A 267,044-nucleotide genomic window follows, 5' to 3' on the forward strand; every position below is an offset into this window, starting at 1 on the left:
TGAAGTAAAGAACATGTTACATGACATTGACATTTTCGAAAATAAAAAACAGTTTTGACAATCATTAAATATTTAGTAGGCTCAGGTCTGAGTGCCAAAGGGGTGCCAAAGTCACCCCCTCTCCCTCTTCATGGGATTTCATCCGCCATTCATTTTTCCATAAACCTTGCTTAAAATGCTTATAGAAATTGTTTTACTTGCTCAAACCAATCGATCCGACTATACTTAGAATCAGGGGAGACAATGCAACATTTCACTCACATTTTTTTTTTTTTTTCGAATTTCGAATTTCGACTTTCAATAATAAAAGTCGACCTTGATAATAACAACGATTGTTCGAAAATTCGAAATTCGATGCCCATCCCTAGTGTGTAGTCATGAGAGCCTCTAATGAGCGAAGTCCTCGCCGCTTAGCGCCGGCGTGATGAAACGTCCCTCACCTGCTCTGTGGTCAGGAGCCAGCAGCATACTGTACATACTGTACTGTATGCCCAAAACAAAAGAGCTCTTTGACAATTCAGTCTAGTTTTCACTACTGTTGCAAAATTAGTAGTACAAAGAAATAATAATATATATAATATATTATTATATGATCAAATCAAGACCAGCCACTATGCCCCTCCCCCGCACGCGCTTTACTCATATCAACCCTGCAGCTTTCGGAGCTGACTGAAAAAAGTTTAACAGATTATTATTACTTGCCTGCTCCCGCTTTTTTTTTTGCCTTGCGATTTTGGCATCCTGACTTTTGTTTTGCTCCTGGCATTTTGCCATCGCCGGTCTTGTTTTGTTTGCTATCGCCTGTCTGTGTTGTGTGTTACACCATAAATGGTCCCTCTAGCTGCTGCTGCCCCAAGCAAAATGGTCCGCCCCAAGCCTGCCTTGTTCTTCTTCTTCTTCTTTAGGCTGTCCGGCAGACTAGATGCCTTGCGGCACATTGCTGCCTCTCACTGCACTGGTCGGATGGGGGATTACATCAGAATGGCACTATTTTCCACAGGAGCACTCCTGCCCGAGCATGCCTTGTTACTGCTGCTGTGTTTTGTGTATTTGTTCGACTCCTTGCAAAAAAAATAATTAGTTGCCGCATTTTCAGGATGGGAGATATATTTTAGTGTAGGCTTTCCCTCCTGTAACACGACAGACAGACTGACAGTCTACTTTGGCTCCAGGCGTTCCCTCCTGTAACACGACAGACAGACTGACAGTCTACTTTGGCTCCAGGCTTTCCCTCCTGTAACAACACAAACAGACAGACTGACAGTCTACTTTGGCTCCAGGCTTTCCCTCCTGTAACAACACAAACAGACAGACTGACAGTCTACTTTGGCTCCAGGCTTTCCCTCCTGTAACAACACAAACAGACACTGACACAGTCTACTTTGGCTCCAGGCTTTCCCTCCTGTAACAACACAAACAGACAGACAGACAATCTACTTAGGCTCCAGGCTTTCCCTCCTGTAACAACACAAACAGACAGACTGACAGTCTACTTTGGCTCCAGGCTTTCCCTCCTGTAACAACACAAACAGACAGACAGACAATCTACTTTGGCTCCAGGCTTTCCCTCCTGTAACAACACAAACAGACAGACTGACAGTCTACTTTGGCTCCAGGCTTTCCCTCCTGTAACAACACAAACAGGCAGACTGACACAGTCTACTTTGGCTCCAGGCTTCCCCCCTGTAACAACACAAACAGACAGACTGACACAGTCTACTTTGGCTCCAGGCTTCCCCCCTGTAACAACACAAACAGACAGACTGACACAGTCCACTTTGGCTCCAGGCTTTCCCTCCTGTAACAACACAAACAGACAGACAGACAATCTACTTTGGCTCCAGGCTTTCCCTCCTGTAACAACACAAACAGACAGACTGACAGTCTACTTTGGCTCCAGGCTTTCCCTCCTGTAACAACACAAACAGGCAGACTGACACAGTCTACTTTGGCTCCAGGCTTCCCCCCTGTAACAACACAAACAGACAGACTGACACAGTCTACTTTGGCTCCAGGCTTCCCCCCTGTAACAACACAAACAGGCAGACTGACACAGTCTACTTTGGCTCCAGGCTTCCCCCCTGTAACAACACAAACAGACAGACTGACAGTCTACTTTGGCTCCAGGCTTCCCCCCTGTAACAACACAAACAGACAGACTGACACAGTCCACTTTGGCTCCAGGCTTTCCCTCCTGTAACAACACAAACAGACAGACAGACAATCTACTTTGGCTCCAGGCTTTCCCTCCTGTAACAACACAAACAGGCAGACTGACACAGTCTACTTTGGCTCCAGGCTTTCCCTCCTGTAACAACACAAACAGACAGACAGACAATCTACTTTGGCTCCAGGCTTTCCCTCCTGTAACAACACAAACAGGCAGACTGACACAGTCCACTTTGGCTCCAGGCTTTCCCTCCTGTAACAACACAAACAGACAGACAGACAATCTACTTTGGCTCCAGGCTTTCCCTCCTGTAACAACACAAACAGGCAGACTGACACAGTCTACTTTGGCTCCAGGCTTTCCCTCCTGTAACAACACAAACAGACAGACTGACACAGTCTGCTTTGGCTCCAGGCTTCCCCCCTGTAACAACACAAACAGGCAGACTGACACAGTCTACTTTGGCTCCAGGCTTCCCCCCTGTAACAACACAAACAGACAGACTGACAGTCTACTTTGGCTCCAGGCTTCCCCCCTGTAACAACACAAACAGACAGACTGACACAGTCCACTTTGGCTCCAGGCTTTCCCTCCTGTAACAACACAAACAGACAGACAGACAGACAGACAGACTGACACAGTCTACTTTGGCTCCAGGCTTTCCCTCCTGTAACAACACAAACAGACAGACTGACACAGTCTACTTTGGCTCCAGGCTTTCCCTCCTGCAGCAGAAGTTAGAGTTCAGGTGCATATTGCTAATTTTGTAAGAGTTATTAGTGTCCACAAGTCCTAGACTTCAGGGATAACATGTTGGGAATTCCTAAACTGTGGTATTTTATTTCAAAGATAATCCCAAAATCAGCATTTCTGCAGTGACAACTGACATTTTCTTGCCATTTCACTCAAATGACACCTTTCTACTGTTATTGATTTAGAAAAGCAGGTGGCATCTGATCTATGAGCTTATTGATCTCTATGGCAACCAGAAGGAATTCACACACTGATGGAACATTCTTCTCTACACAATAAGATATAACGGATTTCCCTTTTTGCTTTGGTCCATATAGAAAGTAAAGCTTTGACCTTTGACCTGTGTGTCCTCTGTCAGGTTCTGGTGTTATTAAAGCTTTGACCTGTGTGTCCTCTCTGTCAGGTTCTGGTGTTATTAAAGCTTTGACCTGTGTGTCCTCTGTCAGGTTCTGGTGTTATTAAAGCTTTGACCTGTGTGTCCTCTCTGTCAGGTTCTGGTGTTATTAAAGCTTTGACCTGTGTGTCCTCTCTGTCAGGTTCTGGTGTTATTAAAGCTTTGACCTGTGTGTCCTCTCTGTCAGGTTCTGGTGTTATTAAAGCTTTGACCTGTGTGTCCTCTCTGTCAGGTTCTGGTGTTATTAAAGCTTTGACCTGTGTGTCCTCTCTGTCAGGTTCTGGTGTTATTAAAGCTTTGACCTGTGTGTCCTCTCTGTCAGGTTCTGGTGTTATTAAAGCTTTGACCTGTGTGTCCTCTCTGTCAGGTTCTGGTGTTATTAAAGCTTTGACCTGTGTGTCCTCTCTGTCAGGTTCTGGTGTTATTAAAGCTTTGACCTGTGTGTCCTCTCTGTCAGGTTCTGGTGTTATTAAAGCTTTGACCTGTGTGTCCTCTCTGTCAGGTTCTGGTGTTATTAAAGCTTTGACCTGTGTGTCCTCTCTGTCAGGTTCTGGTGGTTGGAAACCCAGCCAACACCAACTGTCTCATCGCCTCCAAGTCTGCTCCCTCCATCCCCAAGGAGAACTTCTCCTGCCTGACCCGTCTGGACCACAACAGAGCCTCCTCCCAGGTTCACTCTCTCTCACACACACACACACACACACACACACTCACACTCACACTCACACTCTCACACTCACACACACCTGTCTCTTCTTTTTTAGACTGATATAAATCTTTACAACTTGAATGAATAGCAGATGGCATAATAATAAAACGTCCAAATACGGACAGTTTTGAGGTTACAACTGACACTAAAACACTACATCAGAGCACAAACCAACAAACCAAATTCACCCTCCGTCCTGCAGGTGGCGATGCGCTGCGGCGTGCCGGCCAATGACGTGAAGAACGTGATCATCTGGGGAAACCACTCGTCCACCCAGTACCCCGACGTGCACCACGCCAAGGTCACCCTGCACGGAGCCGAGACCCCCGCCTACGACGCCATCAAGGACGACGCCTGGCTCAAAGGAGACTTCATCTCTGTGAGCTTCACGCTTCTATTCCACTCTGTTACACATGACGCCTGGCTCAAAGGAGACTTTATCTCTGTGAGCTTCACGCTTCTATTCCACTCTGTTACACATGACATCTGGCTCAAAGGAGACTTCATCTCTGTGAGCTTCATGCTTCTATTCCACTCTGTTACACATGACGTCTGGCTCAAAGGAGACTTCATCTCTGTGAGCTTCACGCTTCTATTCCACTCTGTTACACATGACGTCTGGCTCAAAGGAGACTTCATCTCTGTGAGCTTCACGCTTCTATTCCACTCTGTTACACATGACATCTGGCTCAAAGGAGACTTCATCTCTGTGAGCTTCATGCTTCTATTCCACTCTGTTACACATGACGTCTGGCTCAAAGGAGACTTCATCTCTGTGAGCTTCACGCTTCTATTCCACTCTGTTACACATGACGTCTGGCTCAAAGGAGACTTTATCTCTGTGAGCTTCACGCTTCTATTCCACCCTGTTACACATGACATCTGGCTCAAAGGAGACTTTATCTCTGTGAGCTTCACGCTTCTATTCCACTCTGTTACACATGACGTCTGGCTCAAAGGAGACTTCATCTCTGTGAGCTTCACGCTTCTATTCCACTCTGTTACACATGACATCTGGCTCAAAGGAGACTTTATCTCTGTGAGCTTCACGCTTCTATTCCACCCTGTTACACATGACATCTGGCTCAAAGGAGACTTTATCTCTGTGAGCTTCACGCTTCTATTCCACTCTGTTACACATGACATCTGGCTCAAAGGAGACTTTATCTCTGTGAGCTTCACGCTTCTATTCCACTCTGTTACACATGACATCTGGCTCAAAGGAGACTTTATCTCTGTGAGCTTCACGCTTCTATTCCACCCTGTTACACATGACGTCTGGCTCAAAGGAGACTTTATCTCTGTGAGCACACGCTTCTATTCCACTCTGTTACACATGACGTCTGGCTCAAAGGAGACTTCATCTCTGTGAGCTTCACGCTTCTATTCCACTCTGTTACACATGACGTCTGGCTCAAAGGAGACTTCATCTCTGTGAGCACGCGCTTCTATTCCACCCTGTTACACATGACATCTGGCTCAAAGGAGACTTCATCTCTGTGAGCTTCACGCTTCTATTCCACTCTGTTACACATGACGCCTGGCTCAAAGGAGACTTTATCTCTGTGAGCTTCACGCTTCTATTCCACTCTGTTACACATGACATCTGGCTCAAAGGAGACTTCATCTCTGTGAGCTTCATGCTTCTATTCCACTCTGTTACACATGACGTCTGGCTCAAAGGAGACTTCATCTCTGTGAGCTTCACGCTTCTATTCCACTCTGTTACACATGACGTCTGGCTCAAAGGAGACTTCATCTCTGTGAGCTTCACGCTTCTATTCCACTCTGTTACACATGACATCTGGCTCAAAGGAGACTTCATCTCTGTGAGCTTCATGCTTCTATTCCACTCTGTTACACATGACGTCTGGCTCAAAGGAGACTTCATCTCTGTGAGCTTCACGCTTCTATTCCACTCTGTTACACATGACGTCTGGCTCAAAGGAGACTTTATCTCTGTGAGCTTCACGCTTCTATTCCACCCTGTTACACATGACATCTGGCTCAAAGGAGACTTTATCTCTGTGAGCTTCACGCTTCTATTCCACTCTGTTACACATGACGTCTGGCTCAAAGGAGACTTCATCTCTGTGAGCTTCACGCTTCTATTCCACTCTGTTACACATGACATCTGGCTCAAAGGAGACTTTATCTCTGTGAGCTTCACGCTTCTATTCCACCCTGTTACACATGACATCTGGCTCAAAGGAGACTTTATCTCTGTGAGCTTCACGCTTCTATTCCACTCTGTTACACATGACATCTGGCTCAAAGGAGACTTTATCTCTGTGAGCTTCACGCTTCTATTCCACTCTGTTACACATGACATCTGGCTCAAAGGAGACTTTATCTCTGTGAGCTTCACGCTTCTATTCCACCCTGTTACACATGACGTCTGGCTCAAAGGAGACTTTATCTCTGTGAGCACACGCTTCTATTCCACTCTGTTACACATGACGTCTGGCTCAAAGGAGACTTCATCTCTGTGAGCTTCACGCTTCTATTCCACTCTGTTACACATGACGTCTGGCTCAAAGGAGACTTCATCTCTGTGAGCACGCGCTTGCACTTCCACTTGCACCGGCCTCAACTGGTCACGAGCCTGTCAGAGTTTCAGGGCCGAGCCCGGTCTGTTGGCAATTCTTATTCTTAAATCAAATTGTTCCTTCTTAAATTAGTAGTTTATTTGATTGGTATGCCTATGATATGATGCTATTATGTCCCAAGCTAAAAACAAATGATGTGAAAATCGCCCCGAAGCCCGGCCCGACCCAGAATGCAGGGCTCTACCTACAATACAGCGGGTCATGGAGTTCTGGACAAAATCATATCATACAGTATATTGTCCGATTTGGGTCCGAGAGACAAAATCACATCAAATTGGAGTCTGTGGACGTGAAAAATATTGTTGATATGATGAAAAAAGTTGTGAATCCGTATTAGGGTTGTGCGATGTCACCAAAATATCCATCGTGAATGTTTTACAGTGAAACATCGTTTTGAACGATGGCATCGTCATTTATGCCATCCGCCGCTGCAATGCACGTTAACAGCAGGACAGCTGAGCTCTTCATGACACCGACAGGCAGGCTACTAGCTACTGCACAGAGCCAGGCCACTCAAGCAGTAGCAGCTACTGCTGTAACAGCTAGCAGTAGCTGCTGTGCTCTCTCAACTCTCTCCAGTCTCCTCAACTCTCTCTTATTACGTTCAAAAGTCCACGCGAATCTAACGTTATATCCGCCAGTAATTCTGTCAGTTTTCTGCCAGCTAGTTAAATTCAACACACATGTTTGTTGGTCAGGATCTGTAGCCTATTTGTTTTGCGCCGTTCAATATTGCTAGTGCTGTATCAACTTCAACTTTCACTTTGGAAACAGGCGAGTTAAATTCACAGTTGAAGACTTGTACTCACTTTGGGTTGTAAACAGGAAAGAACGTGAAGTTTCTTCGTCTTAAAAGTTATCACAACAAAAGATCTGACTTCTCGTGCGCGGGGGACGCCCCGGCGACATTAAACAAGCGCACCCAGTGCAGAGAAGCTCTAGAGCGGAGGAGGGGGAGGGGAGGCTTCTCTGAGTCTGAACTGGGTGCGCTCGTTTAATGCCGCCGGCGCGTCCCCCACGCGTCACGGTAAGTGGACTTGGTATTTTTTCTTATTAAAACGGCACACATTTATTTCGAACAGATAATTAATCACGATGATCCGATGTAGAAGGCTCAGAGGTTGATGGGGGGTCGGCCAATCACGATGGTCGATGATGCCATCGTCCATCGTGCCAACCCTAATCCGTATAGGGCAGTGATTCTCAACCTTTCATATCATAGGGTGTGACCTCATATAAACGTCCTCCATGACATCATCTACATCTAGTGAGTTGTTCAGTAGTGTTTAGGGTGTGACCTCATATAAGCGTCCTCCATGACATCATCGAGTGAGTTGTTCAGTAGTGTTTAGGGTGTGACCTCATATAAACGTCCTCCATGACATCATCGAGTGAGTTGTTCAGTAGTGTTTAGGGTGTGACCTCATATAAGCGTCCTCCATGACATCATCGAGTGAGTTGTTCAGTAGTGTTTAGGGTGTGACCTCATATAAACGTCCTCCATGACATCATCGAGTGAGTTGTTCAGTAGTGTTTAGGGTGTGACCTCATATAAACGTCCTCCATGACATCATCGAGTGAGTTGTTCAGTAGTGTTTAGGGTGTGACCTCATATAAACGTCCTCCATGACATCATCTAGTGAGTTGTTCAGTAGTGTTTAGGGTGTGACCTCATATAAACGTCCTCCATGACATCATCGAGTGAGTTGTTCAGTAGTGTTTAGGGGGTGACCTCATATAAGCGTCCTCCATGACATCATCGAGTGAGTTGTTCAGTAGTGCTTAGGGTGTGACCTCATATAAGCGTCCTCCATGACATCATCGAGTGAGTTGTTCAGTAGTGCTTAGGGTGTGACCTCATATAAGCGTCCTCCATGACATAATCTAGTGAGTTGCTCAGTTCAGTAGTGTTTAGGGTGTGACCTCATATAAACGTCCTCCGTGACATCATCTAGTGAGTTGTTCAGTAGTGTTTAGGGTGTGACCTCATATAAGCGTCCTCCATGACATCATCTAGTGAGTTGTTCAGTAGTGTTTAGGGTGTGACCTCATATAAACATCCTCCATGACATCATCTAGTGAGTTGTTCAGTAGTGTTTAGGGTGTGACCTCATATAAACATCCTCCATGACATCATCTAGTGAGTTGTTCAGTAGTGTTTAGGGTGTGACCTCATATAAACGTCCTCCATGACATCATCTAGTGAGTTGCTCAGTTCAGTAGTGCTTAGGGTGTGACCTCATATAAGCGTCCTCCATGACATCATCTAGTGAATTGCTCAGTTCAGTAGTGCTTAGGGTGTGACCTCATATAAACGTCCTCCATGACGTTCAGTAGTGTTTAGGGTGTGACCTCATATAAACGTCCTCCATGACATCATCGAGTGAGTTGTTCAGTAGTGTTTAGGGTGTGACCTCATATAAACGTCCTCCATGACATCATCGAGTGAGTTGTTCAGTAGTGTTTAGGGTGTGACCTCAGTGTCCCCGTGCCTCTCGTCCCTGCAGACGGTGCAGCTACGCGGAGCCGCCGTCATCAAGGCCAGGAAGCTCTCCAGCGCCATGTCTGCCGCCAAGGCCATCTGTGACCACATGAGGGACATCTGGTTCGGCACCAAAGAGGTCAGAACACGCGTGGCTACCAATGTTTCACTATGATCATGATGCATCCCACACGTCACGTCACGTAAACAAGACTACTGTAAAACCTAGCATATAGCAGACCCCGCAGTGTTGCTAACTCTTTTCCAAGGAAAGTAGTCACACACACACACACACACACACACACCCCGACTCGCTATCCTGGGCTAGCTAAAAAAAAGAAAGAAAAGTCATGGCATTTGAAAACTGTGATGTATCCAGAAAGGTTTGTTAGTTCTTCAGCTGGTCAAAAGTTGATTGTGAACTCTGTCCGAACCTGTAACGCTGACAAGGACTACTGAGAAAATGCAGGAACACGCTAATTAAGATTTTGAGTCGGTCAATATAGATTTCCAGTAGTTTTTTTTTTTTTTTTTTTTTTACCCATTTTCATGCCAAAGATTTCAAAGCCACGTTCAAGACAACTCAGAACTCTGAAAAACGAACTCTTGACTTGTTAAAAATGGATTAAACGGTTGTCCAACTCGGAATTACAGGTCAGGTATTTCAGAACTCTGAATTCCCGACCTGTCATTCCGAGTTGAAGTCATTTTCGGAGTTCCGAGTAGTATTCAGTGTTTCCAATATCAATTTCTTCTTGTCGGGAGTGGAAAAAACCTGTGGAAAAAAAAAAAAGCCTGCGCAAAAACAATATCTGTATCTGTGGTCAGAAGGAGCCACCATCCTATCCGAGGTGGAGACAACGACTGACATCTGAAATGTGCTCCTTCAGTTTGAGTGCAGGCAGGCTCCACGCTAACCGACTGTTCTTTTGTCCCCTCCTGCAGGGCGAGTTCATCTCCATGGGAGTGTACGCTGGAGGAAACTCGTACGGCATCCCAGAGGACCTCATCTACTCCTTCCCCGTCCAGATCAAGGTGCGTCTGTGATCCGCCGTCTGCACGCCGTGTCACCCGCTCACACTAGGCTACGAGAGTGGCTCGTACTCCGGAGTCCATATTATATTTAAGCAATATAGCATGAGAGCCAGTGTGTTGTGAAGAATATATCCCCCTGATCAGCTGTTATCGGCCGAGTGGGATAACTGCTGAGCAGGGGGATATATTCCACAACACACGCAGCTCGAGTGCTATATTGCTTTTATAAAACGGTTTCCAAGTATGATAATATAATAATAATAATAATACTATAAGTCCGACTCCGACTGGCATGTCATTCTGATAGAGTCAGTTGAAACACTACTGTAAGGCGGGACCGCAAGAACATGCGGGTGATTTGATTGGATCGTTCTGGAGACTGAAGTTGACATTGGCCAATCCTGGCGCTTGCTGAGAAGCTGAGAGCTTTCTGGAAAGCCCGACACGCAGCTCGAGCGCAGCGCTGCATTCTCAGCGCTTGCTGAGAAGCTGAATGCTTTCTGCAAACCCCGACACCAACTAACGTTACGGGGTTAAATGCGGGGTTAAATGCGGGGTTAACAGCCTTTCTTTTGCAAAGAAGACATTAGCCCGCATCTATTCTTGTACAAAACATCATTTTCTGCGAAGTATTAGTAAAGTTATAAGCGAAGATCGATTCACAAGGATCTGACAGCTGTCTCCGCCATTTGTTTTTTCTACACTGTCATTTGAGGTAACCAAAGCCTTTTAGTAAGAGAGTTGCCATGGCAACTCAATAACCCATGGCCATGGGTTATTGGAGTGGGTTACTGGATTTATACAATGGCTGTGAACCAATCAGATTGCTTGATTTGAGAGAGCCGTTTTATAAATATATTTATACAACAGTTAGTTCCGGCCGAGCAATTTGATTGGACAAGAGGGATCCTACCAGTGCTGATATTTCACGATAACGCACTGGCGCTTCACTGTGTGTAGATCACTCCGCTTCACAGCTGCTCTAATCAACAAAACAAACACCAGCCACGTTACATTGAACGTCATTCACAAAGCGTAACAGAGTTAGCATACGTAATGTATAGGATACGAGAGCGTAAAGATGGATTTGTTTCCTAACATAACTTTCGACTTAAACTATGAATGCTCGTCAGAAGAGGACGAGGGGGAGCAACATTCTTCTGCGCAAACCTCCAGGTTTGCTCATATTTCACCTGCAGAAGTTGACGATTTGGGAGAAAAACAAAAACGGAGCAAACACTGTGAGGCAAACAACGGAAAGGTGCAAATCAATGTGTATGACAAAGAGTAGACAGCCTGCAGTTAATTAGGCTGATTAGGCTACATTTCCGGAAAAGCTGAGGGGACTATTTTTGTTGGCGGAGGAATAAATAGAGAAATCATATATTTTCTCAGCTTTTTGTCATTTTATTAATCAGCTTTGTTTAATAGAACTGTTGTATAAAAGCCATATCACACTCGAGGTCGTGCTGTTGTCGTCTAATATCGTCACGGCTGTGATTATCTACGACCGAATCACAGCAGTGACGATATTAGCCAACAACAGCACTCCCTCTTGTGTGATATTGCTTAAATATATATATAGATATATATATAGATATAGATATATATAGATATATATATTATATACAAAGCAAACAAAATGAATAAAAAAGCGAGTACTCGAGCAGCTGAACCGTTGCTTGAAACGAACACTACAAATAATCATTGCAATGTCACACACAGTATTTGCTGTTTGGTGGACGACGTCTATCTAAAACATGTTACGGGTGGTTCCACTTTGAGCTCACTCTGACCTCCTCCTCTGTCCTCTCCCCTTCAGAACAAGAGCTGGAAAGTGGTCGACGGACTCTCCATCAACGACTTCTCCCGGGCCAAGATGGACGCCACGGCAGCCGAGCTGGCGGAGGAGCGGGACACGGCGATGGAATTCCTGTCCCAGTGACTGTCGCCCCCTGCAGGCCCGCGGCGGCAGCAGCAGCAGCACTTGGACCACCCCGACGCTCCCGGCTCGCGGCTGTGACGACGAAACTCTCCATTCTTATAATCGTCCCACCGGCGTCTCTGTGTGTGTTACCTCTCTCTCTCTTTCTGTGTGTGTGTGTGTGTGTGTGTGAGTGTGTGAGAGTGTGTGAGTCACTCGGCCACTTCCTCAGGTTTTCAGAAAACCTGTTTAATGACCACAACCTGGCTGGAGCGGATGTCTGTGTTGGTAGATGATGATAACGCACACTAGCTGTCAGAAACTGTAATGGAAAACAAGTTATCCACCAATAAAACCACAAGAAACTGACTAACCTACCCGACTGATACTGGCTGCTTATTGGCTCTGTAAGCCCTTACATCCAGAGTGTCCCTTTAACTTCCCCCTTAAAGCAGGACTAAACAGAACGGTATTCTACTTGATTTGAAAACTCTGCGGGCAAGATGGCCCCCTATACTCCCTTCTTTAGCTGGCAGAATTCCTCCCCCATAAACTAACATATCTTGGCCAATAAGTATGTAACAGACAAAATAAAACAACCCGTAATGTCTTCATTTGATGTAGAATGCAGAGGACATGCAGCTGTTTAGTTAAACTTGCATTCCAGGAATATTGCTCTAAAGATAACGTTAGTGGCTCGACACTGTTTCGTCCTGAAACCCACTCGCTTTGCACCAGAACACAATTCGGGGGTGGTTTTGTCATAAACTATGTGGGATTCGAAATAACGCATCCGAGATAGATATCATAGAAAACGTTATGAATATAGCCACGTTATAAACAACAAACTAACGCTGGTGATCCGTAGGCTATGGAAACAGTGTTACTCGAAATGGTTAAAAGTTCTATCAATTTGGTCATTCAGTGGCGTTTTACTGCCATGTAACATAACTAACTAGCGGCTAATATTAGCCACAGTAGGCGATTTCCCATGGATGGATTGCTCTTAACTCATTGAGTGCCAGCCACTTTTGGAGAACGGACGCTCCCAGTGCCAGAGTTTCAGAGCGTTTTCAGTGATTTCTCGAGGCCCACAGAATATTGTGTGATATTACTATGTAAACACCGAACACGCACAAAGAACAAGGAGACTCTATTGTATCATCAGCAAAAAAAAGTTTATTGATACCATTTTCCGTTCTTTAGTTATGAGCCGGAGAAGATAGGTTGTTTTCAGTGTTTTCAGGCGTTTCAAATTATAAGCTGAGATATTCAGCCTTTTGTGAAATGAAGCATTTCAAGCACATTCACTGACTCTAGCTAATATTTTCTGATGTAGTGACGTGGTGTAGTTGTGTGGTGCCCTGCGTGCCCCACCCCCCTCTCCCCCCCCTCAGCTACAAACTCCTCCCCACACTAAAACACAGCCTCACGCACGGAAAAGCCACACCGGACTGCTGAGAGTGGTTTGGCTTTTCAGTGTCGGGTGCTGCTTTTCTGGCGGCTAATCGTGTGGAGAAACTATGCAGACAGACAGACAGAGGCAGAGGGGCTCAGTTGTGGGAGCGGATTGACTGCTGTTCGCAGCCAACGTCAGCTGCAGCCAGAGCAATCTATATGGCTCTGGCTGCAGCATGAGCGGTTTCTCTTTCATCACGGCTTTTTCCTGCTGTTTTCCTGACCTTTCTCTAATCTGGAGAGCACTGTCGCCACCTAATGAGTCCGTAAAATAGGTTATACACCTTCAACAGTGGTGTAGTCTACCTTTTTTCAGAGGGTGTACTCCCTCTGACTCCAACGCCCCCCCCCCCCGGGCGCTTAACCGGAAGTGGGCGTGGTTTCGGCCGGACGTGGGCGGATATTCGACCCGTTTTGTGTTGTTGCTGTCTCTCCCCAAATTTACAGAATAGCTTCAGAACTGAGCTTTGGATCAGTGTTTTTGATCACAAGAGTAAACTATTTGCAGAGCAGAAATTAATTAATTAAATTCAGTCAATCAATGAACACATCACATGCAGTATTTTTTGAAGCAAAATGCATCAACTCTGCCCAACTCCCCCCCCACACACAGTCAAAACAAACCACAATGTTAATTATCTGGTGTGTGTGTGTGTGCAGAACAGCTTCAGAACATTACCCTATTTTTAATAAAGACCATGAGAAAAAAGGTTGAATTTAAACACTTTATTTTGAACAAGCTTATCAAAGCACAGAGGTAGTAATTTTACTGTTAACACAACTATTAAAAACAGTGGAGAAACGCACATCCCAAAAAGAAATCAAAGGCAGGTGCCGGACCCAATGAAGACCGCAATAGAAAAAAAACACTGTAGCTCCCGTTTAAAGTCGAGCTGACATCAAAAATTACTTTCTTATTTTAGATCACATCCCTGGGTATTCAGTGTACCCATATAATAATGTATGCAAAAAAAAAATCACAAAAGTCTAGACTATGTGATCATGGTCTCGCCTTCTTTAACACAGAACAGCAAAAAATATGCTGTGGAGATATGCTGCCCTAAACTCAAGTAGCCTACTTTCAATGACCCATGTGTATTTTCACAAAATTTTAAGGCCTTGATTTTTTTTCAAATTAACAAACTTTCAAGGATTTCAAGGACCAATGGGAACCCTGTTAGTTGTTCACAATTTTTGACATCAAAAGTCTATTTTTCAGGATCCCATTCATAACAATCATTATTGTATGCTGACTATAGCATAGCATAGCAATTGTTAAACTCGCATTCCAGAAAGAACGGTTAAAGCCATTTCCACACGCCTGGGATTTTCTCAGGCTCCCGATGTGTGATTTTTCTCCTTGCTTGTGTGGCAGAGCGATGGCTTCTCAACCATGTTGTGACATACTTCCTTGCCTGAAAAACATCTATAGGGGGCCCATTTATGCTGATCATCATCAAATTGCTTACATTGGACAACAACAGTGTAGATCTCATGTCTGTGCATATAATGTTCATCAGACTAAAACCCCTTTCACACTCAGCAGTGCTACAAGGGATGGTCTGCATGCATCGTATGAGTGGTTTTAGGCTTTCAGGCTCACTGTCCGGGTCCTCAAGGAATTCTCTCATTAACTGCTTGCTGTTCACAAAGCTGGAACCGCCTGCACAGTCGTTTCACTTGTGCCTCACCATGCCGTATGCCAGGTGATGATGGCCAGTTGGTGGTGTCCAGAACGCTGAGATCAAGAAGCATGTCACCTTCAAATGAGAGGCGCTTCTCCATGTTGTTGATCAGACTCTGAAGGAACTGCCTACTATTGATTGGTGTGAGTTTTGCATTTGACTCCAGGTGAACTGATCCAAAACATCCCAAAGCCTGTGCTTGCAAAGCCTCCACTGATTTCTCTCCTGGAGAGTCTTTAAATGATGCCAGGACTCTGATGGTGCGCTTCAGCAACTGGTCTGCTTTCAAAAGTGTGATCGAATGGGCCTGGAGTTGCTCAGATAGGTTTGAGAGTTCAGACAGTGCATCGTACATCAGTCCGAGGTCACAAAGAAATTCCTTGCTTTGCATGCGACGTGCCAGGCCTCTGTAAGTTTGCCTCTCTTTGCTGTTTCTTGTTTGGTCTCCCGCAGCATTTTCAAAGTGTCTGTTGAGTGCTTCATATGACCTCCACACAGCCTGGACAGAACGGAAGCTGCTGGCCACCCATCGCGTACTCAAAACTCTGCCAATTTTCAGGACTTGTGAGCCCACTTCTCGTGCTGCCTCCTTAAGTTCTCGGGAGTTCTTAGTGGATTGACTGTAGAGATTGTGGATCTTCTCCATGAACGCCTTGAAGTGGTTGACTGCCTGAACCTCATCCACAGCATCAGATACAGCCAATTCCAAACGGTGGTTCATGCAGTGCCAGGTGAACAGGTTAGGGTACCTTGCAGTCAGCCTGGTTGCCACACCAGAATGCTTGCCTAGCATGACACTGGCACCATCAGAAACAAATGAGACCCAGTTCTTTTGAAGATACTCTTCACTGAAGCCTGCAGTGTCCAAACAGTTCAACAGAGCTTCCTCTATACCCTCTGCCCTTTGGCTTTCCAGCTCAACTAGCTCCAGAAATAAAAATTCAGGAGTAGCTCCATCTATAGAGGCTTTCACATTGACGATCATGGCAGATTTGTGGCTGAGAGATGTAGCCTCGTCAATGAGGACAGACAATTTGCATGATGAAGAGACAATGTTGTGAGCAATTGTTCCCTGCATCTCTTTTGCTATGTGTTCCACAATTTTTGTGGAACTGTACCTTGACTGCAGACTAGTGCCCATGTCGAGACCATTTGTTGTCTGAAGCTTTATGAGATCGTCATGGTCAGTGAAAGGTCGGTTCATCTTAGCAAGATAGTATGCTGTTCTGAATACATAATCAGTCTCAGCTAACACAGTATCTGACACAGCTCTCACTATATGTCCAAGTGAATCCTGTGCACCCTTTTCAGTGAGCTCCTTAGCTATTTCGTGTGCCCTGGATGCCTCATGGCGGTGAATCTTGTTCCTCAAGGATGCCAGAGCTGCTGATCTGTTTGCACCTGAGGACTGGATCTTAAAGGACATCCACTCCTCAGACATGGACACTCTTTCTTCTGTGAGGACACCAGTTGATTTTGTAGCACTGCAGATAGCACAACCTGGAAGTAAACAAAGACACAAATAAATTAACATTTGGACCTTTATTAGTAATAAGACCTGCTCAACAAGGCCAAAATCTATTAATGAACTGTTTACAATCTTCACACCATGGCTAACAAAATGCATGAAAAGCAGATGAAATGAGACAAAATGTTCAAATACTGAACACTAAGACAAATTCCTCATATGTAATCTTGCATATTGTGGCAAATAAAGTCAATTCAATTCTTTCAATAGCTCTAATTCTTTTTTTGTTTCTTTGTTTGTAAAGTACCCCCTGCCACCACTGCTACAAAACAACATGGAGGAAACTTGATGCATTTCAATAGAGAGCCAAAGTGAACGTCACTCCCTGCTTCAGCATGCGGACAAAGGGATTCCACCGGCCATTTTATTTTCCATAGACATTTCGTAAAATGCTTATAAAAATAGTCGTACCTGGTCAAAACGAGCGATTCAGCTATATTTAGAATCAGGAGAGACAATAGCCAATTTTACTCAGACCAAAACGTTGAAAAAATCGCGGATTTAAAGAAAACATTTTTTTTACATTGTTGCTGTTGTTTTTTTGGTCCCAGTGAAATGTTATATGGCCTCTCCTGATTGTAATATAGCTGAATTGCTCGGTTCGACCAAGTAAAACTATTTTTATAAACATTTTAGGAATGTCTATGGAAAATAAAATGGCGGATGGAATCCCTTGGTACGCATGCGGAAGCTACGTCCTCCACTCTATTGTTTAAACCAGCTGAGCATGTTGGCAGATATTTACCTAGCTTTCCGCTTCTCCACTCCAACCAAGGATGCCTGTTTTTAAATTCCGTCGCTTGACTCTCATTCCACACGACTGGCCAGGTCGAGTTCTTATCTAAAAGAAACAAGGAGATATACACTGCATCAAAACATTGCATTCTGTTGTTTAAATTCACTCACTCACTCACACACACACACACACACACAGCAGCAGTACACCCCCCCCCCCCATGTATCAACCTAGCTAGTTATTGTGCTTGTTCTAGATATAATTCAATGTACCAAACAATCCCCTGCTGCTGTTACAGTAACGTTCATATTATAACGTACATGCGACTTACCAGGTATGACGATATCATCAGGTAACGTTGCGATAGCAGCTGCCTCATCACCGTCCTCAGGATTCCTTTCTGTAACGTTATTGCCATCTACAGCTACAGCTGCAGTAGCAGGGCAAGCAGGCCTACGAAAACACTGAAAGAGTGTTGTTTGAGTCGTTTGCTTTCGCTTCATTGTGCACCTATCGAATACGGCATCTCCTCACCTGAGCAACTGTTTTGTTTGGTACATAGACTGTAGTAAGCTACGTCACGGCTACGTCACGCTCGAGTCGGCTCGACGGAAGCCCCTAGGGTCCAAAAGTCTGCGCTTTGTAACACAGAGCGCACAGGGTGAATTTTATGAATGGTAAGTGAAAACGATACGTATCATAGCGCATTTCGCAGTGCGCCAACGCAAATCTGAGTAATTTCGCAGTGTGTAGATTGCGTCTACCTGCGTTGCACGTAGACTACACCCCTGACCTTCAATAGCTACAATATTTGTACAGGAGATGCAGGAGGCTTTGATCCACGTCCCATTTTTCACATTAGTGGGGCGCGTGCTAAACCCACCGTGACGTCACGATGTACCAAATCTCCCATTCATTTGAGGGCACAAAAAAAGCAGGTTTGAATCCATAGAGGTAACTTATGCTGCTGAAAATGATACAAATGGTACAATGGTAGGTAACAGTTTGGTCTCAAATGTGGACATTTTGAGCAGAATTCTTCACACAACACCCCCAAAGTCATATTGGTTAAAAGCTGAAAAAACGTGTTTTGGGGTTTAGTCTGCTTTAAGTAGCTTTGAAGTTAGAACGTACATTTTCATACCATATGATACAGATACATATTCTGTATGTGCTCCTTCCCAATGCGTCACTGAAGATACAGCTGCTTAAATACTCTGACATATCCACTGAAGCTATAGCAGCTTAAATACTCCTGACATGTTTTCTATGTGTTTTTGGAAACCTTGGGATCTGGAGCAGATATACAAATTCTGTGGGTTTGAGCAAAGCTCTGCCGCACAACAGGCACAGGGTGGACACAAAGTTTCAATGGGATAATACAAAAAAGGTTTCTTCATATGTGATTTTAAAGAAGATAATTAAAAGTGTGTTGGGGGTGGGGGGAGTCGGAGAGAAGCTGCGCCTTTCTGGTGAACCATGTCGTTTTGCTCTACCTGCAGCTGACTTCCAGGTTGCAGTGTTTAATTTTCACCACTTGAGGGCAGCGGTGGCCGTCAGGCTGCAGGCAAGCCTTAGGTTGTTTTCTGAGCTGGTTTGTGTCTGATACCAAATGATTCTGACCTGCAGAAGAGCTGCTATATACATTTTCCAATTGGTACTTGAGGCTAAGTAATTGCACACTTTTGGGAGATAAAAGGGACATTACATCCTCCAAAATATTCTTCATTATTACAGGGAATAACTTGAATACAGTTGTATTCAAAAATGATTTTTTCTTTCATGTCAGCAGTAACTCGAACAAGAGTGTCACTGGGAAGAGTCATTCATGTTTAACATGGAGAAATCAAAATTTTTAGACCAAAAACAAACAAACAAAAAACAATCGAATGTGACCAACCTGAATGTTTTATTTATTTTATTTTATTTTATTCTGATATTTGAATTTGGGGATCTGAATTTGTGAACACACACACACACACACACACACACACACACACACACACACACACACACACACACACACACACACACACACACACACATTTTAATTTCAAAGAGGTGAATTCATTAGATTATTCAGTGGCTGCTTATAAAAAAAAAAAAAAAAGTATGGCCCTTATTTGCCAAGCTCCAATTAAAACTTTTAGGAAAGTGTGAGAGGAAAGAGGGAAAAATGAATAAATAAATGAATGAAACTGGAGTAAAAACTGAAAAATGATCCTGAGTGGGCGGGACAGCGCCCCCCTCCTCTGATTGACTGATATCACCGACCAATCACCGCTCTTCCCACACCTGTCAGAGCCTGGATGACGTCACGTCCGCTCCCTAGTCGAGCCCCCTGGGAGTCTCCGGGCTGTGCAGAGCGACCTGCCAGCGCAGCAGTCTGACCCGCCGGGACATTACATGCATGAGGAGCCGGTGTTTGGGCCAGACTCTGACCCGGCTGAGCTCGTGTTGACACTCTTTCATAGCGCTGTGTTCTCCAGAGCCGAGCCGAGCCGAACCGAGCCCAGCGGGCGGGGTGTTGTCCGCGGATGAACTTCTGTCTGTCGGTGTGTTAAGCTTAAGGTGGGTGCTGTGCTGTGCTGTGCTGTGCTGTGCTGTGCTGTGCTGAGCAGAGCCTGTCTGTCTGTCTGTGTGTAGGCAACAACAACAACAACAAACAACAGCAAAGTGTTACAATGTGTCGCTTGGATTATAATGTGAATGAAATTATGAAACGCTGTCCGAGCTGCGAGCATGAGCTGCCTGTCTGTGTGCACAGGCTGGGAGGGGCGCACGTGTGGTGAGGTGGGTGGGTCCATCATTTTTTGACTATAAAATAATAAATAATTTATAATCTATTAAAATAATAAATAATTTATAATCTATTAAAATAAGAAATAATTTATAATCTATTATAATTATGTAGCCTACTATTGTATACTCTCTCTCGCTCTCTCTCTCTATATATATACACCGTAAATATATATAGGCTATATATATATATATATATATATATATATATATATATATATATATATGAACTGCTAATGAAATTAAGGTTGTAATGTTATGTACATTGTATATTATGTTGAAAAGTGAAGTGTATGATTGTAGTGCAATGTTTCATGTGTCATGAGTCCTGTTTAGTGTCTAAGCTTAGCAATGATAGCATGCTATAGTTGTAAGGAGATCCAACAACTTTAAGCTGGTAGATTAGGCCAATCTATCAGAAGTATATTATGTAAATAACTTGGATTAGTTAAGGAGTTACATCATTACACTATATGTATATATATATGGCAATTTAGACATTTGCACATGCAGATTTAATGTTATTTATCCTTTATTTAACCAAGAAGGTCCCATTCAGATACAATATCTCGTTTGCCAGGGGTGTAGTGGTAAATACAGAGGTGGGTAAACTATCCAAGCTGAGTAGTTTACCCACCTCGTTTCCACTGATTTACAGTTGATGTGAAAATAGGTGAGTAAACTCTGCCTCATTTCAAAGAGGTGGGTCAATTGTGTTTACCCAGCAAAATGAGATCATTTAAAACAAAGTTTTTATAAAAATACAAACGGGGTCTGACCATAAAATCATACCAAAACTCTCGTGCCACACACAATACGGGCCCCTATTTTTATTTAAATTTTTATAATCAGATTTAGTCCCAAGTATGACTGTATGATTGATATATATTCTCCTATTGGGATCATTTCTATTGAATATTATACTGACACGAAAGTCTTCCTTGCTGGTGACCCCTGAGGTTCCTGGACCACAGTTTGAGCAACACTGATGTAGATGACCTTCAGTGGCCCAAAATACACACTGGGTATATATCCTTTCAGATCAACAGTGTGTCCAGGAAGAAAATGTCATCTGTATGGACAAATACAGTTTGGGGCCAGTTTTTGTATATTTTAAAACAGATCTCTCCGAACTGATTCGGAAGTATGTGACAGAATTTCATTTGATTTATTTCTTAATTTTTTTCAGTATAGTAATTTACCCCACCCCCGAGAGCTGCTGCCAAACACACGCAAAAACCATCTCAACAACACTACAGAGAGAACAAGACATTTTATTTCCAGTGCCAAATTATCTTTTTTTTTTTTTTTTTTTTCTTCTTTTTTTTTTACAATTTTTATTGGTGAGGTACATGCATATGCACAGAGGTTCGAAATCTGTACAGGTCACCCTTTTTGTTCTCTTTTTCTTTTAAACATTTTTTAACAACAAGCAGAATAAGCATAACAGAAACTGACAAATGAAAAAGTAAAAAGAAAGAAATACATCTATTAGATACATAACTAATAATACAAAACAGAAAACACACACAGTCACACACACTCAAAAAACAATATTCTGGTTCGGGTTCAGCAACAACAACAACAATATAAATGGTTAGTCAGTCAGCAGGAAGAACAGAGAGACTGTTAAAGTAAGAAATGAAGGGCTGCCACTTTCTTTTTAATGTCTCATTGACCCGTCTGAGTGCAAACTTCATCTTTTCTAGTCTAAGGAAGGAGATCATGTCTTTTAGCCAGGTGGAGAAAGGGGGTGCTCCAGGTAGTTTCCAAGCTAATAGTATTCTCCGTCTGGCTAAAAGTGTGGCGAAAGTGACCATGTCAGTCTCGTTCGAATTAAGAGGGAGAAGCTCAGCTGACACTCCAAAAATAGCCAACAAAGGGCAGGGCCGCACAGTAGTATTCAAGACTGTTGACAATGTGTCAAATATTAAACACCAAAGGCCTTGGGCAGCAGGACCAAAACACGTGAGAAAGATGGGCTTGTGGATTGCCACAGCGGTCACAACTAGAGTCAGAGTCAGGGTACATTTCAGCAAGTCTTGCTTTGCTGAAGTGCACTCTATGAACCACCTTTAGTTGTATTAGACGCGCAGGAGGAAGAGGAATTGACTCTGCTTAGTGCTCCATCCCACCAAACCTCTGACAGCTCCAGCCCCAATTCTCTCTCCCATTTGGATCTCGTCTTAGCGACATTGTCTTTAGTCAGGCGGCAGGCCCATTGTCATTTGATAGATGTCAGAGATCGACCCCTTTTGGTTTGGGGACAGATCAAAGAGCTTCTCCCATGATAATTCTTTGGGGGGTCGAGGAAATGAGTCAAACTGTGAGCGTACAAAAGGGTGGATCTGATAATAATGAAACTGATTTGAGCGTGGTAGATCAAATTTAAGGCATAAAGAGTTAAAAACTGGAAAAAGTGTCATCATATAGATCTTTGAAACAATTTACGCCCAGTCCGTTCCAACGTCTAAAAGTTGAGTCCAAAGTGGAAGGAATGAATAAATGGTTGTTACTAATAGGCCCTAAGACAGATGCTGAGCAGAGTTTGAAATGCCGGCGAAACTGTATCCAGATCTTTAAAGTAGACAGAACAACAGGATTTGAAGAGTACCGAGAGGGAGAGAGAGAGGGGGAGAGAAGAGTATACCAAAGCTGCCAAAGAAGAAGAGCGACATGATTGTGCTTCTAAATCACACCAGTTAGTTTCAGGGGTTTTGAGCCAAAAAACAAGTTTTTGGATATTTGCAGACCAATAATAATGCATAAAATTCGGGAGTGCAACACCACCAGTCGTCCTAGGTCTTTGTAAGATGATTTAGCTAATTCTAGGACTTTTTCCTCCCCATATGAGAGTGGAAATTGCCTGGTCGACTGTGCGAAAAAATGACTTAGGTAAAAAAAAAGAGGGAGACATTGAAAAACATAAAAAAAAAATTGGGCAGAATGTTCATCTTGACACATTGTACTTTTCCTGAGAGCGAGAGGGGCAAGCTGCTCCAACGCTGAAAGTCTGCTTTCATGTTAGTGATCAGAGGGGAAAAGTTAGCTTTGACAAGAGAAGTTAGAGTGCGGGTAATCTTTATGCCTAAATACTTGAAACCAGTGCCAAATGATCTATATAATATCTATATAATAAGATCGATATAATACGTAATGTTACCTACATCAGTGTTTCTCAAACTGCTTCATATCAAGACTCCTAATTCAGTCCACGTTAGGGTCACGGACCCCCCGATTTGATGATTTTGTCTCTCGGCCTACAACACAGATTTTTTTTCTCTCACAGAAAAAACAAACTATGATCACAATTCTTCTACCTTCTCCAACTTTGTGAACTTCTTTGCACGTTGAACAGTTCATGAGTGAGACCCCCTCTGGAACGAGCCCCTCATGAGTGAGACCCCCTCTGGAACGAGCCCCTCATGAGTGAGACCCCCCCCCCTGCAACGACCCCCTCAACGACGGGGTGGTCCACGGACCCCACGTTGAGAACCACTGACCTACATGATCAAACACATTTTTCGGATGGTTTTTGTTTATTTTAAAACATATTTCTAAACAGATACAGAAGTGTGTGTGTGTGTGTGTGTGTGTGTGTGTGTGTGTGTGTGTGTGTGTGTGTGTGTGTGTGTGTGTGTGTGTAGTCCATTTGAAATAGATTTTCTTTCTTGTATATGGCTCAGGGGGTAAAAACTAGGGATGCACAATGCATCAGCAATCATATCGGTGTATCGGCCAATGTTAGACATTTTTGATATATTTTTGATATATCGGCCTCGGTCTCCGATGTTGCAATGTTAATATCGGTTATCTAACCTGGCAAGCCAGCTGGAATCTCGCGAGATCTTGTTCAGATCACGCGAGGAATCCATCTTGTCATCAGGCCAGCCGAGTGGCCGAAAACCCCCCGAAACTGGTCCGGTCGAACCAATCAGCGGCAGCTACGGGCGGGCTTTGGCCTTTAGGTGTGTGACGCCATCGACAAACAAACGCCCGCCTGTTCATTCCATTCAGCCGTAATGGCGGCGGAAATGCTGATAGTTTGAGCTCTACAATGTTAACATGGCACTTTATGAACTTTTAACAATAAAGAAAAAACATCACATGGATGCATAACTGGGACGTATCCTCAGTGATGTACCCTGGGGTCATAGGATGTTTCGGGTCTCGCAACATCATACACCCTCGCCCAGGTGACCCAGCCGGGGCTGGCCAAGCCCCAACTTACGTCCCAGTAGCTACCCACGGTCAGCCCTCTAGGAAGGGTCGAAGGTGGTCACGTGGTCAGGGCCACTCAATCCGCTGCTCCGGAACTACTCTGCCGGGACCGGGGGAGGGGGAGGGCTCTGGTACGTAGAGGGACCGGGCTCTGTGGGTTGCCACCCGGCCGGGCTCCTCCCTCGTCTCACCAGGTCTAGGACCTGTGCGCTGCACCAGACTCCCCCGCTCCAAACATCTCATTCCGAGGTGATGGTATCTTGGTGGATACCATGCAGTACCAGTACAACATTTGTAAGTAGACAAACGTAACAATGTAGATTGCCGTTTAGGTCAGTTTATCTAAATAACGAGTCAACGCTAATTTGGGTTTTCGATTTTAGAGGAGCAGCCGGGACCGGGGGGCTAGCTGACCACTCAGCTAGCATGCCAAGCCACCTCGGCTGGACAACATAGAGCACTGCCTCTCTTTGGCTCCATTATATAACGTGACGTTACAAGATTCAAGATTTTTATTGTCACTCCGTAGTACAAGTATCACGTGTGAAATTCTTGTGCTGTAGACTCCGTTACAACATAGTGCAAAAATAAAATGAAAAAATAATTAAAAACAAGGGGCAACAAGCAATAAAGCAGTAAGACACGCCACAGACAGTGGCACATATGTGCAAATGGCATGAACATACTTTAAACATAATTAAACATAATTAAACATAACATTCTGTTAGGTGCAAATAGCATATGCCTAATTAACATACTATTGAACATTAGTCATACGTGATGGTAGAAGCTGCAGTGCGGTACAGTACGGCTACTACACGATTTGTATATGTTAAGGAGTCTCGTGGCCTGCGAGAAGAAACTGTCCCTCAAGCGATTTGTGCGTGCTCTTGGGACCCTGTATCTCCTCCCTGAGGGTAGCAGGGAGAACAGACTGTTGTGGGGGTGGTTTGTGTCTTTGATGATCTTCAGGGACCTCCTGAGGCACCGCTGGTTGTACAGATCTTGCAGTTCTGGCAGCTCACATCCTGTTATGTGCTGGCCTGCGGTCCATGGTGGTGCAGTTCCCGTACCAGGTGGTGAAGCAGCCAGTCAGCAGGCTTTCAATGGTGCCTCTGTAGAAGTCCCTGAGGATTTTTGGCCTTAGCCCAAATTTCTTCAGGCGCCTGAGTCCGTGTAGTCGCTGTTGGGCCTTTTTGACAACAGTGGCGGCGTGGTTGGCCCATGTCAGGTCCTGGTGGATATTGACTCCCAGGTACTTGAAGCTGTCCACCCTTTCCACCACTGTGCCGTTGATGGTGATTGGGGGGTGTGCCCCCCCCCCCCCTTCTGTAGTCCACAATGATCTCCTTTGTCTTGGAGACGTTCAGAGAGAGGTGGTTGTCCTGATCACCACGTTTCAATAAATGTTTTGGGAGATTTGAAGATGCTTGGACGTTTGTTTTGCTCTTCTGTCTTATTGAACACACCGCTGTATTGAACACCGATACGGCCCTGTCTTGCATGAGGAGGTGAATGTGCCAAACTCCACCCATCTGGCAGCGTCAGGTTCTCGGTTATCGGCATCAGCCAAAATGTTCACATTGAGAGGAAACAATGCGGTAAATCTATGATTTATGGGCTTTTCCAAATGTTTTGGAAATAAAGAAATACATTACTTTTTTCAAATTCAGTGTTTACATGTGTTTTTCAGTGTGTACATTTGATTCTCATATAAACTTGTCTTTACATAGATCATGTCGACGTCGCTAAATATCGGTTATCAGCCATAACCGCAATGTTAATATCGGTTATCGGAAATTGGCCATTGGCCAAAATGTTCATATCGGCGCATTCCTAGTAAAAACTTTGAAGTGTCCCTGTCGTGTGTGTGTGTGTGTGTGTGTGTGTGTGTGTGTGTGTGTGTGTGTGTGTGTGTGTGTGTGTGTGTGTGTGTGTGTGTGTGTGTGTGTGTGTGTGTGTGTGTGCGAGTGACCCTGAATGGGGGGTGGGCAGTCACAGTAACACCCCCTCTCCCCGCTGTGGGTCATTGGCCTGTATCAGTCAGCCGTGTGTCCTCTGGCTGGAGATGTCTTCTCCTCTCTGACTCTCTCTGACTCCACTTTTGGGACCAAAACTTCATTTTTCCTTCCTGGACCGACTCGGACCCGCGGCTGATCGCCCACTGGACCACCTACGAGAGAAACCATCATTCCCAAGTGTTTTTGTGTTTTTACAACGTTCTTTAAACATGTCTCTGACTGTAGCTGGTGAGTTTGCTCCCGTGTTGAACTTGTTGGAGCTGGCAGATTCCTCTACAATGGGACTTGTTTGTGATTTGAAGCTGTGAATGTTTTTACAGCATGTTGGAGTTATTTACCCTCTCCCGAGTGTTCTTTAAACCCTCTCTGCTCTGTGCCTCTCTCTTCTGTCGTCGTGTTGTCGCGTCGATGTGGCCGTTTCAGCACATCTGCGTCTTTAGCTTAGGACAAAATCCAAAGTTTTCTTACTTTTCAACACAACATACTAAGTAACATACGTTTGCGTCATTACTGTCCCATGTTGTTATTATGAATGTGTGTTGTGTTGAAAAGTAACACGAGTTTTAAAAGAAAAACTGACTGACACTAAGGTTTGCCTGATACGGGTTGTTTAAGACCAAAGGTGATTTCTGTAGACTTTAGACAGCGAAATTCTGCCGTTTTTTTTTTTTTTTTTCCAAATTTCGAAATATCAGATGGCTGTCAGTATCTTCTAATGTCATGGATGGCCAAACCTGATAAATTATTTGATTTTCTTTTTTTATTCTAAGTCCCCCCCCCCCCCTTTCCCCTTCCCCTAAAAGCATGGGCCGTTTCTCAAGAACAAGAATGCCTTCTTGTTCTTGTGTTCTTGGGGAGAACGTTCTTGCTAGTCGTTCTTGGAAGAATGAACTCGCTAGGTCACATGACGCTGTTGGCAGTTTGAGACGATGCGTTCTTGAGGGTATTGCGCAATACCAGCGCAGAGGCCGCCTGTAGTACTACACAAATCAAAAGCTCAGCTGATGTAGATGCAGCCAATTGTGCTCTGGAGCTTTTTTGCCCATTTTTCGCCATACATGTTGGTAAAGTGGCACTTATTGAAACCTACGACCCTGCTTGTAGGCATCAAAAGTCATCAGGAATTAATTTAGTGATGAAATAAAACTTTAAATTGTAAAAAACTTCCCGGAGCTTATGGCGTCTTCTCTGCTGCTTATGCTTATGCCTTTGCCGAAATGCATGCTGGGATACGTGCCTTGCCAAGTTGACACAAGTCACCAACCAGAGCATCCTCGGTAAAGTGGGCGTGTCGAGAACACATCCGGGAATTTTAAGCGTCCTTGGCGAGATGTGAACTTTGTATTGGAACAGTACTTGGGCTGCGACTGATGACGTTTCACAAGGACACAAGAACGCAAGAACACACAAGAACGCTTATTGAGAAACGGCCCTGCTGTTCACCATCATGTGTTGTCTTAGTCCTGGCAGCAGTATTTTCGACCTACCACGTGTTAATGGAGATCGCAAAACAACTTAAATCTGAGCAGTGTTGTCCTTTAGCCCTCGTTCACACGATACGCCAAAGCCATGCTGCAGCCACGCTGAAGCTACGCTGAAGCCACGCTGAAGCCACGCTGAAGCCACGCTGAACCTACGCTGAAGCCACGCTGAAGCTATGCTGAACCTACGCTGAAGCCACGCTGAAGCCACGCTGAAGCCACGCTGAAGCTACGCTGAAGCCACGCTGAAGCCACGCTGAAGCCACGCTGAAGCCACGCTGAAGCCACGCTGAGGCCACGCTGAAGCCACGCTGAAGCCACGCTGAAGCCATGCTGAAGCCACACATTTTCTTCTCGGCGTCCTTGTTTACAGGCGAGACCGTTCACACCAGCCGCACGCCACGCCACGCTGAAGCCACGCTGAAGCAACGCTGAAGCCACAGGCATGAAGTCAATGCAAGTTGTGGGCGGGGGGAGGGCAGCGCAGAGCGAGGCGCTGAGGAAAAGAGAGTGCTTCTTGTGTGAGCGGTTTGGTTTGTGTGACACTCAGCTTCTGATCAGCACAGCTTCAGCTCTGCTTCTGAATAGCGCCTGGTGTGAACCGGCTTCACCTCTGGGCTGGCAAAAAAAGAAAAAAGAAAAAATCAATATATCGAATCGATATTAATTTGAAGGAACTGATATCGATTTATAAATCCCAATATCGATCTTTTAATATAATGCCTTTTCCCGTGAATGCTTGAAGCTTTAACCCTGTTAGACTGGTGTGGTTTTGTTCTTACGAGATCTCGTAAACATCTGTTAACGTTAATATTTGGAATACTGCACCAGGTTAGAGGGTTCCTTGTATAATTCACAACATTAGTTCTTTGAGAATATCTTTCATTATGCAACCAAAATTGGTATTGTAACTGAAATATCAATATTGAATCGTTAATCAAATCGAATCGGGACCTTGTTTATCGGAATCGTATTGAATCGGGAAATCAGTGGCGATACCCAGTCCTACTCACCTCCATGTCTCCATGTGTGTGTACGTGCGTACGTGTGTGTGCACGTGTGTGTGTGTGTGTGTGTGTGTGTGTGCGTCAGACCTGACCAGAGGAGTGATGACTGAATTCCAGGAGAAGCTCCGTGAGCAGCACGAGTATTCGATGCACCACGAGCTGGAAAAGCTGCTAACCACAGCCAGCCAGGCCGAGGCCCAGGTGGGCCCTGCACACACACACACACACACACACACACACATACCCGTACGCACACACGTACGTACGCACGCACACACACACACACACACACACACACACACACACACGCACACACACACACGTACGCACACACACACACACGTACTCACATACACACACACACACACACACAGTTTCTGCAATCAACTGCAGTTTGTCACTAACCATCAGGTACTGTAGGTATACTATGTAACAGTTTGTCACCAACCATCAGATAGGTATACTATGTAACAGTTTGTCACTAACCATCAGGTAGGTATAATATGTAACAGTTGGTCACTAACCATCAGGTAGGTATACTATGTAACAGTTTGTCACTAACCATCAGATAGGTATACTATGTAACAGTTTGTCACTAACCATCAGATAGGTATACTATGTAACAGTTTCTCACTAACCATCAGGTAGGTATACTATGTAACTATGTAACTTTTTCAGACCCTTCAAGCGTAAACAAACTTTTTTCTTTTTTAGTCTTGAAGAGTAGGACTTGTACTGTAGATGGACAATGTGCTCTTTTAATTGTTATTATTGCATTATAACTCAAAAGACAAGCCTGTTTTGCTCCAATGTTTACAAACAATACAAATGTAAACAAACCATGTATGGCTTTCAAGTATCTAAAAATAATTTTTAGCTCTTCCAAATTGATATTCCTTGTATCAAGAGCTCCGGCAGAGCTAAAAGATACTTTTAAAATGTAAAAAAAAAGAAGAAGAAGAAAAGTTTGTTTACATTTGAACGGCCGTAAAAAAAAGTTGCATAGTATACCTTTAATTTAAGTTATTTGTATGTAGTTGCTTGGATCTCCCTAGTAAACACAGAAATGTACATAATTGTGTATTTTCTTGTGTATAGTTTGGTTGTTGTGGAAGTGACTGTTGTCTTTGCTGTTGCAGATCGCCAGAAAGGACTTTGATGGATTTAAGAAGCTCTTCCACAGATTCCTGCAGGTCAAAGGTCCTTCGGTCGACTGGGCCAAGATCAACCGGCCGCCAGAGGACTCAGTGAGTACTGCACCACCTACTGCTGCGTGCACCGACCCAACCACAACACCTCACCCCATCTACTGACCCAACCACAACACCTCACCACACTGCACCCCACACTGCAAAACCACTCCCATGTCACCCTGCACCCCACACTGCAAAACCACTCCCATATCACCCGTAAACTGGGTTTAAGGCTATATGGGGAGTGTTGTCTTGGGGAGGGCTGGTCTGTGGTATCTCCTGCTGGAGCCAGTCTCTGGAGGGCTGGTCTGTGGTACCTCCTGCTGGAGCCAGTCTCTGGAGGGCTGGTCGACCCAACCACCTCACCTACTGGCCCAACCATAGCACTTCACCCCACCTACTGATGCCACCACAACACCTCACCCCACCTACTGACCCAACCACCTCACCTACTGACCCAACCACAACACCTCACCACACCTACTGACCCAACCACAACACCTCACCCCACCTACTGACCCAACCACAACACCTCACCCCACCTACTGACCCAACCACACCACCTCACCCCACCTACTGACCCAACCACAACACCTCACCCCACCTACTGACCCAACCACAACACCTCACCCCACCTACTGACCCAACCACCTCACCTACTGACCCAACCACAACACTTCACCCCACCTACTGACCCAACCACCTCACCTACTGACCCAACCACAACACTTCACCCCACCTACTGACCCAACCACCTCACCTACTGACCCAACCACAACACCTCACCCCACCTACTGACCCAACCACCTCACCCCACCTACTGACCCAACCACCTCACCTACTGACCCAACCACAACACCTCACCACACCTACTGACCCAACCACAACACCTCACCCCACCTACTGACCCAACCACCTCACCCCACCTACTGACCCAACCACAACACCTCACCCCACCTACTGACCCAACCACAACACCTCACCACACCTACTGACCCAACCACCTCACCCCACCTATTGAGCCAACCACAACACCTCACCCCACCTACTGACCCAACCACAACACCTCACCCCACCTACTGACCCAACCACAACACCTCACCACACCTACTGACCCAACCACAACACCTCACCACACCTACTGACCCAACCACAACACCTCACCTCACCTACTGACCCAACCACAACACCTCACCTCACCTACTGACCCAACCACAACACCTCACCACACCTACTGACCCAACCACAACACCTCACCTCACCTACTGACCCAACCACAACACCTCACCCCAACTACTGACCCAACCACAACACCTCACCACACCTACTGACCCAACCACCTCACCCCACCTATTGAGCCAACCACAACACCTCACCCCACCTACTGACCCAACCACCTCACCCCACCTACTGACCCAACCACAACACCTCACCCCACCTACTGACCCTACCACAACACTTCACCCCACCTACTGACCCAACCACCTCACCCCACCTACTGACCCAACCACAACACCTCACCCCACCTACTGACTGGAAAAGCCTCAGTCTGGAAGAGCATTTAGCTGGTGGGGCACTAACTCTCCACGGACTCTCCACTGAAACTAAAACCCAGGATGGTAAATATAATGTAACACGCTCATGTATAGAGTCTGATCAAGATGTGATGCTTCACATAGACCAGCAGTGTAGTATTGATCAAATATAGACTGATCAATCAATAAATCAAGCAGCAGCATCTCAGCGGTGGACAACGCTGACTGGCCTATATTTGTATATTTCATCGAAGGCCGACACGGGCCTGATACAGTATATGGGTCCAAGTTTAGTATTTACTTTAGCAGAAGCTTCTTTTCCAAACCTCCAACCAGCTATCTGAGCAAATACATGATGCAATGTGTTGTTTATACAGTCAACACACGGGAAAACCAGCTCAGGTTCAAATGAGACTATGCAAACTGTTTCAGAAACATTTTTTACTTCATATTGTGAATAGTTTCTGACGCAGTGTTTAAGTATTTCAAAGTTTTAAAGGGTCACTTTCCAGTTGTCGTCGTTGGTTCGATGCTCCACAAACAGATGCAGTGCAGTTCAAAGTATGAGAGCAATACATCCACATGCTGTGGTAATGTAGAAGTGGTGTTATTGGTCTTAGTCATGTTGAGGCAAATATCTAAATGCATTTTTCGCACATCAGGCAGGCTTATTATAAAGTGTTTTACAGAACTGGAACTCAAAACTAAACGGAATAGGCAGAACAAGACTCATTTTTTCTACAGCAGAGTTACAGTGTTACAGTTACAGTGTTTTAAGGCAAACAATACATCAATATACAAAGAAATGACAAAATAAAAGCTCCTTTATACCTTTTTTTACATCAACAGTCCCACTAGTACACGACGCATGTTTTTGTTACCCAGGAAAGCAGCAGGGGGCAGCAGCGGCAGCATCGCCTTTTAAACTTTTAGATCGCACTCTCAACCTGCGTTTCTCCACTGTCTCTTCCCCCTCCCTTTTCCCTTCTTCTCTCACAGCGCTGTGTCAGGCCACCCAAAACAAAATGGAAACTTCCGGGTAAAAATGTCAAACTAATGTCATTTAAACAAGTAAACCGCCTGACTGATGCACGCTGGAGGAGAAAAAGGTGTTTCAACAAACGAAGCAGAAGATTAAGATTACATAAATGGCTGTAAACGTTAAAATGTTTAACGTTACAACGAGGGTTTTACTTTTAAAGCGGACGACCTACTTACATTCTGGGTGACTTGACGCAGTCGATGCGCCTGGAGCTGGGCTGTGTGGGGTGCACCCGTGCATGACGAGAGACACTTTTCTCTCTCAGCATATTCCATCAATGTAAAGTAATTAACTAATGAAAGTAATATTTCAGCCTGTGGGAATCACTGAATCTCACTGTCTCACAATGGAAAAGGGACGGTAACTCAAGAGGAGGAGACGGAAATTCACGTGTTGGACCACCGCCAAGATTTATATCGCCAGCCAGAGCAGAGCCGCCGTGTAAAAACCCACCTCACTTGCAGGGTCGCTCTATCGGCTAAACGGCCCGGCTTGGAAACTTTTACACTGAAGAAAATCCCACTAGTTTGTGGATATTAGTGGGATTTTTGGCCAGTCTAAAAGGGGCTTTAGTCCTTGAAGTCTCCTTGAATGTGTCATGTGTTAGTCTGTGTGTTAATGGGAACACGGGGTCCAGTCCAGTCTGGGAGACCAGCCCAGTGTTGGGTTTCGTCTGGTGGGACTTCTCTGTGCTCAGCAGACGTTACCATGTTTGAGATGTCACTGTCTTCAGCTCTGAAGTCTGCTGCTGCTCCACACAGAGTGAACTGAGTTTAAAGATGACAGAGAACAGACACACAGAGTGAACTGAGTTTAAAGATGTCAGAGAGAACAGACACACAGAGTGAACTGAGTTTAAAGATGACAGAGAACAGACACACAGAGTGAACTGAGTTTAAAGATGTCAGAGAGAACAGACACACAGAGTGAACTGAGTTTAAAGATGTCAGAGAGAACAGACACACAGAGAGTGAACTGAGTTTAAAGATGTCAGAGAGAACAGACACACAGAGTGAACTGAGTTTAAAGATGTCAGAGAGAACAGACACACAGGTCCCTATTCTCCCACAGGCCTTCGGCGCTAAAACGGGCCTTAAACGCAAAAAAACGTGCCTTGCGCCTGTTTCGGGAAAATATCAATAGGCTTTAGGCTGCCAAATGCGCTTTAGGCCGAATGGGCGTGGCGGAGTCCCTGAATGCGCCAAAGTGGGCGTGTCGGCCTTAAATCTCGGCGTACTGATATCTTGGCACCTGCCTTCAATTTAGCGCTTTGCGCCTTTGAAAACCAGGCCTATTCACTGCGCCAGTGCACTTGTGCCTCTCCCCTGTCACCCTTCTCTGTCTCTCTCTGAAACCAGGCCTATTCAGTGCCAGTGCTCTTCTGCCTCTGAGTCACCCTTCTCTCTCTCTCTCTGACTCCCTCGCTCAAACAGACACAACACATAGCAGCACCCAGCTTCCCATAGGAAATAGCAGTTGTAAGTTTACTGCCTGTGAATGTCCACTCCCAGCATGCAATTGGGTCCTCCATTTCGCTACTAAATAGCAACTAAATGAGCCGAAATAGATATAAAAGGTAGATCTAAAATAATGTGTAATGGTAAGACAACCTGCAATTGTCGAACATTTCAATATTGGACCAAATAAAACATGAAATGAAACACCACCCTATGTGAAACATATATGTCCTCTTGAGCCTATATATACCCTGTGTGGATTTAACGTGATTTAGGTAAGTGACAGCGGAACGCGCTTCGGAAGCTTCTACTGTCATCTGCTATACTGTGATGTGCGCTCCAATAACTTCGCCCTACTCCACATTTAGTTTTACAATAAAAACACATTTATGCAATGACTTTACATAATGTAGGGTATATTTATGTGCATCATTCTACCTGCAGCAGGGGAGAGAAAACGATATCTTTCTGGACAAACTTTCACCAATCTAATAGGCTATATTTTTCTAGCTGATGCGTTTAGTACATTATTTTCACTTTGATCTTGCTATAGTGTAGCGTATTTACATGCTTGCAGTATTGAAACTGCAGTTAGATTGGTTTGAGAAGCATAATAATATGGAATAATAGCCTATAATGCAGACAGACAGGCTGGATGAAGGGAGGGGGGGGGGGGCAGAGCGTTTGGCTTTCGTCTGGTTTTGCGGGATCACTGGAATTGGAGCTAAAAAGGCAAGCGTGCGATTCGTTTATTGCACTTATCCAATGAGCATGACGGTGCATAATTTTACGCCTAAAAGGCGTGGTTGTAATGCTTTGGGCTGCATCTAGCGCCAGCACGACGATATCAAGTGCGCCTTTCCACGCCCACTGCTTTGATCTGCGCCTGCCGCTCGGCCTAGAAACTGCGCCGATGCAACGATAGAGCCCACAGAGTGAACTGAGTTTAAAGATGACAGAGAACAGACACACAGAGTGAACTGAGTTTAAAGATGACAGAGAGAACAGACACACAGAGTGAACTGAGTTTAAAGATGTCAGAGAGAACAGACACACAGAGTGAACTGAGTTTATAGATGTCAGAGAGAACAGACGCACAGAGTGAACTGAGTTTAAAGATGACAGAGAGAACAGACACACAGAGTGAACTGAGTTTAAAGATGTCAGAGAGAACAGACACACAGAGTGAACTGAGTTTAAAGATGTCAGAGAGAACAGACACACAGAGTGAACTGAGTTTAAAGATGACAGAGAGAACAGACACACAGAGTGAACTGAGTTTAAAGATGTCAGAGAGAACAGACACACAGAGTGAACTGAGTTTAAGATGACAGAGAACAGACACACAGAGTGAACTGAGTTTAAAGATGACAGAGAGAACAGACACACAGAGTGAACTGAGTTTAAAGATGTCAGAGAGAACAGACACACAGAGTGAACTGAGTTTAAAGATGACAGAGAACAGACACACAGAGTGAACTGAGTTTAAAGATGACAGAGAACAGACACACAGAGTGAACTGAGTTTAAAGATGACAGAGAACAGACACACAGAGTGAACTGAGTTTAAAGATGACAGAGAGAACAGACACAGAGAGTGAACTGAGTTTAAAGATGTCAGAGAGAACAGACACACAGAGTGAACTGAGTTTAAAGATGACAGAGAGAACAGACACACAGAGTGAACTGAGTTTAAAGATGACAGAGAGAACAGACACACAGAGTGAACTGAGTTTAAAGATGTCAGAGAGAACAGACACACAGAGTGAACTGAGTTTAAAGATGACAGAGAGAACAGACACACAGAGTGAACTGAGTTTAAAGATGTCAGAGAGAACAGACACACAGAGTGAACTGAGTTTAAAGATGACAGAGAGAACAGACACACAGAGTGAACTGAGTTTAAAGATGACAGAGAGAACAGACACACAGAGTGAACTGAGTTTAAAGATGTCAGAGAGAACAGACACACAGAGTGAACTGAGTTTAAAGATGACAGAGAGAACAGACACACAGAGTGAACTGAGTTTAAAGATGACAGAGAGAACAGACACACAGAGTGAACTGAGTTTAAAGATGACAGAGAGAACAGACACACAGAGTGAACTGAGTTTAAAGATGACAGAGAGAACAGACACACAGAGTGAACTGAGTTTAAAGATGTCAGAGAGAACAGACACACAGAGAGTGAACTGAGTTTAAAGATGACAGAGAACAGACACACAGAGTGAACTGAGTTTAAAGATGTCAGAGAGAACAGACACACAGAGTGAACTGAGTTTAAAGATGACAGAGAACAGACACACAGAGTGAACTGAGTTTAAAGATGACAGAGAACAGACACACAGAGTGAACTGAGTTTAAAGATGACAGAGAGAACAGACACACAGAGTGAACTGAGTTTAAAGATGACAGAGAGAACAGACACACAGAGTGAACTGAGTTTAAAGATGACAGAGAGAACAGACACACAGAGTGAACTGAGTTTAAAGATGACAGAGAGAACAGACACACAGAGTGAACTGAGTTTAAAGATGACAGGCCTGGTAGTGACTAGTGAATTTACGAATGAGAGTCAGTGAGGGGGCACATGTATTTAGACTGGAGCAGAGTGGAGTAAGATGACCAGACTGTCTGTACGCTGTCACTCCACTCCTCTGATCTGTTAAAGTCGAGCTGAACCCAAGAATGACTTTTCTTTTCTTTTGGTTCAAATACCTGGGTATGCAGTGCACCTATTTAATAATGTATGCAAAACAAATCACAACAATCTAATTTCTTTAGTTTTTCACACTTTTTCACATCAAAAGTTCGTTTTTCAAGATTTCATTGATAACAGTAATTTACAGTTTGCTGACGTCACCCAGTACTATCAAATTTCTACCCCATTTCAACCAATCATATCACGACATGCAGCTGTCAATCAAATCTTCATTTCTGGATAATTTTCTCTTCCAAATGAAGTCGAAAATGGCGCCTAGTGCCTGTCATCTGGCAGAATTCCTATCCCATAAACTAACTACTAACTTGGCCAATTGTTAGAAACATGAACAAAAAACAAAAACTATAATCTCTAAGAATGCAAAGAAATGTAACTGGCTCGTTAAAATGCGCATTCCAGGGATATCGTATCGTTACAGCAGCGATAATGGCGCGTGCATGTGCTTGTCAGGGGTCGCACCTCGGAGATTCCAGGCCGACGTGCTGCACTCTCCGCTCGGCAACACGAAGGCAGCTGGCTGCCTGTGGCTCGCTGAGCTCCACTCCTCCCGTCAGCAGGCTCTTCCCGAGGGGAGCGCCACAACACACTGAATCCAGGGATTAAAGTTCTCCGTCGCTACGACGGATTTCCGTCTATTGGAGCCAGATATGAAATGTGAAAAATACAAAAAAAAAAAAAAAAAAAAAAAAAAAAAAAATGTAATAAACATATCGATACTTGGTGCCAGTGTATCGATAACGTATCGCAAGTGGAAATATCGCGATACCGTGAGTATCGATATTTTGTCCCACCCCTAGTCAGCATGAGTGTGTTGTGGCCGCATGCATGTATTGTGGTGTTCGTGTGACAATAAAAGACGGGCTTGTCCGTTACGAGAGTTTTTTTATTTGGGACATATGTTTGACAATGTTGTTGTAGTTCCTGTGGCTACTGTTAATTATAATTGTTATACTGATCCCTTAACCTACTTGTTTGACTCGATAAAAAACATCTACCGTAAATTCCGGACTATAAGACGCACCGGTGTATAAGCCGCGGGACCAAAATTGACTATTTTTTTCTTCTATAAGCCGCACCGGACTATAAGCCGCGGGTGTTTTGATGTTTAATTACCATATGAAAGGGTTCGTGCACAGAGAGGAATGTCGGGAAAGAGATCGCTGTTTGGGGAAGCTCCCATTTATTAACATTTCAACAAAACAAAACAAAAGTCAGGTCACTAATCCCCAGACAAAATCACACAACAATAGGCTACCGTATATGTGCAGCAAACCTGTAACCAGAGAAGTCAAGTCACTAATCCTCGTCTTCCTCTTCTTCCTGCGTACTGAAACCACCAAAGTCCTCATCTTCAGTGTCGGAAACGAACAGGTTCAGGGTGGCTTCGTCAACCACTCTCCTCTCTCCTTCAGGTGCCATGGCACGAGTCCGATACCTCACGAGTCCGACACCTCACGAGTCCGAAAAAAGAGGCTAACTTCCCCCAGACCCTAACCCAAAACCTAACCTCTCCCACCCCCACGCCTAAACCTAACATCCCCCAGACCCTAACCCAAAACCTAACCTCTCCCACCCCCACGCCTAAACCTAACCTCCCCCAGACCCTAACCCAAAACCATGAGGTGTCGGACTCGTGAGGTATCGGACTCGTGAGGTATCGGACTAGGGGGCAGTCCCCGTGGCGTCATCCTCTTCATCCCGCAGCAGTCCAGCGTTTTGGAACCCGTTGGTAATTGTGGATGTTTTCACACTCCTATAATATTCCGTGATCTTCCTTTGTGTGAATTCGCCGAAGTTTGTGATTTTCTCCTGATAGTCGGGAGGGAGTTGTTCAGTAGTTCTCCCCCGGACGGACAGTCCCTTTTGCCCAGGTTACGCGCGGCTGCTCTGTTTGATCGGCGGCTGCTCTCTTTTAATGCGAGATTGACTGCTTTCAACTTGAAAGCTGCCTTGTGTGAATTTCTGCGTACCTTCCCCATGGTAAGTGAGAGTGTTGCTTCTACTGCTCGTCTTGTTGTGAATATTCCTTGATCTTCCTTTGTGTGAATTCGCCGAAGTTTGTGATTTTCTCCTGGTAGTCGGGGGAGGGAGTTGTTGCCCGAGTGGCCGTTTGCTTACCGTAATTACCATATGTAAGTGGTCACGCACAGAGGGGATTGTCGGGAAGAGATGGCTGTTTGAGGAAGCTCCCATTTACCGTATTACAACATTTCAACAAAACAACATAACACAACACCACCGTTGTTTATTTTTACAGTGCACACAGTGTCCGCGGTGTGGTGAAAAGAGGGCAAGAGAGGAAATTAAAACAGAAGTGGATTTATAGTTAGAAAGAGTGCTAAAAAAGAGAGATTTTTTTTTTTTTTTTTTTTTTTTTCTGAAAAAATCCATAGATAAGACGCACCGTTATATAAGCCGCAGGGGCCAAAAAACGGGAAAAAAGCCGCGGCTTATAGTCCGGAATTTACGGTATATATTAATTGTGATTTATTATAGCCAGTCATTTTCATATGTCTCTGTTGGCATACCTACGTGGAATCTTATAACATCAGCCCAGAACACAATTCATGCATCATTAGGCCTACTGGATGTTTGGTAACTTGAGAGTGAAATGAGTGTGATGTACACACTGTCTGCCCTTTTTTACATGAAAACCCATGTGAAGCGACGGCACGGTGGGGAAAAAGCGGACACTCTAGAAAGCCCGAAATAGCTAAAATAGGCCTCGAAAAAATTTCAGTCAAAATATTTTATTTTGCTTTAACCCCTGTGAATCCCACTCGATTTGGAGGCGGAACACGCCAGGATTGGCCAAAACCCAATCCAGTCCCCAGAATTGTCAAATAAAATCATCGACATGATACTATGACCCGCCTCTCAACCTGTCATCTTAGACAAACTATGTTTTCAGTCTGAAACGGACTCATTATGCACGTGACGAACAGGTTCAGTTCGACTTTAAGTCTCAATGTGATGTTAACTTCAGACCAGCATGGCGGCCGCTATCGCATCAATTTATTCATCAAATCTTAAACTCAGACTAACCAAATCCAAGCTCATCCAGTCACCTGACAGTATACATGTACGTCCCGACATCACTGAAAAGCTCATTCAGACAAATGGCAGGAGGATGTGGTCCTGAACACACTGTGATGTAATAATGTATAACATATCCTATTTATTTATTTATTTATTTACTTATTTATTTTATTTATGTATGTATGTATGTATGTATGTATGTATGTATGTATGTATGTATGTATGTATTTATTTATTTATTTATTTATTTATTTATTTATTTATTTATTTATTTATTTTTAAATGGTAGAAGGTTGCATATTGCAACTTTACAATGAGTGGAGTGTCTCTTGTATATATTATGTAATATAATTTCCACGGCAATTTCATCAAATGTTGGGAAATACCTTATGTTGCGTGACAGACCGATATTCAATTACTCTTATAGGCATATTTTATTTCTAAAGGTTCATAAACAATCACAGTAAAAAAAAAAAAAATCCTAATTTCTAATCTCAACAACATTGTTGATTGCCTGTCATGGTATGTAATGTACTTGGCAGAAAATCATTTCAAACAGCATGCCCTATGGCAAAAGACAAAAAAGCATAATGTCAACATATCAAATAGACATAATAATATAAACGAAACGATTTTTTTCAGACGGCAGCCCGTCTTTATTGTCACACAACACACTACAACACATGCACGGAGGGCCACAACACACACATGCTGACGGTGGCCGGTGAAATTTGTCCTCTGCATTTAACCCATCCTGGCTTTGTCCTTCCTCCTGGGGCAGGCCAGGAGCAGTGGTCGCTTTCTCGTACAGCGCCCGGGGACCGACTTCGGATGTTGTCGTCACTGGTCGGATGATGATGACGATCTGATCTTCTGCATGTTTTTAGTGGGGGGGGGTTATATACGGAGGAACCCCCCTGGGGGAGCACGGGGAGAACATGCAAACTCCACATAGACAGAAAGGCCCTTACGACGAGATACCCCACCTGGGCAGTAGGCACTGAAGATATGGGGGGGAACACAACCACAGCGCCCACAGTGTCCCAGGCGAGAATCGAACTCAGGACCTTCTGACTGCGTGGCGACAGCTCTACCACTGAGCCACCGTGCACATATATAGCGTACACATATACATGTACATATATAGATATTAGGGCTGTGAATCTTCACTGGCCTCACGATTCGATTACGATTCAGAGGGCTACGATTCGATTCGATTACGATTATCGATGCATCTCGATGCATCTTAAATCGATGCATCACTTTTTTCCCCAATACATGATTTATTTTTTCTCACTTTCTTTTTTCTCACTGTGGCTACTTTTAAAATAAAAGTGCATTTGGAATTGCATTGTATTATGATCCAAATAAACAACTGCATGTACTTCCATTATATTTTATTCGATTATTAAACATATATATTATATATATATATATATATATATATATATATATATATATATATTTTTTTTATAATCGATTTTTGGCATTTGTGAATCGATGCAGAATCGTGCACGTCCGCATCGCGATGCATCTTATAATTGATTATTTTTGACACCCCTAATAGATATACGTACACATATACATGTACAGTATCAAATAGTAGACTGACAACTTTGTAGGCCCTGGGCAGCCACTGTTTCAGTTTCATTGATGTGTTTCTAGTCGTGACTCAGCGGGTCGTTTGCATATTTAAAAAAAAAAACCTCTGTGTTCTTAACGTTATCTAGTGAACTAGCTGGCCAGCTAGCGTGAGCTTCCTGTCACTAAACAATGCTAGTAGGAGGAGAGGGCGCTGCTTGTGCTGCTATGGATGCCCTAGCAGCTGGCCATTTTTCGAGTTGCGCTTTGCAAGCACAGAGTAACGTTCAAATAGTTAACTCTTGAATTTTTTACGCGGGCATTTAAATGCCTCCGTCATCCCCAATTCCAAGCACGGTTTTCTTTTTCATTTTACAGCCATTTTATCCCGAGCCGCCGTTCATTTCCGACCTTACACCGTCGGAACCAGGAGAGGGAAACCAGATCTGGGGGAACAGAGAACATACAGGCTTTATCAGCATGCTGACATTTGACTATCTCCGAGTCCGGCCAACACACACACACACACACAGAGACACGTGTCTGTGTGTGTGTGTGTGTGTGTGTGTGTGTGTGTGTGTGTGTGTGTGTTGGGACACGCACGTCATGCGTCTGTCCCCCACCGACGTTCCCAAAATACCCAGGCTGACAGAAGGTTAGGCCTAAGAATAGTCTGACCGCCGCAGCATTCAAACATCTGATGTGTGGTGAGGAGGGTGACATGTGTCTCCCAATGGACCCAGGGCGGTTATGAGGATCTCCCTCCACAAGCACACACACACGCACACGCACACACACACACACACACACACACACACACACACTCTGCTGTTGATTGTGTGCTTTACAGGCCGCGGGCCGCGACGCGCGTTTGATCCCGCAGGTCGTGATGACTCATAATTGAAAGGTCGTGGTTACAGTCATAAAGGTTGGACAGAGAATGTGAAACACTATATCCAGAATGAACCCGTGACATGCACACACACACACGCAAGCATGCCCACCGATGATGCTCACACACACACACACACACACAACGCACGCACGCGCATACACACACACGCACACGCACACACACACACACACACACACACACACACACACACACACACACACATCTCGGTTGGGTTCATTGGAGGCATACTGTAGGTCTTAACCCATTGATACCTGATGCAGCATTTGTGTGTGTATCCCTCATTTGTGTGTGTATCCCTCATTTGTGTGTGTATCCCTTTAAGACCGCGAACCGCGTCTTAAAGGGATACACACACAAATGCTGCATCAGGTATCAATGGGTTAAACAAGATACGAGCGGCGTCAGTCATCAGTAAATGAAAGTGACACGTCCATCCAGCTGTTTCTAAGATCATCCACAATGAAAACAATCCAGAGTTGCAGCCCTAGCTCCTCCCCCTCCAGCCCTAGCTCCTCCCCCTCCAGCTCCTCGGTCTGTACTGTACCAAGAGGTCGGAAAAACTGCTTTCGTGTTATCAACTTTTTTTCTTTTTCAAGAATCTTTTGTCTCCCTAATTGTGCTTGTCCAATTCTCCCCGATGTCGTTGCTCCACATCCCTCTGCCGATCTGGGGAGAGTTGTAGACTAGCACCACGCTTCCTCCGATACATGTGCAGTTGCCAGCCGCTTCTTTTCACCTGACAGCGAGGGGTTTCACCGGCAGGACCGGTAGGATCACGCTATTCCCCCAGTTGCCTATATAGGACAAAAAAATAATCCCGTTCTGGCAACGCAGTAGTCTCGCATAGCCAGACCTACCCATCGCCACAGTTTGTTTTAACGCTGTGCCAGCGCTGGAGAAAGTAATGCAGTAACTTGAAGTTACTTCATTAGTAACTGTAATATCATTACTGTTTGGAAAATTGTAATGCCTTATAAAACAGCAGCAGATCCCCTCTGTGTGGCGCCTTGTGTAATGTTGACCTGCTGGTCCATGACCTTCATGTCAGTGAAAACAGGCCACACAAAGTCCACCGGCTGGTCCCTATCAGGCGGTTCTGCTGCTTTCACAGTCCCACTGTTCACTTCAGTCTCACAGCGACGTGAAGTCCACCGGCTGGTCCCTATCAGGCGGTTCTGCTGCTTTCACAGTCCCACTGTTCACTTCAGTCTCACAGTGACGTGAAGTCCACAGGCTGGTCCCTATCAGGTGGTTCTGCTGCTTTCACAGTCCCACTGTTCACTTCAGTCTCACAGTGACGTGAAGTCCACAGGCTGGTCCCTATCAGGCGGTTCTGCTGCTTTCCCAATCCTAGTGTTCACTTCAGTCTCACAGTGATGTGAAGTCCACAGGTTGGTCCCTATCAGGTGGTTCTGCTGCTTTCCCAATCCTAGTGTTCACCTCAGTCTCACAGCGACGTGAAGTTCAATGTCAGCAGCAGAGACTCGCGGGTTTTATTTGTCCAATGTTGAATTTCTCTCCTAGAGCATGAAACTAGATTCAGTTCCTTTCGCAGCATTTAGCCTAGTATGGTTTCAATGAGTTTCATTCTGAAATGAAATCGATCAATTTTGGGGGGAAATCAACCCCCGAGTTCATGATTTAATATCTCTACTATCTGATCTGGACGAGCAGGTCTGTAAAACTGTTTTCACTTTGTCATCCACGGGCTGAATTTGCATCATTTTACAAACCACCGTCATGTTTAAACCCTAAAATGACCGGTGGATTTTGGGCCTGATAGAAAAGCAAAAAGCTGTCAGTTGAAGGCAAAAACTAAAACAATAACTTCCGTTTCCTTGCGTGAATTTGAAAGTCCATCAATGTTGGTTTGTACAGAAAGACCGTCTAGGAAAAAAACAATCAACAGCGGCTGTCAACTGGCCGTGCGTGTAAGAGAAGGAGTCACTTTCTCCAGTGGTGGATGTCTCACTTTGAAACCAAATGCTTCAAATGTTTAATGTTGAAATGGTCAAGCAGGCTACAGGATGCAGTGCAGTTAGCAGCTTCTTACTGTTCTTAATGTAAATACTACAGCAACACTGTTGTTGTTGTTGTTGTTGTTGTTGTTGTTGTTGTTGTTGTTGGATGGCTGCATGCTCGCTGAGTCAAAGTATTGCTGTGGTGCCACATGTTAAGGTCATGAATGCAACACACACACACAGACACAGACACACACACACACACACAAACACACACACACACACACACACACACACACACACACACACACACACACACACACACACACACACACACACACACACACGGTCAGTCCATAAATATAGCTGTACTTGTCCTGTGTGGGACATCTGTCATGCTTTCCGTCTCACTCTGTGGAGATTTTATTGTCCTGTTAAGTTAAGTTAAGTTAAGTTAAATGAATTCAGTGAGTTTTGTTAGATTTGTCCATTGGTCAACTGGACACTTGATTGATTAGAGAATAGACCCCATGGTGCTCCATGCTAACACTTCACTATGTGATGTCATGTGTGAGATGATGGAACTTTAGGTAACTTATACACATCATACAAGAAACTCTTATAAAGACTGGAGATGTAAGATTGAATGTTTGTTTGCCTTTGTTTGCTGGACGAATAATTGTTCTATAATGAACTAGCCATCTATTAACACGTTCACTGCCGTGATTTTTTTTTTTTTTGACGGTGGGACGTGGATCTAACCCTTTTACATCTCCTATATAAATATGGGAGCCACCGAACGTGTACAACCCATTCCACCGACCCACTAAGTGGCGACAGTGCTCTCCAGAGTAGAAAAAGCCGAGCCAAAACTGCAGGGGAAAGCGCGAGGAAACCATTCTCATACTGTAGAATGGTTTGGCGAAAACGCTTTCGCGCTGGCGCACAACGGTGGCGCACAACGGTGGGGGGTTCCAAAAATAGACTGGGTGCACACTTTGAAACACGCAGCATAAATAAGCCCAGAATCGCAAAAGCTTCATCAAAGCTCTCAACCGAAACCCCAAGAAACGAGCGAGCCCATCCAGACTCGCCCGACGAGGGGCAGCCAGGCAGCAGACAGGCAGCAGAAACTCGCTTGTGACAGACCCGCTGCAGAGCCAAGGAGGGCGGAGGAGAACGCCCACGGAGGGAGGAGTTTGAAGGAGAGGGGGGTTTCCTGCTGTTATGGAGGAAATTACTGTTCAAAACTATTGTTTAGATGTCTGACGTCTTACTGATGCGAAAAATAAATGGTTAAAGTGACTGTTCTATCGAATTTCACAAAAAGCCATTTATCTCAGCTTAAATTTTCAGACGCTGAAACCATGCTGCATTCAACTGCTAATGTCTACATAACTACTAACTCTACAAACTAACTCTTTTAGACAGAGAAAGCACACATTCTATTAGTTCTTTTGAGATATTTTGTATTCACAAAATCCTAGCAGAAAATAATCCTCGGCTTTTGAAAGATGAGCCAGAATCCTCAAAAAAACCACTTGGCAGAAGCTACCTACAGTATTGAAAAAATGGCTGGCAGTGAATGTGTTAAAGGTTTTTTACTTTTCTACCTGAAATATTGAAAATACTTTTTTTTCTCCCAACAAATCCGCCCCCCCACCCCCACCCCCCGCTAAATGAATGTATAAATTATAAAAGTTTAAATGATCTTGTTTTCTTCTTTGCTGTTAAAAGTGTTTGAAGTCTCCTAAGCTGACCTTGAGCAGGCCAGTTGCATGCTGGGACAGGACAGAGTGAAGGCTGTGTTGGGTAACAGTTGTCTGACCCTCTCTAGAGCAAACTGCCCGCTGTTTACATGCAAGCCTGCCTGACCTCGGCCTTGACCTCAGTCTGTCGCAGTCCAGTCTGTCACAGTCCAGTCCAGTCCAGTCTCCTCAGTCTGTCACAGTCTAGTCCAGTCTCCTCAGTAGGGCTGGCAAGGACCTCACAATACGATACGTATCACGATACATGGGTCGCGATACGATTGTATCACGATACATTGCGATGCATTACATATCGCGATATATTGCAATACTCTACACAATTTACTCAAAATTAAATAATAGAGCTAAAGATACAACACACTGTGTACCACCCAGGTAGTGTAATAATATGTACATCACTTTATACTGATAACTGAGTGGACACATTTTGTCAAAACTACTGAGTGTGTTGAGTGTGTTACTGAACACACGGCTGTGCAAAAACATCGATATGGGAAATATCGATACAGTATCGATTAGGGGTGGGAATCACCAGATGCAGATGCCCGGTGGCCTGGCATGGCATGGCCTGCAAAAAAAAAAAAAAATCGATACTTGGCGTCCAAATATCGATACAATATCGTCAGGCAAAATATCGCGATATATTCCCGTATCGTATTTTATTGCACAGCCCTACTTCTCACTCTGTCACAGTCCAGTCTCCTCAAAACATCTTCTGTTCATTTTGCTTTTCTTTTATTTTCAGCTGTGTTGTTTTTTGGTCTCTTTTCAGGTTAAATATTGGTGACCTGTAACTGTCACATAATGATAAAGATAATGTCATATGACACAGAAAGCAATAAAGTCACCATCTTTACCCATCAGAGAGATCCAACAGAAACATCGAGTGAAGAGTTAAGATCTCTCCGCACAGAATACTGGAATAATAAAACGGTATTTTTCTCTCTTTCTTTTTGGCCTTGAAAATGAGACTTTTTAGACTTCAGAGTAGGGGTGGGCGATACGGCAAAGATATCATAGATATCACAATTCTTTTCAGGCAGGATCCCGATCGGATCTTTCAAGAAACACTAGCACAGAGTCGAGGGTTTTCAGTTCAACAATGATCTTATCACCATTCTTTTTCCTGTTGGTTAAAGACTATTTTCCAAGTGATTCAAGAGCACAACGAGGGCTGAGCGATATGGACCAAAAATAACATCTCTGTATTTTCAGGCAGAATGGATGGCGAATGGCGATACATACACAGTACAGATACATACACAGTATCTTGATACATACACAGTACAGATACATACACAGTATCTTGATACATACACAGTACAGATACATACACAGTATCTTGATACATACACTGTACAGATACATACACAGTATCTTGATACATACACAGTATCTTGATACATACACAGTATCTTGATACATACACAGTATCTTGATACATACACAGTATCTTGATACATACACAGTACAGATACATACACAGTATCTTGATACATACACAGTATCTTGATACATACACAGTACAGATACATACACAGTATCTTGATACATACGCAGTATCTTGATACATAAACAGTATCTTGATACATACACAGTATCTTGATACATGCGCAGTATCTTGATACATAAACAGTATCTTGATACATATGCAGTATCTTGAAACATACACAGTACAGATACATAAACAGTATCTTGATACATACACAGTATCTTGATACATACACAGTATCTTGATACATACACAGTATCTTGATACATACACAGTACAGATACATACACAGTACAGATACATACACAGTGTCTTGATACATACACAGTACATATACATACACAGTACAGATACATACACAGTGTCTTGATACATACACAGTATCTTGATACATACACAGTACAGATACATACACAGTATATTGATACATACACAGTACAGATACATACACAGTGTCTTGATACATACACAGTACAGATACATACACAGTACAGATACATACACAGTATCTTGATACATACGCAGTATCTTGATACAAACACAGTATCTTGATACATACACAGTACAGATACATACACAGTATCTTGATACATACGCAGTATCTTGATACATACACAGTATCTTGATACATATTCAGTATCTTGATACATACGCAGTATCTTGATACATACACAGTATCTTGATACATACGCAGTATCTTGATACATATGCAGTATCTTGATACATACGCAGTATCTTGATACATACACAGTGTCTTGATACATATGCAGTATCTTGATACATACACAGTATCTTGATACATACACAGTGTCTTGATACATACACAGTATCTTGATACATACGCAGTATCTTGATACATACACAGTGTCTTGATACATACACAGTATCTTGATACATACACAGTGTCTTGATACATACACAGTGTCTTGATACATACACAGTATCTTGATACATACACAGTGTCTTGATACATACACAGTGTCTTGATACATACGCAGTATCTTGATACATACACAGTATCTTGATACATACACAGCGTCTTGATACATACACAGTGTCTTGATACATACGCAGTATCTTGATACATACACAGTATCTTGATACATACACAGTATCTTGATACACAGTATCTTGATACACAGTATCTTGATACATACACAGTATCTTGATACACAGTATATCTTGATACATACATACATACATATCTTGGTATTTTCTATGACAGGGTTTTCTTCCCTGAGTATTTGGTGTGTTCACAACATATTGACACAATGATCCCCCCCCCCCCCCCCCACACACACACATGTATAATCCTCAGTAATGTGGAGGTACTGTAATGAATAAGTGGGTAAAGGGAAATGATAGAACAGCTAGAACAGTCTGGTTAGATCAGAAAATGACATCACTTGACTGTGATGCAGCCTTTAAAACCAGGAAAAGACAACACTTGTGCCGTATCACGAAATCACGATACCCAGAATCTGAGACGATATGGAGTCTCATATCGCAATCTCAATATACTGTAGTATCACCATATATTGCCCAGGCCTACTTCAGAGCTGTTGAAAATGACCATGTGTTATCGTCAAGGCCAGATTAGCTGTCTCTGTAACCCCTGTCTCCTCTCTGTCCCCCCTATCCCCATCCCTGTGTCCCCCCTGTCGTCTCCTCCCTGTCCCGCCCCTGTGTCCCGTCCCGTGCCTGGGTCAGATCCAGCCCTATGAGAGGATCAAGGCGAAGGGTCTTCCTGACAGCATCACTGACAGCCTGAACAAGCTGGTGGTGGTGAAGCTGAACGGCGGCCTGGGAACCAGCATGGGCTGCAAGGGCCCCAAGAGTCTGATCAGCGTCCGCAACGAGAACACCTTCCTGGACCTGACGGTGCAGCAGATCGAGGTACAGACGCACAGAGCCGCTTAGCTACCGAGTCGCATGATCGAGGTACAGACGCACGGAGCAGTTTAACTACTGAGTCACATGATCGAGGTACAGACGCACAGAGCAGCTTAACTACTGAGTCACATGATCGAGGTACAGACGCACAGAGCAGCTTAGCTACTGAGTCACATGATCGAGGTACAGACGCACAGAGCAGTTTAACTACTGAGTCACATGATCGAGGTACAGACGCACAGAGCAGTTTAACTACTGAGTCACATGATCGAGGTACAGACACACAGAGCAGCTTAACTACTGAGTCACATGATCGAGGTACAGACACACAGAGCAGCTTAACTACTGAGTCACATGATCGAGGTACAGACGCACAGAGCAGTTTAACTACTGAGTCACATGATCGAGGTACAGACGCACAGAGCAGCTTAACTACTGAGTCACATGATCGAGGTACAGACGCACAGAGCCGCTTAGCTACTGAGTCACATGATCGAGGTACAGACGCACGGAGCAGCTTAACTACTGAGTCACATGATCGAGGTACAGACGCACGGAGCAGCTTAACTACTGAGTCACATGATCGAGGTACAGACGCACGGAGCAGCTTAACTACTGAGTCACATGATCGAGGTACAGACGCACAGAGCAGCTTAACTACTGAGTCACATGATCGAGGTACAGACGCACAGAGCCGCTTAACTACTGAGTCACATGATCGAGGTACAGACACACAGAGCAGCTTAACTACTGAGTCACATGATTGAGGTACAGACGCACGGAGCCGCTTAGCTACTGAGTCACATGATCGAGGTACAGACGCACAGAGCAGCTTAACTACTGAGTCACATGATCGAGGTACAGACGCACAGAGCAGCTTAACTACTGAGTCACATGATCGAGGTACAGACGCACAGAGCAGCTTAACTACTGAGTCACATGACCAAGGTACAGACGCACAGAGCAGCTTAACTACTGAGTCACATGATCGAGGTACAGACACACAGAGCAGCTTAACTACTGAGTCACATGATCGAGGTACAGACATACAGAGCAGTTGAACTACTGAGTCACATGATCGAGGTACAGACGCACAGAGCAGTTTAACTACTGAGTCACATGATCGAGGTACAGACACACGGAGCAGTTTAACTACTGAGTCACATGATCGAGGTACAGACCACAGAGCAGCTTAACTACTGAGTCACATGACCGAGGTACAGACACACAGAGCAGCTTAACTACTGAGTCACATGATCGAGGTACAGACCACAGAGCCGCTTAACTACTGAGTCACATGATCGAGGTACAGACGCACAGAGCAGCTTAACTACTGAGTCACATGCTGCTCCGCTCTCTGTGGGAGGAAACGGTCAAGCATGTTGCACGTCTGGCAACTGTGCATGTGTCGGAGGAAGCATGGTGCTAGTCTAGCTCTCCCAAGATCAGCAGAGGGTGGAGCAGCGACCGGGAGAGCAGGGGGAAATTGGCCAAGTACAATTGGGGAGAAAATGAGGGGAAATCAAAAAAAAAAAAAAACGATAGTGTTTTCTATCCCATGTGATTCAGTGTTGATTTACTATTTTTATTTATCCCTGTGGGGAAAACCAGGGCCTGAACACACACTGATCATGTAGAATATGTTTATTGTTGTCTTAATAGGGCTGCAATACATTGTTTTCATTATCAATTAATCTATCAATAACCTTTTGAAATGAATCATGTCCCTAAAATAAAAAAATAAAAAAATCTCCTCCTCCTCAGCATCTGAACAAGACTTATAACGTGGACGTGCCGCTGGTCCTCATGAACTCCTTCAACACCGACGAGGACACCGAGAAGATCCTGCAGAAATACACACACCACCGAGTGCACATACACACCTTCAACCAGAGCAGGTACACACACACACACACACACAGACAGACACACACACAGACACCACCGAGTGCACATACACACCTTCAAGCAGAGCAGGTACACACACACACAGACACACACACACACACACACACACACACACACACACACACAGACACCACCGAGTGCACATACACACCTTCAACCAGAGCAGGTACACACACACACACACACACACACACAGACACCACCGAGTGCACATACACACCTTCAACCAGAGCAGGTACACACACACACACACACACACACAGACACCACCGAGTGCACATACACACCTTCAACCAGGGCAGGTGCACACATGCGCACAAACACGCACACGCACACACACACACACACACACACACACACACACACACACAGACACCACCGAGTCCACATACACACCTTCAACCAGAGCCAAAAAAACAAAACCCACAGACATGCACAAATCCTACTCAGAATCATGTTTTGTCACGTGATGGACTGGGGACATGTTGTGATGGACTGGGGACATGCTGTGATGGACTGGGGACATGCTGTGATGGACTGGGGACATGTGATGGATTGGGGACATGTTGTGATGGACTGGGGACATGTGATGGATTGGGGACATGTGATGGACTGGGGACATGTGATGGACTGGGGACATGTTGTGGTGGACTGGGGACATGTTGTGACATGTTGTGATGGATTGGGGACATGTTGTGATGGATTGGGGACATGTTGTGATGGATTGGGGACATGTTGTGATGGACTGGGGACATGTTGTGATGGATTGGGGACATGTTGTGATGGACTGGGGACATGTGATGGATTGGGGACATGTGATGGACTGGGGACATGTTGTGATGGACTGGGGACATGTTGTGATGGACTAGGGACATGTGATGGACTGGGGACATGTTGTGATGGACTGGGGACATGTTGTGATGGACTGGGGACATGTGATGGACTGGGGACATGTTGTGATGGATTGGGGACATGTTGTGATGGATTGGGGACATGTGATGGACTGGGGACATGTGATGGATTGGGGACATGTTGTGATGGATTGGGGACATGTGATGGACTGGGGACATGTTGTGATGGATTGGGGACATGTGATGGATTGGGGACATGTTGTGATGGATTGGGGACATGTGATGGACTGGGGACATGTTGTGATGGATTGGGGACATGTTGTGATGGATTGGGGACATGTTGTGATGGACTGGGGACATGTTGTGATGGATTGGGGACATGTTGTGATGGATTGGGGACATGTTGTGATAAACTGGGGACATGTGATGGATTGGGGACATGTTGTGATGGATTGGGGACATGTTGTGATAAACTGGGGACATGTGATGGATTGGGGACATGTTGTGATGGATTGGGGACATGTTGTGATGGACTGGGGACATGTTGTGATGGATTGGGGACATGTTGTGATGGATTGGGGACTGTCCTCCTGCAGGTATCCGAGGATCAACAAGGAGTCTCTGCTGCCCATAGCCAGAGACATGGGCGTGAGCGGGAAGAACGGTGAGGCCTGGTACCCTCCGGGACACGGGGACATCTACGCTAGCTTCGCCAACTCCGGCCTGCTGGAGGCGCTCATCGCCGAGGGCAAGGAGTACCTCTTCCTGTCCAACATCGACAACCTGGGCGCCACCGTGGACCTGTTCATCCTCAACCACCTGATGAGCCAGCCCGCCGACCGCCGCTGCGAGTTCATCATGGAAGTCACCGACAAGACCAGAGCCGACGTCAAGGTCACTGCGCTTCACATGCTTTCATTGTTTGTTTCTTTATTTTATATATATATATATATATATATATATATATATATATATATATATATATATATATATATATATGTATATGTATATTAGGGGTGTCACGATACACACGATATTGGGTTCACGATAACGATACGATACGATATTTTAACAATATTTTTTTGCGATCGATTTGTAAGTTGAGGGGGCATCCTCCACGCTAATGTGAGTAATTTCACCATTTTCATCCTCCGTGTCTGTAACGTCCCTCGTCTGCTCAAACAAAGCAATGAAAAGGAGAGCGAGCATGCAATCAGATGCAGATCAGTGTCACCATTTTCAGCTTCTTTTTCTCACGATATGAGATTTCATCTCAACGATACGTATTGTCACGTTTTGATATCGCAATATATTGTGGGACGATATATTGTGACATCCCTAATATATACATAGCGAACCTGATGAGGCACTTTTTTTATTTTCCTACCCTGGGCATTTAGGATCATGTAAGGCAACAAGTTAAATCACCCAGGGCCTGGCGTGAATTCCATTCCAAACTACTACGTTAAATACATTTTTAGAATTAGTTTTTGATTGATTGATAACTTTATTGATTCAATAAGAGCAGAATTGTGCAAGACAATACAACAAAAATATTGATCAAAAGGAATAAAACACAATAAAGCCCAAGGGCTTGTTTCCATTGTGGTCCTTTGTATGGGACAAGTGGAGTGAATATGTATACAGGTAAGAGCGCGTGTGTGCGCGGGCAACAACAACACAAACAATGAAAACATTTAACAACACAACCATACACTCAATGACTGATTAGTCATTGACTGAATGGTTATTTAAATAACAACAAAAAATGCACCAATCAATAAATAAAAAGAGAGACCAGCTCATATAATAAATCAAAGACCTACCTAGGGTTTAAAAACTGCGAGCATACAAGAGACAAAAGAAAAAATAAAAGGTTAGGAACCCATTTGGGAACCAACCAGCCATTTTTTCAAGGCGAGCTTAAAAGAAAACCTGGAATTAAGGGTCTTTATACTCTCAGGGAGTTTGTTCCATAAAATAGCTGCTGAGTAGGAGAAGGTACATTTACCCTTTAAAGATTTAAATTTGGGGGGAACAATGTTGGAGGTGCTTCCTCTTGTGGAGTAGCCATGTACATCACTGACTTTACAGAAGTAGTCAGAGAGGTAGCGACGAGCCTCCCGTTTAAAAATCCTGAAAACCATGCACAGTTTGATCTGGGAAACCCTCTCCTCCACTCTGAGCTACCTAAGGCTAAGGAAGTGAGAGGGGAGGAGATGGACTCTGGGATGCAGTTTCAGGATAACCCGTATTCATTTATTCTGAGATGTCTGAAGCCTGTTTTTAAGTTTTATGGTGATTGCTGTGAACCAGGAGGAGCAAGCATAGTCAAAATGACATTGAATCAGAGCATTTGCCAAGGTTTCGAGGGCGCTCTTGTCTATGAAGGATGAAATTCTGGCTAAGAATTTGGTTTTTTGATTTACTTTGGAAATTACTTTTGAGGCCATGCTCTCTCCAGAGAGTTTGTTATCTAAAATGCAGCCAAGGTACGTAATCTCCTCCTTGGTGTTAACAGCTACGTCACCCACCATGATGTTAAACCCGGGGGACTTTTTTAAATTAAAATTTGACCCAAATAAAATAGACTCCGTTTTCCCCAGATGAAGTGATAATTTGTTGTCCGAGAGCCACACACTAACACGGTGAAGCTCACTGCTCAATTTCCTTTCGATCTCCCCCCTGTCCTTGTGAGAGAACAAGAGGGCGGAGTCGTCTATGAAAAGGAACAGGTTGCAATCAAATTAAATTATTAAATTAAAAAGAATAAAGGCCCTAAAATACTTCTGGGGGACCCCACACGTCAGGGGGAGGGGACAGGACAGCGTTCCGTTTATGTCCACCACCTGCTCCCTACCCTCCAGGTGGGACCTAACCCAGTTGAGGGAAGTGCTGTTGAAGCCCAGAGCCCCGAGCTTACACAGAAGAACATCATGGTTAACGGTGTCAAATGCTTTTTGAAGGTCCAGCATGACCATACCACAGTATTTACCAGAGTCTACTTCCTTTCTGATGTGATCGGTTAGAAAAAGCAAACAGGTGTCAGTTGAATGTGATTTTCTGAATCCAGACTGAAATTTAAACAGGAGCTCCCGAGATGCAAGGTAACTGTCAATTTGTTCAAAAATGACTCTTTCCATTAACTTAGCTATGGAAGAGAGAATTGAGACTGGGCGATAATTTCCTGGTTCTAGTTTACTTCCTTTTTTATGAAGGGGGATTACCCTGGCTTGTTTGAAATCATGGGGGACATGACCTTCTCTAATAGACAGATTGATTATATGAGTAATATACGGTGAAATCAAATCAGCTGTATCTCGGATGAACCTGCTTGGGATGTTGTCAATACCTGTAGCTTTGGACGGCTTAAGGGCCCTGAGCTTCAACAGCACCACCTCCTCTGACACCTCCTGAAACTGGAAGTCGTCCGACCGTACTCCTAAATTCGAGTAAAAGCTCTCAATGTGGTCTTTACCATACCGTCCAGAGTGGGAGGGTAGTTTACTAACCAAGGTGCTAGCAATGGTTGTAAAAAATCTATTAAAGATGCCAGCGACAAGGGATTTATCAGATGTTAGGGTGCCTTCAGAGTTTAAGTTCAAGTTGAGTGATCTTGTTTTAAGTTTGTTATTGTAGCCCAATTGTTTTAAAGATTTTCAGAGCTTTTGAGGATCATCCTTATTCTCTGCAATTACCTCATTATAGAACTCTAATTTGGCCTTTTTGATCTACCTATTTACTTCATTTCGGTGCTTTTTAAACAAGCCGAAAGAAGCTTCATCTTTTATCTTCTTGTATTTCTGCAGGCTATCATTTCTAACCGTAATGGCTTCAATGATTGCTGCATTGATCCAGGGTTCAGTTCTAGTTTTAAACCTGACCGATTTGACCGGGGCCAGCTGGTTAATAACCCCTAGAAATGATACCTCTGTTTGATTTGTTTGTATTACACAATACCTGTTGCATTTACCTGTTCTTCTATCTTTATTACACCTTTAAAATATACCACCCCTAAAATGCTAAAAGTCAATTAAACCGACTATCTAAAACTGAAATAACAATGACTACAAAACACCATAAAAGTATCTAAAAACCAAAACAAATGAAACCTTTACGCCTGTAATAATAACCCTGTTCCCCCTCCCTCCACAGGGTGGCACCCTCATCCAGTACGAGAACCACCTGCGGCTTCTGGAGATCGCTCAGGTGCCGAAGGCGCACGTCGACGAGTTCAAGTCCGTCACCAAGTTCAAGATCTTCAACACCAACAACCTGTGGATCTCTCTGCCCGCCATCAAGAGGCTCCAGGACAAGAACCACATGGACCTGGAGATCATCGTCAACCCCAAGGTCACATAGTTTCCATTTCTGAGCTTGTGTTTTTACATTGGTGTTTAATTACTTTTTCTGATTAAATAATGAAGCCTCTAGACTTCTTCTAATAATTAGTCAAATATCCTGGGAAAGGGAAATAAAATTAATCAAGTGAAAAAAAATATTACGATATCAAAATGAGATCACATAGAATAGCCTAAAGCTCAATTTATGCTTTGTCTGCCGACACTTTTGAAACGGTCGGCGACAGAAATGAGGACTTGAGTCGACACTTTCAAGTGTCGGCGAGCAGTGTCTGCTACCTGCTGAAATGTCTAGTGTCGCTGACTACGTACATAGTATCGCGCAAGTCTGATTGGCTATATAGACGGCACGCGCTTGACTTCCTTGTTTTGGTTGGGGTCCACCCGCTAGTTTTCGCTCGATTGAAATGAATGAACGTGTCCCCGCTATTTTTATCCGCCTGTCCTTGATGTATGACTTCGTGAAAATCACAAAGAACGTCGTGACCAACTTCCCAGAGAGAGGTGGAGGTGAGTTGTGTGGTTGTGTACTGTTTATATGCGGCTGCAGCCAAGTACGTTACATCTTGCCTCCGAGGTGGTTTCACGGTGCATTCCATTCCCCCTCTTCTCTTGGCTGTCTGCTTATAGCGTTCGAGTGTCACGTGACCGCTGAACCGAGGCGAACGTCCTCTGAAGTATAAATGCAACACCATGAGCGACATTTTCTTTTTCGTCTGCGACCATGTGCTGAGCGACACTTTATAATAAGTATAAATTAAAGTCCCTGGAAACCAAAATCCACAAAAACCTTCTAACTATTAAATTTAGGGTCTTATGTGAGTAATTGTGTGCCTCAGAAATTAATTGACATTACTTTCAACCCTAACCCCAAAAATCGACACTTTTCTACAAGGTCTGGATTTCCATTTCCTCATTGAAGAGAGCGGTGCGCGCGGTGCTAAAATGCATGATCTTATCACGTCATAAGATTTAATCGAATCACACACATGCATGCACGCACGCGCGCACACACACACTGACACACACACAGTAGCGCAGCGGCAGAGATCTCTTCCTCTCTGTAAACCCTCTCTGTCTGTGCTATGCGCCGAGCAACGCGCGAACACACACACACACTCCATCTCTCTTTCCTTCTCTCTCTCTCTCCTTCTCTCTCTCTCTCTCTCCGTTAACGGAGAGAGACTTCTCCTCCGAGCAGGTCTCCTCCGTCTCCGAGAGAGAGAGAGAGGAGACCTGCTGCAGACGGGACACGCCCACACAGTCCGCGGGAGAAAATACACTCTAAAATCTAATTGATTCTCATGACTTTTGCCATGACTGTCACACCTAAATTGATATACTTTGCGACGTTCATCATCGTTCAAATTTGGCTGGTGGCTTATTAACATAGGTTCCTGTGATGTGATGAACTCAAAATGCTAAATAATAAAAAAATATTTCTGGTTTCCAGGGACTTTAAGCTTAACTGTTGGTGATTTGGTTAAAGAGTACAGCAGTTTTGGGGAATTTTACCGTTTTCCCCCACTTTCCCAGTCGGAAATGAATACATTCCTCAGACAGACCTTTTTCATGCATTTGGTGTTGTCTGGAGTCTATCAAACAGCAATGTCAGGCTATCATGGTTCAATTGTTGAGTGTCTATGGGATCAGATAACATAATCATCATCCCGTAGGCATCCAGGAATTTAGCAAGGGGGTGCCTTTTTCCAAGCTTTCTCTGAGGGGAGGCAGACTTTGAAAACCCCTGTTATAGTCTATCATTTTTGCATTTGCTCTCTCTCCCTCTCTCTCTGCCTCTCTCTCTCTCTCTAGCTGTTTAAAATGATACACACAGCTCATTCTAAAGCATACGTGTTGCTTTCCTGTAGATATAACACGTCATAGCTATTTCACTATTTTACCAGTCAGCAAGATTTTGTATTTATTTATTTTGGAAAAAAGACTGCTCTTAGAAAAAATAACCTTCAGATGTTGCCTACCTCACCCCATCTAAAAGTGTGTGTGTGTGTGTGCGTGCGTGCGTGCGTGCGTGCGTGCGTGCGTGCGTGTGTGCGTGCGCGCGCGCGTGCGTGCGCGCGTGCGTGCGTGCGTGCGTGTGGGTCTCTCCAGACGCTGGATGGAGGGCTGAATGTGATCCAGTTGGAGACAGCGGTGGGAGCTGCCATCAAGCGCTTCGACAACGCGCTGGGCGTCTGTGTGCCGCGCAGCCGCTTCCTGCCCGTCAAGACCTCCTCCGACCTGCTGCTCGTCATGTCCAACCTGTACAGCCTGGAGGCCGGCTCCCTCACCATGAGCCAGAGGAGAGAGTTCCCCACCACACCGCACGTCAAGCTGGGCAGCTCCTTCACCAAGGTGAGGCCGCTCTGCAGGAGGCCCACTGGTTCTGTCCAGGGATCTGGCCTCCGTGAGGGAACCAGGGCTCAGACCCACTCTGTCACAAACAATACAAACGGACTAACCTGGCGCTGCCAGATGGTTTGTTTTCACATAACCATCTGGAAAACCGTTTGAAATGGCAGGCACTTTGAAAAAAAATATCTGGCAGGTGATTGGATGGTCCATCACGTCCATCACAGGCTCACTTCTCGCCATCGTCGAACCTAAAGCCGGCCTGTAAGCTGCCTCTGGATGCCGATTGGTGCGAACCACGGGTGGTTCAGATTCAAACCAATAGATTGGAGCGTAACAAGACGGATGTGCCGTGTGATCGTGAAGTCGTGTGAATACAGCTGCCTCGCCAGGTTTATCGCTGACACCACTTGTGGTGGAAATGTCCGTCAATTAATTCTACAGTAAGAAACTGGAGATTTGAGAAATGTTGGTTGATTGTTTTGCAAAACAAGGCACGATGTTCAACCAACTGTACAACAACTGTATAACAAAACAGCAGTCTGCCTCCAGTGTTGAAGATGCAGTCCAGCTGCAAGGCGCTGGACCACATACGTACATCAGAAGGGCTAAGATAAGAGTTTTGGCATTTCACAAAGACGAGTTTCAGCAAGATTCTCAAGGCCGTTTTCCCAATCACTGACGACAGACTCCATTAAACTGAGAACTGATATGTGATGATGATACATGATGAATAGGCTGCTTCCAGGCTCTGGAGAGAAGTCATTTCTGGTGCTAACGAGGACCAATTAAAGTAGCCATTGTTTCTCGATCTCAGGTCAGGTCAAAGTGCTCTGTCCACACTGAGATGAGCTCACATCATAAAACAAGAGAGTACAATGGACAATAATAATAGACATTAGTACAATAATACAGTAGATTTCCTCCACACCACTGATCAGATTTGGAATGTCATTTCCCTGTTCCAGCATATCAGAATGACACTGATTGGCTTAAGGGGAGCTACATGTACAACATGTTGTTTACTTGTTGGATTTTGCTGAAACTTGGGGGGTAATGATGCATCTCATCACTGAGTTCACACATCATACTGAAACATGGGGGTAATGATGCATCTCATCACTGAGTTCACACATCATACTGAAACATGGGGTAATGATGCATCTCATCACTGAGTTCACACATCATACTGAAACATGGGGTAATGATGCATCTCATCACTGAGTTCACACATCATACTGAAACATGGGGTAATGATGCATCTCATCACTGAGTTCACACATCATACTGAAACATGGGGTAATGATGCATCTCATCACTGAGTTCACACATCATACTGAAACATGGGGTAATGATGCATCTCATCACTGAGTTCACACATCATACTGAAACATGGGGTAATGATGCATCTCATCACTGAGTTCACACATCATACTGAAACATGGGGTAATGATGCATCTCATCACTTAGTTCACACATCATACTGAAACATGGGGTAATGATGCATCTCATCACTGAGTTCACACATCATACTGAAACATGGGGTAATGATGCATCTCATCACTTAGTTCACACATCATACTGAAACATGGAGTAATGATGCATCTCATCACTGAGTTCACACATCATGCTGAAACATGGGGTAATGATGCATCTCATCACTGAGTTCACACATCATACTGAAACATGGGGTAATGATGCATCTCATCACTGAGTTCACACATCATACTGAAACATGGGGTAATGATGCATCTCATCACTGAGTTCACACATCATACTGAAACATGGAGTAATGATGCATCTCATCACTTAGTTCACACATCATACTGAAACATGGGGTAATGATGCATCTCATCACTGAGTTCACACATCATACTGAAACATGGAGTAATGATGCATCTCATCACTGAGTTCACACATCATACTGAAACATGGAGTAATGATGCATCTCATCACTTAGTTCACACATCATACTGAAACATGGAGTAATGATGCATCTCATCACTAGTTCACACATCATACTGAAACATGGAGTAATGATGCATCTCATCACTGAGTTCACACATCATACTGAAACATGGAGTAATGATGCATCTCATCACTTAGTTCACACATCATACTGAAACATGGGGTAATGATGCATCTCATCACTGAGTTCACACATCATACTGAAACATGGGGTAATGATGCATCTCATCACTGAGTTCACACATCATACTGAAACATGGAGTAATGATGCATCTCATCACTTAGTTCACACATCATACTGAAACATGGAGTAATGATGCATCTCATCACTTAGTTCACACATCATACTGAAACATGGAGTAATGATGCATCTCATCACTGAGTTCACACATCATACTGAAACATGGAGTAATGATGCATCTCATCACTTAGTTCACACATCATACTGAAACATGGAGTAATGATGCATCTCATCACTTAGTTCACACATCATACTGAAACATGGAGTAATGATGCATCTCATCACTGAGTTCACACATCATACTGAAACATGGGGTAATGATGCATCTCATCACTGAGTTCACACATCATACTGAAACATGGAGTAATGATGCATCTCATCACTGAGTTCACACATCATACTGAAACATGGAGTAATGATGCATCTCATCACTTAGTTCACACATCATACTGAAACATGGAGTAATGATGCATCTCATCACTTAGTTCACACATCATACTGAAACATGGAGTAATGATGCATCTCATCACTGAGTTCACACATCATACTGAAACATGGAGTAATGATGCATCTCATCACTGAGTTCACACATCATACTGAAACATGGGGTAATGATGCATCTCATCACTTAGTTCACACATCATACTGAAACATGGAGTAATGATGCATCTCATCACTTAGTTCACACATCATACTGAAACATGGAGTAATGATGCATCTCATCACTTAGTTCACACATCATACTGAAACATGGGGTAATGATGCATCTCATCACTGAGTTCACACATCATACTGAAACATGGGGTAATGATGCATCTCATCACTGAGTTCACACATCATACTGAAACATGGGGTAATGATGCATCTCATCACTGAGTTCACACATCATACTGAAACATGGGGTAATGATGCATCTCATCACTGAGTTCACACATCATACTGAAACATGGGGTAATGATGCATCTCATCACTGAGTTCACACATCATACTGAAACATGGGGTAATGATGCATCTCATCACTTAGTTCACACATCATACTGAAACATGGGGTAATGATGCATCTCATCACTGAGTTCACACATCATACTGAAACATGGGGTAATGATGCATCTCATCACTGAGTTCACACATCATACTGAAACATGGGGTAATGATGCATCTCATCACTTAGTTCACACATCATACTGAAACATGGGGTAATGATGCATCTCATCACTTAGTTCACACATCATACTGAAACATGGGGGTAATGATGCATCTCATCACTGAGTTCACACATCATACTGAAACATGGGGTAATGATGCATCTCATCACTTAGTTCACACATCATACTGAAACATGGGGTAATGATGCATCTCATCACTGAGTTCACACATCATACTGAAACATGGAGTAATGATGCATCTCATCACTTAGTTCACACATCATACTGAAACATGGAGTAATGATGCATCTCATCACTTAGTTCACACATCATACTGAAACATGGGGGAATGATGCATCTCATCACTGAGTTCACACATCATACTGAAACATGGAGTAATGATGCATCTCATCACTGAGTTCACACATTCATTGTTCTCTCCTCCACGTGTCAGGCACCCAGACCCCATTGATCTGATGTGGGCACCTTGCTCAACATGACATGTTTACCGATTGGCCCAGATGGACGGACATATTACACTTTTAATAGTAGATTGAGCTTCACTTCCTACATGAGCAACATCACAAACCCATCAAAACCCACATCAATGCTGACCAGGCTTCCCTCTGCTCATGGAATTTGTGGAATATCATGGAATTTTGAAAAGTCAGGGAATTTTCGGTCAGGTCGTTGACAGGAATATAGCAGAATAGATTTTACAGTTATCTTTCATACACTGAATAAATAAAAAAAATTATGCTCATATATCCCTGTACTGCAGGTCCAGGAGTTCCTGGCGCGGTTTGAGAACATCCCAGACATGCTGGAGCTGGACCACCTCACTGTGTCTGGAGACGTCACCTTCGGGAAGAACGTCTCTCTGAAGGTACGGGACTCTCTCCACCCAAAACACCGTCGGCTCAGGTTTGAACGCCACTGCTTCCCTGAGAGCTGCACTGTTCAGTTTGGATTTGCACATGTGTAAAGTGTCTGCTGCTCACCTGGCTGATAGTCTCCAGGTGCAGGAAAACCAGTTGAGTCCACAGTGAGGAAGATCTGCACCCTTACATCCATGCAATTTACATTTATTGAATTGATTTATGACATTTATTAAGCCAAGCTTTGAGTCTACAAAACCTTTGAGATCGTGTGCCTTAATTGTTTGCCTGCTTGCTGAAGGTCTTGTTCAGCAGTGGCTTAAAGGAGAATTTCGTTTTTTTTCAACCTGGACCCTATTTTCCACACTGTATGTGTCTAAGGGACTCATCGTGACATATTTCTTATTTCAGCCCTTCTTCAGCATGTCATGGTAAGACATGCAGGTGTTACACAGGTGTTACAGGTGACCCTAACTAAGGTCACTGAAGGTCATTAGTAAATATCTTGAACATTTATTGTGTCCAGTCTGCAAATTAGTAAACAAAAAAACAAGAACTTCTCTTTATGCTGTTCAAATCTCATCACGTTGAACAAAATATCCAACACCAAGCAGAAGATGCTGGCTAATGTGTTGTGAGATGCTGCTGTCTAGCTTCACAGTTCCTCTCAGAAGACTATCTGTGCATCACTCAATCTTTGAGTCGTTTTTTCATATTTTACTCTCAATTTCTTCCTACAGCGAAACAGCAGCTCTAAACTGACCTGCAGGCTGTATTTAATACGGTTTATCGTTCTCCTCCACCAGGGAACGGTCATCATCATCGCCAACCACGGCGACAGGATCGATATTCCTGCCGGAGCTGTGCTGGAGAACAAGATAGTCTCAGGAAACCTGCGCATCCTCGACCACTGAGGCCTTCTGTGGAAAGAAAAATGCCCTTTCTCTTCATGAGGAATGGCAGGACTGTTACAGAGAGGAAAAACAGTGTTAATCTGAAGTTCCTTGCTTTTAATCCACCTGCTCAGATTAAGAACTTCACCACAGACGGACCAGGCTGTGAAGTCTCTGCCTCAAAGGTCAGGCCTCCCTTCCTGATTGGCTCTGCTGTGGTTCAAAGGTCAAGCCTCCCTTCCTGATTGGCTCTGCTGTGGTTCAGGACATCACACAAACAGGCTTTTATTGGAAGCTCTTCCTGTTACTTAAAATGGTCCAGGCAACGTCTGAGCCGACTTTGGGATGCCCTCTGTTTGACGATAATAAAAGTGCAGTATCGGTTCATCTGCATATTTTGTGTGATTTTTGGGTCTAATGTTAAGTCACGTTACATTAACACTAACAAACAGTCAGGTCAAAGAGCTAAAACTGCTTCCTTGAGTGAATTTGAAAATCTAAACACTGGTTTGTACAGAAAGTCTAGGAAAAATCGTTTCGTTTCTCAAATTCAAAACTTCCAGCAGTGTGATGAGCTGATATTTTTTAAATACAGATTCAATAAAGAAAGTTAGATAAATGCACATGGACAACTGCATGAATTAACGTTACAGTAAACCGTATATACATGGTTAATCCCAATGTATTTTCTAAATTGAAAACCCTAAAACTATATATTACCGAAACATATCCTGTCATTAACTAAATTGAGTAAGGAGAATTACCTGGCATTAACTCAATTGAGTAACGAGCATTACCTAACAACTAGTGTGATATTCACGTAATTAAGTGTAAACTCTTGTGACATGAAGACTTTGCACTTAAAGGGATACGCCGACTTTTTGGGAGTTTCGCCCATTTGCCATATCGCTCATGTATAACCAAGATACACAACGCCTTTATACCAGCACTCTCCGTGCAGTATCTATCTAGACAGTGAGCTAGTGGATCAGTTAGTAACACCTTTATACCAGCACTCTCCGTGCAGTATCTATCTAGACAGTGAGCTAGTGGATCAGTTAGTAACACCTTTATACCAGCACTCTCTGTGCAGTATCTATCTAGACAGTGAGCTAGTCGATCAGTTAGTAACACCTTTATACCAGCACTCTCCGTGCAGTATCTAGACAGTGAGCTAGTTGATCAGTTAGTAACACCTTTATACCAGCACTCTCCGTGCAGTATCTATCTAGACAGTGAGCTAGTGGATCAGTTAGTAACACCTTTATACCAGCACTCTCCGTGCAGTATCTAGACAGTGAGCTAGTGGATCAGTTAGTAACACCTTTATACCAGCACTCTCTGTGCAGTATCTATCTAGACAGTGAGCTAGTCGATCAGTTAGTAACACCTTTATACCAGCACTCTCCGTGCAGTATCTAGACAGTGAGCTAGTTGATCAGTTAGTAACACCTTTATACCAGCACTCTCCGTGCAGTATCTATCTAGACAGTGAGCTAGTGGATCAGTTAGTAACACCTTTATACCAGCACTCTCCGTGCAGTATCTAGACAGTGAGCTAGTTGATCAGTTAGTAACACCTTTATACCAGCACTCTCCGTGCAGTATCTAGACAGTGAGCTAGTGGATCAGTTAGTAACACCTTTATACCAGCACTCTCTGTGCAGTATCTAGACAGTGAGCTAGTTGATCAGTTAGTAAAACCTTTATACCAGCACTCTCCGTGCAGTATCTAGACAGTGAGCTAGTGGATCAGTTAGTAACACCTTTATACCAGCACTCTCCGTGCAGTATCTAGACAGTGAGCTAACAGTCGTTAAGTATAGTGTCGCCAATGAATTGGAGGAAACCGTACAACCGTTCAAAGTCACCAAAAACACACATTTCTAACGGCGCCAAAAAGCTCTATGTACACGACGTTGTGACTCGGGTACTCACCACGAGATGAAATATTAATCCAAAATGCTGAGAAACACTATTAATTTAAGGTAAATAGCCGGAACTACTTTCTAAACATGGCGATTGTCCATGCTGCATTAGCCTGGGTAAACCCAGCCTCCGCGTGACCTCTATGTACCATCAGTCACGAAGAGACTTCTGTTACACGCATAGTGTGACGTCGCATCGAAGGCTGCGTTCACCCAGGCTAGCGCTGCATACAGCGCATGCATAGTGTGTACAGGCAAACAAGGAAGTCACTTGATCCTGGTTTAGTTCTCTCGGGGTGTGGATTACTACGAAAACGATGTTTCACGTAACTATGGATTACGATTTCATTGCGTGTCACCTGTCACATGTACGCAGGCCCGGCTCCAGACCCAAATTACAGAGGGGGCCTGCCCCTAGCTTGGGGGGGCCAAGCTACCCAAGCTTCTCCCCCGGAAGAAGATTTTGTACATTTTAAAGTAAAATTCGTCACCCTGGTGCATTTGAGAGCAAAATGAAGAGGCTAAATCTATGAAGAACTACACACATCTCTAATGTGTTGTGACTTTACAAATAATTAGGCCTAAACAATTAATATCAAATGTATTTACACATTGTGCACAAATTGCATTCATTGTGACAAATTTACAATAGTTAATATCCAGCCAGAATCATTGCAAATGGATGTTCAAAGTAACAGTTAGCAATAGCATTCAGTTAATCAATGCCTAATGACAGCCAGATTCCGTTTTAAACTTTAAAACAGAAAAACATTTAGCATTTTTTTTTGAATGGGGGGGCCAGTTTGGGGAATGGGGGGGCCCGGCCCGGTCAGGCCCCCACAACATCCGCCCCACCCCCCCATTTGGTGACTGAACGGCCGGTACCATTTCCTCCAATTCATTAGCGACGCTGCACGGAGAGTGCCGGTAAACGCATTGTGCATCTTGGTTATATAGGAGCGATGTGGCAAACGGGCGAAACTCCCCAAAAGTTGGTGTACCCCTTTAACAGGTAAACCAAATGAACACAGTCATATTATATTCATGCTAAACAGAATCAGACCGCATACATGGCTTCAATAAGCAAAGAATGAAGAAATCTTAGAGAATCCAACAGTGTGATGCCTTAAAATAAAATAAGAATGAGCCTGGTGTGAAAACAGCTCCATCATACTGGTTTTATTCAGAAAAGGTTTGTAGGATTCAAGACATTTTCAATTCTCAGGCATGCTATCAGACTCATTCACTCTCTCTCTCTCTCGCACACACACACACACAGAGTGGTATAGTAGGCACTCAAACAAACAGTACACTGTTGTGGAGAACTCGGGTGTAGTCTTTGACAGAAATCAAAAGCAGGCACTTTTGAAGCAGACAGCACTGTGGAAGATTTGGGTGCTTTTTGTTCGACAGTCTCCAGTTCGGACGCATCGCGAGGCGATGGTGGGGGCTTTCGGGTCGGAGTTCGGCCGGTTCCGCTGCCTTTCACATGCTCGCTTTTTAAAGCTGCACTCTGGGCAACTTTGCACTTTGGCGGCCTCAAGTGGCAGAAAGAAAAGGGGTTGAATTTGGAAAGTTTTGAAGGACTGTTACCCAGAAATCACACAACCCGGCGTCTGCAAACTAACGCTGTGTTCATGTCCCATCGACGTCTGGCTGCTACAACCTGGTAGTGTTTTAACTCCCAACGCCCACATACACAATCATTTTTGATCAATTAAAATATATCGATTGCTTTTCATGAATAGTTAGTTGTATTAGTGTCACTCAAAACTGATCATTTTGATTTGTATCACATTGGACTGCCAACGTCGGCGGATTTGCTGCAGTGTGTTCTGCATGGTGATGGTGACACACTTCTGTCAGTTCATGACATCAAGCAGGAAACATCAGACGCTACAAAAAAAATACCACCTGTCCTACTTGTAATCACCACTAGGGGGCAGACCCGAACAGTTTTTCCCGGTTGGCATTTACGATAAACTTCTGGGTTTCCCTCTTCTTGCATCGGTCTCTTTCCCGCGTGGAGAAGACTTCCCGACAGCATAGTTTAATTCGGACCAACAGGGAGAGACTAGATGACGATGGACCGTTCATCTCGAGATGAGTTTTACGTAAAACTCTGTCCTTGTGCAGCTTTAATTCTTAATGATAAAGCACCGATCTTCTCCTGACGGTCCAAACTGGCAATAGATTGTCTGCTCTACCGAGAGAAGAGTTAAAAAAGCAAAAACAAAAACAAAATCTGATCTTCTGTTCATTCCGTCATTCCAAGCTTAAAAAGAGACAAAGTCCTGATTCATGCATATTAAAAATAGAGTAGGGAGATGGTCCACTCCACAGTAGTTCCATTGCACTCTCTAATCTCCTCTCATTATGAACACTGATGGTTCACATTTCACACAGCTGAGGAACATGCTGTGATCAGACAAGGTCAGTATCAGGTGCAACTGAAGAGTTTCATTGACTTTCTAAAGCAGTGGTCCTCAACATGGAGCCCGGGGACCACTCCTGAAGGAGTCCAGGAGAATTGTTCAACTTCAGCATTATTTCATTTACAAAAAAGTTAACACAATTTGAGAACATCATAGTGTCTCCGTTATTTCCCTACCTGCAATACAGATAGCCATGGAATTCTGGACCAAATCATATCCAATAGGGGCGTCACGGTAGGCGTATTCGTCCCGTGACGTCACAGTACGGGGCGTCACGGTTCGGCGCGTGTAGCTACACGACGAATACGTCAATACACACTCCGTTAATTAAGTTCGTCATAATCGTCAATATCCAAATCATCTTGTGCCGTTTATGAACATTGCACATCAGAAAACATTGACAACTCACCCTAGCACCGTGTATTCAGGCTAAATAGTCAATTTAACTTTCAGAAGCCTTTGCCCCTCAACAAAGTTGAGTGGAAGCATCTTGATCACTCATTGCCATGTTAAATGCGTTAGCCTTGTGTGGCTAACGTGTTCAATGCTATAGCATCAGGTCCTGCTGTGCTTCCTTGTGTCCACATGCCTGTGCTGATTGTGGGTTGAGTGGTGAACACGTTATATGCCAGTTTTATCTGACACAGCCTACATACAACTATATTTTCATTGACTGGATCAACATACTGCCAAAGTGCGCTGGTTTTATGAGATGATGCCATCTCCCTCTCCTTTAACTACGCCTGGTCGGTTTACTTTACATCCGGGCATTAGAGGAGGGCTGTAGTGGCTGGTAAAGATGCAACAGTTCCCGCCTGCGTTGTTTATTATGATAATTTAATTATTCGTTTAACCGACTAGTATTGTGGTGCCGACTAGCGAGGGTAGCGGATGTTTAAACGTTTAACCGACTAGTTGCCTGTATCCCCAATATGCAGTCATAGAGCCAGCCCTACATACAAATATAACCTAATGCAAGAGTCTCTATATGTTCACTGTTGGTGTGTTTACTGATTTAATACACTACAGGGCCATGCTGTACCAGTTTATGACACTAGGTGAAGCACCAATACTGTCTTTTGAAAATAAATGCCACAGGTTCAAAAGAAAAGAAAACAAACCTAACCTTATCCATTTGGGATTTTTTGTTGTTGCTTTTTTCCCCGTTGTACCGAACTCGTACCGAACCATGACCCCGAAACCGAGGTACGTACCAAACTGTTACTCATGTCTACCGTGGCACCCCTAACATCCAACAATAAAAATATGATCAGCTTTGAGTTCAAGAGACAAATTCGCATCAAATGGGCCTCCTACATGTAATGTGTACTAAATTAGGGGTTCTTGATATGAAAAAGGTTGAGAATCATTATTCTAAAGGACAGAATGCAACTGAAAAGTGCTTTCACAGTATGGATCGTGGACACTTTACAAATACGGAATTTCTGGAATATTGTACCCCCCCCCCAAAAAAAATAATAACAACGATTTTAAAAGGTTTAGGAAATGTACTCTTCAGTTCCACATGTACCTCAGGTCGGCTTCACAGCAGCAGAATGGGAAGGGTTCCTACACAAGTCTGCAGAGTCTAGGAAAAAATGGAAATTAATTTGATTTCCAGGTCTTGAATAGTTTTGGAATTGCATAAGAAGTCTGTCAAATATTCTTGTTCTGTCCCAGTATACATGACTATTTATTTGTTGCCAAATTGCCCAGCTACTCTCAGCATACTGTACATCATCACAGTGAACAGACCACATCCAGTCCAGGATTAGTGTTTTGTTGTTTTTAAGGGACATGTGCAGAAACCCTGTGGACCCTGTCTGGGCAAAGTGGAAACAGTTGAGAGAAAATAATGGTCTATCACCTGGATCTCTACTGGTGCAGTTTTGCACCAGTAGTATTTCCCAGCAGGATAAATCGGTCAGAATAAATGTCCCCATCAGATTATACAAATCCTGCATCCCTCCTGATCCTTTGTCGCAGAGTTCCAGACAGAAAAATAAATTACCCGCATTTCTTCAACATTATCTACAACCTGCACTCCCTCTAAAACCCTCTAATAATTTACTATTGTTTGACTCTACAAATCATCTTGTTGAATTGCACACAGTGAGGAGAGGTGGCAGCAGTGTCCCCCGGAGGCATCTTGTTGAATTGCACACAGTGAGGAGAGGCGGCAGCAGCAGCAGTGTCCCCCGGAGGCTCTGTGACACTAAAGTCTTTCCCCCCCCAGGCTCGCTGCGTCTCTCCGGGGGGAGGTTTGGTCCGTCGGTGCCCCTCTGAACCCGCGGCGTAGGTCCCGGGGGTTGGCGGGCCGTCGCCAGGGTCGAGCGGTCCCCCGTCCCGCAGTGGGTGGTTGCTGGATGTGGCTCCGCCCCCCCTCCTCCATCACCTCTTCTGCTCCCAGATCTCGGCCATGTTGAGGTCGAGACGCTCCAGACTCCTGAGCACCTGGACGTTCCCCGTGTAGAAGGCCACGTCCGTCGCCACCAGCCTGCGGGGACGCACGGAGAGGACACAGCTCAGGAGGGAGACGCACGGAGAGGACACAGCTCAGGAGAGAGACGCACGGAGAGGACACAGCTCAGGAGGGAGACACTAGCCCTTTGATTTAGAGTTGACCCTATCTCAGTTGAACCTCTATTTCAACGTTTCCGTTATCCAGTTTTTCAATTGCAAATACTTGTCTTATACTGTAGTTTATATATGTATTCTTTAGTTCCTAAAATGTCAGATCATTTGGGGATTTCTATTTCTTGACCTAGCATTTTTTCCCAAGCATTTAATATACTATTAATTCTAGAATTGACTGTTTTTTGCATGGAGAAAAGTGCTAGAATTAGACTATTAGGCAGTAGCTGCTGATTTTCAGTATCTATCCATGGTTCCTCATTTGTATTACAAAACATTTGTATTGTTAAAGGATGGCTTTAGCGGTAATCAACCCACTTTGTATCATATATAATCTCTGTATTATAAGCACATGGGCAGTGTTTTGCCTTCTCTCTCTGTTTACCTCACGGAGAAAAATGCTCCTGCTGCTGCTGCCTGCAGAAACTCCGCCCCCACCAGCTGCAAGTCATTAAGGCTCGTTAAGGCTCTCCATGTGATTTTCCGTGGATGTGTGCATACTTCAAAAATAAAAATAAACAATAAGAGCAGTCAGCCGCCCTCGTAGCAGATTCTGCACAACTTCTGCAGCTCCGTTGTGATGCGTTGTGACATAAAACGTGTCAGAACGGAGCGCTTTGCCAGGGGAGGAAATGGGAGATCTCCGTGTGTAAAACACTGCCCATGTGTTTATAATACCAAGATTATTAATGATACAAAGTGGGTTGATTACCGGTAAAGCCATCCTTTATTCACATGGTCAATATAAAGCATTTCTATTGTTAATCACATGGATCAATATAAAACATTTGTATTGTTAATCACATGGTCAATATAAAACATTTGTATTGTTAATCACATGATCAATATGAAACATTTGTATTGTTAATCACATGGTCAATATGAAACATTTGAGTTGTGTTGTGCTAAAGCACCAAATTATGAAGGAGGGAAGCACCACCCCATCCATGAGTTTTGAATTTCATTCATGCACAAAATCACTGGTCCACAATGTAAGTAAAATTAAAGGATGGGTTTTCCGTGGGGAATATGAATATATATTAAATCTCACGCCCCTAAGGTTTTCGAATCCGTTGAAATTTTTGAAATTGGAGGTTTACTCACAGAGATATCAACCGAAATCCACTCTGTGTGTGGGGGGGGGTGGTGGGGGGGAGGTGCGGGTGCGGGGACTCGAAATACTACATTTCCCACAATGCACTGGGCTCGCGTGGCCTTCGTTTTTATGCCCACCCCTCAGGCATTTGGCTGATATCAAACTCCAGTAGGTGGCGGTAATGCACATATATGTTTGCCAACCGCCATAAAACTCAAAGAAGAAGAAGAAGAAGGCTTCGACAATGAAATATACAAAGAACAAGAAATAAATCGAAAATAAAATTGCCTCCAAATTGCACCAAATGTAAATGGTAGTATATATGTCGGGAGATGTCTTCATAAAATTTTTTTCATGCATTTTAAGGCATTTTCGTAGGAGTTACGCGCATCTGATGTTGTAACTATTTTCTGTAAAAATGTGTAAAAACGGGTACATTGCTCAGCGTTGATTTCGTTACTTCAACCCACCTACTACTAGATGTAAAATTTGACGAGCTTTCCAATGCCGCCAGTCCCGTGTCGATTAGTGCTTCCGTTCCCGAGATAATGGTCTCTTTGCAAGGAACTATGGGAAGCTAATATTAGCTACAGCAGGCTAGGCGGTTGACAAGATGGCTGCGTTTTTGTTTTGGTCAAGGCCTCTGAAGGGGCGTGGAGGACCTCTAGAGGCGGGACCATGGCCAACAACAGTTGTAGTTCATAGGTGCACGACTTCCGCAAGGCGGACTTAGGCCAGATGACGCGAAACGCGTCGGCTGGCCCAAAAAATATGTGAGAGATGCTTGATATCTCTGGCAGTGAATATCCAATTTCAAAAATTTCAACGGATTCGAAAACCTTAGGGGCGTGAGATTTAATATATATTCATATTCCCCACGGAAAACCCATCCTTTAACTCTCAATAACTGTAAATGAATGATTGCAAAACTGTTTTTCCATGGTATTTCTGTGTGTGTGTGTGTGTGGGGTGTGTGTGTGTGTGTGTGTGTGTGTGTGTGTGTGTGTGTGTGTGTGTGTGTGTGTGTGTGTGTGTGTGTGTGTGTGTGTGTGTGTGTGTGTGTGTGGTTGAGTTACCCGTGCTGTGGTCCTCCGTCGTTCACCACCCCGAGGCGAGCCAACTGTCTCTTGAGGTGCAGCTTAAAACTGGCGTTGATCCTCAGGAACAACATCTGACAGGAAACACACGGCTCAGCAAACTTCACAAGACTTTTTCTCCCATCACACACATCGTCCCATCACACACATCGTCCCATCACACACATCGTCCCGTCACACACATCGTCCCATCACACACATCGTCCCGTCACACACATCGTCCCATCACACACATCGTCCCATCACACACATCGTCTCATCACACACATCGTCCCGGGACCCCAGATGAAGGTTACACTTCACACCGAAACACACAAACACTATGTGAGATGATAAAAACCCATTAATGTCATTCCATAGTCAATTAAAAGCTGATAATGGCCGGGGGCGTGGTCAACACAAGCAAATAACGGCCAGCCCCAAATACAGGTCGGGGGGGCGGGGCCTCAGTCGGCAGAAGTCTCTGGCGCCATTTTCGATTACCGCAATTATCATAATAATAATAATAATAATGATTGGATTTATATAGCGCCTTTCCAAGGCTCAAAGCGCTTACACAGAATCATTATTCGTTCACACCATTCGTACCGGTGGTTCAGAAGCGTGGCAGCCACACATTGGCGCTCAACGGCCCCTCCGAACCACCATCATTCATGTCTACATTCATACCAATCATACCAATCATACCATTCATGCCAATCATACCAATCATACGAGGCAAGGAGGGTTAAGTGTCTGGCCCAAGGACACAGCGACAGCAGCTGGGAGGGAGCGGGGATCGAACCGCCAACCCTTGCGTCATTGGCCGACCCGCTCTACCTCCTGAGCTAAAGCCGCCCCCATATCCAATTATCATAATGCATTGCAGTAACAACTAGAAATACCGCATCGCCTCGGCCAACAAGTGAGCAGTCTACATCCATGTCTGTCCAATCCCATACAAGCACAAATACCGTGAAGCCCACAGTGCAGTGACGGCACTTTCGCCAATGTTTGGGAGTAGCTGAACAACACGGCTAATCATTTTCAACATGGAAAATAAAATAACCCCACCCCTCGAACCCCGACTCTCTAGGACCTTCCTATTCCTAGCTACGGCACCTTTACCCTAGCCCCACCCCTCACCACGGTCCTTGCCACCACCCAGTGCCCCCTATCCACTCCCTCTACCAACCCAAGTGGACTTTTGAGCCAAATTGGAAGAAATCCCCTCAGAGAGATCATGTTAACAAGTAGGGCTGTGCCGATTCACTTATCTCCCGATTCGATACTATTACGATACTTGGGTGCCGATTCGATATATATTACGATTCTTAAGTATTGCGGCATTGTAGGATTGCCTTTTGGGAGGGTCTGGTGAGACGAAGGAGGAGCGCAGCCTGGATTAACCCACAGAGCCATAGCCCTCCATGCACCAAAGGGTCTTTCAATACTGCGGTGTAGCACTAGCTCTATTGCAGCGGATTGGGCATGATCAACCCTTCCGCGGGCAACGTTGCAGACAGAGTAGGAAGGCTGATCCGTGAGCGGCTGCTTCCGGGACGCGGGTCAGGGTCTTAATCGGCCTCGGCTGGGTCTACTGGGCGAGGGTGTCTGATGTTGGACAGACCCGAAACACCTTACGACCCCAGTTAACATCACTGATGACGCGTCCCAGCGCATGCTGAAGCATTGTATCTTGAACCGATTCTACGATTATTGCGATTCGATATTACGATTTATTGCGATTTTTGTTTCTTTTTTCTTTTTCTTTTTTCAGTTTGTTTGCTTTTTTACACTAGATTAGAACATGGGAAAAGTTGAATCATACACTAGAGACTGTATATTATATCATGAGTAGGGCTGGGCGATATAGTTAAAAAGTATATTGATATAACATCTTTCATATCAGTCTATATCGATAATTATTGATCATTTTAATTACCTGTTTTTATTAATAAAAAACATGAGAAGAAAAAGGTTGCATTTAGCCACTTTATTTTGAACCACCTTATTTTCAAGGCACACAGGTAGGTCTAATTTGTCACACACACACATACATGCTCTGAGTGCAACTGCAAGCAGTAATTTACAGACATGGTGACGTTTTACTTTGATGACAGCCTAGCGTTGCCAGCCTTCTAAAAAAACGTTTGGTAACGTGTATTTCAGGGTTGTAGGGTTAACGTTAGGTGAATCAGAGGTGTGGAAAAGCCTGGGTTTTGCTTTGACTTGCTTAACTACAAATATGCTAGGGCTGTGCGATTTTGCCTAAAACTAAAATTGACGATTTTTTCTCTCAAAACTCGATTTTCGATTTCGATTTCGATTTATTATACTATTATACTTCTCTAAACATTTGTTGCCCTGCAGAGCTCTTTTCCCCCCTTTTTTCCATAATTGACAATTTACGCTTTTACTCTGAAGGTAGAACAACTCAACTTCCTGTTTTAGCTTGCCGCTGCTATGCTTAACTGTTGCTTGCTAACTTGACACTGGTGGATTTGCGTGTTCCTCCGTGAGATAATTATATTAGTGTCTAATCGACCACCCGTGCTCGGAGTTATATCTGTACTAGAATAACACAAAATCACAACAGGAATGCGTGGAACTGCGATAGCAGTTAGGGGGAAATTCAGACACACAGGGACAGGTGAGTCAGCTGAGGCTGCTAACTTACAGCCATGAATACAGCCAATCTATCAGTACTCGGTGGCCTCACGTGTTGTTTTGTTATTATGTGAACTGTAAAGGCAACGTTTCATCGTCCGGTGATAACGTCTGTGTTCGTGTGCGCGCGTGAGTGTGTTGTGGCAATCGTTATCTTGTAGGCTACAGCCCACAGTGCAACAAGCTGCGCTCAGTGCTCACTCTGTGCTTTTTGGTGTTTGGTGTTGAAATAAGTCCATTGCGCTGCTGTCTTTAGTAGCCAGTATCACAGCCTCTAGAGAGACTTTACAGCAGGGAGAATGGACAAGTAGCAGCATGCGTACATGAGAGAGAGCCGCCCCGCGTAACGTACTTACCCTAGTTAAAGTGAAAATTAAATTTAAAATTAAAAAATTTAATAAATTAAAAAAAAAAAAAAAAAAAAACGATTTTACGATTTTCATTTTTTTAACATCGTCCTAACTAATTAATTCGATTACGATTCAAAATCGATTAATCGCACAGCCCTAAAATATGCCATAGGCTGCTGGGGACCGCGCACCGTTGGTTGGGCGAGAAAAAGCCTTGCCTCGCTGAAAATGCGGTACATTTCTCCATATCAGTTTGATATACCCATCAAGACTCCGCCCAAGCAGAAGACATAAAGTCATAAGCTGTGTGCACAATAGATGACACTGAGTTATTTCTGTCCCAAAGTACAAGTAAAACCTTTCCAACAGTTCAACTTTGTCTCTGCTCACAGAAGTGAATTGAGCTGCGGGTGCCCCGCATTCCATAAAGTAACGTTGCAGACGTCCGTATTTGTGAAATTGGTGTCTTAACATTAACGTTAATTTCCTGGGCGCTTATTAATAGAACACATGTTAACACGTTACGTTAACACGAATTGAAACTCGCCCACATCAAATTCTTTGTAACGCCGGGTGAGATCAAACAAGTGGCATCAGCGGAGGACCAAAATGCGAGACTCGATCATTAGCCAGGAATGGGTCTCGCGCTTCTTTTGCATGCTAAAATAAAGCTGATAATGTACAATTTGATTCAAGGGGGGGAAAACCCTTTCAGAGCACAACACAAACTGTCTATTTTGCTGCAACTCGACAGTGCTGCATGTCGGGACTCTCGGCTCTGGATCAAGGGATATGATTAGCTGTGTGTGAGTGGGGGCGGGTCATGGGGCGGGTGCACTCGGAGTTTGCCTGTTAAATGATTGGCTGTTTCCGTGTCACTTGTACTAACAAGGTACATGATTGGCTGTATGAGCCACGGAGCAGAGGGACGCTGGATGAAAGTGGTAACATTTCATACATAAACAGAAAAAAATGCGATTATCGATTCTGGAATAAAAGATCGATTCAAAAAATCGTGACATAAAAAATCGCGATACTTAAGTGAAGCGATTTCCCCCCCCCACCCCTATTAACAAGCATGAAACGGGCGGTCGTGAGGTCACAGTGACCTTGAACTTTGACCACCCACATCTACGTAATCAGTTCATGCTTGAGTCAGTCTAAATTTATGTTTGAGCTCAATTTGAAGAAATTCCGTCATGGCGTTCCTGAGATATCTCGTTAACGAGCACGAAACGGGAGGTTGTGAGGTCACACGCGGTGTTGGGGTAACTCATTACAAAAGTAACATATTGCATGTAATATATTACTTTTAGCAGTAACTCAGTAATATAACGTATTACCAATAGGATTTCAGTAAAATTATACCAGTTACTTTGTCAAGTAATACAAGTTACAAATTGATTATTATTATTTTTTTATCAAAGCACATATTGAAATTAAATTATGTGTTTTTATGCAAATAACCACTATAGATGACAATAACAAAGGAAAAGGATAACATTTAGAATTTTGGACGGTTGAAATTATTTTTCGGGTTGGTTACAGGGTGGTGATGTCATTCTGCTACTGCAGTTATTTTGGTGAAAGTAATGCAAAGGTAGTGTAATAAGTAGGGATGCCACGGTGTGGACACTTTCCCACCGGGTAATCAACACGTGAAAAAAAAACACTCCAGAGCTGCTCAGCAGTCCTCACGGTCCGGATTTTTCATTTAACTGCTCTCAGTCCGACACACCCTAACCCCTAACCCTAACCCACCAATACAAGAGTGGTAGGGATGTCAGGTTAACCACAGAGAATAGTTTGGAGCGGTTACGTTTGTCGGTCTATAAATTAGACCACTTTGCACACAATCCTTTCTACCCCATGTTTCTCCCCCAGTCAGTCAGCCCCTCCCATCCCTGCTGCTGCGCGCTGTTGTGAGCGCTGTCTGTCAGCCGCACGTAACGTTAAACACTGGGGACAGATCTCCTGTCTGTCAGCCGCACGTAACGTTAAACACTGGGGACAGATCTCCTGTCTGTCAGCCTCACATAACGTTAAACACTGAGGACAGATCTCCTGTCTGTCAGCCTCACATAACGTTAAACACTGGGGACAGATCTCCTGTCTGTCAGCCTCACATAACATTAAACACTGAGGACAGATCTCCTGTCTGTCAGCCTCACATAACGTTAAACACTGGGGACAGATCTCCTGTCTGTCAGCCTCACATAACATTAAACACTGGGGACAGATCTCCTGTCTGTCAGCATCACATAACATTAAACACTGGGGACAGATCTCCTGTCTGTCAGTCTCACATAACATTAAACACTGGGGACAGATCTCCTGTCTGTCAGCCTCACATAACATTAAACACTGAGGACAGATCTCCTGTCTGTCAGCCTCACATAACATTAAACACTGAGGACAGATCTCCTGTCTGTCTGCCTCACATAACATTAAACACTGGGGACAGATCTCCTGTCTGTCAGCATCACGTAACGTTAAACACTGGGGACAGATCTCCTCCTGGAGGAAAGAAACTAACGTCATTAGCCACAAATCTGGGGATTTCTTCTGGCCATGGGATTAACGCGACCAGCAAGCAGCAGTAAGCCAGGCAATGACGATAGCTGAGTAGCATGTGCTTTTATCACAGCTAAGTCATCAATGCTAACTATTACCATCAATGTTAGCGGAGGTTTAGCTAACCTATTAGCATCAATGCTAGCGGAGGTTTTGCTCTGTTAAAACCACATTTCCAGAGATGGCAGTGGCAAGAGAATACACACAGGCTTAGATAAGGGTCTTGCCTACATGTGTGTGAGGGGGGATTGTGTTCACAACATGTACAACTAACGTTACTTGCTGGTCTGTCTAACCTAGTCTGGGCACCTTCCACCCCGCTTTTTGTCATGGGGGCGTAAACCCCGGACCCAGAATTAACACCGGATGGCAATGCGCCTAACAACGTCTTTGTTGCCGTTAGCTTGACGCGGTGATGTTAGCTAAACTAGAGTCTGATCAAAACAAAGCTAGCGTTACATAAAACAAAACGTTTATGCAATATGGCATCTCCGCCACCACCGCCTGACACACCGGTCAAAACGGTGAAAGAGGATTCTGATACTTGGGTCAAATTGTCAAGTTAACGTGAAAGTTGACGAGCTAGAAACGCTGCCATCCGGTCTAGGGCGGGCTTTAGGCGGGAACCAGTAGGGTGACAAAATCAATTGTGGGCGGGAGCCAGGCTCTTTCTCGCCGAGAAGAGCCTGGTGACGCGAGGTTATGTCTAACCAGACATCTGATGAACTCAAGACAGCCAGGATATGAGGGAGCGCTTGTAATATACACCAGCGCAGCTGAAACTGTCAGGAGCGGGTGGAGTGGAAGGTGTTACCGGTGGGCATGTTAAGTAATCGGTGTATGCCTCAACACCGTTTAACGCCGGTAACACCTAAGGCCGCGGCAAGCCTAGTAATAAGTCACAAGTTACTCTACACAGACAGTGATATTGTAAAGTAACTTATTACTTTCAAATGAAAGTAACTAGTAATATGTAGTATATTACATTTTGAAAGTAACTTGCCCAACACTGGGTCACAGTGACCCTTTGACCACCACAATCTAATCAGTTCTTCCTCGAGTCCAAGTGGATGTTTGAGCCAAATTTGACGAAATACCCTCAAGGCATTCCTGAGATATCGCCTTAACGAGCATGAAAATGGCAGCCGTGAGGTCACAGTGACCTTGAACTTTTACCTGTGGCCACCAAAATCGAATCAGTTCGTCATTGAGTTCAAGTGGACATTTGAGCCAAATTTGAAGCAATTCCGTCCAATTGTGCCTGAGCTATCGCATTAATGCGAATTGGATGTACATGCATGCCTGCACAAAGTGACACAAAATATACAGTATGTCACACTTCTGGAAGCACTGGAATAGCTGCCTGTATGTGTTTCAAACCTATTTGTTGTGTTGTTTTTATTGTAGTGTCTGTGTTTTTGTACGTATTTTATATGGACCTGAGTCTGGAATAAAGTTTATATATATATACACATGTGTACTGTACATACGTACGTACTGACAACCCGAAACCATAATGCCTCCGGCCTGGCTATCGCTGGCGGAGGCATACAAAAAACAGCCCCCTAACAAACCCCAAAAGAAGCGGATCGGAAAACACTGAGGCTTCATACTAAAATAGTGTGTGACCAAATCTACTAATCAAACAGAGGGAAATGCTTCCAATTTACAGTTTAAGTAAATATAGGTTAATAAAGTGAATAAAAGCCAGTATTAGAGAAAATATGGTAGTCAAAATCATTCTACACATATTCAACTGGTGCAGGAGGCCAGCCTCTCAGACCTCAAAAGACATTTTGTGAAGCTTCTCTCATGTTGTCAACATCCGAAAGAAATAATAGTTTAGTTTCACAGTGAGTATACCCCTTGGCCTTGGGTATAGTCACTGTGGGACCCATACTTTACTTTACTTTATTGCATTTAGCAGACGCCTTTGTCCAAAGCGACTTACAACATCACATCTCATCAGAATACATAAGAAATCCACAGAACAATAGAAAGTAATAAATATAAAAACCATAAAAAACAGAAACATGCAATACAATCAATAAGAGTCAGATATCCTGGTCTATCCTGGACTATAGATATATGATATGGCGGGGCTGACCGGTGAACTGACCGGTAGGCCAGCACCAGTGTCTTGAACCTGATGCGTGCCAGGATGGGAAGCCAGTGAAGGTTGCGAAAAAGGGGAGTGACATGAGAAAATGTTGGTAAGTTGAACACCTGGGGCCGGTTGCACCAACTGGTCTTACACTGGTCTTAAGCTAAGTTGGTCGTAACTTTACGACCTACAGCTACGCTGGTTGCACCAAGACGACTTAAGCCTTATTTTCACTAAGACCAGGCGTAACTCCTACGCCTCGTCAGGAGGAGGCGTAGAGCCTGCCTGTAACAGAGATCTCCGCGGAGACCTTTTTGACCGTCATCGTCGTAACATCGCCAGTTCGCCGTCTTTGAAAGCACGACGTTAGATTATAACTAACTACTTGTGTGGCTTAGCCTTCCCAAATGTTGGCGTTAATTCTTTTAGAATTTAATACATAGAATTGGGAACGTTACATTCAATTTCATTCAGACTCCCTGACACTAATCGCCGCCGCCATTTTCCCCCGGGGCTTCCACAGGAGGAGGGGGGTGGGAGGAGGGAGGGTGTAGTGACGCACATACAGTAGTGGGTGACGGCGCGAGGCACATGTGGGCCAATCAGAGGGCATTCCCCGACAATTCACATGAACGCGCATTGCTATGACCAGCGTAGTTAAGACCAGAGTAAGCCGTGTTGGTGCAACAGGCGTAAGTCCATGGTCTTAACTAAGACCGACGTAGGAGTTACGACCAGGCATAGTTAAGACCAGTTGGTGCAACCGGCCCCAGACGGGCTGCAGCGTTTTGGATGAGCTGAAGGGGTCGGATGTTTTAGTTTTAGTTTATTTGTTTAGCACAAATTTAGGTACAAATCTGTGCAAGGTGGGAACGAAGCCTTTTCAGGCTTGTACAGAGTTCCACACCTAGGCTGGCCGAGGCAGGTAGCCCCGGCCAGCAGAACGTTGCAGTAGTCTAGGCGCGAGATGACAAGTGCCTGGACCAGGAGTTGAGTCGCCTCTTTGGTGAGGAATGGACGGATTTCTTTCGAATGTTATAAAGGGAGAGCCTACAGGAACGGGCAGTCGCTGCGATAAAGGCTGAGTTGGATAACTGGTTATCTGGAAGGTTCTTAACTGTTGGGAGAAGGGAGTACAGTAGTGTTGTCGATAGTGATGGAAAGGTCTGTGACGGGGCAGTCTTTTCCAGGGAGGAACAGTAGCTCCGTCTTGGCCAGATAAACACAGCGCACACCCTGCGGTCTCACCTGTGTCTGGCCCTCAGGCAGCAGGTCGGAGATGGCTTCATGCATTTTGGCCATCTGCTTACAGACGTTCCGGAAGCAGGGGGAGGGCATGGGAGCCTTCACTTCATACTGTGGGGACAATACAGAGGTATCATCCAAATGTCTTCTATATACTAACTACAGTAGATACATGTGTCTCCAGTCTCCGTAGCTTTTCTCTCAGCATGTCTGTCTCTTCTCTGGCGTTGTTGCCAGTGCTGAAAAGATTAGTTGAATAATCGATTCTCCAGCAACAGGAAATGGATTATAATTTTGATAATTAATCATGTGTCAAGTAAAAATACCAAACATTTGCTGATTGTAGCTTCACGAATGCGAAGGTTTTGAATACTTTTGAATGTGAATACTTTAGGAATACTTTTGGGGTTGATCGGTCAACAATTTTAAGAATCAATTGTCCTTATTTGTAATATTTTATCGACTAAATTATTCATTGATAAAATTGAAAAACAGATTGACTGACAATGAAAAGAATGAAAAACATAGATAATGAAAAGAACTGTTAGTCGCAGTCCTCACATGTGCAAACGGCTGAATATGACCGTCGGTCCAGACTTGTTCTGCTGTTTGATCTCTTTTTACCCATAAAGCCATAGGCTTCGTTAATATGGCGTTCGTTGTTCCATATTATGGAACAACGAACAGCATCCTCCTTAAAGCAGATGAGAGAGCTCTCTCATTAGAGGACTGACACTCTGTGTGTCATTATTTGGTGCCACCAGAGTTCAAAGGTCATCGCTCTCACATGGACAAACCAGCTCAACTGAAGATCAGAATGCTGTTCAGTAGAATTTTAGTTCAGTCGAGAAAACCTTCAGAGGTTTGATCTTACCTTTGATAAAACCTTCAGAGGTTTGATCTTACCTTTGATAAAACCTTCAGAGGTTTGATCTTACCTTTGATAAAACCTTCAGAGGTTTGATCTTACCTTTGATAAAACCTTCTCAAACAGGCTGTCCATGATGGCCACCAGTTTAGCGGAGATCTCTGCTATGTGATCGTTGTAGTCCTGCAGGAGAGAGACAGGCTGAGCAACACAAACCACAACATGACAGCAGATCAGTCAGGTGACTTCACACTGATGATCAGTCAGGTGACTTCACACTGAGAGCAGATCAGGCAGGTGACTTCACAATGAGAGCAACTAGAGACAGCAGCTACCTGAAGTTCACTCCTCTTCTCCAGTCAGAAACATCAGACCTGAAGTTCACTCCTCTTCTCCAGTCAGAAACATCAGACCAGTCGCCTCGTTTTCCCATCAGCAGGTTCACTTTTTTCTTAATCAATTTTCCCCTGCTCTCCTGGCCATTGCTCCACCCCCTTTCCCGATCTGGGGAGTGTTGTAGACTAGCACATGCTTCCTCCGACACATGTGCAGTCGCCAGCTGCTTCCTTTCACCTGACACAGTGAGGCAGGATGTAGCGCGTTGGAGGGTCACACTATTCCCCCCCAGTCACAGTCACAGTCACAGTCACAGTCACAGTCACACACACACACACACACCGCAAACAGAGGGGGCGCTAGTGCAGCAACCTCGACTCATACCCCACAGGCTTCCCAACTGCTGCAGACACAGGCAATTATGTCTGTAACGTCTGACCAAGCCAGAAGTACCGTTGTCGGGAATTGAACCCGGGGCTCAAGATACGCGGGCAGCCATCACGCGCACTAGGGATGTCGACGGTTAACCGTTAAACCGCCGAGAACGTTTTTGGTCGGTTAAGCATGTCGGTGAAACGGTCAATTTCCATGTTAATTTGCATATAACAGTGTTGCCAATGTGGCGATTCCCCCCCCTCCTTCGTGGTCAGCAATGTAACATAAGTATATTAAACGATGGGGCAAGTATTAATCAAGCTAGATTTGGAAATAAACACATGGTTCATGTTGATTTTATCTACCTGATGTCTGATCAAACGCATTCCGCAGCAAAGCACACACACAGCTGAACACCTGCTGCAGCCACAGTGTCACAGTGAAGTGAGCGCACTGACTGCCCCGCCCCTCTGCTGCTCCTGTCTGAGCACACAGCTCAGATGTGCTCTGTGACCATTTCAGAATGATTAACACACCCAGCGAAACAATCAGCTCATACATGTTCTATAGTTTTGTTAACTCCGTGTGTGCTGTCATTACTTTTTCTTCACCGGCTCATTCGGTCTAACTCTCTCCCTCCCTCTCTGCAGTGCATGTTTATCATGCAGACGCATGCATACGCTCGCACTCAATGATGAAACAGTAGTTTTTACCGTGTTACAAAAAGGCAGACATGAATAGGGCTGGGTATCGAGTTTCGATACTTACTTGGCACCGAAATGGAAACATCGATACTAAGGGGTATCGAAGCCTCCCTTGTCAATCGATACCAATTTTCGATACCAAAACAAAACAGCGTCATTGAGCCTATAAGCATGCGACATGCTTGCACGCCGCGCTCTAATACGGCTGGTGATTGGCTGTCATGTAGAGGCATGCAGGAAACGTTACGCCCACTTTAGCCGGTGTGTTTGTTGTGACTGTGAGCCAGGCGTGCAGTGCGGATAGTATACAAGAAGTTAGCCACTCAAGCTACTCCTATCCTGGAGTACCATATGGCGAAGATGATGAAAAGCAGGAAAAGAAACAGAAACAACACGGACTGGTTTCCACAGACAAGAGAAATAATTGAGAGGTGGGTCAGCTCAGCTTACCGCAAGTTAGCGGTTATCAGATCCCTCAGTCTGACAAATCCATGCATCTATAGCTGTGAGTTGTAGCATTAGATCGTTTAATTAATTGCCGCCGTAACGTTAACTTATGCGCAAGCGGGCATTGTGTATTTTTAGCAACTCGTTAACAAACGCTGATGTCATGATAGTTTGTTGAATGTAAATGCGATTCATTTATATTGATTGGCTAGTCAGTGAAGTTGAGCTGTCTCGTCAGATTTGACAAGAATGACGTTCTGTTGCAGCAGCACACTGATCTGCAACGCTAGCGTTAATGTTTAATTAATTAGCGTTAACGTTATGTGCAAGCGGGCAGTTATCGCCCATGTATTTTTAGCAACTCGTTAACAAACGCTGATGTCATGATAGTTTGTTGAATATAAATGCGATTCACTTTGTAGCATATAAGGCTATATTGATAGGCTAGTCAATGCTCAACTAGTCTTCCATGCATGAAGTGGATCCATCTCATCAGTTTGGACAAGAATAGAGTTCTGTTGCATCAGTGAGCATTAAACCCTGATTTGCAACTCTCTGTTTTGCACTGAAAACTATTCCACTGATTTATTTGTTTTAGCTACATTTCTTTCCTTTGTAGTACTCCAATATTTTTTGTAGGGACGGCAATACGTTTAGAGAACTTAAAGTTATGTTAAATACAGTAGGTTTTATTTTTTTCTGCTGTAAAACTTAAGATGGGGGGAAAACTAAAGATTTGTAAAATAATTTCAATGTGTAATGCAGTTTTATTTTTGTTAAAATGGATTTTTCTAAAAATTGGTATCGAAAAAAGTATCGTTCAGGAACCGGTATCGAAATCCAAGTATCGAAACGGTATCGATATCGAAAAATTTTGAACGATACCCAGCCCTAGACATGAAGCAGTCTAATTGACGATTGAAAAGTATCAATTAACGTTACTCTTTACTGTCCAACACATGGCAGTTCGGAGAAATTGTTTCACAACAAGAGACTGCGTGCGGAGTGCGGACTCGTCTTTATAATGTTGTGGAGCCCTGCAAGACACAGAGAGCACAGCCCTCGCCGCGTGTGTGAAGAGAGAGGGAGAGCGGGGGAGACAGAAGCAAACTATTTTTTGCAGATCTCAAAAGCAGGTAAACCACTGTGGAATTAGTGAGACTATTGCTAAAAGAGAAGATACTGTAGTGATGCTGCGCGCTTTGCCAGTGCGCCCTGCAGCCTGGGCTGTCGTCCGCTCAAACACTACTTCACGGGGCGGCTGCGTGTCAATTGACGTGTCCTTAATATGCAATGCGTGCAGCTCTAAGCAGTATAGCCTATCGGAGGAATGTTTTTTGTTTAGATGGCTGGAGGATTCAACTTGTCTTCTCGTTTTGTTAACGTGTTTTTTTCTGCTTGTAGATGTAAAAAAATAAACGCTTTCTAACGGGGGGAAAATCAAGCATTTGTTGTGGCAATGGTTTAATGGGGCACAGACAGTCAAATAGCGCATTTTAATCTTCTCGGTTAACCGACAATTGTCGGCTAATGAGGGTCGGTTGTCGGTCAAGAAAAATTATGATTTTCGACATCCCTAACGCGCACGTGGTGTCATTAAAAGCGGGACCTCTCCACCCTCACTTCAAGACCTCTCCGCCCTCACTTCAAGACACCTCTGCCCTCACTTCAAGAGCTCTCCGCCCTCACTTCAAGACCTCTCCGCCCTCACTTCCAAGACCTCTCCGCCCTCACTTCAAGAACTCTCTGCCCTCACTTCAGCAGGGAGTTTTTTTTTTGTAGCTCTACAGGCACAGCGGTGCTTAGTGCTTACCTTGGTGATGTGCTGGAAGTGGCGCAGGATGCTGTACTGTTTGGGCTGCAGTTTGCTCTCAAAGTGAGCTCTGATGACGGGAATGTAGTGAACCACCAGCTGCAGACAGCGGGAGGCTAATGCTACACACGCACACACACACACACACACACACACACACACACACACACACACACACACACACAGTCTGAAACTAAGGCAGGGGCTATCAGTAATAATGTTTGTAGCTAGAGCTGGACAATAGGATAAAACTGGTCAAACTAAGTATCATAAAACATACAGTCTCTGGATAAAACCGCAATTTGATTTCTAATCTGTTTTAGATCTCATTTTGTGAGATATTTTAAATGGCATTTGCTTTTTATATGCAATTTAGAATAGTGCATCATCATGTTAACTCCATATCATTATCTCAGCACAATACGAATTTACTGGAAGATGTAAACTATAATATTGAATTATTGCCCTGGCTCTATTTGTAGCATTGTCATTAGTTAAGTTCATCCTTCAGGTACCCTGTGCTTTCAATGAAGAATGCTAACGAGCTATTCAAGTTCCCAGTAAGAAAATCCAACCAACTAAGCTTCAGGTTTTTCAGTGAAATATTTTTCAACCTACCCATGGCAAGATATTTATGTAAAGATTAGGGCTGCCCTCGACCAAAGATTATCCTGGTCGACCAGAAATCGACCACAGCTCTGACCAATCGATTGGTCGAAATGGGGTCTAAAACTTTTTTTTTGCAGTGTACTTTTTTGTTTTTATTTTTTGCAGTGTACTTTTTTCTTATTTTGTGCAGTGTACTGACTACTGAGCGCACTATACCTGATAGCTGATAATTATAAATAAAAGCTATTTGCAGCATTGTAACGTTACCAGCATGGACAGACTGATCAGCGTGCTGTGCAACACCTGGCCATAGAGACAGTCGGCATGTGTGGCAACGCCCACAAAATGTTATACGGCTGGCGCACGAGTGGGGTAAAACCGCCCATATATCTCAATGGGCTGACTCACCAAAGGACGGTGCTGCGGCTCTACACTACAGGATTGGGGATTCTAGAGCAGGTACATAGACGTCTGCTCAGATGTGCGTTTACTGCCGGGGGTTAAATCCCTGATCGTGTCTGCCTGGGCTGGGCTAGCAGCTAAATACTTACTCTGCTGAATGGATAGAACGGGAGGATTTACCCCACCCTGACCACGCCCCCAGCCAGCTAACCCAGCGTCTATGACGAGACACCGCCTCAACCTATATTCAGCTAATGGGAAACCGCTTTGAGTTGCGTGTGTGATGGTGATGGTTATGTAGCGTTAGCACACGTGGCACGTGGTTAATTAGTTGGCAGAAAGGACAGCTAGACAGCTTTTGCGATTTATTCCAGTAACATCTTATAAGTCTGTGTCTGTGGACATCAAGTCTCACTGACGACTGTAGTCTCATCTCATAAGGTGCGTACTGCGTAGTTAGCCGCTCGTTAACAGCTGATGGTGGCTGCGTGCTGAAACGTGTGCATTGTTTGCACTGATAACTGAGCCGTTTAATTGTTAATTCCATCACTCTGCTGGTTGCTCTCCTTTCAGATAGCTTTCTGCTAACTGTGGTTAGCCCCGGATCACTTCCTGTGTGCTTCTAGAAAAGGTCCGTGTTGCAACTTGCTTCCGAGGCACGTTACTTTGTTCCGGATCGCTTTTCTTGTTATGAAATTGAATCTCTCCTATGAAATTATTAACACCAGCGAGTGTTCGACCGACGTGAATCTCGTCGACCGAGAGCACGTCGACCGACCAATCGACCAGGAGGGGGCAGCCCTAGTAAAGATCCACTTGTCCCATTAGAGAAAAACGTCCCATACACCCCATCTGAAACCTGGCAATTCGCCCCGTTTGCCCAATTTAAATATCTGGGTGGTGTGTGAACGCTTCTCCACCCACAGGAAGTGTTCATCCAAACCGAAGAGCAAAACTCAAAGTGTCTGTGAAACAGCAGACAGCTCTTTGCTTTCCTTTGCGGTGTTTTGAACAGTTTTCTCTCGCTGCCGTCCAGGGGCCGGTTGCACCAAGTGGTCTTAACTATGCCTGGTCGTAGCTCCTACGTCGGTCTTAGTTAAGACCAGTCTTTAGAGTGGATTTACGCCTGTTGCACCAACACGGCTTACGTCTGGTCTTAACTACGCTGGTCGTAGCAATGCGCGTCCATGTGAATTGTCGGGGAATGCCCTCTGATTGGCCCACAAATGTGCCTCGCGCCGTCACCCACTACTGTATGTGCGTCACTACACCCTCCCTCGTCCCACCCCCTCCTCCTGTGGAAGCCCCGGGGGGAAATGGCGGTGGCGATTAGTGTCAGGCAGTCTGAATGAAATTGAATGTAACGTTCCCAATTCTATGTATTAAATTCTAAAAAAATTAACGGCAACATTTGGGAAGGCTAAGCCACACAACTAGTTAGTTATAATCTTAACATCGTGCTTCAAAGACGGAGAACTGGCTGTGTTACGACGATGACGGTCAAAAAGGTCTCCGCGGAGATCTCTGTTACAGGCAGGCTCTACGCCTCCTCCTGACCAGGCGTAACTCTTACGCCTGGGCGTAGTGAAAAGAAGGCTTAAGCCATCTTGGTGCAACCGGCGTAGCTGTTAGGTCGTAAAGTTACGACCAATTTAGCTTAAGACCAGTTGGTGCAACCGGCCCCAGGAGTGCAGCTTAATAAACCCTTAAAAGGAGGTCCGCCATTGTCATTCATGCACAAATGACATCACTGGTCCACAACTTAACTCAAAATCAACCCTCAATAACTGTCAAACTAAATGAATGTCTGCAAAACTGTTTAGAGTTGTCTGATATACTACTGATTTTGTAATGATACAAAGCTGGTTGAAAATTGGCGGAGTGTTCCTTTAACTTAGTGAATGTGTATGGCGTGCTGCTGGTCGTACCGAGGTTTTTGGTGGTGATGGTCTTGAGGCCGACCACCTGCAGAGCTCCGGCTCCCAGGACCAGCTGGCAGCTCCGAGAGTTGAAGTGCTGCAGAGACAGAAGACACCAGGCTGGAACACCGGCTAGACAACACTGTACTGCTAACACTGACTCATAGAGACAACACTGTACTGCTAACACTGACTCATAGAGACAACACTGTACTGCTAACACTGACTCATAGAGACAACACTGTACTGCTAACACTGACTCATAGAGACAACACTGTACTGCTAACACTGACTCATAGAGACAACACTGTACTGCTAACACTGACTCATAGAGACAACACTGTACTGCTAACACTGACTCATAGAGACAACACTGTACTGCTAACACTGACTCATAGAGACAACACTGTACAACTAACACTGACTCATAGAGACAACACTGTACTGCTAACACTGACTCATAGAGACAACACTGTACAACTAACACTGACTCATAGAGACAACACTGTACTGCTAACACTGACTCATAGAGACAACACTGTACTGCTAACACTGACTCATAGAGACAACACTGTACAACTAACACTGACTCATAGAGACAACACTGTACAGCTAATACTGACTCATAGAGACAACACTGTACAACTAACACTGACTCATAGAGACAACACTGTACAACTAACACTGACTCATAGAGACAACACTGTACAACTAACACTGACTCGTAGAGACAACACTGTACAGCTAATACTGACTCATAGAGACAACACTGTACAACACTGACTCATAGAGACAACACTGTACAACTAACACTGACTCATAGAGACAACACTGTACTGCTAACACTGACTCATAGAGACAACACTGTACAACTAATACTGACTCATAGAGACAACAGCGTACAACTAATACTGACTCATAGAGACAACACTGTACAACTAACACTGACTCAGAGACAACACTGTACTGCTAACACTGACTCATAGAGACAACTGTACAACACTGACTCATAGAGACAACACTGTACAACTAACACTGACTCAGAGACAACACTGTACAACTAACACTGACTCAAAGACAACACTGTACAACTAACACTGACTCATAGAGACAACACTGTACAACTAACACTGACTCAGAGACAACACTGTACAACTAACACTGACTCAGAGACAACACTGTACAACTAACACTGACTCATAGAGACAACACTGTACAACTAACACTGACTCAGAGACAACACTGTACTGCTAACACTGACTCATAGAGACAACTGTACAACACTGACTCATAGAGACAACACTGTACAACTAATACTGACTCAGAGACAACACTGTACAACTAACACTGACTCAGAGACAACACTGTACTGCTAACACTGACTCATAGAGACAACTGTACAACACTGACTCATAGAGACAACACTGTACAACTAACACTGACTCATAGAGACAACACTGTACTGCTAAAAGCGTTTCCACTCGTTTTCTTATGCGCAAATTGAAATTTCACGTAAAAACAAGTGGATGGAGACCCGACTACTGCCCTGGAGGATGTTACAGAAAAATAAATACAAATAAACATCAATGGGCTAATGTTAAAAAGTTGACAAATTAACAGAAATTTTGTGAGGATTTGTCTGTAAGTGAGAAGAGATTCACCCATGGGGTGGTGAATGGGGGGGAACAGGCACTGCACTAGTCCTATACTAATTTGGTTAACTTAATCCCTTATTGAATTACATTAGTATAATTTAGTATTTTTCAGTTTGCAAAGACAAAGGGGGAAAAAAGAAATGTGTACGTTATATGTGCCTTGTACAATTTTCCCGAAATAAGAAAATAAAGTAACTGTAGTACCAAAAAAAAAAAACGACAGAAACAGCGTTAGCTGTGATGCTTTGTGCAGAGTGTGTTGTTAGCTATGATGCTTTGTGCAGAGTGTGTTGTTAGCTGTGATGCTTTGTGCAGAGTGTGTTAGCTATGATACTTTGTGCAGAGTGTGTTAGCTGTGATGCTTTGTGCAGAGTGTGTTAGCTGTGATGCTTTGTGCAGAGTGTGTTAGCTATGATGCTTTGTGCAGAGTGTGTTAGCTGTGATGCTTTGTGCAGAGTGTGTTGTTAGCCGTGATGCTTTGTGCAGAGTGTGTTAGCTGTGATGCTTTGTGCAGAGTGTGTTGTTAGCTATGATGCTTTGTGCAGAGTGTGTTGTTAGCTATGATGCTTTGTGCAGAGTGTGTTGTTAGCTGTGATGCTTTGTGCAGAGTGTGTTAGCTGTGATGCTTTGTGCAGAGTGTGTTAGCTATGATGCTTTGTGCAGAGTGTGTTAGCTGTGATGCTTTGTGCAGAGTGTGTTGTTAGCTGTGATGCTTTGTGCAGAGTGTGTTAGCTGTGATGCTTTGTGCAGAGTGTGTTAGCTGTGATGCTTTGTGCAGAGTGTGTTGTTAGCTGTGATGCTTTGTGCAGAGTGTGTTAGCTATGATGCTTTGTGCAGAGTGTTAGCTATGATGCTTTGTGCAGAGTGTGTTAGCTGTGATGCTTTGTGCAGAGTGTGTTGTTAGCTGTGATGCTTTGTGCAGAGTGTGTTAGCTGTGATGCTTTGTGCAGAGTGTGTTGTTAGCTGTGATGCTTTGTGCAGAGTGTGTTGTTAGCTATGATGCTTTGTGCAGAGTGTGTTGTTAGCTGTGATGCTTTGTGCAGAGTGTGTTGTTAGCTATGATGCTTTGTGCAGAGTGTTAGCTATGATGCTTTGTGCAGAGTGTGTTAGCTGTGATGCTTTGTGCAGAGTGTGTTGTTAGCTGTGATGCTTTGTGCAGAGTGTGTTGTTAGCTGTGATGCTTTGTGCAGAGTGTGTTGGGACCTTGAGCAGGTCGGCCAGGCGGGTCAGCATGTCCGTGCTGATGGAGGGGATGTCGTTCACACACTGACAGTATTCCAGAAAGATCCGGATCAGCATCAGGACGGTCCTGAACACAGACACAGAGGAGAGGCGGTCAGAGCCACACACACATGAAGACAGGACGGTCCTGAACACAGACACAGAGGAGGGGCGGTCAGGGCCACAAGACGACAGGAGCTTTTAGTTTAGAGCAGGGGGCAGCAACCTTTTTCATATGAAGTGTCATTTTAAAATGTGCATGTCGACCAGTGTGCCTGAGGTTTTTAGCTGGAGCACTTTCACGCCAACATTTCTATCTGCTCTCTGCTGCTTTGGAATGCATGGAACGGAACACTAGGAGGCTAACCCATCAGAGGCAGAGTAGCGTGGGTCACTACGATAGAGACACTGCATGAAATAGGCCACGCCCATCGCAGGGGAAAGCTCTCCATTCACTCCCATACACCAGCGTCATTTTCCTTGAATTAAACATAGCTAAAAGCTGTTGTGTGGTGGGGCTGCGCAGACAACAAATGTAAACAATCACCAATTAACGTTTTTTTGTACTCCCGAGCAAAACAAGGAAGCCATTGAGAATTGGCGAGAAGAAAAATGTGGATTTAGCTGTCAAGGAAGTAAGTTGGAGTGTTCATCTTGTAAGTTGGAGTGTTCATCTTCCGTATATATGATCTTTGTGTGCAACACATGACATAGGAGAATGCCAGGATTGCTGTAAGTGTAAGTAAGTGTAACTGCAAGCAGCAAAACGTTTTCAACCGCGATGGATATGGGTTTAACAGTTCACTGGATCAACAGATCCACTTTGGGTAAGTGTAGACTTTGTTACTTTCTAACGTTCTGGTCAAAGCCTTCTGACCATAGTCAGACGGCCCAGGGAATGTTGATAGATCATCATCAATTTTCTTCTTAAAGCAACGAAGCTTGAAACGTTTGCATTGAGGCTGTGTTGTTTATTACCACTCCGACAGTAACAGCATCTTTCTTTACACTCACGTTATCTGTCTGACTCTCTCATTTCACATATTTTCGCGCGTCAAGCTAGCCAGTCTTAACACACCACTTCCCTAACCGAATTTCAAAGTAAAATGCCTTTGGCGTTTCTTTTAACCATGTAATACCAAAGCGAAAATAATTAATACAGCGACATGCTAGACATCTAACAACTTAAGTGTGAGGTGTTTGGGGTAAAAAAGAAGAAGTAACTAGTAACGTAACTAATTACTTTTTGAAAAAAGTAATCAGTAAAGTAACTTGCATTACTTTTTAAGGAGTAATCAGTAACTAATTACTTTTCCAGAGTAACTTGCCCAACACTGGTTATGTTTTTAACTCTGTAGCACCCTGAGATTCTCTGTGAATGAAAAGTGTGGTATAAATAAAATACATTATTAAATATTTAATATGCAACTGCAAAAGGCTGTGAAATTGGTAATTTGGCATTTCAACATTTCTACCAAAACCCTAACCCTAATCTCAATTGCGCACTTATTGCTATCGTGTGCTGCCACACCACTGGTTAACCCTTCGTGTCCCAGGTGGAGGTGGCACCTGTGCCCTGGGTTGCTGACGGCTGGTTTCGAGACTTGATTCAGGTTTCCTACAGACAGTGTCAGAACAGTGCAGCTGGATCCATGATGCCAGCCGGTGTTTGTGTCCTGCCTGTTGACACCACACAGAGGTTTTTGGACACTTACCCCACGACGGCGTATTTCTGTCCATCCACCAGCAGAAACTCACTGGGCTTCCTGTCCTCTGGCGCTGGAGGAAAGACATCAAAACCAGTTGAGAAATATTTATAAAAGCCAAAGTCTCTGAAATGTTTTAATCACTGTTGAAAACTAGGAGAATCAGGACAGTCAATGGATATTGGGTGTCTAAGAGAAGGTCAAGCCGTCAACTGACGGGGGTAAATGGAACTATAACTTATTTCCTTGTGTGATTTTTTTAATCTGGCAAAACTGGTTTGTACCGAGTCATGTAGGGACATTTTGAAAACTGAGATACTTCAGTTCTAAAAGTCAACCCTCCAGAATTAATTAATTAATTTTATCTCACTGCTTCTGTGTTTTATGACTCTGCAAAGTTACACTACTGCTCAAGTACACTTTGAAACTGACAAACGTTTACAGTCAGCTCTAGGGCTCAGCTGTGACAAAGGACTTTAAAAAATACATAACAATCCTTTTGCAATGTCAAAACAGCTCCAAGCTGCTTGGTCTACTGGTTGCATATGGATTTGTCGGATTTGTGACATCTGGATTTCATAAAAGAACAGAGACCATCTCACTGTTCAGCTAATTATTAGCAGGTTTTCAGGACCACATCTTACTAAACATACAAGGCGGTTGTGCCTGGGCTTGCTTAGGGACTTTTTTGGTTTGGGGGTGTGATGTTGAGAAGGTGTTGTGTTCAGGGCTACCTGGGGTTTGGTGATGTTGAGGAGGTGTTGTGTTCAGGGCTACCTGGGGCTTTGGTGATGTTGAGGTGGTGTTGTGTTCAGGGCTACCTGGGGTTTTGGTGATGTTGAGGTGGTGTTGTGTTCAGGGCTACCTGGGGTTTTGGTGATGTTGAGGTGGTGTTGTGTTCAGGGCTACCTGGGGTTTTGGTGATGTTGAGGTGGTGTTGTGTTCAGGGCTACCTGGTGATGTTGAGGTGGTGTTGTGTTCAGGGCTACCTGAGGTTTTGGTGATGTTGAGGTGGTGTTGTGTTCAGGGCTCCCTGGGGTTTTGGTGATGTTGAGGTGGTGTTGTGTTCAGGGCTACCTGGGGATTTGGTTTGGGGGTGTCTTGGTGATGTTGAGGTGGTGTTGTGTTCAGGGCTACCTGGGGTTTTGCGCTCCGGTAGTGTTAGTCTGCCGTCAGCGATGGAGTTGACCAGATCCTGGAACTCAGCGGGAACCTCAGCCTGCTTCCAGCGCTCGTTATCCAGGAGGAGGCTGCAGGACACAACATCAACGCCAGTTCAGTGTCTAATGTCCTGCTTCCAACATAAACTGAACTGTATTTCTTCCTCCAGGAAGTTTCTCCATCGACAGTATCAAATCGTTGCACCATTCCAACGGTTGTTTTACACAAGACTTTGAAATAAGATACGTTTGCACTTCATCGATCTCCTGGGGGGGAATCAGGTGTTACAGCAGCAGCTGGTGCCAAGGAACTACAGGAAAGGTCATAAGGTAATATATAAATACATGTAAAAATAAATATGATATAGGGCAAATGTTCTGTACAATAAATAGACTCCTGTGCTAGATGTTACAGACTCCAACTTTGTGAGATTTCATTGAAACTAGTCTATGTTTGAAGTGAAGTGTAACCAAGGTTCTCACACCTTCTTAAATATCAAATGCAAAGACTTTTCAAGGACTTTCCAGGCCCAATTCCCTCAAATTCATGGACCCAACGCGGCAAAGTTTGAGACACGGATCAGGGTTCATTAGGCCTACTGTTACTCTTACAGCACTGAGATGTATTTATAATTTGTATAGTATAGTATATATATACCGGTATATATATATATATAGTATATATATATACACTTTACAAATAACATGTTGTGCTCAAAGTTGAAAAAATAAGATGTTGGTGATGACGTCAGACATAATAATGGTCTGATGTATGACAGACAGATAAGTAAGGGTTAATGCACGACGAGGTGTCCATTATCAGAAAGAAGGTTGAGAAGGTTGCCCCCGCGAAGTCTAATAATTTCTGATAATGGACACCTCGAAGCGCATTAACCTGCTTATACCATGGTCACTTGCCAAAGAAACAAAACAAGACCATTCATTTATAGTTTCATGCATTTTGCAATCAAAATGTAGTTTTCATAACTTGAATATGAGTTGAGAACCGGCAAGAGAAATCGTCCCCTCCGCTGCTCAAGATTAGGCTATCATTGGATAAAATGGCCGCTTTTACCAGCTCAGTGGCCTTGTGGTCTGAGTGTCCGCCTTGAGACTGGGAGGTCGTGAGTTCGATCCCCGGCCGAGTCATACCAAAGACTATAAAAATGGCACCCATTTGCCTCCCTGCTTGGCACTCAGCATCAAAAGGGTTGGAATTGGGGGGTTAGATCACCATATGATTCCCGAGCGCGGCGCACGCTGCCGCTCACCGCTCCCCCAGGGGATGGGTCAAATGCGGAGAACAAATTTCACACATTGTGTGACAATCAGTGGAACTTTACCTTTACCTTAGTGCCTGCACCTGGCACAATTCTAGAGTCAAGCTAACTAATAATTTAGCCAATTGTATGTAACATACGAAATAAAAGCAAACGGCAATGTCTAAGAATGCAACGCCATGTAACTGGCTCGTTAAGTCTCGCATTCAAGGGAATTACATTAATGTCTGCGGGTCTTTTAAGACGTAAATGGCGCGAGGCTGGAGGAGACTGAAAACCATCAGCTTTCTATGTTGGAGTCCAGGTATGTTTTGTAGCCTACAAGGACGTCTCTCAGTGTGTTGCTGTTAACTGCCCATTTAGTTGTTTTCTTTTTGTTGATCTTGTCTTTTTCCTCTTTGACTTGATTTGTATCAGTGATAGAGGCAGCGCGTGCTCTCCCAGAGCGCCTGGCTGCTGCTTGCTGCAAGTTGTAAAGAGAGGGTTTGACAGTTGACAGCCGAGAGCCCGGCTTCTGTCAGCTGACCAGAACGAAAATCAGATTTCTAAATAGCCATTATTTTAATAAACTGAGCACACAGGGGTAATCCAAATAGTTACTTTGAGCGACTTATATTTTTTCTAAACTTCTAAAAGTGCCATATTAACTCATTGAGTGCCAGCCACTTTTGGAGAACGGACGCTCCCAGTGCCAGAGTTTCAGAGCGTTTTCAGTGATTTCTCGAGGCCCACAGAAAATTGTGTGATATTACTATGTAAACACCGAACACGCAAAAAGAACGATGAGACTCTATTCTATCATCAGCAAAAACAGGTTTATTGATATCATTTTCCGTTCTTTAGTTATCAGCCGGAGAAGATAGCTTGATTTAACCAAAAACAGCCGTTTTTTTCTAGAAGCTGAGATAAAGAGCCTTTTGTGAAATTAAACATTTCATGCACATCACTGACTGAAGCTAATATTTTCTAATGTAGTCACACCTCAAAAATAATTTCCTTCAATAGAACAGCGAAAACCAAGGAATTTTGTTTGGCAAAACAATATTTTTTAGCTGCAACCAGCAGCGCTGGCCCCTGCGTGCGCTGCTGGTTGCAGCTTCTTGCTGGTCTTGATTTGCTGCTGGTGGGCATCAGATATTCTGGCTTGCGTTTGCCAATCCTGTCCTGCTGTCTGGGTCTGTCTGGGTCAGTGTTGTGTGCTGCTCTGCGTGCCCCACCCCCCCCCCCCCTTCAACTGCACACTCCTCCTCCGTATGAGAGTGTCTCTGGGGCTTTCTGCTGCGTTTGCTCTGCACTGAAAAGTCCGCTACATCCAGCTTTTTTACAGCGTTCCGCGTGTATTTGTCACCGGCTCCCATGCTTCCAGTTGAGAATAATAACAACTAATAACAAAATCAAGCGGACACGGAGGTGCTCAATTGTGGCAACAGATTGGCTCCTGCAGGCACAGCCAACGTTATGCTTCATGCATATCGATGCATACGGATGCGATGCGATTTCCGTTTCCCCAACGACTTCTTCTCTGTATTTTCCTCGCCTTTCTGTAATCTGGAGAGCACTGTCGCCACTTAATGGGTCCCTAAAATAGCTTTTACACATTCAACAGCCACCATACTTTCACAGGAGATGGATCTGGCTTTGATGCACGTCCCACCGTCAAAAAACGCAATTGACGAACATACTCGTCCTTGGCACTCTACGTTACTAAACCAATTGACGAACATACTCGTCCATGGCACTCAATGAGTTAAGCGTTAACGGTGGTATAGAGCTCAAACGGCTCTGTCGTGATCCTGACGCATCGTTATGAACGGTGAACAGACCATTTAGCTAGGTGTACATTATGACTGTACATTATCACAAATTAATGGACACCTTGCAGCCAATCAGAATCGAGTATTCACCCAGACCATGGTATAATACAGTTTATAAAACGGCTCTCTCAAATCAAGCAATCTGATTGGTTCACAGCCATCGTATAAATCCCGTAACCCACTCCAATAACCCATGGCCATGGGTTATGAGTTGCCATGGCAACTCTCTTACTAAAAGGCTTTGGTTACCTCAAATGACAATGTAGAAAAAACAAATGGCGGAGACAGCTGTCAGATCCTTGTGAATCGATCTTCGCTTATAACTTTACTAATACTTCGCAGAAAATTATGTTTTGTACAAGAATAGAGGCGGGCTAATGTCTTCTTTGCAAAAAAAAGGCTGTTAACCCCGCATTTAACCCTGCATTTAACCCCGTAACGTTAGTTGGTGTCGGGCTTTGCAGAAAGCTCTCAGCTTCTCAGCAAGCGCTGAGAATGCAGCGCTGCGCTCGAGCTGCCTGTCGGCTTTCCAGAAAGCTCTCAGCTTCTCAGCAAGCGCCAGGATTGGCCAATGTCAACTTCAGTCTCCAGAACGATTCAATCAAATCACCCGCACGTTCTTGCGGTCCCGCCTTACAGTAGTGTTTCAACTGACTCTATCAGAATGCCATGCCAGTCGGACTTATAGTATTATTATTATTATATTATCATACTTGGAAACCTGCAGCCGAGTGGGATAACTGCTGAGCAGCGGGATATATGCCACAACACACGCAGCTCGAGTGCTATATTGCTTAAATATACATTAAATAGGTAGCGTTAGCCTCTGGCATTAGCTAACTGTTAGCTGTGTTCGTTACGTGGGCGTAAAACACCACTGAATGACCAGTTTGATATAACTGTTGTTAACCAGTTCGAGTTACGCTCTTTCCATAAAGCCCTTCAGCTTTGATATCTGCTGGGCTTTCTAAACAAACGTTTTCACAGAGATGCGGCGATCCAAGTGTGGCGGCATACCGTTTCTGGTATTTCCGCTGTGACAAAGAGTTTAATCAAGACAAGAGGCGAAGCTGCTCTCTTTTTCTTTTCTGTGCTGCAGTCATGATGCTGCCGTGGAACAATTCGGCACATTGTAAATGTTCAATCAGTTCTCATCAATGTAAGTTCTTTGGCGCAAATGATGACATGCGACTATACAGCACACGCTCATGCGAGTGAGAGACATGGAACACCAAATGTTACATAGTAAACTGACCGGCGGCCTTTAAAGTCGAGCTGAACCCAAAACAATTTTTTCTTTTCTTTTGGTTCAAATACCTGGGTATGCGCAGTGCACCTATTTAATAATGTATGCCAAACAAATCACAACAATCTAATTTCTTTAGTTTTTCCCACTTTTTCACATCAAAAGTTCATTTTTCAAGATTTCATCGAGAACAGTAATGTAGTTTGCTGACATCCCCTAGTACTATAGGGCAGTGATATGGGGTAGAAATTTGATAGTACTAGGGCCTAGTACTATCAAATTTCTACCCCATATCAACTAGGGATGGGCATTTCTAGCAAAAACACTATTCGAAATTCGCTGGCCAAATTCGAATTTAATTCGAATTTCGAAAATAAATAAAAAAATGTAAAAAAAAAAAATTTTTTTTTTTTTTTTTTTTTTTTTTTTGTGAGTGAAATGTTGCATTGTCTCCCCTGATTCTAAGTCTACGGCTTTATTAATTAATATAAAAAGCTTCTGCTGTGGATTTTTAGCTCAAACAAGCATTGCACCACTGAAGTAAAGAACATGTTACATGACATTGACATTTTCGAAAATAAAAAACAGTTTTGACAATCATGAGTGGTTCATTAAATATTTAGTAGGCTCAGGTCTGAGTGCCAAAGGGGTGCCAAAGTCACCCCCTCTCCCTCTTCATGGGATTTCATCTGCCATTAATTTTTCCATAAACCTTGCTTAAAATGCTTATAAAAATTGTTTTACTTGCTCAAACCAAGCGATTTGACTATACTTAGAATCAGGGGAGACAATGCAACATTTCACTCAAAAAAAAAAAAAAAAAAAAAAATTTTTTTTTTTTTTCGAATTTCGAATTTCAATAATAAAAGTCGACCTTGATAATAACAACGATTATTCGAAAATTCGAAATTCGATGCCCATCCCTAATATCAACCAATCATATCACGACATGCAGCTGTCAATCAAATCTTCATTTCAGGATAATTTTCTCTTCCAAATGAAGTAGAAAATGGCGCCTAGTGCCTGTCATCTGGCAGAATTCCTATCCCATAAACTAACTACTAACTTGGCCAATTGTTAGAAACATGAACAAAAAACAAATACTATAATCTCTAAGAATGCAAAGAAATGTAACTGGCTCGTTAAAACGCGCATTCCAGGAATATTATTTACATTTACAACGATAATGGCGCGCGCCTCCGAGCCTGACAGCCTCCCTGGCTGTCAGGGGTCGTCTCTCGGAGATTCCAGGCGGACGGCGAGCACCTATGCATCGGATGGTCCGCTCGCGCCGCACGAAGCCGGTGGCTGCCTGGTGCTCCGCGGATCCCACTGGCGTAGCACGACAACACGCTGAATCCCACCGGATTTGGGGGTGGAACACGCCAGGATTGGCCGATGCCAAAGCCAGTCGACAGAATTGTCAAATCAAATCATCGACACCGTATATGGTGCGCCTCTCAATTTGTTTTCAGTCTGAAACGGACTCAGATGCACGTGACGAACGGGTTCACCTCGACTTTAAGCACTTTCAAAGACCCATTTCTTTGTTTGTTTGTTTGTTTTAGTTCAAGGCCTTGACTTTTTTTCTTTCAAACCCACAAACTTGCAAGGATTTCAAGAACCCTGATAAACACTACTGTCATTCCAGGCCCTGTGGGAACCCTGATAAACACTACTGTAATTCCAGGCCCTGTGGGAACCCTGATAAACACGACTGTCATTCCAGGCCCTGTGGGAACCCTGATAAACACTACTGTAATTCCAGGCCCTGTGGGAACCCTGATAAACACGACTGTAATTCCAGGCCCTGTGGGAACCCTGATAAACACGACTGTAATTCCAGGCCCTGTGGGAACCCTGATAAACACTACTGTAACTCCAGGCCCTGTGGGAACCCTGATAAACACTACTGTAATTCCGGGCCATGTGGGAACCCTGATAAACACTACTGTAACTCCAGGCCCTGTGGGAACCCTGATAAACACTACTGTAACTCCAGGCCCTGTGGGAACCCTGATAAACACTACTGTAAGTCCAGGCCCTGTGGGAACCCTGATAAACACTACTGTAATTCCAGGCCCTGTGGGAACCCTGATAAACACTACTGTAACTCCAGGCCCTGTGGGAACCCTGATAAACACTACTGTAATTCCAGGCCCTGTGGGAACCCTGATAAACACTACTGTAATTCCAGGCCCTGTGGGAACCCTGATAAACACTACTGTAAACACTACTGCGTCTCCCTCCTGGCTGACTCGGCAGCGTGTTACCTGAGCTTGGTCTTGCGCTCCTCGTGGAAGCGGTGGACGAAGCGGTTGGCCTGGCTCTGCAGCGCCCCCCGCAGGGACACACTGTGCCTGCAGCTCAGCTCCTCCGTGTCTCTGACGAAGCCCTCCACCGCCTGGGACAGACACACAAACTCGGCCGAGCTCAGACGCTCAAGAGAGCCGTCCTGTTGGGGGGAAATTAACTCGTTTACAGCACCTTTCTAGGTTTTTATAACATGTTGATCATAACTATTAATGTTATTTAGATGAACACAAAGCATGTTAACCACACATATTAAAGCTGCATTCAGCCATGTTTTTGTGTTCAAATAAGTGTTAAATGGCTCTATATTCTGACAGCAATCACTGAAATAGAGTGTTTGGTCAGTGACTTGAAACCCCCAACCCACCGCTGTCCTCTATCTCTCTCCTGTAGTCCTGCGGGCTGGGCGGACGTATCTCCGCAACCGTAACTCATTGGATTCGGGGTGAAAAAATACATATAGCCCTTTATAGGGATCGCGATTGGACCTTCTGTTTCTTAGAAAATGTCAACTTTTCTCCGATTGGATAGTTTCACCCCGAATCCAATGCCACCATCCCCGAGTCTCTACGAGTTACGGTTGCGGAGATGCGTCCGCCCAGCCTGCAGGACTACAGGAGAGAGATAGAGGACAGCGGGGGGTTGGGGGTTTCAAGTCACTGACCAAACACTATTTCAGTGATTGCTGTCAGAATATATAGAGCCATTTAACACTTATTTGAACACACAAAAACATCGCTGAATGCAGCTTTAAGCCCCACTATGAAGAATGCCATGTTTGTGTCTACATTTTTAAATTATAACATTAGAATGGCTCTTGGTATTTTTAAAATAAATTTAGAGACATATCTTTTCATTTGGATTAATGCTGCTTTGTGAAGCACGTAGGGCTGCATGTTTGCATGAAAGGTGCTATATAGATCAAGTTGAGCCAGACAAGCTGCAGCATGCGAAGTGTTGTGACAGTTTGTGGTTGCCGTCAGAAGTCAGGAGGAGTCAGACCTTGGCTCTGGCCATGAGGACCTTGACGCAGCGGTCGTGGCTGACGTCGGAGGCGGTGTACAGCAGCTCCTGGATGTTATTGGCCACCCGGCCCAGCTCCAGCTCTGAGGGCATCATGTCCTCCCCAGACCTGCAGGGTGGGAGAGAGGCAGGAACACAGACAATCGTCAGTAGGGCTGTGACGATCTAGATGAAAGTATCGTTACACATCGATAGCGTATTGAATCGATGCCAAGTGAAAACGTCGAAACAGATCACCTTTAACACATTCACTGCCAGCCGTTTTTTTTTTACTGTAGGTAGCTTCTGCCAAAGGGTTTTTTTGAGGATTCTGGCTCATCTTTCAAGAGCCGAGGATTCTTTTCTGCTAAGATTTTGTGAACACAAAATATCTCAAAAGAACTAATAGAATGTGTGCTTTCTCTGTCTAAAAGAGTTAGTTTGTAGAGTTAGTAGTTATGTAGGCATTAGCACTTGAATACAGCATGGTTTCAGCGTCTGAAAATTTAAGCTGAGATAAATGGCTTTTTGTGAAATTCGATAGAACAGTCACTTTAACCATTCATTTTTGGCATCAGTAAGACGTCAGACATCTAAACAATAGTTTTGAACAGTAATTTCCTCCATAACAGCAGGAAACCCCCCTCTCCTTCAAACTCCTCCCTCCATGGGTGTTCTCCTCCTGCCGCCGTGGCTGCAGCGGGTGTGTCACAAGCGAGTTGCTGCTGTCTGTGCTGCCTGGCTGCCCCTCGTCGGGCGAGTCTGGATGGGCTCGCTCGTTTCTTGGGGTTTCGGTTGAGAGCTTTGATGAAGCTTTTGCGATTTTGGTCTTATTTATGCTGCGTGTTTCAAAGTGTGTTGCACCCATAATCTATTATGCAAATTTGCAATCCCCCACCGCCAGCAACCAGCGCGAAAGCGAAAGCGTTTTCGCCAATCCATTTTACAGTATGAGAATGGTTTCATCGCGCGTTCCCCTGCAGTTTTGGCTCGGCTTTTTCTAGTCTGGAGAGCACTGTCGCCACTTAGTGGGTCGGTGGAATGGGTTGTACACGTTCGGTGGCTCCCATATTTATATAGGAGATGTAAAAGGGTTAGATCAACGTCCCACCGTCAAATTTTTTTTTTTTTTTTTTTTGACGAGTTGACTCGTCAATGGCAGTGAACGTGTTAAGATAGGCCTTGTAAATCCAAGGTGATGGGAGCATAGACGTGCATGTGGGTTATGTTCATAATTGAAAGGTCAAAAGGTCATCGAGGGCTCTTTGAGTTAAACTGGTATAAAGAAGAACATTTGAACTTAAACATGAGAAATGTGGCACTTTACAATAGATTGCTTTTCATTTAAATGTCTGGACGGGCTCAGAAATAAAACTGTCAAATCCTATTTTACTTGCTTCTTGTGAGTTGATATAAATGTAACACTGTTAAATGGACATTATGATATTGTCTCATATCGATCATCGCAGGCCCCTGAATCAAATCCAAATCGTATCGTGGCAGACTGTGATATCAGCAAATATTGTATCGTTTAGAGCCCGGCCGATATTGGCCGATTACCGATATATCGTATCGGCCGATATGGTGCGCCGATATTGCCTTTAAGTTATAGACAGCATGTTGTGTATATTTGATATTTTTTCTTAACTACCGTATTTGTTCTATTGTGTTTTTGTATTTCTAGTTATTTATAATTATTAAATTCCCAGTTAAGTTTACTGTTTCATTGCATTGAGTTTATTAATAAGCTGTAAAATATCCTGCCTACATTACATATTTCAATTCATGTCAACTCATATCTTTGTCAAGTGTTTGATATTTGAGGGTTGCTGATGTGGTGCCTCCTCTGGTCGTTAAGGGCACCTGTTCGGAGGGAGGGGAACTCGTTGGAATAGCGTGATCCTCCCACGTGCTATGTCCTACCGGTGAAGCTTCCCCTGTCAGGTGAAAAGAAGCGGCTGGCTAACTGCCCATGTGGAAGCATGGAGCCAGTTTTCGGCTCTCCCCAGATCGGCAGAGGGTGGAGCAGCAACCAGGATAAATAAATAAAAAATTAGCACTAATGGGGGATAAAAAGTTGATAAAAAAATATAAAAAAAGAAGAAGAAAAAATATATATATATCGGCCGATATTATCGGTATCGGAATTTTTTTACTCCCTGATATCGGTATCTAACCTTGCTTGCAAGATGGATAACCTCGCGAGATCAAAAGAGATTCTCTCGACGTAATCCCTCTTGTCATGCACACGGAAGTGACAGGCAGTCTGAATGAAATTGAATGTAACGTTCCCAATTATATGTATTAAATTCTAAAAAACGACCCTCAACATTTGGGAAGGCTAAGCCACACAACTAGTTCGTTATAATCGAACGTCATGCTTCGAAGGCGACTTTACGACGATGAGGACGGTGAGGACTCAATCACTGATAGACTACCACGGAGATCAGGAACAGGCACCTTCCTCCGGTCGCAAACGTGACGTCAGAGGCATGGCGATCTGATATGTTGACCCATCTGTCTATCACCAGCGGTGATAGACAGATGGGTCATCCAATCACCTGCCAAGTAGCTTGGAAAAAGTGCCCGCCTCCGTCAGCGGGTCGGGGTACTGCATTCCCAGATCGACTGGTTTAGTGAAACGTAATGTGGAGCTAAACTGTCCATCTGGCAGCGTCAGGTTAATCGGTATCGCCATCTGCCTCAAAAATCCAGTATCGGTCGGGCTCTAGTATCGTTGTCCAAAGAATCGATATAATATTGTATCATGATGAAACTTGTGATTCCCACTAGGCATGGGTCGATTTCCGGTTTTACCGGTTCGGTTCGGTATGGACGGTTTTAACTTGACAACAAAAACATTCTAAATTGAACCCCCGCTCACTTCCTGTTGCAGTGTTTGCTATGGACATAAAAGAAAAAAAAACATTCAAGTGCAGGACTGACCATTCCGTGAAAACCGTCTATACAGCTGAGCGGCGAAAACAAAAGTAACGATGTCGAGTGAATATTTCTGCAGTTTGCCGAATGCTGAGAAAAAGGAAGTGCTGTGGGGTTGCGCTCTGGTGAAAACCGTCTATACGAGCCCAAACCGGTTTGATCACGTGCGAACCGAAAAAACCTAAAAACCTAAAAAAAAAAAAAAAAAAAAAATTGCCAGTCCATTCTGATTGCACTATTGTTTGTATTAGCCTCTTCTCAAGTTGCACTAGTAGGCAAAAGTCTTATTTTGTTTATTATGTTGATGTTTGAAGAAAAGTTAAGCTGAAAAGTTATGAGAAATAAAAACAGTGTGTTGTTACAGTTAAAAGGTTCTGCTTATTTGTATTCAGTGTTCGTGCTGGTTGGCAGCATACCAGCTTAGAGGTGCATTATCGCCACCAACTGCAGCCGCTTTGATACGTTTTTTTGGGGAATATCGAACCGGTTTCAAAATGTTCAAACCGACCCATGCCTAGGCCCTATATTGTGTGAATTTGTGAGTTTTGAAGTTTATAAGGCAGCTCAGCTGTAAGCCAATCCATTCTGATTGCACTGCTTGTGTTTTTATTAGCCTTTTCTCAAGTTGCACTATAGGCAGAAGTCTTATTTCATTTATTATTTTGATGTTTAGAAGAAAAGTTGAGCTGAATAGTTATGAGAAATAAATACAGGGTGTGTTTGTTACACAGGTGTCCTGCTTCTTTTTATTCAGTATCATTGCTGGTTGACAATACCAGCTTAGAGGTGTTATATCGCTATCAGGTGGACTGAAGTTGCGCTACAGACAGTTATGGGCCACACTCGGGAGCCCTGCTTAAAAAAAAAAAAAAAAAAAAAAAAAAGTTAATTACAAAAAAAATCGGTATACCGGTTCGATCCGGTTTAGACGGCAATATCGAACCGGTTTTAAAATTTTCAAACCGACCCAGCCCTAATTCCCACCCATACTCGTCAGAAGAACCACAACAAATACTGATACAGTTGGGTTTGGTTCCAGGATGTTCAGGGAACAAATCTATGCAAGCATGACACAGATTTGGCTCAGAGCACAGAAAGCCCACCTGCTTATGTGACAGAGCCCACCTGCATATGGGACAGAGCACGCCTCCATATGAGACAGAGCCCACCTCCATATGAGACAGAGCCCACCTGCATATGGGACAGAGCCCACCTGCATATGGGACAGAGCCCGCCTCCATATGGGACAGAGCCCACCTCCATATGGGACAGAGCCCACCTGCATATGTGACAGAGCCCACCTCCATATGGGACAGAGCCCACCTGCATATGTGACAGAGCCCACCTCCATATGGGACAGAGCCCACCTGCATATGAGACAGAGCCCACCTGCATATGTGACAGAGCCCACCTCCATATGCGACAGAGCCCACCTGCATATGTGACAGAGCCCACCTCCATATGCGACAGAGCCCACCTGCATATGGGACAGAGCCCACCTCCATATGGGACAGAGCCCACCTGCATATGTGACAGAGCCCACCTCCATATGGGACAGAGCCCACCTGCATATGTGACAGAGCCCACCTGCATATGAGACAGAGCCCACCTGCATATGGGACAGAGCCCACCTCCATATGAGACAGAGCCCACCTGCATATGGGACAGAGCCTGCCTCCATATGGGACAGAGCCCACCTGCATATGAGACAGAGCCCACCTCCATATGAGACAGAGCCCACCTGCATATGGGACAGAGCCCACCTGCATATGAGACAGAGCCCACCTGCATATGAGACAGAGCCCACCTCCATATGAGACAGAGCCCACCTCCATATGGGACAGAGCCCACCTGCATATGAGACAGAGCCCACCTCCATATGGGACAGAGCCCACCTCCATATGAGACAGAGCCCACCTGCTTATGTGACAGAGCCCACCTCCATATGGGACAGAGCCCACCTGCATATGTGACAGAGCCCACCTGCATATGAGACAGAGCCCACCTGCATATGGGACAGAGCCCACCTCCATATGAGACAGAGCCCACCTGCATATGGGACAGAGCCCACCTCCATATGGGACAGAGCCCACCTGCATATGGGACAGAGCCCACCTGCATATGGGACAGAGCCCACCTCCATATGGGACAGAGCCCACCTGCATATGGGACAGAGCCCACATCCATATGGGACAGAGCCCACCTGCATATGGGACAGAGCCCACCTGCATATGTGACAGAGCCCACCTCCATATGGGACAGAGCCCACCTCCATATGTGACAGAGCCCACCTCCATATGTGACAGAGCCCGCCTCCATATGTGACAGAGCCCGCCTCCATATGGGACAGAGCCTGAGGAAATCATTTAAGCCCTGTTCAAAACCATTCTCTATTACAGAAATAGTGGACTACATAGTATCTTAGCCAGTTTTACTAGTGTCCGAATTCTCATTTGATTCACTATAGTCTATAAAATACCCACAATGCACTGTAATTTCCAGTGACCAGCGGATGTACCCTACATTTTCTCCCATATACCACAATGCAATGCGGTCGTGTTTTACCAAAGGAGAAAAAGAGTGAGGTATTGTCAGAAACTTGTTTGATCATTCCCCATGTAGTTCACTATAAGATAAACACCACATGGGGAATAGACCTTATTCGCTAACCCCGGACAGCGGCATATTGTTGACATACCGTCCTGCAGCTGACAACTATAGTAACGGCCTTATTGTCGTTTCTGTTCCATAACAAAATAGCGATAGTGATGACAGCAATAAAAACCCCAGAGTTGTTGTTTGTATGCTGCCGTTAATGCCTGTAATAATAAACAAAAGAAAAAACGAGGTGAACAGACTTTGCTGTGAGGAGCTGTCAGAAAGTTTCACCTGTCTCTCCCAACTATCCACACATCTCCTGTGCTGCTGACGTATCCTCCGTCTCGCTCCCTTCACGTCTGTGGACGGTAGAGATAGAAACAAACCACGGGGACTTTATTGCTGTCATCACTACAGCCGTGCGTAACGCAGGTCACCATCCGAACACGATTGGAACGATACAGGTAACGCTAACGGCGGCTAGCTTCCTATAAACGCTGCTCTTACGTAGGCTGTCACTTAAGAGCTGCTGCGTTATGTCGAGAACATGGCGGCGGTGGGCGTGCCCGTACGCGAGTGACGTCAATCGAATAAGGTCTATAGTGAGTGAGTGAATGAGTGAACCATTCCGAACACGACTTTAGTGACTCACGTCATGGTAGCGCCCCCTGCTGCCTGGAAGCCCTGATCCCTGCTGGAAGAAGAGTCTGTGGTGCCGGAGGCTGAGTCGCTGCCGGCCGGCCCGGGCTGGGGCCTGGACCCACCCTCTGAGCTCTGGTCCTGGGGCCTGGACCCACCCTCTGAGCTCTGGTCCTGGGGCCTGGACCCACCCGCTGAGCTCTGGTCCTGGGGCCTGGACCCCCCTGCTGAGCTCTGGTCCTGGGGCCTGGACCCCCCTGCTGAGCTCTGGTCCTGGGGCCTGGACCCCCCTGCTGAGCTCTGGTCCTGGGCCTCCGCCTGCTGTTGCTGCTGGGCGTGGTTGAGCGCGTCGCTGATGAACAGGCCCTCGTGGGTGAGGTAGGCTAGCTCCGCCTCCCCCTGCAGCAGCTGGGGGCTCGAACCCTCGGCCGGGGCCCCTGAACCCACCGCCGCCTGCTGCTCCAGGAGTCGGTTCTTCTGGTTGGAGTCAAGGATTTCCAGAACCACGTTTTTGATCACACTCAGAGTGGCCTGCGAGACAAATAGCACAGACATTCAACTAAGGTTGCCAAAAGTATTGATAGTATCACTACAAAATAAATAAACACATACAATACATAGTTATTTTGTGGTTATGGCCAAAGTGGCTGCTGCAAACCGTTTCATTTCACTTCCTGATCTGCCCTGGCCACAGAGAGACTAACACTGGCCGATTCACCCGGGGTTCAAGCGAGACTACTCTGCGTTGGTCTCGTCTACTATTAGAGGTAAGATGTGATGCATTGATATTAAATTTAGACTGTTTAATAACAATCGAAAATCTTGCTTGTAGCTTCTTTAACACTTTGAGTGCCACGGCCCTTGGGCAAAAGGTGCTGTACTGTGCCACATAGGCCGCAATGCATTTTAAAACAGTCATATAATTTCTTTAATAATTACTATGTAAACACTGAACACGCACAAATAACGATGAGACTCTCTTCTATCACCTGCAAAAAAAAGTTTATTGATCCCATTTTCCGTTCTTTAGTTATGAGCCGGAGAAGATAGCTTGATTCATCCAAAAACAGCAATTTTTTTCTAGAAGCTAAGATAATTGGCCTTTTGTGAAAGGAAGCATTTCAAGCACATCATTGACTCATTGCTAATATTTTCTGATGTAATGACACCTCAAAAATAATTTCCTTCAATAAAAGAGTGAAAACAAAGGAATTTTGTTTGGCCAAATAATATGTTTTAGCTGCAACCAGCAGCGCTGGCCCCTGCGTGCGCAGACCCTACACCTTCATGCTGGTCTTGATTTACTGCTGGTGGGCATCAGATAGCCTATTCTAGCTTGTTTGCTCTCTGTGCATCGAGCCTGCTACAGCTGCCTGGGTCTGTTGTATGCTGTAGTGTCCTGCGTGCCCCACCTCCCCCCCTCCTCCTCCCCCCCCCCGTTGTGGGAGGAGTGTCTCTCTGCTCTGCTTGGCTCTGCTGTGAGTGCGTTTGCTCTGCGTGTGCTCAGCACTGAGAAGTCCGCTACATCCAGCTTTTTTACAGCCGCGTGTACCAGCTCCCATGCTTCCACTTGAGAATAATAACAAATCCACGGCTGATCATGCGAATGGGCTGTTGCAGCGGACACGAGGTGCTCAATTGTGACAGCAGATTGGCTGCTGCAGGGGCACAGCTAACGTTACGCTTCAATGAAGCAGCTGCATACGGACGGATGCAATGCGATTTCCTTTTCCCCAACGACTTCTTCTGTGTGTTTTACTCCACTTTCTCTCATCTGGAGTGCGCTGTCGCCACCTAAGGGTTCTGTAAAATAGGTTAGACACATTCAATAGCTCTCATATTGTAAGAGGCGATGTAAGAGGCATAGATCGACACCCCCCGTCAAAAAAACAATTTCGAGTTATTGACGCCATTTGGCGTCGCTGGCAGCCTACGGTAAATTTCTAATGACGCCATATGGCGTCGCTGGCACTCAATGTGTTAAGGCCCACTGACACAACTGGTCATTGAAATTATGCATTTTAATTTTGACGTTTTTCATGTATGTTTAGGTACCACAGTGTGAAGAAATAGGGAAAGAAAAAATGGTGGGAACAACATTTTCACTGCATGCAGAATGCTGTGTCTTTAGGACCGCGGAGCTCTTAAACCCTATGTAGCTGACATGTCAGACATGGCTGGAAAGTTAAACTCTTGTGGTTCTAATGAGCCCAATTGAATTCAGATATGTTAATGTGAGAGATCAAGGGACCCGTTTTGAATGGTGATTTGAATAATTAGCCATGCCCATTTACCTTTGCCAAAAACTTTGCCGACTTTTGAGCCATTATACCCCTGCTTCCCAGCGAGCTAGGCTAGCATAACGTGGCAGATACCTGCGCATTTGTCTGGATGTCTAGTTTCCGGCAATATCAGAAGCTCCACTCTAGCTTAAAAACTCAGCTCGCTAGAGCTCGTCAAACACGGACTCATGGCCCACTAATTTTCCAAGCTTCAACTTGAAAATATTTTGCAGCCCACTAGAGGGCGCTCACAGCCTGCCCCAGTGGTTTTTTTCATTCATTCATTCAATCTTTATTTAAACTCGAAAATTCATTGAGGACAAGCCTCATTTGCAATGATGTCGAGTAAAGAAATACATACATAATAAATACAGTAAATGTACAAAATGCAAACATAATAAATGGTAAATAAATATAAAGTATGTACAGTTAATCAAAACAAGTGCAGGTTATGGTGGTGGAATGGTTGGTGATCAGAGATTTAAACTGACCGAAAGATACCAGGGTATTGAGTTTTAGTGTTTGTTGAATGGTGTTCCATGTATGAGGTGCACAGTAGTTAAAAGCAGTTTTTCCGAGTTCTGTATGAACTCTTGGAATCACAAGAGTGAGCCAGTTTGTGGTACGTGTGCTATAATAGCCAGATTTCCATTTCATTAACGAAGTGAGATAATCTGGACAGTCTCCAATTAAGGCTTTATATAAAAACAAATGCCAGTGCAATTTTCGTCTTTGTGCAAGGGAACACCAGCCAACTCTATTATATAAAACACAGTGATGAGTATCGTATTTATCACCGGTGATAAATCTAATGGCTGAGTGATATACAGAGTCTAGGGGCTTAAGAATAGAAGTAGAGGCGTGTCTGTAAATAACATCCCCGTAATCCAATACAGACAGAAAAATTGCTTCGATTATTCTTTTCCGACTAATCATCGGGAAGCTGGATCTGTTCCTATACAGGAACCCAATTTTTTGCCTCAATTTACTGGCAAGAGTGTCCACATGAAATTTAAAATTAAGTTGTTCATCCAGCCAGATACCAAGATATTTATATTCTGGGACTCTCTCAATATTAGATCCATCTACAGTAGATATATGCATGTTGTTATAAACAATGTCTTTGGCCCGAGAAAACAGCATAAATTTGGTCTTACTAGCATTAAGCATCAATTTAAGATTTATAAGGGCATCCTGCAAGGCACTAAAGGTGATTTGCAGATTCTCAGTGGCCAATTTCACAGAATCCGCAACACAATAGATAATAGTGTCATCCGCGTAGAGATGGCACTGACAACCACTAAGTGACGAAACAATATTATTAATATAAACAGTAAATAAGACAGGGCCCAGGATTGAACCTTGAGGGACACCTTTAGTAATTGACAGAAACTCTGACTGAGCAGTTCCTGTTTTTACACATTGTTGCCTCTCAGACAGATAGTTTTTAAACCAACTACAAGCATTTGCATCAAGGCCAATATCACACAGTCTTTTTAACAGAAGGGAATGGTCAACCGTATCAAATGCCTTTGAAAGATCTACAAACAGGGCAGCACAATGTTTTTGCTTGTCAAGGGCAGATACAATGTCATTTATGACTAAAGTGGTAGCAGAGATTGTGCTATGCTTTTCTCTAAAGCCTGATTGATGTGGGGTCAATATGGAGTATTTAGAAAGAAATGCTTTTAGTTGTTTATTCACTAGTGATTCCAGGATTTTTGATAGACAGGACAGTTTAGATATTGGTCGATAATTATTTAGGTCACTTTTATCTCCTCCTTTATGCAATGGGGTTACATGAGCTGTTTTCCAGGCTATAGGGACTGTACCTGTTAACAGAGAAAGATTGAAAATATGTGTTACCTGTTCTGAGATTAAGGGTGCAGCCAATTTAAGGAAAAAGGGGGCTAGATTATCCTCTCCTGTTGATTTCCTGGGGTCAATTGATTGTAGAGCTTCTAAAACAAGATTATTTGTGAGGGGCTGGAAATGGAATTGGTGATCATGATCATGTCTTACCCGTACGTATTTCTCATCACCAGGAGGGGGCCCCGCATAATTATTTTCAAACAGATAACCAGCATTTACAAAATGCATATTGAAGGCTTGGTGTATCTCATTTTGTCCTGAAAGTAAACAATCATTAAATTTGACATCTGTGGGTAAGGAGGTAGTGCCCTTATTTTTATCAGCATTCACTGCTTTCCAGAACTTTGATGGGTCTGAATATGACCTGGTGACCAAATCTAGAAAATAATTTGTTTTGGCATTTTTCACTGCAGATGTACATTTATTTCTAAACTGCCTAAACAGATTCCAATTGGAAGGGTCTCCCGAGTATCTAGCAGTTGTCCAGGCTTTGTTTCTTTCTCTGAATAAAGCTGCAAGTTCTGGTGTAAACCAAGGTGAAGATCTATCTTTAACCCTATGTTTTTTCCATGGGGCATGTCTATCTATAATAGCAGTAAATTTTTTAATGAAAAAGTCTAAAGCCATTTCTACATCAGGGATTTCAGATGTATATTGAATGTCACTAAGATGGAGATCTGCTAGAAATGCTTGGTCATCAAAACATTTTAAATTTCTTTTAATGATTTTATGTGATTGTGATTTTCTTAGTTTAGAATTTCTGATGCACACTACAGGACAGTGATCACTAATTCCTAGGTCAAAGACACCACAGCTCAGAATTTTATCATTCCTGTTGGAGAAAATCAAATCAATTAAGGTGGACTTAGCGATATTTTTTAGGTTTGGTCTAGTTGGTTCTGTAATCAACTGGGACAAATTAAGGTTACCACTTACCTCCTTAAGATAATGGGATTTAGTACTCAGCCAATCGAGATTGAAATCTCCCATTACAATCATCTCTGTATTAGAACACTGAGAAAGTAAGTTTGCTATTTTATCGATTGAGCTACTATCAGCAGATGGAGGTCTATAAATCCCTATCAAATAGAAAAAGTTATTTGGTCCTAGTTCTATCCTTAACATAAGCAATTCAAAACATTTTGGAATAGTGATAGATTTCACAACAGTAACTGAGAGAGAAGATTTTACATATACAGCAACTCCACCGCCACGCCCAACTCGATCTGTTCTAAATATAGTAAAATGGTCCAGGGCTATGGATGAATCACTGTCTGACTTCTTCAGCCAGGATTCTGTCAATACTAATATGTCTGGATTAGCTTGGGAAACCAGGATTTTTAAATGGTCTAATTTTTGGTGTTGTAATATACTTCTTATGTTTAAGTGAATCAAACCTAAACCTTTTCGTTCTTTAAAAATGTATGGACTACTTAGATTGATTGGGGTGGGTGGTAGATTATTGTTATGAGATCCATGTATAGGTGGTTGTATAGTAATATGGACCAGATTACTATATGTAGTTCCATTTGGCCTAGATCTATGACGGGACAGGCGTGTTAAGTGCGGACTGATAGCAGCAATACAATGCAGTGTATCCATACATTTACCTGGCCGCGAGGCGGAACTAATCTGAATTGACGGGACGGGGGAGGTAAACTGGTTGCAACCGGAAGTGACCAGTGACTGACATGCAGTAGTGGACAGTCAAGCTAAGGGGTATTTTCTGATTGTGTAGAGTAGATTATCTGATAAATTGCGTGAACCTAAGTCACTGGGGTGAATGCCATCACGGCGGAAGAAAGCTGGGCGTTTCCAGAAAAGATTGAAATTGTCAACAAAGGCTACTTTGCGGTCTGCACAGGTCATCTGCAGCCAGGAGTGGAGACTGAGTGTGCGGCTGAAACGGCCCGTACCACGGTTGAGTGGGGGGAGGGGCCCTGAGATGAACGTGCGCTTTCCGTGGATTGAAAGGGAGTCAAGAAGGTCTTTGAAGTCCTTGTAAAGTATTTCGGAGGACTGCATGGGAATGTCATTGCAGCCGACATGCACGACAACATTTTGGGCGAGTGGGTGATCGGTCAGAATGCTGGGGATTTTGTTCATGATGTCGGAAACCTTTGCGCCCGGAAAGCAAAAGGTCGCCGCAGATCTAATTCTGACGTTCCGGACAATTGAATCTCCAATAATGACTGTGTATGGGGGGGGAGCGGTCGGTGACGATGATTGCACCTGTGTCGACGGAATGGACAGAGAGGGCGAAGAGGGGTGGGCAGAGCGATGGGCAGAAGCTCTCCCCGGTGCCGGTGTGAAGTGGGCTATGGAGCGGCGACGAAGAGGTCCGGCCAGCGCGGTGCTGTGGGACCCATAGGGTGGAAGAGGAGGCCAGGATTCCTCATCCTGAGGAAGGGCGTCCGCGAGAATGCTGTACTTGTTTCCCAGCTGGATGTCGGAGTTTAGGGGCACACGGGAGGAGCGTCTCCCCCTCCCGCTTTGCCCTCCGACCAGGGTCCAGGGGTGGAGGATCGGTGTAGAATTGACCGGAGCTTTGGGTTTCGCCCCGAGCTGAACCCAGGGATCAACGGGGACGTTGACCGGAGCAGAATGAGCGCCAGCGGTGTCGGGAACGTTGACCGGCGATGAGGAGACAGCAGCGGCCGGAGGAGAAGTAGTGACATCCAGTTGTGACAGCGTTGTGCCACAGGAGTTGTTGCTCTGTGCTGGGCCGAAGGTGATGGTGCTTATGTGCTTTTCGGCTTCATGGATCTGGTACAGAGTGGATATTCTTTTTTCCAGTTCTGCGATCTTATCGGCAAGACGGGTGCAGCCAACACAGCTGGGAGAAGAGGTGAGTGGAGCCATGTTTGTGGATGGGATGGCTGTGGAACAGATAAAAAAAGGAGGCCAGTACAGGGCTAAAGGCAAATAATTGTATGCTAGTGACCAGTTCTGGGATGTAGCAACAACAGCTAACACGGGGAGGGCTCAGGCACTTACACGCAGGGCTCCAATTTGGAGCCCACAGCGTTAAGATGGTAACGTTAGCAGAGGTGATCACAGTGTGGGCATCAAGAGACGAGACTTACCGGGACGGGTCCAACATGTGGACCCGCTGCGGAAGTTAGGCTTCGGTTTGTAGATGATAGCGTCTTGAAGCCGAAGTCTGTGGATCCCGTTAGCTTAGCTGAAAGCTGCTCCCATAGCTAGCTCCCGTGCTAAAAAAACGAGCGGGCTGGCGGACCCGATCAGGAAACAATGATAACTTAAAATCTGAGTGTCCGATCGTTAAGACGAATGGCTTTGTTAAACAGGTAGACAAAGCAACGTCGGATCTAAAAGTATGGTTTTAGAAAGTGGCTAAAAAACTTAGTAAAAAACGATCATATAAAACACAGTTTCTGACAGCGTGTGTCAGCATACGTGTAACTGCGTGTAAATTAAGAAGATGGGCAAGCGGGGCAGCAGTGAGGTGCGCACTAAGGCGCAGGAGGAACGGGGCGATGTCGTCCTCGCCCTTGGATTTCTTCTTGATGAGAAACACCGGTCTGGATGATGGAGAAGCATGCTTCTGTCTATTAGTTGTATGCCTCTTTGATGTGTTGTCATCATCATGGTACGGAGAACCAATATTTTCCTGGTGATTGGGATCGAAGTTAGAAATTCTAGTATGCTGACTGACAATACAACATTAAACTCTAAGGGCCCTATCTTCGCAACGGCGGTAATTTTGCGTTAGCGCCCGTTTTGCGCTGGAATAGCGCCGCGCAAAGCCCTAATTGTGGGCGTGTCGGCCCGCTGCGCTTCACGCCATCTCGGCGCAAACCTCCATAGGCGTGTTTATGCCCTTAACATGAGATCACTCCCCTTAACCCATTGATACCTGATGCAGCATTTGCGTGTATATCCATCATTTGTGTGTGTATCCCTTTAAGACCGCGAACCGCATCATACGCGGTCTTAAAGGGATACACACACAAATGCTGCATCAGGTATCAATGGGTTAAAAGCCACAACGTCACCGCCATCACGTCTGACAGCAGCTTCTTTCTTGCTCAGTGCAAGCAGAGTGACAGAGTGAGAGAGAGAAAAGAGAGAGGGAGAGAGTCAGAGAGACAGAGAGGGGGGAGAGAACGAGAGAGGGAGAGAATTGGAGGATGAACCAGTTCGGATTTGTAACGAAAATGTATGCTTTTGTAATTAGTAGCTTATTAATTAGTCGTTTCGCTCATATAGGCTATAACATACACATTTAAAAATATTTGTTTCTTTAATAAGGTACTAGGGATGTGTGAGATTTTAAATTCTAGCCTATTTCAATAGCCTATACCAGAATTGTACACTTGGGTTAAACTATAGTTGCATGGTGCAATTGCAGGGAGAGAGGTTACTGTATAGCCTACTGGCCGGTGTTGTGTCAAAAAGTGATTTGCTGCCAGAAACTGATTTTGATCCGCGGGACCGCGCACAGCGCTGCCTCAGTGCCTCTACCCACCCTGTGCACCGAACCACCTGGCCTGCCTACCCGGCCCAGCTCACACCTTCTCCGGGGAGACCCCCCTCATGACAAACAAATTCTCATTTTTAAATCAAGGTGTGTGTTTTTTCTGCAGTGTAGGTTAGTTGAAAATCAACGTGGCATTCGGTTTTTTTGCGCTAAGACCAGCTATTTGGTGGCGTTCAAATTGACAGCACCCAAGGCCTTTTTTTCTAACACATTGCGCTGGAATGCCTATTTTGGCACGGGGAACACCCAAACCTCTGTTTACGCTCGGAACATAGCGACGGTATCTTCGCCAGAGCGCAAAATGACACTTGCGGGAGGGAGATGATAGGCTAAAGCCCCGTTATCTAACAACCACAACGGCAGTGAAACAACTTATCCAGCTAACGCTAGCTAATTAAATAACGTTACCTGATGTTGTAGAAGTCGATGCCTCTCTCAACGTTACAGCTGAGGAGGTGCTGCTAACGTTAGCTGCGGTGCGGTAGGCTATCTGCTTCATTCACCCTCAGCCTATCTAACACGTTACAGTCTTGAGCATTTAGCTAAATATATCTTGTGTTTGACCATGCTTCCTCAAGTTTGAGGTGTTTCCCTGCCAGCTTTGCAATTCACATCACAAATGTTGCAACCAGTGTTGTCTGAGTCTATCTTGGTAAAGTGTAGCCACATTTTCGGCTGGTCTTGTTTGTTGATGTTTCAGGTAGAGTGACGTACTGACGTAACGCGCTCTCGCGTGTTGCCTTAAGGTTCCGTCGGAATTTCTATTTTACCCACTCTCTTCTATTACTCAGATGCGTTCAAGTACCGAAATGAGGTACCGTTTTAAGTCATGTGAACTGATACTCGGTAGTACCGCCCCCTTTCGGTCGGTGCCTGTAAAAGTACCGAGTTCGGTACCCATCCCTACCCATATCCCTCTAAAGCTGTGTTCACACCGAGATATATTTTCTCCCTGTCGCTCGATTCAACCCTTTGGAATCGCTGTGTCGCTGTGTTTAAAATCGCTCGTCAACAGGCACAAGAATTGACGGACAATCTGGGGGCTAACGTTAGACAGGATGAAAACAAAAATGTCATGTTGTTTGTCCACTACAAGCCACCGTAGTTGTTTACAAGCTAAGCCTATCAGCGTGCTCCTAACGCAAGCTTGTGTATCTATACCATCTGTACCGGTAGTACAGACTTCACTTCATGTCAGCCGTCAGCCTGTCAATGCGGTTTGTTGCCACACTAATAAACCAGTGGTTTGTTCCAAGCCAGTGTGATCCTTGACTCACACGGCAGCCAATCAGCGTTGAGCAGCAAGCAACTGTTGCCAGCGAAATTTCGCTCGAGTCGAGATATTTCATCTCGGGCGACGAGCGAATGGGCCCTATCGCTCTGTCGCTGTCGCTCGGACGCCCAGCGATTTTTCTCCCGGGCGATCAATCGCTCATTTGCATTGACTTTATATGCAAACTCAATGCCAACGAAAAACTAGGTCGGTGTGAACGCACCTTAAGCAACATTCCTACCCACCCCTCGAATCCCGACTCTCTACCATCTTCTCATCCATAGCTACAGCCCTTTAACCACTAAACTCACTAAATGTCCGTGACTGAGTGAGTGAGTGAGTGAGTGAGTGTCCTGACTTTTCCATCACATGACCCCAGCGGGGCCTCTGACCCAGCGCCGTGGTAAAAACAAATGGATCTCACAAACTCCCCAATTGACGTAGTCCACTTTACCAGCTGTTTGAACAGGTGTAAGCGGCCATCGTTTGGGGTCATTCTGTTGTAAAGGTCTAGCCGTCAGTTTGAGCTCACCTTGATCCTCTGCAGCAAGAGAAGGAAACACTCAAAGACGCTCTTCAGCAGCTCCAACCACTGAGGGAACGTCATCAGACGCATCTGGTCAGCTAGCCTGGGGAACAATACACACGCGCGCGCGCACGCACGCACGCACACACACGCACGCACACACACACACACACACACAATTGAGATAAACACAGCCAGTGAAACACTTCCTTTGTGTTCTCCATGCATCATGTGCTGTGTACACCAGGCAAAACCACAGAAGAAGTCTTCCTCGTTCTTCCAGTCTGTTCATACAGAGCCACTTGACACGCTGCACTGACATTCATACACTGACTGTCTGGACTCACCTGGCTGACCTAAGAGCCTCACCTGTAAATACCTTTTATTTATAGAAAACAATCATACACTGACTGTCTGGACTCACCTGGCTGACCTAAGAGCCTCACCTGTAAATACCTTTTATTTATAGAAAACAATCATACACTGACTGTCTGGACTCACCTGACTGACCTAAGAGCCTCACCTGTAAATACCTTTTATTGATAGGGGGAGGAAGTGAAATATGTCCTCCTACATTATTGACGCAAACTTCTCTTGGGCCAATCAGTGGGACGATTCATCGTCCCAAAGTACTAAACTGGAACACACACGTCCTGCTTTGTGTGGAGGGACTTTTAGAAATATACAACGTACGCCAAAATGTCCAATTCCCTTGTTTACGGGTTTTGCTGCTTCAAAAATATGTTTAGTGAGTGAACAGCTCTACTTACTTAGTGACGACTTCGGTGTCAATGTCTTCTATCTGCGAGACGTTTTCCGCCACACACTGCAAAGAGAGACGAGTCAGATCACACATCAGAAACAAACTCTTTTGCAATCTTTTTTGCATTGCTGTCTTTCAGAGGCTGTAGTGGGCTCATGTTTAAAGCTAGAGTGAGGATACTGGTATCACATGAATCTAGAACACCTAAGACATCCATTGGTACCAAGCAACCATGTCGTTCTATCTAAATAGCGAAATGATGCTCGAAAGTTAGGCTCAAGGGAAAAACTGGCACGGCCATTTTCAAAGGGGTGCCTTGACCTCTCCCCTCAATATATCTGAATGAGAATGGGTTCTATGAGTACACACGAGTCTCCCCTTTACAGACATGCCCACTTGCTAATCCCATGCAGTTGTCAGCATGCAGTATCAAATGTGTCATTTCCGCCTATTCTATTTGAATATTTCTGCATACTGGGGTCCCTAAACAGTCTTGGAATTGCATAAATTGGGTATGACTGGAAAGCTGAGACTCTTGTGGATTCAATGAGCCCAATTGTATTCATGCGTGATGATGTTAGTCCCCATAGTGGCCATTTCATTGTAGTCAGACCATTTTTTCAAACTTGCCCTCATCTGTTAACACCTACACTATTTGTCATTGCTGTTGCCAGCCCGCACCGTGTCTGCTGGTGCACCCCCACTAAGTTCAGATGTACCCCGAGTCATTTTGTTGTGGAAGCGGGTTGTGATGTATCGTCATGCTGCAGGTATGTCTGTGTCAGCGCCCCCCTCTGGTCAGTGTGATGTATCGTCATGCTGCAGGTATGTCTGTGTCAGCGCCCCCTCTGGTCAGTGTGATGTATCATCATGCTGCAGGTATGTCTGTGTCAGCGCCCCCTCTGGTCAGCGCCCGGCGGGCACGGGGTCAGACGAGCCCTCCCACCTGTGTGACGATGCACTTGGCCGCCGCGATCATCTCGTCGTTGTAAATGTCCAGAAAGTCCAGCTTCCTCTGCCTCAGCAGGCCAAACACCAGAGACTCCAGACGCTCCTGCAACGCACACACGCGTACAATCGCATGCACAATCATACGCACAATCACATGCACAATCATACGCACAATCACATGCACAATCATACGCACAATCACATGCACAATCATACGCACAATCACATGCACAATCATACGCACAATCACATGCACAATCATACGCACAATCATACGCACAATCACATGCACAATCACATGCACAATCATACGCACAATCACATGCACAATCATACGCACAATCATATGCACAATCATACGCACAATCATACGCACAATCACATGCACAATCACATGCACAATCATACGCACAATCACATGCACAATCATATGCACAATCATATGCACAATCACATGCACAATCATACGCACAATCACATGCACAATCATACGCACAATCACATGCACAATCATACGCACAATCATACGCACAATCATACGCACAATCACATGCACAATCACATGCACAATCATACGCACAATCACATGCACAATCATATGCACAATCATACGCACAATCACATGCACAATCATACGCACAATCACATGCACAATCATACGCACAATCACATGCACAATCATACGCACAATCACACGCACAATCATATGCACAATCACATGCACAATCACATGCACAATCATACGCACAATCATACGCACAATCATACGCACAATCACATGCACAATCATATGCACAATCATATGCACAATCATACGCACAATCACATGCACAATCATACGCACAATCACATGCACAATCATACGCACAATCACTCACACACACACCACACACACACACACACACACACGGGATATTTAATGGCAGATGTGTGCATGGTGGTCAACTTTTCCACGGGTCAGTTACTCTAAAACTGACCCTGTCACAGATGACAGGACGCATTTTTCAATTATCTCAATTACGATGACAATCCCGCCCACATGCCGAAATAAAAAAAAGCTCACCGCATGCAACAGCTTTCAGAATTAAAATGAATCCAAAATAGAGCAATGTATATATACCGTGTATCACATCACGTTCAAAATGCAAGGTCATAATCTTGCATTTTTAATGCGATATGATGATCAATTCTAATTTTCAAATAAAATTCCTTAACGCTGCATTCACAAAGACTGGAATTAACCGATCTTAGCTTTAATGTTTCCGATGTCATTTAATGAGAGATCTTAATTATTTGCTTTTAATCATTCATTTAGAAAACAGAATAGGATATCACAATAACTTAGTATCATTATTCCATCACAACATGATTCAACTGAAAGATGATACACATATTGAATTATTGCCCAGACCTAGCCCAAATGTAAGCCTTAGTTAAGCATCAATCAGAACTAAATTGTGGCTGTTGTTTCAATCTCCTTGGAGCACCAGACAGGTTCAACAAGACACACCCCCTTTTAAACCGGTGTAAGCTCCACGAGAGCCAGAGGTATCCAAAGATAACTGTGGTTAGATGGGTGGTTCGTAGGGATGGGCAACACAATTCAAATTTTCGAATAATCATTTTTATTATCAAGATCGACTTTTATTATTGAAAGTCGGAAATCATTTTGTTATTATTATTTATATATATTTTTTTTCTCCAGGTGATGTTGCCGTAGGAGCTGCGCAGTGCAGAACGGTTCTCTAGGCTCAGCTGACAGCAGTGCAGCACCCAGTAGCTCTAGAAACGCTAGAAATGTAGTAGAAATGGTCTTAAACTGTCTATAACACCAACACTACTCGGCCACAAGGAAAAGGTTTCAAGGCTCGTTACTGCATGAGGAAAAGCTGCTATTCTGTCTACTGTTCCCTGAGCCATCTCGGCGGTACGCTAATGCTAACGGCTAACGTAGGTCTGGCCGCACAATAAGAGTGCCAAAGTCACCCCCTCTCCCTGTCCATGGGATTTAATCCGCCATTCATTTTTCCATAGACCTTGCGTAAAATGCTTATAACAATTGTTGTACTTGGTCAAACCAAGCGATTCAACTATACTTAGAATGAGGGGAGACCATGTTACATTTGACTAAAAGTCGACTTTGGCCCAGCGAATTTCGACTAGTGTTTTTGCTAGAAATGCCCATCCCTAGTGGTTAGCCCCGCCCATCCCTAGTGGTTAGCCCCGCCCATCCCTGGTGGTTAGCCCCGCCCATCCCTAGTGGTTAGCCCTGCCCATCCCTAGTGGTTAGCCCCGCCCATCTGGTACTTCACAAAGGTTTAAAACAAACACAGAATTATTTCCAGATATTATTTGATGGCGCTCTCGATGAGATCAGTCATCCGCAACATGAAAACTGATTTCGGCTCCATTTTCCACGGCAATGGATTTCATTTGATTGGGAAGTGTGTTAACAGTCCAGTGTGTGTGTGTGTGTGTGTGTGTGGCCCACCTTCTCTGAGGCGGCGTTAGCTTTGTGAACCTGTGGTGGGCACAGCAGCAGGTCAACACATTAAATCTAAATTTTTTAGACGCAAAACATCAGCGCTGTGCACCATCTCTGGCCTACAGAGCAAGTTGGCATTGGAGGAAAACTATATCTTCATTTCATTTTTCTTTCTCTCACACAAATTCTACTTCCCCCCCCCCCCCCCCCCCCCAAGTCCTGAGAAATGAGTTTGTGTTATTATGGGCTTTTGAGATGGTTAATGGTAATTATAAAATGGCTCTCTCAAATCAAGCAATCTGATTGGTTCACAGCCATTGTATAATTCCAGTAACCGAGTTCAATAACCCATGGCCATGGGTTATTGGTTGCCATGGCAACTCTCTTACTAAAAGGCAGCACTGCACTCGAGCCAAACAGCTTTCTCCTGATCTGCTGTATGGAGGGTCACTAGTCGGACGCATGATGGCGCAACTCTCTTACTAAAAGTACCTCAAAAACAAAATGGCGGAGACAGCTTTTCAGATCCTTGTGAATCGATCTTCGCTTATAACTTTACTAATACTTCGCAGAAAATGATGTTTTGTACAAGAATAGATGCGGGCTAATGTCTTAACCCCTCTCTCGCGCGCCCTCACTCTTAACCCCGCATTTCTAAATAAGACGTAACGTTACTTGGTGTGGGCATATGGCTCTGGTGTCGGGCTTTGTAAAAAGTCCAGGCAAGCGCCAGGATTGGCCAATGTCGACTTCAGTCTCCAGAACGATCCAATCAAATCACCCGCACGTCTATCTTCTTGCTAGAGGTCCCGCCTTACAGTAGTGTTTCAACTGACTCTCAGAATACCATGCCAGTCGGACTTATAGTGTTATTATTATTATATTATTATACTTGGAACCCTTTTATAAAAGCAATATAGCACTCGAGCAGCGTGTGTTGTGGAATATATCCCCCTGCTCAGTTGTTATCCCACTCGGCCTGCGGCCTCGTGGGATAACAACTGATCAGGGGGATATATTTGCCACAACACACTTGCTCTCGTGATATATTGCTTAAATATATAGACTGCATTTATATAGCGCTTTCCAAAGCACTTTACAATGTGCCTAGTGCCTACATTCAGCCATTCACACACACATTCATAGACCGATGGAGGCAAGCTGGCACAGCCATCGGGAGCAATTTGGGGTTCAGTCTCTTACGCTTCTTCTTCTTCCTCGTGTCCGGCCGTCCTCTATATCAAGTCTTTCCAGTGGTTGGCGCAGGCGAGTGCAGCGGCATTTGGCTTGGCCAGGTCATCTCCAGTGCATTTTGGAGCATAGCTACATCTCATGATGTGTTCCATTGTTTGTGGTTCGCCGCACACACATGCATCAGAACATGTTAGTGTCCATTTTTTCATGGCTGCCTTGCAGCGTCCTTCGCCGACCCGCAGACGGTTCAGTGTTTTCCAGACGGCCCAAGGTTGGTCATGGCCGGTCGCTAGGCATTCGTCTGGGGTGATGCCTCTCTCTGTCCATTGGGTTGTCTGGCTGCCCAGGCTGTTCCACTGGTTATGCCACTCTGTAGTCCTGGCAGCAGATGGTGTGGTCTCCAGTTCTACAGTGGCATCCAGGAAGCTGCTTCTGGACCTGAGCCGTTTCTGGGGGGCAGAGTGTTGGTGGAGTGAGTGCCGGTTGTCATGGGCCTGCTTTTTGCGCTCGGCATTGGCGGTGACTGCTCTGCGGATGTCAGGGGGGGCGATGCCAGAGAGGGCGTAAAGGCAGGGTACGGGGGTTGTTTTAATGCACCCAGTCACTATCCTGCAGGTCTCGTTGAGGATAGGGTCTATTTTGCGTGCATGGCTTGATTTATACCATGCTGGGCAGGCATATTCGGCGGTGGAAAAGCACAGGGCTAATGCCGTTGTGCGCAGCGTACTTGGGTGAGCTCCCCACTTTGAGTTGGTAAGTTGACGCAGAAGGCTGTTCCTGGTGGACACCTTAGCTCTCGTCTTCTGGATGTGTTCCTTGTAGCTGAGGGTACGGTCTAAGGTTACTCCCAGGTAGACTGGGTGCTGGTGGTTTTCAAGCCTTATTCCGTCCCAGGTTACGTTGAGCTCCCGTTTAGCCTCCTTGTTTTTGAGGTGGAAGCTACAGATTTGGGTCTTCCCAGGGTTTGGACGTAGGTGGTTTTCCAGATAGTATGAGGACATATCTGTCAGTCCTTGTTCCAGGGTTGACTCGACTTCTGGGAAGGTATGCTGCTGCGTTGTCATGGCTAGGTCATCTGCGTAGATAAACCTGCTGCATCCTTCTGGTAGGGGCTGGTCGTTGGTATAGACATTTACGCGAGGACACTTCATCGAGTGGACTGGAGGAGCCGGGGATCGAGCCACCGACCTCTTTTATTTCAAGCGATTAGTGAATGCCCCGCTCTACCTCCTGAGCCCCAGCTACCCCGATGTGTTTAGAGTAGGGATGTCAACGGTTAACCATTAATCGATTAACCGTCGCTAACGTCGTTGTTCGGTTATTGCTGTCGGTCTATCAGTTAATATAAAAAAAAAAAAAAAAAAAAAAAGTCTATTTACTCAATGAGCTCATGCCCAAACAAGGCGTGTCTATTTAGATGCTGAAATGTTAATGCTTTTTGTGTTAGAATTATGCCTTTATTTTTTGTTGGCTTTGCTGAAATTTATAAGTTTATTGAATAAACTCAAAGAATATCGATTCGTTATCGATATATAGTAGTTGTTGTTGTTTTTTACCGAGCCCCTAATGCAGAGCGGAGCTTACCTTCTCCAAGACGTGTGGCTCGTCCCGGAGGCTGCGGCTCAGGTCACTGCGGGCGTACATGCTGAAGTCCTCCACCATCATCTTATCTATCAGCTTCTCCAGCTCACACAGCTGGGAGCCCAGGTGTCTGAGGACACACACACACACACACACACACACACACACACACACACACACACACACACATTTGAAATATTGATTTATGTCCACATGAATACAAGTATGCAAAGGACATAATCAGTAATAGTGCAGTCAAATGCTGGGAGTCAGTCAGTTACGTGAGTGCCCAGACGGCAAACACAATAATGCATACACAAGCCGTTTTCCCACATGCGTACCGCAAAATGACCTGAAAGTCAATATCGGACATTTCCCTGAATTTCCCTTCACACCTTCACGCTCGCATATGGGAATCTAGCAGCGAAATTGCCTGTATGTTGGGGGGCGGGGGGAGGGGGGAGCTTATTTGGGGGGTCGGCAAAACTCGAAATAAGTTCGCTTGTCAGTTGTCACACAATAAATCACACTCGTTTGACTTAAGAGCAGCGTCAAGCCGCCAGCGTAATCAACACAGCCGATTTCCCCCCTCCCCTCTCTGCTCGAGAGCAGCAGCCACACAGGACAGACACAGCGAGAGGCTTGAGCTGCCCAACGCTTGTATGTATGTAGAGAAAGCAAATGCACAAAGCGAAATGTGGAAGTAGTTTGCTTTGATGTGCGCGAATGATTAGATGATGCACTTTGAAGAAGTTGGGATCCGTGTCTGAGAGAAATAGTTGCTGGTTCGATGTTTATCCGTTCACCTGCGTCGCGTTGAAGCACTTTTTACAGACTGGCTTCGTTTGATGTGTCCGGGCTTGCCTTCGCCTTCGGAAATCAGCACGCCCACACATGAAGCTGACATAGGCTACCGCTCTTATTATCACAAGATCATTTCGCCAGTTTGCTTTAATGTGCGCGAATGATTAGATTATGCCCGCTGGAACATTAAGCAACTGTGTAGGCTACACCTCACCCATGAGAAGGACCAGTGTCGCGGAAAATGACTGGACCCGTTTCCCACTTGAGTCCCCTTAAGAGCATACCGCTCTTCTGACTGGCTCGAAACTGGTGAAATCTCCGCGACGACGGGGTCGCGCTTATACCGGCACAACAACTTTCCCACATGAAGGCATTAGACCACGTTCCGGTCATTTAGCGGTACAAAGCGCATGTGGGAAAACGGCTATAAAGAAACACACAGGATGATAACATGGCAGGTTGATATATACAGTTATACTGTAATGCAAGATAGCGGTCAGTATCCACTTCATGGGTACAAAAAGCAGCGCCTCCTCCATACTGAGCGGCTGCCGATAATAGTAGATATTGAACAGTATCTCGCTAACTGCTTGGCCCTTCTCTTTGGGAGAGACCAGCCATCTTAAAGGCCTCTCACAACCAGCTTATGGACATGACCTAGGCTACCAAATATGAAAACTAGAAGTTTACACCTGTAGCCCAGCTGTGAAATGGTCTGTTCTAGCTGTTGGTATTTCATCATCTTGGTTAGAACACACACACACACACACACACAGTACATGCTCAAGTCCTCACACATGAGACACAGTCACATACTCTCTCCTTTGCATCATGAGAGATACAGTGGTGTATTAAGGTTTATTCATATTTATCATCCACAGAACACTTCACCACTCACGTACATAATTGTATATATTGACTCGATTTGATTGCACTTGCAACCTTGCGATTGCAGTTAGTTATCTTCCTACTTCTTATCCCTGAATATTGATGTAACCGCTACGCTGCATACAGACACTAAGACAAATTCCTCGTATGTAACTTGCATACTGTGGCAATAAAAGTGATTCTGATTCTGATTTATTACCGGTTCTAGATCACTTTGCCATCATTGCACTCTGCATGCTAAGGTAAACTGGCCATTCTGCTTCATTGGTACAGCAAGGAACTTGCAATGACAAAATATAAAACTAAATGGTTGGAAGAAATCAATGATAAACCGAAATTACGTACATATTGTCAGTTTAAATCTGTGTATGATTGTGAAAAATATCTTATGTATGATCTATCTAAGAGCCAGCGATCTCTGTGTGCACAGTTTCATTCTGGGATATTACCACTGCATATTGAAACAGGACGGTACAATGGAACTGAAGTAGATGAAAGGCTATGTGGCTACTGTGATCTTGGTGTAGTTGAGGATGAAACCCACTTTCTACTGTACTGCCCATTCTATGATGACCTAAGAAAAACACTCTTTGACAAAGTACCGTCACATGTAGGTCTGCCTGGATAGCGATATTGTTAAATTGTTATTTAATAACCATACATTTGCAATATCTAATGCTATCCATACAGCCTGGAACAGAAGGAAACATCTAACTTATGCATAGTGGCACTGTAGATAGATCATACCAACATGGTTTACAGTTGTTTTCATTTCTAAGCATTCTTCACGTGGTTTGTATCATCTGGTCTAGCCGCTAACATCCTCTTTTTCTTGCGCTCCTTCACTCTATCTTGAATAGTTAGGCTAAAAAAAATAAAAAATTAGTAGGTCTGATTGGAGTCATATATTGTATTTATACTGTTTATTATTTTGTGTCAGTGTGTTGGCACTGGAAAAAAATTTGTCTTTAAAATGTGTCTGAATAATCCCGAAAATAAAATACTCATTCATTCATTCATTCGGTACACCATTTATAAAGCAATCATTGGTTCAGCTCCATTTTTACCTGCGTTTATAATTCACTATCACATCACTATACCAGTGTAAAGATGCCATGACTTTTCCAAAACCTTCAAGGATTTGACTAATCCCGTGACTTTTCCCAGGTTCTCCGCGACCTTGGGGGGACCCTGCTCCGAGAAGACGCCCACCTGCCCCCCCGCCCCTCACCTGAAGCTGTGGATGCCCTGCAGCACACCTGCCCCCCGCCCCTCACCTGAAGCTGTGGATGCCCTGCAGCTCACCTGCCCCCCGCCCCTCACCTGAAGCTGTGGATGCCCTGCAGCTCACCTGCCCCCCGCCCCTCACCTGAAGCTGTGGATGCCCTGCAGCTCACCTGCCCCCCGCCCCTCACCTGAAGCTGTGGATGCCCTGCAGCTCACCTGCCCCCCGCCCCTCACCTGAAGCTGTGGATGCCCTGCAGCTCACCTGCCCCCCGCCCCTCACCTGAAGCTGTGGATGCCCTGCAGCTCACCTGCCCCCCGCCCCTCACCTGAAGCTGTGGATGCCCTGCAGCTCCTGCCCCCCCGCCCCTCACCTGAAGCTGTGGATGCCCTGCAGCTCCTGCCCCCCCGCCCCTCACCTGAAGCTGTGGATGCCCTGCAGCACACCTGCCCCCCGCCCCTCACCTGAAGCTGTGGATGCCCTGCAGCACACCTGCCCCCCGCCCCTCACCTGAAGCTGTGGATGCCCTGCAGCTCACCTGCCCCCCGCCCCTCACCTGAAGCTGTGGATGCCCTGCAGCTCCTGCCCCCCCGCCCCTCACCTGAAGCTGTGGATGCCCTGCAGCTCACCTGCCCCCCGCCCCTCACCTGAAGCTGTGGATGCCCTGCAGCTCACCTGCCCCCCGCCCCTCACCTGAAGCTGTGGATGCCCTGCAGCACACCTGCCCCCCCGCCCCTCACCTGAAGCTGTGGATGCCCTGCAGCACACCTGCCCCCCCGCCCCTCACCTGAAGCTGTGGATGCCCTGCAGCACACCTGCCCCCCCGCCCCTCACCTGAAGCTGTGGATGCCCTGCAGCACACCTGCCCCCCCGCCCCTCACCTGAAGCTGTGGATGCCCTGCAGCACACCTGCCCCCCGCCCCTCACCTGAAGCTGTGGATGCCCTGCAGCTCCTGCCCCCCCGCCCCTCACCTGAAGCTGTGGATGCCCTGCAGCTCACCTGCCCCCCGCCCCTCACCTGAAGCTGTGGATGCCCTGCAGCTCACCTGCCCCCCGCCCCTCACCTGAAGCTGTGGATGCCCTGCAGCACACCTGCCCCCCCGCCCCTCACCTGAAGCTGTGGATGCCCTGCAGCACACCTGCCCCCCCGCCCCTCACCCGAAGCTGTGGATGCCCTGCAGCACACCTGCCCCCCCGCCCCTCACCTGAAGCTGTGGATGCCCTGCAGCACACCTGCCCCCCCGCCCCTCACCTGAAGCTGTGGATGCCCTGCAGCTCCTGCTGCAGCACCTCCTTGGTGGTGGCGATCAGCTCCAGCGCTCCGACGAACTCGGAGGTGGAGAGCAGCAGCTGCACGGTGGGCTGCGTCTGGTGCACGGCGGCCATCAGCTTCAGCTTGCCGTGCAGCCTGAGGCAGTTGCCGCGCGTGACGGCGGTGCGCAGGGCGCTGAGCGGGCCCTGGCACATGACGCGCCGCATGGCGTCGGTGCGGCCGCGCAGCACCGACACGGCCCGCTGCGTCTCCCGCAGGCGGTCCTGCAGGTCGTGCTGAGACGACATGGCGTGGAAGAAGGCCTCGGAGCGCAGGGAGATCTGCCGCGCGATGCTCACCTCCACCACGTCCAGGTAGTGACTCAGCTGCAGGGAGGAGAGGGAGGGCGAATCTGATGGCATGTTCATCTAAGCAAGTGTGACCAAACTGGGGCGAGAAACCACCTTAAGCGCTTTACAAAGATCCTACGGTGACACGTAGTATGTACGGCCCTCTGTTTACATCTGGTTACAACCGGTTTTAATGATAACTGTGATCAAATTCCTTACGATAACCGTACCGTTTCAAATTTTCATTATCATTAAAACCGTGGTACCGTGATTACAGCGCTTTGAAAAACATGGTAAATACTGTCCACCATCAACCAAAGTGGGCAACCGTCTCCCAGATGCAAACGTGCAGCCTTGGAGAGATGATTTCAGTGAGTGTATCAATCCTTTTTGGGGTCAATATAAAACATTGTAAAATGATTTCAGTGAGTCTCTCAGTGCTTTTTGAACATTTTCAGCAATTCTTTATGAATACCGTGAGAATACGATAGCCGTGATACTTTTGGTCACGATAACCGTGATGTGAAATGTTCATATCGTTTAGGGCTGGGTATTGGCAAGGACCTCACGATACGATACATATCACGATACTTGGGTCACGATACGATTGTATCACGATGTATTGCGATGCGATACATATTGCGATATTCTACAGAATTTACTCAAAATTAAATAATAGAGCTAAAGATACAACACACTGTGTACCACCCAGGTAGTGTAATAATATGTACATCACTTTATACTGATAAGTTAGTGGACACATTTAGTCAAAACTACTGAGTGTGTTAAGTGTTACTGAACGCATCGATATGGGAAATATCGATACAGTATCGATTAGGGGTGGGAATCACCAGATGCAGAGGCCTGGCATGGCATGGCCTGCAAAAAAAAAAAAAAAAAAAAAATTGCGTTACTTGGCGTCCAAGTATCGATACAGTATCGGGAAATAAAATATCTAATATAATATAATAATATAATATATGAAATGTTTGCAGAACTAAACCTGGTGTCCTGCAGGAAGAGCAGGACACCAACACAGGCCGGGTCAGGTGGGTTTGTTTCACCGAGGTAAAAATGTCCACTAAAGGCCCACACGCACAGGGAGCGTCACTAAAGGCCCACACACACAGGGAGCGTCACTAAAGGCCCACACACACAGGGAGCGTCACTAAAGGCCCACACACACAGGGAGCGTCACTAAAGGCCCACACACACAGGGAGCGTCACTAAAGGCCCACACACACAGGGAGCGTCACTAAAGGCCCACACACACAGGGAGCGTCACTAAAGGCCCACACACACAGGGAGCGTCACTAAAGGCCCACACGCACAGGGAGCGTCACTAAAGGCCCACACGCACAGGGAGCGTCACTAAAGGCCCACACACACAGGGAGCGTCACTAAAGGCCCACACGCACAGGGAGCGTCACTAAAGGCCCACACACACAGGGAGGGTCACTAAAGGCCCACACGCACAGGGAGCGTCACTAAAGGCCCACACGCACAGGGAGGGTCACTAAAGGCCCACACGCACAGGGAGCGTCACTAAAGGCCCACACACACAGGGAGCATCACTAAAGGCCCACACGCACAGGGAGCGTCACTAAAGGCCCACACACACAGGGAGGGTCACTAAAGGCCCACACGCACAGGGAGCGTCACTAAAGGCCCACACACACAGGGAGTGTCACTAAAGGCCCACACACACAGGGAGTGTCACTAAAGGCCCACACGCACAGGGAGCGTCACTAAAGGCCCACACGCACAGGGAGCGTCACTAAAGGCCCACACACACAGGGAGCGTCACTAAAGGCCCACACACACAGGGAGCGTCACTAAAGGCCCACACGCACAGGGAGCGTCACTAAAGGCCCACACGCACAGGGAGCGTCACTAAAGGCCCACACACACAGGGAGCGTCACTAAAGGCCCACACGCACAGGGAGCGTCACTAAAGGCCCACACACACAGGGAGGGTCACTAAAGGCCCACACGCACAGGGAGCGTCACTAAAGGCCCACACGCACAGGGAGGGTCACTAAAGGCCCACACGCACAGGGAGCGTCACTAAAGGCCCACACACACAGGGAGCATCACTAAAGGCCCACACGCACAGGGAGCGTCACTAAAGGCCCACACACACAGGGAGGGTCACTAAAGGCCCACACGCACAGGGAGCGTCACTAAAGGCCCACACACACAGGGAGTGTCACTAAAGGCCCACACACACAGGGAGTGTCACTAAAGGCCCACACGCACAGGGAGCGTCACTAAAGGCCCACACACACAGGGAGGGTCACTAAAGGCCCACACACACAGGGAGCGTCACTAAAGGCCCACACACACAGGGAGGGTCACTAAAGGCCCACACACACAGGGAGGGTCACTAAAGGCCCACACGCACAGGGAGCGTCACTAAAGGCCCACACACACAGGGAGTGTCACTAAAGGCCCACACACACAGGGAGTGTCACTAAAGGCCCACACGCACAGGGAGCGTCACTAAAGGCCCACACACACAGGGAGCGTCACTAAAGGCCCACACACACAGGGAGCGTCACTAAAGGCCCACACACACAGGGAGCGTCACTAAAGGCCCACACACACAGGGAGCGTCACTAAAGGCCCACACACACAGGGAGCGTCACTAAAGGCCCACACACACAGGGAGGGTCACTAAAGGCCCACACACACAGGGAGGGTCACTAAAGGCCCACACGCACAGGGAGCGTCACTAAAGGCCCACACGCACAGGGAGCGTCACTAAAGGCCCACACACACAGGGAGCGTCACTAAAGGCCCACACGCACAGGGAGCGTCACTAAAGGCCCACACGCACAGGGAGCGTCACTAAAGGCCCACACACACAGGGAGCGTCACTAAAGGCCCACACACACAGGGAGTGTCACTAAAGGCCCACACACACAGGGAGCATCACTAAAGGCCCACACACACAGGGAGTGTCACTAAAGGCCCACACGCACAGGGAGCATCACTAAAGGCCCACACACACAGGGAGTGTCACTAAAGGCCCACACACACAGGGAGCGTCACTAAAGGCCCACACACACAGGGAGCATCACTAAAGGCCCACACACACAGGGAGCGTCACTAAAGGCCCACACACACAGGGAGCGTCAGATCTAAAGGCCCACACGCACAGGGAGCGTCACTAAAGGCCCACACACACAGGGAGCGTCAGATCCACTAAAGGCCCACACGCACAGGGAGCGTCACTAAAGGCCCACACACACAGGGAGCATCAGATCTAAAGGCCCACACACACAGGGAGCGTCACTAAAGGCCCACACACACAGGGAGCGTCACTAAAGGCCCACACACACAGGGAGCGTCACTAAAGGCCCACACACACAGGGAGCGTCAGATCCACTAAAGGCCCACACACACAGGGAGTGTCACTAAAGGCCCACACGCACAGGGAGCGTCACTAAAGGCCCACACGCACAGGGAGCGTCACTAAAGGCCCACACGCACAGGGAGCGTCACTAAAGGCCCACACGCACAGGGAGTGTCACTAAAGGCCCACACACACAGGGAGTGTCACTAAAGGCCCACACGCACAGGGAGCGTCACTAAAGGCCCACACGCACAGGGAGTGTCACTAAAGGCCCACACGCACAGGGAGCGTCACTAAAGGCCCACACGCACAGGGAGCGTCACTAAAGGCCCACACGCACAGGGAGCGTCACTAAAGGCCCACACACACAGGGAGCATCACTAAAGGCCCACACACACAGGGAGCGTCAGATCCCAGCGTTTGGAAGCCCACCCATTGTTTTAAACGGCCGAACACGCACCAAGAGCGTTCTGACGCTCGTGGTCCAAACGAGGTTCCAGCAGCGACCAAAGTGCTCTGAGCTCCTCCCCCTCCCCCTCTGCCCACTTCCATCCCAGTCTCGTCTCGATACGTAGTGCTCCTCAAATCCCACGGCAGTTTAAATACAGCAGGCATTAATACGCTACACTAGCAAGACTCAACGTGAGAATAATGTTCTAAACACATCGGCTAGAAAAACATAGCCTATCCCTGGATGTCATGATGAGATGAGATTAGAATACATTTGGACAGAATTGCATTATTTCCCCCCGCAGCGCTGCCTTTTCTCTCTCCCCCTCTGCACGGGAAACAGGTAGGATGATCCAACAACAGCCTCTAGTCTATCCCAAGCTTGCCCAGATTGACGTGACGAACAAAATAGGCTATATTTCCCGCTGCAAAGTCGATCTCTGAGAAGAATACTAGGAATAAATGCATTCAAAACATATCATTTGATCCAGAGGAGAGAATTGTAGCCTATTTTGTAGCCTACCTTTCCTCTGCAGTAGCCAGGCAGCAGCACTGTGCTCCAAACCATGCCGGAGCTTCTCCCCATGTTTAGAAAGTGATTAAGCGGTTTATGGAGTCGTGTCTAGCAGGGTAACTGCGGCGGATAGTCGGACCTGATTCCACGGTTATAATCAGTTCATGTTTAGAAGAGGCTCATGACAGGGGCTCAAAACTATAACTTTTTTTTTTTTTTTTTAATCTGTCAATTGTGCCTGATTACATATAAATTAGTGGCCTTTTCCCCCAAATAGTGATGGTTCTGTCATTCTGTGGTGTTTACATTTCAGATCTGACGCTTGCAGTGCGCTATAGGGGAAGATCTTGACGCGCGTCAAATATCCGCTCCCTGTGCGTGTGGGCCTTAACTTGAGATCCGCTCCCTGGGCGTTAACTTGAGATAAAAGCCTCCACTGAACGACACGCGGCTGCTGTGCAGACCCTTTTCAAACATGGCTGACATACTCCTACTTTCATTGGAGGTTATAGATCAGCTCTTGCCATGGCCAGCAATGTTAAAAAAAAAAGTCTGTGATCACTGATTTTAGTGAACTAAATGTATGACACACTACAGCTGTTGACACTGATGGATCTTTGGCTTCCTGCTGTCAGACTGCAAGACTATAACAAAGTGATTTTGATTGTGGCTCACAGGGGATCACACGCAGCAGCTCACCTTCTCCTGCAGCAGCTTGGAGGAGGCCATGTCGCGGCTGCTCTTTCCCCCCGTGCTGTTGAAGTGCGACCAGGGCAGCACGGCGTTGAATGTGGCCGGGTCCTCCAGAGCAAACTCAGGCTTCATGAAGATCTGGAAGACACGTCAACAGACACGTCAACAGACAAGTTAACCGACACGTCAACAGACACGTCAACAGACATGAGAGAGGAACATCCTGAGATCGGAGGCCACGAGGGACGATGTGAGGACACCAAGAATAATCCTAAACTGTTTCGTAACCGTGGATTAAAAGGGACAGCTCACCCTAAAATCCAAAATACATATTTTCCCTCTCACCTGTAGTGCTATTTATCCATCTATATCGTTTTGGGATAGTTGCCTGAGTTTTGGAGATATCGGCCGCAGAGATGTCTGCCTTCTCTCTAATACAATGGAACTGGATGGCACTCGGCTTGTAGTGCTCGAAGCACCAAAAGAAATCACAGCCGTGATATTAGACAACAAGCAACATCAGGTAAATTTCATGCCTGCAGTTTCCCCGACTACAAGCTAGCTAAGCTAACGTTAGCTACTTTGCGGTTAGCACAGTCTATTTTAGCTTAGCGTTCATAATTAGGGTTAAATCCATATCGTTGTCCCTGGGTGCGAGCGCTGTTTGAACGCAGCCTAATCAAGAAAACGTTTAGAACAGCTGTGAAGCGGAGTGATATACACACAGTGAAGCGCCCGTGATGTCATCATGAAAATAATATACCAGCACGGCTAGTATCCTTCTTGTCCAATCAGATTGCTCGGCCGGAACTAACTGTTGCTTAACACAATATGGCTTAGGCATGCAAAGTCACGTGTTAAATAATCAAATGGCTGTTGATCACATTGAACTGCATGGTGTGTGATGTCAAGCCAAAGTGTGAAATCTTCCCGAAAAATGACTTTTTAAATCAAATGTGCTAGTTATCATGAATTTAGAGAGTTTCTGACAATAGCACCATATCATCAGCATATGATTCCACGATAATGTTGAATTATCACCCATCATTTGCAGGATGGAATAACATTCACTTAACACATTCACTGCCAGCCGTTTTTTTTTTACTGTAGGTAGCTTCTGCCAGAGGGTTTTTTTGAGGATTCTGGCTCATCTTTCAAGACCCGAGGATTCTTTTCTGCTAAGATTTTGTGAACACACAATATCTCAAAAGAACTAATAGAATGTGTGCTTTCTCTGTCTAAAAGAGTTAGTTTGTAGAGTTAGTAGTTATGTAAGCATTAGCAGTTGAATACAGCATGGTTTCAGCGTCAGAAAATTTATTCTGAGATAAACGGCTTTTTGTGAAATTCGATAGAACAGTCACTTTAACCATTCATTTTTGGCATCAGTAAGACGTCAGACATCTAAACAATAGTTTTGAACAGTAATTTCCTCCATAACAGCAGGAAACCCCCCTCTGCTTCCAACTCCTCCCTCCGTGGGCGTTCTCCTCCGCCCTCCTTCGGTTGAGAGCTCTGATCAAGCTCTTGCGATTCTGGGCTTATTTATGGTGCGTGTTTCAAAGTGTGCATCCAGTCTATTCTTGGAACCCCCCACCGTTGCCACCGCTGTGCGTCAGCGCGAAAGTGAAAGCGTTTTCGCCATCCATTTTACAGTATGAAAACGGCTTCTCGCGCTTTTCCCTCCAGTTTTGGCTCGCCTCTTCCTACTCTGGAGAGACATGTCGCCACTCAGTGGGTCGGTAAAATAGATTATACACATTCAATACCTCCAATATTGGTATAGGAGATGTAAAAGGGTTAGATCAACGTCCCACCGTCAAAAAAAAAAAAACGATTTTTTTTTTTTACGTAAAAACACGTCATTGGCAGTCAACCGTTGGATTTTGTTTGACGTAAAAACACGTCATTGGCAGTGAACGTGTTAATAACATTCACTTAACATTAGATTAGCAGTGGCTGAGTTTGAATAACATTCACTTAACATTAGATTAGCAGTGGCTGAGTTTTAATAACATTCACTTAACATTAGATTAGCAGTGGCTGAGTTTTAATGACATTCACTTAACATTAGATTAGCAGTGGCTGAGTTTTAATAACATTCACTTAACATTAGATTAGCAGTGGCTGAGTTTTAATAACATTCACTTAACATTAGATTAGCAGTGGCTGAGTTTTAATAACATTCACTTAACACGTTGAGTGCCAATGACAAGATATCTCGGCTTACAGAATCCAACCGTTGAGTGCCAAAGACGAGATATCTCGGCTTAAATTTTTTTTTTTTTTTTTTTACGGTGGGACATCGATCAACCCCTTTTACGTCTCCTATACCAGAATTGGAGGTATTGAATGTGTATAATCTATTTTACCGACCCACTGAGTGGCGACATGTCTCTCCACAGTAGGAGAGGCGAGCCAAAACTATAGGGAAAAGCACGAGGAAGCGGTTCTCATACAGTAAAATGGATGGCGAAAACGCTTTCACTTTCGCGCTGATGCACAGCGGTGGCAACGGTGGGGGGTTCCAAGAATAGATTGGATGCACACTTTGAAACACGCACCATAAATAAGCCCAGAATCGCAAGAGCTTCATCAGAGCTCTCAACCGGACCGCCAAGAAACCAGCGAAACCCATCCAGCGAGCCCCATGCAGACTGCCAGGCAGCAGCAGCAAAGCAGCAACTCGTTTGTCACAGACCCGCCGCAGAGCCAAGGAGAGCGGAGGAGAACGCCCACGGAGGGAGGAGTTGGAAGTAGAGGGGGGTTTCCTGCTGTTATGGAGGAAATTACTGTTCAAAACTATTGTTTAGATGTCTGACGCCAAAAATGAATGGTTAAAGTGACTGTTCTATCGAATTTCACAAAAAGCCGTTTATCTCTGAATAAATTTTCTGACGCTGAAACCATGCTGTATTCAACTGCTAATGCTTACATAACTACTAACTCTACAAACTAACTCTTTTAGACAGAGAAAGCACACATTCTATTAGTTGTTTTGAGATATTGTGTGTTCACAAAATCTTAGCAGAAAAGAATCCTCGGGTCTTGAAAGAAGAACCTACCTACAGTAAAAAAAAAAACGGCTGGCAGTGAATGTGTTAACATTAGATTAGCAGTGGCTGAGTTTTAATAACATTCACTTAACATTAGATTAGCAGTGGCTGAGTTTTAATGACATTCACTTAACATTAGATTAGCAGTGGCTGAGTTTTAATGACATTCACTTAACATTAGATTAGCAGTGGCTGAGTTTTAATAACATTCACTTAACATTAGATTAGCAGTGGCTGAGTTTTAATGACATTCACTTAACATTAGATTAGCAGTGGCTGAGTTTTAATGACATTCACTTAACATTAGATTAGCAGTGGCTGAGTTTTAATAACATTCACTTAACATTAGATTAGCAGTGGCTGAGTTTTAATGACATTCACTTAACATTAGATTAGCAGTGGCTGAGTTTTAATGACATTCACTTAACATTAGATTAGCAGTGGCTGAGTTTTAATAACATTCACTTAACATTAGATTAGCAGTGGCTGAGTTTTAATGACATTCACTTAACATTAGATTAGCAGTGGCTGAGTTTTAATAACATTCACTTAACATTAGATTAGCAGTGGCTGAGTTTTGCTGCTATTATTTATTCCAGTTTCACAGAGAGACATTTCAAGTACAAGTCACATTAAAATGACAGGAAGTATCCTTTAAGGAAAGTAAATCACATTATGGCAGCGAGCTTCACTTTCAACATCTCTGTCACAGGCTGACAGTAACAGACAGAGTGGCGTTACCTTGGGGACCTGACAGTAACAGACTCACAGTGGCGTTACCTTGGGGACCTGACAGTAACAGACTCAGAGTGGCGTTACCATGGGGACCTGACAGTAACAAGACTCAGAGTGGTGTTACCTTGGGGACCTGATAGTAACAGACTCAGAGTGGCGTTACCTTGGGGACCTGACAGTAACAGACTCAGAGTGGTGTTACCATGGGGACCTGACAGAAACAGACTCAGAGTGGCGTTACCTTGGGGACCTGACAGTAACAGACTCAGAGTGGTGTTACCATGGGGACCTGACAGTAACAGACTCAGAGTGGCGTTACCTTGGGGACCTGACAGTAACAGACTCAGAGTGGCGTTAACTTGGGGACCTGACAGTAACAGACTCAGAGTGGCGTTACCTTGGGGACCTGACAGTAACAAGACTCAGAGTGGCCTGACCTTTCGGGCCTGACAGTAACAAGACTCAGAGTGGCGTTACCTTGGGGACCTGACAGTAACAGACTCAGAGTGGCGTTACCTTGGGGACCTGACAGTAACAGACAGAGTGGCGTTACCTTGGGGACCTGACAGTAACAGACTCAGAGTGGCGTGGCCTTGGGGACCTGACAGAAACAGACTCAGAGTGGCGTTACCTTGGGGACCTGACAGTAACAGACTCAGAGTGGCGTTACCTTGGGGACCTGACAGAAACAGACTCAGAGTGGCGTTACCATGGGGACCTGACAGTAACAGACTCAGAGTGGCGTTACCTTGGGGACCTGACAGTAACAGACTCAGAGTGGCGTTACCTTGGGGACCTGACAGAAACAGACTCAGAGTGGTGTTACCTTGGGGACCTGACAGTAACAGACTCAGAGTGGCGTTACCTTGGGGACCTGACAGTAACAGACTCAGAGTGGCATTACCTTGGGGACCTGACAGTAACAGACTCAGAGTGGCGTTACCTTGGGGACCTGACAGTAACAGACTCAGAGTGGCGTTACCTTGGGGACCTGACAGTAACAGACTCAGAGTGGCCTGACCTTTGGGACCTGACAGTAACAGACTCAAGAGTGGCATTCCCTTGGGGACCTGATAGTAACAGACTCAGAGTGGCGTTACCATGGGGACCTGACAGAAACAGACTCAGAGTGGCGTTACCTTGGGGACCTGACAGTAACAGGCTCAGAGTGGCGTTACCTTGGGGACCTGACAGTAACAGACTCAGAGTGGCCTGACCTTGGGGACCTGACAGTAACAAGACTCAGAGTGGCGTTACCTTGGGGACCTGACAGTAACAAGACTCAGAGTGGCGTTACCTTGGGGACCTGACAGTAACACACTCAGAGTGGCGTTACCTTGGGGACCTGACAGTAACAGACTCAGAGTGGCGTTACATTGGGGACCTGACAGTAACAAGACTCAGAGTGGCCTGACCTTTCGGGCCTGACAGTAACAAGACTCAGAGTGGCGTTACCTTGGGGACCTGACAGTAACAGACTCAGAGTGGCGTTACCTTGGGGACCTGACAGTAACAGACTCAGAGTGGCGTGGCCTTGGGGACCTGACAGTAACAGACTCAGAGTGGCGTTACCTTGGGGACCAGACAGTAACAGACTCAGAGTGGCGTTACCTTGGGGACCTGACAGTAACAGACTCAGAGTGGCGTTACCTTGGGGACCTGACAGTAACAGACTCAGAGTGGCGTTACCTTGGGGACCTGACAGTAACAGACTCAGAGTGGCGTTACCTTGGGGACCTGACAGTAACAGACTCAGAGTGGCGTTACCTTGGGGACCTGACAGTAACAGACTCAGAGTGGCGTTACCTTGGGGACCTGACAGTAACAGACTCAGAGTGGCGTTACCTTGGGGACCTGACAGTAACAGACTCAGAGTGGCGTTACCTTGGGGACCTGACAGTAACAGACTCAGAGTGGCGTTACCTTGGGGACCTGACAGTAACAGACTCAGAGTGGCGTTACCTTGGGGACCTGACAGTAACAGACTCAGAGTGGCGTTACCTTGGGGACCTGACAGAAACAGACTCAGAGTGGCGTTACCTTGGGGACCTGTTCCAACTCGGCTCTGGATTTGTCTAGGAGGAAGCAAAAGACTCTGGGTTAGTGGATGAACCTGCTCAAGTCAAGACATCAAGGAGCACATGTGACTCAGACTAGAACACATTCAATACAGTCCTGACTCAGATCAAGAGCACAGCTAGCTCTGGGTGAGCATTTCAAAGTAAATCTAACACCGACTACATTTATACGGACTGCAATATTCCAATATTAACCTGATTAAGACAATACTAACAACAACACACTGCTATGTAAACAGCTTGTTCATGCACGTGATGTCACAGAGGCAGTGGTCACAGCATTGTCACGCCCACTGAGTGGCAGCAAGACTGAGCTTGAATGCAGTCATCAGCCTAGATAACTGGCACCTGCTGCTCAGGGAGGAACCTGCTGAAGGTTTTGCCACTCAGTCCCGATTGAGGGGGGGGCGTGTTCTGGTGGGAAAGTGACGTCCGTGCATACCCTCTCTAAGGTCATAGTTGGAGTAAGCAAGTAAGGGATGCACCGATCGATCGGCACGTGACCCGGAAATGGCCGATTTTCAGCTGATCGGCCTCGACCGGTGAGTGACCTGCGCCGGTCAGTCCACATAGCCGATTTTGTGCGCCGGCCGGCTCCCCGCCTTTTTTTGTTTGGTCGTTTACCTGCAGCGTTCACGTGACGTGCGCGTTCACGTGACGTGAGCGCAACCCCAAGGCAGTAGGGATGTCACGATACTAGAATTTCTACTTCGATACCGATACCCGGGAAATATCGATACTCAATACCACTTTCGATACCACGGGAAGGGAGGATGACACATCAAGAAGCATAAAAAAGAAGTTAGACAGACGGTATCAAAACTGTTGCAAATTAGTATTTTATCCATTTCAAATTTTCAGTATTGATACTTTTCGATACTATCGATACTTTTGACAACCCTACAAGGCAGAGAGACAGATGGGCTGCAGCCAAAAGGAAACACACGCCAGCATGTCCTCCTCATTGTGGAAATTGTGCAGTTTGTCACAAAAAACGTGCAAGTGGAAAATAAGCCGCGGAGACAGAGGTGCAGCAGAGTCCCGCTCTGCTGGAGTCCACTCCAGTCTGAGGCTCGCTTCACCTCACTGCCCCTCTCTCACTCCAGTCTGAGGCTCGCTTCACCTCACTGCCTCTCTCTCTCTCCAGTCTGAGGCTCGCTTCACCTCACTGCCCCTCTCTCTCTCCAGTCTGAGGCTCGCTTCACCTCACTGCCGCCCTCTCTCTCTCCAGTCTGAGGCTCGCTTCACCTCACTGCCCCCCTCTCTCTCTCCAGTCTGAGGCTCGCTTCACCTCACTGCCCCTCTCTCTCTCTCCAGTCTGAGGCTCGCTTCACCTCACTGCCCCTCTCTCCAGTCTGAGGCTCGCTTCACCTCACTGCCTCTCTCTCTCCAGTCTGAGGCTCGCTTCACCTCACTGCCCCTCTCTCTCTCCAGTCTGAGGCTCGCTTCACCTCACTGCCCCCTCTCTCTCTCCAGTCTGAGGCTCGCTTCACCTCACTGCCCCTCTCTCTCTCTCCAGTCTGAGCGGCTCGCTTCACCTCACTGCCCCTCTCTCTCTCCAGTCTGAGGCTCGCTTCACCTCACTGCCCCTCTCTCTCTCTCCAGTCTGAGGCTCGCTTCACCTCACTGCCCCTCTCTCTCTCTCCAGTCTGAGGCTCGCTTCACCTCACTGCCCCTCTCTCTCTCTCCAGTCTGAGGCTCGCTTCACCTCACTGCCCCCCTCTCTCTCTCCAGTCTGAGGCTCGCTTCACCTCACTGCCCCTCTCTCTCTCTCCAGTCTGAGGCTCGCTTCACCTCACTGCCCCTCTCTCTCTCCAGTCTGAGGCTCGCTTCACCTCACTGCCCCTCTCTCTCTCCCCGGCCAGCACAGCCGGCTTGGCGAAGTGAAGGTGAGATGGAGCCCTGTGTCCAGTATGATATGGTTACATTCCCCGATAGGGCTGGGTTAAAAATATCGATTCTCCGATTTTGAATCGATTTTTATTTTAATCCTTTGATATCGATTCATATGTCCAGGGATCGATTTTTTTTATATATATAAAAAAAAACATAGGATATAATATAATAGGCTGTGTGTGGCAGTTGAAACATAGTTTCAAGTTGATGTTTATTTAGGTTTGTAGTTGAAACAAAAACATAAATACTGTAGGCTACATAAATGGAAATGTTTGATCATTAATATCTACTTTTAGAAATGATATAGGCTGAAATCAAATCAAATCACTCTGCATAATTGTGAAAGTGTCTTTATTGACAGATGAAAAGGCTGGTATTTATCCACCACCTGGTGAGTAAATATATGTGTAACTAAAACACACACAAACTCTTTTTTCCCATGTATCTACCTACCGGTCCTTGGGGCAAAAAAGGTTGGGAACCCCTGTGTTACATAACTGGACAGTCATGTAATTCAGGTTACAGCTCAAAAAACATGTTTTAGTATCACTAACCAAATCGATATTGAAATTAATCGAATCGAATCGAATCGAGATTAATCGATTCGGAACCTTGTGAATCGGAATCGAATCGATTCTTGAAATTTGAACCAATACCCAGCCCTATTCCCCGACCTGCTGCAGCTGCAGTCCACATCACCGCTGCCTACTGCAGATCAGCTGCTGCTGCTATCTGTCAGTCACGTTGTAACATGGATACAGGAGAGGACTATTTGTTTCGTATTGCGAATAGAACGACAAACATAATAATAAAAGGCATCAGACTTCAATGTGCAAGGTTTTCTGTGCGTGATGATTTTTTTTCGGATGGCGCATTAAAAAAAACGCATATGAAATGTGGGACTGTGTGTAAACTCTGATGTTCACTTCAAACTGAATCGTCAACTCATAAACTCCTTTCCTCATCTACTCAAGAACAGCCAAATCCACTACTGTTGAGTGGGCGTGGCTTCGACGGTCTGGACTCCAGGGGCCAGTTGCACCAAGTGGTCTTAACTATGCCTGGTCGTAACTCCTACGTTGGTCTTATAAGACCAGACTTTAGAGTGGATTTACGCCTGTTGCAGCAACACGGCTTACGTCTGGTCTTAACTACGCTGGTCGTAGCAATGCGCGTCCATGTGAATTGCCGGGGAATGCCCCCTGATTGGATGAGGTTGCAAAAATGTGCCTCGCGACCTGCTTGGAGCGTCACTGTGCCACTACGCTCTATCAGCCACTACTACTGTATGTGCCTCACTACACCCTCCCTCCTCCCACCCTCCCTCGCTCCGGGGGAAAAAGGCGGTGATTGAGTGGCAGACAGTCTGAATGAAATTGAATGTAACGTTCCCAATTCTATGTATTAAATTCTAAAAAACTACCCCCAACATTTGGGAAGGCTAAGCCACACAACTAGTTCGTTATAATCGAACGTCGTGCTTCGAAGGCGACTTTACGACAATGAGGACGGTGAGGACTCAATCACAGCAGGTCTCCGCTGATAGACTACCACGGAGATCTCATACAGGCACAGGCACCTTACGCCTCCTCCTGACCAGGCGTAATATTTACGACCGGTCTTAGTGAGAAAAAGGCTTACGCCCTCGTTGGTGCAACCGGCGTAGCTGTTAGGTCGTAAAGTTCAGACTATTCGAAAATCGGAAATCGGCTCCCATTTATACACTGATGATGATGATGATGATTTCAATAAGCCATTTATACACTGATGATGATTTCAATAAGCCATTTATACACTGATGATGATTTCAATAAGCCATGTATACACTGATGATGATTTCAATAAGCCATTTATACACTGATGATGATTTCAATAAGCCATTTATACACTGATGATGATTTCAATAAGCCATTTATACACTGATGATGATTTCAATAAGCCGCGGAGACAGAGGTGCTGCCAGTCCACTCCAGTCTGAGCGGCTCGCAGACACACACACACACACACACACACACACACACACACGCACACGCACACGCGTGTGCAGCTGTTAGCAGGTGACGTGTGTTTGCACGGGCCTTTGCAGCAGCAGATGAATGATTCATACCGTGGTTGGTGGTGATACTTGAGGCCGCCTCCACATCGTCTTTGTTGGGACAGATCGTCTTGCAGCGTTCATGGATTCTTTCCCTCTGAAAATAGAAGGACACACAGAGGATGTAGGGATGCTGGCTATAAAACGACCTGTGCTAAACACTTTAAAATTCCTGCAAAACGCTTTGTTTGTGACAGATACACAAAACCACTCAGGAATCATTCACCTAAGTGCCTTATTTTGGGATGAAAACGGTGACCGTCACTTAAAAGTGACTAGTTTGCATCCCTGATTATATTATAAAGGGAATGAACATAAAACGGACATTTCCAAAGCTGTGGTTTAACAGATGGCCGACTCTTAGCCCCGGGTTCACACCAGGCGCTTATGCTGAAGCAGCACTTAACAGAAGCCGAGTGCCATGCTAAACCGGTGGCGCCAGAAGCACTCCCTTTTCCTCTGCGCTGCCCTCCCCCCGCTCACAACTTGCATTGACTTCACGCCTGGCAGCTCGGGGCGCAGCTCGCTGCACGCTTGAAAAATAGAACAGAAGCTGAAACGGCCATAGCGCTGCGTAGCTTCAGCGTATGGTGTGAACTAGGGGTGTCAAAAATAATCGATTATAAGATGCATCGCGATGCGGACGTGCACGATTCTGCATCGATTCACAAATGTCAAAAATCGATTATAAAAAAAAAAAAAAAAAAAAAGTATAATCAAATAGAATATAATGGAAGTACATGCAGTTGTTTATTTTAATTATGGATCATAATACAATGCAATTCCAAATGCACTTTTATTTTAAAAGTAGCCACACAGTCAGAAAAAATAAAGTGAGAAAAAATAAAGCATGTATTGCGGAAAAAAGTGATGCATCGATTTAAGATGCATCGAGATGCATCGATAATCGTAATCGAATCAAATTGTAGCACTCTGAATCGTAATCGAATCGAAGCCCTCTGAATCGTAATCGAATCGTAGCCCTCTGAATCGTAATCGAATCGAATCGTAGCCCTCTGAATCGTAATCGAATCGAACCGTGAGGCCAGTGAAGATTCACAGCCCTAGTGTGAACGAGGGCTTACAGGTGAACAACAGAGAAAAGTCAAGCAGGTGTCAAACTCTAAAAAGCGTTGGTTACACTTCTTCAACCTGAAACCACAACCAGTCAGGCTGACTGCATCTGTCACAAAGCCATAGGAAGTGACTTTAAGACCCATTTTAAAAGCTACACAAAGAATCAGAGCTTTTTGTGATCGACCTAATGGAGGTTATGAGTAGAATAGGAAAAAGGGCAGCAGGTTGGATTGCAGACTGAACTACTAAAGCTGTTCTGGATTCATCGAACCGTCATTACATGGTGGAAAAAATAAGACCCCAAATATCGCCCGCTACACGTGCTCGATTCCTAGGCTCGGCCGCTGCCTGGCCTCGCCCGTCCTGCAGCTCGCATTCGCAGCTCGGCCGCTGCGTGGCCTTCCCCGAAACTCGGCTGCTGTGTGGCCAATGAGACCAGCATCACTGATGATGTCAGATTTATGACATCACTGATGATGTCATCAGTGGGATTTCTGACATCACTGATGATGTCACAGTGGGATTTATGACATCACTGGGATTATGACATCACAGATGATGTCACAGTGGGATTTATGACATCACGGATGATGTCACAGTGGGATTTATGACATCACAGTGGGACAGAGAAACAGAGCCCCAGCTCCCATTTATACACTGATGATGATGATTTCAATACTTTGTAATTATGCCTTCAATAACGACATTTTAAGACTTTTTCAAGCTTTTTAAAGAGCCATAGGATCAGAGCCAATGAGGAAATGGTGGCGTGCAGCATGGTGGCGTGCGTGCAGTATGTCTGCACTCTTCACAAATAGCTCTGTACTAGACAGCTGCAGATGCTGGAGGAATTATAAGTTGTGAATCATTAAAAGAGGAACCTTCCTTCACACTGCTAAGACAGAGCATCCACACACACACACACACACACACACACATACACACACACAGACACAGACACAGACACACACACACACAGGCACATGGTGCAAAACAAAGCAGAACTGAAGACATGAAGTGCTGAGGTGACAGAAAAAGCTGCACTCAAAACAGTATGAGAGCAAAGTTTGCTTCTGACAATGATTTGTTCTGGACGTTCTGTAACTGAATGCTCGCACACACACACACACACACACACACACACACACACACACACACACACGCAGTTTGCAGTGGTGTTCCCCTTATACATCATGCAGAATTTGCCATTTCATTCTTATTTTTGACTCATGTATAAATACAATCTCAGCACTAGGCTTGGAAAGAAAACCCATAATCCTGAATAGCGTGATAATATTGAATATTGTGATATCTGATATTGCCACGAAGAAGGAGGCACATTTAGTTTTTTAAAGACGGCAGGCAGACCAACCAGCCAAACAAGCTTGATTGGGATCCTGTGATTCTGATTTGGCTGCCATGCGCACGAAGGCCAAAAGTGAAACGTCATAAAATAAAATGTTTGAAAATATAGATGAGGTACATTTTGCTTAGTGCATAACAAACAGGGGAAATTGCTTATTGGTTATGCTCGTCACAAAAGTAGGGTGGCACCGTCACCAAGTGCTGCTCTTGTTGGGCGATTGTTTTCAACTGACACATGAAAATCTCCAGTGCATGTGAGAATTGCTTCAAATGTTGGGTCTAAAATAAAGAACCTGCTCTCCTACCTGCTCTAATAGAGACAGTCCGCATGTCTGGGAACGCCCACAAAATGTTTAAACGGCTGGCGCGCGAGTGGGGTAAAACCGCCCATATATCTCAATGGGCTGACTCACCAAAAGACGGTGCTGCGGCTCTAAACTACAGGTTTGGGGGTTCTAGAGCAGAACACAAGACGTCTGCTCGGATGTGCGTTTACTGCGGTGGTTAAATCCCCGATCGTGTCTGCCTGGGCTGGGCTATCGGCTAAATTCGAACTTTGCTGAATGGATAGATAGAGCGGGGGATTTTACCCCCACCCTGACCACGCCCCCAGCCAGGCTGAGCCAGATAAACCAGCGTCTATGACGAGATGTGGCCTCAACCTATAGTAAAGCACCTTGGGATACTGTAACTCCTGTTATTAATATTATTTGGAGCTATATAAATATTAAATTGATTGATTGATTGATTGATTGATTGATTGATTGATTGATTGAATAAGAGGCTTGATCATAAATATATTTGAAACAGATGATGCTTGTCACAGTGCACAGTTATCTCTCTCTGAATAATTCAGGCTGGTTACCTGAGCCATCTCCTGCAGGTAAGGCCCAAAGTTTTCCCTGGTGATGTTTGGGAGGTAGAAGGAGGGCATGACCTCGGTCTCGGCGAAGTCCAGCCCCCATGTTTTGGTGAAGAAGTCGGACTCGCGCTTGGCGAGCCGCGGGTCGTTCAGCGCGGCCGGGAGGTTGACCATGGAGCTGTACACCGTCCACCGTTCGTGCTCCGCCACCACCGACGGGCCCTCGCACAGGCTCCGCCCCTCACCTGCAAAGCCACATGGGAGATGGAGTCAAAGAGCCTGATGTTGCGTTTTGAACAGGAAGTCGTAACACAACTGGGTCAAGCGGGCGGGGCTACATAAGGTGAATAGCCTTAGCATCATGGACACGTTACCATCAAAGTACCAATACAGTCTTCTGATTTCATGGCAGCTTTTGGGACTGGGTAGCTAAAGCTAATGCTACCACACTGACGAGTGAGCTGGGTAGCTAAAGCTAAAGCTAATGCTACCACACTGAGGACTGAGCTGGGTAGCTAAAGCTAAAGCTAATGCTACCACACTGACGACTGAGCTGGGTAGCTAAAGCTAAAGCTAATGCTACCACACTGACGAGTGAGCTGGGTAACTAAAGCTAAAGCTAATGCTACCACACTGACGAGTGAGCTGGGTAACTAAAGCTAAAGCTAATGCTACCACACTGACGACTGAGCTGGGTAGCTAAAGCTAATGCTAATGCTACCACACTGACGACTGAGCTGGGTAGCTAAAGCTAAAGCTAATGCTACCACATTAGACTTGTGGCTCACTGAACTGTACTTTGTGTGCACTGTAGAGGACGTCTCAGTGCCCCCCAGTCAGCTTGCACAGACAGGAGTGTGGCTCCACTGACCTCGCGTTGGTTTGTGGCTAACTATCTGGAGCTAGTATGAGGAACAGCATGGATTGTACTGAGACTCGGGTTCCAAAAATCTGAACTTATACCAAGACCAGCTGGGAGGAGAAGCGAAGGTTTGAGCCACCAAGGAGCAGCAGTTTTGAAACCGCCACAAAATGAAGACCCTGGTAGGTCTTTTTTGTATAGAAGTCTTTTAGGATGCTCGTAATGGCAGGTCAAAATCAAAGCCATCTAGCCATTCTATTTGGGGCAACTCAGCGGACCGGCAGATAGAGCCCACTATTGGATGAGGAGATGTGAGGTGTGTGTGTGGAGCGTAGCGTACCGGTGGGCTCCTTGGGGCAGACGTCAGGCAGGGAGCGGAGCGGCCGGCAGCGGGGGGACGAGGGGTCCCGGGCCTTGTGGTAGACCCCGTCTCTGCCTCCGCCGCTGGGACGAGGCACGGAGGACGAGCCCTGACTGGAGGCCATGGCATTAGGACTCGCCTCCCAGGAGGCTAGCTGGACACACACACACAGACACACACACACACACACAGACACACGCACACACACACACAGACACACACAGACACACACACAGACACACACAGACACACACACAGACACAGTATTAGCTGCCTATCCAACTAGAAGGTGTGCCACCTTTGTTGACAATTTAAATGGGTGAAAATTCAAAAAAGCTGTTTTCGGACTTCGGAGTGGTTCACTCATCCACTCCCTCACTATTCCCCATGTGGACATTTTCCCACTGGGTAATGAACACATGTGACAACACCGGTATTACCGGTGACACCGTAAAAATAAAGGTAAAAAAAAAAAAAAAAAAAAAAAGCTCTGTAACAATAGGATTGTTAGTTCCTACTAGTGCATGTTGTTCCAGGGGTCAATAACAGTGAGACACCAGTCGGATATCCTCATGATCATAGACATATATAAGGCTAGATGGCTTAAGGCGGAGTCACCAGCGTCGTTGAAGCGCCGCCATCTTGCTACGGCAGGCTTTCTGGTACGTTCTATGGTAGCTGTTGGAGGGTGCACAGACAAAAATACTCATAACTCGCTGAAATCTTGACGGATTTACAAACGGTTTGGTTTATTACAAGCATATTCCGTTCCCGAGATATGGCAACAACAAAAAAAAAAACACTAAAAACACTATTTTTTTGATGGGCTCCAAATTACACCAAAATTAAACCGAAGCATCTATGCCATGAGAGGGATTCAGGCACAAAGTTTCATGCAGTTTCATCCATTTCCCTAGGAGTTATGATCATCTGATGTGATAATACTAACCCAACAACAGATGCTCATAGCTCCTCGCAAAATGGATGAAACTGCATGAAACTAGGTGCGTGAATTCATCTCATGATGATGATGCTTCAGTTTAAGTTTGGTGTAATTTGGAGCCAAAAATAATAATAAAATGTTAGCGTTTTTTTAACCCATAGATATATATAAAGCTGTGGTGCCGTAGCAAGATGGCCACCATGCGACGACGTCGCTCTCCATTGACCGGCAGCGCGGGTAAGCCATCTAGCCTTTATATATGTCTATGCTCATGATCACAGCAGCTAGACTAGAGCGAACGTTACGTTATGTATGTTGATAATACAAGTTTTAAAGTAAGCAAGAGTCTATGCTTTAACCGTCACAACTCATGGCTGCATCTGACTCGAGACAACTTTTCAGACGCCCGTGGAGACAATCTTTCTCAAAAGAAACTAACGTTAGCGACACACCGGGAGACTTTTTCTGACATGGGATTTAACATTACCAGCAAGCAGCAGTAAGCATTAAGCAGGCATTGACTGAATGCTGGGTAAGTCCGTCCCTCCCTCACGCTAGCGATGATGCTAAGTTAGCATCGACTTTTTGCTGTGGAAAAAAAAGGCACATTTCCAGAGAAGGCCCGCAGTGACAACAGAATGCACACGCAGGCTTACAGTCACACTATACGCCGAAGCACCGCTCAACCTAAGCTCTACCTACGCTGAACCCACAAGTTTCATTTAGGCGTCCATGTTAACTCATTCATGGCCAAAGACGTCTTTGACGTGTTATCAGGAATAGCCCAGAGGGCCAATGACGTGTTTGACGTGTTTTTGTTTTTATTAGTGCAGCGCGTAGTTCAAAGACTTCCCCAGCCTGTGACATGTTATCAGGTCCCTAGCCTCAAAGACAAAGCCGACAACACGTTATCAAACACATACCGCAGCTGTTGTTTTGAAATGAGCAGGAGCAAAAACAGAAAACAGAGAAACGCGCTTCCTTGTGCAGAGGAGAAACGCCATTGAAACACCCCTCGGCGCGCTGCACGAGCTGATCGGCTTGCTGCAGGGCAGCGGACATCGATCAGTTGTAGTCAAACCCGTGACCAACATGATCGATCCTGGTCCCTGGACCCCGTTCCTGTGTCCCAGCCCGAAAGAGACGAGACGGAGTCACAACTGTGTGAGGAGGAGGAGAACAGCAGCCTCGTCACAGAAATGGCTTTCACACAGAGCCAAGCAGCACGGCCACTTTCCTGTCGAGGGCGAGGAAGACTGGATTCCAATGCGACAGGACCCGGATGATCTCGCGGTAAGGAGAGTGTGTGTGTGTGTGTGTGTGTGTGTGTGTGTGTGTGTGTGTGTGTGTGTGTGTGTGTGTGAGAGAGACTACACTGATCTCTGCATTCTATTCTATGATCACACTCACTCACACTGAGTAAACTGTATTGTTGAATGTAAAAAAAGCACTTCATGTATATATATATATATATTTTTTTTTGTCATTTGTGTCATAACGAATAATATTTACATGTCTGATGTCAATACAGTTCAAAATAAAAGAATTGAGAGCGAGTTCTGCCTGAGATTGTGTGATTTACAAAAATGCCATTTTCTGCAATTTCTCTTCTCAGAGAGACCTTTTTGGTGAAAACAGGGTGTATATAAATGGCTATAAGTAGAGTACAGAACATGCTAAAAGCTCACTTTTTTTTTCCTGGTGAACCCAGAGACGTACATCTTCATTTTGAGGTATTGCAAATCACTTTGGTGCTAATAGATAATTTACTGTGGGTCTTGAAAATGAAAATCTTTGGCCTGTGCTAAATATTGGCAGTCCTAAACTGGCCATGAATGAGTTAACAGGCGAGGCCGTTCACACCACCCACGCGCGTGCGTGTCACGCTGAAGCCACGCTCACGCCTTGCTCAAGCGATCGTTCAGGATTCACGCCTATTCCAAGCGTGACGCGTGCTGAAGCCGAGCATTGATCTGTCAAGCCAGGCATTAAGTCAATGGGAGTCATTGTGTGCGGGTTCAAGGCACCGAGTAGGCGCTGAGAGGAAAAGAGAAGGCTTCTTGTGTGAACGGTTAAGCGTGAGCCTGCCTCAAGCTCTGCTTACGTTAGGCGTCCTGTGTGAACAAGGGCTAAGGGTCTTACCTACATGTGTATGAGGAGGAGGGCATCATTTGTGTTCATAATAGGGTTGCCACGGTGTGGTCATTTTCACACCGGGTAATAAACACGTGACAACACCGGTGTTACCGGTAACATCGTTTAAATATATATAATATAATGTAAAATATTAAAAGAATATTAAAAAATTAATAATAATCCTCGGCTGTCCTCACGGTCCAGTCAGTCAGCTCCTCTCCGCTGCTGTGTTAGCTTGGACGCTCACAGTCACAACACTGTAGGAGTATGTATGAGAAGAGGCATATCCTGAAGTTTGCCGATGACTCAGTCATTGTAAGTCTTTTAAATGACAATGAGACTGAGCATGGTCCTATAGTGGACGATTTCATATCTTGGTGTAATGATACCTTCTTGCAAATTAATGTTTCGAAGACCAAAGATATGATCATTGACTTCCGTAAATCTCAACCTGTTAATTCTTATACCACCATTCAGGATATGGAAGTTGAGATCGTCCCAGAGTACAAATACTTAGGTACTATTATAGACAACAAACTGAACTTTGAAACAAACACTGATGCTGTCTGCAAAAAGGTCCAGCAGCGCCTGTTCTTTTTAAGAAAACTGAACACATTCAAAGTCTGTAAGGTTCTAATGATTATGTTTTATCAATGCTTCGTTGAATCTGTTCTTACCTACTGTTGTGTGGCCTGGTTTGGCTGCCTCACACTGTCCAGTAGAAATAGGCTGGCAAGGCTTGTCAAAGCAGCCAGTAAGGTGATTGGCGTGCAGCAAGCCCAGCTTCAGGACATCTACTTTCAGCGGGTAAGGAATAAGGCCAAACTTATTCTAGACTGTCCTGACCATCCACTTTACCAGGAGTTTGACCTCCTCCCCTCTGGCCGCCGTTTTAGAATGCCAAAAACAAGGACGCGGTGCGCCAGAGCCTCCTTCATCCCTGTTGCTATCGACAGGCTCAATCTGCTAGGCTAGGATTATGGATTCCCTATTTCCTCCTGGGTCTATGCACTCTTATGTTTTTTATCTCTACTATTTTTACTATTTCTTTTACATATTTATTCTGCAGTGCAAAGTATTCTTATCACGTTGATTGATGTAAAATTTATGTTGCACTATTTACTATTTATTGTTGCTGCTTTATGGAGGCAATGTCCTCATTTTTTACTTGAACTCGATCACTCCTGGAGTGTGTGTCTCTGTGTCATCTGATGTCTGATGATGTTGACGTTTTTGTACTATATGTCCACATGCCTGCTGCAAACCAAATTTCCTTCGGGATATCAATAAAGTTGAAGTTGAAGTTGAAGTTGAACACTGGCTGCCTCACAATACTTGGCTGCATCCAACTCGACGACAACTTTTCAGACCCTCCTGGAGACAATCTTTCTCAGAAGAGACTAACGTTAGCGACAAATCTGGAGACTTTTTCTGACATGGGATTAACATTACCAGCAAGCAGCAGTAAGCAGGCAATGACGATAGCTGGGTAAGTCCCGCTAGCATCGATGCTAAGTAGGGATGGGTACCGAACTCGGTACTTTTACAGGCACCGACCGAATTACGTCGGTACTGCCCCGTACCAGTTCACATAAAAACGAACGGTACCAAATTTCGGTACTTGAACGCATCTGAGTAATAGAAAGAGAGTGGTGAAATTAGAAATTCCGACGGAACCTTAAGGCAACACGCGAGAGCGCGTTACGTCAGTACGTCACTCTGGTTCTGAAAGCAAAACAGGACCAGCCGAAAGCTGTGGCTACACTTTACCAAGATAGACTCAGACAACACTGGTTGCAACATGTGTGATGTGAATTGCAAAGCTGGCCAGGGAAACACCTCAAACTTGAGGAAGCATGGTCAAACACAAGATATATTTAGCTAAATGCTGAAGACTGTAACGTCTTAGATAGGCTGAGGGTGAATGAAGCAGATAGCCTACCGCACCGGAGCTAACGTTAGCAGCATCTCCTCAGCTGTAACGTTGAGAGAGGCATCGACTTCTACAACATCAAGTAACGTTATTTAATTAGCTAGCGTTAGCTGGATAAGTTGTTTCACTGCCGTTGTGGTTGTTAGATAACGGGGCTTTTCACTGTCTTCACAACGACTGCAAACGTTACTACGTTAAACGTTAAACGCTAACGTTACTCTTGCTGCAGTAATTGTCAAGGGTTCAACAGAACGTATTTCCTCAGCCTGTATAGTAGCTATCAACATGAAATAAAAAGCATTTGAGAGCTTAAACCCGTGGGTTTTTATTTGGAAGGGTTACATTTGCCATAATCTTTATTAACATTTCTTAAAATGCATTAGAATATTTTTAATTTTAATTTTTGGGGTTAAAGATAAAACATTTTTTTAATGAACATTAGGGCAAATATAATACGAAAAGCCAAAGGGTTAAGCTCTCAAATGCTTTTTATTTTATGTTTCTATGTGCTACAGGGCCTGAGATATGAAGGCTTTAGTGAATACTGACCGCTCTCTCTGAGAAGTTTGGATTATTATTTTTTTTACAACTGTAATTTTTTTTGTTATTAGAGCGTGTAAAGTACCGAAAATGGTACCGTTTTGGGTACCGTACCGAATTCCAGGTACCGGTATCGTACCGGTATCGGTTCAAATGTGAACGGTACCCATCCCTAATGCTAAGTTAGCAAAGTACAGGGTGAGCGAGCGCAGCTGAAGCACATGGCTAATTAATATGGATGTTAACGTCCATATTAATTAGCCATGTGCTTCAGCTGCGATTCGCTCCCTCCATGATGAGACTAGCTACAGCGTAACTCCAGCTCTTCTTCTGCCTTTACAAAACAAACTAAATCTCAGCACTACAGCACAGCTCTGTTTAGCCAGCTATAGTTTGTCACAGACATGCAGGCTTAGGTAAGGGTCTTACCTACATGTGTATGCGGAGGGCATCATTTGTGTTCATAAGATGCATAGCGTTAACTAACGTTAGTTGCTGGTCTAACCAGAACAGCGGAGCCACACTGCAGCCCAGAGGGAGCGCTTGTAATTGACCCCGGTGCACGCTGAAACTAGCACGAGCGGGCAGAGTTTTTTCTTTCTTTCTTCCTCCATAAAAATGAACGGTGTTACCGGTGGGCATGTTATGTAATGGGTGTATGCCCCACCACCGTGTAACACCGGTAACACCGACTACCGCGGCAAGCCTAGTTCATATAAGATGTATAGCGTTAACTAACGTTAGTTGCTGGTCTAACCAGAACAGCGGAGCCACACTGCAGCCCAGAGGGAGCGCTTGTAATTGACCGCGGCGCACCCTGAAGCTGCGGAGTTTTCCTTTCATTTCTTCCTCCATAAAAACAAACGGCGTTACCGGTGGACAGACACATGTAATCGGTGTATGTATGCCCCACTACCGTGTAACACCGGTAACACCGACTACCGCGGCAAGCCTATGTAGTGTTTATCATATAGTGAACTACGTATATGGGGAACGATCAAAGCAGTTTCGGGGGGAAACCCTGCCTGGGTAGGAAAGTTAAAGTAGGGCCGGTGTTTTAAGGCGATTCCATCGACACAGCAGTGGCTTGCTGACTGATTACTCCTCTGCACACTCTGTTGACTGCAGGATTTGCTCTTTGTGCAGCTAAGCAGTCTAATGAATCAGCAGTTCATATTAGGGATGCACCGATCGATCGGCACGTGACCGGAAAAGGCCGATTTGCACGTGATCGGCCTCGATCGGTGATCTGCGCCGGTCACTCTAAAATGCCGATTCTGTGAGCCGATTTTGACGTGACGTGCGCGCACCCGACGGATGAGTTGCAGCCACTCAGCTCATGCGACAGCATGTCTTCGTCGGTGTGGACATTTTTCACCGTCAGTGAAGACGATACAAAGCGTGCAGTTGGACGCGATGTTGCAACGGTGGAATATCGATAAAACCAGGGTTCATGTGGTGCTGCGTGACAACGCTAGAAATATGGCGAAAACAATGGTAGATGGCAACCTGGCGAGTTTGCCCTGCATGGCACATACGCTTCAGCTGGCGGTGAATGAGGGTCTGCTGTCTCAACGCAGCATCAAAGACGTGCTGGCAAATACGCTCCTCGCACCGTTTGAGGAACTCACAAAACAAATCAGCAAATCCACAGCAACAGCGGCAGACGTAATTCCAGAAATCACCGCGCTGAAACGGCTTTTGGAGAGAGAAGCAGACACTGACCGTGGAGTGGGGACTACAAAAGCCACGTTGTTGGAGGCAGTCCAGACAAGGTTCAGCAACATTGAAGAGGAGCCACTGTACACTGTGGCCACTTTCCTGGACCCCAGGCAAGTTAATAGCTTACACTACTGTATAATATCTATCATATTGTTAATATTGCCACATACAAAAAAAGCCTATTACTATACTTGTCATAATAAATGAAGACAATAATATCTACCTACTCTAGGCTAATAGTAGTTACTGTAGTTATGCTTGCCTATGCGTTTGCCTGGCTATGTCTCTGAAACAATAAATTTGAATTATCCTTCTTGTCTGTTTATGCAACAGGTACAGGAGTCGCTACTTCTCCGCAGAAGTTAAGGATCAAGTGAAAGAGCGGATTCTGACTATGCTGGAGGCTGAGGAGCGCAGACCAGGAGACCACGCACCTGAGGAGGAGGAGGAAGACGCGGTGGAAGCTGTTGCAGGACCATCCACGACACCTGGGCCTGCAGCCAAAAGGCCAAGTCTGCTGCTTTCAGTACATGAGGAGATAATGCAGGAGAATGCTGATGCAGAGCAGCTGCTGGCCAGCCTTAGGCAGTAGTATGCCTGTTAAAAGTGCCTTGTTATAGTTTATAGTTGCATGTTTCATTTGGATTTTGCTAAATACAAAAATAAATACTGCACTTAATTTTTTTTGTTGGAGCTTTGTAAAAGAAAGAAGAAAGTTGGACCATGTTAAAAAAAAATAGGGAGAGAGCAAAGAAGGCTAAGGACCTGTAATGGTGCATTTGTAGTCTAAACAAAATGTAGGCTATATTGTATTTATTTTTATTTATATTACAGATGGCTGGGCTCCATGGAGAACATTTTGATGTTCTGTTGCACCTGTTTTATTTTGGAAAAGTGAATGCACTGATAGCTGTGTAGGCCTACTAGATTTGTATTATTATATTCATTGTATTATTTGCACAAAAAAAGAAAAGCTCTGTCCAGTAACCTGGAGTACTTTTATTTTGAGATGTGTTTTAATGAGATGGTCCTACCTCAGAATTATTACTTGAAATCAAGAATTCTATTAGAATAGAATAGAATAGAATAGAACTTTATTTGCCATTTCAACACATGGTTGATTGGAAATTGTCTTGGTGCAGAAGTGCTCACATAGAATCACATAGAATCACAGGAGACATAGATGCAGAGAGTTCCATACATACAAAAACAAGGAAGTAATAAAAAGGATAATAACGACATTAAAAAAAAAACAATTCATGGAACCTGTTAAAAAAGCAGAGTGCCGCAGTGCCACAAAAAGCTAAAATAATGCTCGATAAAGTATATTAAAGTATATTAAATTATTATATTAAAGTATATTAAAGCTAAGTTACAAAAATGTTTGTGTAAGCTGTCAATTATTGTTTTTAGAAAAAAAATCGGAATCGGCAAAAATCGGTATCGGCAAGTCAGACTATTCAAAAATCGGAAATCGGAATCGGCCAACAAAATCGCAATCGGTGCATCCCTAGTTCATATAAATAAATAAATAAATAACCTAAATCACAATATATCAGCTCCTGCAATTGTCGCAAAAGGCTCAAGTTCTTAATCAGTGGGGAATGTGTTTCAGACAGCTTCCTAAACAAGGTATTATTCTGGTGTCGTGCACCGGCCTGCAAATCCAGCTGCATGTCAGAAGAAATATGACTTTGGTATAGTGCTGCACGATTTTGGGGGAGAGGTGCGATTAGCGATTACGGTGGACAATATTGCGATTTGTGATTGTGATTGCGATATAATAAACAAATGGTATTATCTAGGGATGTGCCGGCATGAGTTTTTGACGGTATGATACAACCTTGGACCACGGTTTCACGTATCACAGACTAAAATACATTAAATATAGTACAATTTAAAATATAATAAAACCCTAAATAAATAAAACAATTTGAAACAAAAAAATATATCTTTCAAAAAGAAAATTGAAATATTTGCCTGTTCCAAACAAAAAAAAAATAGAAACTACTAGATATAGCCTACTATGGCCTAGCCTACTATTCATCTAAAACAGGGGTTCCCAAACTTCAGAATGCCGTGGCCCACTTTGAAATCTGAAAATCTGCACTGAGCAGCATTGACGATTGAAAACTATCCCGTTACAACACATGCCAGTCATTTTTTATATTTTTTACGAAAGTTTTCTCAATGGGAAACAGACTGTCTTTCAGGGTGAGTTGAGTACAGAGCTACTGCATCGTGTCAGGGTGAGAAGAGTACAGAGCTATTGCATCGCTAAATGACAGACGTGTGTGCACATTATAGATTAGGGCTGGCACGGATCAGAAAACCCACGGTTCGGATCGCGTGACGGATTTCGAGCCACGGATCACGGATTTTTCGGATCAAAAAAAAAAAAAAAAAAAAAGAAATCTGATTTTTTCTCTCAAAATTAGATTTTCGATTTTGATTACCGTACATGTTTTAATACTATTATACTTCTCTAACCATTTGTTGCCCTGCACAGCTCAAAACATATTTTCTTCTCATAAGTGACACAATTTATGCTTTACTCTGAAGGCAGAACAACCCAACTTCCTGTTTTAGCGTGGCGCTGCTATGCCCAACTTCCTGGCTGTTGCTTGCTAACCGGCAGTCACTTGACACGGGTACGTGGGTAACTGCATAGTAGGACAATATCAACAGACAGGGTGAGTCTGGAAACATAACGTTGCAGCTACTTAACGTTTTATCACGGATTATCCGTGATCCGTGCCAGCCCTAGTATAGATGCATTATAGAGCGATAGAGATCCATTGATTTTAGATTCTAAATAAAATATAGTGGAATACTGTTTCTCATGAGGGAACGCACAACAGTAATGTTGTTACTGCAGTAATGTTAACTAGCCATTCCCCCCACACTTTGATCCGCGGAGAAAAGCTCATTCATAAAATGACAGCGGTCATTTTTCTGAATTCGCAATGACCCCGGCTTTCACGGGCTAAAAGTGGCTACAGAGAGAGACAGAGCGATAGAGACAGAGCGATAGAGACAGAGAGGTAGAGAGACAGAGAGGTAGAGAGACAGAGAGGTAGAGAGACAGAGCGATAGAGACAGAGCGATAGAGACAGAGAGGTAGAGAGACAGAGCGATAGAGACAGAGCGATAGAGACAGAGAGGTAGAGAGACAGAGAGGTAGAGAGACAGAGAGGTAGAGAGACAGAGAGGTATAGAGACAGAGAGGTAGAGAGACAGAGCGATAGACAGAGCGATAGAGACAGAGAGGTAGAGAGACAGAGCGATAGAGAGACAGAGAGGTAGAGAGACAAAGAGGTATAGAGACAGAGAGGTAGAGAGACAGAGAGGTAGAGAGACAGAGAGGTAGAGAGACAGAGAGGTAGAGAGACAGAGCGATAGAGACAGAGAGGTAGAGAGACAAGAGAGCGATAGAGACAGAGCAATAGAGACAGAGCGATAGAGACAGAGAGGTAGAGAGACAGAGGTAGAAGACAGAGAGGTAGAGAGACAGAGAGGTAGAGAGACAGAGAGGTATAGAGACAGAGAGGTATAGAGACAGAGCGATAGAGACAGAGCGATAGAGACAGAGCAGTAGAGACAGAGAGGTAGAGAGACAGAGCGATAGAGACAGAGCGATAGAGACAGAGCGATAGAGACAGAGCGATAGAGACAGAGCGATAGAGACAGAGCGATAGAGACAGAGCAATAGAGACAGAGAGGTAGAGAGACAGAGAGGTAGAGAGACAGAGAGGTATAGAGACAGAGAGGTAGAGAGACAGAGTGATAGAGACAGAGAGGTATAGAGACAGAGAGGTATAGACAGAGCGATAGAGACAGAGCGATAGAGACAGAGAGGTAGAGAGACAGAGAGGTAGAGAGACAGAGAGGTAGAGACAGAGCGATAGAGACAGAGCGATAGAGACAGAGCGATAGAGAGACAGAGAGGTAGAGAGACAGAGAGGTATAGAGACAGAGAGGTATAGAGACAGAGAGGTAGAGACAGAGCGATAGAGACAGAGCGATAGAGACAGAGCGATAGAGAGACAGAGAGGTAGAGAGACAGAGAGGTATAGAGACAGAGAGGTAGAGAGACAGAGAGGTAGAGAGACAGAGAGGTAGAGAGACAGAGAGGTATAGAGACAGAGAGGTAGAGAGACAGAGTGATAGAGACAGAGAGGTATAGAGACAGAGAGGTAGAGAGACAGAGTGATAGAGACAGAGAGGTATAGAGACAGAGAGGTATAGAGACAGAGAGGTAGAGACAGAGCGATAGAGACAGAGCGATAGAGACAGAGAGGTAGAGAGACAGAGAGGTAGAGAGACAGGCATCAGTGAGCCAGTTATAATGGGAGCGGTGTAGTAACAGAGTTGTGAGCAGCAGGGCGGCGGCGAGGAGACCCTCTGCTAAGCCCATCAGGACGATGAGAGGATTACACCAGACTCCTCTCTGTGTCACATCCTGATGTCTCCCTGTCCGTCTATACGGGGCAGATGACCATCAGATCTGCACGACTAAAACCTAAATCAGACACTTGTGGGCTTGTTTAGTTTACCCGAAAGAGGACGTACCTGACAGAACCAAACTAAGATCGCTTTCACATATGAGCTGGTGGACTCGGTGCGACTCTGGGGGGGGGGGGGGGGGGGGGCGGGGGTCAAGTTGCAACGTTGTTGCATTTTTTATTCGGTCCGGTTTAGTGCTGCGCGATTTGGGGAAAAGGTGCGATTAGCGACGATTACTGTGGACAATATTGCAACTTGCGATTGTGATATAAACAAATGGTATCTAGGGTTGTGCCGGTATGAGTTTTTGATGGTATGATAATAACCTTGGACAAAAATACCACAGTTTCACGTATCACAGACTAAAATAGCTGCATGAAATATACGAAAATTTAAAATATATTCAAAAATAACCAAATACAACAATTTTAAATAAAATTGTCTTTCAAAAAATATATAACATTTTATGAAGAGAATACAGGATTTTTTTTTTTTATATAAAAAAAAATCTTTACAAATGATATAGCCATGTACTCTTCACAACATCCTGTGATATCAGTCTATGTTTGAGACATTTGCCTGTCTCAAAAATAAAAATATAAACTGCAGCACTCTGTTACAGCAAATAGGCTGTGTAAGATGGCCCAGACTGCAAAGTTAGTTACATGTCTGCCCAGTAATACAATGAGTAATACACACCCAGTTTATTTCTTTAGACTTTACATGCAGACCCTGAAGGGTGCTTCTGCAGCTGTGAGAGTTACGTGCAGACTTTACATGCAGACCCTGAAGGGTGCTTCTGCAGCTGTGAGAGAGAGTTACGTGCAGACTTTACATGCAGACCCTGAAGGGTGCTTCTGCAGCTGTGAGAGAGAGTTACGTGCAGACTTTACATGCAGACCCTGAAGGGTGCTTCTGCAGCTGTGAGTGTTACGTGCAGATTTTACATGCAGACCCTGAAGGGTGCTTCTGCAGCTGCGAGCGTTTTCTCTGCTCTCGGTTAATGTCACTATATTCTTCATCACAGCGGGTCATTTACCTGCCGTACACTTGACGTGCACTAGCTCTGCATAATCTAATCTATACGCTGCCAGGTGGTGAGAGTGGACAACCACCCCGCCACAGACCGCCGCCAGGTGGTGAGAGTGGACAACCGCACGTCCTCCCCACTGACCATCAGCATAGGAGCGCCGCAGGGCTGTGTCTCCAGCCCCTTCTGGTACGACCTTTACACCCACGATCAAGGACACAAACAGCCTGTTCTCCCTGCTGCCCTCAGGGAGAAGATAGAGGGTCCCGAAAGCACCAACAAACCGTCTGCAGGATGGCTTCTTTCGGCAGGCTACTACGAGACTCCTCAATAAATAACACAAACACCTGGATTATTGTCATTTGCACACTTGTTGCAGATTTGGACACTTTTTTTTATATTTATTCCATCTTATTCTATTTTAATACATTTTAATACTGTTGACATTGTTTGCCTTATTTAACTATATTGCAATGCCCTATTGTTGTTGTGATTGTGTGGTCTTTGCTGTGATTTTGTACCCATTTACCTACTGCACCTTGTCTGTAACGGAGCCCACAGCAGAAGAATTTCACACGTGGCGTGACAATAACAAATCTTTAATCTTGACTGACTGACTGACTGACTGTATGTCTTGTCTGTCTGTCTGTCTGTCTGACTCACTCACTCAATCACTGACTGACTGACTGACTGACTGACTGACTGTCTGTCTGTCTGACTCACTCAATCACTGACTGACTGTCTTGTCTGTCTGTCTGTCTGTCTGTCTGTCTGTCTGTCTGACTCACTCAATCACCGATTGACTGACTGACTGACTGTCTGTCTGTCTGTCTGGATTTGACAACAGAGCGGAAAGCAGCGAGTCATCAGGAATAAAGTGATCGCAGGCTTACAGTACAAGATGTATGACAAAGAAACTCTAGATGAAAAGTAGCAGAGTTTACAGGCCGAGGAGTAACGTTATATATTCTATACACACACAGAACAACTGGCAACACAGGCAGCTGTCAACAGTATGTTAACATACGTGTTAGGTTCGTGTTGCCTGCCGTTTGTAAATTGGATGTGCTGCGAAGCTTCAAAGCGTATTGTCAGTTCACACACGGCATTGCTTCCTGGACACGGACAGAAGCTAGCAGCAGGCTAGCTCTCGTGCCTTGCTCAAAAGGGCTGTTCTCGCTCCATCAGCTGGCAGCGACCTGAGCTCTCGTTAGTAACACAAGACAACACACACAACCTCATTTCACTTTCGATTGGAAAGTGACTGGCTCTCAACACAGCGCTGTGTGTCCGCGGCCTGTGCTAATGCTAACGCCAGTGTTGACAGTCCTGCGGGGTTACACGTAGACACTGACTGTAGGAGCAGGCTAAATGCTAGTTAGCGGGCTAGCTAGCCATTTGACTGCACGGACCGGGCGAGCTGAGCTAAGGAAGCTAACGCTACATACACATAGTGATGTGCTGTTAGCTAGCAGCGTCATACCTGTCGTGTGAAGCGCAGCAGCTGCTGTTTCTTCTTTGCACCATCACAGAAACAGCCTGAGCACAGCTAGCACAAACACATCAGCCACCGGGAACTCCGACCGCCATGCATTGCGGGAGTGTCTCTCTCTCTCTCTTGTGCTTTCTCGCGTCTTTGAGTCTGTAAAGCTCGCTGCTGCCACCTGTTGCCCACAACTGGCGCTGTGTCTGAGGTCAACCTGTTATGCCTCATAAATACTGTAATCTTTACTCGAGTGACATCACTGACTGATGACATCACAATTGCTTGAGTGACATCCATGGAGGGGACATCACAACTGTTCAAGTGACATCACTGATGACATCACATTTGGTTCGAGTGACATCACTGATGACGTCACTTAGACCTCCAGCATCCTTTTCAAGCACCCGGGGGTTCCAAATTAAAGGAACACTCCGCCCATTTTCAACCAGCTTTGTATCATGTAGCTATCATTAGAACATTAGTAGTATATCAGAAAACTGTAAACGGTTTTGAAGTCTGTCATTTAATTTGACAGTTATTGAGTGTTAAAGTGTGGACCAGTGACATCACTGGGTCCACACTAACTCAAATTAATAACTCATTAACTTAAATCAACTCTCAATAACTGTCAAACTATTCATCATTCATCTAGTTTGACAGTTATTGAGAGTTGATTTAAGTTAATGAGTTATTAATTTGAGTTAGTGTGGACCAGTGATGTCACTGGTCCACACTTTAACACTCAATAACTGTCAAATTAAATGACAGACTTCAAAACAGTTTACAGTTTTCTGATATACTACTGATGTTCTAATGATACAAAGCTGGTTGAAAATGGGCAGAGTGTTCCTTTAAGTGTCAAGCCACAAAGATGTTGTCCGCGCTGGACTTTACAAGTGTCACAAGTTACCAGGCAGTCTCGCAGTCTCCCGTGCAGAGTTTCGAAAGTCAGCGAGGCCGATAAACATTTTTAATTATTTTTTATAAACGGGTCCTCATGCCTAAACCCAACCCATCGGCGCCATTTTGAACTGTTGTTTAGAGATAATCAACGCGCAGGTGACCCATTTTCTTTTATACTAATACTGTATTGCTTTTTACTGTCTTTGTTTCTTATTTTATGCTTAGTTACATGCTTATTCTTACAGTATATTCTAATAAATCAAAACCATCTGATCTTGGGTAAAGAAGCCCACACATGCACACGCGCACACACACACACGTCACACACACACACACACACACACACACACACACACACACACACACACACACACACACAGTAAATGACCACAACGATGTGTAAAAGCTGAGTTTTTCATATTTTGAGTTGGTAGAAAATCGTGCAGTCTGCAGTGTGACAAGTTTCTCAGGAGGACTGCATAGCATTCAGGATAACAGATGGATGACACATTGGAAGAATTATGATAATGAATGCAACCACCTTCAACTTAAAACTGTAGGCTATAAAATAAATAATCTTAAAACTGCAGAGAAAACACTGTGGATCAGTCAAACATACAGCACATCATAGATTTGCTTCAAGTCACAAATCAGCAGTTGAAAAAGTTTCCCAATGTTACGATACACTTTTTGCATTAAGATAATGAAAATATAGTTATCAGAATCAGAATCAGAATCAGAAAGACTTTAATGATCCCCGGGGGGAAATTGGGACATGTTACAGCAGCTCGCACTCAGAACACACACAGCATAAAACAGTAGTAAAATGCAATAAAGTAAGCAAAAATAAAGTAGAGTAAGTAGAGTAAAGTATAATAAAGTAGAATGTACATTACGTGTCAAATTGCAGTTATTGCACACTGGACTTATATTAAGTCAGCTTGCCCATTACATGTGGCTCAGCCAGGCACAGTTAACCTATCGGCTGACTTCAGTCTCAGGGAGACTGAGTGTCTCCGAGGTGCTCTTTTAAGTGAGGCGTTAAAGAGTCCAATGGCCACAGGCAGGAATGATTTCCTGTGCCTCTCCGTATTGCATCTAGGTGGGATCAGCCTCTCGCTGAACGTGCTCCTGTGTTTGACTAGCACGCCGTGGAGTGGGTGATTCTGTTTGGACTCTGAAGAAGACACTGTGTGTGTTGAAACGTCAGTCTTTGCACCTTATTAAATAAGTTGCCAGTGGAATTGTGTGCTCCAGTCTAGCCTTTGGGTTCAGTCATTGAGAAGTTCAGTCACTGAGAAGTGGCCCATTGAACTGTCTTATAGTTATTCTGCACTCAAACGAACCACAGCAGTGCTGAGGAAGGTCACCTGATTTGAGAGAAAAACAAAACCCATTTCCTACAGATCCCCCAAAGTATTTTTAAGTGGCCTATGTGTAAGTAATATGTTTGTACTGAAGCTGCTGATACCAAGTATTTTGTGCTGTTATTCAATATCTTTTCCATTTTCATGAAGAAGAAAAAAAGTCAAATATTCAATGTTTTGTCCAGAGTTTTCTCATCAGGGTGAGAAGCCTCTGGAACAGCATCCAGACCTCTCCATTAAAGCCACACTGAGGAGATTCTCTTCATGTCAGCAGCTCGTTAAGGCAGAGTGACTCACCACACCTATTCAGTGGCAGAGAAACGGATCGATTACTGAGCTCTAAATGAAGAATTAATTTACAAAAAATATTAGTGAACAATTAAACGGATAAATAAAATGTGCAAACTAAAGTGTCATTACAGGTTTTACAGTTTTTCTGTAGCTGTGGTCAGACTAGGAACCTCCGTCAAATCAGAGATGAATGACATTGAGTGCCCGATAGCTGATATTAAATGTATTCTATTTTTACATATATTTATATTATATTTATTATTTAACCTTAAATGAAGTGAAGAAAAGTCCAAAAGCGAATCAAAAGTCTGAGGGCCCTATCTTGCAAGGGCAAGGGCAAGGGCAGGCGTTATCTTTGATTGTTTCTAGCACACACACACACACACACACACACACACACACACACACACACACACACACACACACACACAAATTACCACTGGGTCGCTGAATGGTAATTAAAAGAAAAAAATTTGATTTTGAGTGCTAGAAACTAAGATCGGGCCCTGAGTGTTTTCTTGCACTGGGCGTAAGATCGGGCCCTGAGTGTTTCCTAGTCCAGCGGGCTTTGGAAAATGAGTCTGACGAAGCCGGCGTCTCCGGCCAGCTGCTGGACGCAGAACGGACACGCGGCGTGGAAGGTGCGCGTGCCGTGCAGGAGCGGGACCTGCCTCCAGAACGCGGTTGTCTTCTCTGAGCAGACGTGACCGCAGGGGACGAAGGCGTTGGTAGGGGGCGCCACATCCACGTAGAAGCCGGCCTCGCAGCCCAGCCACAGCGGCACGTGGGGCACTCTCGCTCCCGGCCCTCCGCCTCGCCCCCGTAGCAACCCCCCCCCCCCCCCCCCCCCCCCCCCCCCCCCCCCCCCCCCCCCCCCCCCCCCAGGCGTGGTAGCCGTGCACGTGGCCGCAGCGCAGGTAGGCCCACGGCTGACTGTCGTCCGGCACATCCTTTGCGGCGCAGGCTGGGGAAGGCCAGTGTGTTGAAGCCCACGGGGCACTGGGGCCGCCCGACGTTCAGCTCCTGCCGCAGCGCCTCCAGGTGTTTGACGGTGGGAGTGCGCGCCAGGCCCTCCGACGTGTGCCACAGCAGGGTGGCGCCGCACAGGTCGATCAGAGAGCCGTCCACCAGCTCCTGAGACTCGGCGTCCACCTGCAGGAGACATGAGCCGAGATGGAGCCAAAGGAACAGAGTCAGAACTCAGAGCCAAGAACCAGACCAAACAGAAGCCCCAAGAGGCAAGTAGGAGGGGGGATCTGGTCATCCATTTTCTACATCTGGGGTTGGGTTTCCATCTGTGAGACAGATGGAAACAAGTTTTGGCACTTTCTTTTCTTAAGTTAAGTTAAATAAGTTAAGTTAAGTTAAGTTATCTTTTATTTATCCCCTTGGGGAAATTCATCCTCTGCATTTGACCCATCCTCTACTAGGAACCTTCCTAGAACTAGGAGCAGTGGGCAGCCGCAGTGCAGCGCCCGGGGACCAACTCAGTTCTTTTGCCAGTGCCTTGGTCAGGGGCACTGACAGGAGTATTAACCCTAACATACATGTCTTTGGTGGTGGGAGGAAACCGGAGCACCGGGAGAAAACCCACATGGACACGGGGAGAACATGCAAACTCCACACAGAAAGGACCTGGGACGGACCGGGGTTCGAACCCGGGACCTTCTTGCTGTGAGGCAACAGTGTTAGCCACTGAGCCACCGTTCTTTCCGTCAGGGTTTCTAATTGTTTGTTGTCTTGTAATACTCATTTCGGCCACAAGAGTGCACCATTACCCTCTTGTACGCTTGTACCATTGATGCTTGTACCCTTATACTCTTGTGGCCGAAATGAGTATTACAACAAAAAACACAGATGGGGAAAAAAAACACATTTAACAGAAAAATTAAGTTACTTAGAAAGATTATCCTGGCAAAACCCCCTTTTTTCACTTCACCTGTTCTCAAGTCATAAACACAGGAGAGAAAACTATTTAGATCAGACATAGAAAATTGATCACCATAACCCCCCCCCCCCCACTTGCCTCTCAGGGTGTCCATAGAGCTCAACAGTCTCCTCAGGGCCGCTGCTGGCCATTTGGATGCCCTAAGCGTAATTGTTTTGTGGTGCTCCCCCCCCCCCCCCCGCAAAACTTTCAATAACTGTCAAACGAAAGGCTGCAAATTCATTAATTATGAAGGATACTAGTGTATCTCACATTACATTACATGTGGCAAACAAACAATTGTTAGAATTACTGTACATGTCAGCAAACAAGCGATTGTTAAACTGTACATGCAAGCAGGGGCGGACTGGGATCATAATTCAGGCCGGGCATTAGATACCAAGGAGGCCAGGCCGATACGGGCCGACGTGCGTGCCGACGTGCGTGCCGGCGTCCGAAGGGCGGCGACGAAAAATTTGGGCTGTTTGAAGCCCAATTTGGGCCGTTTGAAGCCCAATTTGGACCGTTTGAAGCCAGATTTGGGCTGTTTGAAGCCCGATTTGGGCTGTTTGAAGCCCGATTTGGGTCGTTTGAAGCCAGATTTGGGCCAGTTGAAGCCAGATTTGGGCCGGTTGAAGACAGATTTGGGCCGTTTGAAGCCCAATTTGGGCCGAGTCCAATTTTACAATGAGATGCACCCACTTTAACCCTGAATAAAGTAATAAAAACACTAGTAAACCAGTAGGCGGCGCCTGGCCTGCTGTTCAGTGAGTGGCCTGACTGAGGGCACCAATTTTTTTTTTTTTTTTTTTTGGTGCCCTCAGTCACATGATGCCCTACGCAGTCTGCGTACTCTGCGTAATGGGGTGCGGCGGGCCTGCCTCCTGGTCCGGAAGAGAAATCCTCATTCATTCTCTCCATAGACATTTTGAAAAAGATCCTTATAAGTTCTAGCCAGCCAGCGACCTAATGGATCGTGAGTGACCATAAAGCATTTCACTTGGAGAAAAAACCAAATGGGTTTGGGTCACAAATTCTATTTTTTCCACATTTTTATTTTTGTATGAACAGATTCAGATTCAGATTCAGATTCAGATTATTTTATTTTACACACTTGACAGGGTGATACAGTACATCATAAGTGTAGACAAATAAAGTGTGCAAAAAGGGGCCCCCGAGGAGGCTTACAGAGCTTTTGGTGGAGACCCACAAAAAACATACATTGCAAGTATCCTATGCAAGTATCCTGCACAAACAAACGATGCAGGACAAATACACAAACAAAACAGAGAGAAACGAAAGGGGACTGGCCTAATATCCCTAACAGCGGATAGGTACGAGTCGAGACATAACAGACAAGACAATATCCCAATTAACTAAATTAAACGGTAACACTTTACTTGGATAGTCCGCCTACAGATAGTCTACAGAGTATTAGTAACGTTTCAACAGCTTATTAGTTGACATTCAACAATTCATCAATTCAACTTTGTCTGTAGATGTTTAACAGATGATCTATAGATGTGGCAATTCATGAACAGTGATTCTCAGAATTAATGAGTTGAAGATGAGCTATGCACTCAACCTATGCTTTACAAATGTTCAACAACCTGAATATTCAAGAATTAGTTAACATTTAATTAATATTTGTCGAACATTCTAATGATCAAATAAATGTTCAAGATTATATATACCAATCTTCCACAAAGTTTCAACATCTTATTAGTGGGGGGATTCAACTGTTTCCCTGTGTCTGTGTCACGGTTCAGCCGCGTGGCACCGCTGAACCTCATCAGCTGTTCCACTTCTTTTTTTCTTTTTTTTATATATTTTTTTATTTTATTTTTGCGTTACAAACAGACATCATACAATACATTACAATGTGCAGCATACCCCACAGCCCTCCCTGTATTTGCGAAAGTGTTTCCTCCCACAGAGGTGGAACTGGGTTACTATGGGGGCCATGCCCTCCCCCAGAGCCACTCACCGCAGAGTGAGAGTCAGTGCTATGTGTATGCTTTTTATATGTATGTATGATACCCTCAAGCAGGTGGAACAAGATAACAAAACAGGACAAACAAGACAATACAACTTAACAGACACGGTAGACAAAACAATGCTAGGGTTGCAACTACAGATATATGTGCATATATATACATACATACATGTACACACATACGCATACTGTACACACGTATATCCACATATATATGCATACACATACTCCTACATACATACGTACATCTCAAGAATCTCAAAAAGGGGAAGAAAGAAAAAAACAGTATATGAAGATGAGGAAATCGGTAAATGAATGTCACAGTAGTCTTGTAGAAAAGCATAATTCAACCGATGTTTAGCAGTTCTCCATAAAAGTCACATAAGGGGTCCATATTTTGTCATATAAGTCAAGCTTTCCTTTCATTTTGTAATACAGATGATCAAGAGGGATATAGCCTGACATCTCTGCCTTCCACTGAGACAGTGTTGGGGGATAGGAGGCCTTCCAGCCAACAGCGATACATTTTTTTGCAGCAATAAATGCAAGATTACAAAATTTCTTTTGGTGACAATCACCAACATTAAAGTTGGCGAGTAAACAGAGACGAGGAGTGGGCGTTAGATTAAGTTGCAAGCATGATGAGATAACAAAACATATTTCCTCCCAAAAGGGGGTCAGTTTACAGCAAGACCACAGCATATGCAAAAGCGAGCCCTTTTGTCTCTTGCACCTCCAGCACAAAAAGGACATTTCTGAGTGCATGGCATGAAGTTTTTCTGGGGTATAATATGTTCTATGCACAATCTTGAATTGTAAGAGTTTATGTCTCCAGTTATATGAGCCAGAGTGTATATTAGAACAAATCTGTCTCCATTCCTCCTCGTCAATGTTTTCCTCAATGTCGCCCTGCCATTTTTCCTTAGTAGAAAGAGTATTGTCTGGGAAAGCCTCCATCAAACCTTTGTAAAGTCTAGATAATAATTTAGTTGATTTCTCTGATTGTATTAGTATTTTCTCTATTACAGAGGCCTTTGGTTCCTCCAATGTTTGCTGAGTGGACTGAATAAAACTTCTCAACTGTAGAAACTTAAAGAATTGTGAGCTAGGTACATTATATCTTTCTTGAATCTGTGTAAATGTGAGAAGAACGCCACTGTCATACAAGCAAGCCACAGTTAGGATGCCTTTCTCAGCCCACTGTTTTGAAACATTATCACCAAGTACAGAAGGCAGAGCTGGATTCTTCCATATAGGAGTGTAAGGTGATAGAGGCTTATTCCAGTTCAGAAACTTATGAGCGCAGTTCCATATTCTCACAGAATTGAGTACAATTGAGTTGCTAGTTATTTTTCTGAGATTTTTCATTTGACAATAAGGGGCATAGTTTAAGTCTAAAGATGATACATCATTATTTTCTATTCTAGCCCATGCACCAGGGTTTTTAAACCACTGCTTTAACGATTTTAATTGTGCTGCTCAATAGTACAATTTAATATTAGGAAGGCCAAGCCCACCTAACTCAAATGGAAGATACAATACACTTATGCGAACTCTCGCGATTTTACCATTCCAAATAAAAGAGGAGAATAAAGATTGTATTTTCTTAAAAAAGTAATCAGGAACTTGTAGAGGAAGCATTTGGAATAAGTAGGGAGGACAAACCCGTTTGTGTGTTTTTCTGAAAAACATATTTTTAACAGTTTATGATGCATCTATCTTGTTATATTTACTAGTATATGGCCAATAAACAACAAATCAAAAGTGTCCTGGCCAAAATCGTGCATTTTTTTGTTTTAAATCAAATTTTAAAGTGAAATTAGGATTAATCACTCATTACATTGCCAAACGCCTGAAAAAGTGGGCCTCACGTCAAATGTAATTCATGCCTGGAAGGTCTTGGAACACCCCTCACGCCCACACCCCAGCTCCGATTGGGCTGAAAATTTGCATGGATGTGGGTTATTATCTGGGCAAGGTCATGGGCAGGTTGCACAGTACTTGAACCACCTGGAAAATCCTGGAAAGTCCTGGAAACCGCCTGGAAAGTCCTGGAAACCACCTCATGCCCACACCCCAGGTCGGATTGGGCTGAACATTTGCATGGCTGTGGGTTATTATCTGGGCAAGGTCATGGGCAGGTTGCACAGTACTTGAACCACCTGGAAAATCCTGGAAAGTCCTGGAAACCACCTGGAAAGTCCTGGAAACCACCTCATGCCCACACCCCAGGTCGGATTAGGCTGAAAATGTGCATGGCTGTGGGTTATTATCTGGGCAAGGTCATGGGCATGTTGCACAGTACTTGAACCACCTGGAAAATCCTGGAAAGTCCTGGAAACCACCTGGAAAGTCCTGGAAACCACCTCATGCCCACACCCCAGGTCGGATTGGGCTGAAAATTTGCATGGCTGTGGGTTATTATCTGGGCAAGGTCATGGGCAGGTTGCACAGTACTTGAACCACCTGGAAAATCCTGGAAAGTCCTGGAAACCACCTGGAAAGTCCTGGAAACCACCTCATGCCCACACCCCAGGTCGGATTGGGCTGAAAATTTGCATGGCTGTGGGTTATTATCTTGGCAAGGTCATGGGCAGGTTGCACAGTACTTGAACCACCTGGAAAATCCTGGAAAACACCTGGAAAGTCCTGGAAACCACCTTGAAACGACCTCATGCCCACACCCCAGGTCGGATTGGGCTGAAAATGTGCATGGCAGTGGGTTATTATCTGGGGAGGGTCATGGGTAGGTTGCACAGTCCTTGAACCACCTGGAAAGTGCTGGAATATCCTGGAACTACATGGAAAGTCCTGGAAACCACCTGGAAAGTCCTGCAAACCACATCATGTCCACACACCAGGTCGGATTGGTTGGCGGGCCGTCGGGCAGTGTCAGTCACAATTTGCGTTACAAAAGTAAGTCCGATACCACGCCAGCCCACCCCCAAACACACACAGACTCAGCATAGCGCCACCTATTGGCAAACACAAAAAGCAGTTTATCTTGAGAACCACTTGTCCGATCGACTTCAAACTTTGGGAGTGTGTTTAGGGGGACCTGATGGAGTGCAGTGACACATTTTGTGCAATTCGACACAGCGCCACCTACTGGCAAACACAAAAAGTGGTTAATCTCAAGAACCATTTGTTGGATTGACTTCAAACTTGGGGAGTGCGCTTAGGGTGACCTGATGGAGTTCAGTGCCCGAATTTTGTGCTATTCGGCACAGCGCCACCTACTGGCAAGCACAAAAAGCGGTTTATCTTGAGAACCGTTTGTCCGATTGACTTCAAACTTGGGGAATGCGCTTGGGAGGACCTGATGGAGTTCAGTGCCGAATTCCGTGCAATTCAGCATAGCACCACCTACTGGCAAACAAAAAGTGGTTTATCTTGAACAATTCATCTCATCGACATCAAACTGGGGGAGTACGCTTAGGAGACGTGATGGAATTCAGTGGCGTATTTGGTGCAATTCGGTATAGCGCCACCTACTGGGAACACAAAAAGCGGTTTATCTCGAGAACATTTCATCCAATCAACTTCAAACTGGTGGAGTGCACTGCTGGGATCCCAACAGAGTGCAGGACACATGCATATCAATACCCAGACCTTACACACACAACACAATACGATGCCAGGGCCCCACCAAACTAGATTTGAAGGCCGCATAGCGGCCTGATATCAAGTGAAATAAAAAGGCAGACTTAACTTGAATTATAGCTGCTGCTAGGAGTAGGGTTTAATGAGTTTAACAGTTTCTGCAGTTTTGCAGTCTTTGGACTTCATAATTGGCCATCGGTTGCAGTATACAAACATTTCTCCTGACTTGGTCCCACATTTCGGTGAAAGTTGTAAAGCGGTAGCGCGTATGCCTGATTTGTTATGAATTTTCAATTTTTGAAAATTTAGACTGTAGCGCCACCATCAGGACTATTAGCGCCAAATTCGCGTTGACAAAGTTTTGGCATGGGACTGGACCTTTGTCCAAAGTTTGGTTTATTTTCATGCATGGGAAGTTTAACCTCCCAGAAGAACAACAATATTGGCAAATACAAACAGTGGCCCTGCCGCTGGCCCACCCACTAATTACAGGCCTATATGTTTTTTTTTAAACAAGTTAAACTGGTGATGTTCATTAAGTTTCAAGAATCTGAATTATTTCACTAAAAGAAGTCGCAACAATAACATTTAGGGATATTTGGAGTTATTCCCCCGACCAGCGAATCAGTTATGAAGCACTGCAGAGATAGCAGAGAGTTAGCAAAGTAGAGTATAAACCGAAACAGTAAAATAATGCTGATATCTGAATGTACAAACAGGGAAGTGTAGCATTTATTGGCATCTGTAACTGTGGAGGCACAGTTTCCCTAAAAATAGAAAAACTACATAATGGGGCTTTAAGGTTAGGGTAAAATATCAGGGTAAGCCAATCAGAGGCAGAGTCGGGCGGGCCATGCCTTCACCATAGTAGGACATATGTTGCTTCAAGGTATGTCCTTCAATTTAAAAGCGCGGCATCAGATTTTTTGAATTATAATTTACCCCCCACTCAAAACGGCCCCGCGATCCATGTTTGGGTCCCGACCCACCAGTTGAAAAACCCTGATCTAGACCACATTTGTCTATTAAATTGTTAATGTATGCATTAGCCAACATTTAGCATAAATTAAAGGTTTTAGTTATCAAGACATGTCAGATCTAGTTACACAGATACTTAGTTAGCCTTAGAAATAGGTATTTTACAACTTTCCTAACCCATGATAACTTAACTCATTGAGTGCCAAGGACGAGTATGTTCGTCAATTCAAATACTAACGTAGAGTGCCAAGGACGAGTATGTTCGTCAATTGCGTTTTTTGACGGTGGGACGTGGATCAAAGCCTAATATATCTCCTGTAAAATTTTGGGGCATGTTGAATGTGTATAACCTATTTTACCAACCCATTAGGTGGCGACAGTGCTCTCCAGATTAGAGAAAGTTGAGTAAAAACAGCAGAAAAAGCCGTGATGAAACCATTCTCATGAGAATGGTTTGGCTTTTCGCTGTCGTGCTGGGAGCCGGCGCACAATGGTGGGGGGCTCCGAAAATAGACTCTGGGTGCAGCACACTTTGAAACGCGCAGCAGAAAGCCCAGAAAGCCCAGAATCGGACGCAGCTTCATCCCAGCTCACAACCGAAACCCCAGAAACGAGCGAGCCCGATCCAGACTCCCCTGACGAGCGGCCGCCATCCAGGCAGCAGAGACTCGCCTGACACACGCAGCACTCAGAGCGAGCAGAGCCACCAGAGACACACCCACGGAGGAGGAGTTTGCAGTAGGGGGGTGGGGGTGCTGTTATATTGAAGGAAATTACTGTTCAGATGTTTCAGGTCAGAAAATATTAGCTTCAGAGTCAGTGATTTGCTTGAAATGCTTAATTTCACAAAAGGCTCAATATCTCAGCTTCTAGATGGAAACGCCTGTTTTTGCTGTTTTTGACCTATCTTCTCCGGCTGATAACTAAAGAACGGAAAATGATATCAATAAACTTTTTTTTGCTCCTGATACAATAGAGTCTCATTGTTCTTTGTGCATGTTCGGTGTTTACATAGTAATATCACACAATATTCTGTGGGCCTCGAGAAATCACTGAAAACGCTCTGAAACTCTGGCACTGGGAGCGTCCGTTCTCCAAAAGTGGCTGGCACTCAATGAGTTAACATACAGCTCTGTTTAACATGAAACCTCTATATAGTCTCAAAATGCATTTGAAATTCATGTTCAGCTAACTGGAGCATAATACTGCAATTATGGATTGGGGCTTTAATCAAAGATCATTTACTGTAGTTCACATTGACAAAGTCAGATGGGTCGCACCTCCACTGCCTCTGAAGATAACTGTGTGCATAGCCTACATCAGTGATACTCAACTTGTGGCCCGGGGGCCAGATGCGGCCCACGACTGGCCCCCCATCTAAGAGATGTTTGATTCATTTTCTTTTTGGAGAGAGCCTTTATTTATGAAGAGGGTTTACTCTGAACAGATTTGAGAACTGAATTGAAGTGACCAAACTGAATTTCTAACTTTTCTTGTTTATTGTTATGAGGGAGGGACTACAATCCACTACAGAAGAAAATAATATTATTAAACTTAGTTTATTAACTGGCCCCTCGCCTCCTGTCATTTTGCAAAAGTGGCCCCTGGTCAAAGCAAGTTGAGTATCCCTGGCCTACATGAATTCCTCCATGTTTACCAATAGATGGATAAATGTGTAAAACAATGTGTCAGATAGTCAAAAGCCAGGCTAATTAAGAAATGTATTGTATCAGAACAATGTATGATAATCCAGGCAATTTGCTTATTTGTAGGCTACATCTATTCATACTGTCATACATAAGTTTATTCTGTGAGCTTATACATTATAACATTTGTACAGACTACTTTATGTAGCCTAAAAATATATATAGATATTCATGAGGAGCAGAATAGAATGTATGTAAAACAGTGTGTCTAACAGTTTTGGGAGGGGGTGTGTGTGTGGGAGGTGCGTCGAGAAAAAAAGATTAAATTATATGTATTATTGATAAACCAAATCCTGCCTCATCATAAATAGAAATAAAAGGAAGGGAAAGGGAATACCCATGGCATTGTGTTTCTGTAAATCATTCTTAACCTTTTTCATATTAAGGACTCCTAATTTAGTTCACATTGGGGCCATGGACCCCCAATATGATGAAATTTGGTTTCTCAGATGCAAATCAGATTTTTTTTAATGTAGCCTAGATATTATTTTGTTCAGAATTCCATATATATTAGGTTGAGAGAGACAACAGAGAATCTTGAATCCTCTCCCCACATTGAGAAGCACTGCACCACTGACTTGATTGTGCAGAGAGAGAGGAGGGGGAGGGGGGGAGGGGGAGGGGGAGCGGGAGCAGCCCAGCCGCAGCTACTCTGCTCTGCTCTCAGTGCTCTGCTCTCTCGCGCTAAATGAGGAAAAAGCAGGGGGGATTTTTACATGCCGCACAGTCACTGCACGTTTTGACACGAATAACAAAAAAACCCTAAACGAAAAACGAAAACTGACTCGACAATGTTTTAGAGGACAAGTTTGCGAACAATTTCATGTGTTCACATCGCTGGTTCCTCAAAGTTGAAGTTAGTGGCGAGGCGAATGAAGGGAAATGATGCGATTTTCGTCGGTATAACCCAAACAAATCAAAAGGAACCATTCACCATGACGTGTACACAGGGGTTGGCTATAATTTAAGTGGCAGACCAAAGGACAAATCAAAAAATCCAGTTTGGAATCCACTCTTAAAGGCGAGGAGTGACGATTGTTTGTTGTGCCGTTTTTCTCCAGGCGGGCTGAAACGCTGCATTTGCTCCTCTAAACAGAGCTTGATTTAACTTATAATTTCGGCCTTTTTCAAAATTATTTTTTCATTTTGTAGTAGTGATGGTGCATATTTATCGATACAAGCCGTGTTCTTATTTAAACATGACCCGAAAGTATGTTTAATACTAGATTGAAATGAGCCCAGAATGCAGAAATCTCCCATAGTGATTACATTACAGCGTGGTTAGAGAGGTGGGTTTGTCCTGCCTAGAATAAGTAGGTTAATTTTGGTAAAATGCTAATTTTTAATATATTCACCCGGCCTAAGATGGATATTGGAAGCGTCTGCCAGCGTTTGAGATCTACCTCTATGTTATCCAATGCTGGAGAATAATTAAGTTTATAAATTTCATCCAGGTTATTTGAGATCAAGACACCCAGGTACTTTATGTGTTTCTGGGTCCATTTCCATTTAAACTGTCTCTGGAGTGAGGTGTAGTCACAGTTAGAAATAGGCATAATTTCAGTTTTTTCCCAGTTGACTTTAAAACCAGATAGTCTATATCTTTCTAATAATTCTAAAAGAGCAGGTATAGACTGCTCTGGCTTGGAAAGATATAATAAAATGTCATCTGCATATAGCGAGATGACATGAGATTCTGCTCCAATACTTATACCCAATATCCTATCATGTGACCTGATCATAATTGCTAAAGCCTCCACCGCGAGAGCGAACAGATAGGGAGACAAAGGGCATCCTTGCCTTGTGCCTCTTCCCAGGAAGAAAGGTTCAGACGTCTGCCCATTGGTTTTTACAGATGCCCTCGGAGACTGATAAAGTAATTTAATCCATGATATAAATACTGGGCCGAAATTAAAGTGACGTAATACCTCCCACAAATAGTTCCATTCAACTCTATCAAACGCCTTTTCGGCATCTATTGCTACTACCACCATGGGAGACCTATCATCACGAGTATGTGAAATCACATTACAGAATCTCCGAAGGTTATCCGAGGATAGCCTACCTCCCATAAACCCTGTCTGATCTGAATGTATAAGACCCTGTATAACTGTATCTAATCGCTGTACAAGCACCTTAGCAATTATTTTATAATCAGCATTCAGAAGTGATACAGGTCTCATTGAGGCACAGAGTAATGGGTCCTTATCTTTCTTTTTTAAAAGGGTAATGATAGCTAGTGTAAGGGACTCGGGTAGTTTGTTTTTTGAAATAGCAGACATAATCATGTTTTTAAATGGATTCACGATCTTAGATAGAAAGCACCTGTAAAACTCAATAGGCAGACCATCATTACCAGGAGATTTACCATTTTGTAACTTATCTATAGCTTTTACAAGTTCCACAGAAGAAATATCTCTGTCTAAATCTATTTGATCTGATTCTGATATTGTAGGGAAGACTATTCCATCTAAAAATGATTGTATGCTCTCTAAGGAGCCAGTATTCTCAGACTGATAAAGCTCTTGATAGAATGATCTGAAAGTCCTATTTATGGATACCGGGTCCATTGTAATACTTCCATCAGAGCCTCTAATACTATGGATTGCTCTTTCCTCTTCCATCTTTTTAATTTGCCAAGCAAGTAACTTGCCTGAACTTTCACCATGCTCCACATAGCTCTGTTTTGTTTTCAAGATTGCCTTTTCAGCTGCTCGTGTATTTAGGATATTAAACTTTAGCTTTACACTATTCAATTGCTGCAAAGTAACATCATCCTTATCAATGCTATGCTTAGTTTCCAGCTCCTTGATATCTCTTTCTAGTGCCATTATATGACTATTAAGTGTATTTTTCACATGGGAAGAGTATGAAATAATGCATCCTCGACAGAAAGCTTTAAAGGTTTCCCAAATAAGAATGGGGCAAGGGCAAGTATCCTGGTTCTGATGAGCTTCCATGAAAATATCAATCTGAGTATTCATAAACTCCACAAATTTTGTATCCAACAATAGCATGGTGTTAAAACGCCATGCCCTTGTTGGAGCTACAACCGTCTTAAATTGTATAGTTAATAACAACGGTGAGTGGTCAGATATAATTCTAGGCAAATACTCACATTCTGAAATACAATCTAAAAGAGCATTATTTGTCATAAAAAAATCAATCCTTGAGTAAGAATTATGCACTTGGGAGTAGTACGAGTATTCCCTCCTGGTAGGGTGCATTGTTCTCCATATCTCACATAAGCCTATATCTTTTATGTTTTCAATTAACGATTTAGCCATATTGGAGAGAGGTTGTTTCCGAAGAGCAGATCTATCTAGCTGTTGATGTAGTACACAATTGAAGTCTCCACCCCAAACAATAGACCCCCGGTAAGAGGACAATTTCACTATCAAGTAATTTATAAACGTGGGATCATCATGATTGGGGCAGTAACAGTTTAACAGAACAATTTCTTGATGAGCAAGAAGGCCCTTAACCAAAATAAAACGCCCATTTGGGTCAGATAATATTTCTTCCAGTTTAAAAGGAACTCCTTTATCTATCAAAATTGATACCCCTCTGGATCTGGAGTTGAAAGTTGAGGAAAAAGTCAACCCTCCCCATCCACCTTTAAGTTTCTTACTCTCAGCTGCTGAAAGATGTGTTTCCTGTAAAAAACAGATATTTACTTTATGCTCTTTCAAATATGATAACACCTTGCGTCTTTTAACCAGCTGGTTGATTCCTCGGACATTCCATGTTGTAAATTTGAGATCCATCATCTATTCTGCTTTACTATAAAGGGATTTACTTAACATGGGTATGGCAGAGTTCTCCATAAAGGGTGGAAGTAGAAGTACAGATATAACCTGCTTAACTAAGTTGTAGCTGGCCCTAGCATAACATAAAACACATAACATATAACATAAACCCACCCACCACCCCGATCCCAACCCTTTTGAAGTCTCCTGCATGATTCACCTGTACCTCTGTACAGGTGGGAGCTACCTTATGGACACCCCTGGCACCTCCTAATATAATACATATAAATTTCATCTTTGTAATTCTCAGATCAAAAACAATTTTTTTTTTGAATCTATAATAAGTCAGTAAAACGAAACAAAATAAAATAATAAAACATAATGATTACAGTAATAATAATAAACAAAATAAACAATTAGAGTAAACAGCTTCTTAAGCCAGCCGACCAACAACACTGTAAATATGAGCACTTGTCTTATAATTACACAACCTTATTTTAGATATTCCTCTATAACTATCATGAAAACTTAAGCAACAAAATAAATGTTTTGTGTATTATTAGTTGTATGTATTATTTCATAGAATATTGAAAATAAAATATTGGGGAAAGAAAAGAAAAAAAAGAAAAGAAAAGGGAGAAAAAAAAAGAAGAAGGAATAGATGAAGTCTGGTAATAATAATAATCATCATCATCATCATCCCCATCACCATCAAAATCTAAATCTGAATCAAGATAAATGAACTGCTTTGACCGCAAGCAGACAAGCAGCAATATAAACTGAGACATTTTTTTTTATTTTTTATAATTGCTCAAGTTTATTCTGATTTTTCCCTCTTAAAAATTCTAAATCAATAACAAATTATCAGCCCTGCAGGGAAAGTTAGAGATAATAAAGTAAATAAAACAAACAAACAAAATACAAAAAATGCATCATGGGTCTGCTATTGCTTGGCTTATTCCTAACCAGTTTCCTTAGGTCTATTTATTTGTTAAATAAATAAATAATAATAACAATAATAATAATGATAATAATACTAATACTAATACTAATACTAATACTAATAATAATAATACTCATAATAATAATACTCATAATAATAATACTCATAATAATAATAATAATAAATACAAAGAAAGTGAAAAAAGAAAAGAAAATATCAAACAAAGAAATTCCTTCTGACCTGAGAGTAACCTGTTGAGGCTTATTGTAGGCACGACATAAGCCAGTTTGTTCATTTCGGCCACAAAACAAGTCAACCTCATAACCACACCTGTTTAGTACTAGATTTCACTCAGATTTCCTCTCTGCTACCAGCAGTGAGTTGAAAATCACACCAAACTTCATCCGTCTCATTGAAGGAACGCACGCACGCACACACGCGCACACACACACACACACACACACACACACACACACACACACACACACACACACACACACAAATCCAGAAAAAAAATATATATAAGGAAAAAGATAAGTAGCCTACTGGGCTGAATTAGAGCAATGCTGATAACTTCCCAAGTTATAGTCACAGTCTGATGCGATCCAAAAAAAAAAACGAAAAAAAAAAACGAGAAGGCCTCAGTGGGAATACTCACAGTCATGATTTTGAGCTGTCTATAGGGCTCTTCTCAAAGCCCATTAAGAGAAAAATAACAATAATAATAATAAAATAAAAAGAAGAAAACTAAGAGAAAAAAAAGGGTAGGTCTGGACCCATTGCTTCAGTAGCCTAATTATTAATTATGAGCCAATGCTCTCCACGAATTTGGTTGCTTCTTCAGCCGAGTTGAACACCATGTCCTTCTCTTTCCATTTTACACGCAGCTCTGCTGGAAAGCGAAATGAGAACTGGATGTGTTTTTCCCAAAGCAGTTTCTTCACCATGGCATATTTCTTACGCCTTTGGTATAGTTCCGTGGACATGTCCGCGCTGATGAAAATCTTATGTCCCTCGAAAAGCAAAGGGTTGGCTTTGTTTGTTTGGAAAGCCAGGCGCAAAATATTATCCTTCTCCCGGTAGTTGAGGAATTTGGCAATAATACTTCTGGGTTTACCTCCCTCCTCCGCTCGTGGTCCGATTCGATGTGCCCGTTCTATAGTAGGAAAAGTTGGCAATTTATCTCGGCCCAACAGCTCAGGCAGAGTTTTCTCCAGGAACTTCTCCAACTCGCGGGTGCCGCAACTTTCTGGAAAGCCGTGAAAACGTAGATTGGAGCGACGGCTCCTATTCTCCATGTCCTCAATTTTTATTTCCAGTTTCTTTATGGTGTCTCCCTGGCTCTTCACAACACCCCTCAGTCCAATATTGGCGTCCTCTTCATTGCTAAGTCTCTGCTCAATCTCCGCCATGCGTTTTCCAAACATAGTCATTTCATTCTGGATTTTCTTTACCTCTGTAATGACACCTTTTATTTCCAGGGATATGTTCTTATTCCCTGCGCGCATTTCATTTAGAAGCGTTGACATATCGATGTTCGCTGGGTCCACTCCCATGCTGGCGTTAATTGTTTGTTTCTTCAATCTAGTAGAATATGCCATTCGAATCCGACATTTTCTCCAGCGATATTTTCGGAGCTTATTAAATGAGTTTACCAGACTTCAAATTTGTAAATTAAAACGGAGAATTACAAAGTTTTTTACATGTTCATGCCGAAACGGGCTCCGCTCCACCTGCCACGTCTACCTGGCCGCCAGGGCCGTAGCTAGCTATGAGGACGGGGAGGTCCGGACCTCCCCTAATATTTCAGAGAGAATTTTTTTTTTTTTTTTTTTTTTTTTTTTTATAAAACAATCTGCATGGAAAAGCATGAAAAACACGGGATCGCTTTTATTTTGAAACGAAAGGCAGGTCAGGCAGGAAGTCATCTGACGCCGCGTCCGCGGTAACTTGATTCCGAGAGAGCAGCAGCATGGTGGTGAGTGATGACTGTCTGTCTGCCTGGCGAGATAATTGAAGGTGAGCGACCTGCGAGACAGTGAGCGAGTGAACGACAGACAGTGAGTGACACTGACAGATTTTTTAGCAACAACCAAGAAAGTAAGTGTCTAGTCTGTCTCTTAAGTAATGTTACCTGTGTGACACGTTGGGATGCTACTGGCTAATCATGCATGATGCCAATTGCCAAGCTCCCGAAGTCAGGTATGCAGGTGGCTACAGTATATGCATGGTTTCAGTTTCATGACCCAATAAGTAACAAAAAGAGGTGGTGTAAAGTTAAAAACAACATAATATATTTTATTTTATTTTTCAATCGTTCCTATCAGGAATAAATAAATGTCCCTCTGTATGTTTTTTTTATTATCGATGATGACTTTGTGTGTTGTGTACGGCTTGGGTTGTGTACCTGTGTTTGTAGGTGTCATTTTGATATGAATTTGGCTAAAACAGTTTGTGTTTGTTAGTTACAATTATGTTGACAGGAGAGCTGAGCAGGTGGTGACATGAAAGAGAATATACTGAATAATGACATCACAACAGTATAATCCTAATGTTGATTTAAAATGATATATTACTCTAAATATGGCTTAAAAAGGGAAAAAAAAAACTCAAATTTTTTTCGGCGAATCCGCCTCCCCTTGCTGGACCTCCCCTATTTCGGAACTCTGGCTACGGCCCTGCTGGCCGCCATACCGGAAATCCTGCTTTGTAACTGTTCCACTTCACTGGTACCACCAATGGTAGTCACTCTCTTGGCTGCTCCATACAGTTTACCTGAGTTTTCACTCTCTTGGCTGCTCCATACAGTTTACCTGAGTTTTCACTCTCTTGGCTGCTCCAGACAGTTTACTTGAGTTTTCACTCTCTTGGCTGCTCCATACAGTTTACCTGAGTCTTCACTCTCTTGGCTGCTCCAGACAGTTTACCTGAGTTTTCACTCTCTTGGCTGCTCCATACAGTTTACCTGAGTTTTCACTCTCTTGGCTGCTCCATACAGTTTACTTGAGTTTTCACTCTCTTGGCTGCTCCATACAGTTTACCTGAGTCTTCACTCTCTTGGCTGCTCCAGACAGTTTACCTGAGTTTTCACTCTCTTGGCTGCTCCATACAATTTACCTGAGTTTTCACTCTCTTGGCTACTCCTACCTGAGTTTTCACTCTCTTGGCTGCTCCATACAGTTTACTTGAGTTTTCACTCTCTTGGCTGCTCCATACAGTTTACCTGAGTTTTCACTCTCTTGGCTGCTCCAGACAGTTTACCTGAGTTTTCACTCTCTTGGCTGCTCCAGACAGTTTACCTGAGTTTTCACTCTCTTGGCCTCTCCATACAGTTTATCTCAGTTTTCACTCTCTTGGCTGCTCCATACAGTGTATCTGAGTTTTCACTCTCTTGGCTGCTCCAGACAGTTTACCTGAGTTTTCACTCTCTTGGCTGCTCCAGACAGTTTACCTGAGTTTTCACTCTCTTGGCTGCTCCAGACAGTTTACCTGAGTTTTCACTCTCTTGGCTGCTCCATACAGTTTCCCTGAGTTTTCACTATCTTGGCTGCTCCAGACAGTTTACCTGAGTTTTCACTCTCTTGGCTGCTCCATACAGTTTATCTCAGTTTTCACTCTCTTGGCTGCTCCAGACAGTTTACCTGAGTTTTCACTCTCTTGGCTGCTCCATACAGTTTCCCTGAGTTTTCACTCTCTTGGCTGCTCCATACAGTTTACCTGAGCTTTCACTCTCTGGGCTGCTCCAGACAGTTTACCTGAGTTGTCAGTCTCTTGGCTGCTCCAGACAGTTTACCTGAGTTTTACTCTCTTGGCTGCTCCATACAGTTTATCTGAGTTTTCACTCTCTTGGCTGCTCCATACAATTTACCTGAGTCTTCACTCTCTTGGCTGCTCCATACAGTTTACCTGAGTTTTCACTCTCTTGGCTGCTCCATACAGTTTACCTGAGTTTTCACTCTCTTGGCTGCTCCAGACAGTTTACCTGAGTTTTCACTCTCTTGGCTGCTCCATACAATTTACCTGAGTCTTCACTCTCTTAGCTGCTCCATACAGTTTACCTGAGTTTTCACTCTCTTGGCTGCTCCATACAGTTTACCTGAGTTTTCACTCTCTTGGCTGCTCCAGACAGTTTACCTGAGTTTTCAGTCTCTTGGCTGCTCCAGACAGTTTACCTGAGTTTTCCCAGTGTTTCTTGTGCCTGTAGGCAGGGCCGATTTTACCAACGGGCTTACCCGGGCTGAAGCCCGGGGCCCGGGACATCAAGGGGCCCAAAAAAAAAAAAAATTTTTTTTTTTTTTTTTTTTTTGGGGACCCTTGATGGTTTTTTTTGGGCCCCCTGTCCAGGGTCTTCGCAAAAAATGTTTTTTTTACTGACGCCATTCAATTTTTTTTCCACTGTGAGATGGTGTCCACCCGCTATGCCGACCACTCGCAATGCCGACCTTAGGTTTAGGCGTGGAGGTGGGAGAGGTTAGGTTTTGGGTTAGGGTCTGGGGGAGGTTAGGTTTAGGCGTGGGGGTGGGAGAGGTTAGGTTTTGGGTTAGGGTCTGGGGGAGGTTAGGTTTAGGCATGGGGGCTGGGAGAGGGGAGGTCGGAACAGCGAGAGGAGGAAAGGCTCACCCACTTGACATTGATGTCATTGGAAAGTGACATTGTTAGAACATTGGACTTCACCACTCTAGTCAAACGCTTTGCCACGGCAAAAGTCAGGAAGAAGACATTTCAGGTACGAACAGACTTGAATACTGCTTGATTGATTTGTGCAATAATTGTGAGAATGTGTGTGTGCACTGTAATAATAACAGCAATAATAAATACTAAATAATAATAATAAAAGTGCTTGTTGTGACATCTCAGTGGCAATGTTTTCTTTCCAATCAAGCTGTTTATGAAAGAACATGATGGCTAAACCTACAGTTTGTGTTTGTAAGTTAGAATGCTGACAGGAGAGCAGGTGGTGACATGAAAGTTAGTGAGAAAAGGAGAAGATACTGAATAATGACATCACAACAGTATAATCCTAATGTTGATTTAAAATGAGATATTCCTTTAAATACGGCTAAAAAAGGTTAAAAAAAACACTCAAATTTTTTTTCGGCGGCGCCCAACGGGGGGGGGGCCCTGCAGAGATGAATAGCCCAGGGGCCCATGAAGTGTAAAATCAGCCCTGCCTGTAGGCTTCCTGTTTCTTCTGTGTTGAAGATTCTTCTCCTCTCTGCTGCACCACTTGTCTGTCAGCCCGTCTGTCTGCTCGGCCTGGATCACAAACTCCCCGTGGCTTCCAGCTTCCATCCATCTTATCATTCACATCCCCTTGACCATCGTTTTGCAAATAAACCTTTTCATCTCCACTCACCTCATGTCTGTGTCTTCCTTTGAGTCCAAGCGAGTGGTAAAAGTCTGTAGATGTTTAACAGAGTATCTATAGAGCAATAACAGTCCATGAACATATTCTCTGAATAAATTAGTTGAACTTGAACCAAACACTCAACAAACCACGGGTGGAGTACTGCCTTGTCCATGTAGTGCATTCATCAGTGGTGGAAGAAGTACTGAAATTTTGTACTCAAGTAGAAGTACTGTTACCTTACTGAAATATTACTCAATTACAAGTAAAAGTACTGGTGTTAAAAATATACTTAAGTAAAAGTAAAAAGTACTCTTCTAAAAAACTACTCGGAGTATTAGTTACTTTTTTAACCATCGATTTTTAATAGCAGGCTGTCACAGGCATTCACTTGAAACGGGAGATCCATGTAGAAAATACATTATACACTTTCAACAAAGCATATTTCTCTAATAAATGATATGAATGAAAGATCAATCCCTTCTTAGTATCAACAGGGAGCAAAACCCTAAATAACTGAAAACTGGTGGGTGGGAGGGGTCTGTCAGTCACACCTGCTTTGCTCTTCCCCCAGATGTTATTCATTTGTAATAATACTGGTAAGCATTTGACTCTTAAAGAGGACAGGAAACATTTGATCATATGAATCTAGTTAATTTGCATGTCACCTCAGAGAAGACATGCAGGACACTGCTTTCAAGTCTGAAATGTACCTAGATTTGCTAGAAGGATGAACATTTCACCTTTTTTTTTACAGAACTGTTTTTGTATTGCTTAACTGAGTCTGTGACTGTTTTATTTCTGAACAGAAGGATTAGCCTCGCCTCCAATAAACAAAAACCCCTGATGCTGTTGCTGTGCATTTATTTGAAAAGGAATAGGGCCCACATGATATGCAAGTAAAATAATAATAGCAGCACAGACATCAGCAACACTTTTTCCAACAATAAAGAAAATAAATGTTATTCACATACCGAGTAACTGTTATCCTTATGATTAGTTTCCCGACTTTTCAAGATGTGCTCTGTACTGATACTGAACCAGTGGAAACAACTATTATGAAATTAATGGTTGTATTTTAATTTAAATATTTGCTTTGATTGAAACAAAAATCTTGTCATTAGTATTTTTTTTATAGCCTATAGCAAGCTGTTAGGAGTTAAACAGGTCATAATTCCCTCTCAATTTTATATTGTGAAAACACATGTATTGTGCACTGCAATCTATTTGGGCTTATTTTTATTGTTTTTTTTTACGGAATACACATTGAATATCCACACTGGGTAGTCTAGCCTCTATACCTAATATATACAATCAATTCTGTCTATACCCATGGTCACCTATTAGGCTACATTGCCGCCTGCCCTCCTAATATGGTCGGACAACGGTACATGTCATGACGTGTCACAGACCGCATATTTTGGGATTATTTTATCAAGTGGATTATGTCAATGAACGGGACTTGTGTGGCGTCCATGGACAATGCATACCTTGGGTGGCATTTGGTTTCAGGTTTGTCTTTCACTTTGGTGAAGGGTTCAGCATCATGTCGCTTCCTCCTGAGTCCTGTGTCGACTGGTCTGTCACGCAAGTTCGCAACCAAATTAATGATCAAATTAGCAGTGAACAGGGGGCATGTCGCGTCACGCGTGATGCACGTGATTCCATCCTTAATCGAATTTGAATTAAAAGTGTTATTTAGACAGTCACTGTCTGCACAGCACGGCAGCACACATGCTTGAGTCAGTGACAGAGACAGGGCGCTTGACAGCGAATTCAGCGGACAGACCAGAGGGGAAAGAATTAATGGACCAAACGGCCGCTACTCGATAACAGTATCGATAAGGTCGGACCTTATTGATTTTCGGGTTTCGAGTCGAGTCCCATCCCTACCTACGAGCGGCTTGAAATCCCCGTCTCTGGCGTGGTCATGCCGGAAAACAACATCTAACCTGTGGGCGTCTCCCCGCCCCCCCATTTCATGGTTTTCATTGCCCCGTTTGCGATCAGCTGATAGAGTTTATTGGCTGCGTAAAATGCAGATCAAAGGTTTGGATGTTTGGATTTAATTAATTCAAATTGTACTCAGTACTCAGTATGATTTAAAAAGTAACGAAGTAGATTACATGGTGCAATCCATACTTAAGTAAGAGTAAAATTACAGACTTGAAAAAATAACTTTTAAAAGTACAAGTACCCAAAAAAAGTACTTAATTACAGTAACGTGAGTAGTTGTAATTCGTTCCTTCCACCCCTGGCATTCATAAACCTATTGTTTTTACCACAGAATTTCAACTACATCATGTAAACGTGAAGTTGACCATCACTTGCACAACCACTAACCATCTGTAGATTTTCAACTGGACTACCCCAAGTAAAGTGAAAACGAGTTGATCTACAAATTCACCTCCATATTCACCTTATGCAGCCCCGCCCACTGCATTGTATCACGACTTCCTGTTCAAAACGCCAGATGTTTTACCTGCTCAAACTAGTCTGACTCACCTGGTCAAACCTAGTTTGACTCACATGAGTCACAGGAAGTGTAAATACAATCGGAACGTCCGATTGTATTTACACTTCCTGTTAGTCTCTGAAGCCAGACGGTCTCTTCTATAAGGTGAATAAGTAGATATGGAACTTGATTCTTTCATAACCACTAAACATCTGTAGATTTTCATCTGGACTACCCAAGTAAAGTCAAAACTAGTTGACAGTCTACAGGCTATTTATATCCATACTATTCATGAAAACGTTAACTGTACAGATGAAGCAGAAATACAAAGTTGTACAAAATGTGTATTTCTCCACACACATAACTTATAAGGCACATTAGGCAAAGAGAATTGTGACACTTGTCGTCGCTACCAAAAAAGATGGACTGATGGTTTTAATAAAAACAAAATGGTATGAGGCCAGCAACACCTGCCTTAGGCTATTAACACTATTCATTTCACACACCGGCTTCAACAGTGAAGGGACACATCCTAACAATTAGCCAAGTCCCAGGGCATCACTATACTTTTTAGTTTTGGCCGAACCGGGTCGTCCACAAGGCTGGATTAAAGTAGCCATGGGCCCCGGGGCTACGACTTTTTCAACGGCCCTGTGGGAGAAGATTGATTGATTGATTGATTGATTGATTGATTGATTGATTGATTGACTGATTGATTGATTGATTGATTAATGAAGTTATGATGAAGTATTTCTCTGCCTTCTCCTTAATCCTCTGGTGAAACAATGTGCATGAGAGCAGGCAGCTGTAGCAGTTTTTTTTTGAGTATTTTTGACAAACCAGCAGTATGTAAATTGAGAACACAATTCTTCAAATATCCAGTTCCACCCAAAACTAAATACATTCACTACAAAATAATGAATGACTTCTACCCTTCCAGAAATGTTTTAAGGATGAGATTTGGCTTTGAGAGCAAATAATGTGTGTGTTTTCTGTAAAGGTGATATTGAAACAACTGAGCATCTTTTTGTTTCATGTTCTCAGTCACACCCAACTGTTCTGGAAACAATTCATTGATTGGTTAAATGGAAAAACCACGGTAATGCCTGTTCTTGATTATAATAGTATTGTTTTTGGTGTAATATTAGAAGACAAAAAATTTGACCTAATGATCAATGTGTTACTAATCTGAGCTAAATACTTTATTCATAAGGCAACATTTATAAAAACTCCACCCATTTTTATGTGCTTTGGTGTAGTTAGGGATTGTTTGTTGTTGGTCATGATTAACGGTCCGCATCAACAGGGCTGAATCATTGACAGTGGTGGTGTAGTTAGGGATTGTTTGTTGTTGGTCATGATTAACGGTCCGCATCAACAGGGCTGAATCATTGACAGTGGAAGCCACTAGTTCAGATGTAGAAGGAAAGAAGCGTCAGGTTTGTTTGTGTGGCTGGCAGAAGGTAACAACTTTGAGGGGCCTTAGAATCCATCAAGGCAGGAAGAGGTGCTTGGTAGAGGGAACACAGGGACCCCGCATTGATAATTATTTCTTAAGAAGTTTATCAAGTCAGTCGGGTGAAGTCCAGCGACAGGAAGTAACCCACAGCTCGCAGGACATCAGCACCCCTGATGTTGAGGCAGGTCCTAGCACCGAGGAAAGCAGAGAGGCCAGCCAGCCAAAAAGGGAGAAGATTAGTGGTCAGAAGCCTAGAGTTAAGTGGCCAGGTGCAGCGGAAAGTAGGAAGTGGGAAGATATCAATAGTGATTTGGTTAGGATGTTAGAGAAGCTTAAAGGAACTGCTGAGAGTAAGTTGGAGAAAATGGGAGATTGTATTTATGATTATGGTAAGGAAAGGTTTGGCGTCTCTGAGAAAAGGAAGAAACTAGAGGGTGAGGTAGTTAAATCTAGGCGCCAACAAGAGATAGATAGACAGCTTAAGAGGCAGTGGAGGAAAGCTACAGAGGTTGAGAAGGAAGGCATTGATTGCTTGCAGTCAGATGTGAGGGAGCGGTTGGCAGTTTTAAGAAGAGCAGAGAGCATTAGGAAAAATAGGAAAAAGAAAGAGAGAGCTAGAATAGCATTCTATAAGGATCCATTTAGATTTGTGAAGTCATTGTTTAGTAAGGAAAAGAATGGTAGCCTTATGGTACCTAAGCAGAAGCTTGAGGAATATTTGGAGGAGGTTCACAAAGATAGGGAAAGGTTTAGAGAGATGACAGTCCCAGCTGATATTCCACCTATTGGTGAAATAGAGAGCCAGTGTGATGATAGCCCACCAAGGTGGAAAGAAGTTCAAGAAGTAGTGAGACGTGCAAGGGCCTCTTCAGCCCCGGGTCCTAATGGAGTCCCCTACCGGCTGTATAAGAGTGCTCCAGATGTGTTGCAGTTTCTATGGAAGCTGATGAAGGTAGTCTGGAAGAAGCAGGTTATTCCTAAGGCGTGGCGTAGAGCAGGGGGAATCTTCATTCCTAAAGAAAGGGACTCGTTAGAGATAAGTCAGTTTAGACCTATCAGTCTACTTAATGTTGAAGGGAAGGTTTTCTTTAGTGTTGTGGCACAGAGGCTGTCTAGTTATCTAGAAAAGAATAGGCTAATAGATACTTCGGTGCAAAAGGCTGGAATTCCCGGCTTCTCCGGGTGCTTAGAGCACACCAGCATGATCTGGCACCAAATCCAGTCAGCTACTGTAGGCGTGAGAAGAGAGACCTGCATGTAGTATTTTTGGACCTGGCTAATGCTTTCGGGTCAGTGCCGCATAGTCTGTTATGGGAGGCCTTTGATTTCTTCAGAGTGCCAGGTAGTATAAAGAGCTTAGTTAAAGCCTACTTCTTAGATATTCAACTCTGCTTTACCACAGCAGAGTACACTACAGCTTGGCAGCAGCTGGAGATAGGCATTATGGCAGGGTGTACAATTTCCCCATTAGCTTTTACCATGGCAATGGAGATCATTATTAGGGCTTCAAAATGGGTAGTGGGTGGAGAAAGGCTGCAGGGAGGGCTGCGGCTCCCTCCAATTAGGGCATACATGGATGACATGACGACTATGACGTCAACCGCTCCATGTACTAGCAGATTGTTGGATAAGTTAAATAGTAATCTGCAGTGGGCTAGAATGAAAGTGAAGCCAAGTAAGTCCAGGAGTATTTCAATCATTAAAGGGAGGGTAGTAGGTAAGAAGTTTGTTATAAATGATGAGGTGGTGCCTACAGTGTTAGAGAAACCAGTCAAGAGTTTGGGAAGATGGTATGATGCAAGTCTCAGTGATAAGGGACAGTTTGAGGAGGTGAGGCAGGAAATGATTCAAGGTATTTCAAGTATAGACAAGTCAGGGCTCCCAGGAAAGTTAAAGTTGTGGTGTTTGCAGTTTGGATTGTTGCCTCGGTTGATGTGGCCACTGACAGTGTATGAGGTTCCCCTTTCAAAGGTAGAAAAGCTAGAAAGGATGATTAACTCATTCATTAGAAAATGGCTCGGAGTCCCACGCTGCCTAAGCAGTGTAGCCTTATATGGGAAAGGCATATTGGAATTGCCATTATCTAGCCTGACAGAGGAGTTCAAGTGTGCTAAGGTTAGACTGGAAATGACTCTGACTCAGTCAAAGGATCCAGTGGTTAGGAGTGTAGCGCCCACAGTTAAAACAGGGAGGAAGTGGAACCCAAAGGAGGCAGTACAGCAAGCACAGTCAGCTCTTAGACACAGGGATATCATAGGTCAGGTGCAGCATGGGCGTGGAGGCTTAGGGTTGTGCATAGGGAAACCTGTGTGGAACAAGGCATCAGTAATAGAAAAGAGGAAGATGGTAGTTGAAGAAGTACATAGGCAAGAGGAGGCAGTAAGATGTACTAAGGCAGTGTCGCAGGCAAAGCAAGGACAGTGGGTGAACTGGGAGAGTGTAGAGAAGAGAAAGTTGAAGTGGAGAGAGTTGTGGAGCATGGAGGCCAGCAGAATTAGATTTATTCTAGGGGCTACTTATGATGTGCTGCCATCTCCCCAGAACTTAAATCAGTGGTTGGGCGAGGATGGTGCCTGCCCGTTGTGTTCTAGTGTATGTACACTGAGGCATATACTGTCAGGGTGTAAGGTCAGTCTCTCCCAGGGGCGATACACCTGGCGTCACAACCAGGTGTTGAAATGTTTGGCAGCTGCAGTTGAGGAAAAGCGGCTAGAAGTAAATTCTCTAGTTGCTAGCAAAGAGACTAGACAGATCAAATTTGTACGTGAGGGAGAAAAGATTAGACCAATTAAGGTCAGGCACAAGTTAGGGCAGCTAAGTGTAGGTGGAGCCTGGGAAATGAGGGTTGACTTGAATGAACAGCTAGTCATCCCAGCATATATAGTTAGCACCCGGCTACGTCCGGACTTGTTACTGTGGTCTGAGGTAGAGAAGAGAGTTTATTTTATCGAACTCACAGTCCCGTGGGAAGATCGAGTTGAGGAGGCTTATGAGCGCAAGAAAGCTAGGTATGCTGAAATGGCAGCAGAGGCAGAGCAGCAAGGTTGGAGGGCTCGAGTGCGGCCTGTAGAGGTGGGCTGCCGTGGTTTTGTGGCAAAGTCCGTTATTGCCTTACTAACTGAGTTGGGCATTCGGGGACGGAGCCTGAAACTTGCGGTTAGCAACATGTCTCAGGCAGCAGAACGAGCAAGTGAATGGTTGTGGATAAGGAGGAAACATGCTAGCTGGGGAGCTCGCTAAGGTCAGATTGATTGTTTGTTGTTGGTCATGATTAACGGTCCGCATCAACAGGGCTGAATCATTGACGGTGGTGGTGTAGTTAGGGATTGTTTGTTGTTGGTCATGATTAACGGTCCGCATCAACAGGGCTGAATCATTGACAGTGGTGGTGTAGTCAGGAATGTCATACCGAACCGACCTGGATAGCTAGGCTTAGATAGTGAGGTAATATGCAGTTGTGCGGTGGTAGCATGGAGGGGGGTGTTTCCAGGACGCTGGATTACACCGTTAAGCCTTCTTGAGGTGTCGTGGGCCTAACTTAACGAAACGTCGGTGAAGGAAGGTGCCCACTTGAAAACCCCAATGACATGCTTCATACTGCTGTTGGCTAGGGTAGGTAACTGGTGATTTGTGTCTTGTTTATTAGTTTGTTAGCCTGTTAGCTTGTTTTATTCTGGATTGGGCTTCTAAATGTGTTTTTCCTCAGATTTTGGCACAAGGGATAGTAATGTGTATTAATTAATAATAATGCTACTATAATGAAACCCAACTCTACATAAAGTCCCTGAAATTATTGAAATCCAATTTTGCCAAAGACCTCTATTTATCTTTAATAAGTCTCTAGCCATCTTACTGTAGGCTATGTTTTTATTATTTATTTTAAAATTTATATTTTTATTTTCGTGTTTCCCCCTGTTTGTCATGAACTATTATGTGTGATTGTGCTGTCATGTGTCTGTTCATGCGTGTCGACGTTGTATACATTTGTGATGATTGCCTTAGAGTTGTAAATGCAACGACTAAATAAATTGTAAAAAAAAAAAAAAAAAAAGCTATAGCAGGTTTTCAAACAGAAAACCTTGTCTAAACCACAAACTGCCTGTCTAGAACATAACGGCTGCAAACATCCCCTTTTGCACGCACAGTCGGCTAAGACAGGAAGCTTTGATCTCAATGAGAGCTGACTGTCAAAAACTGCATCCTTTGAACCATGCTGCCTGAGATAAACGGGTCACGTGACAGCTTGAGAGGAAATCAGAAGGAGGGGGCGAGGCTGTTCACTTCATAACCGACTGAGCACCTTCGCTCTGGGCTTTGCTTTCATTTTCACAGTGGATGTTGCAACTCATCTGTACAGATGAATTGTTCTATTCAATAAATCCTCCTGTATTCATTTCCAACGAGTGACTGATTTCCTGATAAGGCATCACAACATTTCTACCACAGCTCCCTTATGACTTTTGCGACCCGTCCCCCCTGTAGAGGGATTTGAACTTTTGAACACACTGGTGGCCGTTTCTCGGAAGCGCCGGATGTTAAACATGGGATAATGAGGGCCAAAACACAGGCCTGGGTGCTTTAACCTCATGAGAGGATGTTGTTCCAGATATTGAAGTATGATTTTTGGATATTGGCTAATCATGGGCGAGAGTGAGACAGGTGATGTTCTCAAACTGGTCGTGGGGTTAAGGTGACCTTGGAGGAGGAGGTTGGGAAACTGAATGATGGGGCTGGTTGTTTTGGCTCTGACAAAGCTATATCCGTAAATTCCGGACTATAAGGCGCACCGGTCTATAAGCCGCACCTTCAAAGGTGACTATTTTTTTCTTATATAAGCCGCACCGGTCTATAAGCCGCGGGTGTTTTAATGGTATTTTTTGTTTTTTTTACAGTGCACACAGTGTCCGCGGTGTGGTGAAAAGAGGGCAAGAGAGGAAATTAAAACAGAAGTGGATTTATAGTTAGAAAGAGTGCTAAAGAAGAGAGAATTCCGTTTTTTATTTTTTTATTTTAGTTACTCACAGTACTATTGACCAGTCCAACTCAAAAGATATTCGGCAGTTTCACTTTGAGCTCTTGTTCCGCCGCTGGGCACACAGTGTCCGCGGTGTGGTGAAAAGAGGGCAAGAGAGGAAATTAAAACAGAAGTGGATTTATAGTTAGAAAGAGTGCTAAAGATAGTCCGGTCTGGTTATGACGAGTCTCGCTGGGTACAGTACGCCAAAGCGATATCCATTGACTCGATGATGCTGTTGTATGTTGCGCGTTTCTGTTGCACCAACGCGGAGAGGTCCTGCCGGACGAAAAAGCGCGTACCCTCCCAGGTGAGGGGCTTCTTCCCCGCAGCCTGGAGGATGAGTTGACGGTCGGGCCAGCGGAGTAGGCAGATGAAGATGGCCCTCGGTGGCAGGCCGGGGTCTGGACGTGGCCGAGGCGCCCGGTGTGCCCTGTCCACCTCTGGTGGTTTCTCGCCTTCCTTCAGGTCCAGGATGTAACACAGGATTTTGCCACGAAAGCGTCCATGTCACCAATCTCAGCTCCCTCTTTTACATTGATCAGGCGAATGTTATTTCTTTTACTCCTGCTGATTAAGTCATCAACCTGCGTGTGCAGCGTTTCGATGTTTTTGCATTTTATCCACTTTCGGACTCACTGTGTTGTTTTTGTCCTCCAGTGCGCTGATGCGCTTTTCCGCATTATAAACTCTGTTCACGGTTGCCTTAGTTTCTTTAGTGAGTGGATGGACTTCTGCACGTTTTCAAACTTGTTTTCAAGCTGCTCAAAACCTCTGAGCGATGTCGGACTTAATCGATAGTGTTTCACGGAGTAAAAGTTTAGCCCAAGCCGTGTATCTCCAGCCTCCAGCAGGTGAGTCATTTCCTCATTCATGGCGTGATTGCTTCGTCTTTTTCTTTCTGCTTACCTGTGTTGTGTTATGTTATGTTATGTTATGTTGTTAAAAGAGGGCAAGAGAGGAAATTAAAACAAGTGGATTTATAGTTAGAAAGAGTGCTAAAAAAGAGAGTTTTTTTTTTTTTTTTGGAAAAAATCCATAGATAAGCCGCACCGTTATATAAGCCGCAGGGGCCAAAAAAGGCCAAAAAACGGGAAAAAAGCCGCGGCTTATAGTCCGGAATTTACGGTAGTCAACATCACTGAATGGGGAGGTTGTAACTTTCTGTAACTGTAACTTTCATGCAACATAGCTGCATGTTCAAACTAGGAGGCCAAATCAGATTTGTGAACTTTAGTGACCTATTAATGACTTTATCCAGATTGGTTTTATGAGTCTGGATGCTCCAAGTCTGATTTGTGTCACTTGTCCCAAACCACATATGGAGGTAGTTTCCAATCTGCTTTCGACTGATGTGACTTCAGTGCGGACACGCAGATCCACCAAATCTGATTTGAAAGTCACTCGCAACTCGTTATAAAATGCTTCTGCGCAGGAAAACCACGTCACCAACGTACGTATTTACTGATGCCCACGTCGTTACCATAGCAATGCAGATAGGCTGCTTAGGTCTGGACACACAGATCCGACTTCAGAATCAGATTTGTGGCAGTGCGGACAGTGGCGTGCCTGACCAAGTTGGTGCCCTAGGCAAGATTTTTGCTGGTGCCCCCCCCCCCCCCCCTATAGAAAATAGAATAAAAATTATATCGCAGCTAATTCCACCACAAATACTTATACAGTCACACAAACTGACGTCATGTCACTGCTAAAACTACACAAACTGACGTCATGTCACTGCTAAAACTGCTGCCTGCAGAGCAGGCTCAGAATCGCCCTTCCCCCACTCTGGGAAAAAGCTCCGAGCAGGTAGAAGGGGGCGCGGCCGCGCAGGAGGTGGGGTGATATGGATTAGGGACCATGGTGAAAGTGCTGCAGCCAGGCCCATAGCCAGGTTTTGAGGAATACTGAGGTCGTTTTAACGTGGCGCGGGGGGCCCAGGGGGGGCTGTGCCCCCCCGGATAAAATTTTTTGTCCATTTTAAAGTAAAATGCTTCAATCTGGTGCACTTTGAGAGCAAAATTAAGAGGCTAGATCTATAAAGAACTACAGACATCATGTTAGATTAATATCCTCTTTAACTGTGCTGTTGGTTTAAAGTGATACAAAAAATAAATGTCTCCCCATATAATATAATTTATATTCTGCATACAGGTCACATGGCAGAATACTGCTCAATTAAATAGAATGGCCCATCTACACAAACATCACTTACAGGGTAGTTACTTACCCATTCACTTCAATAGAACTGTCCCCAAAGTCTAGCCCCAATCTAGCCTCAATGCAAAATCTGAATGTTGTGAGTTATCTTTCTTCTTTCTATAGCACACAGAGTGGAAGCGAATTGTTGCATTTCTGATCAAAACTGTCACATTAAAACATCAATGACAGTTGAATAGATCTGGGGGCGGGGGCTATTTTTCCTTTTTTTGGGGGGGGGGGGGGGGCCCAGGCAGCCAGAAAGCCAGAATTAGAAAAAGTATTTCACTATTATTTAAAGACTTAAGACGTTGTTGTGCTTATTTTTTGTCTACTATTGCAAAATAATAGTAGGCCTATTATCATGAAAAAGTATTTGTAAAAAAAAAAAAAAAAAAAAAAAATTTACCCTCTCTGGCGCCCCTAACGGCTCAAGCGCCCCTAGCATTTGCCTAGTTCGCCTAATGGACGGCATGCCACTGAGTGCGGACATCACTCCCAAATCAGATTTGGGAAACCAATCAAGATAATGATGAATAATGACTTTATCAGCAAATCCGATTTGCCTGTAATGTGAACATGGCCTTAGAATAAACCACAGCTGAGAAAACTTGGACACGCTTATGATCTTCATTTGTATCACAAGGACCTATGCGTTGATGATACATATTGAATGCATCATATTTAAAGGGATATTGCAGAAAGGCTCCAGCCACCCTTCTCTGCCCTCAGACCAATTTCTCCTCAAGCCGAAAGACATTTTCCCTCCACACCAACACCCCCCCCCCACCCAACACCATCACAACTCAACAAGTGCCCCGTCCAACCAGCACAAACATCAGCCACGCTTAATTTGCATATAATAATGCCATAGTGCATTTTCCCTTCACGTACTGTATTTGGGTCCTCCCCCATTAAGATTGAATGTTTTTCAATTATAGGCAATCAAACATGCAATTTCACATAATTTTGGATCATTATTATTACATCTGTGTAGAAAAGGTCTAATCTAAAGGAAATCTAGAGCAGATAATAAACACCCGAAAAGCTTAAAGCCAAATCTTGCTACAGAAAACCAGTGTAAGTGGGAATCAACTACAACCATCAGATCTGGGAAAATACATTTAGCTCATTTTGATTCTCCACATTGATTGGACTGCAGCACAGGCTCACTGTAGACCGATATCCATCTTTCTCACACGTAATGCACGCATGTGAGTGCACGTGCACACTCCCCCCCCCACCCCCCCCGAATTTTTTCTTGCCTCCGAGCCTCGGGGCTTACCCCTGTAAGCCCATGCATTAAACCAGGGCTGGTAGTCCAGAACTCCCACAATGGCTGAAAGCCGTGCCACAGCCAAGGCCGGATTAAAGTAGCCATGGGCCCCGGGGTTACGACTTTTTCAAGGGCCCTGTGGGTGAAGATTGATTGATTGATTGATTGATTGATTGATTGATTAATTGATTTATTAATTGATTGATTGATGAAGTATTTCTCTGCCTTCTCCTTAATCCTCTCTGGTGAAACAAGTTGCATGAGAGCAGGCAACTATAGCAGGTTTTCAAACAGGAAACCTTGTTTAAACCACAAACTGCCTGTCTTGAACATAACGGCTGCAAACATTCCGTTTTGCCCGCACAGTCGGCACACAGGAAGCTTTGATCTCAATGAGAGCTGACTGTCAAACTGCAACCAAAACAACTTGGTGAAGGCTAGGCAAGCAAAACAACTTGATTGGGTATAGGCAACGAAAGGGTTATGGTTGCCTAAACCCAACCAAGTTGTTTTACTTGCCTATAGCCAGGTTGTTGGTGTTAAAAACTGTTAAAACAGGGTTAAAATCTGGACACGTCTGGGCTCAAACCAGCTCTCTACCGACAACAAAGTTGGAAATCAGTACTGCTTCAGGTCCACCAATCCCATTCCTTCCCCCTACCACGCCGCCGGCTTACCTGATTGTTGCACTGTGCTGTGGCGTGGCTTTCGGCCATTGTGGGAGTTCTGCTGGACGACCCGGTTTGTCCAAAACTAAAAAGTATAGTGATGCCCTGGGACTAGGCTAATCGTTAGGATGTGTCCCCTCGCTGTTTAACCAGGTAAGTGTTAATAGCCTAAGGCAGGTGTTGCTGGCCTCATACAATTCTTTTTAATCCATTACAACCATCAGTCCATCTTGTTTGGCAGTTTGCCTAATGTGCCTTATAAATTGTGTGTGTGGAGAAAAAAGAATATAACTTTGTACTTCTACTTCATCTGTACAGTCAAATTTGTCATGAATAGTATGGAATGGATATTGCCTGTATACTAGTTTTCACTTTATTTGGGTAGTCCAGATGAAAATCTATATTATGTTTAGTGGTTATGCAATAATCAACTTCCATATCTACTTATATGTAAATTAATTTGTAGACTATCAGCTAGTTTTCACTTTACTTGGGGAGTCCAGATGAAAATCTGGACTCTACAGTTGTTTAGTGGTTATGCAAGTGATGGTCAACTTCACATTTACATTATGTAGTTGAAATTCTGTGGTAAAAGCAACGGCTTTATGAATGCACTCCATGGACAAGGCAGTACTCCACACGTGGTTTGTTGAGTTTTTTTTCTTTCATTTTCTCCAATATTTTGTTTTTAATCTTTATAGAACAATAATAATACACTAACAAGACAAATAAACAGGCTCAGACACAGGAAATAAAATAAAATAAAACAAAACATAGATTATCAACGTTCAACATTACATGTTGCTACCAGCCGCATAAGGTGCTTTTATCTGTAATAGATATTGTGGATGGGGTCCCATGCAAGGGGTCCACGAGAAACCAGACAGGAGAGCCTCAGACACTAATCATTCTTAAGCTCATCAAAGTAGGCCAAAAAAGGATCCCAAATAGTCGAGAACCTTTTAAGCGAGTTGGCTCTCAGGGACCTGAGTCTCTCCATCTGTATAACAGAGCTCATGTCCATCAACCACACCCCGTGGTTTGTGAGTGGTTCAAGTTCAACTAATCTACTCTACTAGAGAATATGTTCATGGACTCTTATTTCTCTATAGATAATCTGTTAAACATCTACAGACAACATCTATAGGCTACAGGCTTTTACCGCTAGCTTGGACCCAAAGGAAGACACAGACATGAGGTGAGTGGAGATGAAAAGGTTTATTTGCAAAGCGATGGTGGTCAAGGGGATGTGAATGATAATGGAAGCTGGAAGCCACGGGGAGTTTGTGACCCAGGCCGAGCAGGTAGATGAGCTGACAGACAAGTGGTGCAGCAGAGAGGAGAAGAATCTTCAACACAGAAGAATCAGGAAGCCTACAGGCGCAAGAAACACTGGGAAAACTCAGGTAAACTGTCTGGAGCAGCCAAGAGAGTGAAAACTCAGGTAAACTGTATGGAGCAGCCAAGAGACTGAAAACTCAGCTAAACTGTCTGGAGCAGCCAAGAGAGTGAAAACTCAGCTAAACTGTCTGGAGCAGCCAAGAGAGTGAAAACTCAGGTAAACTGTATGGAGCAGCCAAGAGAGTGAAAACTCAGGTAAACTGTCTGGAGCAGCCAAGAGAGTGAAAACTCAGCTAAACTGTCTGGAGCAGCCAAGAGAGTGAAAACTCAGCTAAACTGTCTGGAGCAGCCAAGAGAGTGAAAACTCAGGTAAACTGTATGGAGCAGCCAAGAGAGTGAAAACTCAGGTAAACTGTCTGGAGCAGCCAAGAGACTGAAAACTCAGCTAAACTGTCTGGAGCAGCCAAGAGAGTGAAAACTCAGCTAAACTGTCTGGAGCAGCCAAGAGAGTGAAAACTCAGGTAAACTGTATGGAGCAGCCAAGAGAGTGAAAACTCAGGTAAACTGTCTGGAGCAGCCAAGAGAGTGAAAACTCAGCTAAACTGTCTGGAGCAGCCAAGAGAGTGAAAACTCAGGTAAACTGTATGGAGCAGCCAAAAGAGTGAAAACTCAGGTAAACTGTCTGGAGCAGCCAAGAGAGTGAAAACTCAGGTAAACTGTCTGGAGCAGCCAAGAGAGTGAAAACTCAGGTAAACTGTCTGGAGCAGCCAAGAGAGTGAAAACTCAGGTAAACTCTCTGGAGCAGCCAAGAGAGTGAAAACTGAGGTAAACTGTATGGAGCAGCCAAGAGAGTGAAAACTCAGGTCAACTGTCTGGAGCAGCCAAGAGAATGAAAACTCAGGTAAACTGTCTGGAGCAGCCAAGAGATTGAAAACTCAGGTAAACTGTATGGAGCAGCTAAGAGAGTGAAGACTCAGGTAAATTGTATGGAGCAGCCAAGAGAGGGAAAAAGACAAAAACATACATACCAAGAAAAAGTTATTGCTTATACAGCAAAAAAGGATAAATTAAAGTAAACAAAAGTTTGAATCCAAAAACAAAACAAAACAAAGAAATACAAAAAACATTTCCTCAGCCTATGTCCACCTAACTCCAACCCTCACCCCGACTCAAAGTTTCCCACCCACGTTCATAAATTAAATTCTGTTTTTCATTTCTATTAATATCCCTTTCAAGAATCCACTGAAATTTTAGAAATGTTTTAAAACGTTCAATATCTAATTGGTGTCTTTTCGTAGCTTTAAATACTGTATATATGCTTTCCCCATCATATATAGTTCCAATATTATTCAGGTCTTTTCCTTCTTCATCATCCCTTAAATCCCCAAACATTATGGTTAGAGGATAACTATAAAAATGTGTGCTGTAAACAGAGATCCATTCTTGGGATGCACATGTCCAACATATCCTCCCATTTTGACTGAATGGCTACCGGTGCTGCACATATTTTTTTAAGATACATATGAAACTGATACATTTTCTTATTCATTTTTTTCTTATTTATAACATAAATATATACATCCTGACATAAAGGATACAAATCCTTTATGTCAGGGCAGCATACCATTTGTTTTGTATTTAATAGTAGCTTCCTTTTCCAGGTCTGGGGTATAGCTGCAAAGAGTTGATTATATGTAAAGGAGTCACAAGCGTTGCCATATACTATGAACTCATCATAAAACACGATTTCACCCCCACTATTCAAAAGATCATTCAAAAATAATATTCCTTTTTCAAACATTGATTCAATAAACATAGGTGTATCCTTAATTAAAATATTTCTATTGTACCATAACAATTGGCTTTGAATTTCACAACATGATTCAGATTGATGTAGTGAGGTCTCCAGACCATATTTCAAGCAGAAGGCCACTCATGCATAATCCGATCATCCCCTGACGTCAGTCAAGTTCTAGCATGACGTGTCAGTCAAGTCCTAGTATGACGTCTGCTATGACGTCAAACATGACGTCAGTCAATCCTCATATATATAGCAAGGGTTCTACGTCACCTCTTTCTCTCTGGCCGATCATAGCAGCAGCTTAGCTTCACGGCAGTCCATCTCCCTTGAAGCCGTCCTCCGAAGCGTTGTTTTGCGTTGTTTTGCACCATACCTGCAGACCGAATCAGCACCCCCAAGCCTTCTCTACCCGTGGATATTCCCCGCAGATCTCTCAACGTTCCCCACTCCACTCCCGGCATGTCGAGTTCCGAGCCAGAGCAGTCCATGGACAGTGACGACAGCTTAGACATCGGTTCCCTGTTCGGCCACGGAGAGTACTTGCTTTCCGAGGCGTCTGATGAAGACGTTGGCGAAGCGGCCGGACCACAGGCTGCCAACGCAGCCACGATGACAAGGCCCGGCGCGCGCTCCAGTGGCACGGGGCGCACCACTGCGACGGCCCGTGGGAGGAGAGCAGGAGACGAAGTGCCGCGCCGTGGACGCCCAAGAACGCATGCGAGCGTGCCGGAGGGAGAGGCCGCTCGGCGCAGACGTGCGAGAGGCCGCGGACGAAGAACAGTAGAGGCAGCTGCCCCGAGAGCTGGGAGCCGCCGGGGAAATGCAGGCCGCGGGGCCGCCGCGAGACGCCACGTCCTTCCTGGTCACACTGACCTCCAGGCCGCCGCCCCGGAAGCGGAAACGGCCCCACTCGTAGCTCCGCCGAGCCGACAGGGGTCGTCAAGAGCCATTCTGCTGTCCCTGCTAGATGCTAGCAGATCAGTAGATGCTCGTCTGAGGGCCCTGGAAAACCCCCCTCCCCCCACGTTCGCTGCAGCCCAGCTGGCGCAGCAGCCGATCCTGCCCCCGCCCACGCAGCAAGCCGACGTGCTCCCCACCACCACCCAACCCGCCCAGATGAACACCCTGGCGTCCGCCATGCCTGCCATCCCATTTGGTATGCCTTTTGTTTCTCCCTGTGCTGATGTTTCTCCCAGGCTGAGGTCCAAGATTTTAAAGGGCAGAGACATTAACTTAGTTAGCATACTCCTGCCATCCCCCGAGTGTAAAAGGAAGGTCACGGGTGACTCCGACGCCCCTGTCTATTTAAAGTCGTCCGACCCCCGCCTGCCCAAAGACCTTTCCATAGGTGACTTCCTGAACACGTTCGGCGTCTACCGCGACGTGATTTGCGAAGTGTACCCAGAGCGCCGCCATGAGCTAGACAAATATCTAGTGCTAATAGGGGACCTCCACACTAACCACGGTAAACTTTTCTACCAATACCATAAGGCATTTTCCGCTAAAGCCGCCCTGATGATCACTCAGGCTAATACGCGGCTTAACTGGTCCATCATGGACATGCAGATCTTCACCTCGTTGGTTAGCGGGCGGCCGGCGAACACCTGCTACTCGTGCGGCGAACCGGGGCACTCTGCACAATTCTGCCCAAAGGCGGCTTTTCAGCCCGGCGCCGCCCCCTCCCGGGCGCCCAGCACCAGCGGGTCTTCCCAGGCAGGCAACCAGGTGCGTAGCTACGGCCCCAACACGGTCTGCAGATATTTCAATGAGAACGTGTGCACGTACGCTAATTGTTCCTTCCTGCACTCAGGCCCGGCTCCAGACCCAAGTTACAGAGGGGGCCTGCCACTAGCTTGGGGGGGCCAAGCTACCCAAGGGGGGTCCGGGGGGATTCTCCCCCGGAAGAAGATTTTGTACATTTTAAAGTAAAATTCGTCAACCTGGTGCATTTGAGAGCAAAATGAAGAGGCTAAATCTGTGAAGAACTACACACATCTCTAATGTGTTGTGACTTTACAAATAATTAGGCCTAAACAATTAATATTAAGTGTATTTACACATTGTGCACAAATTGCATTCATTGTGACAAATTTACAATAGTTAATATCCAGCCAGAATCATTGCAAATGGATGTTCAAAGTAACAGTTAGCAATAGCATTCAGTTAATCAATGCCTAATGACAGCCAGATTCCATGTTAAACTTTAAAACAGAAAAACGGAAAAACGTTTAGCAAAAAAAAAAAAAAAAAAAAAAAAATTTTTTTTTTTTTTTTTTTTTGGAATGGGGGGGGGCCAGTTTGTTGAATGGGGGGGCCCGGCCCGGTCAGGCCCGCCCCTAGCGCCGGGCCTGCCTGCACTCATGTAGCTTCTGCGGGGACGCCCACCCCCGCTCCGCCTGTCCGCGAAGGAACCGCCCCCCAAAGCTGCTGTCCCCCAAGAAGGAGAGACCGGGCTTCCGGGGACACTAAAACTCCACCCCTCCACCCCCATCGACGTCCCAGCTCTAAGACAGGAGCTGTCCCATCACCCCAACCGCCCTTTCGTCGACTACTTATTGTCCGGCCTCTCCCAGGGGTTCAGGATAGGCGTAGTCGCCCCCCCCCTGGCCCCCCACATATCAAAAAATTTGCAATCCGCCCTCAAGGAACCCGAAGTAGTCTCCCAACTTCTCGCCAAAGAATTATCTAAGGGATTCCTAATCGCCCCCTTCAAGTCCCCCCCCCTTCCCGGTGTTCCGGACAAGCCCAATAGGCATCGCCACGCGCAAATATTCCGGCAAGAAAAGAATGATAATTGACCTCTCGTCACCCCGGCACGGCCCCACCCCCAGCATAAATAGTCTAATTCCCCCCGAACCCTTCTCCCTCCACTACGCCACAGTAGACCACGCCATCCTCCTTATTAAGTTTGCGGGGAGAGGCGCCCAGCTCTCTAAGGCCGACATCTCGGACGCTTTCAAAGTCATGCCCATCCATCCCTCCCAATGGCCGCTGTTCGGAATCAAATGGGAGTCGAGGTTCTACTTCGCGGTCAGGCTCACGTTCGGCTGCAGGAGCAGCCCCGCCATCTTTAACTCCCTATCGGAAGCGCTATGCTGGATCCTGCTTAATAACGAGCGTCTCCCCGCCGTGCTCCACATGCTGGACGACTTCCTGCTGGTGGACCCCCCGAAGAGAAAGAGAGAGTCAGAGAAGGCCAAGTCGCGCCAAGCCAGGGGGGCCAAGAAGGCCAAGTTAAATGGTGAGGCGCCAAGGCGGCCAAGTAGGCCAAGCTGGGAAGCGCCAAGTCAGGTAAAGGCGAGGTGCCAAGGCGGCCAAGTAGGCCAAGCTGGGAAGCACCAAGTCAGGTGAAGGCGAGGCGCCAAGGCAGGGCCAAGTAGGCCAAGTTGGGAAGCGCCAGGTTAAATCGCGAGGTGCCAAGGCGGCCAGGTAGGCCAAGCTGGGAAGCGCTATCGCGAGGTGCCATGGCAGCCAAGTAGGCCAAGCCGGGAAGCGCCAAGTTAAACATTAACGTATCAAGATCGAAGGCCCGACCGAGTTGGGAAGCACCAGCCGCAAATAGCTGTAAGTCGCTAAAAGGTCGAAGGCCAGAAAAGTACAATCAACTACCGGCGCCTGCAGATCTCAATTAACCTCCGGTAATCAGATCTTCCTTTTGGGGGATCTCCTAGCCTACGCAGATGCCCTCCTCTTGCCTCAAGAGCAGCGCCACTGGCCAATGGAGTCATGTGCCAAAGTATTTGCCATGCATGCCGATTGTTAATTAAAGTTTGTTAAATCCTACCAACTGGCCTCTCATGATTGAATTGTATTGTATTGGTATTGAAGCCAGCTGACCGTGACCTCTTCTAAAAAGCCTGATAGATATGGGAAAGACTTTCTCTTTAAAAAGGAAACTGAAAAGGAGTTAGCTGAAAATAAGGATACAGTTTTTTAGTTTTTCAGTTAAATTTGACAATAATAATTGTTCGACAAATATTAATGAAATGGTTAACTCGTTGAGTATTCGTATATAAGTGGTTGAACATTTGTAAAGCATAGGTTGAGTGCATAGCTCATGTTCAACTAATTAATTCTGAGAATCGCTGATAATTAGAAGGTTCAACAAATATTAATTAAATAGTTTACAACTTGTTTGTTGAATATTCGTGAAACATCTGTAAAGCATAGGTTGTGTGCATAGTTCAAGTTCAACTAATTTATTATGAAAATATGTAGATTTGTTCATGAATTGTCACATATACTCTATAAATCATCTGTTAAACATCTACAAACGAAGCTGAATTGATGAATTGTTGAATGTCCAATAAGCTGTTGAAACCTTACTAATCTGTAGACTATCTGTAGGCGGACTATCCAAGTAAAGTGTTACCAATTATACATAAGTGGCTAGTAGTTGCTTCTTAAGTATTTTTTTTAAATGAGGAGATGGAGGGTGAACTTTTTGTATATTCGTCGAGCTCGTTCCAGATCTGCGGGCCCCTACACGCAACACTATGTGTACACGTCGAAAGCAAATTTCTGAAAAATGGTGGTCTGACAAAAGAAAAGCCGCAATATGGCTCAGCGAAACGTTGCTGTTGGTATGCATTGTTGCATTGACTGGATATAGGTTTGAAAAATACTATTCAACATTAATTGCACCGTCACGGGTGCGTCCTGGTAGCTCACCTGGTAGCACGCACGAAGGCCCAGCCCTTCGCCCGGCCGACCCGGGTTCGGATCCGACCTGCGGTCCTTTGCTGCATGTCATCCCCTCTCCCCTCTCTCTCCCCACCTTTCCTGTCTGCCTACTGTCCTATATAAAGATAAATAAAGGTGAAAATGCCCAAAACATAATAAAAAAATAAAAATAAAAATAATAACGAAAAAAAACACCCCCGGTGTGACTGATATGTGGATATAACATACAAGGCCACAATTATGTACAACAATATTTATCGGTTTTGTTTGGTGTGTTCTATCTGTGTGTATGCATGTGTGTGTGTGTGTGTGTGTGTGTGTGTGTGTGTGTGTGTGTGTGTGTGTGTGCATGTGTCTATGTGTAGGAAATCTCTCGAGACAGACTTTCGACTTGCATTGAAAAACCGCACTCGCACACATGCTGCGCTTTACGCGATCAAAATGAAGTTAACGTGACCGGTGTGTAGTCAAAACTTACCATTTTCAGCGTATAGCAAGTTGCTATTTGCTACTAGCAACGAGCTAGTTATTGTTGTTTCATAGCGACGGAGGGATTTGAGAGCGACACGCAGGGAGCGGAAAAGAAATGCATTAATGGGCGGAGCCGGTCGGTTGGAGCCAATGGCAGAGCTTGCAGGGAGCGGAAAGGGATTTTCTTCCGCTGCTGACCGCGCCTCTTGAGTTCCTGTTGCACCACATTGAAACGGGGCTGCTGCCCCCAGAGGTTAGAGGAAAAACATTTTCTGTTTGTTTAACCAATGGGTTCCCAGATTGATGTGTAAGCCACCCACCATGTTGCCGCGCTGCTGAGCTGATCTGGTTTCCCGCAGTGTGAAGACGTTTCCGCAGACTGAGATCTCCCTCCACATGCCAGGTCTGGAGTCCTGCGTGAAGCCGTGGGGCGGGTGCATCACCAGGACGCCGTTAGTGGTCAGACCGTCCATCTGCCCCTCGTGCGTCCGCCACTTCGCTGCCTTCTCCTGCAGGGGGTTAGAATGAGACATGTTTCGTCTCTCCAGCACACCAAAAGATGACTTCATCTTTAGAGTCCCTGAAAACCAAATTCAGAACTTTGTTTCTAAACACATTACAAGTTGCTGAAAACATGTGAAAATCTAATTTAGTCTAATTTAGTACTGAATGGTGGAGTTAGACCAGGGATGGGCAACTTTGATGATAGATCGAGGGCCACAAAAAAAAAATCCTCGCTACCAGAGGGCCAGATTCAAGATTTTTATTGTCACTCCATGGTACAAGTATCACGTGTGAAATTCTTGTGCTGTGGACTCCGTTTACAACATAGTACAAATGTAACAGGGCATATGAGTGCAAAAACAGCAAGAGACACAACAACAATAAGGCAGTATAGTGATAAGACAAGTCAGAGACAGTGGCATATTCACTGCACATGTCGTGTGCATACTTTAGACGTGCTTAAACATTTTAAATTCGACGTATTTGACATACAGGTGCAAATAGCATGTACCTTATTAAACATACAATTAAACATTAGACATACGTAATGGTAGCAGCTACAGTACGGTACAGTACGGCTACTACACTATTTGTGTATATTAAGGAGTCTCGTGGCCTGCGGGAAGAAACTGTTCCTCAAGCGATTTGTGTGTGCTTTTGGAACCCTGTATCTCCTCCCTGAGGGTAACAGGGAGAACAGGCTGTTGTGGGGATGGTTTGTGTCTTTGATGATCTTCAGGGACCTCCTGAGGCACCGCTGTTTATACAGTTCATGCAGTTCTGGCAACTCACATCCTGTTACGTGCTGGGCCGCGCGTCTCACTCTCCGTAGCGCCCTGCGGTCCATGGTGGTACAGTTCCCGTACCAGGTGGTGAAGCAGCCAGTCAGCAGGCTTTCAATGGTGCCTCTGTAGAAGTCCCTAAGGATTTCTGGCCTTAGCCCAAATTTCTTCAGGCACCTGAGTCCGTGTATTCGCTGTTGGGCCTTTTTGACAACCGTGGCGGTGTGACCGGCCCACGTCAGGTCCTGGTGGATGTTGACTCCCAGGTACTTGAAGCTGTCCACCCTTTCCACCACTGTGCCGTTGATGGTGATTGGGAGGTGTGCGCCCCCCCCCTCCTGTACCATTGTTCCAGGGCCCCCACCTCCTCTCTGTAGGCCGTCTCGTCGCCCCCCGAGATCAGCCCCACGACTGCTGTGTCGTCTGCAAACTTCACGATGGTGTTCGAAGTTTGAGTCGCCACGCAGTCGTGGGTGTAGAGGTCGTACCAGAAGGGGCTGGAGACGCACCCCTGGGGCGCTCCTATGCTGATGGTCAGTGGGGAGGAGGTGAGGTTGCCCACCCTCACCACCTGGCGGCGGTCTGTCAGGAAATCCAGGATCCAGTCACACATTGCTGTGTTTAGTCCCAGGTCCTTGAGCTTGCGTACCAGCCTGGAGGGTACTATGGTGTTGAATGCTGAGCTGTAGTCCACGGCCAGATTGTGACCGTGCGCTTCCACCAGTAGCCTACTGTAACACCATCACTCCCAATTATAGCTACTAATTTGATGAAAAAGACTGGTAGCTAATCATAAGTTTATTATACCAACATTTATATTTTTATGTAACTAAAACTACTACTGACAACCGGTCCGCGACTTTTTTTTCCATGTATCTACCGGTCCGTGGCGCAAAAATGTTGGGAACCCCTGGTCTAACCTAACCTAACCAAAGACGTCGGCCTTGTAAAAAAAAAAAATTGACCCAGGGCGAGGTCTCTGGATGACATCCTGGAGAGACTTAGCATGGCCCCTCCCCTAACACTATAGAAGGTATTCACTGAATTGTGTTGCTAGGGAACAGTTGGGAACCTAGCTTACGTCCTGTCAGTTATTGTACTAGCAAACACTGCAGCAGAAGTCAGCTGGGGGGAATTTAGAATGTTAATGTTGCCGAGTTGAAGGTTGAAGTGCCTCTACCCACCGCCCGCATCTGGCAGTGTCAGGTTATCTCTACCCTGGAATTTCAAAAAAATGCATCTCAGAATGTATCAAGTGGCACAGCGCTGGAAGGAGGAGAGGTGGGGCGGGGTGGAGCACAGCGAGCACTTCAGCAGACACGCCCAATACACTTTCAGAGAAGAGAATACTGCTTATTTTGTCATGGTTTTGAAACCTAATGTCACAAGAGCAGTCATGAGGGTTAGGCTACAGCACACACGTGAACAGTCATGAGGCTTAGGCTACAGCACACACGTGAACAGTCATGAGGGTTAGACTACAGCACACACATGAACAGTCATGAGGGTTAGGCTACAGCACACACATGATCAGTCATGAGGGTTAGGCTACAGCACACACATGAACAGTCATGAGGGTTAGACTACAGCACACACATGAACAGTCATGAGGGTTAGACTACAGCACACACATGAACAGTCATGAGGGTTAGGCTACAGCACACACATGAACAGTCATGAGGGTTAGGCCACACACGTGAACAGTCATGAGGGTTAGGCTACAGCACACACATGAACAGTCATGAGGGTTAGGCTACAGCACACACATGAACAGTCATGAGGGTTAGGCTACAGCACACACATGAACAGTCATGAGGGTTAGACTACAGCACACACATGAACAGTCATGAGGGTTAGACTACAGCACACACATGAACAGTCATGAGGGTTAGGCTACAGCACACACATGAACAGTCATGAGGGTTAGGCTACAGCACACACATGATCAGTCATGAGGGTTAGGCTACAGCACACACATGAACAGTCATGAGGGTTAGGCTACAGCACACACATGAACAGTCATGAGGGTTAGGCTACAGCACACACATGAACAGTCATGAGGGTTAGGCTACAGCACACACATGATCAGTCATGAGGGTTAGGCTACAGCACACACATGATCAGTCATGAGGGTTAGACTACAGCACACACATGAACAGTCATGAGGGTTAGGCTACACCACACACATGAACAGTCATGAGGGTTAGGCTACAGCACACACATGAACAGTCATGAGGGTTAGGCTACAGCACACACATGAGCAGTCATGAGGGTTAGGCTACAGCACACACGTGATCAGTCATGAGGGTTAGGCTACAGCACACACGTGAACAGACATGAGGGTTAGGCTACAGCACACACGTGATCAGTCATGAGGGTTAGGCTACAGCACACACATGAGCAGTCATGAGGGTTAGGCTACAGCACACACGTGATCAGTCATGAGGGTTAGGCTACAGCACACACGTGAACAGACATGAGGGTTAGACTACAGCACACACATGATCAGTCATGAGGGTTAGGCTACAGCACACACGTGAACAGTCATGAGGGTTAGGCTACAGCACACACATGAACAGACATGAGGGTTAGGCTACAGCACACACACGACAGTCATGAGGGTTAGGCTACAGCACACACGTGAACAGTCATGAGGGTTAGGCTACAGCACACACATGAACAGTCATGAGGGTTAGGTTACAGCACACACATGATCAGTCATGAGGGTTAGACTACAGCACACACATGAGCAGTCATGAGGGTTAGGCTACAGCACACACGTGAACAGTCATGAGGGTTAGGCTACAGCACACATGTGAACAGTCATGAGGGTTAGGCTACAGCACACACATGAACAGTCATGAGCGTTAGGCTACAGCACACACATGAACAGACATGAGGGTTAGGCTACAGCACACACACGACAGTCATGAGGGTTAGGCTACAGCACACACGTGAACAGTCATGAGGGTTAGGCTACAGCACACACATGAACAGTCATGAGGGTTAGGCTACAGCACACACATGAACAGTCATGAGGGTTAGGCTACAGCACACACATGAACAGTCATGAGGGTTAGACTACAGCACACACATGAACAGTCATGAGGGTTAGGTTACAGCACACACATGATCAGTCATGAGGGTTAGACTACAGCACACACATGAGCAGTCATTAGGGTTAGGCTACAGCACACACGTGAACAGTCATGAGGGTTAGGCTACAGCACACATGTGAACAGTCATGAGGGTTAGGCTACAGCACACACATGAACAGTCATGAGCGTTAGGCTACAGCACACACATGAACAGACATGAGGGTTAGGCTACAGCACACACATGACAGTCATGAGGGTTAGGCTACAGCACACACGTGAACAGTCATGAGGGTTAGGCTACAGCACACACATGAACAGTCATGAGGGTTAGGTTACAGCACACACATGATCAGTCATGAGGGTTAGACTACAGCACACACATGAGCAGTCATGAGGGTTAGGCTACAGCACACACGTGAACAGTCATGAGGGTTAGGCTACAGCACACATGTGAACAGTCATGAGGGTTAGGCTACAGCACACACATGAACAGACATGAGGGTTAGACTACAGCACACACGTGAACAGTCATGATGGTTAGGCTACAGCACACACATGATCAGTCATGAGGGTTAGGCTACAGCACACACATGAACAGTCATGAGGGTTATGAACAGTCATGAGGGTTATCAGATCGGCAATACGTCATTTTGTATGCGGCTCATGGTCGCGCCCCCTTTTAGGGGGAAAACACAAGCCACTCGCCGTTGACTTCAATGTAAAATAGCAGTACCAAAAGATATATATAGAAAAATAACTGAATTTATTTTGTTTAATAATGACCCAAAGACACCATGACATGACAATAATATTAAACTCGGCCAGCCATACAATGCGCAAGATACATGGGAAATATTACTTTGACCCATCTACATGTAAAATCATGTAATTCATGAACCCGTCTGTGACCTAATTCCATTGCTAATTTAGCCTTCCGACATGAAATGCTGTTGTAGTGGAGCCCAGCGTCGTTGTAGGCTACTTGGCTCAGGCTGGACTGCCATAACATGTGACATGAGTCACATGATTTTAGATGGGTCAAAGTCATATTTCCGATGTACTTGCGCATTCTATCGCCAGACGAGTTGTAATATATTGTTTGTGGACACATTGTGGAGTTAGAGGGAGCACCAACAACATCTTTGAACAACACCAACACGTCTTTGTTTTAATTTTGTTGGGCTCCACAATCATTTCGAGGATTCGAGGCAACCCATTTAGCAGCATCTGAGAGAGGTGCCTGTCTGAACGAGGTTCAGCTGCCTGAACGTGAACTGGAAGTCAAATCAAGTTCGGAGTGGCGGACCTTATGAAAATCGGAGTGGCGGGATTTCTGAGTGGCAATATTTCTGAGTGCCGATATTTCTGAGTGGCGGAACGTCGGAGTGGCAGCACGTCGGAATGGGCGCATGTAACCATGTATGTGTGTCTGTGCTTGGTGCAACAATACCACAGACAGCATCATGTTCAGTTGACATTAAAGTATCTTATCTTTAATCATATCCATAACGTTACTCTCATGGAGCTGTATCTCATGTTCAGATGACATTATAGTATCGTATCTTTAATCATGCATAATGTTACTCTCATGGAGCTGTGCACAGATAGTCCATGGGCCAAAGCCCCAAATTTCACTCATTGGTATCACTCAAGGTGGCAAAATCTAGTCACATTTTTTGAAAAGGTACATGTCCATAGATGATATTTTGGTATGATAACCTTTGCTAAGTGGTAGCTTTGTCACAGTTATCAGCACATGAAGTTAACCACCCCCTACAATAAATTGGTATCTAGGCGCTGGTGCATATCCTACTTTAGGCTCATTTTCAGGACCTTTACTCATGTTTTATGAAGGCATGGTTGGTCTAATTTTAAAGGGTAGACTCATAGGTTCATTTAAGCACAGTTGTGAGTTTGTCTAATAAACATAGAGGTCACATGGGCTCTTCAAAGTGTCAACAACATTCGTTTAACCACCATTTCCGCCTAAACTATAGTCTTTATTTGAACATTATGACATGTAGGAACATCACTGACACAAATAACAAAACCTGAAATACTCACAGGACTGTAACAATTGAGGAAATGTATAATCTTCCCATATTATCCCACTATGAAGGCTGATTGTGGGATTTTGATGGGCCCGGGCCAGAATTTTCACTAATTGGTACCATCCAAGTTGACAAATTCTAGTTTTGTATTTTGAAAAGGTCTGTACCTTTAGATGATATTTCAACTTGATAAACCTTCCCAAGTGGTATATTAGTCACAGTTAACCCTCAATGACACCAAACATTGATCCAAAGAAAGAGACAATCTTGTCACTTTATTTGAACAGAACACCACTATCACAAATATAATATTAAACCGTAAAAAAAAATCTTACTTTTTTCCCAATTTTTTTATCCCCCATTAGTGCTCATTTTTAATTTATTTATCCTGGTTGCTGCTCCACCCTCTGCCGATCTGGGGAGAGCTGAAACTGGCTCCATGCTTCCTCCGAGACATGGGCAGTGTAGCCAGTCACTTCTTTTCACCTGACAGGGGAAGCTTCACCGGTAGGTCATAGCACGTGGGATGATCACGCTATTCCAATGAGTTCCCCTCCCTCCGAACAGGCGCCCTGAACGACCAGAGGAGGCACCACTTCAGTGACCAGGATATTGCATGTTTTGGTGAGGGGTTCCTATATGAAGGAAACCCCCAGGGGGCACGGGGAGAACATGCAAACTCCACACAGAAAGGCCCTTTTGACGACCCCACCCGGGCGGTGGCCACTCGAGGACATTTGGTGCAGAGCAGCAGGTAGCAAAGATTGTTGGCATCACATACACTGGATGACGGTGCATACGTCCTGCAGACAAATTATTCCATATTGGAAAGATTATGGTAGACCAGACAATTGAGGAGACCATAAACAAGGACAATCAGACTGCTGGAGGAACCAAGGGTTTCAGCCTGAAAGCTGGTGCAGTCACTTCAGACAGAAGTCAGTATCTGAGGCAGCTCAGGAACATGCAAGTCCACATACTGTTTCAGTCATCACGATCTACAGAAGCCCAGAATAGAGAAGGATAGGGCAGATGTGAATGCCTTTGTAGAGCTTATGGAGAAAAGCTGGGTAAACCCTCTAGGTCCAGATCAGTCTAATATCATCAGCCTTTCCACAGGAATTGCTGTGTCACCAAGTCAAGTCAGTCAAGTCAAGTGTATTTGTATAGCCCTAATTCACAAGCATGTCTCAGGACTTCACATAAAATATGTCTAGCTAATTCTAGCTACCACAACAGTAGCAATTACAGTAGTAATAATAACACATTGAACAATCATATGATAGAGTCAAGTTTTAGTGAGCAGGAAAGGCGGCATGTGGAGATTGTAGTGTATTGCCTACATGCTATTGTTTCTGTTTACAAGTGAATGACGTCATCCTCATGCGTCTGTAATGCGACTCTTCAAACTACTCAAGTAAAGACGATAAAACGTGTCTGCCGACTCTTTGTTATTTTGTGTTAACTAATAAGACGAAAACACAACAGTGGCAACGAGGATCAACTAAAAATAGAAAGGAACGATGTGCGACAACGTTTACCGGACAAGCTGCACGGGAACGAACTCTGTGGATGTAACAAGTTGCCGCGGATCTGAAGGGAGATTCACGCGGGGCTTTCGCAGCACATGGCCGAGCATCTGGAAGGGGACGTATCGGTATTGAGTGACGAGTCTACCGTGTCAGAGAGTGAACCGGAGAAAATGGCTGGTTATATTGGGAAAATAGACATTTTTGACAGCACTACAGATGATTGGAATATCTACTGTGAGAGGCTGGAGCAGTATTTTGAGGCCAATGACATCAAGGATGTAAAGTTTGTGCCAGTGCTGCTAAGCTCTATGGGAGGAAAAGCCTACAGTTTGTTAAGGAGTCTGACTGCCCCACTTAAGCCAGCCGAGTTGGATTATGCGGCTCTGGTAAGAACAATGAGAGATCATTTGACACCTAAACCGCTGGTGATTGCAGAACGTTTTCGATTTTACAAACGCAACCAGCATGAGGGAGAGTCCATTGGAGCATATGTTTGCAGATTTAATGAGACTCTCTGAACATTGCGAGTTTGGACAGGGACTGAACGATGCTTTGAGAGACCGTCTGGTATGCGGACTACTGAATGGAGGGATTCAGAAGGAATTGTTAACAGAAGAGAGACTTGAGTTTAAACGAGCTTTTGACGTCGCCGTCTCCATGGAAACAGCCGCAAAGGATGCTGTAGAGCTACAGTCAGGAGTGAAAACGACTGTAAATGTGAACAAAATGACAGTTGTGAACAAACAGAAAGGAAAAAGCCAGACTGAGCTCTGTTATCGATGTGGAAGAGGATCACACACACCATCTGAATGCAGATTCAAAAATGAAAAGTGCAATAAATGCAACAAAGTTGGACACATTCAGCGTGTATGTCGCTCTGGTAAATTCAAAGCATACACATCAGAGAAAAAGTCATATAGAGACACTAAGAAGGGAAATGTGCATGCAGTCACAGACATATCAGATGAAGACAGTGACACTGGAATTGCTAACTTGGAGATCTACAATATAAGAGATGAGCTCACACTGGATAATGGATGTATCATGTGGGGCCTTAGAGTCATCATACCTTCCAAGCTGAGAGCAAGAGTTTTGGAGGAGCTTCATGTTGGTCATTTAGGCGTTGCAAAGATGAAGGCACTGGCAAGAAGTTTCTTATGGTGGCCAGGCCTAGACCAGCAGATTGAGGAGCTCGCCATGCGTTGCCCAGGTTGTCAACATGTGCAAAAGATGCCAAAAGCTCCCCCTCTCCATCCCTGGGAATGGCCAGCAAAGCCATGGCAGAGGATTCATGTTGATTTTGCAGGACCTTTCATGAACACAACCTTCCTGGTGGTGGTGGATGCATGTTCAAAATGGCCAGAGGTATTCACCATGAGCTCCACCACATCAGCTCACACCATTCAGGTACTGAGAGAACTGTTTTCCAGAACTGGGGTCCCAGAGCAGCTAGTCAGCGACAATGGGCCACAGTTTACTTCGGAGGAGTTTGGAACATTTCTAAAGTACAACGGGATCAGACACAACACCTCCGCTCCATTCCACCCTTCTACAAATGGCTTGGCTGAGAGGTTTGTGCAGAGCTTGAAAAATGCACTACGAGCAATGGTTAATGACCACACCACACTGCAGCAGAAGCTTGCCAACTTCTTGTTTGCATACCGCAATGCAACTCACTCCACAACAAACCAGACCCCTGCTATGCTGTTTCTGGGACGTTCCTTGCGTTCTCGACTGGATTTGTTGAGACCAAACCTTCGTAGGAGTGTACAGGAGAAACAGATGCAGCAATGTCAGGATCAAGGGATGCCTCGGGAACTGGAGGCAGGAGAGACTGTGCTCGCCAGAGATTACAGAGGGCAGCGCAAATGGATAACTGCCAAAGTTAAAGAGCGGACTGGACCTCTCTCCTATAGAGTAGAGCAGAGGTTCTCAAATGTTTTTCAGCCAAGGACCCCTTACAAGATAGAAAATATACCGCGGACCCCCTCATTCTGATTTGTGATTTTGGGCTAAGCTTAATTGTTTCCACGGTAACGTGCTTGACTTTTAATTTGATAGGTTTGTTATTAGAATGTAATCCATGAACCATTTTAGATTTAAAGCATAAACTATTTTCGTTGAACTATGAAGATTTTGCAAAAAAAAAAAAAAATTTTTTTTTTTATTACATTACATTTACATTACGTCATTTAGCAGACGCTTTTGTTTTGTCCAAAGCGACTTACAATATCACAATTTGTCAACAGTCCAGAAAACCACTATGCAACACAATAAATGACAGCCAAGATATTTTGATAGACTAGCACCATGTAGGAAGTAGTTTGAGAAGGAATAAGTAACATGTAGCATTTTCTTTTTAATTTTTTTTTTTTTTTTTTTTTTACTGACCCCCTGGCAAAGTGCCACGGACCCCTGGGGGTCCGCGGACCCCCATTTGAGAACCACTGCAGTAGAGACTACTCCTGGAGTCATCTGGAGACGTCATATTGACCAGTTGAGAAGATCTGGAGCTGCACCTCAGAAGGAGTTGCCAGATGTTGGTACAGCACCTGCCGTGCCATCTGAACCTCCATCGGCTGCAGAAAATGTGACTGAGGAACCAGAGGTTGCATCTCCACCTGTACTGCAACCCTCACCTGTCCAGGCAGTTCCGCCTGATAAAGAAAGACGTTACCCTACTCGAGCACATAAGCCACCACAGCGCCTTGATTTGTAAAGAAAACATAATTGGCAAATAATAGTAATAATAGCTGTGTGGCCTGTATATAGTTCACGTAAGAGTAAAAAAAAGCAGAGACTGGAATAACAGGCGTACATACTGTTTATTTGTTTTTTGATTAGTACTTTCTGTCTAAGCGGGGAGGAGATGTAGTGTATTGCCTACATGCTATTGTTTCTGTTTACAAGTGAATGACGTCATCCTCATGCGTCTGTAATGCGACTCTTCAAACTACTCAAGTAAAGACGATAAAACGTGTCTGCCGACTGTTTGTTATTTTGTGTTAACTAATAAGACGAAAACACAACAGAGATGATGAGAGAGGAAAGAGAGATGATGAGACGCAGATCAAAGGACAAAAGCAACGGCAAACAGGTTTGCAGTGTTGGGAAAGTTACTGAAAATTGGTAATTAGTTACAGTTACTAGTTACTTCTCTCAAAAGGTAATTTAATTACTTTAAAGTTACCAGTTACTTCAAAGTAATTAGTTACTAGGGAAAGTAACTTTTGCGTTACTTTTAAAAGTCTGCTTCGATTGTTATTAATGCACACATTATGTTAGTGTTGCTGTGCCACAGTGTGGCATTGAACATTCACTTATTGGGGAGGCTTATAGCCTATCAAGGTCATGAGCCTCTGGGGCTCTGGCTGCAGCTCTCTCCCCGGACTAGGTCTGAGGATCAGAAACTGGGTAATCCTCTGAAGTTGTCCGTTATTTTCATGTCCTAAAGTAACTAGTAACTAGCCCAGTTACTATTTTAGTAACTGTAACTGAGTTACTGAATTTGAAAAAGTAATTAGTTAGATTACTAGTTACTGAAAAAAGTAGTTAAGTTACAGTAACTAGTTACTTAGTAACTAGTTACTCCCAACACTGCAGGTTTGTGATTAGACTTTATTAACGAGGCTCATTGTGCGGACATCACAAACATGTTTAAATAATAAGGCAGTAGCATTTATTCACTGATTCTCTGAACACACTATCTGACTGCTGCGTCACACATCTCTGTGCTCGACAGGAAGCAGCCACCGACACACACGCGCTCGCGGGCGCACACACACGCACACACACGCACGCACACACACACACACACACACACACACACACACACACACACACACACACACGCACACATGTTCCAACCCCAAACGACAGTTGAGCGTGCCTCTATCAGCCGGAAGCTCTCATCTTGGTTAAGCGTAAATGTCAAACTGCATGTTCCACGGTAAATACGTCAACACTTTAACCACAGTCTGAGATTAAGATGAAAGATTCAACCGGACGGACAAACCCTCTTTAGTGTCATAAACACCCTTTGGGACACACACACACACACACACACACACACACACACACACACACACACACACACACACAGACACACACACACACACACACACACACACACAGACACACACATGCACGACAGCCAGTACACACACAGACACACATGCACACACACACATGCACGACAGCCAGTACACACACACACACACACACACACACAGGCATGCTTTGGAGGCACCGTGAAATGTGTCCTCTGCATTTGAGCCATCCTGGCTCGTCCTCCATGGTTCAGGTCAGGAGCGGTGGGCAGCTGCAGTGAAGCGCCCGGGGACCAACTTCTTCCAACCGCCGCTGCCCGCTGGTTAGACAACGACCTCCTGCATGTTTTTAGTGGGGGCTTATATATGGAGGAACCCCAGGGAGCACGGGGAGAACATGCAAACTCCACACTGACAGCAGACAGGGCAGATTTAAGACTTCTTACATAATTAAAATGCCAGCATGAAATGATGAAAGGCTATCACAATATAACGTAATAGTGTGAAAATGTAACAGTCGTAAATATCTATTATAAAAACAAGTGGGCAATGTTTGTTTGTTCTCTGTTTAAATTTTTGCCCCACTGATGATATCATAGGAGGCATTGTGACATCACTGATGATTCCATCAGTGATGTCATAAGACTGATGATGTCATCAGTGATGTCATAAGAGCCAAATCATCTTATGACATCACTGATGATGACATAGGCACTGATGTAAACGTAAGGGGCACACACATGCGTGCATGTAAACTTCAGGGCAATAACATTTTGTGAGTAACACACACCTGTGTGCACCAATAGAGCAGACGAGGCCACCTAGCAGCCAAACTGCGGGCAAGGCCACGCAGCGGCCGAGCTGCGTATGCGAGCTGCAGGCCGGGCGAGGCCACGCAGCCGCGCACCGGTCGAGCTAGCAAGCCCACGCAGCGGACGAGCTCAGCTATCAAGGAATCTTGTTGGCAAGATGCCAGTATAAAAGGTTACTACCCTTATGCTTATGGAACTTTGTTTGACTGCAGTAACAGATCAAGTCCCTGTTCCGTTTGGTCATGTCCAGCTCACATCAACCCAAGGCAGTTAGCTCCTGGCTCATGCTAACGTTAGTATCCACGTCCCCGCAGCCAACGTAAGCCAAAACACCACCAAACAGGTCACAATAATGTTCGCTAATTTGTCCAGAATCCTTCCCAGCTGTTTCGAGGATGATCTGGCCGATAAATTGTCTACGTTTTCAAGTGACTTTTATCAGCTAACGTTACAACGCAACTAACACCACCTCTGGTGTCATTGTTTTAGCCAGGCAGCTGCTAGGCACATGTGAGTACAGTGCACGCACGCCAGCTTGAGCACATGCTGCCTGCAGTTACTCTAATGGCCACCAGTGTCAGTCAGTAAGAGTCAGAAGTTACAGAAGGGGCCTTTAAAACTGACATACTATAAAGTGTCAGTGTGTGCAGAACAGATGTAGGATATTCACCTTATGTTCAGACCTAACAGTGGGCCAAATACTTCCGGGGTCCACCTAACACTTCCGGTGGTCACGGCGCCAAAATACAAACAACGCCGAAGAAGAGAGTCAGTGCAGCGCTAGCAGTAAACAAAGAACGTAGCCTACTACACTACAAGCAAGCGGAGTATCCACTGTTAGCCGCCAGGTTAGATAACGTTATCGTCGACAATGCCGAGCAGCACGCCATGTTCCGTCAAAGGGTGCTACAATAATTCGATTAAGCGAAAACTGTTTTTAGAGCAAGAATGCGTTGAACATCGCCCGCAGCTGCGGTCTGAGTGCTGTGGAGCCCCATACGACCTGCATGCACCTCCAAAGAGGGAGGAAGCTCTACAGCTCTGGGTGAAGGCTTTAAACAGAAAAACCCCACCTAAACGTCCTTTTGTTTGTTCCTTCCACTTTGTGGATAATACGCCAACGTCAGAGCACCCCTACCCAGAAAAATGGCTAGGCTATGCAGTTCCGAGCCCGGTTAAGAAACCACGTCGGGTGCTAGCCAGCGTCTCAGGTATGTAGCTACAATTATCAAGCTCTTGGTTGTTTGTGAATTGCACAATCCTTTGCGTTAATTTGATATAAAGTCATTTGAATGACTTCTGAAATGCTTTGCATATCTAACTATCTGTAGGGCCAAACATAAGATAATCACTACATAATCTGTTAATGATCTACATGGTACTACATAATCTGTCTTGTTCATATTTCACCACGATATTTCATATTGTCACCAGATGAAAATGCAAGACCCAGACCCAGACCCAGCATGGAGCATGAGGACCTGCATGTACCACACTTCATGAGCAGGGTTTGTACAATAAGTCTACAGTAACAATTTAGATGTGATGATAAACGCTTTGAGAGTCTGGACATTTTTGGTTTTGGTAGGTTGAAAGTGCTTGAATTTTATTCTTAAAAAGCTGTATGAATCTTGCCAGAGAGATGTCGGGACCCAGTGGGAGGACTGCACACTGAGTGACCATAGGTACAGTTCAAGTCTCCCTCTGAAGCCTTTGCCCACCACTGCTGACAAGGGAACACAATATGCACAGGGTTCGTATAAAGTCTTGAAAGTTTGGAAAATGTTTGATTTTAACAATCATGTTTTCAAGGTTTGGAATATGCTTGAATTTGAATACTCCTTGAAAAGTGCTTGATTTTCAACATAATCTAGTCTTTCAAAATGAAACTTTTTTAGACACCAAAGAAGGCTAGAATAGCTAAAGTAGAGGACTTTAGCTATGATGATGATCCAGCTATGATCTTGATCCATTACTCTGGAAATTAGCAAGCATTAAATGATCATGATCAAAACATGAACTGGTAAAATAAACAGTGACAATATGCATTGATTGCTGTGGGTATAAAGGAATTTTGTACACTTTTTTGCAATGGCATTTACAGTGAATTAATGAATGAATGATTTTTATTTCGATTGTTTAACAAAAAAACAACCGAAAAGGATAGGTGAGAAGCCATAGGCTTATGGTAACCTACCCAAAACCTACAGTAACAATTTAGATGTGATGATAAAGGCTTTGAGGCTGGATTTTTTTTGTCCTTGTGTGCAGAACCTCTATTCAAGACATTGCTGAGGACCGAAGCGCTCTCTCTGCTCCATACCGGCTTGCCGCTTGCTGCCTTTTATTCAGTGGCTGAACACCTCATACCTCTCTACAAAGGTAACTTCCAGCTCGACCCAACAGACCAGCTTCTGTTGACCATGATGAAGTTGAGGCTTAATCTGCTCCAGGAAGACTTGGCTGAAAGATTCCATGTGTCCCAGAGCGTTGTTAGCAGAATGTCAAGCTACTGGATTGACCTCATGGAAGAAAATATGAGAGAATACATTGTGTGGCTTCCGAGAGAAACTATCCGTGCTACAATGCCCCAGTGCTTTAAAGAACACTACCCAGGCACAACATGCATCATAGACTGCTCTGAGACCCCCCTCCAAAAGGCCAGCAATCTTGACTCCCGGGGAGAGTCTTTCAGCCATTATTATGCACAGAACACTGTCAAGTACATGCTGGCAATTGCACCCTGTGGCCTAATAATGTTCATCTCCCCAGCTTATGGAGGTAAAAGTAGTGACAAATTCATTACATCTGACTCTGGGTTCCTGGAGTACCTGCGTCCAGGAGATGAGGTCCTGGCTGATCGAGGCTTCACCATCCGTGATCTGCTCACCGAAAGGAAGGTCAAACTCACAATACCTGCCTTTACTAAACGAGGGGCACAACTGTCTGAAGAAGACACCACCAGCACAAGGAGGATTGCTAATGTCAGAGTTCATGTGGAGCGTATCATATGCAGACTAAAGCACTTCAGAATCATTTCACAGGTTGTGCCAATCAACCTCGCACCAAAAATAGATAAAATTCTGAGAATTTGTGCCGCCCTGTGTAACCTACGAGGTGACATGATACATGAAGATGCTGAGTGAGATAGATTGTATACAGATCCTTTCCCAAAAATTTGAATATCATGGAAAAGTTTTTTTTTTCCATGATATTCTAATTTTTGGGAAGTTATCTGTATAGTTGTCAGAGTAGCAGCAGCAGGATCGAGCTTGTCTTCATCTCCAAACCTTTTGGATATTGTGTAAATAACTACCGTTGTCCAAACCTGTATTAATTTCCATTTATTTGGTGAAACAAATAGTATTTCACTGCAAGCTTCAACTTATTTACTTGTCAATGTGAATATATTAATAATATATAATTGTGAATATGCACTCATGTTTCGGGAATTTTCAAGGCAGACGTGAAACGATGTAGACTAACTATGGCATAGCCTGTGATGTCACGTTGAAGGCTGGGTTTACCCAGGCTACCCATAGGTATCCTGGAATGAGTGAGGGGGGGTCCTTTTTCCAAGCTTTGTCTGGAGGGAGGTCCACAGTCTCAGAATTTTGAAAACCTATCTTTAAATGTCCACTCTGTCCAAACATGTATGTAATATATACTTTCATTTAACCAAGCCAGGAAGTGTAGATTAGGATATTGTTGTTTGTGCTGCGTATTGTCGACCAATTAAATACATTGTGGATTTTCCCCCTCTGTCCTGCTGTCAGTGCTATTTTGTGTTGCATCACCTAGACAAGGAACAACATACCATACCATAATATCACAGATTTAAAATAGGAAAGTTACTTTGTATTACGTCCAAGGGAAGGATCAATTTACATGGGCAGTCAGTTTTTTGGAGGGGTAAATGTGTTTACTTGTTATTCAAAAAAAGATATACAAGATATACATGGACAAAGTTAATTAATGGTAACAGCATTCAACAATGAAATAACTTCGGCAACTCTCATACATACAAACATACAACTTGAACTAGAGCTGCACAATATATCGTTTCAGCATCGTCACCGCAATGTGCACATGCGCAATAGTCACATTGCAGGACATGCAATGTCAAAGAATAAGGCAAATTAACTCGAACACGTCAGGCTATAACTTTATTGCTGCTTGATACTTAGCACACTAGCATCTAGGGTTGTCAAAAGTATCGATAAAAGTCAATACTAAAAATTTGAAAACGGATACAATACTCATTTGCAACAGGTATCGATAGTATTGATAAGTATCAATACTAAAAATTTTAAACGAATACAATACTCATTTGCAACAGGTATCGATAGTATTGATAAGTATCAATACTAAAAATTTGAAACGAATACAATACTCATTTGCAACAGGTATCAATAGTATTGATAAGTATCAATACTAAAAATTTGAAACAAATACAATACTCATTTGCAACTGACCAACTGTATCAATATCAGCAGTGCTTTCTCTTAATGAAAAATCAAACATACCCCTGATTTGTGCCCTGTCATTGGTGGGTATCTTTTGCTTCAACAAGTTCAAAGTATTCTGATAGGCTGATCTGAACTAGAGCAGGTGTGATCTGCTGTGTTATGATAGGCTGATGACTAGAGCAGGTGTAATCTGCTGTGTTCTGATAGGCTGATCTGAACTAGAGCAGGTGTGATCTGCTGTGTTATGATAGGCTGATGACTAGATCAGGGGTAATCTGTTGTGTTCTGATAGGATGATGACTAGATCAGGTGTAATCTGCTGTGTAAGGTCAACGTTTTTAATACGTTTTATCAGGCCTAGATTATGGAGAAGCGTCCATCTGTCTTTGTTTATTTTTTATGCCTCTTGATGTGTTGTCATCCCACCACGTGGTATCGAAAATGGTATCGAGTATCGATATTTTCCTGGGTATCGGTATCGAAGTAGAAATTCTAGTATCGTTACATCCCTACTAGCATCCTGCCAATCAGTCTGGCTGCAGCTAAAAACACTTGCAACTACGTCACATCCATGCAGGTTACCCACTACCTTCTTAAAAGGGACAAGGCGTGATGAGCCAATCAAGTCATTTGGTGAAAATTCTTGTATTTTTTCATATCGCAATATATATCGCAGAAACCAAATATATTGCAATGTCTGTTTTTCCCCAATATCGTGCAGCTTCCTAACTTGAACCAACTTTAACTTCACACTACAACCTCAGACATCTGGTCACTCATGAAGATTAAATTACTTACTTGCTCAACTTATTACATTGAGTGCAATGTGATAAGGTGAGCACATAAAAAGAAGGGGGGGGGGGTCAGTAATTTAATCTTCATGAGTGACCAGATCTCTGAGGTTGCAGTGTGAAGTTAAAATTGGTTCAAGTTAAAGTGGCGAAATCGATACAGAAAAGGAAAAAATACTGAACACTCAAAAAACAACACCATAGAAAGATTTAATGCTCATCAAGGTGGTGAACAAATGCAAGATGGCAAAAATATTGGTATGAGCATGAGCATTACATTTTTCTGGTGCTGTTTTTTAGCGTGCAATATTTTCTCCTTTTCTGTGATATTTGAACGATGAAGGGAGCTGAAATAGAGCCTTTTCACGGGGGCCATTTTGTGTCGAAAAAGCAGTGTAAACACAGGTGCAAGCAAAACACTAATAAGGGTTTCCAACTTCCATGATTGGAAGCTGGAAACCCTCATTAGTGTTTTGCTTGCACCTGTGTTTACACTGCTTTTTTTTTCACAAAATGGCTCCCGTGAAAAGGCTCTATTACTGTTACTTGCTTACACCCGTTTCTTTTCAGCTCTCCAGAAGTGTGGAATGCATATAGGGTCTGGCATTGGTACCTGCATTAAGATGGGAGAGGGTGAATTAGAGAGCAGAATTAACAGTTTGGATCTAGCTTTCACAAAGCTGCATGTACCTGTCGCTCAATAACAAGCTGCCTGCCTGAAAATCATCCACAATACGAGGCAGCATATGTTTAAAATAGCAAGCCTTTAGCCTAGACACAATCGCAGCACAGAAATTGTGATCATATGTGACACTGATCAAGGCTTGCTGGGATGGGGTCCAGATGAGCAGCTTTGCTGCTCTCAGCCCTGTGCAGAACATGCCCAGCTGCACCTGCATGTAATAGCCACGTGGCCCGTGTGGTTGGAGTTGGAATTCCCCATCCACCATCTTTACATCTGAGGTCTTGCTGCTGAAGAGGTCTTCCAGAGACTCAAAAGATTTTCCCAAGACTGGACACTTGATCTCTAACAGTTCCTCAGTGTTCAACACTCCGTCAGGACTTGCCGACAGCCATGGCTCTTCTACACTGACCACAGTGCCTCTGCCACTGACAGAGTAGCCACAGCCTTCCAGCCACTGGGAAGCTACCAGCTCACTCTCCTTCCCATAGCGTGTAGCTGCATTCCCATGGAACCTGGGGTAGAGGTGCTCCTGCAGGAATTTCTCAGGACTGGCTCTGACTGGAACCCTCTTGGCTGAGCTAGCAGTGATGCGAATTTTGCGAGCATCATACCACATGTGTGAGGCACTCTGCTCTTTGGTGATGTGCTCCAGTGATGCAGACTTGGTCAGGTCAAGTGCAATGAAGGTACTGTAAAATAACAGACACTTCTGGCAGGTGGTGGGAACATCATGCTCACCATGTGGAAGGGAATCTGGCTGGGGTGGCTCTTCTCTTGGCTGAGCGTTGACACATTTGTAGAGCAGGCTTCCTACAGGCAGCTTCAAGTGGCTCAGGCTCTCCCTAAATGTATCATGTGAATGAAATGCAGGGGTGGGAGGCAGGGGTGGACAATGTGGCCTCACCTCTGGGTGCTGAAATTGGTCAGTGGCTCTGTGGTGTGCAAAGCTGATGTCCACTAACCGCTTTGGGGCAAGGTTCCTCTGGGTCCCAGCATTCCAGTGGCATTGCTCATCAGTGCATGCCATACCAGTGAGTCCCTGGGACACAGCATTCTCGACCTGAGACAGAGAAAATTGGAATCAGAAAAACGTAGCAAAGAAGTGGTTGGATGTTTCGCATTCAAAGAGGCAGACATCTGATTATCCTAATAATAAATGTACTTACTGGTTTCCAAGTGATATTGATTAGACTTATACTTACTGTGACATCTCCAGCCTATTTCTGTATGGCTGGAGAAATGGACCCCAAACCTGTGCAACTGATTATTATCATTTAGAAAGTGACATTATTATAGATTATTATGACGGGGTCCAAGAGCTGACACAAATGACTTTTGTGTGTGTAAGATTTAGTAGTCAGGTATCCTGGCTTCTCATCTTAATAACTTTCTTAATCATATTGTTGCAGGTGGAAGAAGTTTCATGAGGCACATCGGGTAAAAAAGGATTCCATGCGCAAAGGCTGCTGAGTGTTCAGCTTAGTGAACAACTACTAAACATGGTGTATGTAGTCTTTGTGCATGGAGTCCTTTTTTATCTGATGTGCCTCATGAAACTCTTATTCCACCTGCAACAAAATGATTAAGAACATTATTAAGATTAGTGTATTAGTATGTTTTTTGACATAGAGAAGATTTGATTTATCTCACTTACCTTGACTCCATATTACTTACCTTCTTCCTCTGCCAACACGAGATTTGACTGCAATATACTTACAGATTCTCCATGATTCTCATTCTTGCAGTTCTGTGACACAAATAGCATATTAGCACTCCTATCCACATTGCAAATTAACTTGTATTCTATTTTTCTAATATGATATGAACATGTTTTTGATACTAATGTGGCATCGATTATCACACACAGTTTCAGTTTTGTGATAGGCAAATTGAATTAGCTGCAAACAATATTATGCTCCATCACATGGGCAAATCATCCTCCTGTAATATTATATTAGTTAGACCAGACCAAAACAAAAACAGTCAGCATAGCCACACAATTGTTTATTATAGTAAGATAGTAGACTATCAATTGAGCTTTGACTTTCAAATGTGGTAGGATATGATTGACAACAGGAGATGTAACGCTAACTGATTAGTGTAGACAAATACAAAATATATGCTCTTACCTTCCACAAAATGGACGCAGCATGGCTGCAGGACTTCCCCATGCCAGCTATGCAAGAGCACCCTGCTGTCTCTACTGCTCCCAGGCTTGTCACCAGTACCCAGGCTGAGTGTATTGCACTGCTGGACTGGCTGGGCTGAACGTCAGCCTTCAGAAATATCCGGTTGTTTACTTGGTGGAGTACTATGCAGCCCACTTTACCACTGTGAAGGTACTGGTAGGCTTCAGTGCTCTTATAGTTCTTCATAGTGGCACCATCTACTCCAAGGGACAGCACAAAATAATTGAAAATATCCCCGTAGGTGATTTGTGGCCATTTTCTCATGTCATCGTCCCAGTCGCTAATAGTTGACGGGTGCGGTACGCTATCTCCATCCGACTGCAGCAGTGTTGAAGACGTATGCGCCCATATATTAACCACGTTATCCATTTAAGTGCACAACGTTTACCGTTACTATTACTGCTAATACTACTAATACTAATTACTGCTAATACTGCTAATACTACTACTAATTACACTACTACTAACTACTGCTAGCCGTAAGCTTCTTCTTCTTATTATTATTGCACTCCCTTCCTCACTCCGCCAAGCGGCGCTGCTGAGTTTAGATGATATTGGCGCTGCCGGCGTTTTTTTTTTTTTTTTTGGCCGGAAGTCGTAGGACAGCCACAGTTCCGGGTCAAATGGGCGTGGCTACATAAGGTGAATAGCCTGGTATGCAATACTGATCACATGACCTCACATTCTGTTTCATTCCGCGTATCAGTGGCCTTCAGGCCGTCCACAGTGATTTGAGTGGGTGGGAGTGCTTGCCTTGACAGACAACTCCTTCAGCCAATCAGCATCGCCAAATCCAATCCAATTCAGCTCGGAAGAATTAATGGCAAAAATGTATTTTCCTTTTCTTCTTTTTTTCCAATATTTTTTTCCAGATTTTTTATCCCATTTTTATCCCCCATTAGTGCTAATTTAATTTATTTATCCTGGTTGCTACTCCACCTGACAGAGGAAGCTTCACCGGTAGGACATAGCATGAGGGAGGTTCACGCTATTCCAACCAGTTCCCCTCCCTCCGAACAGGCGCCCTTAACGACCAGAGGAGGAATCACATTAGCAACCAGGATATTGCATGTTTTGGTGAAGGGGGTTCCTATATGAAGAAAACCCCCGGGAGGCATGGGGAGAACATGCAAACTCCACACAGAAAGGCCCTTTTGACGACCCCACCCGGGCGGTGGGCACTCGAGGACATGGGGACGGGCACGCATTCCTTCAGCGTTCACAGCGTCCCAGGTGGGAATTGAACCCAGGACCTTCGAGCTGTGAGGCGAAAAAATATATATATATATTTTCCACTGGTGCAGTGCTGCATACTCTTGTTATGCGTCCTCCCGACGATAGCTGTGGCTGGAGGCCACTGTGACCTCACCAACACTATTTTCATGCTCGTTAATGCAATATATCAGGAACGCTTTGATGGAATTGCTTCAAATTTGGTTGAAAATGACCACTTGGACTCAAGGATGAACTGATTAGATTTTGGTGGTCAAAGTTCAAATTTCACCTCACGACCGCATTTTTCATTCTCGTTAACGCAATATCTCTGGAATGCCTTAATGGAATTTCTCAACATTTGGCTCAAACATCCACTTGGACTCAACAATGAATCGATTTTGGTGGTCCAAGGTCAAAGTTCAAGGTCACTGTGACCTCACAACCTCCTGTTTCATACTTGTTAACCCGATCTCAGGAACGCCACAGAATTTCATCAAATTTAGCTCAAACATCAATTTGGACTGAAGGATGAACTGGGTAGATTTTGGTGGTAAAAGGTCAAAGTTCAAGGTTACTTGAACTGCCCGTTTCATGCTCGTAACGTGATCTCTCAGAGGAGATTTCCTCAAAATTGGCTCAAACATCCACTTGGACTCAAGGATAAACTGGTTAGATTTTGGTGGACAAAGGTCAAAGATCAAGGTCGCTGTGAGCTCATGACCGCCATTTTTATGCTTGCTAACGCGATTTCTCAGGAACAGATTGATTGATTGATTGATTGATTTTTATTTGACAGCTGTTAAAATACAAACAGATCCAGGCCTCATTGGCCACACCATCAGTACACATTGGCAGAGGAATTAAACACAATAAAGTCCAGCACTCATTTCCATTGTGGTCCCCGTATGTAGAAACAAATGGTTGGCACAAAAAGGCCCCATTGTAAATAATTACAATAAATACTAACTATATAAAAACAAGAGCAATACAAAACAATATAAAAACTAGCAAAATAGCACCTTATTTGCAATTCAATGAACAAAATAAAACACCATTAAATTATCCAGAGAATTAACATACATCACCCAGGTAGCCATAGCCTTCTAAAAATAACCCATTAATACAATTTACAAAGCAGCAATTGAGCTGCGGTCCTACCTAATTGGGTGCACTGCATAGCAGCCAACCCTTTACTGCTCCTTTAACAATACTTACTGATTCCATTTCCTTAATATGAGTTGGAAGTAGGTTCCAATTTACAGCAGCAAGTACTGGAAGGTACTTTTACCTGCTTCACTCTTGAATCTACTTGGGACTAGTGTCTGTACCACTTGCCCTAGTGGCATAGCCATGAGTCTCTCTTACCAATAAAAACAACAGCTTGAGGGAATTTATTCAAATTTGGCTCAAACGTCCACTTGGACTTGAGGGGTGTATAGGGGGAGTGGCTAGAGTGTGTGGGTGGTGGGAAAGGGTGTGGTGAGGCAAATGGGGCTATGGAAAAGAGGCCATTGCTAGGGAGAGGAAGGTCGTAGAGGGTCGGGGTTCGAGGGGTGGCGGATCTGATTAACGTGCATTTATACTGGGGGAGTGAGTTTAACCAGCTTACTTGCTACCACTCGGGACTCACGAGGACTCAACATTCATTCGGTTTCACATACTGTAACGAGTTCAGTTCTCAAAATAGAATTAGGCTCGCGTCTAGACGAACCAGACCCGTTACAACAGCAATAGAACCAAATGAGCACAAGGTTTATAAGACAGAGAGTTATCAAAATGGGAGTTGACTCACCTAGCACAGCCCGGGGCACCGACAGCAGGCCAGCCAGTGCAGACGACTCTTGCTTTACTGGATAGCTCAAGCCGGAGTGTGGAGACATACACAAAGTTTCTAATATTATAAAAATTGCTTAGCAAATCACAGAAATAGGTGCAAGAATAGTTTTGAGAGGGACAAAACTGAAGTGACCCCCCCAGGAAGTGAGGGAGGGGTCTGAAAATTTGAACCCCATTATTTTCTGACAGTTTGGTCCCTATAAAAGCCAAAACAGCAAAAAAAAAATCTATTTTAGCAAAAAAAATCCTACGGGACTAAATGTCATACCGCACTAGTTGGGAGGAAGGTGGCTGGAGCGGTTACGTGTTTGTAAAATAATCTATCTACTGTCACTGTTACAATCATTTGCAAACTGAAACGAATAAAAAATATTGTAAAAGAAAAAGTTAATGTAAGAGAACAAATGCCAACCCCACAAAGCTGAGAAACATGGCTGCACTTGTTGTTGGTGTTGTCAGGGTAACGTGAGAGTGCTGTCCCATTGAGCCCTTGCAGCCTCTCCCACTCAATCACTTACCAGCTGATGTCAATTAAGTCTGTGAGGGCTCAGGGCTCAGTCCTTGGGGGATATTGAGATTGGGCCAATCTGTTACATCACCACACGGCCATCTTGGTAGGAAAATAACAGGTGATTGTAATCAATTAACAGGTGATTACAATCAGGTGACCCAAACAGCCAATGAGCTGTGTGTATTATAGCGCCATATTGGTAGGAAAATGCTTGTGACATCATGGGAATACTATGAAAATGCTCAGACAGTTGTCTTCCATGCATGAAGTGCAGCTGTGTGGTCAGTTTTCACAACGGCCCATTGTGTCATCATGCCCCAATTCCCCCCACCCCCGCCCCCTCTCTACTCCACACCCAGAGGTGCTCCTCCTCCTCCTCCTCCCCCCCCCTCTCTACTCCACACGCAGAGGTGCTCCTCCTCCCACCCCCGCCCCCTCTCTACTCCACACCCGGAGGTGCTCCTCCTCCCACCCCCGCCCCTCACTACTCCGAAATACAGGAGTGCACAATCGGCCAAAATGCATAACTGTAAACATTGCAGCCTCTCAAACCTGAAGTGATGGGATACAGGAGTAGGGTTTAATCCCGGGAAACGGGATTCCCGGGAAATGCCATCCAACCCATTTCCCATTTCCCGGGAAATGAATGACGGGAAACCGGAAATTTCTTTTGCTGTATTTTACATGCAGAACATATTGGAATAGGCCTATATTTAGAAATATGCAGATAGTTTACATTCTTAAAAGATATAGCCTAGTTTTAAAAGAACATGTAATATATTAGGCTACTGTAAGCAGTGTAGTCATTCAATGATCACGATGTATATGCATTTCGGAGACATCAAAGTGAATCAATCAACCAACAATCATTCAATATTATATTTATATAGCATCAAATAACGAGGTAGTATTGCAAGGCCAATTTTAAGATTAAATACTCTCACAACAATGCTACAGCCAGTAATTTGAAATCTGATATCCTTTGCAGAGTGGAATTAATTTCTTATTTTATTTCTAATTTTTAATTAATAAACACAAAGCCCACAATGTTTCTTTTCTTTTCTACACTTCTGACTTGCTTGAGGGGATCTATTGTGCCATGATGACCGTTAATGCAGTAGCCTACGAGACGGCGATCGAATACCGTGCAAACTTCACCAGCGGTGAAAACGACAATCAGCCCAGCCGTGCGTCCTCGGTTCATGTGCCCCAGGTTGGGCATGATGGTCTGGTTGTAGGCGATGTCCGTGCACAGAGGGGTGGTGATGGTCTGATAAAGCCGTGCTCCAGTATGCGGTATGGAGATTATGACTGGAAGACGACAGAGCGCAGCGCGGCAGCCCATATCCAAAAGCACACGGTGCCAGGTATCAGACAGCATTGATGTTGTGCGTAAAAGAGCGTGAAAACGGGCTGATTGACGTGTTTACGGCTCCATTCCTTCCACGGCAGTTTCCACAACTCTCTAAGAAAATGGTTAGCCTAGGCTACTACAGGGTTTATTCATACGCCAATCCAGGCGATTGGTGAATTAAATAAACCCTAACGGCACTATGTAGCCTATACATACAGCCTAAAAACAGCCTAAAAAGTCTGTTAAATAGCGATGTTTTACCTTAATACATTCGGTCAGGTTGGGAACTAATAGGTATATTTCTCCTTGATGCATTAAAAAGAAACTATCAATTTCCCGGGATTCCCGGGAAAGAGGGCTTCATTTCCCGTTTCCCCGGTATGCCTCATTTTTCGGTAAAAATATTAAACCCTAGGATACAGTATGTAAAAAACTAAGCAATGGACTCTCCTGAGTTTTTCTTTTGTTTTTCTGCATATATACCCCCCCCCCCCTGAGATGTTCAGGTTCACTGCAGCATGGGAAAAGTGACTACTGTAATTGTGGGGGAGGGGGGGGGGGGTAGTAGTAGTTATGAATCAGGGTAAGAAACATTTTTTTTGCTGCCATGGCACTAGTCCGACACCTCACTAGTCCGACACCTCACTAGTCCGAAAAATGACACATTGGACAGACGTCTCATTAGTCAGACAGCTCATTAACCCGACAAGGAAAATCTCACTAATCCGACAGCTCGTTAGTCCGAAAATAATGTGCTCTGACAGCAGCGCAAGTCGCTGTTCTTATTTGTTTATTTTGTTTTTTTAAAAGGATCCCCATTAGCTGGCGCCAAGGCGTCAGCTAGTCTTCCTGGGGTCCAAAACAACAAATACATTACATGTCAGACAAACAACAAAATAGACGAAACAATGTAGAAACAATGTAGCATAGTAATCAGAAGCTTTCTACTAGTAGAACCAGAGTATGGCTTACAGTCAGAAGACATTTTCAATTTATAAAACAGACAATACAAAAATGATTGTATTGACAAAGTGAAAGACGACAAAGATGAAGACAATGACAACAACCAAATCAATCCAAGTTGGCATCTCCACAATTTATGACTTAAATGCCATCGATTCAAGGGTAATCACACTGTTGTCTAGTGACCATGAAGTTGACATGAAGGATGTCCTCGCCTATGAGCTGGCACCAGTCCCAACTGCCATGTTTACCGAGGACGGAATGTGAATTTGTAAATCCAAGTCTACACTGAAGAAGTCACTCCAAGTCCAAATCTCCAGGAGGAATGCCAGTGTTGCAGATGTCACTGTCATTGATGGATCAGCCCTTCTTTGGACCATCCTAGCCAGCTGATGGCACCATAGCTGATTTAATCAAAAATGTTATGACACGGCTGACTTTATATCTATCAGACAGTGACGTCTACCTCATCTTAGACAGGTGCTATGATTTAAAAAAAAAAACACGATTTCAGACGGAAGCCCGTCTTTATTGTCACACGAACACTACAACACATGCATGCGGCCACAACACACACTCATGCTGACGGTGGCCAGTGAAATATGTCCTCTGCATTTGACCCATCCAGGCTTGTCCTTTCCTCCAGGGGGCAGGCCAGGAGCAGTGGTCGCTTTTTCTTTCCAGCGCCCGGGGACAAACTTCAGATGTTGTCGTCACTGGTCGCATGATGATCTTCTGCATGTTTTTAGTGGGGGGTTATGTACGGAGGAACCCCCTGGGGGGTACGGGGAGAACATGCAAACTCCACACAGAAAGGCCCTTTCGACGAGATAGCCCACCTGGGCAGTAGGCACTGAAGATATGGGGGGTTCAAGATTCAAGATTCAAGATTCAAGATTTTTATTGTCACTCTATGGTACAAGTATCACGTGTGAAATTCTTGTGCTGTGGACTCCGTTTACGACATAGTACAAATAGGCAACAAGCAATCAGCAATAGGCAATAAGAAATAGGCATCAATAAGCAATACTAAGCAGCAATAGGCAATGAGGCAGAATAGCGATAAGACAAGTCAGTGGCATATTCATTGCACATAGGTGCACATGTCATGTGCATACGTTAGACGTGTTCGGACATTTTAATTCGACGTATTTGACATACAGTGCAAATAGCATGTACCTTATTAAACATACAATTAAACATTAGGCATTCTGCATACGTTAGATGTGTTCAGACATTTTAAATTCGACGTAATTGACCTACAGGTGCAAATAGCATGTACCTTGTTAGACATACAATTAAACATTAGGCATACATAATGGTAGCAGCTGCAGTACGGTACGGTACGACTACTACACTATTTGTGTATGTTAAGGAGTCTCGTGGCCTGCGGGAAGAAACTGTTCCTCAAGCGATTTGTGCGTGCTTTTGGAACCCTGTATCTCCTCCCTGAGGGTAGCAGGGAGAACAGGCTGTTGTGGGGATGGTTTGTGTCTTTGATGATCTTCAGGGACCTCCTGAGGCAGCGCTGGTTATACAGTTTGTGCAGTTCTGGCAACTCGTGCTCCTGTTACGGTCACAACTCCAGCGCCCGCAGCGTCCCAGGCGAGAATCGAACTCAGGACCTTCTAGCTGGCGACAGCACTACCGACTGCGCCACCGTACCCCAATTACACTATCAAGTCCATCACCTTAGATGTCACAGATACAGGGCTCAGCTAGAAACACCATCTCTTAGCTCTTATGTGAGGAACTGACCCAAGATCGGCTTTTCCATCTACAAGTTGGTGGTGACAGGGGAGGAGCCATGTGACAGGGGAGGAGCCATGCCCCATTGAGATCAGGTTAGAAGAAAGGAGCCGATATGATTTACAAAATCAGCAGGAAGAAGCTGAAACCATCATTGTCCAAAAGGTCCGGTGTGCTGGAGAAGCACATCAAATCTCAATGGTTTCTGATGACACAGATGTGTTCATCCTACTCCTTCACCATTACCATCAGGAAGGACTGGATGTCCCACACATCATGGAATCGCCCCTCAAGGAAAGGGCAATAGTGGACATCAAGTCAACACTGGCCAAGCATTCAGAAGTTGTGAAGAACCTTTTACCAGCCCATGCCATATTGGGATGCGACACTGTAGCGTCTTACTATGGAAAAGGCTCATCAAAGGTCATCAAAGTCCTCAAAACTGTACAAACTATCGGCCATTGACAATGTGGTTGCACTGTTCCAGTAGGTCCTCGACCAAGTCACTGCCTTCATCTCAGCCTGTTCCAAACTTAGCTGCTCTACCGCCATCGAATGAAGCATTCATTGAGAATGTTAAGAAGGGCCCACTTTCATGCAATCTTGTGGTGAAATCTCAATGTAAATCTGCCACTAGCATTGAATACTGAGGAATTTGGATGCAAAAAAAGACACATGCAACAGGTCACTGAGCCCAACCACTCCACCGGAAGATTGCAAACTTGTCCCGGACACATTTTGGAGATGAAAACCCTTCTAACTCCAATAAGTGCAACTGTGTGAAGTGCATGGTTTGCCATGCACAATGTTCTGTGCATGTTTCAGAGTAGGATGCTCAAGATCCAAATAGGCTTAACTACCGTGAAGACCATCAGCAAAATGTGCCCCCTCACTTCACACCTCCCAATGTGTATCATCTACTCTGAATCTCTACTTCAGATGAGCAATGGAAGCTTATTAAGCGAGTTTCAGGAGCAGGACCACGCAATCAATCAGGCCTTCACAAGCCACGCCTCCCCAGGTGAACCTAACCTCCTATATAACCCCACCTGGCCCGTTGTCTCCTCTTGGCTCTCGCTTCTGCGCCCCTCCCCCCCCACCCTCTTGTGTTCTCTCTCCTCCATTGCTCTGTCTCCTCCTCATTCTGTCTTCCTGTATAGGTAACTAGAAGTAAGGGGTCTGTCGAAGCCGCTCGACTGCTGGACTCCCCGGAGACCGGAAGTACGCCGGACCCCGCCGAACCTCCCCAAACCGCTGACGATCCGCCGAGACGGATCCCACGCCACACCGAGACGGAGCTCATTATCCATTCAAATAAATGGTCAAACGTTCCTGGTTGTTTGTGTGGTCCTTGCTAGTGAAAGGCTCAATGGATGTTCTCATCCAGCACGACCCATATTGTCATAAAAAGTTTGTTTTGCTGGCACGGCCTAAAAGGGTTAATATTATGTAATTTGGAATGAAATACATTGTACATGACCTCCTTTATGAATAGACATTGGAGAAAACAAATGTGATGCATTTGATTTGAGTATTTTGCGTGAAATCTCATAAATCCTTATTTTTCTGCGATTTTGGCACTTAAGGGGTTAATATCTGAAAATGCTCAAGGGTACTCACCGGGCACCCTCCTGTATTTTGAATAGGTACCCCCAAACTACAAGAATCAGCAGAGAAAAAACCTTATCCGACGAAGCGAGGTTCAACCCCATGGCTCCCGGACTATTGGATGTTGACCGGTAGAAGACCCCGTTTACTTCTGCTGCTCTTCAGCATACAATCCACATTATGAACGTTATGCTTTGTGTCAAGGTAGCAGCAGAATATTTAACTTCCGGTATGACTTTTCAAAATAAAACCTGTATAGTTGGCCACAATATGGCTGGAAAATACCTCTGCTTCTATAAAGCCATATGAGTCCTCATCCTCTGTTACCTTTACAGATTGTAGACAATAACCATATCACAAAAGAAATTCAGCTTTTCAAATGTGAAGAAAAATGCATTAAATTTATATTTTTGATATAATTAAAGGAGAATTGAGCTCAGAGCTGCTCCAGTCATCACAATGATATGAATGTCTCCAGGAGAAATTAAAAACATGTTTCATACTTTCTGTGTAAAAGTCTTTTCAGATGAACACAGATGTGTTGGATTGGTGGAGACATGGGGTCTTATAGTCCTGTGGATGATACTGATGTGAAGATGCTATCTGGAACCAAGGCAAGGTTCTCTGTGTGTCTCTCTCACATACACACGTTCTCTCTGTGTCTCTCACATAGGCTACACACTTTTGTTGTTTATTTTCTATAAGCACTACATGAGAAGTTTAATAACTTAGCTCAACTTAACTTAAATTAACTTTCATATTTTCTATAAACACTCAAGTTGATAAGTTTGTTGTTTGCAACACGCTAACTTACTGTTACAGGAAGGCACCCTGCTCTATTTTAACAGTTTGTGTCTCTGATTGTAATCAGATTATAGCAGTGCTACATAGCAGGTTCCTCTGCAAAACCACATCCTTAATACGAGTGCAGAGTGGGCAGAACATTCTCAGATGGATATCAGTAGAGGTATGTTTGTCATGTGACTGATAGACTTCTCATGTTATGTACATTAGGTCTCTGCTGATGTGTTTGAGCGTCTCTTCAGTCTGGACAGAGAGAGGAGAGGAGCAGCGATGAGCTCATCAGTGACCAGTGGATTTCTTCTCGTCCTTCTGTCTGCCTCAGGTATTGTATAATGAGTGGAACAGTGGAATAAGCTTCAATGTAGTCGTGTCGGAGGTTCAACTTTTTTTGTCTTGTCTCATGTGGTTATTTATAGATTTTATTTCTGCTTTGGAAATTGCTGCTGTTCATCAATATCAGTCAAATATATGAGATTTTGTCAAACTGTCAAACTGAGGTTATTACAAGAAATATGCTGATTATTTTTTGTTTCAATCACTTTGTGAGAGTAGGTGTCTTTTTTTTCAAATGGTGATTTCTCATGTTATCTTTATGGTATTTCTCCTTTACTGGAAGAGAGACATAGCAAAGAGTTGACATGTGACAGACTTTAACTCTGCTTTCTCATAGCAACATGATTATGTTATTGTGTATCCATACTAAACTCTACCAGTTGACTTGATCAGTTGACGTGTCATCTCCATATATGCTTTATGCTAATGAGCCTTAGAGTTTTCTGGGTGTCGACAGTTTGGTTTCACACTTCCTCAGCAGCAACATGTGAACAACGCCTTTGGCTCTTAATGTAGATTTGGAGTGTTTTATAGATTTATTGATTTTTTATTTAATGGCCAATGGAACATTGATAAAGAGAACAAGGGGAAATTCGGCCGTGGACCACGTGTGGCGTGTGGCAACGGCGGGGGCAGGCATCCCTGGGTTGTGGCTAGATGGGCTGCAGCCACGGATGGAGTGATGTGAAATGGTGGCAATTGTTATTATTCCGTGTAATTTGTGTTACTTGTTGTATAGTATCATGATGAAAGCAAAGATACAAGAGGGTGAGATAAAGGATACATCCCCCAATATTGAAGTAGCCTATATTACTGTGTGTGTGTGTGTGTGTGTGTGTGTGTGTGTGTGTGTGTGTGTGTGCGTGTAAAGTAAAGGTAAAGTCCCACTGATTGTCACACACCTGAGTGTGCGAAATTTGTTCTCCGCATTTGACCCATCCCCTGGGGGAGCGGTGAGCGGCAGCGTGCGCCGCGCTCGGGAATCATATGGTGATCTAACCCCCCAATTCCAACCCTTTTATGCTGAGTGCCAAGCAGGGAGGCAAATGGGTCCCATTTTTATAGCCTTTGGTATGACTCGGCCGGGGATCGAACTCACGACCTCCCAGTCTCAGGGCGGACACTCAAACCACAAGGCCACTGAGCTGGTTAAGTGTGTGTGTGTGTGTGTGTGTGTGTGTGTGTGTGTGTGTGTGTGTGTGTGTGTGTGTGTGTGTGTGTGTGTGTGTGTGTGTGTGTGTGTGTGTGTGTGTGTGTGTGTGTGTGTGTGTGTGTGTAACTTCCTCTAGTCGAGACCAATATAACCGTATTTTAAAAATTTCTGATCACCTCATTATTATTATTTTTTAGGGCTTTATAGCATGAATGAGAGATGAATAGAGGGGGGCCAGCTATTACAATTTTTGTTAAAAAAAGAAAAAAAAAGAAAAAGAAGTCATATTTGAGATCCGGGGCTTTTCTTTTTTTTTTTTAATGTTTTTTTCCCGATTTTTTATCCCATTTTATCCCCCGTTTAGTGCTCATTTGATTACTCAATCCTGGTTGCTACTCCATCCTCTGCCGATCTGGGGAGAGCCGAGACTGATTCCATGCATCCTCCGAGACATGGGCAGTCAAGTCAGCCGCTTCTTTTCACCTGCCCGAGGGAGCTTCACCGGTAGGACATAGCACGTGGGAGGTTCACGCTATTCCAACCAGTTCCCCTCCCTCTGAACAGGCGCCCTTAACGATCAGAGGAGGAACCATATAAGCAACCAGGATGTTGCATGTTTTTGTGAAGGGGGTTCCTATATGAAGGAGACCCCCGGGAGGCACGGGGAGAACATGCAAACTCCACACAGAAAGGCCATTTTGCCGACCCCACCCGGGCGGTGGGCACTCGAGGACATGCGGACGGGCACGCATTCCTTCAGTGTTCACATCGGTCAAGGCGGGAATCGAACCCACGACCTTCGAGCTGTGAGGCGATAGTGCTTACCACTGCACCACCGTACCTCCCTGATCCGGGGCTTTTCATAAAAGATCGGGGCTGTAGCCCTGAAAGGCCAGGCCAGACAGAAATGGGCCTCCCACAGTAAAACCTCCGACTCGTCTTCCTCTCCTTTTACACACGACATACAGGGGCAGGGAGGGAATGACACATGCAACATTTAACATGAAATGAGGGTTAAAACTTAACTCACCCAGCTGGCGAGACACCTCCCCCCCTCCCCGGCCCGGGGTGCTTATGGCACCGTCCGACTCCCCGGGTAAACAATGACTTTTGGTCAGCGGTGCTGATAGCGCACGGCGTTGGGCAGGACGCTGAGCCTGGACACAAAACTGGAGAGTGGTGAGTCCTGGGCCCTGTCTGCAACGCCTTCCCCCCAAACGTCTCCTCCCACAGCAGGTTTACTACATTATGTTCATGAGAGAGAGGGGGTGAGAGAGAAAGACGGAGAGAAAACCAGCAGAGAAATGTGCCGTTTGCGCTGCAGTCAGAGTAGTCAGATTAGTGAGATTGTCGTTGTCGGGTTAACGAGCTGTCGGACGAACGAGATGTCTGTCCAATGCAACATTTTTCGGACTTGTCAGGTGTCGGACTAGGAGTGAGTCCCCGTAAAATGTAGTTGGCCACTTCGCGTTTTAGCAGCACGGGCCGAAGCAAAATAATAACGAAATAGCGAGTGTGTAAAATGGGCCGAGGGTATTTGCATTGGGAGGAGGAGGTGTGTGTGTGTGTGTGTGTGTGTGTGTGTGTGTGTGAGAGAGTCAGTGTCGAGGTGTGTGTGTGTGTGGGTCAGTGTCGAGGTGTGTGTGTGTGTGTGTGTGTGTGTGTGTGTGTGTGTGTGTGTGTGTGTGTGTGTGTGTGTGAGTCAGTGTGTGCTCGTCGAAATGAAGGCAGCGTCCCAAGCGGGCATGGTCAGGTGTATGGAAATACACCACTCCTTCTGGAAACGAGAGTGAAAGTCATCCAGTGTCCCCAAAAGTGGAAAGCGTCCTTTCTGTTCCATGACTGACTGATAGGCTACTAACTGAAATAATAGTCTGTTGACCCGTGCTTCACATGTGGAAAAAACAAAGACATAAAACATGGATATAAAAGTATATTTGGGACAACAATAAAAACATGTCATGGCACTTTACATGGGACAACAATAAAAACATGTCATGACACTTTACATGGGACAATAATAAAAACATGTCATGACACTTTACATGGGACAAAAATAAAAACATGTCATGGCACTTTACATGGGACAATAATAAAAACATGTCATGGCACTTTACATGGGACAACAATAAAAACATGTCATGGCACTTTACATGGGACAACAATAAAAACATGTCATGGCACTTTACATGGGACAACAATAAAAACATGTCATGGCACTTTACATGGGACAACAATAAAAACATGTCATGGCACTTTACATGGGACAACAATAAAAACATGTCATGGCACTTTACATGGGACAACAATAAAAACATGTCATGACACTTTACATTGGACAGGGGGAGGAGCTTACACAGTGTACTGCAGGCATGGCTGTGAATAAGACAGTGTCATAACTCATTCATGGCCAGTTTAGGACTGCCAATATTTAGCACAGGCCAAAGATTTTCATAATTGTTGGTCATCTTTCAAGACCCACAGTAAATTATCTATTAGCACCAAAGTGATTTGCAATACCTCAAAATGAAGATGTACGTCTCTGGGTTCACCAGAAAAAAAAGTGAGCTTTTAGCATGTTCTGTACTCTACTTATAGCCATTTATATACACCCTGTTTTCACCAAAAAGGTCTCTCTGAGAAGAGAAATTGCAGAAAATTGCATTTTTGTAAAGGACACTATCTCAGGCAGAACTCGCTCTCAATTCTTTTATTTTGAACTGTATTGACATCAGACATGTAAATATTATTCGTTATGACACAAATGACAAAACAAATAATATATATATATATATATATATACATGAAGTGCTTTTTTTACATTCAACAATACAGTTTACTCAGTGTGAGTGAGTGTGAATGTGTGTGTGTGTGCGCGGGGCCCATGTGTGTCTCTTTACATTACATTACATTTTGTCATTTAGCAGACCTAAATGACCGTCCTGACCGTCCTGACCTCATTCTGAGATGTGGGCTCACAATCGGCTCCTCATCTGAAATAAAAGCAACATATCCTCAGTAAACTATATAATCACATTTAGTACAGAGACAGTGTAGTGTACTAGTGTCTCAGTAAACTATACGATCATAGAATGCAGAGATCAGTGTAGTCTCTCTCTCACACACACACACACACACACACACACACACACACTCCTTACCGCGAGATCATGGGGGTCCTGTCGCATTGGAGTCCAGTCTTCCTCGCCCTCACATGGAAAGTGGCCGTGCTGCTTGGCTCTGTGTGAAAGCAATTTCTGTGGCGAGGCTGCTGTTGTATTTGTGATGTCATCAGTCAGTCAAGCAATTGTGATGCCATCACTAATGTCACTCGAGCAATTGTGATGTCATAATATTTTTTTCCCCCATTGACTTGCATGGGGTTTCGAAAAATCTTGTTACATTTGGCAATTAGGTTGTATTTGTGATGTCATCAGTCAGTCAAGCAATTGTGATGCCATCACTGATGTCACTCGAGCAATTGTGATGTCATAATATTTTTTTTCCCAATTGACTTGCATGGGGTTTCGAAAAATCTTGCAGTAAATTAGCTGTAATTCAGAAACCATAACAGCTACAGCTACGAAACTTGGTAGGGAGGTGCACAGAGGGGCCTTTTATTCTACACGAAAGAATTACACAAATTGAGCAGATGGTGGATCTATAACAGCCCTCTTTACATTCTGGTCCATAACTTCTGAACCGTATGGTCTATCATCAAAGCCTTGAGACTTGCCCGGCCACGACCCATTGCTGCGCAGCAGCTATAATTTTATTTATTTTAGTCAGATTGGTTTTTAGCCTTTTTAACACGTTCACTGCCGTTGACGAGATATCTCGTCTTAAAAAAAAAAAAAAAAATTTGACGGTGGGACGTGGATCTAACCCTTTTACGTCTCCTATACAAATATTAGAGGTATTGAATGTGTATAATCTATTTTACCGACCCACTGAGTGGCGACAGTGCTCTCCAGAGGAGAAAGAGCCGAGCCAAAACTGCAGGGGAAAGCGCGAGGAAACCGTTCTCATACTGTAAAATGGATTGGCGAAAACGCTTTCGCTTTCGCGCTGACGCACAGCGGTGGCACACAACGGTGGGGGGTTCCAAGAATAGACTGGGTGCACACTTTGAAACACGCAGCATAAATAAGCCCAGAATCGCAAGAGCTTCATCAGAGCTCTCAACCGAAACCCCAAGAAACGAGCGAGCCCCATCCAGACTCGCCCCGACGAGGGGCAGCCAGGCAGCAGCCAGGCAGCAGCAACTCGCTTGTGACAGACCCGCTGCAGAGCCAAGGAGGGCGGAGGAGAACGCCCACGGAGGGAGGAGTTTGAAGCAGAGGGGGGTTTCCTGCTGTTATGGAGGAAATTACTATTCAAAACTATTGTTTAGATGTCTGACGTCTTACTGATGCCAAAAATGAATGGTTAAAGTGACTGTTCTATCGAATTTCACAAAAAGCCGTTTATCTCAGCTTAAATTTTCAGACGCTGAAACCATGCTGTATTCAACTGCTAATGCTTACATAACTACTAACTCTACAAACTAACTCTTTTAGACAGAGAAAGCACACATTCTATTAGTTCTTTTGAGATATTTTGTGTTCACAAAATCCTAACAGAAAAGAATCCTCGGCTCTTGAAAGATGAGCCAGAATCCTCAAAAAAAAACCTTGGCAGAAGCTAACTACAGTATTGAAAAAAGGCTGGCAGTGAATGTGTTAATGTGTTCTTTATTTTCGGGATTGGGTTTTGTTACAAATGTCTTTTATATTGCTTTTGGTAAAACTGTTTTAACATTTTAAATGTTTTTTTTTTAATAGTCTTTGAAGTAGTTTTATGTTTCTTTGTTGTTATGCCTGTTTCTATGTTGGTCTGAGTTGTCTGTCCGAGACCAAGGACCACAATGGAAACAAGTCCTCGGACTTTATTGTGTTTTTATCCTTGATGGTGATGTATGAGTGGCATTTATATTTCCGTGTATGATGTGCTCTGCTTTTTTCATTCATCGAATAAATCAATCAATCAATCAATCAATCAATTCATGACATCACTAATGATGTCACATTGGGATTTATTTTTTTATTTTTTTTATTTTACCTTTATTTATACAGGGAGAGTCCCTTGAGAGCAAGCTCTCATTTGCAAGGGAGCCCTGGTGGACAAAGAACATATACAGCATTTACAAAATTACAGGTTAACAAGACAGACAATAAGAACAACAAGAGCACAATTAAATAATTTCAAAGAAAACATGAACACACCCTACGAGGAGTGCTTTCTAAAAGTGCTTTAAAAGAAGCAAGCGGGATCAAGTGATCCATTTTTAAGTTTTCCTGGAGCACATTCCATTTGTTGGGGGCGTACCAAGAAAAAGCGGTCTTTCCTTGTTCGGTCCGCACCCGTGGGACAGACAGTCTGATATAGGACCACGATCGTGTTTGATAACCTCCACTGTTACAAGAGAGGAGTGAGGATAGGTAAGATGGAAGTTTCCCAATTAATGCTTTATAAATGAATATGAGACAGTGCTGATCTCTACGCTCCGACAGGGAGGACCAACCCCCATTTTCGTACAGAATACAATGATGTGTACTGAAAGCATCACCTGTAATAAAACGCAGAGCGCTATGATATACAGCATCAAGAGGCTTTAAGACGGAAGGAGAGGCATGCATGTAAATCACATCACCATAATCAAAAACTGACATTATTAAAGATTGGACAACAGTTTTTCTGGCCAATAGTGAAAAACAAGACTTGTTTCTATACAAAAAGCCGATTTTTCTCCTCAATTTCTTTGTGAGATTTTCTACATGTACATGAAAAGAAAGTTTAGCGTCCAACCAAATACCAAGATACTTGTAAGAATGTACCGATTGAATTTGGTCGCCTTGAAGCGTATGGATACACAAATTGTCATTTCTGTTTATAGATCTTGAGAACAACATCCACTTTGTCTTAGTGGAGTTCAAAACTAATTTAACACATTGAGTGCCAGCCATTTTTTCAATCCTGTAGGTAAGTTGTGCCAGGTTTTTTTTTGAGGATTCTGGCTCATTTTACAACAGCCGAGGATTCTTTTCTGTTAAGACTTCGTGAACACCAATCATCTAAAAATAACTAATAGAATGTGTGCTTTCTCTGTCTAAAAGAGTTAGTTTGCAGAGTTAGTAGTTATGTAGATATTAGCCGTTGAGTACAGCATGGTTTTAGCGTATGAGACAGCAAGCTGAGATAATCGCAGTTTTGTGAAATTCAGCAGAACAGTCACCTGCCTGTGATTGTGGGTGCCTTTGGGCGAGTCTGTATACTGTATTGTGTGTGTGTGTGTGTGTGTGTGTGTGTGTGTGTGTGTGTGTGTGTGTGTGTGTGTGTGTGTGTGTGTTCGCGCGTTGCTCCGCGGCTCTGGGGGGAGGGGATCTCTGTCCGTTCTGTGTGTGTGTCTCCGGGCTCCTCCCTCCGTCTGTGCTGCTGGGAGTTTTCAGCGAGTTGAGCAGCCTCTCCCTGGCAGCGAGTGTGGATAGGTCTCACTGTCTCTTGGGTTTGAGAGCCCCGATTAAGCCCCGTGCGACTCTAGGCTTTATGCTGCTCACCCAGTCCATTTCTGGAACCCCCCACCGCAGCAGCGCGAAGCGTCCCCGCCTACAGTATGAGAATGAGGCTCGTTCGTTTCTGACTGTAAAATCGCCAAGCCATTTCCGCGGGAGGCGGCTGCTTTTGGTCCACGGGTCCCGTGGCTGTGGCTTTCTCTCTGTCTCTGTCGCCACTTAGTGGTCGGTAAAATAGATTATACACATTCTCTTGCTCCAATAGTTATCTCGAAGATGTAAAAGGGGTTGATTGATGTCCCACCGTCAAAAAAAAAAAATGTTAATGTAAGACGAGTTAGCTCGTCCTTGGCACTCAAGCGCTGGATTATGTAAGACGAGTTAGGTCGTCTATGGCACTTAATGTGTTAAGATCGAACAGGGCCCGCTGCAACGAATCGAAAGCGGCCTGCAAAGATGAGACGGCCTGTGCCGGGGTGGGTCCGAAGCAGTATAAGATTGTGTCGTCCGCATAATAATGGACGTTGCAGAGATCAGAAGGAAGAAAAATGTTATTTATATAAAGAGTGAACAGGATAGGCCCGGAAATGGAACCTTGGGGCACGCCCTTCCCGATGTCCAATGAAATGGATTTGATATTTTCCGCTATTACAGACTGTTTCCTTCCAGTCAGATAGTTAGTAAACCATTTGCTTTATGACATCACTGATGATGTCACATTGGGATTTATGACATCACTGGGATTTATGACATCACTGATGATGTCACAGTGGGATGACATCAGAGTGGGACAGTGGGACAGAGAGACAGAGAAACAGACAGACAGACAGACAGACAGACAGACAGACAGACAGACAGACAGACAGACAGACAGACAGACAGACAGAGCCCCAGCTCCCATACTGATGATGATAGTAGATGGATGGATGGATAGATAGATAGATAGATAGATAGATAGATAGATAGATAGATAGATAGATAGATAGATAGATAGATAGATAGATAGATAGATAGATAGATAGTCTCATTGAGTTGCAGTGGAGCTGAGATGATGTGAGGGCAAAGTGGTTATGGGAAATGTAGTCCAGGTCTCTGGTAGGGTCACATACTGTCCACTGCAGATGAAAGTCTGTCCTGTAAAGTGTTTGTGAATGTGATGTGGTTTGTGATCAGTGTTGGGCAAGTTACTTTCAAAATGTAATATACTACATATTACTAGTTACTTTCATTTAAAAGTAATAAGTTACTTTACAATATTACTTTCTGTGTAGAGTAACTTGTTACTTATTACACTACTTTTGCATTATTTTTACCAAAAATAATAATTTCAACTGCCTTGAAGTCAGTGTAAGCAATCCAAAATTGTAAATGTTATTATTTTCCTTTGTTATTGTCATCTATATAGTAGAGCAGATAAGTGAAAAAATATTTCAAATTGTGATACAAGCATGAAAGTTGGCATGAATACTCTCTATAGGTGACTCTTCAAATATGGCCGATTGGCCATTTGAAAATCCAATATGGTGACCATTTTTCAAGATGGCCATTAAAATATCCAAGAAAATACAGATGTTTCCCTATAAAACCTAGACTATTCACTAGACTTTGCTCAAACTTGGCAATTTCTTATGGTTATGCACAAGATGGCTGGTCAAGGTCATGGTCAAGGTCAAACTTTGCCTATTGTGACCTTGTTTAGTTCTGAGTCGACCGATTACTGACTTTTCCTTGACTATCGACCCGATTTTGATTTCAATAGTGATTAGAAGTTGACACAAATTTATTCTTGCTGTTAAAGCTTGTTAGCATTCACATCCACAGAGTTATGTGCAGACAAGTCCTGATCTGAAGCATTTGCATCTACCTTTGCAGTCCTTGCATGAACACTTCGTCAACTCCTGGCAACTTGCTGTAATTGGTGCAAGAGTTGTCCAACAAATTTGCCATGAATCTCCATCTTTTGTCCATCCATAGTCAGCAGGGGACTTTATGTTTGGCTGAGGGTCCATTGCTTGAGCCCAGATAATTCCTGCCTGATAGGCTGCACGCTTGACATGTTCTTTAAGGGCTGCCTGTGTCGGTGGAATTGACTCATATGTCCTTTGCTTGCATGCAAATAGATCAAGCCTTTCAAGGACTTGGATGTCTTCATCATCCACTGTTACTGGGTACTGACTCAGCTTGGCAAAGGTCCTGCCAACTTCACCAAACACATTCCACGTCTGCCATGCCCACTTTTTGCCCTTTCCACGAAAGGCCGAGACGACATCACATCCAGTGAAGGCGTGAAAGAACAGTAACGCACTTGATTTCTCGGGCCCCATGGCAGACACTACATCATGGATAGGAATGCATCTGGCTTTCGCTCCTTGGCCATACGCGACCAAAAAGACCAAGTTCCTTTAGGGAAGAGAAGACAGATACAGCTATGACAACTCCATCTGTGTCATTGGCCTTAATGATCAAACGGCATTTGTGGTATGTACAAAGAGTCTCGTGTCTGCCTCTTCATGTCGACATGGGGATAGTCCTGAAACGCCCCTTGCCTTGTTACAGACAGCATCCTCACCCTTTGTCACAATGATACTGCTAGCATTGTCCATGCCTTCAATTCTGTCTGCAAGGAACAGGAACAACTCTGTCTTGTTAATGTCATCCCTCAAGAAGCTTTTCCAGTTGTTTGGAGTTCTACTCGTTCCTTCAACCCTTCTCCTGACACCTTTCCCTCGCTTGGATCTTGTCTCACACTTAAGACTGTCTTTCTTGTAGAGGTCAAACACAACATCGACCCTCCTGTAGATGGCACAGTAAGACTCCAGCTTGGTACGAATCTCTTCACTAGCATAGTCATCAAACGTCTTTGATGTACGTGGAGGCAGTGCATTGATCAATGCTGAGCCATCAATGACTATGACTTCTGCCTTAGGTTCTGAGTCTGATGGAGGGACCTCTGCTTCCAGTATGTTGACCAGCTGAGACTTCTGACAGGAATGCAGCCTACCATTGTCACTCAGTGATGCTGGAGCAAACTGATTTTCATGTTGGAAGAATTCTTCCAGGTCACATTGTCTACTTTGACATGAAATGAAGAGCCTTGAAAAGAGCTGACAGTGCTCCTTCAATTATGACACCTTCTCCTTTGAACGGTTGGGCAATGGACGAGGCTTGAAGAATGCAGTGTTATTCTTCTTGATGGGCTTATAGAGGGACTGTTAAGCAGAATTTGGGACACTAAGATACTGAGAAAAAAGGCTATTATTTATCATGCTCTGACGTTATGCTGAGTATCATTAGCGGAAACTGGACCCCATGCCGAGTCTCACAGCAGCGGTGTCACCAGTGTGCCCTGGTAGTGTGCTGACACCAACTCTATTCTAACATACGATAAATTTACATTTAATGAATGATAACATAAGAAGATGAAGATGAAAATTAATCACCAATACCACATCAAACTGTATTCCGAAAGCCATACAAATAGTCAAATATGTTTTAAAACATTTCAGAATTATTTTCATTGGCATTAATGTGCATCAAGCATGTATAAAATACCAAAATATGTCAAAGGATAAACCATTTAATTTCCAACCACAGGTATTACATGCAAAAGTACGTTTTTATGGAATATTTTGGTGGCCATCTTGAAAAAAACGGCCGCCATCTTGGATTTTCCAATGGCCAATCGGGTAGATTTGAAGAGTCACCTATATAGAATATGTGTGCCAATTTTCATGCTTGTATCATAATTTGAAATATTTGGGGTGATATTTGCAATTATCTGCTCTACTAATAGTGGTTATTTGTATAAAAACACACAGTTTGATTAGGAAATGATTGTATCTTTTTTAAATATGTGCTTTGATTTAATAAAACGTAACTCAATTTGTAACTTGAGTTACTTGACAAAGTAACTGGTATAATATTACTGAAATCCTATAAGTAATAAGTTATATTACTGAGTTACTGCTAAAAGTAATATGTTATATGTTACTTTTGTAATGAGTTACCCCCAACACTGTTTGTGATGTGCTCTGTGTTACAGTGGTACAGCCTCAGGATGACTGGGGAGTGACTTACACTTCTACTGAGTTCTGTGCCATCAAAGGATCTACAGTGGACATAAGCTGCTCCTACACACACCCAGCCTACCTAGATGACCTTCCTGTCACAGTGAAGAAGACGTTGTGGTCTAAAGAGGAGGGTGGTGAACCTGTGGATGTGACAACAGACTCAGAGTATGCAGGTCGTGTGGAGTATGGTGGTGAACCGAAGAACTGCAGCTTGAGAATCACAGACCTGAGAGAGAGCGACTCGGCTGTGTACAAGTTCAGCTTCACAACAAACAATCCAGCTGGGATCTACACTGCTTCACCTGGAGTTAATCTGACTGTTACAGGTAACTTCTTGATCAGACCATTTGTTACTTCAGGTACAAACAGCTCCATAAACCAGTGACTGAGAGGGCAGTTAAATTGTGAGGGGGGCAATTATTTTTATATAGTAAAAGAGTAGGTTATCAGCACTGTGTGGCAAGTTTTTATAGTCATAAATCTGTAATAAACATTGTGTTTTGGTTAGACGTCTATTCAAATATTGAAAGTTTAGAGCAGTGATAAATAAATAAATACATAAATACATAAATACATAAATGCATACATAAATACGTAAATACATAAATAATCAAATAAATAAATACATAAATACATAAATAAATGGAGCAAAATTATTTTTTGTCAATGTGGCTCCTGAGTAGGACAAGGTTGCTACAGTAGCACTGGTTTCGAGTGTATAAGGACTTAAAACATTGTGGTGGAACTTATATGATGGCCATCCCCATGCTCATCATGTCTCATAAGTTGTTGCAGTCATTCTGGGGTTGATTGCACTTGTTGGTAATTGGCTGGTGAGCACTTCTGTTCTGGAAATTGCTCAGAAACAGCTTATTGTAAATATAGCAGGAAAGCCATACTGTACATCCCCTGACTGCCATAGGTCAGGACTATTCAAGTATATTGTTCAGAGGACCACATTGTCAGGAAGCTAAGGACATTTCCCTGAGCTATTATTATCACCAGCGCCTTATCACAGCCTCATGGTTCATGTTTTGATTTATTTTATTTTTTGTTGTAATTCTATTTTATTTTCACAAACAGAAGTAAAAAAAATCCACATCAAAATCCACAGATGAAAAACAGAAACAATACTTTATTTGTATCTGCTGCTGAAGCCTCTGTGTGCATTGAGAGAGAGAGAGAGAGCGAGAGAGAGCGAGAGAACGAGCGAGCGAGCGAGCGAGCGAGAGAGAGAGAGAGAAAGAGAGAGAGAGAGAGAGAGAGAGAGAGAAAGAGAGAGAGAGAGAGAGAGAGAGAGAGAGAGAGAGAGAGAGAGAGAGAGCGAGCGAGCGAGAGAGAGAGAGAGAGAGAGAGAGAGAGCTATTATCATTATCATTAAAATGTTTGATTTACTACATTACAAAAGTGGCCTTATCACAGCCTCATGGTTTCTTGTTTTATTTTATTTGTGTAAATGAAAAAAAATACACATCAACATCCACAGATGAAAAACAGATGTTTTTTGTATCTGCTGCTGACGCCTCTCTGTGTCATCCTGAGAGAGAGAGAGGCTAAAGAGACAGAGAGAGAGAGAGAGAGAGAGAGAGAGAGAGAGGCAGAGAGAGAGTGTGTGTGTTCGTGTGTGTCTGTGTGTGTGTGTGTGTGTGTGTGTGTGTGTGTGTGTGTGTGTGTGTGTGTGTGTGTGTGTGTGTGTGTGTGTGTGTGTGTGTGTGTGTGTGTGTGTGTGTGCACTAACATCATGTCTAAAACCCTCTGGTAATTTTTTTTTAACTTTAGCAAAGAGGGGACCAAGAGGTGTGTGTGTGTGTGTTTAAGTCCATACTCAGCACCACTCCCGGTGGCTGGAGCAGGTATTTTAATGACTCATTCACACACGTCGGTTTTAACCAAGGGGCAACCCCACCCCCTTTCCCCTGAGGACGCGGAAGTCTTTATTTAAGCTGTAATTCCTCAAATGGCCACTTGAGGCAGGGCTCAGTAGTCCTGTTGTTCCTGTTTAAATGCCCAACTTCTAACTGTAATTAAACATATTACAGGCCGGTCCTTAACACGGTTTTGGTCTATATAGCTGATTTCACCTTTTCATAACATGTGTGGGGGGGGGGTATATTTGGTAACTCGCCCGTTTACATTTGATAAGGGTTTAAAGTTATGCATAATTGAGGGCGTGTCCGAGTGAGTGAGCCTGTTCTGCTGTAGAAGAGCCTGGTGACGCGAGGTTAGCTCTGCTGCCACAGCACAGCCCAGCCTGTTTGCTACACGGCCATCACGGTCCACGGGCACCACAGAGCTGCACCGCAAGTTATGTGGACTGCTGACCCGAACCACCAACCGTTGATAATTACAGTACGGGTCCGAGGGATTTGAAACAAAGCGTTGTGGGCACAGCTGGTCGTGACATCAATCTGTACCAGATGGCCGATGTCTATTTGGAGATTTTTAAGGAAGGGTAGGCTACTGTGGCTAAAGGCTAATTGTCTGACCTGGTGGTCGCGTTTGTGGTGTTGCGGTCTTTTTGTCAATATTATACAGTAAATATGTTTTCTTGCGATGCCGTTGGTTGTATTAACCGTACCTCAAAGAAAGGTGGTTTCCACTTTTTTCGGTGAGTGAATGAAGTCGGTGGTCACTGCTAACGTTTTACCATGGACTGTATACATTCTGTGTTAATAATGCTGGCATGATAACATCCTTTTCACACACACACTGAATATACCGAAATGCTAGATTTGATCATGGACTCAACGCTAATGTTAATCAAAAACGGCCGCACTCATAACGGTAAGGTGTGTTTGACCTAATTGAAATATTAACGTTAATGCACTCACATTTCAGCATGGTTACAGATGTATGCTGTATGTATGCTTCAGGGAATGACGTGAAAAAGTTACATAATGGGGTGGTTATACATTGATTCACGTTAATGTTGTTTCACAGTAGCTAATATCTGGCCATAATTCTGCAATTGCCCACTATATGCTTAGTACGTTATAATAGCGATAATATCAATATCAGATCAATCTTTGGTTAAACTTTTATTGTAGTTTCGTGTTAATTTAGCCTACCTCAATGTAACGTGAATGTGGAACGACCACTCTTCACCTCCTCACGGGCCCGACCGGAGCAAGGAGAACAGAAGTGGATGGCCTGTTAGCTAGCTTACTAGCAGTCTGACCTAGCTTCAGTTAGCTTGAAGAGAACTGGCGTGTGACAAACACGCCCACTGCCGTGGGCGTGTTTGCACTGGCGTGGGCGTGTTTGTCACCGCGTAAGATCACCCCCATAGGTTATGCTAATCGGTGCTCATCTCACGCTCCACCCTCTCAACCCCCACCTTCGCACTAAAACCAAAATGGCAACGTCCAGCTCATATGACGTCCATATTTTTACAGTCTATGGTTTTAACACTCCTCCATAGTGTGAATGGCTTGCAGCCCTGGGCAGTCTTTCAGACTGTAGAGGCCTAATACACAGGCTACTTATGGCTCATTTCCACCGCAGGTAGTAGCGCGATCCCGCTCCGCTCGACTCGATAAATTGTCTCATTCCACCGGTTTAAACTGTCCCAGCCCGGGTTGTATTGGGGTCGAGTCGTGCTACTTTTCATACCTGCCTCGTCTGGGTTCTATTCTGTCAACCCGGTACCATACGGTGACGTGAAAACATTGTAGACGACTGATTGGTCAGGCAGAATCGTGTTTACTCTGTCTATCCTACTGACTGTCAATGCAGCGCTGCATACCAGTTTAGTGGAGCTTACCTTCTCTTCTCTTATGCTTTTCCATCAGTCTTTTGTGTTGCTGCCTTTGCCTCTGGTGAAATAAAATCGTGGCGGTGGTTTCAATTGTCCAAAAGTCCGCTGCTCATGAAGCGCTTGTAGTTGAGTGCTGCGTCGGCTCCGCTAGGCCGCAGGCGGGGCTCTGGTGAAGCCGCGGTCTTGCCTGGTGAGGCCGCCGGGGTAGAGGCTTCACTCTAGCGCAACCCCCGTCCCTCGCGCAGCGCAGCGCAGCGCAGCGCAGCGCATGTGAGTTTTGACTAACAATAAAGTGATATCCATTCTCCTGGCCGATTGTCACATTTGCCCATGTACACTGTAGGTCATTTAGAGGCACCAGTATTTCATAAACAGTTTAAAAGTTCTGTGTATGGATTTAATTGTAACGTTATGTTATAGCCTACTTCGGAATATGGGTGCAGGGCAGATATGCGGTCGCTATGACGACCAGCTGTGGGCGGGGGTGGGTGGGGGGCGGGGCAGATGATCCGCGGTGGAAGCAAAACGTCCATCGGGCCGAAACGATTAGAGCCGAGTGGTGACGAGCTGTGCAGGGCAGTAAAATGTGGTGGAAATGAGCCATTACTGAAGAAACAATGTCTCTTGAAAAGAACAACCAAGATAAAATGAGAAATAAAATGGTCAGCAGTAACATACTTTCTTTTCACTTTTAACTAATCGCTAAAACTGATTTGACATCAGACTTTGACTAGACCTGTGTTCAGTCCCCAAATACTCGCCTGACCAGTTTTCACAAGCACTGGATGTCAATGAATTTTTCAATAGACGTGTGTGCTCAGTCTCAGTTATAAGAATGATGGAGTGAATCTCGTTTCTTTCAAAAATGGACATTTTAACTTTAATGTTATCAATATTTAAACATCTCTGCGATACAAATATTACAAAAATGATCATGGCCACTTTAATTGAGAATAAATTATATTTTACCTGCAAATCAAAAGTAACTTGGCTGCATGCACTAATATCAAGGACTGCAGTATTAGCAACAAGATTAACTTCACCTAGGCTTTAATTATATAAAATATATTCTTAAAGTTACATTTTAAAGAACAATTTCGGTTTTTGATTGATTGATTGATTGATTGATTGATTGATTGATTGATTGCTTCTTTTATTTAGTCTCCCTTAGGAGAAACTTGTCATGGAAGACAAGCCCATGCTGCAACATACAGATAACAACATAAAAGACACCAACCCAACACCATGGGCAACAACACAACGTCTATATCATACAGTTAAGACATACCCACACCCACACACATTCAGCATCCACACACTCCCACCCTGGGTACACCATCCACCCACACATGCGCGCGCTCACACACACGTCACAAGTGCAAGAAAATATATACAGTACATGATCCTCAGGTCCTATTGCATGTCTGTCTGCCCTTCCCTAGCTGCTCATTAATGAGCTTAATTGATTGAGGGACAAACAAGTTTTTATAACGATTGTGTTTGCAGAGAGGGACCCTGGACCTCCTTCCTGAGTGTAAAAGCTCAAACTGGGAGTACAGCACATGCGAGGGGTCATCTAAGATGTTGTTGGCCTGCCGAGTAGCAGACTGGACATATAAGTCCTGGGGGGGCAGGAGGTGGGGGCTGCCCCATTACCTTCCCTGCTGTCTTAACCAAGTTGCATACTTGAGCTTTCGACTTAACGGTTAGGTTCCCGAACCAGCTAGTTATACCATATCGCAGCACCGACTCAATGGTCGCTCTATAGAAGATCATCACAATATTTCTACTGACACCAAAGACCCTTAGACGCCGCAGAAAATGAAGGCGCTGATGAATCCTTGAGCAGATATTTGACATGTGCGTCTGCCAGTTAAGCATACTATCCATGTAGACCCCTAGATATTTATAGGAGACCTGGTTGATGCTCTGGCCTTTGATGGAAAGAGGGCTGTGGTCTCCGATTGATCTAGGGTCAAACACCATTTCTTCAGTTTTTCGCACATTGATGCGCAAATGGTGCTCATCACACCAATCTACAAATGTGTTCACTCCAGCAGCATGGCTGCTCATGTCGGAGTCGCTGGTGAGCAGACTAACAATGGGTTTTAAGAACCTGGATCTGTTTCCCAGCTGTATATATATATATATATATATATATATGTGTATATATGGGTCGTAAGTCAGCACAGAAAGTTTGGAGTGATTTGGTTCAGTATTTATGAAATAACGCCCGTTTGAAAATCACACTCTTTCACAGTGGCCCCGGCGTCTGCCCATAACGCTTGCATTTACAAGATATTGATATGAAAATGGAACAATGTGTGTTGGAAAAACAGCGCTTGTAAATGCAAGCGTTATGGGCAGACGCCGGGGCCAGTGTGATTTATTGTGTGACAAGCCAACTTGTTTCACCATCAAAGTTTGATGAGGCTCAGTATGTAACGTTAATGCACTCAGTGCAAAATTCTTTCAGTTTTGTTTTATAGGATGTGAATGTTTTAAAGCTCGATATCTCTTATGTTTGTTTCTGTGTGATTGAAAGGTCATCAAGGGCTCTTTAAGTTAACTGATACAAAATATGCACTTAAACATGAGAAATGTGAGACTTCAGTGAACAGAAGGTCTATTTATTATTTTGTATTAATTAAAGCCGCTGCGAGCAAGTTTTCACTGTTTCATTGGGTTGTTGTTGGCGCCCCTCTGGACAAAAGTGGTAATGTTTACTGTCGTAAAACTCCTGGCTGCCCGGCTCCCGGCATCACAACACTCCACGCCTCCATTCTCTCCTCCGACCAGTGAATGAAAGACGCTCCAATTGCAAGTTTATTTTTCATTTTTTCCAAACCCGGCTGTTTCTCAGGATGCAGAGCGACGAGGTAATCTACCTATTTTTTGGCTACGTAATATATTATGTCAGACGAGGATGTTGAAAAGTAGTTGAAAAAACTAGTAAACTTTGTTACAGTCGCGTTCATAGCTACAGTTACTGTAATAGCCAAACGTTAGCAACAAGTAAAACTCTTTAGGGCACTCGGTAATAGTAATATTGTCGAGAAAGCTAACGTTATCATCACCATTGTATCTTCAAAAACGTTGGTACCGGAGGGTAAACTAGGTTTACCAAGCTCTTTGTGAAGAGGCTGAGAGTTTACTCTTCCAATTTCAGATCAACTGTATATATATCCAGGGCCGCTGGAAGTAATTTTAAGCAGGGGGTGCTGGGAGGAAGGGCCCCGCCGGAAAAAATGTGGACGTTTTTTTTTTACATTTTTTTGCCATATTTAGAGGAATATCTCATTTTAAATTAACATTAGGATACTATTGTGATGTAATTATTCAGTATTTTCTTCTTTTCTCACTCATTCAGAGCAAAGAGGGAGATATATAGCATGATGATAATGCTCTATATCTCCCTATTTGCTCTGAATACACCAGTTAACATGACACAGACTTTAACATGATAGAAATATTATCAGCAAACTTAATGACTAGACTAATTATTCTGATCTGAATGGCATATATCAAGAAACATTGACTCCTCTCTTTGCTGTATAGTGGGAGGTGCATTTTTGAGTAGGCTATTAAAATAGCATGTCAAGTTCACATTTCTTTATTGCCAGATTAAACAATTCGTATTGGTTGTTGGTTGGTTCAACACAACATGTGCGTGCATGCGCGCTTCTTCTTCTTCTCTATAGCCTACAAGCATGTAACTTCCTTGATTGTTATTGTTGATAATTCTATTTAAATAGGCTACATTTTCATTTCCCGAAACATTCTTAAACAAGAAAGGAACATAGTGCACTGCAAAATATTTTTAATTACATTTGTAAAAAAAAAAAAAAAAAAAAAAAAAAAAATTTGGGGGGGGGAAAATTCTAGGGGGTGCTGCAGCACCTGCAGCACCCCTACTTCCCGCGGGCCTGTTATATCTGCGGGTAAATGGCTTCCCCAGCCGTGTAACGTTACATTATATACCACTATAGACTCTTATTCATTACCAACAGCAAGATGTAACGTATTTTGGCACGGTTGAAATGCCAAACGAAAAAGTAGCGTTATCAACCAAATCTGTATTACAGTAAATGTAGCCTACACCGTGACCTAACTGTATAACTCCCCGTTACCTGGGAGCAGTGTTGGGAGTAACTAGTTACTAAGTAACTAGTTACTGTAACTTAACTACTTCTTGCAGTAACTAGTAATCTAACTAATTGTTTTTCAAATTTAGTAACTCAGTTACAGTTACTAAAATAGCAACTGGGCTAGTTACTAGTTACTTTAGGACATGAAAATAACAGACAACGTCAGGGGATTACCCGGTTTCTGATCATCAGACCTAGTCCTAGTCCAGCTGCAGCCAGAGACCCAGAGGCTAATGACCTTGATAGGCTATACGCCTCCCCAATAAGTGAAAGTTCAATGCCACACTGTGGCACAGCAACACTGATATAATGTGTGCATTAATAACAATCGAAGCAGACTTTTAAAAGTAATGCAAAAGTTACTTTCCCTAGTAACTAATTACTTTGAAGTAACTAGTAACTTTAAAGTAATTAAATTGCATCCATCGTGCTGTGGTGCTAACTACCAGGCATACAATGGAACATACAGTATATATAGATATACTGTATATTATACATATAATATACATATGTCTATATCTATATGGAATATACAGTAGGCTAATTCCTTTATAACAAAAGCATACACACATAAGAAGCAATCAAACACTGCAGATACAATCATTCAATATATAAGAAAGAGTCCAAACTCTACAAATTGTGGGTGCTAAATATATATATATATGTCTATATTTACTCTAACCTATAAAAAATTATCTAATGAATAAAAAAGTATTGCAGTAAATGCTTTTTGTTGGTAACTGAGATGGTATTGCACTTCTTACAATGTAAGATGTATGTAAGGCATAACTAGCATATTGTAGTCCTGATAGACACCTGTTCCTTTTCTTCAGAAGCTATATTAGCTAACAATTGTCTGCCATTATTTCACAGGAGCTCTCCATGCAGGACCTCAGCATAAAGACTCTGGACACAGACATTGATACAGAGTACACTGAGGACCCAGACTTTGAAGCTGAGGACATAACAGGCCCCAGTGGAAGCAGTTCGGAACACGGGGCTCCAGTGGCAGGGGACAGACTCCAGTTGAGGGCTAGGCGGCGGATAGGTGCTGGAGATGGCAGGGAAGAGAGGGGTGAGGGGCAACGGCGCTGGAAGCACAGTGCGGTGGGCGCTGCAGCACCCCCTGGTGGCAAGAGATGTTAAAGAAAATAAATAATAATAATTACAGTGCACCTGAACGCAACATGCAAAATACCCGCTGAATAAGTGTTCAAATGTTCATGTAATTCTGGCCAATACTCCACTTCTGTTATAACATTTCAGTCTGGAAGATATAATCTTTATGACTAAAAGGCTAAATGAATAGCTTAGAAAATGAATAGCCCCGGGGGCCCATGGTACTATTAATCCGGCCCTGGATATATGGGAGGAATAGCAGGTAGGCTATCACTGTCCCTGAGTCCTGAGGGTAAATTGAGTAATGCTCCAGAGAAGAGAAGACATCACAACAGTATAATCCTAATGTTAATTTAAAATTAAATATTCCTCTAAATATGGCTAAAAGTCCAAAAAGGGTGGGAGAGAGAATGAGGATTCCAACACAGCAGTGGGAGCAAGTGGTGACATGGAGGTGAGTGAGAAAAGGTGGCTGAATAATGACACAACAGTCTAATCTTAATGTTAATATTCCTCTAATCTGGCGACAAAGTGGCCAAATTTAGCCGTCCCCCCCAATGTTGAATCGGTGGCTACGGCCTTGCAGCACCCCCTACCTAAAAGTACTTCCAGCACCACTGGTCAGGGGTCTGAAACTAGTTCTGAACGTGGGGCACAAACAGTTGACAGAGGGGAGGGGTCGTGCTGGACTTGGTAGGATAGGTAGAGGTGGGGGAATGGCAGGACTTGGTAGGACAGGTAGAGGAGGGGGTATGGCAGGCCGGGGGGCTGGAAGCATTGTTGAACAGGGTGCTTCAGCAGCAGCTCCAGAGCGGGGAGGGGTCGTGCTGGACTTGGAGTTAGCTGACGATGGTCGTTTGTGTCTCAATAGCAAGGATGACGAGTTGTGGACTACAGCCATACACTAATGAATACAACCACGAAGGAGTCTGAGTATTGCCCTCTTTAACCAGTCACATTGTTCCAGGGCCTTCAAGTCATTCTGAATAATCCAAGTGGGGACAATGTTTTCTGTTTAAAAAAAACAATTCTACTGTCAGACGTGGTGCTTAAAGGGTACAGAGCAGTGTTTCCCAACCGGGGGTACGGGGACCCCTAGGGGTACGCGAGCACATTGCAGGGGGTACACGGAAAGATTGAGGATTAATACCATTTATTTTCAGATGAGAGGAGAGAGAGAGAGAAACTCCGCGCCGCAACTATTGTTCGGAAGGTGTTAACTGTGACACCTCTACTCTGTGAAAAACAAGAGAAGTCGTTCACGCTGGCTGCAGGTCAAACAATAGCTCTCACTATGCGTAAGTGGGTTTGAAGAGAGGCAGTATGCTGCAAGTGACATTTGTGTGACGGTGGGGCACTCTACACGAGGACGGTTTCCTATGGAAACGGGGAATGTTAGTGCCTCCCGTTAAGACGGCGACGGCGAATTCGCGATTAGGAAACGACACATTTTAAAACCACCCTCCAGAGTGGAACTTGTTTGAGACGCTTCCTGCTGAGCGGGGCTGAGCGCTCCATGTAATCGCTTTGGAACGGCATGTAATGATAAGCGCAAATAGGCATTTGCTAGTTCTCATTGCAAGCCTAACAGTTGGAGCATGCGCACTGGGGGTCATTCAGAAGCTGTCAGGAAGCGACTGACAGAGCCGTACTACTCTCCATGCCTGTAACCTGTTTACCAGCACTACCAAGTAAAGTACTTCAAGTCGTAACAACGGTGTCGTTATTAGAGAACCCTCAACATAAACAACACATGGTGTCAGAAGTTGGTCTTGAAGTAAGAAAATAAGCCGCGGTGTGTAACGTTAGCATTAACGTTAGCATCAACGTTAGCATCAAGCTAACGCAGTCAGCAGAGTCTCGTTGTTTCCCAGGAAGAGGAGGACAAAAGACGGAAAAAAGAAAAAAAAATGGAAGGACTACACCCACCACCCAACCTCCAGCTGACGGGTAACGTAGCTGAGAATTGGAGGAGATTTAGACAACGTTTTGAGTTGTACCTGTCTGCAATCGGCGCTGATGTTGACACTACTGATAAAAAACAAGCATCAGTGTTCCTGCACGTTGTGGGTGATGAAGCGCTGGAGATTTATAATAACTTCACGTTTGCTGCTGCTGCTGACAAAATGAAGCTGAGTAAAATAATGGAAAAATTTGAGGCATACTGTATACCAAAGAGAAACGTGACGTTTGAGAGACACAGATTCTTCACGTGCGTACAAAAAACAGGAGAGACAATTGATCAATATGTGACGGAGCTGAAGAACAGAGGTAAAACATGTGAATTCGGAGGGCTCACAGACTCATTGATAAAGGATAGACTGGTGTGCGGGATTCCAGATAATAGTCTGAGGGAAAGGCTATTGAGGGAACATGATCTCAACCTGGAAAGAGCTATAACGCTGTGTAGAGCAGCAGAGACTGTGAAAACACAAGCAAAGGAACTCGTCAGTGAGAGCTGCAGCGTGGATGCAGTGAGACAAGACGCACACAGAGCATTCAGAAAGAAGAGCACTGTCCCCGAAATGAACAGAGGAGTGAAACCACAGAACAGAGACAGACAAGGGAAGTCATGTAGTCGATGTGGCACACAGCATCCTCCCAGAAAGTGCCCGGCATATGGCAAAACATGCAATAATTGCAACAGAGATAACCATTATGCCCGTTGCTGTAAATCTCAAGCCCAACAGAGCAAAGTCCATACAGTGGATGAGAGTGACACTGAGGAATTCTATGTGGATGCAGTGACAGAAAACAAAACAGGGAAAGCGGACTGGATAATGACACTGAAAGTGAATGATATTCATATTCCCATGAAGCTGGATACTGGAGCTCAAGCCAATGTGATATCAGAGACTGAGTTCATGAAAATCAGACCCAGACCTAAAATACAAGCAACAAACACAAAAGTGAAAGGATACTCAGGAGCAACAATACCTGTGAAAGGAAAATGCAGGGTTAAAGTGACACACAAGGGCAAAGAGCACACACTCGCATTCATAGTGGTGCCAAAGAACGTGCAAGCCATACTAGGTTTATCTGCCTGTGAGAGATTGAACCTAGTAAAAAGAGTTTTCGTCATAGAAAATGAAGACGATACAGACTATGATCAACTCATGAAGGAATACAATGACCTGTTCCAGGGTCTCGGCTGCCTCGCTGGAGAACACACAATCAGAGTGAATGAAGAAGTGACGCCTGTGATACATCCATGCCGAAAAGTGCCGTTTGCTCTTCAAAAGCCCCTGAAAGCAGAGTTGGATAGGATGGAAAGCCTGAAAGTGATTGAAAAGATCGATGAGCCGACTGATTGGGTCAGTTCTCTCATCGTTGTGGAAAAAAAGAACGGAAAGCCCAGAGTCTGCATGGATCCAAGGGATCTGAATAGAGCAATAAAAAGAGAACATTTCAAACTTCCTACAAGAGAAGAGATAATGGCACAGTTTGCAGATGCACAATACTTCAGCAAGTTGGATGCGTCATCAGGATTTTGGCAACTCAAGCTGGATGATGCAAGTACAAAACTGTGCACATTTAACAGTCCATATGGCAGGTACAGATTCCTCAGATTGCCATTTGGCATAGCTTCAGCACCTGAAGTGTACCACAAGACAGTACACATGATATATGAGCACCTGGAAGGAGTGGACACTTCAATGGATGACATCATAGTATGGGGGAGCACGAAAGCTGAACATGATATGAGATTGAAGAATGTCCTGGAAGCTACAAGAAAAGCTAACTTAAAGCTGAATAAAGAAAAATGTCAGCTTGGAGTGACAGAACTGACATTTGTGGGAGACATACTGAGCGGTGAGGGCATCAGACCTGATCCCAGAAAAGTGTCAGCAATTGAAAATATGCCAAGGCCACAAAACAAAAAGGATGTACAGAGGTTTAATGGAATGATAACATATTTGGGGAAGTTCATACCCAACCTCTCAGAAAAGATGGCACCCTTAAGGCAGCTGACAGAGAAAAGAGTTGAGTGGGAGTGGGAACATGAGCATGAAAAGTCATGGAGCGACATGAAGAAGCTGCTCACAGAAGAACCGGTTCTTAGGTTTTATGACCCGGCGAGACCCATCAAGATTTCATCAGACGCATCACAGAGTGGGCTCGGAGCCGTTCTTCTGCAGAAATATGACGACTGGCAACCGATCGCATACGCGTCACGCTCAATGACAGACGCTGAGACGCGATACGCACAAATTGAAAAGGAGCTACTCAGCATTACATATGCGTGTGAAAGATTCCACCAGTTTGTGTCAGGACAGGCAGTTAGTGTCGAAACTGACCATAAGCCACTGGTTGCATTGTTCCAGAAGCCACTCAATAACTGTCCACTGAGAATTCAAAGGATGATGATCCGGCTACAACGCTACACACTGAAAGTGATGTACACCCCGGGTAAACTGATGTACACAGCAGACACGCTGTCCAGAGCGGTGGACCCGAAGGAGCCGGCGAACACCAAGCTGGATGAAGAAGTGGACGCTTATGTGCATATGATCACAAATGCACTGCCAGTTTCAGATGCAAAAATGGAACTCATAAAGACAGAGACAGAAAAAGATGAAACTCTACAAAGACTGAGCAAAACCATCATGGATGGATGGCCAAACATGAAACAAGACTGCTCGCCCGACATCAGAGAATATTGGAACTGCAGAGCGGAGCTGTCGGTAGTGGAAAACACCATCTACAAAGGGAGTAAAATAGTTATCCCAAAGAGTCTGCGAAAAGAAATGCTGGAGAGGATCCACAGAGGACATCTTGGGATAGAGAAATGCAAGAAAAGAGCACGCGAGGTGATGTACTGGCCACGGATCAATCAGGATGTGACTAATGAAGTGTCAAACTGCACCACATGCCTGAAATATCAAGCAAGCAATCCAGCTGAGCCACTAAAGCCACACCCAGTGCCAGACAGACCTTATCAGAAAGTAGGCGCTGACCTCTTTGTTTCTGGAGGAAAAGACTACATAGTGGTTACAGACTACTATTCCCTGTATCCAGAGGTCTGTAGACTGCACACTACAACAGCAGATGCAGTGATAACATCTATGAAAGCCATATTCTCCAGACATGGTGTTCCAAGCGAGGTCTTCACTGATAATGGCCCGCAGTTTTCCAACACAAGTTTCCGACACTTTGCAGAAGAATGGAACTTTGTGCACACAACATCGAGTCCTCACTACCCGCAATCTAATGGGTTAGTGGAAAAGTCAGTCCAGACAGTAAAGAGGCTGATGCACAAGGCGAAAGACAGCGGAGCGGACTTCTACCAGAGCCTGCTAGTGTATCGCACAACACCGCTGGAGTGTGGTATGTCGCCAGCACACCTCCTTATGGGACGTCGACTGCGATCAAACCTTCCCATCCAAGAGAACCTGCTGAAAACAAAAGAGGGGGAGAAGGTGAAGAGGTTCAAGGAGCAGCAAAGACAAAAGCAGAAGTTCTACTATGACAGAGGAACACATGACCTACCTGAACTTCATACCGGTGACCAAGTGAGTTTCAAGGACAAAACAAACACGTGGGCACAGAAAGCTACCGTGCTCAGTGAAGTTCAACCAAGGTCATACACCATACAGACAGAAAACGGCGCTGTTCTGAGATGGAATCGTCGAGATCTTCTCATGGGACCAACCACAACAGAACAGAGGACCAATGCTGCTGTACAACCCACAATTGAGAGTCCATCACCTGAGGCACC

General features: G+C 44.5%; 3 protein-coding genes and 1 pseudogene across 5 annotated transcripts in view; 2 read left to right on the forward strand and 2 right to left on the reverse strand.

Moving 5' to 3' along the window:
• LOC310775469 (malate dehydrogenase, cytoplasmic-like) overlaps positions 1 to 12,453 on the forward strand; it is a 28,576-nt gene extending 16,123 nt beyond the window's left edge. Inside the window, exons 5-9 of the mRNA XM_083635620.1 lie at positions 3,865 to 3,987; positions 4,229 to 4,405; positions 9,143 to 9,256; positions 10,063 to 10,152; positions 11,975 to 12,453. Of these exons, the coding sequence (XP_083491746.1) occupies positions 3,865 to 3,987; positions 4,229 to 4,405; positions 9,143 to 9,256; positions 10,063 to 10,152; positions 11,975 to 12,097 (627 nt within the window). The 3' untranslated portion in view covers positions 12,098 to 12,453. The remainder of the gene's footprint in view (positions 1 to 3,864; positions 3,988 to 4,228; positions 4,406 to 9,142; positions 9,257 to 10,062; positions 10,153 to 11,974) is intronic.
• A 14,218-nt stretch (positions 12,454 to 26,671) lies between these two features.
• On the forward strand, positions 26,672 to 64,475 carry LOC310775883 (UTP--glucose-1-phosphate uridylyltransferase-like). The gene is made up of 10 exons (XM_083636008.1): positions 26,672 to 26,752; positions 29,098 to 29,213; positions 30,152 to 30,259; positions 49,429 to 49,614; positions 51,376 to 51,509; positions 52,967 to 53,264; positions 56,526 to 56,723; positions 58,844 to 59,086; positions 63,219 to 63,323; positions 64,122 to 64,475. Exons 1-10 carry the CDS (start codon positions 26,734 to 26,736, stop codon positions 64,227 to 64,229), a joined length of 1,515 nt encoding a protein of 504 aa, XP_083492134.1. The 5' UTR covers positions 26,672 to 26,733; the 3' UTR covers positions 64,230 to 64,475.
• Positions 64,476 to 67,338: 2,863 nt separating this feature from the next.
• On the reverse strand, positions 67,339 to 165,121 carry vps54 (VPS54 subunit of GARP complex). Of its 2 annotated transcripts, none has more exons than XM_083635619.1 (23): positions 165,013 to 165,121; positions 150,699 to 150,873; positions 149,500 to 149,741; positions 146,205 to 146,289; positions 142,164 to 142,198; positions 136,339 to 136,470; positions 130,968 to 131,353; positions 126,802 to 126,928; positions 121,534 to 121,641; positions 120,595 to 120,650; positions 119,831 to 119,927; positions 109,381 to 109,898; positions 103,191 to 103,320; positions 102,149 to 102,330; positions 95,513 to 95,625; positions 94,385 to 94,448; positions 92,652 to 92,757; positions 89,803 to 89,890; positions 86,864 to 86,985; positions 83,291 to 83,371; positions 82,324 to 82,431; positions 73,378 to 73,472; positions 67,339 to 70,159 (listed from the first exon to the last, which is right to left on the reverse strand). In XM_083635619.1, the coding sequence occupies exons 2-23, from the start codon at positions 150,841 to 150,843 to the stop codon at positions 70,141 to 70,143; spliced, it is 3,039 nt and encodes a 1,012-aa protein (XP_083491745.1). In that variant the 5' UTR covers positions 150,844 to 150,873; positions 165,013 to 165,121; the 3' UTR covers positions 67,339 to 70,140. The 2 variants fall into 2 exon arrangements, with proteins under 2 accessions (XP_083491745.1, XP_083491744.1); XM_083635618.1 differs by having other exon boundaries at positions 67,339 to 71,068.
• A 3,008-nt stretch (positions 165,122 to 168,129) lies between these two features.
• LOC310775884 (E3 ubiquitin-protein ligase pellino homolog 1 pseudogene) lies at positions 168,130 to 209,725 on the reverse strand (annotated as a pseudogene). Its single transcript has 2 exons — positions 209,513 to 209,725; positions 168,130 to 168,728 (listed from the first exon to the last, which is right to left on the reverse strand). The product of its transcript is annotated as an E3 ubiquitin-protein ligase pellino homolog 1 pseudogene (transcript).
• Between the last annotated feature and the right edge of the window lie 57,319 nt (positions 209,726 to 267,044).

Source organism: Poromitra crassiceps (genome assembly GCF_964638095.1).
Source record: "Poromitra crassiceps genome assembly, chromosome: 4".
In the NCBI taxonomy this organism is placed as follows: Eukaryota; Metazoa; Chordata; class Actinopteri; order Beryciformes; family Melamphaidae; genus Poromitra; species Poromitra crassiceps.

Coding starts and splice junctions, on each gene's coding strand:
- LOC310775883 (XM_083636008.1), top strand. Junction 30,260..49,428: donor ACCGGCCGCCAGAGGACTCA/GTGAGTACTGCA, acceptor TGCCTGGGTCAG/ATCCAGCCCTATGAGAGGAT. Junction 49,615..51,375: donor TGACGGTGCAGCAGATCGAG/GTACAGACGCAC, acceptor CCTCCTCCTCAG/CATCTGAACAAGACTTATAA.
- vps54 (XM_083635618.1), bottom strand. CDS start 150,843: ATGGCCTCCAGTCAGGGCTCGTCCTCCGTGCCTCGTCCCAGCGGCGGA. Junction 131,354..136,338: donor CCAAGCTGCTGCAGGAGAAG/GTGAGCTGCTGC, acceptor TCCTCCCTGCAG/CTGAGTCACTACCTGGACGT. Junction 126,929..130,967: donor CAGGGCATCCACAGCTTCAG/GTGAGGGGCGGG, acceptor GTGTGTCCTCAG/ACACCTGGGCTCCCAGCTGT.